General features: G+C 40.4%; 4 protein-coding genes and 1 long non-coding RNA gene across 28 annotated transcripts; 2 read left to right on the top strand and 3 right to left on the bottom strand.

The window, feature by feature from the left end:
* Window positions 1–69,267: 69,267 nt before the first annotated feature.
* Window positions 69,268–91,197, bottom strand: LOC116051621. Of its 2 annotated transcripts, none has more exons than XR_004105383.2 (5): window positions 91,085–91,197; window positions 89,347–89,507; window positions 72,272–72,388; window positions 70,614–70,770; window positions 69,268–69,716 (listed from the first exon to the last, which is right to left on the bottom strand). It is a non-coding gene; the product is annotated as an uncharacterized LOC116051621 (long non-coding RNA). The 2 variants fall into 2 exon arrangements; XR_004897707.1 differs by lacking the exon at window positions 91,085–91,197 and adding an exon at window positions 90,701–90,808.
* A 5,640-nt stretch (window positions 91,198–96,837) lies between these two features.
* LOC116051535 (SH3 and cysteine-rich domain-containing protein 3) lies at window positions 96,838–106,464 on the bottom strand. Its single transcript, XM_036002275.1, has 13 exons — window positions 106,260–106,464; window positions 105,754–105,835; window positions 105,398–105,476; window positions 102,296–102,452; window positions 102,107–102,204; window positions 101,879–101,960; window positions 101,235–101,332; window positions 100,821–100,890; window positions 100,546–100,595; window positions 100,321–100,424; window positions 100,113–100,164; window positions 99,322–99,459; window positions 96,838–97,430 (listed from the first exon to the last, which is right to left on the bottom strand). The coding sequence occupies exons 2-13, from the start codon at window positions 105,768–105,770 to the stop codon at window positions 97,332–97,334; spliced, it is 1,044 nt and encodes a 347-aa protein (XP_035858168.1). The 5' UTR covers window positions 105,771–105,835; window positions 106,260–106,464; the 3' UTR covers window positions 96,838–97,331.
* Window positions 106,465–107,424: 960 nt separating this feature from the next.
* LOC116051614 lies at window positions 107,425–113,063 on the top strand. Of its 4 annotated transcripts, none has more exons than XM_036002556.1 (5): window positions 107,425–107,548; window positions 108,239–109,314; window positions 109,657–110,913; window positions 111,031–112,492; window positions 112,846–113,063. In XM_036002556.1, exons 2-5 carry the CDS (start codon window positions 108,278–108,280, stop codon window positions 112,966–112,968), a joined length of 3,879 nt encoding a protein of 1,292 aa, XP_035858449.1. In that variant the 5' UTR covers window positions 107,425–107,548; window positions 108,239–108,277; the 3' UTR covers window positions 112,969–113,063. The 4 variants fall into 4 exon arrangements, with proteins under 4 accessions (XP_035858449.1, XP_035858451.1, XP_035858450.1 ...); XM_036002558.1 differs by having other exon boundaries at window positions 108,239–109,728; window positions 110,371–110,913; XM_036002557.1 differs by having other exon boundaries at window positions 108,239–109,750; window positions 110,258–110,913.
* A 901-nt stretch (window positions 113,064–113,964) lies between these two features.
* Window positions 113,965–193,914, bottom strand: LOC116051373 (R3H domain-containing protein 2). Of its 20 annotated transcripts, none has more exons than XM_031301732.2 (28): window positions 193,614–193,914; window positions 193,237–193,287; window positions 158,829–158,994; window positions 158,058–158,210; window positions 157,662–157,884; window positions 156,365–156,406; window positions 155,051–155,137; window positions 154,739–154,883; window positions 154,058–154,136; window positions 152,481–152,540; window positions 151,709–151,849; window positions 149,282–149,390; window positions 145,757–145,852; window positions 145,255–145,304; window positions 144,828–144,923; window positions 141,721–141,956; window positions 140,171–140,337; window positions 138,684–138,782; window positions 134,464–134,757; window positions 124,656–124,791; window positions 121,884–122,041; window positions 120,942–121,081; window positions 120,572–120,672; window positions 119,323–119,492; window positions 118,945–119,089; window positions 117,936–118,024; window positions 116,149–116,233; window positions 113,965–115,539 (listed from the first exon to the last, which is right to left on the bottom strand). In XM_031301732.2, the coding sequence occupies exons 5-28, from the start codon at window positions 157,818–157,820 to the stop codon at window positions 115,136–115,138; spliced, it is 3,288 nt and encodes a 1,095-aa protein (XP_031157592.1). In that variant the 5' UTR covers window positions 157,821–157,884; window positions 158,058–158,210; window positions 158,829–158,994; window positions 193,237–193,287; window positions 193,614–193,914; the 3' UTR covers window positions 113,965–115,135. The 20 variants fall into 20 exon arrangements, with proteins under 20 accessions (XP_031157592.1, XP_035857765.1, XP_031157598.1 ...); XM_036001872.1 differs by having other exon boundaries at window positions 158,829–158,987; XM_031301738.2 differs by having other exon boundaries at window positions 140,171–140,295; window positions 193,614–193,913.
* A 2,390-nt stretch (window positions 193,915–196,304) lies between these two features.
* LOC116051375 (inhibin beta B chain) lies at window positions 196,305–199,497 on the top strand. The gene is made up of 2 exons (XM_031301752.2): window positions 196,305–197,350; window positions 197,792–199,497. Exons 1-2 carry the CDS (start codon window positions 197,002–197,004, stop codon window positions 198,568–198,570), a joined length of 1,128 nt encoding a protein of 375 aa, XP_031157612.1. The 5' UTR covers window positions 196,305–197,001; the 3' UTR covers window positions 198,571–199,497.
* The last annotated feature ends 20,090 nt before the right edge of the window (window positions 199,498–219,587 follow it).

Raw genomic sequence — 219,587 nt, 5'->3', positions numbered from 1 at the left:
GAAACGAGCCATCAATTAAACTATTAATGGATCGACTATTAGTTTGATAATTGATAATTTCTAAGTCATTTTCATCATAGTAAATTGAATTGTTTGGGGTTTTTACTGATGGTTGGACAAACAAGCCCCATTGAGCTCTGTGGAATTGTCACTATTTTTTTTAAACCATTGTAATGTGTTAGGAAGCTAAACACATTGTTTGTGTTAGCTGGTCAAAATTGACCTATGATTTAACTCAGCCCAAAATACTTATAAAACAATGATTATCATTCAATAATTTTTTAGTACGTTTGTAACTTTTTGGTAGGGGTCTCTCAATCAAAACAATGGATGGTAAACACAGACTTTTGATGACATTGGGAAGTTGCATGGAACTATGGGAGTTGTAGTTTTTATTGTTAAACACATCGCAGATTATAATGCATCTATTCACGGAAGAGTTACCCATTCAAGTTTATTCACGTTACGTTTAGTAACGTTTATTCATGTCACTAATAAAATAGCTGCAGTTTCCCCAACATAATTAAGTTTTTCTTGATTAAATTTGTATTGGTAGCTGACCAGTTAGCTAGCTAGTGAGCAAGCTAACATTAGCCAGCAGCTAAAACTACACTATCACAATTTATTTCACATGTCAATGTCACCGGGGAGAACAGGGTTTGTTGTAACGTTACTCAACGACGCTGGGAGACGGGCGTGGGTGGGGATGGCTGGTGGAATCTCCGGGACTGTGAGGATGGCGAGGATGTCCGAACGGTCCGATGGCCGATGTTGTGCAGAAGCAGAAGAACTCCCAGCTGCCCGGGATCATCTCCCCTTCACTTTTTGTAATCTTAACTAGTCGTTATGGTGCCTAACCCCCCTTTTGTCGGGTTAATTTAGCTAACTGTAAAAACAGTTAAATGCGAAGAGGGGAGAAATTGGGCAGGGAGGAGATTTTCGGCATGGACACCGGTAACGCTAATGGAGACGTAACGTTACGGATGGCCGCTGTGCTGACTCAGGTGGCTGGGGTCTGATATGGTCTGTTTCCCGACGGTTCATTAAACTGCTGTTAGCGTCCTTAGTACCGGCAGTGGAGTTAAGTGCTGGCCAGGTTTGAATTGCTGTAATAATAGTGGCTGGCTGCTAGCTGGCTGTGTGCTGACTGTGGTTAGCTAACGTTATACACCAAGCATGAGGATTAGCTACTTGTCAACCAGCACATTGTAGAGCCTAAAGTTAAGCTGGATTGATCGATATTTGAAATCAATCAATATCAATAAATAAGGTCTCTGCTGTATTACTGTGTTGCAAAGTTTCATGTAATCAAATACAAAATGATGCCATGTGGCAGAAAAAAAGCAGTATTACGGTTACTGAGTATAACTTTCTGTGACATTGTATGATTTACAATTGCTCATCTTGGTGCCATTGTTGTGACGGAAGTTAGAGCACCAGAGGGGTCAAAGGTTATATGACGCCACTAAAGGAAACGTCCCGTGTCAGAAATATAATTAGAGATTTCTCTGGGTTTGACACTTGGAATAGTGTAAGTACACAACTCGACAAAATACATAACATAGGTTTAGTCATTTTTAGACATTTTAATGCAGAAATGTTACATATTGTACCTTTAACCAATGTTAGAATAGTTGTTTCTGAGGATATCATGAAGCCTTGTTCCAACATGTCTGAACTTGAACACCCTAACACCACCAACCTAACACCATATAAGAGTTTTAAACTTCATGTAGACTATTTATCGAGAAAATAATCAGCAGATTAAGGAAAATAGTGGTTGTTAGTTGCAGCCCTATTTTAAACCACCTCTCATAACATTTCATTTTAAAGTTTACATTTCAGTCTGTATATTTATATAAAGACACCCCAGATACAAGCTTTGGGATTCAAAGTAAACTCAAATTCAAAAGTAACTTGTGACTTTCTTTGTGGCAGTTTAAACTCTAAAATACACCAGCAAATGGAGAACAATCATTATCTTACACAAAGACATGAACCTTGACTGCTTCATTTACATGACTGTGTGCGATGGAGGCCAACAGCACAAGATAGCCAGACTATAAATTTCCAGAAAAACAGTTTTGAAATATTAATGTTGCATGGATATATTGGGGCAGTGTGGCCCGACATCTCTCCCTGATGGCCAGTCCCAGCTGCTGCCTGCCTGATTGTGGAGCTTTAAAATGAACTGATCTGGGATGCACAGTGTTTGCTCGCCTGTCTTGCGAGTTTATCTGTGTGGAGATCAGCATGTCTGTATGCTGGATTGTTAGTGTGTCTGCCCGTGTACCGTTATATAATGCTGTCAATCAGTCATACGTATCTGACTGAGTGACTGGCGGACGTCTCTTCAGTAGAAGCGGAATGTCTGTCTCGACTTTCTGTTTCTGTATGATGAAGTGTGTCCCTTCTGGATAACTGTCTGTCTAAATGACTTACTGACCAGCTAACTGTCTATTTGTTTTTTCCAATTGGCCTTTATCTACCTGTCTGACTTATGTTTTTTTCATCCATCTTTATGTCTGTGTCTATGTATGTATACAGTGCGCTTTTTTACGATTCTTAAGTAGTTTTTACTGTCTTACTTTCAAGAAGAATTTGGCCCTAAACCCAAAGATAAAAGTCTCCAGATCAAACATAAACATCGCAACGCTTCCTCTTCCAGACATCAGACATTTTAGCTCACCTGTGGCCTGTCCCCATGCTTCTAGTCTCACATTGACCAGGCCAGTTCTTTGAACTGCTGGCCAAAGAGCACATCATGTTGATGGGCCTGTTCTGTGATAACCTGTCACAGATGGAGAGGAGTGTCTGTGTAAAATGAGCTGCTTTGCTGTTATGTGAGACTTTATATATTGTATATTAGCAATCTGTTATCACTCTTTGAAATGCAGGCTTTTTGCAGACTGTATGCGGCTCTCATCAGTGTGAGAATGACACAGCACTGCCTCCCTGCGAGGGAAAGAGTCATTGCATGCAGAGGAAAACTTAAGTGCTACTGTAAAAATACTTGATCACTTGGAACTGTGTCTACACAAGGGAGGGAATGGAGCGGCAGCAAGATTAAAAATAGTTCAGGAATGGATTCTGATAATTACAGTATGACGTACAGTAAGTCTGCCATTGGCTGGATGATCAAAATGCTGAAGCAAGAAGAGCAGGTAATAACATAGCTGTCAAAGCAACATTTCAAGTATGCAACCATCTTGCTGAATGTATTGTTTGGCAAATGTAATCATTTACATAATCTGGCAAGAAACCAGGAAAGACGTTACTACCAGGGTCATCTAATTTCAGAAATCAACTCTACAGGAAGTGACACTTGTGTGCTACTGTGAAATATCGCATTCATATACTTGAAGTAGGAGAAGTAGTATTCAGGATAGTGTAAAAAAGAATAAACCAATCCTATCTCCTAGAAACAACATGTAAACTGTATTTACTACAAATTTTCAACAACATGTGTATGATAAACTTACTGCAATGTCACCCCTATTGTGTTTTCTAATTGACATAATGAGCAAACCAAGTTGTAAAACGAGCATACTGAACACATCTGCAAGCATTCACTGGCAACATATTTAATTTGTTTAACCTACAATATCCACTCATGCAATACAATATCCTCTTCCTTAAGATTAGGGAAAGATCATAGTCAAAAAGTGACTTATAGCATGGTGTGTTTACTGTATTAGTATCTAATCAAAACCACAAACTTTCCGTAACCTTAACTTAAGTGTTTTAAAACCTAATCACATGGGGCGACCTCTAGCTCACTTGGTACAGAGTCCTTGGCAGTGCTCAGATTCGAATCCAACCTTTTTGCTGTTTGTCATCCCTTCTCTCTCTCCCCCCTTTCCTGTCAATCTCAAGCTATTATAGGCAATAAAAGCCCTTAAAATTATATTTAAATCTTAAATCTTAAAAAAAGAAACCTAACCTCACACAGGATTCAGGATACAAACCCCCAAATCTGGTGTCAAAGGCCTACGATTTTATGCCTGTTATCTCCCTGACTACCTACATACAACTTGGGTGTGGTACAAAACCACAGCACTTTTCTTTATATAAGAAACATGTGCCTCTGAAATGTAATTCAGGTGGAAATGAAATTTCCCTCAAAACAAATTCTGGCTATTTTATTATACACACAAAATCTTTCTTCTGTATATATTCTGATGAAAAAAAACTAATACGACTTAATGTTTCCTTAATTATAAAGAATAAAATAGTTTACAGTGGCCATCAAAGACCATCAGAGTTACTCTTTTGGTTTCTGTCAGTCTTACAGCAGCTATAAATCAGTGTGTTACACCAATTGCTTCATCTTCAGTAGAGCATGAAACCTTGTCTATCAAACACAGCAGGTCTCAAAGAATGCGACAATTTCCCATTTCCATCACTGCCCTCCATTCAATTTACTGTCTGTGTTTTGTATGGCCACTGCACATTCTGTCCTCCTGTTTCCCCTAATTTTTTTCAACCACTGTCAGACAGGGGTTGCTGGTGTGAGTGCAATTTCTGATCCACATTGGAAGTGGCAGGTAAATTTCGCCCAGCTGCTCTACTTCTCTGTTCCACTTAGCAGCAACGCTCCTGTTCTGAGTCATTCGGTCGCCCCATGGTTATAGTAAATGAATGAACATGCTCTGAGCGAGAGCCGAATGCATCTTCTTTTACAAATATCATACTCAAATCATTATTCCTCTTTTTCCTCCCCATATGTCAGGAGAAAGTTTTTATCATTTCCAAAACTGCACACTTAAAGGCTGCCCGTGTTTATCATCTTCATGTTTGCAAATGAGAAGTAGTTTGTATCATTGAAGACAATCAATTACAGTCAAGACTAAGTGCATCTAGAAGTCTACACAGGTTTAATCATTAACCAGCCTTAAAGCACTTGATATATTAGGAAAAAAAGCAGATGTAGGTGTAGGTGGAGGTGGTAAAAAAAGATAAGTGAGGAGGACAACATTGTGAGTATGATGGAGGAGGATAAAGCAGCAAGTGGAAACAAGAGAATCAGCAAATAAGGAAAAGTAGGGATGGTTGGAGGGGGGACAAATGGGAGACAAGGTGGTACATTTGGAACAACAAGGAGGAGGAGCAGAAGGAGGGAGAAAGTAAAAAAGGAAGTGGTTCAGGGGATTCAAAGAAACACCAAGTTTATACTTGATGGCAGACCCACTGTAGATAATCTGCAGCATATAGGTTTTGATTTATATTCATTGTCATATTTTGCCTAGCATAGGCACAGCAACACTACACAGATGTACAGGAACAGTACATGATCAGGCCGTATCGTGCTTTAATGACATACTTTGGCCTTTTTTAGTCTTGCCATTTCAAGTGTCTTATATCTGGATAAAATCAAGATGCTTTTTTAAAAAATGAAAACACATGAGAAACCAGGGTCAGCCCAACTCCAGTCCAGAGAGTGGTGGTAGTGCATCTGTTTAGTGACCAAAAACGGCAGAAGAAAAATAACTTAAGCACTTCAGCAGTTTACATTGATGGTTACAACAATGACAGTGACGCTAGCTAGCTAATAATTATCTATAAACTGAGACACATGTATGGTTGGATCACATTTATGGACTGCAAGTAGGACAGAAGCTCTTGCTCCCACTGCTCCCTCACCTACACAAATCCATGCCCTGAGTGACTGAACTGATCAGGGATCAGACACACCTGCTTTTTTTTTTACTGTTGCTTTAATGAGACGGGAAGAACAACGGCTAATATAGGTGTAATTTTAGTGTCTTCTCAGGGACAGACCCAGTAGAGATTATTTTCACAGACTTACTAACGTAGATGTGTGTAACTGAAAAGGAGACAATCACTGAGTTTTTCTTAAACTTGCTTCATGGTGTCCGTCAGTCTATGGTTAAAACAGAAGCAGCCCTAGCAGACCATTCATAGTTGTTATGGTCTCCACGTGGTAACTCTGTAGCTGCTGTAGCCCTGATGTGTTAAATATTTTGGGGAAGGTACACATCAGCTACCCCTTAACGCACATTATAAATCCACTTAAACTAGTGGAACAGTAGGATGATGGAGGAAAAGCAGAGGAAGTGGAGGAGTAAAAAATGGAGGGACGAGGGAGAAGAGGTAGCAGACAGATGTGGGGAGAGGTGGAGATGAAGAAGGCAGAGAAGGATGATCTATGACACAAAATCAGCCTGACAAGGTCGACCTGAAACACTACTTACAGTACATCAACCCAATCTCAGTGCCCACTAAAACATACATGCCAAAAATTCATTCTGTCTGTAGAAGTGTACACTTGTGCACACATATGTTAACGCAAACACACTCAGGCAGTAGATAAACTCCAATGATTACGCAAAATGACATACAATTGCAGAGCTGGAAAACTCAAATTCTATTGTATAGAATAAAATCTCTTAACTTCCCAATAAGGTAAAACATGTATTAATAATAATTATAAGTACATGTAATTGCAAGCATGCCCAGATGGACAAAGAAAAAATATCATTAGCCATGCCATTTTTTTTTTTAAAAGCTGGAATGTTTAATGCTAAAAATAGAAGGCCGTGCAGTCGTTGCAAAAATGACAGCAAAAAGAGAGTGAGAAAAAGTCGGTATGAATGATTCCTTGGCATGGTGTTAGGAGCTCTGGTACATACACAATCATACTGCTCGGTCGCACACACACACACACACACACACACACACACACACACACACACACACACACACACACACACACACACACACACACACACTGCTAACGCGTACATTGAAGCGCCGATCCTGGGGTGTCTAACTCGGGGGTTAAGGAAGACAATGACAAGAGGTCACCTGGCAGTAATGGAGCCTTTTGTGTGTGGAAATAGTCATTTCCCTGTGTAGTCTCGGGGTATCACAGCAGCGATATGAAACCCTGTCATTTTGTTTTCCTTTCTATCAATTTCAGAAAGAAGAACGTGTGGAAAGGAGAGAGGGTGAGATAGGCACAGGAGAAGAGCATGAGCGGTGTGCCTGTTGCGGGTGTTAGGACAATGCCATTGTCATTCAAATGTTTTGTTGCAGGAAGGGAATTTGAGAGGAGAATGGAAGATGAGTACTAATGGGGAGCAAAGGGAGAAGTGGTATAATTGGATTTGATTACGTCTGTCTGTCAGAACAGGACAGGACATAATATGCGGCTGGAATTATTTTGACAATATCACAATGTAGAAGACTCTTTGTGAAGTTAGTCCGATGTGAAGAATGAAAATTGTCTCGAGTGAGATTTGTAGCCCTGCTTTCAGCATGACTAGGGGTAGCAATGTCAGGCAGTCAGTAAATCAGTCCACCACTTTGGTCCAGACAGAAATATATTAACAACTATTATATATATATATATATATATATATATATATATATATATATATATATTTAGATAACGCGTTATTTTGACAAAATAACGCGTTAATTTTAATTAATTAATCTGAGAAAAAAATAACGCGTTAAAAAAAATAACGCAGATTAATTCCAGCCGTTCTAGCCACCATTGGACTGTATAATGAAGGAGGAAGACGAGAATGTGCTGCCTGGATCATTAATTGGAATATTTACTTGGTACCACTGGTGCCACTGATATGTCTGCACTTCTCTCTGATGCTCTGAAACAGACTACAACACAAACACCGCTGCACGTGGCGCTAGTTAACACTATACAGCAGCTAACGTTAGCCTACCGCTAGCTAGTTAACACTACACTCGACAGCAGCTAACGTTAGCCTACCGCTAGCTAGTTAACACTAACTCAACAGCAGCTAACGTTAGCCTACCGCTAGCTAGTAGCTGGATTAAAAACGGTTAAAATGCTGACAGCCAACGCTAAACGGTGTAAAGTTTGACTGTGTTTTAGCCGTCGGAAAAACAACACAGACGGTGCGTTCAATGAAACTGGTAAACTACAGCCTCGTGGTGCATTTTAAGTTATTGTAAATGTCCTTTTCCCACCTGGTGGTTGTTTTTGTCGATCAACAGCAATTTACTAGTGAAATAAGTTATTGTTATACATTATTATTAAATCATTTAATTTTGACCATATAGCCTTAGCAATAAACAAGCCGTTCTTTAATGTCACCAACTGTTGTTTAGTACCCTTTTTTTTTCTTTTCTTTTTTTACTTTCTTAAAAAGTATCGGTTCAGGCACCGTTAATTATGTATGCGATTAATTTCGATTAATTAATTACAGAGTATGTAATTAATTAGATAATTTTTTTTAATCGATTGACAGCCCTAATATACATTGTACAGACATTCATGTGCTCAATTTGCGCTTTTGACTACCAACTATGACTAGGAAGATTGTCATGTATTTTGGTACAGACATTCATGTTTTCCATAGGAAGAATTTATACTGGTGACTTTTCTACAGAAAGTCGCCAGATTTGTCGCTAGTCGCTTTTTTTAAAAAAAAGTCGCTAAGGTGGTCTGAAAAGTCGCTAAATCTAGCGACAAAGTCACTAAGTTGGCAACACTACCTTGGTCACATACTGATGCAAAGTCTGGCACATAGGACTGCTGTGATTGGTTTATGTTGCGGGAAACTCCGGTTATTGGTCAAATTTGTGGCAAAGTTGCGGTGATTGGTCAAAATTGCGAGTCACACCGAATTCACAGTGATTGGTTGAATTTGCGTGAATTGTTGCGATCGCGACATCGCGAATTCCTGGAGGGACTGTCAGGATATTAGCATGTTAGCATTTTCTTTGATAGTATGTTATCATTTAGTTTAAAGCACCACTGGGCCTACATTCAGTATAGCCTTACCCTAACCCTAGTCTCGTATTTCCAGACCTACAGTATCTCCACATCGCTGTGGAGTAAAGTCTGGCTACCCCACAGATACATTCTGGGATAGGAGAAAAAAACGCCTATTGTTGTTTGCATTTCTTTAAATCAATTACAATCCTCTTGGGCTATGCTAAGTCCTGGACATAGCGACGGTGCCTCTACAATATAGTCTTGGAAAGGAATGTGTTTTGCTAGAATATTTGCACCCATCAAAAGAAAACGCCACATAAAATATCAATTAAGTTAACTGTTCACACAATACTAGTCTCACTTTGCCAGACCTTCCTCCACCGAGGCGCTGCGGAGGAAGGTCTTAGCTTTCCGGGATGGTAGAAAAACGTGCTCTGGTTTATTGGCGTGTCTTTAAACCAATCACAATTGTTTTGGGCGGTGCTAAGCACCATACGGAGCAAAGGTGCCTCTACAAAATAGCCTTGTGAAGGAACTTGTTTTGGTGGAACGTGTACGTTAGAAAGTTGTTTTAGTCGTGCAACAGAAAACTCTGATTCGACAGATAGCCTAGCTAGCTGTCTGGATTTACCCTGCAGAGATCTGAGAAAAGGTTAACCATAGTCCTCATAAATCGGCCGGAGTTTATGTCGAGGATATAGACTACACAATACAGTACTGTGAGCTATTTAAATTAGCTGGATACATTCGCTCTTATCAGTGTATCACCGTGTGTACTTTGTCCATAACAATCCCACCAATTGGTCCCAAAATGTCCCAGTTAGAGAGTCAATGTTGTAAAATATTCTTTGTAAATCTTTACAATCATTCACCCAAAGAACCAAGCAGGCCTGCCTATTTGCAGGATCCAAATTTTCTTCAAAACTTGCCATTTTGAGAACGGCAACACACAGAGAGCAGAAGCTGAGAGGCAAGGGGATGTCAGGCTTTATCCTGAAAATGTACTTTCGTTGATCCTGACTACCCTAACCCTATGACTGTAGAGTCTTTTTGAGGCATTCAGACTAAAACAGCACTGTGTTAAAAGAATTCAAAGGGCTGCGTTGGTAGGGGTGTGTTGTTACAATCACAGAAGTCCAGTTGGAGTAACAGATCCATGGGTTTGAAGGCTTATCAGACATCAAAACACTGCATTGTCATCTGTAAATGCTTTGAGACAGGATTTAACAATTCTGGAAAGTTATCACCACAGCAATAATATTATTATTTTTATATTATTATTATATCTTAAAGGTCCCATGGCATGAAAATTTCACTTTATGAGGTTTTTTTTAACATTAATATGAGTTCCCCCAGCCTGCCTATGGTCCCCCAGTGGCTAGAAATGGTGATAGGTGTAAACCGAGCCCTGGGTATCCTGCTCTGCCTTTGAGAAAATGAAAGCTCAGATGGGCCGATCTGGAATCTGCCCCTTAAGCGAGAATTATAATGGATGCATCCAAGGTGGCGCGCACCATCGTGATGTCAAAATGACCTAATATCCTGCCAGCGCGCCCGATATATGGCGCGCAAGCAGAGGTCGCGCACGGCTCTTTTTTTTTCAGCGGCGTGCGACAAAGCAGAAACGGGAAGCCGAACGGGTTCGCCAACAACCGGATGCCAGGACTCTCAGAGTGACTGCAAGTCTCTCTTGTAAACTTACTGGGTTAAGATGAGTTCTTTTATGGTGAATGAAAGGCATGATCCGACGAAGTAGGTCATCGAATAAAATCGAAGCATTGACGGCAATGCTGCTGCCAGTTCTGCCATTGTTTACTTTTTTCTTCTTCTTCTAGTCCGTAGAAAGAGCAACGTCGGTAGCCTTTGCTCATTAGCGCCACCGCTGTTCAGGAGAAGACTGCAACTAATGTCGCGAGCACCAGCGCGGGTATAAATAGTCACAGCGATCCCATGATGTCACATTTGTACGCGCCAGCTGGACTGCGTCTAGTCTATAAGAGCCTTTATGAGGTCATAAGGGGCAAGGTTACCTCCCCTTTCTCTGCTTTGCCCGCCCAGAGAATTTGCCCCACCCATGAGAAAGAAAGAGACATCATGGCTTGCAAAAAAGCAAAGTGGCAGTTGGTCAAGGCCACACCCCCACCCTCCACCTTGACCCCCCCTCTCCTCCTCAATAGCATTTAAACCTACAGACACAGAAATGGCACAGCCTAAGGAAAGCTCATTGTGGGACTGGCTCTAGTGGCTGTAATTCTGCACCAAGGCTGAATTTCGGGAAAGAGACTTCAGATACAGTATTAGGGGACCACTAACGCCTATATAAAAGCATCCAAAAAGCAGCATGTCATAGGACCTTTAAAGCAGCCGTATTATGCTCATTTTCAGGTTCATAATTGTATTTTAAGGTTGTTCCAGAATAGGTTTACATGGTTTAATTTTCAAAAAACACCATATTTTTGTTGTACTGCAGTGCTCTCTCTCACTGCTGCAGATCCTCTTTTCAGCTGGTCTCTGTTTTAGCTACAGAGTGAGACCTCTTTTCTTCTTCTTCTTCTGTACTATCTTTGATTGCACTGCACATGCCCAGTAGCTCAGATGTAGATCATGTCAGCTAGCTAGCTCCATAGACAGTAAAAGAAAGGCTGTTTCTACAACTTCGGTCAGTTACAAGGCAGGATTAGCTGGGAGACTTCTAAATGAGGGCGCACATGTAAGTAGTTCTTTTGTAGATTATGGTGAACTTGTGTGTGTTGTAGCAGTGCTTTGCTATTGAGAACGAGGTAGCATGCTAGCATTAGCATGCTAGCGTTAGCATGCTAACGCTAACGCTACGAGCTAATGGTTGCGGTTAGCCTGCTCGTTTTGGCTTGTGACGTCACAAGCCGTGCCGATTTTGAACAGCTCACCCAGAGACTGAAGGCAGGACACATTCAGAAACCGTATCTCACTCTAAACAGCATGGGTGGATTTTTTTCAAAGTTTGTATGTGTGTGGAAGCACCAGAGACACAACATAACACCCCAAATCCCAGAAAAAGTGATTTTTTCATAATATGGGCACTTTAAGGTGAACAGTAGGAATACACCCTTTTAGACAAAGTAATCTACCAGGAATGTGAGCTTGCACATGTTTAATTGGCCATCACAGCCTCTTGCTGGATGTTGTGTCCAACAAAAGTTGAGCATGGTTCAACCTTTTTTGCTGGAAAACCCTGTTTCTTTGCTGCAGCCCCCTGCACCGGCACACCTGCTGCATCACCGGGCTGGCCTCATTGAAATGAATGACAAGGCTGTGTTCTTTCACGCAGAGCTAAAGCTGATCTGAATGTGGCTTTTAGTCTTCTTGAATTTGAGTTAATGAGACACGTCTGTGCAGTACAGCTAGCTGTGATTACAACTTTTGAAAGTATTTTACATTTTATGTCAGTTTTTTTTAATGCTGCTGTGAAGAACTACCATTTTTTCTAACATAAAGACAGAAAGGTCGGTAACAGAACTTGTTTTTTGAATCTCTTGTACCTTATTTACCACTGATATAATCAGAGGTTATATAAAAGGCCTCAGGATGGCCATGAATAATGAAGACTGATGCGTTGACTACAGATAAGACTTGGATACAAGCTGGAATCTGATCGATTCTAGCCTGGAGACATGGCTGAGTGTGTCTAATGTTGAAAAAACCCTAAACACTCTGTGACCTAAGGTTACATCGCTGATGTGTCCAAATGCATCAGATGATGTACAACATCAAACTCACCTGACAACATGCACTTAATCCATCTAATCACACTTAGTCTGTAGACAAAACATCTTAAAAAGACACTTTGATCAAACAGAATCCGATTCCCTTGTCTGACTCTGACATACACTCCATTTTCTACACATCCTTGATTTGTATGGTTTGAGGTGGATGTTGTACTTTTGCCCAATATAAAACGTTGACTCTATGAGTGTCTGGTGCTACAGGATCTCTTTCTTTCCTACACACATAACACAAAATTACAAATAGACAAAGTATAATTAACACTCAGGCTCAATTCACCAAATGTTACAACTATTTAACAACAATTTTGCAAGCTGCAATTTGCAACATAAGATAATTTGTGTAGGACTCTTAGGTGTAGGATTTGCGATTTCCAAGCGACAATCATGTGCTAACCTGACGCTGCCATCATTTGCAATCTGCCTGCATACATGTCACATATAAGCTGTTCACTTGACTATCACAAGTCAAGAGAGCTAACATCCAACTATTACCTATGTTAACTTTTGACTGAAAAAATATTTGCACGTTATAATAAGTTAGCTATTGCAGATATCTGGCAAACTGCTCTCTGATGTATGAGTTTTCAAGCCAATATTAGGCAGAGCTCTGTGGCCAGATTACATGACAACATGTGCCAAACACAGACATAATTTAGTCTTCATTATTCATAGCAAATAATTAGGCTTGTCTCTCAATATGAATAGAGCTCAACAGTCCCGCCCACAGCCGGTTCCGGAAGTAAAAGTACAATGCAATTTCTCCATTGACAATTGGAGTATAAGCCATAAAATTGTAACCGTCGATGGTAGACTTAAAACCAGCTACGACATGACTCAGCGATTGTATATGCTCATATAGACGCCAAAAGTTCATGGGGCACCAACCTTGTTTTGAGATAAATGTCTTTTATTCGCAATGTCTTGGATAAGTACTTCATTACCCACAATCCTGAACAATCCCACAATCCCACAGTGATGCCTCTGATTGGTGGAACTCATGTCATGTGACTGTTTGGTTAAACCCTAAACCCCGCAAAAGTCCGTGAGTCTTTGCTGCTGTACTGTGTAGGCTACTGTAACGTTACTGTCTACTGTATGATCTTTAATAAAAAGAAGAAAAAAAACAACCTGTGTTGCGTTTCTGCACGGTAGACTTATCAGTCAATCATGATCTCCTTGGCTGCCATGATGGCTTTTTTAAAGGACGAGAACAAGTGTCCAAAGGGGTGAAATCGGGTCACGTTATTGAATGTAGTGTGTCTGAGGTTCATCTTGTGGGTTTTGTAAGGGCCAGCATGAGGGACAAGACCTACAAAGTTAATAATATGTTGTATGCTTATGAGTCACGTCGTAGCTGGTTAGCCTAAAGCATGGTCTAAAACTCTTTATATACGGATTTTTTCCAGACGTCAATAGGAGAAATGAATGGGAAATTTACTTCCGGAACCCAAGGTCTCTCGGAGGAGGGGCGGGACTATTGAGGTCTATAGATGTTACTAGTCAGCCGGCAGCAAAGCTAACGCTATGCTCCATACAATAAGCAACAGTCATCACAAACATTTTTCATTTGCCTCTACGTTCTATGTTGACATACAGAATAGAACATTTTCAGCTACTTTGTTTATTTGCGCACCTTCTCATTTCTAGTGAGAGTGAGAGTACCCCCTACCCTCAGTGTTTTACCAAAAGGCAAATACAAACACACCACCTCACAAATGCACAAAACAGAGAAAGCATAAATACACAAATAAGTTGAGACACTCTATACTGGAGTCAGTTGCATCACTGTTGTTGGAGTGGTGAAGATAAAACCCCCTTTAAGCAACAATGGTTATAAATTACCAAAATGGCACCCAGGAAGCATAGAGGGCCTGTCAGCTCCTTGCAACTCCCCATCTGTCACACATAAACACACACACATACAAACACACACACACACACACACACACACACACACACACACACACACACACACACGCACACACCCTGTAACAGCAGCAGCATGCATCTGCTCCCACCTCCACTAGCCCCCCACCCACCCTCATCCCCACCTTATTAAGATTCATATCCCCGAAAGGTGACTTCTTAGTCGGGCACAGTGACAACCCCCAACCCTCAGCACCCTGCCCCACAAGCTGCCTGGAGGTATAGGCGCAGTGACAGGTAGCTCTTCACTCCCCTGGGCCCTGGGCAGGGTTGCAGAGGTGGAGGCATGTGTGTGTGTGTGGGTGTGGGTGGGTGGGTGGGGGGGGGGGGCTGGGGGTCAGGGTGGTAAAAGTGACAAGAAGCAGGATTATCAAGTCAAAGATGCCCCCTGTAGATAAGCAGTCTCTGGGGAAGAGTGCCTGTCTGAGAGCGCTGAGAACTGAAGCCTCTTTCCCTCTCTCTTGTCCTCTCACTACCTGTGTTGCTCCTGCTCTCTTTCTGTCTGTCTATCTCTTTTCTCTCCAGGCTTATCTACCTCTCACCTCCTACGGCTTGCCATTCTCTTTATCCTTTAACACTCATTCCCCCTCCTCCTCTCTCTCTGGCACTCCCAACTCTGAGCACTCCCTCTGCACTCAAACAAATGAATCCAGCCACTTGACTCCTGATCCACTGTGCGGTTAAAGCAAATACTCAGCTCCCCAAAGCAGCCATATGGAGGGGGCAAGGGTTGCATTTATTCTTGTTCCCCTTAGGTTGTACCATTTTGTAAGAGGTTGAAAGTTCAGTCTTTGTTGGTCTTGCACAGAGTATGGCTGTCATTGTGTTTGCTCTATTCTATTCCACCATATTTACAGGAAAGCTTTTAATCATACAGATTTACGTACTTTTCAATGACCAGAAGATTTTGCCTTCCATGTAGCTTTCCATAACTACAACAGAAAAGGTAATGAAGGTATGAAGGTTATGATAACATTGTACTACTTCAGGGCAAGAAATGAACAGTAAACAATCAGACAGGTTGTAGACGAGCCAACAGTTATCAATACCACTTAATTTCTAGGTTAAATTGAAAGGGATCACACTCAAAATGTCTATCATAATCCCTTATTTCACCGGAAAACATTGTGCACTTGGTACAGTAGGTACAGGAAGTTGGTCTGTAAACTGTGGGGGATGTTCACGGACAGTTTGGATACACTAACAGTTCTTTAATTTTTTATTTCAACTAAGTTTGATTAATGTAGATTTCCTATTTTAAGTCTCATCTGTACGGTGGCCGACAGGGGCAAACGCCCTGCAACTTAAGAAAACACACGCAAATATGCACACGCGTTTATGTATTTGGTTGTGTTGTGATATTTGCAGCGCGTTTGCTGAATGCTGCGCATGTGTTGTCAAATTAATGAAGTTGTTTTTCTTTTTGCATCGCTTCTTTTTTCGGGGTTTGCGTGCTTTTCTTTTTGCATCGTTTCATATTTGCAGTGCGTTTATGTATTTGGTTGTGTTGTGGTATTTGCAGCGCGTTTGCTGAATGCTGCGTGTGTTGTCAAATTAATGAAGTTGTTTTCTTAATTTGCTTGTGTTTTGTCTATTTGCGTGTGTTTTCTTAAGTTGCAGGGCGTTTGCCCCTGTCGGCCACCGTACATCTGACTTCTTCACATCCTGTCTGCAATGTCACTGAGTTTCCAGATCTCTGCAATTATCTCGCTGAGTACAATGTTATTACTAATAGGAATGAAAGACAAAACTACAAAAATAAGAACCCAGATAGCAGACACATTTGGGCCAAATTTGTGCCACTTTTGGCACTTAAGGCTCAGTTACGGCAATGGCAAATGTTGAGTGGGCCAGATGTGGCCCACTTGTAATCAGCCGCGCCTGACTTGGGTTACGGCAACTGTCATGTGGGCCAGATGTGGCCCAAATGGAATGAGCCAGGCCCAACTTGAGTTACGGTGAGTGTCGTGTGGGCCAGACCTGGCCCAAATTAATGAGCCAAGCCCGACCTGGGTTAGGGCAACTGTCATGTGGGCCAGATGTGGCCCAAAAGTAAGGAGCCGGCCCCGACCTGGGTTACGGTGAGCGTCGTGTGGGCCAGACCTGGCCCAAATGTAAGGAGCCAGGCCCTACATGAGTTACGGTGAGTGTCGTGTGGGCCAGACCTGGTCCAAATTAATGAGCCAAGCCTGACCTGGGTTAGGGCAACTGTCATGTGGGCCAGATGTGGCCCAAATGTAAGGAGCCGGCCCCGACCTGGGTTACGGTGAGTGTCGTGTGGGCCAGACCTGGCCCAAATGTAATGAGCCAAGCCCGACCTGGGTTAGGGCAACTGTCATGTGGGCCAGATGTGGCCCAAATGTAAGGAGCCGGCCCCGACCTGGGTTACGGTGAGTGTCGTGTGGGCCAGACCTGGCCCAAATGTAATGAGCCAGGCCCTACATGAGTTACGGTGAGTGTCGTGTGGGCCAGACCTGGTCCAAATTAATGAGCCAAGCCTGAATTAGGTTATGGTGAGTGTCGTGTGGGCCAGACCTGGCCCAAATGTAAGGAGCCGGCCCCGACCTGGTTTACGGTGAGTGTTGTGTGGGCCAGACCTGGCCCAAATGTAATGAGCCAAGCCCGACCTGGGTTAGGGCAACTGTCATGTGGGCCAGATGTGGCCCAAATGTAAGGAGCCGGCCCCGACCTGGTTTACGGTGAGTGTCGTGTGGGCCAGATGTGCCCCAAATGAAATGAGCCAAGCCTGACTTGGGTTACAGTGAGTGTCGTGGGCCAGATGTGGCCCAAATTAAATGAGCCAAGCCTGACTTAGGTTATGGTGAGTGTCGTGTGGGCCAGACCTGGCCCAAATGTAATGAGCCAAGCCCGACCTGGGTTAGGGCAACTGTCATGTGGGCCAGATGTGGCCCAAATGTAAGGAGCCGGCCCCGACCTGGGTTACGGTGAGTGTCGTGTGGGCCAGACCTGGCCCAAATGTAAGGAGCCAGGCCCTACATGAGTTACGGTGAGTGTCGTGTGGGCCAGACCTGGTCCAAATTAATGAGCCAAGCCTGACTTAGGTTATGGTGAGTGTCGTGTGGGCCAGACCTGGCCCAAATGTAAGGAGCCGGCCCCGACCTGGGTTACGGTGAGTGTCGTGTGGGCCAGATGTGGCCCAAATTAAATGAGCCAAGCCTGACTTAGGTTATGGTGAGTGTCGTGTGGGCCAGACCTGGCCCAAATGTAATGAGCCAAGCCCGACCTGGGTTAGGGCAACTGTCATGTGGGCCAGATGTGGCCCAAATGTAAGGAGCCGGCCCCGACCTGGGTTACGGTGAGTGTCGTGTGGGCCAGACCTGGCCCAAATGTAAGGAGCCAGGCCCTACATGAGTTACGGTGAGTGTCGTGTGGGCCAGACCTGGTCCAAATTAATGAGCCAAGCCTGACTTAGGTTATTGTGAGTGTCGTGTGGGCCATTCCTGGCCCAAATGTAAGGAGCCGGCCCCGACCTGGGTTACGGTGAGTGTCGTGTGGGCCAGATGTGGCCCAAATTAAATGAGCCAAGCCTGACTTAGGTTATGGTGAGTGTCGTGTGGGCCAGACCTGGCCCAAATGTAAGAAGCCGGGCCCAACCTAGGTTGCGCCGACTGTCAGGTGGTGGTCCCAATGTAAAGAGCCAGGGTTACAACAAGGGCTGTGTGAGCCAGACCACATTTTATGGATGAAGTATGCTGGCCTGTCTTGTAGAGCAGATAGCCTTAATATGATACACTGGGCAAGAGTTATGTGGAAGTATATAGTGATGTTATGAGGCAAATAAATCTAGACTATTTATTTGATATTTGATTATTTTGAATGTCACTCCCCCATGACACCGCACTGCATTGCATTATGTTATCCCTGATAGGTCATGTCTCAGCAATATTTGGGGACAACTCAATTACAGTGGTGTGCGCAAAAGTATCTCAGACCACAAAATGCATAAAATGCTGAAGATTGACTACAACAGCAGAATATTCATATGCCACTGGATAGACACATTTTTAAATTATTGACTTTTACTGTAATACATTTTTTTTTCTTTCTCAGCATTTTGAGTTTAAAAAATATATTCCGCTCCCATTTTAAATGCAATGATGTTTACACCAATATCACATTTATGACGTGGATAACATAACAAAATAAAATACCAACTAAATATTATAAATAATATTATGAAAATGTCTCTCTCCCTGTAATGGCACTGTTGTGACTCAACAATAATCCTTATTCTGAATAAATCTGAGTTCTGACATCACTTCCTGTACTGTACATTTAACTGCACAACTGTACATACACATACACTTGGTAAATATGCTGTCCCTTTAAAATGTTGGAAAATGTCTCATTTATCTCATAATTTCATGCAAGGCTATTAGCTAGCATTTCTGAAGTGGATAAAACTGGTATGACTTTTTTATAAGAAGGGAAATGTAAAAAACAAAAACAAAATTGTGTAAACTGATTTCATTTATTATTATTCTAAAAGCTGCCCACCACAATCACACAGTCATATCTATTGGCTATTGAACATCTCCACTAAGGCATGTGTGGGCTAAGTGCCTTTCTCAAGGGCACTTCAGCAGTGGTAATGAAAAAGAAGGGCGTGCTGCTCTTTCACTTGACTGCCCACATTTATCCTGTCACTCCAGGGATCAAACCAGCAACCTGTTGGTCAAGCAAAATAAAAATGACAGTAATCAACCCACATTGTTCCTCAATACAAGAAGAAATGAAGCAGGAAGGCATATATAGGACATTGAGGGAAAACCCTACACACTTAAAAATGCTGGGTTAATTTGGTTACTCATATGCTGGGTTAAGCCTGAAATGTATAAATTTACCCATAATTGGGTTACAAAATGGTTAAACATATTATAACCCATTGCATTGGGTTGATGACGTTGAACGAAATCCAGGCTTCAGTTTTTCAACACTGCTGATCCGCCTTATTTTGGATGACATTGTTTTAACACGCACGCACGCACGCACGCACACACGCATATATATATATACACACACACACACACACACACACACACACACACACACACACACACGAGTCATGACATGGTATGGGAAGAATAAAAAACGTGACATAAAAGACGTATAAAAAACGTTTGTTTCGTAGATTAGATCAGATGGTTTAGCTTAGTTTAAAAACAGTCTAACGATATTACAATAATAACTTTATGTTTTAGCTTCGTTTTATTCAAGTAACGTTATTAAATATAAATCCTATCACGATTTGCGTTACAAATAAATACCAGCAAAGAACTACGGCGGGCGAAGACAGAAACACATTGAAGAGATCGCTCTATCTGGCACCCCGCCCGCTGGATCTTCACACAGGGAAAAACAAGCGCACCTCTTCAACTGACGTAACCCCCAGTCACCCCACATCGTCGTCTCTCGCTCTCGATGAGTCGGAACAGCAGCAACTAATTTTCTTAAAAAACACATCTGGTTCCTGGGGCAGGGAAGCGAGGTAAGCATTCTCATTTTACCGGTAGTTTGTTGCTGAAAATGTGTTTTGTTAAACAGTGCTTCTAGAATAAACTCTAATGTTACATTAGCTAACGTAACTTAGCTAGTTAGCTGCTAGCTGTAAAAAAAATTGCCACCCATTTTTAGACTTTAGACTAATTTACCATTGGCAATGTCCGAATGTTACCAACGGTCGGTGGATTACCTATCGTTAGTAACGTTTTATTCATAAACCGCTCCTTAAACCGAGCTAAATCAACGTTAGCTACGTTTAAGCGTGCTAACATTTGTCATGGCACTAACCTAGCTAGCTAGCTAGCAAGCCAATGTAGCATACAATGACTCACATAAGCTAGCCAGCTGCTAGCTAGCTAGCTTATGAAGTGTGACATTTAACTTAATTAACGTTATTTCAAAGGAGTCGTTAATGGAGACATTTCAAGGCTGTATCGTTGTTATCTTCTATGTCTGTTTGCACATTCAAAGTTACGTTGTCTATCGGTTTTCTTTTTTATTAAGATATATCTGAGTCATTGTATGCTACATTGGCTTGGTAGCTAGCTCGGTTTAAGGAGCGGTTTATGAATAAAACGTTACTAATGTTAGCTAATCCACCGACCGTTAGTAACGTACGGACATTGCCAACGGTAAATTAGTTTTGGATATTTTAATTTAGAAGTGTTAAAATGCGCGGCAAATTTTTTTTTACCGGTAACCGTCCTCAGCCTACGTTACGAATGACCGTGACTGTGTTAAAAGACGAACGCCGCCATCTTGCTTGCTGAATTGTGAACATGCAGAAAAAAGAGCGAAATTTGTATTCAGTGATTATGTAGCCTACTTTGAATGCTCAGGCTTGCATGTGTTTTAGCTGTTTGTGTAACGTTACTAAATGTTATGTATTAAGTACTTTTATGTAGTTCCTTTAAATACAAAATACAAATTGTAATGCTGACAAAGACAGGCGAACACATCGCCGGTTCCCGCCAATAGGTTCATTTTAGTTAGTGAACAACCTGGCAAAGAAGTCTTGCGTCAGTCTAATCAATTGGGACCAACGTGTTAAATTTGACCTGCATGAGCTATTGTCACGGAGTACTTTACCTCCATGCAGCTGAATTCCACTATGCAATATAGAAATTGGCTGATTCTAACCTGTGCTGGCAGTGAATTGTGTGTGTGTGTGTGTGTGTGTGTGTGTGTGTGTGTGTGTGTGTGTGTGTGTGTGTGTGCGCGCGCGCGTGTGTGTGCGCGCGCGTGTGTGTGTTGCCTGCCAAAATAACTATTCTTGATTATTCATTATGTTATTAGCTGTCAAATGTTGTTGGCGTAATGAGAATGACCGCTTGCTTGCTTGACATTTCTGAATGCTTATTGAAAGTGATATATGGCAGCTTTGTAATGTTTTTTATTATTATTGTTTTCCTGTAGATGGATGATCATGTTCAAAATAAACTTTTTACATTTGAAGGTAGGCACATTTTATAAAAGCTTATAAGTTTTTAGTAAAAGACCTATATGTACTATGAATAAGAATGGCAAAATACAACTTTTTCATGTCCAATACTGATATTGTAAATGTGGGTATCTGCCGGTAATATTTTCTGATACCACTGCCCCAAAATGCAACAATATATCCTGTAGGTTTGGTTTTGATGCAGCACTTAACAATCCTGCTGTAAATCAACAAATAGTCTGAAAATAGCCTAGGCCTGCTGTTACAAATAAATGTCTTTATGATCACTGATATTTTAGTATAATACTGGTCCGATCAACGAAACATGTCATCTATACGGCTTAGTATTTGACCAGTTTCCATGCAGAAAAAAAGAACCTGAGTTAAATTTTCTCTGGACTTCACACATTTTAATCAATGATCAGGTGCTGCAAATGTAATTAAGTTAGATTGAGTTCAATGAAGTTTCACTGATGTCACAAAGAGCTTATTAGTTCTTATTCAGTATCTCAAAGTATAAATCACATGAGAAGACATAGACCCAAAATTTGCACAAGGACCAACTCATCAATATTTTGAATGGAATTTCTACAGCAAGCGGTTCTAGTCAAATTAGGGCCTGGAAGAAGAATAATGATAAAAAGAAGAAACAAGAAAAGAACAATATAATGCATTGCTCTGCATGCACTATACTACATTTCTGGAATGCCGTGACATTTAAGAGGGTCTATACCAGGCACGGAAAATCAAGGAATTTGAGCATTTTGTAGTAAAGTCAGAGCAAGGTCAGGGAATCTTTTTTTGCATTTTGAAATGTAGTCGCCAGAATGTGATACAGAGTTGTAGAATTTTACATTTGACTTTTATGCTTGCAATATTGCAGACAGGCACATCGCTTTGCTTCTGCTACCTGTGGTGACGCTCCCCCCCCGGCACCTACAAAATCCGGAGAAAGACGGTCCGCCCCAGCTACGCCGAATCTACAAAAGCTTTCATAGGTGAGCAGCCTGTGAGTTAATACAAATGTAACAAATAAAACAAGCGTCAGCAAGTATTGTAACAGATTGTCTGAAGATTTGCAGACCTCAATACATTTTCCTTTTATTTCCCGCTTAAAATTGGTTGTGATGTGACTGAACCCGAACATCATTTCTAAATATCTGCCCGAACCCGGCCTGGCCCATTGGGTCCAGTCGGGCTCAGTTGGGGTATCCATCCTCTACTACCTACCTCTCTCAGACCTATCACACACGTGTCAGACCAAACCACTGCACAACAATGATCTGTTTCAGTTTATTGTTATCATTATTAAAACGAAATGTTGTTAGAGCAAACACAGAAAGACATAGTTTTCCAGTTGTTAACCCATTACTTAATACATAATTTAAATCCACATAGATTATATATAATTTTGGCCTTCATTTTATCACTCAAGCTTATGCCTGTCACGAGGGTTAATATCTGAAGTAAAGGTGTCTTTATAAAGTTTTTTTTCTCTCTACACGTTGGAACAAACATCGCTGAATACCTTACGAAAAGGACAAGCACAGAGGTCCCACATGTGCTTCTTCTTGGGGACAGGCATCTGTTATCGCAAGCCTTTGTTATAGTGCATGGACATGCCCTGGAGCACCCATCTCTTCTTGGGGCAGTAGATGCCTGCTTTAAGGCTTTTTATGTTTTTGATGTACAGTATCCTAGACCTTGTGCACAACTGTGGGAGTTTTTGCAGACGATATATGGTATCCCTGGACATGTTAGATCATCGGTACAGATGATGCGAGCAGTTAGCGGCACAGTGAACTGCAAACTGCTCATAACGTTATGCACACACACTAGAGTCTGGATCGGGCCGAATTTTTCTGTGCGAGCCCGGCCCGCGTCCGACAGGCATTAAGAAGTTTGTGTCTGAGCCCGACACAGTTAAAATCAATTTTTTTTTCTATACTAATGACACATGTACGTTAGTTTGTGTGGAAAGCTTTTATGAAGCAGCTGTAGGAAGGCATTCAGAAATGTCAACAGATGAGGTCATCAGCTCACACGGAGCAACAAGCTCACGTTAATCAGCTGTTTAATTTTAAATGTTCAATGTGTTAACTTTTCCTGATTGCTTAGTTTCCGACCGTGATCAGAAAGCTATATGCTGGCTGTAGCAATCTTTTCTCTTCTACTGTTTTAAGGCAAAGAACAACCTGTCTGCCGAGCAGCAGAAGATGGTGGCCACCTTTGTGCCACAACACGGCCACAGCTGACTGCTTCTACGCCCTCAGCCTGAACGTGGCCCAGTCAAAGAGGATGAGGGATTTCCGCCAGGCCCTCACCCCCACTGTACCATCACCAGAGTCACCAGAAGCCTCCACCACCAGGAAGAGGTCCCACAATCCTGATTCCTCCTCCAGTTCCGAGGACGAAACCCCTGTCCCCTACCAGGAGTCAGGGATCTCGGGACTGGAGGAGGAGAGGGAGTTTATAGCGAGGCTACAAAATGTAAGTAAAACTCCTAAGATATGTACTTTAAAGACTCAGTCCATTTTATGTCTGTAACATCAGACCTCACTCTGTGTCTTGTGTTTGTTTTCCTCAACAGACACCAGAGAAGGCCCTCAGGACGAGCCAGTACGGCAGGCTGGTGGCGCTGACTGCGCTCGAGGCTCAACTCAACCTGTCTAAAAAGATTTCGGAGAGGGCGAGAAGGGCAGCGTATCGAGCAGTCATCGGACTCTAACATCTCTTGATCTGTGCAGGACTTCAGTGTGAGCGGACTATTTAGAGACGATGTGACCGGCAGGTAATGTTAACGGCTATCTGCTACTGTAGCAGAGCTGCAAGTAAACGCTGAACTGAGCTGTGTGTTTTCAGTGTTAAACATTGCTGCAGGTTTTCATGCATGACTGTTATTGGTGATTTACAGAGGTGGAAGACTTACTCAGATCATGTATTGCAGTAAAAGTAGAAAAAAACTGTGTAGAGTTACAAGTTACTTGTCAGTTACAAGTCCTGCATTCAACATCTCCCTTAAGTTAAAGTACAAAAGTATTATCAAAATATACTTAAAGTACCAAAAGTAAAATTATGCAGTGTAATATATCTTATTTAATTCGATTATATTATTATTATTCAGTAAATTGTATTAAATGACTGATAATTTAAATAAAATGTTTTATTTAATTCAAGTAGCCTACTTGTACATCATTATTTTCTAGGGTTGAAAAATGTATACAGATTTTACATTTTCCCCTCATACTTCTGTCGGAATGGGTACGAAGTTGGCATTGAATTTAATTTGAAATGGTATTAAAAAGGTCTTAAAAAGCCTTGAATTTAAGTTGGAGGATCCTGGGGGTACACACACACACACACACACACACACACACACACACACACACACGTAAATAGTTGTTTTATTGTGTTTTATAGATTGGTTAAGATTCATTTTATACTATTAACATGTTCTATTTTAGTAAATGTTAAGATTAATTTTCTTTTAGTGTGTTTTCAAATGTTCAATATTGGTATGTGTTCCTTTTTTCTTAAAATGACAAAACTATAATACTGAACACACTTAACCTAAACATGAAGCTAGGAATACCAAATTGGTCAGGTATTGTCAACATAGGCCCACTTTTGAGTTTGAAAAGGTTCAAGGCAATTTGTAGCTTGAAACAATCTCCAAGTTCCAGAGTTAAAAAGACAGAAACAGCCAGAGAACTTGAGACAGAAACCAGCCAGGACCAGTCTTAACTGTTAAATGTGCAAATAAAAAGCATTACAAAATTCAGTCCAAGCTGCCTAAAAACTTTATTTTCAAGCTAACTTTTACCATACACCCGTCTGACTTTCCTTACTGCAGTAACTGAGTATGCACTAGAGGTTCTCTGGGTGCAGGGTTAGGGCTAGCAAGCATCTACCATGGCATTTCTGAGGCAATTGAGGTATTTAGGGAACATTTGTAAATTTGTAATTCTAAACTGTTTGAATCTGCGAATGCACATCAGTCAGCTGCCACACCCTGATAGCTGCTGGTTCACTGTGTTTCTATAGGTTTGGGAGCAAGAAACTGCATGTAACTAGTCACTGAGGAAAAATGTAATTAATTTAGTATTACAATGGGGTTACATCTGAAAAAATCTTTTCAATTAAAAAGCTTATATGTAGCTTTATGTAGATATTGCATTTTATAAGTCTGACTATGTTGGTACTACTGTGAGGTTTAAACTGCCTGGTTTAAATTCACTGTTATTCAGCTGTATAGCCCAGTTATAAACATGTTTAGAATACTAATCAAAAAGTAATCAGATGTAATAAATTTCACTACTTTGATAAAGTAATTAAAATGGTTACTTTTTAAACTGGGTAACTAGTTATCTGTAGTCTGTTTACATTTCAAACTAAACCAAACGTGGGCCATAAGAGAACTGCATATTTGGGCCACATTAGGGGGACCTGTGGCTGAGTTTCGGGAGCCACACTCACCTGAGGTCAGCGCCGTCATTCAAGCCAAATGTGGGCCATAAGAGAACTGCATATGTGGGCCACATTAGGGGGACCTGTGGCTGAGTTTCGGGAGCCACACTCACCTGAGGTCAGCGCCGTCATTCAAGGCCAAATGTGGGCCATAAGAGAACTGCATATGTGGGCCACATTAGGGGGACCTGTGGCTGAGTTTCGGGAGCCACACTCACCTGAGGTCAGCGCCGTCATTCAAGGCCAAATGTGGGCCATAAGAGAACTGCATATGTGGGCCACATTTGGGCCACATTAGGGGGACCTGTGGCTGAGTTTCGGGAGCCACACTCACCTGAGGTCAGCGCCGTCATTCAAGGCCAAATGTGGGCCATAAGAGAAATGCATATGTGGGCCACATTTGGGCCACATTAGGGGGACCTGTGGCTGAGTTTCGGGAGCCACACTCACCTGAGGTCAGCGCCGTCATTCAAGGCCAAATGTGGGCCATAAGAGAACTGCATATGTGGGCCACATTTGGGCCACATTAGGGGGACCTGTGGCTGAGTTTCGGGAGCCACACTCACCTGAGGTCAGCGCCGTCATTCAAGGCCAAATGTGGGCCATAAGAGAACTGCATATGTGGGCCACATTTGGGCCACATTAGGGGGACCTGTGGCTGAGTTTCGGGAGCCACACTCACCTGAGGTCAGCGCCGTCATTCAAGGCCAAATGTGGGCCATAAGAGAAATGCATATGTGGGCCACATTTGGGCCACATTAGGGGGACCTGTGGCTGAGTTTCGGGAGCCACACTCACCTGAGGTCAGCGCCGTCATTCAAGGCCAAATGTGGGCCATAAGAGAACTGCATATGTGGGCCACATTTGGGCCAAAGATAAATTGCTATCTGGGAAAGGTTGTATGAAACAACAATTCCCCTTGAACATGAACTCGGCAGACACTTGATTTATGATCTATAAATATCTCTTCAGAAACTCATAGTCATAGTCAAAGTCATTAATGCAAACTTCTGGAGAGAGTTCCAGTGGAAAACAATAAACAGATTATTTAGAACCCCTCACATCCTTTCCAAAATAGACCCCAGTCAAATGAGTGCATGTTGGAGGAGTGTAGGGATGAGTCTGCTAACCATGCACATATACCGTATGTTGGAAGTGCCCTTACTTGGATAATTTTTGGAGGGAGATATTTGTGGGGGGTGTTTGAAGGTAGAGATGAAGGTGGCATGCAAACGAGGAGGAGAGGGACAGGAACGTAAAGGAAATCTATACAGACTACAAGTTTTGGATGTCTTTATTTTAGGGCTGTCAGCATTAACGCGTTAATCACGATGCGATTAAGGGCCGAGCATAACGCGTTAAATTTTAATCGTATTAATCGCATGCTGCCATTTATTAATTTATTTTCACTTCACTCAGCTTTGCGTCGTGCCTAAAAGGCTACTATTTTGGCGTACTTCCTCATAACACATCCTGCTGCTGCAGGAATAGCAACGCGGATTTCAGTGCCTCATTCTGGTGCCACATGGCTGAGTGTGTCTAATGTTGAAAAAACCCTAAACACTCTGTGACCTAAGGTTACATCGCTGATGTGTCCAAATGTATCAGATGATATACAACATCAAACTCACCTGACAACATGCACTTAATCCATCTAATCACACTTAGTCTGTAGACAAAACATCTTGCATCAAAAAATGCACTTCTCTCTAATGCTCTGAAACAGACGTTACAGGCAACAGAAACATTGCTGCACGTGACGCTAGTTAACACTATACTCGACAGCAGCTAACGTTAGCCTACCGCTAGCTAATAGCTGGATTGAACACGGTTACAATGCTGACAGCTAACGCTCAACGGTGTAAAGTGTGTCTGTATTTCACTGTAGAGGATTCTGACACCGGGATGTAACAATCTGCAGCTGCTGTTGTTGGAAAAACACAGACACAGTTCACAGTTCAATAAAACTGGTAATTTACAGCCTTGTGGTGCATTCAAAGTTGTTGTTAAATGCCCTTTTCCCATCTGGTGGTTGTTTTTGTCATTCAACAGCTATTTACTAGTGAAATAAGTTATTGTTATAGTGATTACATTATTATTAAATCATTTAATTTTGACGATTTGGCCTTAGCAATAAACAAGCCATTCTTTAATGTCGCCAACTGTTTAGTACCCTTCTTTTTTTAAACTTTCTTAAAAAATATCGGTTCAGGCACCATTAAGTAGGGATGAGCGAGTACAGCATTATCTGTATCTGTATCTGTATCTGTTAACCATATGAATTATCTGTATCTGTACTCGGACTGGGCGGGGCCTAACCCGGAAGTGGGCGGGATTTAACACGGAAGTGGGTCGGTTTGTCCTGAAATGGGTGGGGCTTTAACCGGTATGTTATTTTAAGCATGCAATTGATATGCGTTGATCAGAAATTGTTATATTTATTGCTGATTAGAAAACTATTTACATGACAGCATCAGCATTGAGCTTCAGATCAATGGTTTTGATCACGATAACAAACAAACTATATACAGAACAAGAACAATGAATACAACACATGCGGTTGCAATTATGAAGTAAAATGTAATGAACAAGAGTTTTCATACTCAACATAACTTTCTTTTTTTAACTTTACATTTTTTTATGATCAGTGTGATTTTTTTTTTGGTTCTTTTTTTTTTTTTTATTTCCACACTGGGTATGTGTGTGTGTGTGTGTGTGAGTAACAGAGAGACAGAGAGAGAGAGAGAGAGAAAGAGAGAGAGGGGGGCGGGGGGGACTGTGTTCTACGGATCAAATAGTCCGACGCTGTTTTTCAGATCTGTTTAGAGCCAGCTGACGGTTTAAAAAAAGAAAAAAAATCTCCGACAGGCAGAGACGCAACGCGAGTCGCATTCTACCAAGCACCACGTCTGAACAAACCCCACGTTTACCAGAACTCTACTGGTTAATAAGGAAGTACTACAAACCGAAGTAAAAAACAAACCTGAAGCTGAAGAAACCCTCAACGTTAACGGAAAAGACAGAGCGGGACACACACTGCAACACAATAAATCTGTATGTGTGTAGTGGAGGCGCGCTGTGACGACTAGCCTATCACAGAACGCAGACACAGTCAACTACCCAATGAGGATTTTTATTCAATCCGAGCACAGATATTGACTCGTATTACTCGTATAATACTCGTACTCGGCAAAAGTGCTTTATCCGTACCGGATACTCGTTTCAGCCGAGTATCCGGCTCAACTCTACCGTTAAGGCACCGGTACCGTTTTAAAAGTACCGCTTTAGCACCAGTATCCAAACCAAACAATACCCAACCCTAATATTAACTCTAGATTCAAATGTGTGACTAGATTAAATATATAATAAACAAATACAAATCTTAAAATCAAGTTCATAAAGTCATTTTCTTTGCATTCATTTGATTCCCAATGAAGATACACTGGTAAGAATTGCTTTCCATTTTTAATATGTACTTAAAAACAGTTCTGAAATGCAAAATAATAGAATTTTAATGTTGTGATAAAATATGCGATTAAGTGCGATTAACTATAGAGATTCAACGATTAATCGCGATTAAGAAAATGTAATCGTTTGACAGCCCTACTTTATTTATAAAGAATTTATAAGAAAAAATGTTGTAATAACTCAATTGTGTTTCTATGCCCAATAAACATAAAGTTGGGGAAAAAAAGTTTAAAGTCTCCTTTCACGGTCTGCATGATGTCATTAGCAAGACAGTGCTAGGAACTGACTTCTGGAAACAAAAATGTAAACAAACAATGGCATCCAAAGTGGTTGTGTGATACTACTACTGGCTGTCTTGTGTTCAGAAAAAAATAAAAGAAAAAAACAACTGTGACCTTTCTTCTGTTTCACAGTTACACAAGCACCAACAACATCATTCCTTTTGCTTCGACATCTTTACAGTTATGAGTGGAAGAGTGCTCTGTGCTCCTATTGGTCAACGCCACGGAACACATTGTGGAATTTGTCATAATCGCAGAGAGGAAATGTCTGACATGCTACTCTTTTTGTTGGGACGTTGTGAGGCTCGTTTTGGTTCCTGATGCCTTACATCTTTCGGGTTTGGCCAATTATCGGGCTGATATTGTGCAGTCTGAACCCGGCATTAGACACTTGCAATAAAACCGATTTTAGAATAAAATCTAAAAACAGGCTTCTATAAATACAAGAGACAATTGTGCAAAAGTTGGCTATATAGCACTACACAAGAGCACTTTGGAAGAATGTATTCTTCCATTGTAGGCACCAATTCCTTGGGACTTGAAAGCGTGTGAATAATGCCCAGGAAGCCGATGTCGCCAGGGACAGTCAGAGAAGGAAAGGGCCAAGTTGAGGGACTTAAGGTAAGGTTCTGTCTGGTGGCACCCATCAGGTGAGGTGTTTAATGAGGCGGTCCAAGCAGACAGGCAGGGCTAATACCTTCACACCAGGCATATTAATGTGAACCTCCCCTAGGCTGCCTGCTAGAAGCAGGCCTAGGTGCCAACCTGGCCCTCATTATTACTCTTCAAGAAGGGAGGAAAGAGACTGTATTTTGTTTAGCCTTTTTTTCCACAATCTAAACGTACTACTTATACATTGCAGGTCTTAGGTCATTTCAGTTCACTTTGGTGGGTTCAAACTGATGACACATCTTTGCTGAGATATTAAAAATACATTGTGTAATTTATTACTTTAGAATATAGTGATGTCTTAACAGTACATTTACTTAATATCTGAGAGGCAACATATTGTTTTCTACCTCACCTGAAGTTCCCAGCATGTAAGCGATAAAAATGTAATCTTTTAAGTTTTGTTTTGCTTTGCTTTCAATTCACACAGCCAAAGGTAGACTTTTGCTGTTCCAATTCAAACTAGCCAACATGGTAACCATCTTTTATTTTACTTATTAACCACACCATCATCAATAATAATAAGACAAAAAAAGAAAAGTGAGTTCATGAAACAATAGTCCGTTACACTTCTTCTGGTAGAACTAATCAACAGCTTCAGAACAGCAGCTCTGACCTCTGTATGACAGCATACTGGCTAAAAGGTCCAAGTGATAATTTCTGTATGAAACGGCCTTGGCTGCCTGATTGTGTTGGAAAAATTCACTGACTGCACCTTTACGACAGAAAATGCAGCTAACGATGGTCCAGTGTTTTTCTCTTTGCCATTTACAACTAAGGCTTTGAACCCTTAACATCATATGGCACTAGCAATTAAATGTGTTTGCAAGCCACCAGTGGAAAGAAACCTTTGACTGGACATATTTCACACAATGAACTCTCCAGCGTACAGAAAGACCAAAGAAAGAAAAAGGAAAACAAAAGAGAAAGTAGAAAGATGATAAAAGGAAGAAAAATCTGATGTTTTTTTGTATTTATCTGCAGTTATGAATTAATTCTATTTGTGTTCCTATTTTAAAGCTGAAGGCTACAGTCCACCCGAAACAGTATAGTCAATGCAGTATCCATACAGTAACCATGTCACTGCAGAGCGTTACACTGCAAGGACCATGAATTTATCATGATGGACTTGAGATGGAAGCACACTCACAATGTCAAAGCGTGCTAACAACCAACAGTGCGGCCGTTCTACAGAGTGAGCAATTACAAACAAAGACACCACCTACCTACCAACAACCCGAACACTCCACTGCAGCATGCGCACAGTTCATTAGCATGCATTGTCCAAAGTGGGATGCAACGCTCAGGTCCTGTCCTTCATTTTGAGATGTGGATGGAGCAGGATAGAGGGCAGGAGATGGCAGGTTAGCAGGGATGGGTTGTGGCTCTTAATGAGCTCCTTGGTGCCTTCCCATCAGCACAGAGCTGGGTTCCACTTACAAGGCACCCTGGGAGCTTGTTAAGAAGCATTCTCTTTAAAACAATCATCTGCCAGCAATCATCGCCTCCCTGCTTTTTGTCTGTATTTCTCCCTGCTTTTTGTAAGTTATTTTATGTCATGCCTTCTGTTTCTCTCTGCTCAAGCCTGACTCTGGTTTCTCTCACCCCCCTCACATGAGCTTCTTTCCCACTTGTTTTACCATTTCCTCCCTACCTCCACATCACCTGTTATTATGGCATTTTGCTCAGTATTCAGATTGGTAGCGGTGGATTTCCCTGGGGAGCAGATCCAGAGTCTGACATGTTTAAGAGGGATCAGAATGACAGGAAGTTGAGAAGGGAAGAGAGCCGGCTGAAATGCAGCAGGAGGAATATTCAATATGCATCTCTACTGCTGAGAGGTGGTAAGATATGGAGATAATGTACTGTATTTGCAAATGAGAGTATAGCAGAGAATTGGGAGAGAGAATCTTTATCCAGCAACATTGTCTCTAACAAATGACATTCATATGCCACTCTTCTGCATTAGGGATTTATATTTAGGAGCAAACATCTGTTTAAATGTAAGAGGTATGTTGTATAAGAAGATCACGGTAACGTAAAAAAAAAAAAAAAAAAAAAAGGTTTCCGTACTGGCAATCTGGCTGTCACATCATGTCCAGTGTACAGAATCACATTACTGAGTAGCTGTGGAATATTATATCATTTAAAAAGATGTGCTTGAAAATGGAGTTCTGTACCTGTGATCTTTTTTTGTTTTTGTAAATTTGTACATAGCTGTAAACTCTGTGTTTAAGTTTGTATAGTACTGGTGCTCCTGCACGTCTGTGTGTGGGGGGAGCGCCGAGGGCAGGGGGAAGGGTTAGTCGGAGCCCAACGCTACTTTCAAATCTCGCTAGCTTCTCAACCTTACCAACCCTGCCTCTAAATACAGAAGACACAACGTTTTGGTGTGGTGGATTTTGAGTGCTTGAAAGACACCTTTGTCAGAGCTGTGCTGACAGAATAGTAATGTAACGAGCAAAGCAATTTGCTTGTGCTGTTTAGAAGTAAAGTAATGAAGGTATTTTTCACTAATGAGTAATTAATTACAATTTTCAAGTAACTTACCCAGCACTGGTTGTGTCTTAGGCCTAGTAGCTGTTTTCTAAAAAAAAGACACTGTGCTCTATTCCTAACATTTGCAGATATATTCAATATTGATATTATTTTAGAAAATCTTTTTTTGCAGAAATCTGAGAGAAATTAAATGTAAGAGAGAGAGGTAAAATAAGTGAGGAGAGGTTGAAGAGGATGTGAGATGAGAAATATGTTGTTAAATTAGTAAGTAAAAATCTGTGAGAATACAGAAGTGCAGGTGCCACATACTGTAAAGCACACCAATGCGTCTTGCGCGCTCATCACACCTTCTCAAACACACAATTAAAACCAGCACACTCACAAGAGAGGTACACTTTCAGAAAACAAGGTGCAGATGTTTGCAATTTGTCATTAAACTGTACCTAATCTAAGATTTGAAGCTAGGTCAAGGTTGATGCTGTGGAAAACAAAGTATGGTAGTTTGAATAGTGAGTACTTTGCTTCTTTGCCATAAAAGCATCCTTTTTTCAAGTTGTGTTTTTTTCACACAGAAGTATGCTGGCTATTAAAGCTTTGTGAGGATGTTTCATGGAGTGCCAAGGGCGTGACCATTAACACGTTTTGGGATGAAAAGTGTTAATGCAGCCTAGCTTTTCTGTTTGACATTAAAGAGCATCTCAACACCATTAATGCGAAACTGTCAGACCAAAACCAGATGATCATAAAAGTGCCTAACAGTATATAGATTTCCAAATAAAACTGTGTCTGTGAGAGAACTCTCCCCAGTCTGATTTGTGTTATTAAGTTGGTGGATTAGTTAAGATGACATTAGTCTATATCAACGACGTTTCATTTTCGGGATTGTTCAGGTGCCGGATGTCCGTTACCTTCCGCTTTCTTTGTGTTGGCATTTTAAACTCCGGTGGATTTATGAGGACTATGGTTAACTGCTCCTCAGATCTCTGCAGGGTAAATCCAGACAGCTAGTGCACTAAAACAACTTTTGAACGTACACATGTTCCACCAAAACAAGTTCTTTCCTGAGGTTATTTCGCAGAGACACCGTTGCTCCGTCTGGCACCTCCCAAGACGACTGTGATTGATTTAAAGAAATGCTAATAAACCAGAGCTTGTTTTTCTCCCATTGCAGAATGCTGTGTGGACTAGCCAGATGGAAAGTCTTGCAATGCGAGACTAGGGTGACATAGGTTCACTGCCTACACATGATCTGCGGTAAAATCGTTCTGCGCTGACTGTGTCATGGTTTTTCTTTAGGGAAAGCAGTGGAGACAACTTGGAGGAAGCACTTCCCTGGCGTGGCGCTTTTTCTTCGGCCGCTCCTTTGAGTGAAGTGGAGCGGACAGCTCCGCAGAGTCGTGTAATTGTGACTTCATAACATTGTATTTCACTGAAACACTGCAGGCCATATGAAAACTAAGGAAACATGGTTATCTGTAATATTGTCAAAACACATAGATTTTTTTTAAATGTCATGAAATCTGAATTTATCCATTAGACCTTTTCCATTGGGCCCATCAGACATCTTTTATTGGATGTACTTCATAATAAATTACTATTGGATTTACAATAACTCCATTGTTGAATCCCTTGTGTGTTGAATTGCTACTGTACTAACTGTTAAAAATAACAAGTGTCCCACCTACAGCTTCAACTGAGCACCCAGCCATCAGAGCAGGGGGGATTTTTCTTCACCTCTCCCACAATATTTTCTATTTTTACCTTGTGTGCTCCTGAGTGCTGTGCTATTTTTTGGGGCCTTTTTTCCTGTCTTCTCTCTAGCCAAAAGAGCTTGGACTGGTCTGGAGGCGGTTAATCCTGTTGGCCTGTGACTGAGTCATTGTGACTGTGTCATTGTATTGTGGCACAGTACAAGTGCCACACAGAAAATTGAGTACATAACAGTACTTAATTTAAATACAGTGCATTAGGTTCGGAACTATTACAGTTTTGTTTAGCCTCAACTTGTGGCAACAAATACAAAATTGGATTAAAAGGTTATTTTACAGTTCGTTTTTGCAGACATTTCTTTCATATTTCATTCCATCAAGCCAGTGCAAGGATGTTTACTGCACCGGTTTAATGTAGAATAAATGTCATCAAGCCAAATTCAGGCAAACCAATGAGGTAAGGTGGTCTGAAAAAGTCTGAGGGGATAATCTAAAGATCACACCTAATAACAAGTTGATCCCTTTTGTATTACTGTATATTTTAGAGAGACATTTTACTTGAACAACCATTATGTACTGTAGTATAACATGCATTAATTTGTTTATTGAACATTCTTGGCTTTAAAAAAAGTCTCTTGATTTGATTCAGAATTCCTAATGTGGCTGTATTCTTGTTATCTCTATTAGAGGAAGAGAGACAGAAAAAAGAGGGAGAATGAAGCAGAAAAACAGAGGGGACAGCAGGGTCTCCACCGTGCACAGAGCTAATGTGTCTGTATACATTGTGACATTTCCAAGTGGTCTCTGATGTAGGGATGGCACACCTGTTTAATGAGCCACTAATGGTGGCACTAATTGAGGTGGGCTAATTTCATGTCATATGGCACCAAAGGAATTTTCTGTGATAGCCGCCGGGTTAAAGCGAGGCTAGCCCGATCGCTAATAACCTCCCTGAATCAGACAAGTCTCTCTCAGCTCTCTGGATGTGAAATGCAGAATTATTTCGATTGCCATCAAAGAACTTGTCATTTTATTAAAATGTATATTCGGCATTAGAATAATTTGCGTAACGTGATCACAGCAATACTCGACTGAGCAGCCACTCCTTAGATACAAGACAGTTTTAAAAAATAGGTTTTTTATGATGTTTTTTTTTTTTTTTTTGCAGTAACACTGCTGTAATGAGCAGCGTTTTAAAGCTTGGCTGAAGGTTTCAGTGGAGTGGTCTGAAGGATTGTAAGGCAGCGGACAGTGGAGAGTTAGTAGTTAGGGAGAAGACACAATCCCCTCACACCCCCAGGGCTTTTCCATTATCCTGCTCTTTCTGGATCATATAACACAGGGCTGTGTGTGTGTGTGTGTGTGTGTGTGTGTGTGTGTGTGTGTGCGTGCGTGCGTGTGTGTCTGCGGCCAACTTGTGTTTGGCTGTGATTGTGTGCACGTGTGTACTCACATCCATCTCACCAAGTCCCTGTTCATTTCTTGCTCTTCCCTCCTCTTCTCTTCTGTCCCGTTCTTTCTTTTTATTACTGTTAATATCTGGTTTGTTCTACCAACTGGGGCCAATGACAGGCGCGTTTGATATTAATTTGCCGAGTGCCCCCCGGTCTTGAGAACTTTGTGGGAGGAGAGAAGAGGAGCAGGAGAGGAACAAAAGAAAAGGAGTAAAGTGAAAGAAGCAAGATAAAGAGAAGCTTTTCATTCATCGTCTGACACCACATTGTCACACCACAGTTGTTCCCCTCTTTACTCGCCACACAGACAGTCACACACTGTCAGGTAAGGAGGAAGACACAAACAGGTTCACTGACAAACGTGCATGCAAACACACTTAAAGCATAGGTTTACGATTATTCAAGTCTGTCTTAATACAATATTCACATGGACACATGTACATTTACAGTTGCAGGAGTTAATGGTGGCTGTAATCATTCCTTTTGTCCAAACTGTCTGTGCGTGACAGATTGAGATAAAGAGTAGTAGTAAGTAGTGTTACTTTATTATACAGCCATAAGTTTCACGGGGAAAAACGCCAGGCTTTAAAACGGGAGATCACTGTTAGTTTCCCATTTCCTATTGACAGTCAGCGCTGGTTTCTTTTAACCATGACCTCGGTCATTCCCCAACCTTAACCAAGTTGTTATTATTGTAATTATGACATTGAAGGTCCGCTAAACGTAATGAAGTTGTATTTTTAACCCAAACCATGATCTTTCCCCAAAACTTAACCGAGTTTTATCGGGCCTTAACCATTGTCAGATCAAAAAACAGTGATTTGTAACAATTGGAAGGCACAGACACACTATGTCGTTCTGATAGTGGCATCAGATCAGAAAATACCGTGTGTATGCGTTTCTAAATGTGTTGACTTGTTGGATGCACACTTAATTTGACTAACTCAAAATTGTGTTTTTAGTACGAAATTAGTATGAAGACAGTATTCCGTACTAAAATGACAAACTTTGGTTTGTAAAATGCTTACTTAAGTTCAGCTGAAGCTACTATGAGACTTCTGTCTGGATTTGTCAAATAAGTAGCTTCAGCTGAACTTAAGTAAGCATTTTACACAGAACATTAGCAAGGAATCTTTTAACAACTAGTATGGACAGAAGGAATGATTACAGTCACCATATGGCCATTTTGTACTAGGTAGACTTGAAAAAATGTGAATCTATATTTTCTCCCTCCCAGTACTCATTGGGAGAAGCATCTGCATTTGCTCTCATCAATGCTGCTCCCACACAATATTACATCAACTCCACTTCCATGAAGCTTGCATGGACTCCAGCAGGGCCCTAAGCAGTTGGTGGACTGTTGGTGGCACTATTCTACCTCTACAGTAAACCTCCCTCAGTGCGGTCAAATCCTGTGTACTCTCCGTGTGCGTTAGACACTCCATGTCAGAACGTGCCCTGGGTCAACGTATGCCTTCTCACTCTTACACACCGCACAGCCGCACTACTGTCTGCAGCCTTACAAAGCAATGGAGTAATGAGTCCCATGACAGTCCGGTGGAATAGGCTCTGAATAGGTAATGATGGAGTCTGAAGGTGCTGGAAACACTGGCTGTGTCTGATCGGGGGGTTAATGTAGTCTTGGAGCATTCTTTCCTCTGCTTGTCAGTGAGAGTTGTGCTGGCACAATACCTGATATTGTATAACGCTGCATGCCTGCGTTGGAGTCAAGTTTACCCACACTCTGCCCATTGAATCATATTCTGATCCCTGTCCCTGGTTAATGGTCTATACATATTGTACTTCCCCCATATGTATGCTATACATTCTGCTGGGCTCGTAATAGGGAGGTGTACGGCAAAGCCACTATGACGCTTTATATTCAGAGGTGGTGGAGCTCAGACAACGACTAACTGACTGACTGGACTGAGGAAGCTTGGGACCTCAGCTGACAGCTCCTGTGTTACATTCCAATGACTTGTGTTAATGTGCTATTCTTTGCAGCTCCAGTGATTGCATCTTATTGTGTTTATGTGTGTGTGTGTGTGTGTGTGTGTGTGTGTGTGTACGCCACATGTCTTTGTGTGCCTTGCTGTCCACCTGTCTGTATATTTTTCGATCTGTATTCATGTATTTATGTATTTATGCTCAGAGAGAGGCTGCCTTGTAGTGCCTAAGGCATAATTAAGGCCCAAGAGTCGAAGCAGAGGAAAAGTTCTGGGAGGTGAATCAGAAAGAGCAGCGCATGGCAGACACTGATAGACAGGAATGGACGGTCATCTCTGTACCGCCCAGCTTTGGGTGTGGGTGTGTGTGTGTGTGTGTGTGTGTGTGTGGGGTGGACACATAATGCTCTATTCCTCCATCTCATCTGCGGGCACTAGACAGAAAGAATTTATGGCTTATCTCATCATCATCGTTCTCCTGTTTCGTTTTACTGCCCTTGAGATTTCACTCTTGTCATCCAACTGGTAATCAGAGTTTGGAGAGTTACATTTATTACTGTACAATCATGTATCTGTGATTAGCTGCTCTGTGGCTTGCTCTTTCTTGCACTTCTACTCTGTTACCTTTGGATTACAATGCCTCCACATCTATAAGCAATTTCTGTACCTATCGACAAAGTGAAAGTAACATACTTCATTATTGCATGAAATCCTAGACAAAATGTCACCCTAGTGATACATTCAGAGAGCTGGAAAGAAAATATAATTATTGGATACGCAACTGTACATTCTTACTTAAGCCATGTAGCTGCACTCTTGAAGATACGTTTTTTAAGGAACATTTTGAACATTTTTGTCTTACCAAAAATAAAGCCTAGGTGAAGTGGCAAATGAACCCTTCATTGTTGGAGCACACTTGCACCAATGATTGTAAAGTTATGTATTATCTGACATTTATGTATTATGTATGTAATCATAGCTATAGGCTTTTTTATTGAATCACATTTCTTACATACAGTAGCATGCTGCTCTTTAATGCTCATCAAGCGCATGAACACCTGCTGTACTGTAGCAGCTGAGGTGCTGAGCAGATGAATAAAATGGTTGTTCATCATCAGGAAATATCTTCAACCACATGCCTCCTCCTTAAACCACCATGTCTCATTTTTATTTCCTCAAGTATTAAATACATTATTAAAACATTTCTTAGATGCGCCTAGCCTCTTTGTACATTAGTTCTGGAGGTCACAAGCTTCTCATGAGGGGAGTTTAATCAGGACACCAACATAGACCGGCGAAAAAACCTGAACACCACAATGAGGTTTTTCAGCTTATGCCAGCATTATCAACAAAAGGTATGGCGAGTGAGGGAAAGAAGAAGAGGAGATGGTGAAAGAATGCATAAAAAAACTACTAAGAGCCTGTCAGCCATAAATCTTACGACTCCTTACCAATCGAGTGGCTGCAGAATGCTTTACCCCTTCCTCCCCATCTGTTAAAAGCCTGTCTGGTATGGTGGGATAGGTTGGCAATGTGGTGTGTATGTGTGCGAGCAGGTCAGCACAAACATGCATGTGTAATGTTTCTATCTGTCTTAAGGGAAGGGCCAGCTGGTTATAGGGATGAAGATTGGCCACCCACTCTCTCTGTAATGTCACTCACTCACTCATCACTCACTCACTCACTCACACACACACACACACACACACACACACACACACACACACACACACACACACACACACAGTCTGAACCTGAGAATACGGACATTTTTCATTGTCAGGAACCTGCTTGAGGAAAAACACCAGTGGTAAGGTCTGCTGATTTCAGCAGGATAGGGATTTAAACATCATACCTGCAATGTGAGAGCCTCTTTACTCTGCTCGATAAAGCCATCCATAAAAATGTAATTATTCTTTTTTTGGGTTCTGGCAGCTGATGTTAGGCTCTAGTAGTGAAGACATCAAAAGGGCAGTAGAGCTCAAATCCCCACAGATAAGACTTGGGTCAAATACGAGCAGTAACCACTACAGCTAAGTGGATAAGTCAATGTGAACCTGTGTTAAGATACACCTCCTCTGTGGCCGCCTGATGCCAGCCACAAACAAAAGGGAGACGGTTCTTTTGTGGCCATATGAAAATTGTCTATTTGTCTGATGTAATGTTTAAAAGTAATAAACAAACTGCATTCAACACCAGTTTGTTTTATATTTAATTTTTGCATATATATTTGCCATATATTGATATATGAAACATATTCATATTAATAATAATATATCACAATAACTATATAATACATTAAAATAATATAATTCATATGAAATTACCTGATGATGATGTTGTGGTTGTGTATATTTTGTTGTGTATATTTCTGTTCTGTTGTGTATTCTGTGGATTGTGTATATTTCTGTTTCCTGTTTTATTTTGATAGTCTGGTTTTCTGTCTTGTCTTGTCTAGAATTACTTCCTGTGTTTTCCCACCTTTTTTGATTACTCTGCCTCTCCTAATGTGTTTCACCTGTTGTATCTCCTGTTCCTTGTTTGCTCATTACCTCTTGTATTTAGCCTCTGTGTTCCCTTCGTCTCTTGTCAGATCGTTTGTGTGTGTTTGTTGGTGCCTGTCGTGTCCTGTCGTGTCTCCCCGTGTCCGTTGGTGTCCGTTCGTGTTTGGTTCTTTGCTCCCTGGATTTTCCTTTGTTCTCAAGTTCCTGTTTTTTGCATTTCTCTTGTTTTTTTCTGGATTTCATGTTTTTGTTTTCTGTTCACTTTGAAGACGTTTTTGCATGCTACTCTCAGGACTCCTTCTGTTAATTTATACTTTGATTTTTGTGGAATAAACCCTCCTGCTCAACCCACTCGCGCCTGCTCTCTGCTTTTGGGTCCTCAAACTCCCTGAATCGTAACAGATGATATAATTTATTTCAAACATTGCCTCCTACTTGGCCTACTTAAAGTTGCACCGTGGATTGCATGTGCGTCCTTGTGCACAAGATAAACAAAACAGGGACCCACTGAAAGAAGAACAGCTCCAAAACGCTAGTAGAGGTCAAAAACTCCACAGGGGACCTTTAAAAGATCCCTTTAGACATCTATGGGCAGAAACTGCTCTATACAACTACGATCCATAATCAAAAATCTCATCGAAAACATTTAAGAAATATAAAAAATACTTTGCTTTGTATAATACTTTGTGTGTGATTACATTAAAAAAATACATCTCTTCCCTCACTAAGAAATCCAGATTATATCAATATTCAAATATTTTAATTTGAAATGCTTAACCACTGGACACATGGGGCCCTATTTTAATGATCTGAAACTCAAGTATCAAACGCCAAATGCAAGTAGCTTTGTGGGCGGATCTTGGGTGCTGTTGCTATTATACCGGCGGGATAAATGACTCTTGCTCCTGATGCAAATCTAAAATGGGTTGGTCTGAAGTAGCTACATTACTCATAGGTGTGGTTTGGGCGTAACGTGCAATAAACCAATCAGAGCATTATCTCACATTCCCTTTAAAAGCAGGCGCGCTTGTTCCATGGCGGATTGCTATTATAATGGCGGATTTGCTGGGCGCACACTCTTAATACATCCATGGGCACACGCCAGGAGCGGTTTACAGCTGAGGAGACCGACGTTTGCTATTGATTTTTCTTTTTGTCAAAATGTAAATAAAGAAATGTCACAAATTTCTTCTTCGGCCTCTCCTCTCCCGTGCTGCTGCTGGGGCATTTGGGTTAAGTGGCTTCGGCACATGCAGTTCAACATCACATCTCCTTAATATTAGTCCTCTAATATTTCCTCATTTATATCATCAACACATCCATGATTCATGGAAATGTGTAAAACAAGGTCATATTTTTCCTTGTATTTATGTATGGTTTGCAAAAATGGGAACTGCTGGGTCTGTGAGATGAGAGAAGCGGTGTGCACACTCTACATTACGGCCAAGCATGCGCCCTTAAAATAGCATCTGAATAACGTGCCACTGACTTTAGACTAGGTTTTTCCTGGTCTGTGGCGGAACTGTTTTCTGAAACTGCAAACTAGCACTAGGGAACGTTTGCGCCGGAACACGCCTCCTCTTTTTGCTGAACCGCCCCAGGGAGCGCAAGTTCATTCCCTAATTTACCGACGTGAGTCTGTGGAGGGAAAAGTCCGCTGTGCGCCGGGTGCAAAATAGGAATGATACATGCGTCGGTGTACAAAGTCAATTGCGCTGGGTGCAAGATAGGGCCCATGATGTCTCCTACTTCACTGAAAAGTCCATGAGGTTTCTAGTTTCCACATCACACTTAAGGAAGTTGCATATTGAACCTTGACTTCAAACAAGTTGTGATGTCACAGAAACATGCTTGCACGAACAGGTCTTAAAATTGTAGGTGAGTACAGATGCTTTTTCACCCTTTTGCAGAAGAATCTGAAAACTAGTCAAACTCTGCAGTGAAGGTCAAACATCCAATTGAACTAACAATAAGCGGGAAACATTTTTGAGTGGAGGGGGACTTGAAAAAAAAACAAAATGGCTAATGCTTATTTTACTGTGACCAGATGATGTAATGTTCTACATTATGTCAATTTGTTAGAGACAAATGTTAAACTGACCTTCAAATAATCTCTGCTCTCTGCTGGTATTGCATTTCTTTTTACAAGTTGTAAGCATCATCTACAGTATCTAGTAGCATTTTGAAAAGCAAACTCAATGACTTATTAGTTTGCCATTCTCTACCTCTCCTCCCTCAGCAGCGGTGCCTCAGTACAACTCTTGTTAGTTGAACCTTTATGCATGAGTGCTGACCTTCTTATGAGGATATGTGGGAAAGAGGGACCAGAGAAATGATCTTGGTGTCTCCTCTGGATTTTCAATCATAAAGTGTCTTAATCAACTCAAGGTAGAAGTACTTGCAAAGTTGTCATTCCTATGTGAGTTAATGCTCCACAGCAAAGTTTGAATACTTGATTTAAACCTCTTCATTGTGAGAAAGAAAAACCTGCACAATTACTTACATGTGCCCTTTCCTGGGCCCATTGTCTGAGGAGAATTTTGTTCCTTAACCTTTATCCAGTGATGTATGAGCTTAGAGAAGTGGCTGCAGGCCTGTGCATCCATAAAGTCAGAGTGGAGAGGAGCATGGCACAGGAGGAGTGAGAAAGCCATAAACAGGACTGTTATCTTTTTAATTGGCTTTAAATAATTAAAAACAATTTCTAAATGTGCAGTATTGGACACTTCTCTGTCTAACTCCTCTGATTAAAGCTTCTCTAATGTGAGACTTGGCTGCTTTTTTCTGTTTTATATCATTTTACATTAAATATCTTTGGATTTTAGACAGTTGGTCGGACAAAACAAGCAATTTGGAAATGTCACCTTGGGCTCTATAGTGTCTGCTTGATGGAAGCAGTGCGTATTTATTGAATATGTATATTTATTTATATGTGTGAAGGATCTTTCAGGATTCTGTGTGTCTGTCTGATTACGATTGACTCAAAGGTGATTTGAAGGGATGGGTATGATTTCTTCCATATTACTTTCATTGTTGTTTGATCATGTTTGCTATTTTTGCTGATATTAATCTGGATAAGATATATGACAAAAAACAGTTCTACAGCACCACAAAGTAAATCCACCAAAAAGACCATATAGTTGAATCAACACCTCTATAAAACAGTTTCAACGAAAACTGAACATGAAGCGAGTATTTATCACAGGACTGCATTAGTTTTAGCTAGCTGTACCTAATAAACTGGAAACTGGGTGTAGTTTTCATGATACGGAGGATGGCAAGTTTTGTACCCTCATACGTTACCAGTGCTTCTGCCATAAGCTCCTCTAACTTAATAATGTCTGTATTTGCCACATTCCATATCTATGTTTGTCATAATCATAAAGATGCATGAGCGGATACTGTCTCCAAAATTTGTGTTTTTTTCTTTCTAAGATACATAACCGCTCACCTACCAGGCAAGTATACAGCCACAGTTATAATAGAGGCTTATCATTTGGAGGCAATTTCACACCATTCCGCCCCTAATTGAACAGTCTGTTTGTTACACTTCCATTTTCCCCTCTCCACCCTCTCAGCGAGCATGTGGGACAGGCCTGAGAAATGACAATCTCTGCGTCTCATTGAGCATCCTCAAGCTCAAACAAAGCTCACAGAGCCGCACACAGGAGCCACGCATGGCTGCCTTGACTCATTGCTTCTACTTTGTCTGCTTGTGAAGGAACGAGGCAGACAAAAGGAGGGACAGAAAGAGGGAGCCTTCGGCTGGCATTGGCTTGGAAGAGAATCTTTTTACGTTGGTTGTCAAGGCCATTTTGCAACATGGTGACAAAAAAAACAGACCAAGTAATATAGTTGATAACATGTGTACATCCACCCACTCTCTGTCCTTCTTGCTAAATGTCAATACCTCTATTTCATAATAAAGACGCTCTCAAATGTTTCCATGCAGAGACTGAGTGAGATGATAAGCCTGCAGTCACTGACCTCTTATCTGTTAATCCTAATTAATATCCCTCTAATTGGGGGATGGCTGAATGTTCATCAGCTTGAGAGGAGAGAGGCAGAAAGTCACAAAAAATACTTAATAGGGCTACTGATTGGCTAGTGCTAATTGACAGAGAGCAGAGAAATGGGAAAAAGCAGAGCACAGGAAGTCACGAAGGGAAACAGTGGGCTGTTGATGGTGGGAACGGTACGACACTTCTGTATAGTGTGAGATGTTGTTCCAATTAAAGCCACAGAGGATCTGTCTTTCTGTTTGCCGCTCCCTCTCCCTGTGTGTCTCTGCTTGTTAATTACTGGTGGGAGTTTTGAACAATCTGCTTCTAAAAACAAAGTGTCTGCTATTTTCTTTAAAAAAAAAATTATTCAACAGATTACAGATATGCTTTCGGTGGCTGCAGAAAGAGGAGGGTGATTAAAACTTTCTCACACCCTGTAAAAGGGGGGCAGCAAGTGAAAGGTCATAATGCTGATTATGATGATGACAATGAGAGGGAGGAGGTTGCTGATGAGGAGAGGGATAATATTGTCAGATAACCGTGTGTCTTTGTTCACAACTGCAACAAGTTGTCCATCTACAGATTACTTTGATTCGCTACAGAAAGTCGTGTTCATTCCTGTCAAAGTTTCTCACAGGGCGTCCATCGTTTCTGAGAAAAAGACAGCCTAGCCTGTAATTATATTCTAAAACAATTGGACAGGAAACACTTCAAGTTTAAGTTTCATATTAGGAGCCAGAATCAAAGTTTTCAGTCACAGACAATGGATTACTTATAATAATGAACAAAGCTAAATCTCCATCCAAATGCTATCTTCAGATAGCTATTGTTGCTGTCCAGTTAAAACCCAGATTTTGTCAATGAACTGAAGCATTCAATGCGAAACTGATATTTTGGCCACCTGGCGGGCAGCGGAAACAAGCTGTAAACACAACAGTGACATAATATCAACAATAAAATTGTGTGCCAGAACAACAAAACAATGAGCTGAAAGTCGTTATAAAGCACCGTATTTCCTAGGGGAGCTGCAGAGTCAAATTCTCAGTAGGTTTGTCACTACAAGCGACCCTTTTAACATACAAGTAGTCAAATGATCCATTGTTAATATTAAAATATTGATTATACCTACTTTAAGGGATGAGACAATTCTCCTAGTTCCCTTAAAAAAAAATACCGGATCTCAAAACTTGATTGCCATGAGGCTTCAAACAACACTGCTCTTTTTAGCTTGTGAAAAGTTGACAGTGATGCTATGTGACAATACTAAAAATGTAAATTTTTAAATAAGAAACACAGAATCACACTGCTAACGTTATGCATTTATTATTATGTGTAAATGAGAAATACAGTTGGTATACATGACCACTCATGTCTCTAGAAGGAAAAAAGCCACCACTCTATTTTTATGCCTGCTCGCAGTACATCAACATTAATCTTTACCACCATGGTTTGACAGAATGAAGACAGTGCCAATTATACAGAAGTCACTATGGCTAATGTCACTATAAGATGATAAAGATTTGATGATTAAAAGAAAACACTGCTTGGATGAAAATGTACGAGCAGCAAGACGTGTGTGTGTGTGTGTGTGTACTGTATCCCTGCCACGTTTTCTAATTCTACTGCCTTTCCATTTGTATCTATGTTCAGTGCAAACCATAAGAAACTTTTACTAGCCCTTTTCCTGCTTCTCTGGATCACATGGCAGATCATCTTCAATCCCATGACACCGAAACAGGACGTTTCCAACAACCTACCATTCCTTATAATAGTCCTGTCGACCTCTTTACCCCAAGTTGTCCCATTCCTCCCTTCCAGCCAACCTCACCCCTTTCCCTTCATCTCATTGTCTTTCCATTTCCTTCAACACCCCCCTCTTCTTTCTTCCCTAATCCGTCGCATCCCCCTCCCCTTGTTTCAGAGGCTGTCTGGTATATGATGAAGTGCACATATTGAGAGACTCTGGTTCCCATCTTCATTTCCCTTTATCTCCCCCGTTTGGAGTGTCAGTGTTATTAATGCAGGCCCAGGGTCCGCAAAAGGGAGAGAGAGAGACACAGGCAGAGAATAAGAGAGAGAGAGAAAGAGAGAAGAAGGACTGGAGAGAGACAGAGAGGTGGCACTTGGACTTACAGCAGCATTAAATACACAAGTAGGAGTAGGAGAGAAGGAAGAGGTGTGTCACGGTGTGATTTATTACACAAATTTCCTTAGGCAGCAAACAAAAGGTCAGGGAACCTTAAGGTGGGCCTTGGCGACTGATGGAAAATGCAAACAGTCGTAAGTATTCTTAGATACAATTAACCTTTTCCTTCTCTCAGTGCTCCTCTCTCTTTTCCTTTCTCTCACTTTGCAGACTGGTGCAGCACGTTTCAGTGACTGGAGCTGTCAGCAGCTGCTGTTCCCCAACACTTATTAGGCTTTAATCCTACAGTTTTAGATTTCTCTCCTTTTCTTTCTTTTTATTCTTTCTCTGAACAACTTGGCTTGGAACTATAAAGTGACCTGTGCCTTGGTGTGAAACATTTTTCTCATGCTAATTTGCAGACAAATGTGAAGCTGCCTATTTTTCAACACAACAAGACCAATTTCAAAACTCCTACATTAGTCACATTCAGGTGCTATTATGGTGCATTCTCATGTGAATTTGTATTTCCATTAAAATGTCAAAGGCTCAATTAAATTCAGCCCATTGGCATTCTGCTGCAGTGAATATATCTTTTTTTTGGGAAACTCAACATGAAAGTGCTCTTTGGAAAACAATGCTATAAAATTGGAAGGTAATGTTCAACCCTCATTACTTTAAAATGAGTAGTGAGTAAAAATTATTTTAGTCAAAAGGAAGCAAAACCTTACCAACACTATAATTATTTTTAATTAAAAGGCAACTCATATCTTTGGTGAGTGGCTCTTCACCTTCAGTCCTTTTCAAGACAGGTGCATGTACTCTTTATCAGATCTTAACTGAAGCAATTTACCTGAAGGACTTCTGTTTAAACAAAATTCTGTTAAAACATTATTGTATAACATCGTTCCTCCTTTCCTTCCCTCCTTTCCTTACGCAAAAGTTTTGAAAATGTATTTTATTTGATGTTTAATTATATGAAAGTCTCCTTAATGAGTAAATAATGCCTTTGCTCTAACTTAGCTTTCAAACTATTCTACCAGAGTTCCCAGGCAATCTACCAAATCCTTAAAGTTTGGGATGCAAGATGGAGTCCTGCCTGCTATCTCATCCTCCCCGGAGGCAGAGTAACAAATTAAAGGCCTCATAATACACCAACTGGAGAAGTCACACGCCTGGACAAATGTTTACAGGATGAACCACAGTAAACAGACTGGAGGACATGTACTGGTGCCATTCAGAAGTAATAATTCTGCGAGTCTTGTGTTGAATACTTGGACACATTTTATTTATTTAGTAGAGGGGACCAGATTTTTATGATGAACACATAAGGCAAACAATCAAGTTTTCAAGGTTATCATAATTTCAGGGCCGTTTAGAGCACTTGGCATTTTATGTTGACAACACAGTTGATGAGGACAGGATGGTTTATGACGGTTATGATCGAGAGATACAGTTGAGTGGTTTTGGCAAAGCAGTGGGAATGGTGGTGATGGCAACAGACAATTTCTCCAAGAGGCAGCGGAAAGAATTTAAAGCTTTAGTGCGTAACTTTTTGATATTAATGAACGTCCGTTACATTCAAGCCATTGCCAAATGAGTTGCTACAAAGCTAATTAAGACTATCAGCTCCACACAACTCTCCAGGGCTCAATGCTAACTTTTTTAAGTAGTTGCCGGCTTGGCAACCAGACATCAGGTTTTGGTTGCCGAAATTGACAATACGGTTGCCATGTTTTAAACTGCCTATATTTGTAACAATTAATTTCTTATGCAATTATACCACACATTTTAATAATGAAACAATGAGATAATGACTTGCAATATAATTTCCCATCCTTCTCAAATAGGGGTGCAACGGATCACCAAACTCACGGATCGGATCACGGTTTTGCGTCACGGATCGGATACATTTTCAGATCAGCACAAAAAAGGGGGGAATTAAAATGATTATTCAAAATGTAATAACAATAACTATTAACAATAATTATTTCTTTTACCTGTACATTGCTGTTTAAAGACAAAAACAGATGAGAAAAGTGTATTTTACAATAACTTTGAATGCACCACGAGGTTTACCAGTTTACCACTAAACGCAACATTTAGTCCCGTCTGTTTTGCGGCAGACGGTCCCGGTGTTGGAATCCTCTACAGTGAAATACAATCACACTTTTACACCGTTTAGCTGTCAGCATTTTAACCATGTTTAATCCAGTTACTACTAACTGTAGGCTAACGTTACCTGATGTAACGTGTTATTACTTTTTAGTAGCATTGACATGCAGCGATGCTTGTGTTGCCTTTTACGTCTGTTTCGGAGCATCAGAAAGCAGCACAGACATTTAGGTGACACCGTAATGAGGCACCGAAATCCGCGTTGCTATTCCGTCCGGTGGATATATTAGCACCGGATTTTAACATGCGCTGTTAACATGAACAGAAAATTGCTTTGCCTGTATCTTTTCATGGCATGTGTCTAGCTAAACAGAAGATTACTGGGGTAAATTGTGGATTGTTTAAAAATGTAGTCAGCAAACATTATTCCTACTTCTATTACATACAATGTTATGAGGCATTACAGCAAAGGAGCAATAGCTACAAAAACTGCAAAACCTTGATAAAAAACATTAATTTGAACCTCAAATTAATGGTGACATGCTTAAAAACATCTGAAACTGTAAAAAAAAAAACAGATGGCCTTATACAATTAAAAAACAACAAATGCAAAATGTATAAGCAACCAAACTATTGAAATTTACCATTATTCATGAAAGGAGTACTGGTAGTGTACTGGTATTCCCACTGATCTAGGACCCACCAACACTGAAATGCAGTCTGTTGAACTCCACACTGCAGTGATCCTGAAGGTTTACTGGGTTATTAATGGGCTTAAATGTCCTGCTGTGAGGCTCTTCTCTGCAAGCAGATGCTGAGGTAACCACTAACTGGCCGCTTAGATGAACATTTGTGCTAGGCAGCCTCTAAAGCACCACCCTGATATCATAACACCACCTGTTCTCTCCAGATCCTAAAGAAGCAGAGTGAGTCTGACTGTCATAACCTCTTCCAACTCTCTGACTCTCTTTCTCCAACCTTTGCAACCCTCCACTTCCCTCTCTTAATTCATAATTTCTAAGTCTTATTTCATACACTTTCTTTTACAGTAAACTAAGCAAACATATACTTTAGATCATATATAAGAGCACAGGGAAATACATACTATGGTCTGTCCTCTGAAGGGGGCAAATGACAGTTTGTTGTCAGCATTGGTTCAATTAATTATCTATAATAAAAACACACATCACACTGCACAGAGTTACTGTAGCAGTGGTACTGACGTTAGAAGTTGTTTTGGCCATCCAGTCAGTTAGTAAGGAGCACCAAGATTGTTACCAGCAGCTATGTTTCAGAGGGGGGCACAAATAAATAGAGTTAAGTTATCACATTTATTAACACACTTTCTCATACAGTTTCATGTTACATTGGATGTATTTTCCGGACTTCTATATGTTGACTAAGATGGCCATCTTTGTGACTGTGCAAAATAAACAGGGACAGTTGTCAGGTCTTAGACAATCTAAATAGTTTGTTTAGATTAATTCAGTATTATTTTCATTCGGGACTGAGAAACAGATTTTCATCATTATTCAGCTATTAAGCATTACTTCTGACCTCCCCGGAATGTGTTTGGGATAACATATAGATAGATAGATACTTTATTGATCCCCAAGGGGAAATTCAAGGTCCCAGTAGCTTACAGACATCACACACAACATACACATACATCATAAACAGGATGATAAAATAACATAACAAAAAAGCAAACAAATCAACATGAAAAATATGAATAATAAAAGAAAAAATACTAAATAAAAAATCCACATGAATGTACTAAGGGATGTATAAGCATGAGACGCTTATAGTGACAGGGCAGGTAAGGTGCTCTATGGTAAGGTGCTCTATGAGAGTGTGTGTCATGGTGGTAGTGCAAATAAGTCCAATAGTGCAAGGAATATTGACATAGTAATACAAACACTATATAGCAGTGCAAGGATAAATAAAATAAAAAAGACAGCATTAAATATGGGCATTATATGGGAATAAAGTGGACAGTAGGATATACACAAATCAACAGTCAATATTAGAGGTTTGAATATCTGTTCATTTATTTTCAGAACAGATGACAGACGCTGATGTCAAACTTTGTGATCAGTTCAGTATTGACAGTCTAAACAATATTACACATTTTGCTGTGTGAAATAACATATTTATCTTCAACGTTACTGTACTCCAGCCTATTTTTTTCTTGGCTATTTTCACTTTGAAAACTAGTAATTGTCTTGTGATGGATTTCAGATGTACACTGCTCGCATCTAGTCATTATGCATAATGGAGAGTTACTTATGATAAAATCTCCACAGAACACAACATGTGCATTTTTAGTACATTAAGTCAAAATAGAAATCTAAAATTGAAGATTCTTTTAAGTGATAAAGATTCACTGAAGTACAGAATAACATTGTGGAGCTGCGCCATTGTTACTGTTATTCAATCCATAAGCCAAACATTATTTTTCTGTTTACTCCAGTGTGGAAGGAATATTGAAGGTCACTGTGTAAAATCTGCTACGATGTGAATTCACACAAAAACCCATCAATAGAATCTGTATCTTTTATATGGTGTTTCAAATGTAGAAGTATCATTATATGTGCTCATTGCAAACCAGACACACTTTACAAACAACAAACACGCTGAATGCAAAACAGCACGAAACCTTTCACAACTAGGTTTGATTATAGTAAATAAGGTAGCACTATAAAAAAAGTGGTAATACAGGGAGGTAGGTAAGGTTTTGTAGGTAAACTATGAATGCATTTTCACACTCTAGATCCACAGAAAGAGTAGTCCTATGCAAAATGGCATTATCAGTTTTTGTTTAAAAGTGACTGGTGATGCATTATCTTCCTTTCACACATACACTAGCTGTATGCATATGTGTGTTTATTTGTGTCTGTGTGGCAGCGGCCCTATCACTTGTCAGTGATAGGACGACAGATGGGAGTGTGTCCATCTGTGTTTTTGTAAATGCACAAATGGGGTGTGTGTGTGTATTTTGTGTTTGAAGCAGTGCAGTGAAGTGTGAGGTGACCTTTCGGGTGGTGTGGAGGTGGCATCACTGTGACAGTGTGACAGAGTGAGCCTCAGCCTTCCTGTAATGGATGAGCACTCTCAAGGTGAACACCTCTCCTTCCTCCCTTTTCTCTTCCCCTTTCATCCCACGTGTCCTCTTTTCCACTGAGACTTCCTGTGTCTTGGTTTTTGCTTTTATTTTTTATTTTTGTAGTGTTGCCGTGTAAGACGAGAGCCTGTCTTATCCCATAAATGTATCACAATAGTATCAGGTAACTTTTCAAATGAACAAATTAGTCTGTACTAAAAAAAAAAAGATTTTGAAAAAGAAAATTCACTCAGACGTATCATGTGATTGGTTCATTATCAGTTACACTAAACTACTATCTATCCTGTTGTATCTCATATAGCTTATCCTGTCAATTGAATTTCTGTAGTGTTGCAACAGTCTAGCTGACACTGCCCTTTCAAAGAGGGGATATATGATAATGATGTTGAAAAGGCACATACGAATCCCTCAGAGAGTGGAGGTGTGGATGGGGGTTTAGAGGGGGGGTGTGCAATCTGTTCATGTTATTGATCTAAGCTGAGGGGACACGCATGGCAGGTCACAGCAACATACTTGCATGATATTGATGAGTGAGCAAGCAGCCGGCCACCCACATCTCTGAGAAATGGAACCTGCTGTTCGTCCTTTAGACCGAGCAGACTGTGGAAGACTGTATTCCTCTAGCCTGGACACACGGGCAGCGGCAGTGGGCAGTTCCAATAAATTTATGACGACCAACAGCATTCCTTAACATCAGCTCGCATATGCAAAGAAACCTTTTTTTATTATTCAAGTGTACAATAACGTTCACACTTGTTTACGAGTCAAGACCTCAGTCAAGTCCAAGTCAATTGCAAAAATGTGTATTCAAATTTCAAGACCAGGTCAAAAGTATCGTAGGTTGAATTGTAGTCGAGAGTAAATCAAGTCCATCTCAAGGCCAAAACCAAATTTGCATACTGTATGTATTTTGACTCATCAGCGCATAAACGTTTGTCAGCTATTACGGATGTCTTTATAGGTTTAAACTAGGAATGCAGCATCTCTTGACACTGATTCCGATACCTCAATTCCTTTTCCCAAATTTCAAAATCTTTATACCTATAGATGGATCGTTGTTAATAATAATTTGAAGATGCAATTATTTGGTATTGAAGCTGTACGTATGCTCCAAGATTTGCCTTAAAACTTGAAAAATACCATCCATCACACTTTTAAACTAATTTCATCTTTGTGTGCTGGAAATGTAAGCACACACAAACACACACACACACACACACACAAAGGAAGAAGCGGGGCATGACCTTTGTGTCCTCAATAGTAGGTGAAGTCCAAGGTGTAAACAGAAAAGGCTACATAAAAAGAGGTGGATGAGATTGAGACAAAACAAGTTTGACAACTTTTATTTAGAGAAAAATAATAATAGTAGCTGAGATCAAGACAACAAAATGTCTGAGCCCACCTTGTCAGTAAATAGACTCACAAATCAAACTGAACAACTAAAAAGTCTTCAAGTATTATTAGCTACACTTAACAAATATTTAATCTCTTTCACTGCAAAGTAACATGAGAAATACTATCAATTGTGTTGCTGAGGTGTTTTTTTTGTTCAGTTCAACCATCAAGAGATTTTTGACTGAACCGACCTGGTTACTGACAAAACACAGTGAGCTCACTCAGCCCAGCTGTGTGGTTCAGCACTAAATGACCATCATGCTGTATACGCTTTATGTCACATTAGCTCCACAGCTACAACACATCACTCAAAGCTAATTGAATATACTGTGGCTTTGCCTTAATTGTGCAATATGCTACTGTAAACAAGTCTAACGAGATTAACATTTACACACACTGATATGAGATATTTGTCATACGTATGTGCTCTGTAGTCGTTGATTTAATTGTCAGATCATTAAACGTTAATGACATGATTAGGGCAACACTCTAGCTGGTTTAGCACAGCACACAAGGCCTTGCCCTGAGCTGGGAAACAGTAGAGCGATTCAAAGAAGATTGCATTTGTGACAAACACCATTCCCGACTCATCCATCATGCTTGCCAAACTTAGACATTCATTATAAAGTTTGCCGATGGATGCAGCCCGTTCTGCTCGGCCATTCATTTTTTAGACCCTCTCTCTCTTTCTCTCTTTTCATCTCCATCTTTTTACCTCTCACTCTCTCTTTTGCTTTTGTGTACAGTGCGGTGTGAATGAGTTTCTCTGGTTCCTTCTCTCCTAGTGTGGACTGAAAGATGCTGAGCAGCAGTGTAACAAAGGAGGCAGTGCATTAATTAAATACAGCAATTTGCTTTCCTCTCCTTTTTGTTGTGGGGACAGCACCACTAAGATTGATGAGGCACTGTCTGATACACAAGAAGCCCACTACATATATATCTGATGCTGATTGTGATGGAACACCCATTGAATGGCCAGTATGTATTAAGATGTCAACTTTTATATTATAAACTGTGTCGGTCTGTTTATTCACATTTTATTTCATTTATTAATTTTTTCCCCCTCTCTTTTGCATGCAAGCATATTTGTTTGCCAAGCAGCAGTCGCGCTAATAGCAGCTTTGCAAGCAGTGCTGTAGTGCATGTGTTTCTGAAGCCAAATCAAAAGGGAGGTTAAGGAAGAACTGGAGAAAAAAGAAATCAGTTAAAAATGTTTCGGTAAAAACACAGACAATGTCCATTTCTACAAAATCTGAACTTTCTATTCTGTCTTCTTTGAATACGGCTAATGTGATTCTGCTGCCTTGTGCAAACGTTCACATTATGTACAAGTGTGTTAGCAAACATTAACGTAAATGTCTCTGCATGATGTCCATGCATGTTTGCAGAGATGACCTGTAGTTTGTTTTAACTTTATGCATGGAGGAAAAAGAGTGTGTCATTAGAAGAGCTGAAGGAGAATAAGGAGAGGAGAAAATAGGACCAAAAACTGCCATGGAAGAGCAAAAAGAGCCCTTGAGGGTCGTCTCATTATCACACAGGTCGGTATGGATTTCACATTGCGGGGCTGTAATGACCATTTAATGAAGGTTTTCATCAGCCAAATTCACATCAATTACAGCATATTATTAAATGTTTCTGTGTTGATATATGAATCCTACTGGGATTTGCCTGAAGGCACAGAAACAATGTCCTACTGTAAGTGAAAAAGGTCCACTTGGTGTGCAGCATAGCCCAACCAACGCTGGATTTTCAAGGCCAACAATACTGCTACGATATTTGAGAATTTTAAATTAACACCAGGCTGAAAAGCTGTGTTTCACTGCCTTTTGTGATTGAGTTTCTCACCCAACATTGAGTGTGGTCAGAAGTAGGCCTGTAACAATTATTATATAATTGTCTAATTGCAATTTTACATAATTGCGGTTTATTTGTTTAACCGCAATTCATTGCTAACATAAGCTAAGGTCCGGAAAACTATATAATACTGTACTTTTGTCAGTTTTATGTTAATTTAAGAAATAATTACAATGTTTTTATGATAATAAAATGGGGTGGTTTATTTCAGAGACTGTGTACTTGTGTTATTAGATTATCTGGGTCACATGACAGTGATATGACCAAATGACGTATCCTGGAATTCCTTCAAAACTTTAATTTGTTTGGGAAAGTAAAACAAAAATAAAAACATTTTTTTTTTTTTTATTTGACTGAAAGAGACAATTAAAATTGTTAATCGCAATTATTTCTGAGACAATTAATTACATACAGCAATTAATACAGCAAAATTTGGAATTGTTACAGGCCTAGTCAGAAGTGCACTCTTTTACACCAAACAGTGACGTCACAGTGTACCGACAACAGCTGGAGTACACTTTTACCACACCGCACAGGAAAAATGTGACTTGTGACACTTGTAGATGGCTGCAGTGATGTGAGAGATGTGTTGATTGGTATGCGAATGTGGTAAAATTTTCATTGGGCTGACACTGTTACTGGGCCAAACAAAGCTAAAGTTATATATCACTATAGCTAAGTAAAACAGAAATATTTCATATTTTTATTTGATCTACAATTTGAATAACTTTGAGAAGTGAATGTAGACGCACAGTTTAATGATTATTTGTGCAGCCACATGCCATTTTCTATCACCCTCCAACTCACCGAAGTAACACTTTAATTCCAATGTAGTCTCAGAGCTTCACTGAACACCCACCTCTGTCTCAGCAGCGCTGTGCCTTGCCGTTTTGTGTCTTCCTTGTATTTCTCTTCCGGCCTCTCTCACCTCTGGCCTCCCCTTGGTGCTGCAGCCTCTCGCCTCTTCACTCTAATTGATAGGAACAGACTTAGTTAAGATGTCACCCGAACACATCCACCAGCCCTCAGACATGGCGACAGCCAACCACTGACAGCCCACTCCATGCCACACATGGACTAACCGATTAAATTGGTGTTGTAGGAGGGTCAGGAGCGCCTGTAGCCCTCAGGGAACATTTGACCCTTCCTGTCACACACTTGCAAACCCATACATACTTTTTACATTTCAGCTGGCAAAGCCGAAGCCCCACAATCCATTTACTCCAACAACAGCTTAGTTAGAAAATACAGCAAGTTGTGCACTACAGGCTTTTAAGTATGCACATAATAACACACATATGCACACGCCGCTCACAAGCAGCATATTGTGATTGGTAATTGCTTCCCTAGTTCTGACCCAGCTGTCATGATCAATAGGTGTGACCAGGTGATTAGACAAGAGAAGCACCCAAAGCCATTGATTAGAGACATCCATTCCATAGAATATAGATTTATGAGCCCATCCACTGCACAATGAGTCAACCCAATGGGATTTCTTGTGTAAAGGTTACAAAAGGGTAGAGAATTTTCATTTCTAACAGGATAGAAGTGACCTTTTCAAGAAACTTTGTCAGAATAGTGAGGGATGCAGTAATTGCAGAGCATGCATCTTTAAAATTCAGAGTATGGACTCCGTTGTTAGGCAGAAGGGTTAGGGTTAGGGGTCTTGATTGAAAATCAACTAATTATTTCTACTTCTATAATGAAAAATTGTCTTAAAGTTAGCATTGGGTCCTCTGGTGTTTACCAAATGATTCAGGGAAACTAACCGTTACCATCACTGTTTTCACTGTACTTAACACTGGAATAAAAAGACAACAAAAGTCCAACTACATTGTTGATTACTATTTTTTAAACATGTTACAAATGAATTGAAAGTCATTGTAGAATAAAAAAAAATGAATTACTGTAAATGTTTCTCTTATGCATACATATAACTAACCATTAGGTGGGATCAATACTCTACAGTTGTTATTGTTGCATTGAGCAAATCAATAGACTGTAATGGAATTGTTTTTGGTGTGTGGTTAGATGGTACTGCAGCTGGAGGTTCATTAAAATCGGTGTGTGTGTGTGTGTGTGTGTGTGTGTGTGTGTGTGAATACAGTATGTACAGTAGATGGGACAGACTCAATAGGACCAAATGGATGCAATTTTATTAGTGTTTGCAGTAGCCAGAGGACAAATTCATAAAAATTGCAAGGTTGTGTTTTTAAAGTAAGCATAGTCTTCCAATTGCATGATATCCAGAACCTATTTAAAAAAAGAAATGTACCGTATATGAAACTTCCAAAGTATATTCTTTTTTCAGTATCTAACTTTGTCCTGTGCTGTATATAACTGCATAAATTAGGAAGGAAATCCAAAAACCTCATACAATAAGCATCACATGTCATATTCATCATAGTTTGATTACAATATAAAAATGAAATGTTCTGTTCTTAACAATACCTCAGCTGTTTTGTTCACTGCTCTGATTGGACTTGATGTACCAGATTGGGATAAATGATCTTTAAGAGTTAAAGAAGACGCTAAGCTGAACACCTTCAACTTGCACCTTGAAAATAAAGGACTGCTCCCACTGCGCCTTGTGCACTCTGGAGGATCTCACTTGTGAAATAACTTAGATGGGAGATGTAGTGGAAATTCCATCTTAAGAATTCATGCTATGTGATAGTGGTACCCCAGATCCCAATCAGGTCAGTGTACAATGTGACAGCAGTAGGTCATACCCTGGTAGAGGAGTAGTTCAACTCTATGTCTCCATAGAAGACGGGAGACGTAACAGCTGTATGATAAGACAGTGCTGCCTCAAGCGCTCCCATCCCACCAACGTCAGGGGAGGAGGTTAACACATAACACATACTCACATTCATACGCGCAAACCTAAGGATAGCATCTACTGCAGTATGGTCTAGCCAACATTGTTTTAACTCTGTGGTGAGGTGTTTGGGTCCCTGATTTAGGTAAGCATATGTGTTTACGGCGCCTGCAATATCTTTGTTTACATTGAAGGTTCAGCTAAACTTAACACCTCCAGCATGAGTTTAAATACACCTTCAGGAAGACAGGAACGCCAAGGTTGGGACAGCACTACACAATAACACTTTGTGGTTAAACTGTACTGTTTTCCTAAATTCTCCTCCATCAAGTTCAATATTTCTGTGTAAGTCATCAAAGTCTCCTGAACCTTCTTCACATATGTGAATATGAGTTGTGCTGCGCCTGAGTTTTTCAATAACTGGAGACATGAAGCATGAACCTTATTCATTGGGGATAGGGACAATTAAAGTGCCCATATTATGAAAAAAAATCACTTTTTCTGGGATTTGGGGTGTTGAATCATGTTGAGTGAGATTGTGAGATCGGGTTTCTGAATGTGTCCTGCCTTCAGTCTCTGGGTGAGCTGGTCAAAATCTGCAGGGCTTTCTACGTCACTAGCCGAGGGGGCTAGCATGCTAAAACACAGGGTTAAAAGAGGGAGGAGCTGCAGCAATGTGCAGTACAACAAAAATATGGTGTTTTTTGAAAATTAAACCATGTAAACCTATTCTGGTACAACCTCAAAATATAATTATGAACCTGAAAATGAGCATAATATGGGCACTTTAAGAAAACTAAGAGTGAACAAGGCATTATAATCCATTCAATAGTTCTGGTGGAAGGGGAGGAGGGGGTTTAATTTATCTGAAGATACACAACCAACAATATTTCTGTGGATAAAAACTGGCCACATGCCTGGTCTGTTTTTCCTGTGTAAACAAAAAAGCAAGACTTAGCATCTTCCCCCCTGCTGTTCACGTGGTGATCAGCAAAAGTGTATCTCAAGAAACTCGCTGTCAGGCAGAATGGATTGTACTTAATTTCCAATAAGGTGCTTAAGAACGATCCCTAATCACGCCTTTAATTAGAATGCCTTGGTCATTAAGGGGAGATAATTCAGTGAAAAATAACTCTGCTCTCTGTGGGAGCAGCAAAGCGGCAGACGGACCAACAGTCTGCTCTGTACATAGGTCAATTCCTCTCCTTGGTGCAGAATATGTCACAGAAGGCCTAACTACGCAGGTAAAAATTAGGCTCCATGCATCTGACCATCCTCCTATTAAATTAACGGCAAAGACTGTAAACCTTTGACCCAACAAAAATGACAATACACCATATAAACATATCTCATGACCTTGTGTAGACTTAAGGGCCATGAAAAACATTTTTTTCAAGTTGGAAGAGTTGTATTTATTTTAAGACAGATTTCTGTATTGTATTGTTTTGTTATATCTGTGTTATCTGTGTGTGTGTGTGTGTGTGTGTGTGTGTGTGGGGGGGTAGAATGCTAGAATGAATAGCTGTAGATCTGGGGAGGGGCCCATAGAGAATGCCTTCTACGGTGCCCAGAATTTTGTGCTACGCCCCTGTCAATTAATAAGACAAATAAAGGGAAATTTGTCTGTAAATTTTTCATTGAACTGCCTGTTTTTAACCTTTCAATGTTAGCTGTCCTCACTTCTCTTTGCAAAGAGGAAAATGCAGTCGCAGCAGCCCCTCGCAGGTCAGTACAAAGTACAAAGGGATTCAAGGACATTCGGGGCTTAGCCCGGACCTCTGTCGGGGGGGGTCAGGGGGATCCTCCCCTGGCACTTTTTTCTTTCTTTTCACTTTCTTTTTTTAATTTCACTGTGGCACCTTATTTACACAATAAAATTATTTACAAAAAAAAATGTTCCAGTGTGAATCAATTTAAATTAGTGTAAATTAGCAAAGGGTCGGAAGAACACCCAGCATTTGGTCTGAAGGCCGTAAGTTGAGTGTCACTACTAAGTCACATGAACACAGAAATACTTTTTTTTAGTGCATTACGTTTTAGTAACCTGTTGAACCACCAGCTCAGGGACTTTGGCAGCATGGGAATCCCGACTGCAGTGGGAGGTTGTGTAGTATTCCAACAATTTTCTGCACGCCATAAAAATAAATGTCATAGCCTAGTGGATTTACTAGTGGTATTCGGCCTAGAAGAATGTGTGGAACAATCCATTGATGTATGGGTGTGTGTGTGTGTGTGTGTGTGTGTGTGTGTGTGTGTGTGTGTGTGTGTGTGTGTGTGTGTGTGTGTGTGTCTCCTTAGTGTTATTTTTTTGTTACTTATGATCTCTATCACTCGTGTGCCACTTGTTTCTTTTATTCAATTGTACGTGTTTGTCTTATTTGTGTGTGCCAGAGATTCAACCTGTGCATGTGTGTGTGTGTGTGTGTGTGTGTGTGTGTGTACAGTATGTGGCTATATAGTGGCGTTTGATTAATAATCTCTTGACCATTTCATTACAGTAATCAGGTCTGGGATCGGCAGTGGTGGCAGGATGACTGAGAACTCAGGGCCTCGCCTCATTAACTCCCTGTGACCAACGAACGACACCCTCGCGACAAATTGGAATTGCCTCAGCACCCTGACTCAGACTCTTCTGCAGTGAGTCCAGTAAAAGGAAAGATAATATCCCTTTCCCTCTAATCTTCTGTCTCACGTTCATACCTGAGTTCATGTCCCAAGTAACCTGTCTCCTTTTCCCTAGAAAGCTTTATGTTCTTTTTTAACACTGACGACACTGATGTACGTAGTGTCGTCACGTAGTTTCTGTCTCCCCCATGAGGACTTCTAAGTAATGACAACAAAACTGTCACCGCATGCACATGATACACCCCTTCCGTGATCGTATACCACCCTCACCCCTCCTCCACGCAGTTGCTTGTAACCAAGGAGGACACAAAGGATTAAAAAAACATGGACTCTTCAGAAGAGGTAATTATCTTTCTAAACATAGCCAATACAGAGAGAGTTGAGTGGAGCTGATAGTCTTAATTAGCTTTGTATTAGCTCGTTTGGCAATGGCTTGAATGTAACAGACGTTCAACAATATAAAAAAGTTACGACCTAAAGCTTTAACCCAAATTTCACTTTTACTTTGTCTCTGCTCCTTTGATTATTGTTTTTTATTCATCTTCTCATATGTCAGGTACTACAGACTGATCTCATGAAGTGGCATATGTATGACACGCCAATTCATATGCCATGATTTGCTTGTTATAAAGATGCATACTCGCTATTTTGCGTGTTTATCAACGGCGTTTGGCCTCCATTGTTTTACATTACCTTGCGATTGCGTGTGAATTGACACCGTATGAAAGGCCAAAAATCTGCATGAGGAGGTTGACTAACATTCACCCAGGAGAGCGGGGATAGCATCCCGCATGTGGCGTTTCCTTTGTGTCCCTCGTGTGATGTTTCCTGTCCACGTTTGTTCTTTTCCTAAACCCAACCCGTTCTTCTTTTCCTAATCCCAACCATTTTTTTCTTTTCAACCTAAACCCAACTCGGTTCTTCTTTTCCTGATCCCAACCGTTTATTCTTTTCAACCTAAACTCAACCCCGTTCTTCTTTTCCTAATCCAAACCGTTTTTTCTTTTCAACCCAACCCCCACACGCCACGTGGCTTTAGAAAGACGTTGCAGACTGCAGTCAGCTGTATACAATGTAAACATACACGCGGACAGCTGAAAATGCGTACAGATAACACGCCTCTTGGCTTTAGGAAAGTGGCGTGTATGTTTACGCAAAGTCATGATGTCATGTTACATTACATTACATGTCATTTAGCTGACGCTTTTATCCAAAGCGACTTACAATTACTATATATGTCAGAGCTCACACGTCTCTGGAGCAACTAGGGGTTAAGTGTCTTGCTCAGGGACACATTGGTTGATGTATCGAACCCAGATCTCCCACACCAAAGGCATGTGTCATATCCACTGCGCCATCACCACCCAACATTTATTTTGTTGGGTACTAAATGAATTCTCTTCTTTACTTCTTTGTTTAATATATTATTTTCTTTAGCGTGAATGGTCTCCTGCCTCAAGTACTAGAAAGTATGAAAATACTCTGTTAAATACACTGCATATTGTAGCTGCTATTGGTTAACAACTGCCTGGACATGTGGTTTTAAACTCTTTAGGCATCACTAACTCCCACTTGTACATTTGAAGTCAGATACTTTCCTAAAGCTTGTACCCGTTTACTGCAATTTGCATTTTAAGACATCTAGCTAGTGCCCACGCTTAAATAATGACCTGCTGTCATCTCCATGCCCTCTGTATCCCCCTCTTAATCAGCCCCCTCCCTGTGCAGTCATACAATTTAATTAGCCGCCCACCAATGTTATTATTAAAACTAATCACAAACATCCCAACCAGACTGATCACATCCTGATGCTCAATTTATTTTGCTTTGGTGAAACCGGTAGCTTTACAGTCAATAGATTTTCAAAATAAATATTTTGCTGTAATGTATTGTAAAGATTGAGATATTGATGAGATCTGGGGGATTTTTTTTAACGTTATGTAAACTGGCCCCTTTGGAATTTTTAATTCAACAATAATTAAATAAAAAATAAAAAAAACATTTTATGTAATTTCAGAGTCAACTCATCATCACAACTACATACATGGAAGCATCCAGAGTTGGCAGAGCAGGGGGCCTCTTAACCACGACAGTTCAATGTTAAGATCCTGACTCTCCGTTCCTCTGTTGGAGCTAAATGACCTCCATATTTCCCTGTGTAGCTGACACTAATGGAAAACGCGCTGTGTCACACAACTCACCGCCCTGCCTGCCTGAGTTCACTGATGCTCAACCTACTGCATTTGTGAGTGAGGTCGTCTTTTTCTGCGCTGACCACAAGTTGTGGAGCAAAACTTCAATAACCCGCTGGGCTAATGCAATTAGTAGTCAACAACCATATCACTTACACAAGCAATGAGTGCTGCCCAGAGGGAGAGAACGCTGTTTGGGTCTGTGCGTGATAAACAATGAGGTCTTCACAAAAGGGGCATAGGAAAGGAGGGGTGGAAGGAGTAATGCTCCTGTATGATACAGTCTTGGTGTTATCAAGTCATCAGTGTGAGGTTGAGGGTGAGAAGGAGAGAGAAAGAAAGGTGAACAGTGTGCTATCATGGGATAGGATGTTATCTCAGAGGAATTTTGTCAGTTTTGCCCCCCCTGTATCACCGCTCTATATCTGATGAACACTTCATAGTTGCAGTGTTCACACTGCAAGAGATATGGCACCTGTAAAAGTGTTTTTTCCTGCACATAAAACATAACAGGTAGATAAAGAGCTCAGAAATCTAATGGTTTTCCTAACGTTTCAGAAAGAATTATGGCCATTTTTGTTTTGCATATTTAATTGGTATGGAGCTGTGAAAATAAGTAAACATTTGTTTGTTTTTAAGTCAGACACCATAAAACATAAAGGTTTCTACATTTTACATTTGCAAGGATTTCAAAGCAATTTGTGTTGCTTAGACCAGTAAATATTATACAATCATTATACTATACATATAGGACAGGTATACGTTTATGCAATACTTGATATGATGTTTTTCAATAGTTCAGTGCATCTTGAAATGTTATATAGGTAAAGTATTTATCAGCACCCAAAATGAACATTTTGGAATATGTTGGTAAAGGTTATGTCTAATTAAACTATTACATGAAAATAATAGGTTGCTTATTTTTGGTGAGTGACACAGGCTGAGTATCCAGGGGCCCGTTTCAGGACGGAGGTTTAACAAACTCTGAGTCTAACCCTGATCTCTGAGTTGATTACCCTGAGATGGGAAACTCTGAGTTTTCGGTTCCAGAACAGCTGATTTGAGTTAGTTCAATCAACTCAGTTTAGGTTCACTCAGAGTTAAGCACATGCACCACCACTATAAAAAGGCAGCATGAATGGAGCCATGATACTACAATTCACCATGGCAACAACCACAAACAAAGTGGTTGGCAGAAATACTCATGCGCACATACAGCGAGTTTGAACATGTATTTCGTTAAAAAAGCAACACAGCGGCTGCTGCAAAAGAGCGAGAATTTGCATGGGAGAAAAATGCTGCTAGAGTATATGCGTAAGTTCCAATATAGTGTATTAATTTCATATTTAATCACCTAATATTACTGGTGAAATGGTAATGAACCTATAATCTATTTAATTTAGGTGCAATCCTGCAGGCGAAAAAGTCCTAGGCCTACTAATCCCATTCTGAGGTTGCAGCACCATCATTAACAGAATTATAATTCATACTTTTATTTCAAAGGGTTTACCTCATTCACCTGTAATCCTGTGGAACTCCTTTTTAATGTCTCTCACTAGTTTGTGTCCAGGGAACACTACAAAAATGTTTAAAACACGTTTCAGAGCGAGTCACACTCTTCTGATGGCCCTGCATACAGTGGCTTTACTAATATACTCTGCATCACCAATGTTATGAAGAAAACTGCCGTTTGCAAAAAAACGTAATGCAACGCAAAGAATATGCTGGGATGTAAGAGCATGTCCACAATGGGTGACGTTAGTAATATGAAGACGGATAAGGTTATATAAACCTACATATCTGATGGACTGTGAAGAAAAACGATACCGCTCAAATAGGTAGCTATCTAGAAATGAAAATGCATCTAGTCTGGGCCTCAATATCATCTACCGACGTATGTTTAAACGTACAATATGTAACTTTCTGCCGCTAGGGGTCTCTCAACCAAAACAATGGATTGTAAACACAGACGTTTGATGACGTTGGGAAGTTGCATGGAATTATGGGAGTTTTTATTGCTAAACACTATCGTCGATTAGAATGCATCTGTTCACGGACGAGTTTACCCATTCAAGTTTATTCACATTACGTTTAGTAACGCTTATTCATGTCATGCTAATAAAATAGCTGCAGTTTCCCCAACATCATTACGTTTTTCTTGATTCAATCTGTATTGGTAGCTAGCTGACCAGTTAGCTAGTGAGCCAGGGCTAACGTTAGCAGGTGCCCGATCTCCCCCTTCACTTTTCTGTAATCTTAACTATTCGTTTTGGTGCTTAACCCACCTTTTGTCTGGTTAATTTAGCTAGCTAACTGTAAAGACAGCTAAATGCAAAGGGGGGAGAAATTCGGCAGGGAGGAGATTTTCAGTACAAACACCGGTAGCTAACATTATGGATGGCCGATATTGTGACTAGGATGCCTGGGTCTGCTATTCTCTGTTTCCCGACGCTTCATTAAACTGTCGTTAGCGTCGTTAGCACCCAGCACCGGCTGGGGATAACGGTAACTAGCTATTGCTACATGTCCCGGCTGTAATGTCAGGTATCATCCCGAATGAAGTCTCTTTGTGCCGGGGGAGTGAGGCAGGCAGAGCGGGGTGTGCTAGCTGGCTAAATTAGCATTAGATTAATCGTCTATCTAGCTATACAGCTAACGTTAACATTACTAGTGAACTTATTCGTGGGTTAGCACAGTGCTGCTTTTATCCATAGTCAATACAATCATACTACTAATAACTTTATGAGCGTATTGAACGATGTTGTAACCCTATAATGTTATCCACCAAGCATTAGCTAGCATTAATGTTAGCTACTTGTCAACCAGCACATACATTGTAGTAACATTAAGCTGGATTAATATTGATATGTATCAATAAATAAGGTTTCTGCTGTATTACTATGTTGCAAAGTGGCATGTAATTAATCACAAAATTATGCCTTTTGGCAGAAAAAGCAGTGTTACCTGTATTTTTTTCTGTAACGATGTATGATTTACAATTACTCTCGAACGTAGCATCTGGGTGCCCATGTTTTGAAGGAAGTTACGAGTAACTAGATGGTGAAAGGTTATATGATGCCACTGACGGGCGACTAAATGAAACGTGACGTGTCTGAAAATAAAATAACAGATTTCTCTGGGTTTGCCATTTGGTGGAAACATTTGGGATAGTGTAACTGCACAACTCAAAAAAAAATATAACATAGGTATGGTCGTTTTTAGACATTTTATAGCAGAAAAGTTACATATTGTACCTTTAACTCCCTGCGAAGTAATACAGCTTCTTCATCGACGGGATTGTTGACAAAAGGAAATGCCATGTTTTGAGGAAAAAAAACGTTTTATAGTCTGCCTAACAATAAACCAACCCTGTTTTTTTATTCATGCAGATAACAAACTGCGCTAAAATGCGGCTGATACAGACTGAATGAAAGAGCGCTGTGTCAGAGGGAGGAGACTGAGAGAAACTCAAGGTTTATTGAAGAAAACCTGCTCTGACCAGGTAAGGTTTACAGGCTCAGTTACCATAGTAACTGACTCTGAGGTTAAGTTACCTATCTTTCTGAAAGGGGCTGGAGTTACCCCTCTCTCTCTCAGGTTTGATTAGACTCCCTTTCTGAAACAAAAAACCCAGAGTTTCCCTCATCTCAGGGTTAACAAACTACTAAACCTGCTTTCTGAAACGGACCTCACTGAAGCACTTAACAGTTGTGGTTGTGGTTAGTGCATTACACTCTCTTCACCTATAATATCGGAAAACACACACCAATAAGGCTGGGACGGTATGGATTTTTTCTTACCGTGGTTGAAAAGCAAGAAAATCCCGCGGTATACCGCAACCCCCTTACAAGAGTAGCGTAAATTAGAGCGAGAATGGCAGGGTGCCTTAAGTGAGTGACGTCAATGCCCGTGTGGTCGCGCAAGGAGAACGAGCGGTAGCGGAGAGTAGTGTATGAGTGCCGCTGTGAGGAAAAGAGAGAGGAAAAAGAGATAGCAAAGTTGATGTAAAGTGAGTTAAAAGTGAACAATAAAACAACAAGCTAGAGCTTCTCAAGACACGGTGGCTTTATTTATTGTCAATACTGCCGGTAAAGCGAATGGCATTACCCCCGAAAAAACATTGGCTTAAACCTTACAACATACGTTGCAGCCATAGAATGTAAAAGATTGCAGCACTTTGTTTCTATTTCAGCTCAAGGTGAGAGTCTTTACTGAGTTTTGCTGTCATTTAGGGTCACACTGGTTTCTCTCATCTCCGTTGATCCATTCCACAGACTTTTCACAGGTCTTTTGTCAATAAAGTAAAATATAAATAAAATAGTTTGCCGACAATGCCGAGTGCAGCCCGTCTAGCAGCTGAGCAGACAGAGAGCAGAGAGGGCGACTCGTCAGTCCGCTAACTTGTTGCTCTTTCTACCAATATAAGCCGCTCTGTTTTAGGCAGGCAGGCTGAAATTCAACCGTGCTGTTTTATCGGGATAAAGCTAAATAAAAGGCTAATGTGCAATGGTAAACACTGCAGCTTATTAAGCTAATTAATGTGTCTACCTCAGCTGAGAACGGAGAAATGTCTTTGCCTTTCCTACCAAAGGCAAAGACATTTCTCCGATACAAGACATTACACAGGTACTCTCGCATAGGCCTAACAGTCAACATGAATGGAATGTTATGTTCATGTGTCATGGAACATTGCGCTCCCGAACTCGCGAAAGGTCGGATTGCTCCATCTTTTGATGATAAATTTTGTTTAGAAAACCTTGAATCCATGTAAGACACAATGTCATCAGACACAATCCTTGTTATTAGAATCAATGAATCCATGTCATTAGACACAACGTGCACACATTTGCAGGCCAATGTTTTTTGCGATGATGACGGTGACGAGCTCAGACCTGCGGTAGGCGTCACGTGTCCGCGGTATTACGGTAATGCGGTAACCGTCCCAGCCCTACACACCAATATGTATGATAATTTAAGGAAACCTTGACCAAAAAGATGTTGGCTACAGCTGCTTTAACAGCAACATCCAGAGTGTACATTGTCTTGCCTCTTATTGTGGTTTGCCCTTTAACCTGATGACAATCAGCACCTGATTGTAATTAATGAGGTGATTAATTGCTGGATTGATCCATTGATCAATCAAAAGGCTCTCAGGTAGGAATTAAAATCCTAAACCCAGTGTAATTACTGGGAATATTAGGAGTTTAATTGGATCTTACGGTCAATTTTGGTGAAAATCTGTTGTGTGAACTTCTTTAGTACTAGTTATTGAAATGAAAGTAATAGCACCAATAATTGAAAAACTGCAGTGTGAATGAAGTCTTACAAACTTTCATTACATTTTGAATAAAACAATGTAATTCTAATTATTATAAAAAAGTGAGGATACAATCACATTAGATGATTTTTAAGTCCAAGCTAGGAACGTTTACTTTGTTGCCTTTTCATTTATAGTACAACATAACTCCACTGCATAATTGGCTAGGGAACTAAAGTCAATCATAAGAACCCACAAGTAGCTCAAGTATTGTATTGAGCTTTATCAAAGCTGTCGCACAACCAGGTGAGAGATTTTGGCAGCACAGGAATCAAAACATCCGACTGCAGTCTTTTAGCTTAGCATTATGAACTAGTCTGCACTCGTTGCCATAACCTGCTTTTCGTTGTGTTCACAGCTACAAAAGCTTCGTCAAGTGACTCTCTGAGACCTTTGAAATTCCTAATATCTCTGGATTCTTGCTTGATTCATGCACTGTGATAGTGCTGTAATGTTGCAAAATATGATTTTACTGTTTATACCATGAAACAACAAAACAAGAGGCTACCATAGCCTGGGTTCATTTTGCTTTGCTAGGCTAAAGATGGGTAATGCTGGCTATGTAGTCAAACAGTGCTTTGGAATATCAGTGCTTTGGTTGTCTGATAACAAAGCCAGTGAAAGTAATGCTGTTTCCTGCAGCCGACTTTCACGTCTTAAATGCTTACATGGACCCCTGTCAGAGAGGAAGAGTATGAGGGATAAAGTGTGTGACAGTGAAGACATGATGAAAAACACAGGTAGTAAAAACACAAAGGACAGCACAGGCAGTGCTAGAGAAGGAGAGAGAGCTGAAATAAGGTAGTGGTAGTAGAGGCTTGTAGCTTGGGAAGGTGACCCTGAGACACAGGCAGTGCTGTTCATTTAGGCAGGCAGGGAGCAGAGCAGTGACAGCCAGCACCAGAGTAGTGGTGGACCCCTGGAGAGAGGCACTGTAGCAGATGGAATAAGAGAATTTAGATTCAACAATCCCACACCGCACAATGTCACCATGTTGATGCTGTTCTCTTTTTAGAGGTTATGTTGGACTCTAGTACCTGAAGGACTTGGGCCAAAATAATTGAATTGCTCTGATACAGCCTTTTTAAGAGAATACATACAAAAACCAAAAAGGTTTTTTATGGTAACAGATGGCTGAGAACTGTGTTAAACAAATGATAAGGATACAACTAAAGTATTTCAATTATTGGTTAACCTCTAAATTATTTTATTGATTAATCAATTAATGTTTAGTCTGAACATTTTTGGAAAATAGTAAAAGTCACTCACACAAATTTCCCATAGCCCGAGGTGTAGTCTTCAATTTGCTTTTTATTTGCAAACAGCAAGATATTCAATTTTACAACGACACACAAAACTCTAAGCATGAAAAAGAGGTAGGGTAAGAAAAAAGAATGAGATCAGATTGAGTGTGTTCAGGGTTGCATCATTATTGGGTGCTGGACTTCTAATTTGTTCACCTCAGTCTCATTCCCCATTTCAAGGACACACTGGCTGCTGAGTGTTGCTGTAGCAGCGATGCTCCATTGTGGTTAAACAGCCAGCTGCCTGATGTATTATATCTTCTGATTACCACCCACCACACACACTGATAAGATCCCAGCTGGAACAGGACAGAGGCCAGAGTGCCAGCACTCGGTCTGTATGTCTTTTGTAAGCCAGTATCGGCATGCCTGTGCATATGAGCATGTTTGTCTGGCTACTCAAACAACAGCACGCCTGAATGTATTAGCGAAGACCACCTGACGTCAGCACTTGACATCTGGGTGGTGTTGGGGGAAAAAAAGGGAAATACAAAGACACCATTACTCACACACATGCAAACATACAATTATAAATTTAGATGTATATTTGGTATAGCTTCTTCTGGACACTGTCCATGCATCCGGGGCTTAGCACCACCCAGGGCGGTTGTGATTGGTTTAAAGAAATACAAACAAGCCAGAGCGATGCCAGATAAGCGATGTAGCCAGACCATACTCCAGCACTGTGTCAGCGCTGGCAATGCGAGACTAATAATCTAATAATACAGGATGAAATAAGAATCAAAAAGTTATCTCAACCTTTCATCACTAGGGTTGCCAAAGTTTAGCTCAATACTTGTTGTCTCAACTGTCAATACACAGTGAAATTGTAATAATTATTAACTTAAAAATAGATACAAAGGGAAGACTGGTAGCTTCATTATCAAGTTACTGGAATTAACCAGAAGGTCTCATTGTATCCATTCTGTTTGCTGTTGTGTTTGTTGCAACTATCCAGGCTGTTGAGATTATTTTTGCTTTATTATCGCTATTGTTGTGCCTTCTCTTTCTGACAGAGCCATTTCTCAACAAGACACTCTCTTCTAATTCATTTTCCTGAAACAGAATTTATCTCCCATTTCTCCGCACATACAGGAACACAATCATATTTTCTCTTCAATAAAAAAGGGGGGGAAAGGGACTTTGTTGCCGGAGAATGTCTCCCATCTATTTTTTTTCTGATGTTCCTGATGATCACCTCTGTATGTAAACTGTCTGAATTTATAATGTGGCACTGACAGATGCAATCATTTTATTGGCCATTTGTCTGATTCAATATTATGCATGTATCTGAGAGTGCTGCCTCTTCTTCTCACTAGCTGTTACAAAACAAAAAATGACTGTGCAAAACTCACCTCAAAAAATGCCTGAAAATAGATGTATAGATGTTTATCTCTCCCTTCAGTCTGATGTTGATATGACACTTGTCTGTCACTTAAAGGTGCCTTTCTTCCCCAAGGGACCATGTGTATATGATAGCTGCTCTGCCACTGGTGATGTACACAAAGCTCACTTGAAGAGTAGCAACACACACACACACACACACACACACACACACACACACACACACACACACACATGAATACATATATTTTCATGCAAATTAAGGAAGAAAAAAAACATTAACACGCAACACAAATGTCAGATGGATTTTTTTTACATTAACAGCCCTAAACCGTTTTTTCCTCATCTCTCCCCTCCACTCACCTCTTCTTTTCCCTCATCTCACTCCATCTTTCCCTCATCATTCTTTCTGTCTTTCCCCTCATCTCCTGAACCTCCAGAGGGTTCTTCCTGATTCATTATTTCCTGTCAACCTGTGTCTCCTGAGGCACCCATGCACTGGAGCCCCTTCTCTAACTTCACTTGAGCTGTTAAATGGGTACACATCCCCTCTTCTGCAACGGCTGAACCTGTGTGTCAATGCTTTAACTTTTAAACAAGTAACAGGTGCCTTTTATTGAATAATGTTGAAAAGGTTTGTGCTCTTGTATCCAGGCTTATCATAAAGTGGTGCCAGGCGCATATAGCCTTAACCCCCAAGATGTACTGAGTAACGAGCTTCCTATGATTTCAGTGGGAATTAATCTAGACTGTAACAACGGATGAGTTTTGAAAGGATAATAAATAATTAATTGAAAGTACCAGGTCTTTTCCCGTAGCTGTTAAATAGTTATACATCAATGTGCCTGTCTAAAGGCCCTCGTAACAACAACTCCTTGGAAGTACATACTGTAACCAAGTTGTGACATAAATGGTGGCTTGTGGAATTTGAGCGAAAAGGTTTTGTTGGAGTAAATAAGGAATATTACAAGCATAGTGTTGATGCCAGAGTTATGTAAATTATGGTAAGCCAAGAATAGAGCTGGCAGTGCTTGCTAGGCCTATAGGGGATAGAGCGTGTCATATGCTGTACAGATTGTAAAGCCCCTTGGGGAAAATGTGTACTGCTGCCTTGACTTGAGTCATGTCAGTGGTGGTGAAAGACCAGATACATTTGAAAGTAGGTGTTAAAAATATATCATTTTTTAAATAAGGACCTGGAGTACTAAATGTAAAATAGAACACAGCATTAAAATGTTGTTGATGTAAAGTTGTTACAATATTCGCAAAACAAGGGTTTGATTGAAAAACACTGATTCCTGAATAACCTGAATAAATGCTTAGAGAAACATAAAGAGGTGCTTCCATACAGGGCATGAGGGGTCACTGAATGGTTTGATGAGTATAAAAAGAATGTGAATCATAAGCTGTGGTTGTTGCAGTCACCAGATCTCCTATGGGAGATTTTGGACCAGCATGTTGGACAGCACTCTCCACCACCATCATCTAAACACCAAATGAGAGAATACCTTTTCGGAAGGTGTTCATCCCTCCACTCTTGTATGCTAAGGAGCATTGACTGTAGTGGCCCAACACTTCACTAATGTTTTTAACCCTGCTGTACTTTTATATGCATGCAGTACAGTATGTGTATGCACAGAAAAACACAAACAAAAACAAATCCCCTTACTCTGCATCTTGTTTTTTTGCCCCTGCTGCTCGCAGCATCCTTTGGTTCTGTCAGGGCAGCATCAGTCCATCGTGTCTCTGCCTTTAGCTGGTATTCACATGTCCTCTCTGGAAATCACTTTTTGGGGACATGAGGGAAAGAGAGAGAGAGAACAGATCAAATGTAATTTATCCGGTGTTGGATAGCCAGCCAGTATACATGCTGAAGAGGATCAGGAGGTCACAGAGTGGAAGGTCACAACCGCAATATTGACACAGCAGTCCTAGACATGATTGGTGTGTGAAGAATGGAAGATGTGAGTGTAGTACGTATCTTTTAAAGACTGTGTTACAAGCTGACCCATACTCACCTCCTTTAACAGCTTCTTCTGTATACATCATAGTCCGTTACCTCGCCATTCTTATAACTGAAGAATATGATGTTAACGTTTCTGCTAATCTGAGTAAACATTATCATATCATAACTGGAGAGGATTTCTATATGGACTGTCACTTTGCTCTAAGGTGTTGTTAACATGGTTTCTGTGAGTTATGGGCAGTTGCAAAGCAATCTGGCACCAGGCTGTTGGGGTCAGACACCTTAATGATCTGACCTGAAACCTTGGACTGTCATGTTGGCAATTGAGGCAAAAAAACACATGCCAGTTTGACGGTGCCAGTTTAAAGTAGGTCAGTGCAGTTTGACAGGTCATCATCACAGTATATAGAAGAGAGATATGTACTGTATTGTATGCTTATCTTGGGAGTGATACGGTACTATGACTGCATATAAGGGATTAAAGCAATTACTCTGAATGTGACATTTCTGTCAATCAATTATATAATTATACCATCAGATTTAATCTGAGTGTAATTCATTTATTCATTACATTAGTGTTCAGTATATTGTAATTTTCCTCAGGGTTGACTGAAATGTAGAAGATCTGGACAGAGGGCATGGCAATAATATATTGGGGCTCTGATTGGGGTTTTGGTCAGACATTTTTATTGAAAAAAAAAAGTACTACTAAAAATGATTGTCACAAAGGTAACAGTGTTGCATATTTGGGCAGGAAATATACCAAATTTAGCAGCGGATAAGCAGGCAGCCAGCCAGCCAGCCAGGCAGCCATTTTTTCTCAAAGAGCTGACAGCATTTCTTTGCTCACTGCAAACTGGAAACCCCTGTCAATATAACTTGTCCTGTTGCTCATTTTATGGAAAATCAAAAGTTTATTCATTTGTTTCTGGTGTGGATGATTGCTATGGTTCCAACTTGCCCTCACAAGTACTGTTCAACATTTAACATCTTTATAACCTATGATACCCAAACTCTTTTTATCCCTCCCTGCATCCCACTGTGTCCTAGCAGTCCATTGGCTCCGAAGGTCAGCCTGTCTCTCCTAACTTAGACTTAGACTTAGACTTCTCTTTATTGATCCTTTTGGGATGACTCCCGCAAGGAAATTAAATATCCAGCAGCAGATTTTAGCAGCATACAAACAAAACAAAACACTCTTTAAATAAAGAGGTATAGAAAAAAAAATACAGTATAAGAATAACAATATACATAGACTTTTAGCTAATATTTTTTTTTTTTCTTTTTTTTTTTACAAAAAAGTAAACAAAACAGTAAAACAACAATAAACTACAGATAAATATATAGATATATAGGACTGTGTATGGTAACATTTTTACATACATAACATATGACCCTGGCCCTGGCAAAACCCTGTGGGTTCTGATGCATGTGTGTAAGTTATGTTTTAAAGGACTGTAGAAAGTCCGTTTTTATTTCTGGCCCGATTCCCACTCTAGGACGCAGAGCTTTTTACTTTAGCAGTATCCTCAGCCTCCATACCTGGCTCCAGTCCGCATGCAGGTATCACAATAGGGCTGGGCAATATATCGATATTATATTGATGTCGTGATATGAGACTAGATATCGTCTTAGATTGTGGATCATATCATCGTAATATCGTGATATGACAGAAGTGTTGTCTTTTACTGGTTTTAAAGGTTGCATTACAGTAAAGTGATGTACTTGTACTTTTTTGAACTTACCAGAGTGTTCTAGCTGTTCTATTATTTACCTTTTCCCCACTTAGACATTATGTCCACATTACTGATGATTATTTATGTAAAATCTAAGTGTGAAGATATTTTGTTAAAGCACCAATTGTCAACCCTAGAATATCGCCGCAATATCGATATCGAGGTATTTGGTCAAGAATATCGTGATATCTGATTTTCTCCCTATCGCCCAGCCCTATATCACAACATGGATTTTATCGACAAATTTAACTTTTGTTCTGGAATTGTGCATCTCTTTTCAAAAGAGATGGGATCCATCCCAACAAGCGGGGTAGCCAAATGCAGTCTGCAATTATTCAGTATGAGGACCAGTCTTCTCCACATGCATCAATGTTTACACAGCACACACCCACCACAACGAAACCCCCCTTCTACTCTCCTGTCTCATCTCAGGTTCCTCTCCTGTCTCATCTCAGGATGTTGTCTCCAGCGGTAGCACCCCTCCCCTACTGTCCTCCCCTGGCATTACCGGCGGTATCAGAATTTTGTGATGGTTAACCATCGAAACCTTAAATATACAATATTAAACACCAAAAACGCTTGTTCCACAGAGAGCCTGGTGTTAAATAAATTCATACACCTTGTTAGCAGCTTTAAGGGTGATGAATGTATTTTGACTGAAAGATTAATTCCATACAGAAAAAAAACATCACACCACAACACCCACCTTTGGTTTATCACTACTGTAGCAAACACTTTATGTACGCTGTCATAAAATGATGTTAATGATAGAAAAGCTGAAGAGTAGACGTGAAGGTACTATGGGTAGGGAAACCCATGTCGTCAGTATCTCTCTGTCAGAGAGACACCTTGTCTTTTTCAATAGTCAGACATGAATGATTACGCAGAGGTGATTACACTTTTCTTAATCTTCCACAATGTTGTGACCAATCATGTTTCTATACACAATCTGCATTATGCTTTCATATATTTCTTTTCTGGTATTGGACAACGTAGGTTCTGTCATTTCCTACGTTATAGAGATCTCCCAGTACTGATTATCACTTATTTTCCACGAGTGTGTACATTGAAAGTCATGTAGTGTTTAAGGGTGATGCCAGGCCATGTTGTAACCTAGATAAAAAGGGTTTATCCTCTGTACATTTTTGGACATCTCAGGCTGAAACTTATGTAACATGCTGACATTTAGTATATTATTGCTGTGTACCATGTTAACATTAGTGTTGGGAGTAACGTGTTACAAAAGTAATGCAATTACAGTAATGTATTGCTTTTTTGCAGTACCGCAGTAATATAATGCATTAATAATAAAATGTCGATAATATTATACCCGTTACAATCTCAATAACGCGAGTTACAACGCATTTCAACCTGAAATTAAGTTGAAATTAATAAAGAATTCACCAACACCGCGAAACATTTTGGCACCAGAGAAAAACAATCTGAGTAAAAGAGTGACGTTATTTCCTGTTGCTGGAATTTGATGGTTGAGATGACTGCAGAGACTGATTCTATATGTGCAAGATGGACATACTCCCATTATTTTCAGGAGTTATTAAACTGCGTTGAAGTGAGGCGCTGTCCCAGTACTGTTCCTGTGGTCAGAGGCAGAACCAGAGATGGTACGCACAACACCTGTATCCCAACAGGTAACGGTACGTCGGTGTGTCCGAGCAACTGACAGATAGAAACATGTCGGGAATTAACGTTTAGGCTTACTACACGTAAATTTTAGCATTACATTTATCAGCGGTGGAAAGTAACTATACCATACTTTAATACAATTGTAAGGTAGCCTACTTGTATTAAGTATTTCCATTTTCTCCTACTTTATATTTCTACTCCACTACAATTCAGTGTCAAGTATTGTACAAGTATTTACTTTACTATTTATTTTATAACTTTAGTTACTTTGCAGATTCAGATTAATAATACAAAATATTATGAATAAATAAATTATGATGTATTCAATTACATAAAGACTTTATTGATCACGTGGTGAAATTCACAAGCTACCAGCCAAGTCATACTTCTGCGGTTATTTTGGTGAAAGTAACTCAAAAGTAACACAAAAGCATTATAATTCAGAGACAGTAATGTTGAAATATATTTAATTACTCTCAAATGACAGTAATTAGTAATCTATAATGTATAAGACTTTGGAAGTAACTTGGCCAACACTGGTTAACATTAATCATGGAAGTCTTTGGTTCTTAGTTTTTAGAGGTATCCTGTCTTAGAGAAGTTGAAGTTGCAAATCATGGATCACCAAAGTCACTAGGAGTTATCCTCTGAGGACCATCAATGTCTAGACCAAATTTGATTGGATGACAACCCATCTAACCATTGTCAAGATAATTTACCCATCATCTGTTTGGTCTGTTTGAGTGTGAGACGAACAGACCAAAAGGCTAACTGGGATTATAATAATAATAATAATAATAATAATAAAAATCTATCTATAAATTGCAGGAACGGCTGTCTGTCAGTGTGTGTGTGTTATGCGCATATCTCTCGAACCGTTAGTCCGATGGATTTCAAACTTGACAGGTGTCTTGCTACGGGCACGAGTAAGTGCGGTGCCAAGTTTGACGTTGTTTGGATTAGAAATGCAAAAAATATTGTTAAATATATAGGTAAAAGAAGCACACATTGGCTTTTACCGCTCTAGCCACTGGCCACTCCCCCTCTCACCCTGACCAGAGACAGAGAGTAGCGGAGCTTTGGCAGCTAAAATGTGACATACACCTCAGACCCACAAAAATGTGCAAAGTAGCACTACTTTGAAATGTGTCCGTGTTTGGGGGGAAGGTAACCTGCACATCAGCAGACGCCACATGCAGAACGCTTTAGAACAGCGGGGGTACTCTTTTCCTGCTATAAACTGCTGTGAGCTGGCAGAACATAATGTGCCTAATCTCGGAGATTATTCCTTCAGAGCGCTGTGCAATACGAGAAAATCTCAGAGTTGAACCGGGCAGATACATCAGTTTTCATCAGACACACCCTGGGTCGGGTTAATTAAGTCGCCAAAATACCCCCGCGAATCAAATCCCCTACTTCACCGTTAACCGTCAAGCCACTAAACCTGTATGGAAATTAACACCTCTGCTGAAACGTGAAATTTGTTAACGATCCGACACGAAACAACACCGTCTCTCTCTCTCTCTCTCTCTCTCTCTCTCTCTCTCTCTCTCTCTCTCTCTCTCTCTCTCTCTTTCTCTTTCTCTCTGTCTCTCTCTCTCGCTCTCTCTCTCTCTCTCTCTCTCTCTCTCTCTCTCTCTCTCTCTCTCTCGTGGTTGATGAATGCAGATATGTGTTGATTAGCTCTCATAACGGGCCGGATGGGTAGCGTACTGCCATGAGTCCATGACGCTAATGTCTGATTACTCCACATTGTCATTGTGATATTTTGGGATTACATTCTGAATCTGCAACGTTCTCTGTCAGGTAAATACAGTAGTACAATGTCTTCTTCTGATGTAGAAGTAGCCTACACTGTAAGTCAGTAGTAGGCTATACAGCGGAGTTGCATTTTAAGTGGTTTGGGGTCCTTCTGTAAGTCATTTTGGGATACAATTTGGTTTTGATGAATTCTACAAGCAGCAATACCACAGGCCAAGTAATCGCCCATTCCAAACAGGCACATTTTCAACGGGCACTGCACTAGTGATAATAATAATGAAAATACTTTTTATTTGTAAAGCACTTTTCATTGCAAAGTGCTACAGAGTAAAACAAGATTGAAAACAGGTTTACGAGAATGCTTTCTTTAAAAGAAAGGTTTTTAGCCCCTTCTTGGTTGTCTGGGAGGGGATTGCCGTCCCTAAAGCCCAACGACTTGTGCGGCTAAATAAATCTAATTAAATATACAGCTATTGCGGCCACATATATTTAACCAGAGGAAACACCCTAAACGTTGATAATATGTGCTCCCAGAGTCCTAATATTCATTTGTAGAATCTGAACTACAAGTAACCACAAATCTGTTTCCCTCAGGCTTGATTTGATAGTGGATCTCTCAGAATCTATCTGTAGAGGCCCGGTATATTCTCTAAAGGCTATTTGTTGATCAATGGCAACATTCTATCATTGAACAATACAAGAGATTTACCTGAAGACAAAGACTTGAAAGAATATAGTCAATCTTTATCAATCAATCGTTTCCTGTCACTCTTCTTTTTCTTAAAGAGTTGTATCTACTGCCACCACTTAAAATATTACAAACATATTCAAATTTTTAAAATAAAAACCAATAAGGTTCATGAATGCAACTATTTAAATAGAATAGAGGCTTCATAAAAAAAAAAAAAAAGTAAGAAAGTGTTTTAAGTCTAGAAACACCTGCAGAAAGGGAAACTGAATAAATCTTCTCACAGCACAAAACCACTTAAAAACTAAAAACTGGACTAATGGTCAGTGTCTCACCAATACCACTGCTAATTAAAAAAAAAAAACAGTAATGTTTACTGATTTTCTGCTCTCCCAACTTTTCACTGGTTTGAATGACTCTGTTTTGCAAGAAGGTATCATGGTAGTTTTCCAGAACTTTTCTCAAGAGGGCGAAAACTGCTTACGCTCTATTGATTTCTCTTTTTTTTATTCCCCTCTCCCATTCTGCAGACTCTTCACTTTTTTCTGCCCATCTGTAAGTCCTGCATTTCCTGCCAATAGATAACAGTTATCTGCACAGTTATTTGTAGCGACTTAGTGATCAATAGAGGTAATATAAAATGGTAAAAGAACAAGCAGCCTGATACCACAAAAAACATTAGCATAAGTGGGTTTGAACGCAGAAGCCACCAGGATGACTATTAAATGAGATGGTAGGTGGGAGACATGTAAATGTATTCTGAGTGTGGTGTAGCTGGTGGCATTACCACCTCCACTGCCACCTGTCAACACATACTGTATACGCACACGCACTAACATGTACACAATCACATGACACAGAAAGAGAGAGAAATCGAGAGGAAAACACTTGCCAACACACACATACATATACACACCAGTCAAACCACACTGCCTCACTACCAGTTACTTTACACACAGAGCCACTAGTGTGTGTCTGGCCCATCTGCTGAGAGAGGACAGCAAAATGAGACCCTGCAAAAGAGAGGTGAGGAGGATGAGATGAAAGAATATACTGTAAGTAATGTGTTACGCTGGTAACTGTCACTGTTGAAAAAGCATAACACATTCTAACTGAACAGAAAACTGATAAACATGCACATAAACAGCCTTTTGTGTTTATATGTCACGGGTACGCATTTATGCTCGCAGAACATTATGGTAGTGCAGAAGCATATGGAATATATAAGCACATTCTACATGGATACAGTTCACCATTTGGATAGAGACATCTGCAGCAACAAACACATCCACACAAACAGAAAAACTGATGTGTGACTGAAAACAACAAGTAGCACCAGGCAACCAGAGGCATCAGTTTTCCATGAAACTTATATTTACGACTGAGAAGAATATCAAAACATCATACAACAACTAAAAGATGGAGGAATTGATTACAAGTAGAAAAAACAAGCTGAAATGATGCCAACTATTTTGATAATCGAATAATACTTGGATTTTTATCTGGAGGACGCAAGACATTTTAGGATTTCACCTTGGACTCATGGAAACAGAAGGACATTTTTTCACTGTTTTGAATAATACATAAAATACTGTAAAAAGTGCTATAATATTTCACCAGCGATAAGTCATGCTACCTAGAAAACTAAATAATGAGAGTATGATGAATTGGAAAGGAATGGGCATATTGCTTTATGGGCCGTTATTTTTTGCAGAGCATGCTCTATTTCCTTTATTTCTTCCCAGTGTTTGAACTTGTTTAAACTTTGGAGCATATGTGCAACCTCTCAAAACAAAAAATGGAGTGCCGGGTACATGGGAAATGTTTGTACTGAGAGTGTGAGAGGGTAAAGGGGGATACAGAAATAGAGTTGTTTGTGAGTTTATTTTGAGCTCCATTACCCCTATTACAGATGAGTATCTACTCTCCACCCTCTTCTAAACACTGAGGATGCAGGTGGCTCACTGAGGAATGAACCTATAAATCTCTCCCTGGCAATCTACCTATCTGTCTGCCCATTTATTCATCAGCTCATCTGATGACAATCTACCCTGTCCATTGCACTATTCTTCTGCCTCTCCTCCATCTTTCAGATAATCGGTCCATCAACACATCCATTTGTGCACCCATCCAGCAATTCATCTACCCATCCATTTATTTCCCCATCATTCATCCATTTGTCTATCATCTATCCATCCATCCATCTATCCATCCATCCTAACACACGCTTGCTTCTATCAGTTTCCAGCGGCTCCATCAAGACTCCAGCATCTCAGTTGTTTAAAGTGCCTCAAATGAATACAACCAGCTGTATGTTAGACTTCAGAACAGACAAACAGAGGAGCTTTTCGATCAATAGACAGCTGTAACTACTCTAGTGACTCGATAGTTCTGGGAAAATGCAAAATACAGCGGCAGGGGAAAACAATTAAAAACACTGATAGAAAACAATGTACAGACACTGCTCGAAGGCGTTGATTACCAAGAGAGTCTTTGAAATCAATTACCAGTTCACAGATATATCCTGTAATTGAAATGGATTAGTGTTCAAGGGTTATTCTCCTGTGCTATGTACAGTAAGGCAGTTGTGTAACACTCTAGTAGGCACAGATTAAATGAATAGTGCTTAATTTGACACCATATTGGTTGAATGCCAATTATCAGTATTAACATTTGTCAGCTAAAAAAGAGATCTGGCAATCTGGCAGTAATGAAAATTGATAGTGAAAATACTTTAACTTGTTCGGTAAACCAACGAGGTAAGCAGTGGCTCTGTATTGACATTACCTCAGGGGAATAAGAACTGAATATCTGTTATTCGCAAGGTTTGCTATTTTAGACAATCAACGAATTATTGAGTACTTCCTCTGTTCTGTCTATGGTGGAACATCTGCAATTGCCTGCAAAGGTGAACCTTGATATTAGAAAGAGGAGAAACAAATGCAGAGGGAAGAGCTTAGCTGAACATGTCATTCTCTGACACGCCTGCAGGCCAACAATTAGCAAGCAAGCGGCAATCACCATTTCATCAATGTTCACTGCACGGCCTCTCCCCCTCTCTCTTTTATTCATGTGTGCTTCCTTTTTAGTTTTGTTTTCCCTCCTCAATTTCTCATTTTAATTTCATCACGCTTGTCCCTCTCTGAGCTCTTCTCTCCTTCCCTTGGTTGACTGTGGTGGTGGATTCATCTGTTTATCTGCCTCTGTATGCGCTGAAGAATGTTGATTTGAGTGAAGAATACAACCCCATTGTGTAAGATTGTGTACGTCTGTGAGTGTGTGTTGGTGTTTGTTTACATGTATGTGCAGCCACCTCAGGGCGACCTGATGCACTCTGGTGACAGAGGAGGAGAGGTTGGCGTCCGGCGGCACCGCTGTTATGGGATAATGGAGGATGTATCACTTGTTTCTCTCATTTCAGGTCTCTATCTTTCTCTCTCACACACCTCTTAATGGTCTATTTTCACACACACACACACACACACACACACACACACACACATACACATATTCCCCTTCCCTCCCTCTCTGAGAGGCTTCACTCACAACCTTATCGACTTAAACCAGCTCTGACAGTGCTGGCCCCGCTCTCACACACCTTGTCTCGGGGGCACACCACATTATGAAACAATTACTCCCTTAATTGACAGTTAATTAATCTAAAGTCAATTTGACCTTGCCAGCCTAACCTTGACAGATTGAGAGCAGTGGTAGTCATGACACTGAGGCAAATAACTGGGTAGATGGAGGGATAGAGGAGAGCGGAAGAAGAAGCGGAGAGAGATGGAGGGAAATGATAGACTAAGTCGACTTATCTCCACACCAGCGGAGAAATCACTTGCAGTATCTTGCTGTCTGAGTGAAGATAGCGTGTGATATGTTTCTGTGTGTTGTGGCTTGTGTGTGTGTGTGTGTATGTATCATTACACCTTATCTTACAATTGCCAGCTTATTCTGCTGAGTTGATCATTTAGGTTTTAATTATGCCTCTCATTTGAAAACTCTGCAACGCATAGGTGTTCATTCTCTCAGGCAACCACCTTTAAGTCGAGTTGAAATAAAGTTATGTCAGCAATAATCATCCGATCGTCTGTGTGTGTGTGTGTGTGTGTGTGTGTGTTTAAACTTTGGTTTGATGGCCAATCAATAGAGGAAGTGATCAATCAGGCAACAATATTGATCATATTTGAAAGCATATTTATTCACAACGCATCAGACAGACATAAGATGGGAAAAAGTCTGTCCAGAGAAAACACAGATCTATTTAGGCAGCAAACAAAGCCATACAGGTCTAGTATGTCACTCATCACTCGACCGCAGGAACTTTCCCCTGGAACTAGCTTTTCAACCGCAGGGACCAGGATCTAAATTTAGCTCTAGGGACATTTTACAGGGCCTTTTTATCCCCTAAAAAGTCCCTGACTGCAGAGACGTTGGCTGTGAACTTGTGCAAGTGAAGAGAGAAAAAGAGAGAGAGAGAGCAGAGGAACGGAGCTGTGAATGAGAGAAATAAAAATATTCTCTGATTGTTTCACAGCGGCGTTCTAAAGTACAAATAAATAACCATCAAACACTCAACAGATGACTACTCTAGTATCGATTTATGACCATTTTAGGACAATGGGGAAGATTTCTTATTGATTAATAACATTAAAGTAAAGTTATTCTTTGCTGTCGGCTTCACAACTCATTTTAAAAAAGAGAGAGCTTCACACAAGCCAGCGGCCACAGTGAACTGCCTGCTGCAGATGCGTGTCTCGGGCGAGAGAGAGAGAGAGAGAGAGAGAGAGAGCAGTAGTGCTGTCAATGAGAGAAATAAAACCTTATTTTCAGAGGGTTTGTTTTTTTCAAGTGTTTTTAGATGAAACGGGCGGGCACACTAAATTGAAAGGTTGCAGAGTGTGTTTACCCTTGTGACCACAAGCAGCCTGTCATGTTGCTTTGTCAGCGGTCTAAACGTGCCTAATCTTCACGGGTCTTAGAACACGGTGGAAACGCTGACAACAATGGGTTGAAGGAACCTTCTAGGTCCTTTAAAACAGTTCTGGGGACTCAATCGACCACAGAACCTTGGGTCGAAACGCGGCTATAGTTTCAAGTCATGGTTCCTAGTTAGCAGGGTTCAAAATGAACTTTATGTCCACCAGCCAATTGGCTAGTGAATGTTCAAATTTTACCAGCCATTCAATAGATTACCATTGTTTTTTGGCTGGTGATTGAAACATATCTACCAGCCACTTGCATATTTTACCAGCTTTTGGCTGGTAAATGGTGCTAATTTTGAACCTGGTTTACCTAGACATACATTTTAAGTAAGACTTATTACCTAATAAGTCTTACTTAAAATGTATGTCTCAGTTCTTCATATATGGACATGTTAACATCTTGACATCTGGCCTCGCTCCAGCTAGACTGAGAGAACCTTCTAGTCCCTTCATACATTCTCAATAGAGAAGAAATGCAGGCATAGTGTCCTAAAGTTATTCAAGCTTATAAAACATGCATAACAGATTCAAAAGTGAGAATGGAGTTATTATGAAAAAAACATATTAGATAGGATTATTTAATAACATGGTACAAAAAGCATCCTATCAGAAGGTCTCTTCTACACTAAATCCAACCTACAATCAAACACCGAGGCAGGTGACATTCAGCGATGAATATACTCAATGGATTAAGAAGATGGTGGGAGATACAGTACATAAGACAATATCTGCATTGTTACATAGATTGTAAACTGACTAATGTGTTTATCAGGTACACCAGTAATGCAATCCTATCAAGTAGCCATGTTTATGAAGCTTATAATATATATATATATATAACTTTTTTTGTTCCCGCTGTGTCAGAGAGGTGTTGTTTAACTGTTATTTTTAAAGCTGTAATTGGTGGTGGTATTATATTGGACTGCATAATATTAAAAGATGTTTCTAAAGTTCTCTCTGCTCCTATTTACAGCGGGGAAAATAAGTATTGAATGTGTCAACATTTTTCTCAGTAAAGATATTTCTGATGGGGCTATCGGCATGACATTTTCACCAGATGTCAGTAACAACCCAAGTAATCCACACATACAAATATATCAAAACAAATATGTCCATAAATATATATATTTAATTTATTATTATTATTATTTATTTTATATTTAAATATATGAAGAAACTAGTCGCACACATTGCTCAGCTGTGATTTTTGCCCATTCTTCCACACAAACTGTCTTCAAATCTTGAAGTTTCCGGGGTCATCTTCTATGAACTCTGATCTTCAGTTCTTTCCAGAGGTTTTCAATTGGATTCAAGTCAGGTGATTAACTGGGCCATTCTAACAGCTTGATTTTCTTTGTCTGAAACCAATTGAGAGTTTCCTTGGCTGTGTGTTTGGGATCATTGTCTTGCTGAAATGTCCAGCCTCGTTTCATCTTCAGCATCCTGGTGGATGGCAGCAGATTCTTACCAATAATGTCACGGTACATTTCTCCATTCAGCCTTCCTTGAATTATATGAAGTCTGCCAGTGCCAGATGCTGAAAAACAGCCCCACACCATGATGCTCCCACCTCCAAACTTCACTGTTGGTATGGTGTTTTAGGGTGATGTGCAGTGCCATTTCTCCTCCAAACATGGTGTATGCTATGACAGCCAAAGAGTTCAATTTTAGTCTCATCTGTCCAGATTATATTCTCCCAGTATGTCATTGGCTTGTCCAGATGTTGTGCAGCAAACTTTAAGCGAGCTTCCACACGCCTTTTCTTGAGCAGCGGTGTCTTCCGTGGTGTGCGTGCATAGAGGCCATGGCGGTTGAGTGCATTACTAATTGTTTTCTTTGAAAAAACTGTACCTGCTTCTTCCAGGTCTTTCTAAAGATCAAGTGGTCCTTGGCTCTTTGACAACTCTTCTAAGTATTCCATGGACTCCTCTGTCAGAAATCTTGCGAGGTGCACCTGGTCGTGGCAGGTTAATGGTGAAATTATGTTCTTTCCACTTCTGGATAATGGCCCCAACAGTACTCACTGGAACTTTCAGTTTAAGTTTAGATATTCGTCTGTAACCAGTGCCATCTGTATGTTTTTCTACAATAAGCTTGCGAAGGTCTTGGGACAGCTCTTTGCTCTTACCCATCATGAAATGCTTCTTGAGTGACACCTTGGTAATGAGAAACCTTTTTATAGGCCATCAATTAGGACTAATCCAGCTGATATACTGCTTCCTAAATCCTGACAGATTTCAGCTGGTTTATTGGCTTCCCATGCCTTTTTACACCCCTTTTTCTTCATGTGTTCAATATTTATTCCCATTATCATTCCACTTTATTACACATAACTTTTGTCATGGACATACATGTTTTGATTTCTTTGTATGTGTGTATCAAAACTTATTTTGCCCGCTGTACATACAGTACATGAGAGGGATGAATCAGTACCAGTAGTGTTAGTGAACATTATAAGCTTCACAACGCTTTTTTTTTTGCAGAACTACTAGACTCCATTTTATAAGTGCACAAAATAAACTGGTAACTCAGTGGATATCACTTACATTTACCCTATGCATTTACATTGTGTTAAATGCAAATGGAAGTTTTGTTAAGTAGCATGTCCACATTCCTGATAAAAAAAAGAAAAAAGTATAATTTTGGTTCAGTATTGAAGCTCAGGTATTGTATTTGCAACAGTGTTGACCATTTATAAAAAGGTTACCAATCTTTTAATATCTTTTCATATTATTTTACACCGTTGCGGGCAATGTTGCAAACTAATAAACTAGATTGCTTTATGGCAAGACTGGTTTTACAGAATTTTGTAGTGTCAAAAAGGACCTTGATTTGTCAGATATTTAAATGCACTGGATTGATGAGAAAAATAAATAATTCTCATCTTCTTATTATATTTTACAGAAAGTTTCTGGGTTGAATTTCCAGAAAACTACATCACAATATGTATTTTCTTGCCATCATGACGTAAAATTACGTGACTTTACCCATATTACCAGACCCTGTCCTTACGAGTGGGAATGAGGGAGTGTAATGGAAAATCTAATATCTGATTTAACATATCTGATTATTGATTTGTTTTTTAGTTTTTAAGTTTTTCCAAGTGTTTCACATGTCATGATGTGTGGGCCCTGACAGTCCAAGTTTTATGTTCTTCTGATAAGCCAGGTGCAGAAACTGATTTAAACTGGCATTCTCTACCTCCCATGCATTCTCAGACTTGGACGGGCCGATCAGGGCTGTTAATTTTACCACCTCCCCATTGCTGTCAGCTTGGGAGAGGGTTAATAAGCAAGTGATTCTCCAAGACTCTTTGTTGATTATCTCAGACTCTCATGATGAACTGAACCTTCTTTGGGCAAAGAATAAACACTTAAAAGACTTTGTTGAACCTTTATCTCAGACTCACCCTATGTAGTAGAATTTCCACCACAGGAGCAAATGTAACCACATGTGTTGTTGCACCAGCTTGTGTGTGTCCTACCAAACAAATTAGCATAAGACTGCATTTGTATTAAAAATGCACTCAGCAATAATGTCAAGCAATTCCAGAATCACAATGACAAAAGCAATTTTTTATCCAGCTTCAACTTTACATCATCATAGCTGTCAAGTTAAAAGTTCAACCAAACAGCAGTCGACACTCTTCAAAACAATATCAGGGCCGACCTCAACACGAAGACCCATATTTACGTTTAGACCCTTCTCTTCCCAAACGCCTACACATGTTCTGTATCAAAATCTATGGCTTGCTGGATAAATTTGTCTCCACTTTGTGTTTCTTTGACAAGACAGAGCTCTGGCTTCATGGCCGACTGAATTTGTGTGATTAAAGACGACAAGCAAAACCATCTGCTTGTCACATCCATCTGTCATCACCCAGCATTCGCCATCAGCCGCACATCACTCAAAACAACAGCAAGTTGTGGAAAGAGAGAGAAAAAAAAAGAGGGGGCATACGCCACAATGCCTCAGAAAGAGAGAGAAGAGATGAGGGAGGAGAAGAAACAGGAGGGAGGGCTAAAGAGACCAGAAGGGTCAAGAATGAGAGTCAAGAGGGTGTGAGTGAAAGTAAATGAGCAACAGTGAAGAGACAGAGCGCAGGGGTGATGGAGAGAGAGATGAACACAGCAAGAAAAAGAAAAAGACAGATGGGAGATTTTCTGCTGTTTTCTGCTGCCCCTCTTCACGCCAACCTGTGGCTGTGCCCTGTTGTGCTCAAAGACTTTCTTATAGTTACAGTGTCCTAGCTCCCACCAGCCAATGATCCAATCTCACCAGAGTTGTATCCCCTCTGCTTCCCCTACTTGCCATCCTCTCTTCTTCACTAGTGTGTTTTTAAACAAAATACTAAAAGCAAGTAGACTGCTATCCCTCATTTTACAACAATACCAAAAAAGACTGACCTGACCACACAGTCCTGAGTGTGAGTGTACCATAGGGCAGTAGGGTATTTAAAGGACAGGATGGCTGGTGGTAATCTATAGATTTTTATTGTCAAAAAAATGAAAAAGTGTGAAAAAGTCTAAAACCAATAATTTATTCTGGCACTGTAACAAATGCATTATTTGCTCCTGTTTGAGTAACATCAGCAAAACCTAAAGCCATAGAACCAGCTCTACCATGACTCTGTATTTCTTAGCAAGCCGAGTCAAAAGTGTATAAAATAAGGTTGTTTAATGGCGTTTTTCCATTACATGGTACCTGCTCGACTCGCCTCGACTCTACTCGCCTCGCCTCGACACACTGTGCGTCCGTTTTCCATTGCAGATTTTAGTACCGCCTCAGTGTGGCTGGTCGTTAAGCTGTATCGATGCACACACCAGCGCACAAGTATAAACATCAGGCCACTTGAGTTTGTTTTACAGTTCTGTGGAGGCTCCACGCAGAGCTTTTGCCGTAGCCTGTGTAGCCTATGTAAAAGTGGCCTGATGTTTATACTTGTGCGCTGGTGTGTGCGTGGAGCCGGCCATGTGTGTGTGTACGTAGGCTACGGCGAAAGCTCTGCCGGAGCCTCCGCAGAACTGTAAACAAGCGGCGCCGCAGTAAACTACTGTGACCTAACGCGACACACACACAGAACGTCGAAGGTGTGTGTTGCCAGAAGACACATTTTGTTTCAAATTAAGCTGGAGGCAGCAAAAAAAACAGCTGGCTAAATTGTTTGTTCAGGACACCCCCGTCTGTCGCTTTCACGTCACCTTTTCGGCTCGCTTCAGCTCGCTTGGAACCTCGACTGAGGAGATACTAAAAAAAGTACCTGTTAGCAGGTACCAGGTACTTTTTTTTGTAATGGAAAACCAAAAAAGGCGAGTAGAGTCGAGGCGAGTCAAGCTGGTACCATGTAATGGAAAAGCGCCATTAGTGTATCTCTGCTTGCTCTCCAGGATTTCTTAGTTTCATTCATTCTCCTCTTCCTCTATCTTCTTTGTCTTTTTCTCTCCTCTCACCTTAACTATGTACTCTTATCCTCAGATAAAAACACAGTCAGCGAAGGGGCCATGGGGAGTTTGTGGGAAAACCAGCCCTCATCTTTCATCTTCCCATCCTGGCCTCTCTCCCTCTCCTCTTCCTCCTCTTCTCTCTCTCCCCAAGCCACTTTCTCTCCATCTTTCTCTCTCTTCCTCCCACCAACTATCTCCAGGATTATCGATTTAGCGTAGGCTGTGATTGAGTCTCACTGGGAGTAATGCAGGCCCTAAGGCGTCTTCTGAATGGAGAGCATCATGAGTTATGGACTAACTATAGTCACTCTTCCACAACACCTGAATCACAGGCGGACACGACACACACACACAGACACACACACACACACACACACACACACACACACACACACACAAATGATCTGATGATTATTGCTGACATAACTTTATGTCAACTGACTTAAATGTGTCATTTTATAACCTCTTGTGCTTTGGCTTTTGTTTATCTGCAATTTGAAAAAAATAAAGCTTTACTCACCATCAAAATAGGAGAAGAAGGAGGGTCGGTGCGGAACCATCTTAGGATAATATTCTTTCAGTCATTAGTGCCCTTTGTTACAATTAAGGTTCCTCTTAAAGCTCAGCAGCAGTAACCATCTTGTGTGAGGCATTGGCTTGTCCATGTTCAGTGAAAATAATCTACAAGGAAAAACACAGTGGTTCTAAGTAACTTACAGTACTGCAAGTACATTTACTCAAGAACTGTACTGATGTACAACTTTAAGGTACTTTACTTTCCATTTAACACTAATTTATACTGTACTTCTACTCAACTGCATTTTCAGAGGAAATATTGTACTTTTTACTCCAGTATATGTATAGTGCAAGTGTAACATAGTTGCTATATTATACTACCTACATCAGATTAAAATATTTATCCAAAGCATACAATAAGCTTTTAAAATAACATGTAGCCTACTGTTCCAGCTTAAACTGCCCAACAATATATAAAGTAGGTAATAGTACAGTACTGTAATTCCATTTAAACCAATAACATTAAAATTCTCTTCACAATAACATTTCAATCATAATAATAATAATCCACTACAAATATAACATAATAATATGACACTGAGGGTGTGCAAAATAAGTACTTTTGATACTTTTATATTTTGTATAGGCCTAGCTGAAACAATTAACCAATTAGTCGACTAACTAATTGGAAAACTATTTTGACAATCAATTAATTGTTTAAGCTATTTGTTAATCAAAGATGCCACAACTTCACTGGTTACATCTTCTCAAATGTGATTATTTGCGTTTATTCTTTATTTTTATTTCTTAGTGTTCTATAATACTAAACTGAATATGTTTGGATGTTAAACTGTTGGTTGAAACAAAAGCAGTTCCCTTTGTTTCTGCTTGATGTTAGCTCTTGATGTCTGACTGTACATTGTAAAAAATGTAGGCATAACAAACTCTAGCTTCAGCCAACACCTGTTTCAGAATGCAGAATTTTTTTTATCTTTAAATAAATGTCAATTTCAATGTGGGTGCCTCAACTTGGACTTCGAGACACTGTAATGTAATGTATAATGCTAATAATATTGTTTTCTTTTTTTATTTACTGTTGTCTGATGTTCACTGGACCAAACAATTAATCAATAATCAAGAAACAAATCGACAGAATCAATAATGAAAATATTTTAGTTGCAGCTCTAGCTAACTAGCTAGCTAATATTTTGCTGATAATACTACTGTAGCTAGCTAGCTAGCTACTTTTTGAATTCAGAACTTTAACTAACAAAAAGATGTATCATCATGACGTTTTACAACTAAACTAAACTAAACAAACTAAACTAAGTAACGTTAAAGGATCTAAATACTTCTACCTTCACTCTGAAAACAGAGGCGTTTCTCAATACCAAGAAACGTTACGAAAAGTAGGATGCACTGAAATCGAGAATGCGGTTAGCTAGCTAGCTAACGTTTGGTACGAGGCAGACAGTGGCAGGAAAAACTATTATCAGCATCTCCCTTTATACCAGGCTAACCTTATACATATATATATATATATATATATATATAAGGTTACCAGCATGTCAGTCCCCAACATCACCCGGGCAACAACAGAGGCAGTCTGTAGGAATTCATTAGCCGTTGACTAAGTCAAGCTTAGCAGTTAGCTTAGCAGTGACAGGTCTGTTGATTTTCCTCAGTTGGTAAAGGAAAAAACTGATATTATTTTCCTATTTTCCTTGACCTATTGCACTCACCTCGACCCAAACCGCATCCTCAGGTAATGTTACTGCATTATCTGGCTGAGTCTATCTAGTTAAATCCATTTAAGCAGACACTTCCTGTTTGTTTGTTTGTGTGTGTGTGTGTGTGTGTGTGTGTGTGTTCTCTGCAAATTGGTGGACACATGTTCTTTCTTTCTATAAATGCTTCATCACATATTGCATTATAACTTAAGTGTTCAAGGAAAAAACTCAAGTAGTCGGTTCAGGGACACCACATATATTATTGATGATAGTTTGGGAGCCTATAATAGGTGTGTATAATTGATTAAAAGGCATTTATTTTAGCATATCGTATTTGCTGCTGATGTCTCCAAATGCTAGCTTTTATCCATACATTAACCTCCTCCTCAAGCATCCTCCGTGCACCAAAAACAACACTCATTGTAATTCGCAAATCTTATTAGGATTGGCCCTAGAGTCGGCCTCTGCTTAGCAAATAAATAATGGTAATGATGATGATCCCTCATCTTGTCACTGGGGCTCTCCCCCGGGGGCCTGGCAGTGCAGGTGGAGGGATCCTCTCCTGGCCTAATTGGTTCCAACCCTGCAGTCTTCTCTCCAGCCTTTTCTCCATCCTTCTCTCACTGTCTCTCCCTCTCTCTCTCTCTGGGCCTCGGGACTCACTCGGTAAACTTGTCTTTCTCTTTATGTGTGTGTCATCACCATCTTTAATTTATTCTTGCACAAGCATGAAATCACACACATATACACCAGTGCTTTCTGTCTCTCTGTCCTGGTCTCCCTCTGCAAACACAGATGGATGAACAGACTGAAAACACACGCATGCATGCACGCACGCACGCACGCACACACACATATGCACTGTACTGTGGTAACAGGCTGCCAAAATCTTGCCATTGTCTTCCCCTACGGTGTCATTTTGGCAGCAATGCACATAAACACCTTAAATTGTTTAATGGTGCCAGACAGGAAACTGTTTCCATTTCTTTACCTGTCTGTCTAGTCCATAACTGTGACCTCTGCCCTGCACTGAGCATCTCCAACCATCACCATACCTCATTACAATTCCACTTTAAAAAAAAAAAAAAGAAGACAGTTTTGTAACACACAAAATTGCAGTCAGTTTGAATGTATAAGTAATGGAGATTAATAATCATAGAAATCAGATTAGATATTCGAATTTTGGCACCTCTATGAAAAATGGATGGAAATAAGTGTTATTCTGCAACAGTTATTTAAAAGAATCATGTCAAGGATTTAATCTAACGCTTCAGAGGTTCTGTCAGGAAATATGGGATTTGATACACATTCACGCTATTCCACGCACACTTACACACATCTGTGTGCCACAAAAACAGAGACAGACAAGAGTAAGAGAGTAAAAAAGAAATTTCTAAAAATAAAACCGGTCCGTAAGCTTTGTGAAAGGCATAAAACGTGTTTTGTTGCTTTGAGGACTGTGAGAAGAAGCAGTTTTAGCAGTGGCCTGTGGAAGAGACTTTCTGGAACATTTCTCTAAAAATCAATACCTTCTCTGCTAGGCAAAAAAGGATCTCTAATATAGTTTTATGTTATTATTTTTCCTCACACATGATACATTTCTTAGCGGCTGGCAGAGGGGAAGATGGATTTTCTCAACGACTGGATGCTAAATGTGATTCTGAATGTGGTGGGTCAATGAGATGATGCAGAGCCTGCACTCTTAAAAAGGGATGCGTCACTTTCTGCACATCCATAAGTGCAGTTTGACACCTTACAAAGTTGTATTGCTTTTCAACGCTGTATAATGCTGTTCGAATATGTGCTGCAAATTACATACATACATTCAGAAAGATCTTCGATATGCATGGAAAGTAACAAGCTGTGTGCCTCAAACTGCACCCATGGGTGTGATACCTAACAACTCAGTATCACAGATTGAGGAGAGGGGGATTTTAACTGTGATTTGATCACTGTATTTAATACAAACCATGTGATACTGATGACAATCTATTACATGTCTGCATTTGATTATATGGACAGATAATCCCTTAAACACTATGGAAATATGGGTTCAAATATGATTGCTAGAGACCAAATGAATTTATTTAAAACCAAGAGTTATTTAAAACCACATGATCATTAATATTAAAATTATGTGTTCCCTCGTGCAAGCCTGTGATCCTTTGGCCTGTGCAGAATGCACATCAACTGTTATTCACAATAAACACACACTGGGTCCCTGTGGTGTGTGAAGTTGGTTCAAGAAGAATGTAAGCTCTATATCCGGGGCAACAGGGACCTCTGTTGGGTGAAATAATCAAGACATGTCTCAGTACAACTCATTGTAATTCAGTGTGTAATATATTTGTTGCATTATGTGTTGGTTTCACATATGGAAATTCTGCTTTTTTTATCTTTAATTTAAATTTAGAAAAAAACATTTGACTATTTTACTACTTTTTATAGCACCTTGATGATTTTAAAAGTACCAGAAATACACAATGTACACCTGTTGCATTTGGGGATGTATTCAATTTCCATTGTTGACAATATGAATGCATTTTCTGATATCCTACATGGCCTGAAATATTACTGATTCGAAAATTGGTCGCTGAAAGTCTTTTCCAAGCAGTTATTCAAAGCCAAAATGTTAAATCTTTATCTGCCTAAACATCTTTCTACATACCGTAGTGATCCTAACTTAAAGAGCTTATGGACATCTTCCTTGTTTTTCTTCAATGACATACATCTTTCGCATTGTGAAAACTGAGGTCATTTGTTACCTTGGAAACAGCAGTAGATAAAGAAATCTCAACTTCAAGCTCTAGTTGTGGCCATTGCCATGGGAATGTGCATGTATAAACTTTCAAACTGGCCCAAGGTTGATAGTGAAGCTGACAAGCTCAACTTTCAAGTCAACATGGATGAGAAGATGAAGTGGTGCTCAGAATCATGTAAGGTTTTCAAAGCATCTGCAGTGTGTTTGCATGGCAATGGAACAAACTTAATTTGCTCTTGAGGACCATGAGATTTAACCATAAACATGGTTATATATTATTTAGAGGTTATAAATGAGCCCTTTTTACTTCCCAATGTTATGTTTGTGTCCTTTGTTTGATTTTGACTATATCAAATAGACTCTAAGTTTGGCTCTTGATGTGTTCTCAATAAAATGATCTTGAATTGAACAGATTCATTGCCACAGCATCATGCATCGACCCCCTCCATGCCCTCGCACACACACTCGCGCACACACACACACACACACACACACACACACACACATATATATATATATATATATATATATATATATATAGGTTATCATCCAGCATCATCATCCAGCATCATCCAGCATCTCAAATCTACAAACATTTTGGCACCCCTCTTCCATCCTGCCTGTCTGGAGTGGCAGGGTCAGGGGGTTGGGGATGACAACATGGCAGCTGTGATATCTTCCAACGAGGTCCCTCGGTCCAGAGCGGCATGAAGCAGAGGCTGTTTCCTAGAAGGTAGTGACCCGTGTCTGAAGGGGTGCTCTGTTGTCCAATCAGAGGACTGCTGAAGCCTGGCAGCACTACCTGCTCGGCCACGCTGCTCCCTTTTTTTCTCTGACAGACAACAGAGGAGGAAGGAGGCATGACCAGGCAACTCATCATCTGCATCCAAACGTGGTCGTTGAGAGTGTGAGGGAGAGGGAAAGGAAACCAGGGAGACACAAACAGAACAGAAAAAAAACGGGAAATCTAACCTAGAATAGTGAAAGAGCAAAAGTATAACAATTAAAGGATTTATTGTAATAACAACAATCAGAAGGCAAGATGTAACCAGTAGCCTAGCACCGAGATCAAACAGTGCCTGATATGCCACAACAGCGGCATAAGCAGATCCCCTGGCGGATTATGTCGCTCACTACAGCAGCATGTGCCGGTCATCGGAGTAGTATGCCGCTTGTGTTCTTATGGCTTATGTCCACAGACTGTGCTTATGCCACGAACTGTTTAAAGTTACTCATTTAAAGTAACTATAGCCTATTTATGGTGAATAATGAATACTGTTATGCCATACGTATGCCTGTTTAATGTTCCACAACATGGAGTTTTATATGATGGAATGTTTTCTGCTATTAAACATGCCAAAAGTAATATGTTTTATTATAGTTTTAGTTTGCTTTAAAGTTGCTCTAAATCTCTGTTATGGCTTGGTCAGACTGTTAGCATAGGCAAGCTGTACTAAGAATTTAGGGTACATCGGGGATTATATATGAAATTACTTTAGCATAATTTCAAAAGCATCGCTTGTATCCGAGCAACCTAACAGATAAGAGAAAGGTATACATTCCTTTTATTTGGTTAACTTTAGTTGGCTCTATATTTCAGTTATTGATTAGTCAGACTGGCTACAGTGGCAAGGCAAGCAATAGCCATGTTACTTCAGGCTAGCTCTAATATTAACTTTGAGTACATCGGCAAGGTTTGTCACTGACAGTGGCCTACCAATTCATCCTGTCGCTAGGAAACAGTTTGTGCCGGTGGAACACAAGCGGCATACCACACGACCATCACACGCCGCTGTAGTGAGCAACATATGCCGCCAGGGGATTGGCTTATGCCGCTGTATTGAGCGGCATACCTCTCAGGGATCATCTTATGCCGCTGTAACATAGTGGCATACCATCAGCCACTTTTCGATCTCGACATCACTCGATGTAAAGGTAAAAAAGAGATGTATGGAAAAAGAAACAAACGCGAACCTCGTCTGTCTGTCTGTCTGTCGGATTGTCTGTCTGTCTATGTGTCGTGTTATTCAGGCCTGTAGTGGCCTGTACTATTTGAATGTCTCTTCGGACCTACAGATGCCATTTCCTGCATACCTGATCTCTGAGCTGTCCCTTTACATAGCAAACCATCCCCACAGTGTTTCCTATGGATAATTACACTGCACTCAGGATAGCTACAGAAATAGTTCTGCATCCTTTTAAGGTTCTGGAAATGCCTCTGTCTCATTTGAATCTATCATTTTGTTCTTTGACGTGAGGAAATGAAAGTATTCTTCCTTTCACTATGAATGACTCCAATAACTAATTGCTAACAAATGCAGCACAGATTCACCTCTTTTCTTCAGTTTCTTTGACACTTATTTTACACACACACCGACACATCGAGACACACACACACACACACACACACACACACACACACACACATTCAAATAATGTTCATCTGAGAAAGTTTTGTTTCCAACAAGTTTGATCATATCTGACCTGAGTGTGTATGAGTGTATGAGAGCTACAGTGTATGTACAAGTATGATTTGTGACTTAATCCCATGTGTATAGAAAGACAATGGGGAAACACAGGCTGTCTAGTCTATACTTACATGTCAAATGTGCTAACCAAAGCATTGTCCCTCCTAAAACAACTCTGTCTCCAGTTTGCAGAATAAATCAGGGAATAAGAGAATAGTAATCAAGTTGAAGAGAGTAACAGAAATGTGTCTCTATATAACAAAGTAAATAACATACCGCTGTGCAATGAATTCAAAGTTTCAGAGTAATAAATTGTCATTTTACATTTACAGTGGTATGCCAAATGTTGTTGGTTGAAATAACAGCAGCTCATAAATGTTATTAAATTTACCAAAAAACATTATTGAACACTAAAAGATTACTTTTTTTCTGGAAAGTGCTCAATGACTTAATGTAAAATAGCAAAATACACAAACACATTTTTACAGCACATCAAGGCAAGTTTATAGAAAGAGTTGACAACCCCCCGACCCCAAACCCTCCTTACAGTAATACACAGTGTATTCTGTAGTTTAACACAGAGACAATGTCATTAAAAATATGTGAGCTAAAAACAAGAGCTTCTAAAACTAAAGCAAGTCCTGCGATATTAAAAATAACTTTCAGTGATAGTCAAAATACATCACAGATACAAAATATGCCTACAAATAAAATCATTCTTGTTGACAATGGCTGAACAGTTGCATGACTTGTTTGTAGACCAAACCTTTATTTTTTTATTCTGTTATTTATCTGCCTATTTAACACATGCCTCTGCACACTGAGTAAATGCATCCCAATATATTCTGCACACAGGCTTTGTGAGGTTGTAAGTTTACAGACGAACAAAGGAAAATACCAATGTGTTTTTGATTCAAGTGAAAAAGTGTTTTTGTTGCTTTGGACCATAAACAAGCATGTCTGCCACAGCAGGTGATGAAGCTGAGATGGAAGCTGGCCGAGGGTTTAAAGCGACGTCTGCCAGTCCTCCTCAGATCTCCTGCAGGAGGTTGGTGGGGAAGAAGCCGAGCTTCCGTCCTGTACTGACCTTTAGGTAGCCGTTTACCTCCTCACCCTTTTTCACTACAATCTGAGGACACACACAACAAACACACTTAGACTGGGGAATTTCTTAACTGTCTTTCACAAGTGAAGGCTTGTTGTTTGCCTTGATGCTTACATGTATGTGTGTTTGTGTCTATTCATGTCTTTTATAGCTGTCATGTCAACACACGATGCCTGCTTTTACATGAATAACTACACCATGTTTAAAGGCAGGCTTGGTAACTATTTCCAATATACACTTTTTAATACATTGTTTGAAATGGTCTTTACACCTAGACTGGGTAAACCCAAGCTTAAAAGATTGAGCTTGGTCTGGTGATAGCCAGACTACTTTACACCCCGACAGCAACAAATAACTTACTGTAATCCTGTAAAAACGCCCACCAATCACTGCCTCGCGGTCCGCTTGAAAAGAACCAAGGAAATGCCTCCTTGACTCGCTGCGTGTACTTTACCCCTCCTGTGTACGAGCCTGAGCTCAATGTGGTCGTCACATTCGGAGTTACTGCAAGTCTACTGGAGAATAGAGTAGTCATGTTTGTTTTGAACATTCGGGATGATAATATTAGGTGTTTGCTTACCGGTTAATTAGACATGAAGTAGTTTTGATGAGTGAAATTGCGTCCCTTTCTCTGCTCTGAAGCAGCGACGCAGCAGTGTTAGTGCAAGTCTGTGTGTGGGGCAGAGCCTGGAGGGTAGGGGGAGGGGTTAGACAGAACCCAGAAGAGATGCTACTTTTAAATCTTGCTAGCCTTTCAACATTACCAACCCTGCCTTCAATTCATTGAACTGGAAAGCACCATGTGTTTTCTTTTAATTCCCCTTATGTAAAGAATTGCATAATTACTGTGATTGTTATTTTTGCCTTCCTCCTCTGGATCAGTGTTTAATAATTATTAAAGACATATGTAAGAGTGAATTAAGTTTTGCTTTAATTAAGCAATCTATAGATAATTGATTTGAGAACTGGCCATACAGTGCTTTACGCAGCATGTTGGTGTTGACGTTACATCTTTATATTTGTGTGTAAAGTATATGTGTATTTCTGTACCTATAAGGATGGACTGTCCTAACAGCCACAGAAAGATACACAAAGACATATTTCAAGTTCTCAATTCTTTATTTTAGTATGTTCACTTTAGAGATAAGACTAGGATTTTTTTTTTATAGTAGAGGCATTTATGGTTTGGTTATATTATCATGCAAGAGAGAGTGAGTATGTGTGTGTGTGTGTGTGTGTGTGTGTGTGTGTGTGTGTGTGTGTGTGTGTGTGTGTGTGTGTGTGTGTGTGTGTGTGTGTGTGTGTGTGTGTTTGGTGTGTGTGTGTGTGTGTGTGTGTGTGTGTGTGTGTGTGTGTGTGTGTGTGTGTGTGTGTGTGTGTGTGTGTGTGTGTGTGTGTGTGTGTGTGTGTTTGGTGTGTGTGTGTGTGTGTGTGTGTGTGTATTATCATGCATCTGCAAGAGAGAGTGAGTATGTGTGTGTGTGTGTGTGTGTGTGTGTGTGTGTGTGTGTGTGTGTGTGTGTTTGGTGTGTGTGTGTGTGTGTGTGTGTGTGTGTGTATTATCATGCATCTGCAAGAGAGAGTGAGTATGTGTGTGTGTGTGTGTGTGTGTGTGTGTGTGTGTGTGTGTGGTGTGTGTGTGTGTGTGTGTGTGTGTGTGTGTGTGTGTGTGTGTGTGTTTGGTGTGTGTGTGTGTGTGTGTGTGTGTGTGTGTTTGGTGTGTGTGTGTGTGTGTGTGTGTGTGTGTATTATCATGCATCTGCAAGAGAGAGTGAGTATGTGTGTGTGTGTGTGTGTGTGTGTGTGTGTGGGTGTGTGTGTGTGTGTGTGTGTGTGTGTGTGTGTGTGTGTGTGTGTGTGTGTGTGTGTGTGTGTGTGTGTGTGTGTGTGTGTGTGTGTGTGTGTGTGTGTTAACCTGGTCTTTCTTCAGAGTGATTTGGCCCATCTCTCTGTTGCCAACGAAGGAGCGTGTCACCTTGTAGACCCCCTCTCCTGCTCGCACTCGGATGATGTAGTTGGCAGGTATGAAGCCCGTTCTCTCTCCGATCTTCCCCTGGTGGAGAGAAAGCTCTGAAAGTGATGTGTTGCAGCCCCAGTGTCTAATTCAGATATCGTTGATGGCTCAATTTAAACATGAACATATTGCCCAGTGTGGTTTTGAAACCTGAGTGACTTGAAAGCACAGACCAAAGTTAAAACTGCCAATCATCTACTGTTTTGTAAAGCCTATTTATTACCCTTACGGACCACAGTGAGAGAAATAAAAGTGTGGGCTGGTGTTTAGAGGCTGCAAATGGTTAATTTATATGTTTTATTAACCTGGAATTCAGATCGTCAAAAAAGTTATCACTGTGAAGTAGAAGCTCAACACTCAAGGACAGCTCTGCAAAGCTGCAGCTCTCATGGTTTTCACTTTCTGTCCTTTGATTGTCGATTGACTTTACACCATATTACATATTACATAAATATTAAACACAATGCTCTAAAGTAGCCAACTTGGAAGTTGATGAACACACAATGAATGCACCAGAATTCGTTTGGCTCCAAAAACAAAATCCTAGATGATGACCAAAATCGACTTAATTGATCCCTAAGACATCCGGATGTATGTGCGCAAAACAAAAAAATCATAATTTTGGAGAGCAGACAGGATTAAAATCATCATATTGACATTGAGTAATGTGAGAAAATTAATCGGGGACTCACCCTCCACCATTCCTCATTGGAGTCATCTATCACTGTGATGCGGTCACCAGCACTTGGGAAAATATTAAATATTTTAATATTAAATATTGACACAAAGAAGTATGTTTGGTGGAGTGAGACAGTCAGGAAGAAAGAGTAAGCACAAAGAAGTCAAAGAGAGATTCAGAGACACACAGAGAGATTAGGCGAGGTGCAGCGAGGGGCTTACTGAACATCCAGATCATCTTTCTCGATGGCTTTGAAGCGGTACAGAGCCAGATAGTAGTGAGACTGACTGAACACGCCGATCTTTCCTGACTGAAGCTTTTTACTCTGATGAGCACAAACATTTAAAGCACAGTGCTGACTCAACATCACCAGGAAAAAAGTATTGTATCATTCATCATAGTTCATTTTCATTGATGTCATCACTATCATCATCACATTTTCTGACCTTGTCATCAGCAGGAGCCTTGTCTCCTCTTTTGTCTCCTTCTATGTTTGCTGGTACACAACAACAATATAAATGAGACAAAGTATTCAACTTCACATATTGTCACCAGTATTGTAAAGAATATTTGACGTTATTTCTGCTAGGGAGCACAAGTCGGACAAAAGATCTGCATATTGTGTGGCACAGAGGAAATTTATTTTAAGACAGCAACATTTTCAATCAGTCAAACGGTCTGACCCCTTCCCAATGCTGACAGCTGTTCAGCACACACTTACCTCCTTCACCTCCTTCATCCTCCTGTTTGGGCTGGGACTCATCATCCTCTGTCATCATCATCATCATTATCTGAACAATTTAGGATAAACAATACATAATGCATTTATATAGTACATACTGTAACACTTTTAATAACTAAATTGTGCTTTAAGAATCAGATTAAACAAATATTAAAAGTAAATGTGAAGAATAAAAATGGAAAAAGGTTGGTAAAAACAATTGACTGTAACAGTAAAAAAAAGTGAAACTATTTAAAGAAGATTCTACTAACCAACCTGGTGACTTAAAGTTAGAGCTAGGGTTACCAGTTATTAAAGTCTAGTGAAATAGATCTACATATTTACAACGGGCCATTGCAGAAACACAATGTTTACAGATGGTGTATGAAGTGGTATAAGTGCATTCGCACTCACATTCTTCTTGTCCTCTGACCCTTTTTTACGCTCCTTGTTGGCCATGATCACACCAACACGCAGCGTCTCAAACACAGGGTCGGTGCGGTTTGACTGTGCTGCCAATCAGATGTCATCAATCAATCAATAAACAGAGAAAAAAAGGGTGCAGGTGAGTGTGACATTCTAACAAGAGGTATTTAAGTTTAATCAACTTCAGGCCTTATCAATGTTGTTTCTATAATCTTTTTGATTTTATGAACCACAGCACAATCTTTTCATCTGTGATGTTGTATGGTGACAATTCAAATTATCTGATCTGTGACTAATGAAAAGGACCTATATATAACTTCTGTGAGCACATTTCTGGCTTACTTTGGCTCACTGCATCTGGACCATAACATCTCTTTCACTTTAGAGCTTGTGCACACACTGCATTTAAACGAGGAAACAGTTTGTTCAGACCAACATTTACACAAATACAACTAAATTAAGCTAATAAGATGGAAATTCCCGTCATGTGCACTGTTGATCAAAGTACAGTATATGTAACAAACTTAACATCTGGCTGGGAAAGAATTTCACATTTTGAAGCACATTAAAAATAAAAGAATGGTTAATGTGAAATTTCTCTTTATGAAGAAATGTACATGAGCTGAACTCACAAAAGGGCAGCAGTTGTGAGACTGTGGAATTTGGCTGACTGCTGTAGAGGGGTGAACTGTAGGCTCTTCTGAATCCTGGAGGCTAAACGAGGAGAGGAGAGGAGAGGAGAGGAGAGGAGAGGAGAGGAGAGGAGAGGAGAGGAGAGGAAACACTAAATACCTAAAAGAAAATTTTCTGCAGTGCATTTTTGAATTAAAGCCAGCAGTACTCTGTAATACAAAGCTCACAATTTTGCCAAAACACCTCTGGAACTCCACGTAGGACTGACACTGGTGGTGGATGCTGGTTTTGCAGTTCTTACATCGCAATGCAAACTTATTGTTTACTGAAGAGAAAACCAAAATAAAGCAAAATTACAACATCGTTTTTTAAAATCACAATGTCATGCAGGAAACAAAAAGACGAGATGGACGTACAAACTATCATGCGTGCGCAGACGTCACAAAACTTTGGTTTCTTGCAGTAGTGGTCCTTGAACTTGTGAGGTCTGTCGTTGACTGGTTTGATGGGTTCTGCAGGAGGAGGTTCCTCTTTGTCTTCGTCCACTACCTCCTCGTCATAGATGAAATATACCTGGATATAGGTGAGGAAGGAGGTTCAAAATCACAGCAGAGCAAAATAAAAATGGGTCATACAGTATTGAACTGCTAGAAGACAAAACATGAAACATAATGGATAGATAATGGCCAACAATGGTGTATATTAGTGTTTCTCAAATGGGGGTACATGTACCCCTAGGGGTACTTTGGAGTACTTCAGGGGGTACGTGAGTTTTTTTGTTAATTAAAAAAATATCAGTCCTGAATAATTCCTAAAATAAGTATACACTATAATAATTAATGCATTTAGTGATTCTAAACATTTGAAATGTAGCATTTAAGTGTTTTTCAGGTACAATATTGTTGTTTACTAAATTATACACTGATGGTGCAGCGTTGTATTGTGCCTCTTTACATACTGTAGCTAGGCATTTTTTAAATTATTGAAAAAAGTTTGAGAACCATATATATATATACAATATATCATGAAGTCATTTGAAAATTTTATCTGCCAGTGTCATGATCCTGGGTTTTGTTTTATGTCCTGTTTTATTTTGTAGGTTCTCCTTGTTTTACTTCCTGCCTTGTGTGTTTTCCCGCCTTTGTGATTGTCTGTCCCACCCAGATGTGTTTCATCAGTTCCTTGTCAGTCCTCATGTCACCTGTCCCTCGTTACCACTCTCCTATTTTTGAGTAAATTGGTATTGGTATTGTTCTCTTGTTTTGGTGTCGGATTGTCTGTGTTTGTTCCTGGCTCTCTGTGTATCTTTCTAGTGTGTAGTTCCCCCCCTGACTGGTCTCCTGCTTTGGTCCTCCTTTTGATATCTCAAACCGTGGCAGTCAGTTTGCTTTTAATCAAGCAAAGTCGAAACCCCCCTATGGTCTGCTGCATATGTAGCCTGTCTGATGTGTCTGTTCACACAAACTGTATCATCTCAACCGAATAATGACTTCAAACACACACACACACATACGTCAAAACTACTGTCTTTTCTTCATTTTTAGTGTGCTAACATTCCTAAATTGAGTTTAGAAAGTAATTCTGCATGATACTGGGAGTTTGTTGCACTTATTTGTATGTGTGCGCGCACAAACACACACACACACACACACACACACACACACACACACACACACACACACACAATCCATAGGTGGTATAGAGTGGAAGGGCTTAGATCTCAAAATAGCCTTCAACAAAGACCGACAGAATTCCAACTGAATGTAACAACCGACAGCTACTCCTAAATATAGTACAGTCTAGTCAAACTGAGTCATGTGGATGTCACACACACATTCAAAGATTTGCACACACACGCGCACGCGCACACACACACACACACACACACACACACACACACACACACACACACACACAGCCAAGCCAAGGGACGCCTGACAGGCTGGACTGGCTCCGACTCTCCATCAATGGCAGGACTGTGGCCGTCAGGCTGTGAATTTACACTACAATAACTGATAATACCAGGAACAGTTCACACATTACAGCACCATCACTCTGCAACTCGATTTAGCTATCAGGATTCCTAAACAAACCTCCCACAATGTGTCATTCAGCAGCTTAATCAACTTATTCAAACTCACTTTGGCAATCTTTTTGTCAAATCAAGAGAGCAGAAAAACAGGGGATATGATATATGTACAAACATACTGTTAGGTTGTATGCTTATGAATTTTTAATGCAAATAAATGAAAGGGTCAGTTCAGCCATATTACAAAAATACATATATTCCTCCAGCAGGATTCCTCCAGTGGTATCTGGCTGTCCAGATAGTTTTGGTTTTGTTGTCCAGGGCTAACATTCATCAAACAGCTAAAAAGTGTGAAAAGTGAAAGTTACAATTCTTAACTTTTGTACTTACAAACTGGAGAATAAAAGGTATTTATTAAATTGATTTGACATAAAAATCCTTAACTAATATTAAATTTAAGAGAGCTGTCTTAAGTGTTATGATTGATGATACGTTAGCTGAAGCAATGTAGAATTCAGAAGAGGATAGTTTTAGCCTGCTACCTGAATTTGATTTAAACACTTGTTAGAATGTTACACCCCTTTTTCTTACTGTAATCAGGTGTGCAAACAACAAGAATAAAGCTGGCGTTGATTATCTCTTCTATAAATCTTCAATAACTGCTCTTGTAAATGTCTTACTAAATTCTCTTTTATGATATTACAATGTATTAAGTCTACTAGCAACAAAATTTCTTTCCTACACCAGTAAAGTTTTCTTTTTATTCCCTACTTTGAATACATAAGATTGTTATTCTTTTCACATTTTTGCTAAGGATTTCACACAAATGAAATCAATTTAAAAAAGAATGAATTACATGTTTTTGCAGAATAACATCATTGAATAAAATGAAGGATTTAAAAAAAAAAGAATAAACAATGGAGCAAGCTCCAACAGGTGGGAAATTGGGATGAGTAATGCCAGCAGGCCAACCCAGCCCAGCCCTGAGTCAGTATGTGTGTGTGTGTGTGTGTGTGTGTGTGTGTGTGTGTGTGTGTGTGTGTGTGTGTGTGTGTGTGTGTGTGTGTGTGTGTGTGTGTGTGTGTGTGTGTGTGTGTGTGTGTGTGTGTGTGTGTGTGTGTGTGTGTGTGTGTATGTGTGTGTGACATAAGTTAAACACTCTGATTGGCTATTGGTAGCATACATTTCAGAGACAGATACAGTACCAGTCTTTTGACTAGTACTGTATCTCAAATCCTGAGCAAATAATCCAAAATGATCTGCATGACTAGATACCACTAGAGATATGGGGTGTGTTTTTGTCATTTTTAATTGTATTTAACCAGTGATTCCTATGAAAACATAAGCTCCGATGATCTCAATCAGACATGAATAATTCCTAATGCCATGTAACATTTTGTTCAGAGTTTCTTGGCATTGATAAATAGTACACCGCCCCATGATGTGGTGTGTATGCCACGTGGTATGTTGTGGATATTGGCTGTCTCACCGTGTTGTCCTCCTCTTTCATCACATTATCAGGGAGAGGGGGGTTGTCATGAATATCCACAGAGCCCTTGTCATCCATCCTGTCATCATTGGGTAGCAAATGTCACACGGAGAAGCAAATGTTGGAAGGCAAAAGACAAATATGTGGCTAAGATTTCTCATGGTAGTCTCACTCTATCAGTGCCTGCCTTAAGATGTGCACATTCTAGGTTTTTAAGTATTATTTATGTAATTCTCTGGTATGACAATACATGATGACAGTAGAAATTTAATTATCAGTGATCTACATAACACCTAGACTAAACTTGTTCAAGTATCTTTATTCCTTTCCTGTTCCCGTCTACAGACTGAACTTACATGTCATAATAAGCCATGGTGTGGCTCAGTCAGTCAAGGTGTAGTTCCTCCAGATATTCAGAGTCTGGACCAGCAGATGGCACTGTAGACAGAAAGCACATCAGCATCACTTCTGTTGCTGTGAAGGCACTCCCAAAGTGTCCTCTGAAATTCCTGTAGGTCACTAACAATAAAGGAACTTATTTCTGGTTTAAATAATATTAATTCACAGCTCTTCTTACCATGTTATGCATTACTTTCAGTGAACAATGTGCAGCTATTAACAAGATGGAGGGAACGCTGATGACTGTTCTTGAGAGGCAATTTGATCTTAGCAAAGTTAAAACAAGGACTCACTCGTAACCTGGTACAAGATATATGGCAAACACATCTACACAGGGTTTAGAGGGTTTCCCCCTTCTTAGGCTGCTCTACATGTTAGAATCCATGAACAAGAAAACATTAACACTAAAGTATAGAAAGGGTAAAAAATGACTAAGGGAGGGTAGATCATTCATGCAACTGACCGTGAAACTTGAATTCCACTTCTTCTCATAGTGTGGTGGTTCTCAGACAGTCTCGGCCCCTGCAGCTTGAAACTTCTTTCTAGCTTTATCTACCAGGCCTGTTGTTAAGTCCTTTACATGCTCAACTTTCCAAATGAGGCTCCAACAGGTGGGAGATTGGGATGAGTAATGCCAGCAGGCCAACCCAGCCCAGCCCAGCCCTGAGTGTGTATGTGTATGTGTATGTGTATGTGTGTGTGTGTGTGTGTGTGTGTGTGTGTGTGTGTGTGTGTGTGTGTGTGTGTGTGTGTTTGCCCATGTGACTTTTTGGGACAGCTGAGCACTTTAAAAGCTGAGAAGCTCTCCCAGCAGAGTGGTACAAACAAAAAAACAAAGTGGTCTACTTTTGGTTTCTCACTCAGCAAAGTAAAGCGTCATGTTCAATATTTGTGGCCTGTGGCCAGGTTGGTTCAGTGGGTAGAGCAGGCGCACATATACTGAGAGGTTTATGCCTCGACACAGAGGTCCAGGGTTTGAATCTGACCTGTGACGATTTCCTGCATGTCTCCCCCCTCTCTCTCCCCTTTCTCACCTAGCTGTCCTGTCATCATTAAAGGCGGAAAAGCCCAAAAAAGAATCTTTAAAAAAATATATTTGTGGACTTTGTCAGTTGTCAGTTGTTTAGTATGACAGTAATGACAGTATGATTGAGATTGTGATTATGGACTCCCTCTGCCCCTTGGCTGTGTGTGTGTGTGTGTGTGTGTGTGTGTGTGTGTGTGTGTGTGTGTGCAAATAAATGAATGGATGCTGGTATATAAACAGGCAATACAATGTAACACAGTTGTTCATGTAAAATATGTCTTCATGCCATCAGTAACTGTAATTCTTGGAAATACTGTGCATTAATTACACTGTACTGTACATTATAATGTGTTATAAACTATGTATTATGTGTTTATTTATTGGTTATAGATGTACTGTACATGGAGGTGGGGGTGGGGTGGGGGGTAAAGAGTGTGTGTATGAGCATGGAATGTGTGTGTGTGTGTGTGTGTGTGTGTGTGCGTGCGTGCGTGTGTGTGGAACATGTGTGTTGAATGTGTGGAATTATGAAGTAGAACACAACAGAATAGAACTTCTTTGTGACATAATTCCATCCCTCACAGATAACCTCATATCACTTCAATCCTGGACTTTGAACTGTGAACATTTCAACCACAAAAAGAAAAACTTTTCACTTCAAACTCATCATTTGCAAGGGCAACAAGCAGAAGAAAGAAAAACTGAAGATGTCTCACTAGAAAGAGGTATAAATCATTCTTCAGTATTTAGGCTGCTTTTGACTTCTAACCCACTTCAACTAAATTTAAGAAATAAACATTTGAATTTTGCTGCACAATGTTCATTTTACAGCTACAAGTACTGGTTATTTTTTCAGATTAAGAGTTTATATACAAAACATATGACCAGTTTATAAAATATGATGCACTGCATTAGATTTAAGCACCCAACGGTTTATGAGGCAGTTAAAATTAGCTACACCTCAACATTTGAATGCAGCTTACATGTTAGTCAATAATAATAATGATCCAATAATATAATAACATAACACTGACAGGGGCCATTCTGCATTAATAGTACTTTAACTCTGAATGCTTTCAGTCAGTTTTGTTGCAAAGACTTCTGTACTTTTTTTTTTTTTAATTTTGAATAGGATTTTTTCTAAAATAGATAATCTAAATACTCTAAGAACCCAAAAGACAATGTTCATGAGATTATATCAATTGTGAAAAGTATTAGAAGATAGAAATTAAGCCATAAAAACAATGTATTATTTTTAAACACCTTGAGTAAAATTAAAAATTGTGAAGTTGTCCATTCATTTATAGTCATCACTATATTATACATGTACATTGCTCCACAGGTGCTTTGTGGCAACACTAGTACTAATAGTACCTGTATATTACACGTTGCCACTGCATGTCTTTTTCCAACAGAATATAAATGCCAAACAAAGCCCTCTGGATCCAGATAAAATGGAGAATGAGGCAGAACATGTAAAAAACAGAGAGACAGATTCTACCTCCAGACCCTCCAGCAGGGAAAGCGAGAAGACGGTCTCCTCAGTAATCGATGAAATAGCCAGCATAATTGTCTCAGATAAACTGGATCGGACTTCTTGCAATATTAACGAGTTGATGCAGTCTATCTCCTGGTGGGAGGCTGAAGAACGCTCTAAGTCAGAGACGAATGATAATGAGGATAAATCCTCAGCGGATTGTCGCATCAACCAAAAGGTGAAGCGTCATCTAAAAAGATTTTTTGGCCTCCGCCAAATATTTGCAGAGCACAAAGGAGAGCCACTGAAAGACACAAAGGAAGACCTGGTCATTGAGATGGATTCAACACAGGCACCATCAGGACAAGATGGACATCATGTACCCACAAATGTCAGCACACAAAAGTTTTGTAATTCTGACTGGACAGTTGAGAAATCTGCAGGCACACATGGCAGAAATGTCATTAAGAGGATGAAGTCTACATTGAAGCGCCACTTCAAATTGAAAAAAAAGGCAGCAGAACAGAATTTGGATGGCTCTCCATGTCCTGAAGACCTACGCTCTAACCATCTGGAGGGGGAGCATGAGGATGTCACAGTAGAGGAGACCATAAATATTTCCTCAACTTTGTCACTCACCGGCTCATCCCAGCCAGAGGAGCATTATGAAGTGACATCTGAAGTTATGGAAGAAAATCTTGTCACAGACATAGTTTTAACACCAGGACGCTCAGAAGCAGAACAAAAAGATGAGATCGCCGGGTCAGCCAGCAGTAACTTGACATCTAAAAACACTAATCTGAGAGAGGCGCCTATCTATATGGAGATGGATGCACCCTCATGTCCTGAAGAGGCGTATCCCACTGCCTCAATATGCTCCAATGAGGACATCAAGGCTGCTGAAGAAGCAGACCTGAACTCTGACCCTGTGGAACTGGTGGATGTTAAGCATGAGGACATCACACCAGAGGCCAAAAAAGTTCCCTTAACTTTGTCCCCCACTGGCTCATCTCGACCAGTGGAGCATCATGAAGTGAGGTCTGCAGTCATAGAGGACGACCTTGTCACAAACTTAGATTCACTACCAGGACCCTCAGGGCAGGATGGACATCTCGAACCTTCACAGGTCAACCTGGCAGCTGAGCACAATGTGGATGAAATTATCATGACAGCCAGCAGTCACCTGATGTCCAGTTGTGCGTCTCCTAAAGAGATGTCTCCCACTGCCTCAAAACGCTCCAGTGAGGACAACAAGGCTGCAGAGGAATCAGGCCTGACCTCTGTCCCTCTGAAACTGGTGGATGTGGCAGATAAGGATGCCACACCAGGACCTTTCCTGGTCCTACCAGGAGCAGAACATGCAGATGAAGAAGTCAGGTCGGCCAGCAGTGAGTCGAGATCTAAAGACACTAATCTGACAAAACCAGGATCTCCGTTTTCTGACAAAAAAGTCTGTGAGACTGTGACACAGAAGTCTTGTAATTCCGTCAGGATAGATAAGAAATCTGGAGGTGGACATGAAAGCAAGATCTTTAATGAATGGAATACCTTCTTCAGATCGAAACCAAGTGAAAAGGTCCAGCTGACAACAGGACAGGATTTGGATGATGCTGTCGAGTTAGAAAGCAGTGACTCAAAATCTGGCTCTCCTTGTCCTGAAGAGGCATCTACCACTGCCTCAATACGCTCCAGTGAGGACAACAAGGCTGCTGAGGAATCAGGCCTGACCTCTGTCCCTCTGGAACTGGTGAATGTGGCAGATAAGGATGTCACACCAGAGAGTGTCATGGATGAATTGATGAAGGACAACTTGGTCACAGACATGGATGTCACACCAGGACTTTTCCTGGTCCTACCAGGAGCAGAACATGCAGATGAGGTCGTCGGGTCAGCCAGCAGCAACTCGAGATCTATAGACACTAATCTGACAAAACCAAGATCTCCATTTCCTGGAGAGGGGCCCTTCATGGAGATGGATGCACCCTCCCAGGAAAACAACAAAGATGTCCGTGTGACCAGTTTGACGGTCAGTACACAGACGTCTTGTGATACTGTCAGGACAGATGAGAAATCTGCAGGTGGACGTGAAAGCAAGATCTTTAAGAAGATAAAGTCTGCATGGAATACCTTCTTCAGATTGAAACCAAGTGAAAAGGTCCAGCTGACAACAGGACAGGATTTGGATGATGCTGTTGAGTTACAAAGCTGTGACTCAAAATCTGGCTCTCCAAGTCCAGAAGAGATGTCTCCCACTGCCTCAATACATTCATGTGAGGACAATAAGGCTGCTGAGGAATCAGACCTGACCTCTGTCCCTCTGGAACTGGTGGATGTGGCAGATAAGAATGTCACACCACAAGAGAAAGAAGATGTTGCCTCAAAACCATCCACCCTCAGCTCATTACCACCAGTAGAGCATCGCAGAGAGAGTTTTTCAGTCACAGAGAAAGAACTGGTCAAGTACAGGGACTCAACCCCAGGACCTTCAGAACAGGACAGACATCCTGAGGGTTTCCAAGAGGACAATGGAGCAGCAGCATTACCCCAGCTCATTGGCCTGAAAAATGTCTTCTACACCATAATCAAGGGATTCTTTGACAGCCTTACTGACGAGTAGGTTATTTAATTTTCTCACAGAAACTCCTGCCAACACTTGAATATATTTGACATTTGTTGTGTATATTTTTGTTTTGTGATTTACCATTGTTACACTGTTTTTGTCTTTTTAAGGGAGCGGAGAGAAATAAGCAGAGGTGTTTATAACACTGATGTGAAGGACAAGCTGGCTCACAACTGTGCGGAGGTGCTGAGGCTCGTCATAGAGACCATCACTGATATTCTATCACAAGCCATGAATCAATTCGCTCACCCACACGCTACCTTGACCAGGGGGAGTCCCACCTCTTTCCAGGCATGTGGGGCAGTTGGCCAGAACTTTGTTTTGACCGAGGACAACCTCCAGCAGAGTTTGAAAAACACTTTCGGCGAGGCTTACTGTGAAGTGATTGGTACAGACACATCTGTTAGCATCACACCCAAATTCACGGAGGCCATTATGAGAGCGATCACTGATGAGGTCAACTCGATTCTGTCAGAAACCATACAAGCCTCACTGAGTGGAGGATCCTCTCATGTCCGTTCTGATACCTGCTGCAAGTTCTCAAGTTGCAGAGCATGCAAAAAGATGTTGGTAATCCGGGCAATAAAATCCCTCCTTACACAATTTGAGACACAGAAACAATCAGATTGTGAGAGTAAAGATGACAGATTGACTGATGAACATACCGCTAAAGTCCACGAGAAGAAGTCGCCGTGGTGGAGCTGTTTTCGTAAACTACTTAAGAAGAAGGTCCACCCGGTTTCAGATGAACAAATGGACGAGGCTGTCAGGTTGTCACCAAATAAACTGTCATCTGGACATAGACTCTCCTCATCTCCTCAAGCCACATCCAGCACCTGCTCGAAGTGTTCCAGTAAACTGAACTCCACCCCTCTGGAGGTAGTTGATTATGTAACAGAGGATGAGGATTTCACAGCAGAAGATACTGGAAACACCCCACCTTCAGACTTAATCGGCTGGTTTCCAACAGCTTGCCTGGAGGAGACGGTTATGACACCGAAACATTCAGATTGTGAGAGTAAAGACGACAAATTGACGGATGAACATACCATCAAAGTCCATGAGAATAAGTCGCCGTGGTGGAGCTGTTTTCGTAAACTACTGAAGAAGAAGGTCCACACGGTTTCAGATGAACAAATGGACGAGGCTGTCAGGTTGTCACCAAATAAACTGTCATCTGGACATAGACTCTCTTCATCTCCTCAAGCCACATCCAGCATCTGCTCAAAGCACTCCAGTGAGCAGAACTCCACCCCTCTGGAGGTAGTTGATTATGTAACAGAGGATGAGGATTTCACAGAAGAAGATACTGGAAACACCCCACCTTCACACTCCATCGGCTGGTTTCCAACAGCTTGCCTGGAGGATGAGGTCATTGTTTCAGAAAACCAAGAAAGCCCACCCCTATCCACAACTCAGACCGAGGTGAGAAGTTCTTCTTGTCATCAGTTTAGTGACTCTGGCGATGTGAAAAGTGATGTTGGGACAGAGCAGGGTGTCACGGCTGCTTCTGACACTGAAGCCAATGAGACCCAGGCTGAGAAGAGCAACAGAATCTGCCCATATTGCAAGGTATGGATGCATTTACCTAGGAAAGGAAATTGATTTGACTAGAAGTTGACACGAGTTCACAGTTCAGTTACATAAAACAGCCTAACTGAAGGACCTCTACTGCTCACTTTTCATACACAAATACAATTGGTTACTCTTACAAAGTTGTGTATGCAACACTTCTGCTTGCAATAAAGCTTTCCCACGTATTCCTAACTTTACTCAAGTATTTAGTAAAGGATCTGAGGTTGTAAAGTGAAATGTGTTCAACTAATTCAGTCAACTTCAACTGTCATCTTTATGTTGAACTATACAGGTTTATTTTATTTTATTATATTTCTGTACTTACCGTTTTATTTCAAATATCCTAAAAGCGCAAGATGGACAATGATGAGAGGGCTTCAGCTCAGGATCAGGCTGTCCACACCAAAAGGTCATCTCTGCTGAAGAGAATCTGGCTGTTCTGCTGCCGTCAGAACTGTGATTCCTATGAGTGACCTCCCCACTTAACTGACGACAAATTCTACTCAATTCCCTTTCCCTACTCCCCATCCCTCTTTTTTCTTAAGTAAATAAACTGAAAGTACAGTAAGCATAGTGTTGACGTGTGGTCTATGGTAAATTATGTTCTGGTTCTGGTGGTATATTGTGTATGTGATGTACTGACGTTGAGAATATATGTAGTAGGTGTTCTGCCGCTCTCGATCATATCACATGATCATCAGCAGATGATGCTTATCTTATTTTCAAGGTTAAAGGTATAATTGTAGGACTTAACGAATACATTTTCATGACAAATGGGAAAACTACATCTGCTGATGAAAACCATGTTACGATTGAAAGCTACATAGCAGCTATTTAATGGACCTGAGACTGTTTTCTCAACTGCAGTTTCTATGAACTAAAGCTGGCACTAGAGAAAAGGAATGTCATCGTATAAAGAGTACACTGTTTTAGCATTGCACGCCTATAACATTGTCGGACATTTAAAGAAAAAAAAACACAATGCAACTCGACTCGATTCACTCGGCTGTGCAGATTCAGGTGTTTTATGCTATTTGCAGCTAATGTAGTGTGGAGCAGAGATACGGAGTGGGCTACAGAGGTCTGGTAAATTCACTTCTTTTTAACTCCACAGCAAGAGATTTTTTCATTTTCAAATGTCTAGTCTTCAGACCCAACTGACACTGTCAGCAGATTTTGTGCAGCTCCCTTGGGGCGCCAAAAGGGAGAAAACCAAAACAAATTGTATGCAGTAGTACTCCCCAAAACCTGTATACAGACTTTGATGTGTAAAATCTTTGGAGTTCCCCTGTCAAATCAAAAGGATTCTTTCTCTGGGGAGCATGAAGATGCTCAGTATGTACGGACAAGAATTAAATTAAAAGGAAAAACCTGCCTAAATGAGCAGAGAAGCAAATAACTGCAGATGACAGAGACTTCAGAGTCAGCTTCAATAAAGTCAAACAATGAACCACATGACACAGAAGATGTTTTGAAAGATTTTTTCTCGACTTTTATATTTTTAAAAACAAACAAAAAAATAACAGATTAAATAAAATTTACAGTAGACATATGCAATCATTGTGCACTTTAACTACTTCTTCTGATACGTTCTGCACAGCTGTCAACGAAAACCGCAAACACAACGGGGCGTCGGGGTGGATATGGGACAGTTGTGGGAAAGAGGAGAGGACCAAAGAAGTGAGGTAGAGGGCAGTAAGGAGGAAACAAATGTAGGAAAGAGGAGAGGGGATGAAGAGGGAAGGAGTAACGGATAAAGGAAGACCTAAACGTTTTCACTCAGGGAAAAGAAAGAAAAATCACTGAATATATAGATTTCTTTTATTCCTTACATCACTTATATAAATATATTGAATCCCAAAAAAGAAAAAAAACTTCTGAGAAGAAAAAAAACAGCGCAATACAGAAACCCACAACAGCAGTAAGGCAAACAGAAAGCAAGAGAGGAGAGAGCAGTGAGAGAGTACATGAGAAGAACAGAGGAGCAGAGAGATAGGAGGCAGTATGAGACATGGCAAGAAAAAAGAGCTGGGAGCGGTGCGTAAAGCAAAGAGAGTGCGCAACTGTGCGTATGAAAATTTATAAATATGTGAGATTAAGAGACGACTGGGTGACGGAGAGTTGAGGAAGGAGAGAAAGTGTTGGCAGAAAAAGGAGTAAAGGAGAAAGGGTTAGAGAGCGGAGGGATGGGGGGGGGGAGAGGAGGAAAAGGTTTGACTGAGGTCGACTGTCCAGTGTGTTTTTGTTATGTGCTACGTGACCCTGTTGCCTGCGTTTGTGTGTCTCTTGGTATGTGTGTGTGTGTGTGTTTGTGTGGCATTGCATGTGTTTTTGTATAATGGCAGCACACATTCCACGGCAACAGTGAAACACATGCTTCGCGTGTCTTGTGTGCTTGTCTGCTATATAAATACAAAAAAAACAATTAATAAAAACAAACAAAATCATATTTGCAACCAAATGCCTGTCACCTCATGATTTACACCTTCTTCCCTTTTATACATTTGACACATCATTTAACTCAAGTATTTTTTTTTGTTTTTAAATTGTACACTAAGAGCAGTCCCCCTCAGTCCTCCTTCCTTTTCCACCACTCCACCATGAGTCTCTCTCTTTCTTTCCTCCCCCTCTCTTTTCCTTTCACTGAGAACTGGCTCTCTCCAGCACACGCAGGTCATAGTTTTTTTTGGCGGCCCTCAGTTTGAAGAGGCTGGCCCCGCTGTTGTTAAGTTTGAAGGAAGCACTCTGGGCAGCCATGGTGCTGGGGAACACTGCCACTACTGTGTAGAGGTGAGCCGGGTCGTTGCCGTCCCCCTTCACTCCTCCAGCTCCCACGCTGGCCCCGAGCCCAGCGGTGGCTCCCAGCCCAGCAGGCCCTGCACCAGGACAGGGGCCACAGCCTCCTGCTCCTCCTCTGCCACCCTGGGGCTCCTTCAGCCACTGGATCTTGGCACCGCACATCGACAGCTGGTTGAAGAGCTTTTCAGCCTCTGGACGTGAAATCCCCTCTGGCAGGTCCGTAACCTCGAGTACTCGACTCACCACTGGACAAAGAAGAGACGAGGATAGTCAGAGTGAGACAGAAGATGTTAGCAGACTTGATTGCTCAATCTGTATCTTAACAGACTTGAAGCACCTCTTCCAGGGACCTGCCATGTGTGTTTGCTTGCCTGTTTCAGCTAAAAACTTTTTTGCAACATGCAGTGCTTGGGGGAATTATGGTGTGCACGGCCCTGAGGGCAGCAGGATACTCCAAAGGAAATCCAATTTGGCGTATTTTCAACAGCTGTAGAACTGCACTTGAATGCAGTGCTGCAAGCACATGGCAGTATACACTCAGCAACTCAAGGTTTATTTAATGGCGTCCACACCAGATGGAGTTTGAGGGAAACAATACAAGAAAATCAGATAAAAAACTGATACATCCTGTGCTGCCCTCTAGTATCTACTCACATTCACAGCTCACACACTTGAACAAAACTCAGCCAAGGTGCTCAGATGAGAACAGAGAGTACCTCTAAATCATCAAATTCTCAGGTGGCGCTCTTTGAAAATTAAAAAGCACATGGGACTGAGTATAACAATACCTGCAGAAAAATGTAATGATAACAATGGTAGATATTCTGATCTGTGATGATGCATCTCTAACTTACCAACATCAGTGGTGCCGAGATCTGTTGATGCCGATTTGAGTGTTTGTTTTTTCCCTCGTGTCCCGTGTTTCATTACTCCTTGGTTCTGAACGCATAACACAGATATTATGAGGTTCATTATTACAATGCAGTTCCACAATAAGACACTAGATGGGGTAGAAGCAATCAGTGGGAGCCTTAACAGTTGCAACATACACTAGTGGGCACAAACAATGATGGCCAGGTCACAGTGTGTTATGGCTTCCATTTAAAATGGATGGAACTTCAGTACTTCTTGGTTACACAACATTCTTCAAAGAAAGATTTTAAACAATTTCCAAACAGCCAACATTATACGACTGTGACTTAAGAAAGTTGTGACTGTTCCCTAACTTTGATATACATCTTCATTCACAGAACAAAGATACTCTGTGTTGACTATTTGGTCAGTAATACATTTTAAGGCCGTTACACACCGGGGGCGTGACGAATAAGCGGTGCGAAGATATTTTGCATCAAAACTAGTCACACTGGCAGCGATGCCAATTTGCGACAGTTTTGAATAAAAGTTTCGGATATTCACGTCAGCTCAGTGTCGGAGGGACAGTTGGAGTTCTGAAGAGAGAGAGAAAGTGAAGGAAGATGCAGTGAGCGGACGAGAGACCGCGGTCGGAGCAGAGGAGAGTTAACGTTAAGCGGTGAAGATATCAAGTTAATGTTCAGCAGCTGGAGTCTGCAGTTTGATCACAAATAAGCACGGAGGTATCATGTCTTGTTTCTCCGGCTGCTGAGTGGAATGACCTGGGGTTAGCTCCAGGGACTCCAGCCCTGTCTCCCCCCAAAGCAGTAAAAGCTATCACTAAGCTACTGTACGCTATTTATTAAGTTTCCTTTTAGCGAAATACTCAGTGAATTTAATTTCCTGTGGAAAACAGTGTAGCGTATGTCTAGGGCTTTTATTGTGAAAGGTAAGAACGAAGAGAAAGTCTCTGGTAAACGCTGCGTTTGTGATGGTTGAAAGGAGTAATAAAGCTTGCCGTCTGTACAGTCTGTGGTTCGGACAGCAGCCTCCATGTTGTTTTATGATGATCCTCAGAAGTAAACAACAACGTGATTGGTTGATGTCTATATTCGTGAAAGCTCAGAAAAATCTACCTTGTTTCGGGGGAAAAATACGTTGCTTTATTGCAGCATAATATTCACATTCTGTGTGAAAGTAAAAACAACAGTTTGAAAAAGAATATATTGACGTGCGAATTAATTGCACAAAAAAATGTCCGTGGTGTGTAATGGCCTTATACTGACATTTTCACCTATTTTAACACCTTTTATCACCCTTTAACAACAAATAAAAACAATAAATGGAACAATATATTTCCTTGTGTTCTTACATTAAAATATATCCTCTTCAAAAACGAACACCTCATGACCAACCAGCAGGGGTAGAATTTGAACCAATAATCTAAAAGTGGTGGAGCAGCATTGAATTGCAGAATATTTGGAATTTTCATTTCTTCTCTGTGCCTGGTGGTGTATTTCATTATACTTAATTACATTTTGAGTGTGGAATTCATGAATGCTATTTAAGCCGGAAAGAAATAAATTACAGAAGCAATTCATGCTGAAATGAGATAACAGCATGATCAATAAGAGCATGATCAATTATCAAGGCCAATTTCTTAATGTTATATTACCATATTGGGTAACTGGAAGGCTTTCTTAAAAGAATATCAAGACCAGTCAATATCACAGCCTTAACATGTAAAAAGGGTTGAGTTGTGTTGGAACAAAGGCCTGCCAGTACTGACCTGATGGGAGCTGTAGGACTGGCCATGCATGAGGGGAGGACACAGGCTGTACTGGAGAGGTTGTCCCAACAGAGAGTAGCGCCCATCACCTTAACAACATATAAATTACAAATTATAATCAAAATGATCCATCCTGAAAAAAACTTCAATTTAGAGTTGTATTGCCCCAGTAGAGGTCAGGTAAACCTTATCACCACAGTTTCTCTTTTTGAAGAGAGACCAGGCCAAGAGGGCAGCATGAGAACAGCGTTATGACAATGATTACACTTACGTAGAGCAGTCAAAAAGGAGATGGATGATGGATGTAATGAGGGTTTATGATATTGGCAAAGATTTCGCATTCAAGATATTTATACATTTTTTAACACAAATTGTAGAGTAAAAAACAACATCCTAAAAAGCATCCAAGTGATTAGAAATGGGTCAAAGCTAATGTAGCTCACTACAACAGTATTCTTTCATTTTGGTGTTTTATAGACAATCCAATAAGACCCGTGTCATGGTGATATTTCATGGATCCTAGACTGATGCAAGACCGTTTTAGTACGTGTAATTATGCATTCCAAACAGTGGGACTCAGTAAAGTCTTATCAGTAAAGGTATTATGGCTCTGTGTATAAATATTGGTCAGAGGACAGGGTCGAAGTAACGCCATGTGTGGGTACAGAAGGTTTGACCCGGTGGCACAGTGCCAGTTGTGTGAACCGGCTCAGGCTATTGGCTTAGGGCCAAAAGCCACCTCATGAAGTTTAGAAAGTCACTGTGGCAAAAGTCTAAGCAGGGGTTCAAGCACACAGCTGTTAACAGCTGTAAAAGTACTTTATGTTTATTTTCCTGTGAACTTAATAAGAAATCATTACAAAAATCACAACAACCTGGTACAAATTTTTGTAGTTTGGGTCATGATAACTATGCGTAAACATGTTTATTGCAGGTATTTGGTACTGCTGTATCTGTGCACAAGATATCTGTGTATGCATTTGAACCTTCACTCTTCTTGTTAATTTACCTTGAGCTGGTCCTCCTGGCCGGGGAAACTGGGAAATGAGTGGTAATGGTCCCAGGCCTGGACAGACGCTGCTGACGCTGCCAGAGGGAGACGGGGTGGGAGACTGAGTAGGGGAGGCCAGGGGACTCGTCAGCTGGTTACTGGCCTGAACAAAAAGAGAAATAAAAAGGAAAAAAAGGAAAAAGATGAAATACTGTGACATGAGGTCTGTCATTCCTATTCTACCTGTTGACCACTAGGGGGCTGCTAACGAATGAATACATGTTGATGAACGACTGAATTTCTGAGTTACAGTCTGGATTCATTAGATCCTTCACATTTATTTACAAATAATGTCAGCCACTGGTCAAGAAGACCTTCATGTGTATTTGTGTGTACCTGTGGAGTGTTGTCTGGTTTGTAGAGCTCTCCTGGCTTGCTGGGCCTCTGCTCTATGCTGTAGTACTTGCATGGGTTCCACTGGACCAGAGGAGGGTTCTGGGAAGGCTGTGGTCCATTGGGGACGCTGAGCTGCATGACCATCACCCCAGGCCCAGGAGGCGGTACTCCTGAGAGAGCATACAGAAAGACAGGCCCACATGTAGATAAACAGCTGAAATATGGCATTTATTAGTGACTAAGGACCTAAAACAACACTGACAGGTCTCTACAGCTGGGTGAAAGTATCTGGTTGACTAAGTTAAGTCCTGGGGAGTTTGAAAATATAACGTTTAGAGTAAATTACTAATATAAATGGGTCTGAGAAACTGACCAATCAAATAGTAGTAAATGGCACAAACAAGAGCAGAGGTTGAAAGGATAAAGTGACCATCATTACGATCAACATTTACCTAAGGCCAAATGGGAGCTGACATGCAGGTTTTCCGTGATTTCTTCAAACATTTTCTATTTAAGGACATTGATTTACAAGTTCAACGTGTGAATCGTGTGTACCTCTTTCTAAACTTTACCCTGAATACCTTTCACCTGATTTTTTTTTTTTTAAAGCAGTCTTTCCCAAAGTTAGGGTCGGGACCCAAAATGGGAACCTGTTTTTATTGGGTCCCTAATCGCCAGAGTAAAATGCATAACAATGCTATGATATGTGAATAAATTTTCCTAAATAAAATAGAAGAGGAGCAATATTTTTTTTGCTACGCTGATTTGTGTTTGGGGGCTGTTTACCCCCCGTGCCCCTTTCTCTCTCTCCTTGCGAACCTTGACCTGAAAACAAGTTCATGTAATGTTGAGTGTGACTTCTGCAACTCCCTCACCTCCTCGCGTGCATGTTGAAACGAAAATACAAGTACAAGTTTTTTTTAAACTTGTACTGTGTTTTATGTGGAGAAGTGCAATGCAATACATTTCATATGCATTTTAAATTATGGTTTGTTGTGTTCTTTATCAGTAGTTCATATGGAATTCATGATGTATTTTTGTAAATTTAGGGTGACAGAATTTTTTTTTTGTGTGTGTGTTTTGAAGAACAGTTGAAAGTTTGATATCACTGAATTTATAATGCTCACAAATTAGATCAAATGAATTAAAACAAAATTAAATCTTAAAAAAGCTAAAATCATGTTCATTTAGTGGTCACAAAACGTTTAACTAATGGGCACTTTAAAAACCTGTTGACACTAAGTCTCACCTGAATATTGCTGCTGCAACTGTTGAGGGTTGCAAGGAGACGGCGACTGTGTGATTTGATACTGCTCAGAGGTGGGGGGCTGCAGGTAACCTACTGATGGGCTGCAGGATTAGACACGCACAAAGAGGGAGAAAATAAATCCATTGGGAAAGGTAATTCACACACACATATATACATACAGGAAAATAGATAGCCACACAACTTGTCCAGAAGATTAAGAAAATTATTACAACTTTCTCATGTCAATGACAATTACAACAACTTCACTGACTTTGCTATGCCTAAACTTGATGTTTAACGCATAACACATTTGACATTTTTTAATACTATTGCCCACTCATTTGTATGAATATGATGTATTCAAACATACCTTGTGCTATTCTGCTGTGTGGGAGTGATAACACTGTAGTAGACAGGCATGGGTCCTTGAACAGACTGGCTGACTGGCACCATCACCTGCTGCTGGTACTGCTGCTGCACCACCTGCTGATTTTCATTTCCCACTGGTACCTGGAGAAGTATAAAGGGTCAAGAGAAAAGATACCATTTAGGAAAAAATGACTTTGTGGTTCTTCTGACTGCTGTCAAAGCTAAAAACATTTGGAGAAACGAAGACAAGACTTACAGAGAGGGATTAACTCAAGTCCTGTTACGACGTAATTTGTACATTTAATTTGGTCAAACACTGTTGCCGTTTAAATAAAGACTGTATCCGTCTGTCCATTTTTATCTTGTTCTGTTCACGAGCATTTGGAAAAGTATACGGCAAATTTACTAAGGTTAATTTTATACGACTACTGTTTAAATACTATAGACCAATATTAGTAGTCAGAGATTTTTTTAAAATTTCTTTTTAAACCAAGGCACAGGCAGAAGTGAATGTTGGCCCTTGTATATCTGCTCTCTGGAACGGACCTGCGTCAAGAGTTTAAATATAGTCAACTCAAGCTGATTTAAAACTCTGCTGCTCAAACCTACTGTGTTTATTTTGAGCTTGCTGCAATTCTATGACTCTGGTGTAAGGATGTACATGATTATTGATATTGTATTCATCTTTCACATCAATTTTAATCAAGATTAATGGAAATACATTTCTTGGGGTCATTTAACTTGGCCTCTTTAACATAAAACTGTTGTTTGAAGTGTGCAGCAGATGGAGCTGTTCAACCGGTTAAGATGAGCCACATGTATATTGATACTGGTGGGGCTAAAGTTTTCAGCTCACCAGGCTCATTTTCTTGCCAATAACAGTAAAAACGGTTCTATTTGTGTCCTTCATTTTGTCCTACAGCTGACTTAAAACTGTCCATACCTGATATGATGGCATCTGTGGGTACTGAACCATTATGCTCTGCATTTGTCCTCCCATGCCAGTCCTCTGGGAATTGAGCAGACCAGGGTTTTGGGGCTGCTGCACACCCATCATGCCCTGATAGCTTGGTGGCTGGCTGGGCATCATGGTCTGGATACCTGATGACAGACAACAATTGAAGGAGAGAAATTAGAGTACTGTGATAAAGGAACAGTACAGTAAAAGAGAGGAAAAAAAGAGAAGAAAGGTAGTTGGGCCTTTGCCTTTGAGGTAAAAATCACAACAGCACAGAAGTAGAGTTGACTTTAACAAAACAGTTGATGATGTTTATGCCAGATTATGGTGCTTATGAGTTATCTTTGCTCCAAGGCCAAAATTGAGGCAACCTGGGTGATGGCACAATAAACCAATACATTTGTATTTTTTTAGGTTAATATATTGTATACCTTGTTTTCATAAAAAAAGAGGATGTCAGTAAACTTTATTTACACAAAATCAATGGTTTTACAACCTAGAAGTATTTGTGGATGTAATCAGAAGCCAAACAGGCTTCATTCCAATTACGTTCCCAACAATCATAAAGTAAATTCAGAAGGGTCTCAGTTCACACTTTTGAGGTTTATTTTTAGTATAAATCTTGGCCATCAGAATTCCTTTATGGTCATTGCACAACAATATATACTGAACAAAATTATAAACGCAACACTTTTGTTTTTGCCCCCATTTTTCCGGGAGGGGTCCGAAAACCAGTCAATATCTGGTGCTAAGCTGTCGCTGACGTGACCTCGATGCTCATGATCCATCTGGCAGACCACTATGAGCCAGAGTCCATCCAGATTGTCGACAATGTTTATCCGTCACTTACTGTATAAACACACAGCCAACCTCAGCAATTCCCAAATAAAAAATATTGAGGGATAAAGCTTTCAAGGTTTTCCAGAAAAGAGTTCTATTTTGGTCCAAGCATATATGACTTGGCAGAACAACGCAGGGACTAGGTTGTTTAAAATCAACCTTTTACCTGGTAGACTTAAAACCAAGTATGATTCAGCAGTTTTCTGCTGAGGGAAGACCATTATACAGTAATTAAGAGGTGTAAAGACTCACCGATATGAAACGGTATCTGTATCCGACTACACTGACTACTGCTAACGGTAGGTTTCATTTTTGGAGGGAGTGGTGAAAGTGGCTGAGAGGAATACATCGTGGATATTGTGAATTGTACTAGCTATGGTGAGTCATCTATTCACGTGTGTGTTCATAAACATGTGAGTAGACTGGCATAAATATCTATAGATATGTATTTCGTTGTGTTAAGTTTATATTGACGTTTATATGTTCTAAGATGTTCATTTAGAATATACTACATTAGCATAAAAGTCCGCTAACCACATGCTAATTCTCGCAATAGTATTATTGGGCTCATATGTGTACTCATGTAATACTGTATATGATTATTATTGGAGTGCTCACAATGGCTGTGTAATGTGGACCTATGTTTGAGTTACTAAGATTACAGCAGCAAGGAGGCTGTTTAATTTAGTATGGAGCTGATGTAGATGTTATTTGGTTATGAGTGGCAAGCTAATTAAGTTAAAGGTAGGGCTGGGCAATATAGCGATATTATATCGATATCGTGATATGAGACTAGATATCGTCTTAGATTTTGGATATCGTAATATCATGATATGACGTAAGTGTTGTCTTTTACTGGTTTTCAAGGCGGCATTACAGTAAAGTGATGTACTTTTCTGAACTTACCAGACTGTTCTAGCTGTTCTATTATTTGCCTTTACCCACTTAGTCATTATATCCACATTACTGATGATTATTTATCAAAACTCTCATTGTGTGAATATTTTGTGAAAGCAATAGTCAACACTACGATATCGTTGCAGTATCGATATCGAGGTATTTGGTCAAAAATATTGTGATATTTGATTTTCTCCATATCGCCCAGCCCTAGTTAAAGGTATACTATTAGCATGTCCTAGCTTTGCTATTTCTTTGTCCCTTTGACGAAATATATAGTTATTTGAAGGTAGGCAATGCTTCTTTTATAGAATTGGCTTATTTTAATTTATAAAGGAAAATGAATGAGTTTACATTAAACGAATATTAACTGTATCTGAATGGTGTCTCATCAAATCGCACCGATCCAACATCAAATCGCACTGAATCGGTCCATATTAAAATGTATTGTCCCTGAACCGTATCATAGCCCATGTATCTAGATACGTATCGGCAGTGGTTAAATTGGGCTGGGGCTCTCCGGGGCTCAGCCCCGGCACATAAGCCTGCTCGTTTGTGTCCGGATGTGCCTGTTTGCAGTCAGTTGCCTTCTGGAAATATGTCACATAAAATTTGATGAAAGTGATGCTTTTGAAAACATGATACTTCTGACAATAAATTCATTTTTTTTTTTTAAACGGCATGTCTATTTTGTCTCGGCGGAGCTGAGATGAGAACAATTGAAACACAGCAACAACCCGCGCAGCACTGCAGACAATTCACCACTGTGACACAAGTGTCTACGTCGGTAGGATTAACAGATAAAATGCCTTCTTCTAAGCTAAAAACCCCATTCACAGCGGTGTGTGTGTGTGTGTGTGTGTGTGTGTGGTAATACATGATTTTAGACAAATAATGTACAGGAAACACTGATATTATAAGTCTTTATGAAGTTATCTATATCCATCCATTCCATATCCATATAATTTAGGGAGAGTTTATGACAGTACAGCACAGTACAGCATACAAAAATGTACTGACCTGACTGCTGTGTGGGCTGAGGCATGGGTTGTGTGCGCTGAGCAGGATAAGACACCTGGTGGGACATGGGCTGGGTCACACGGTACTGCTGGCCTGAGTTGGGATACTGACCAGGAGGGTAGTATGACACCTGTATCTGAAAAGAAACAACAACAATATTTAGAGATTAATAAATACTCAAAGATGAGAGACTGAATGAATGATGGTGATGGGTGATGAATATACCCTCCTTTATTTTCATGTCATTGAGAACACATCATTACTTTTTTATGTATTATATACGAAATACGATCATAGCTCTTTTAAGCACAATAAACTTGCAATAACTCACTTTTTGGCCACTTGGGGTCAGCGTAAACATGCTCTGACAACATTACAAACTTGTTAGCAAACCGTTTCCTTATTACATAACCAATAGATACGAAGCAACATTAGCATTATTTGGAATCATGTGTTGGTCCACTTGATGATTTTAAGTCCAATATTCACTCTTCTTTTAGCTCTGTTTTTGGTGTCCATTACTAACTTCTCAGGAAAATAGCTGCTTTAGCTGCTAAAAACTCCACTATGTTCACCAGCGCGCCACTAACTTTCTGCCGGCGGTTTGGTGCAGGACAGGTAGTACGCAGTCAGAGCAAAGAAAACAGCTGCCTGCTGTGGCACACTCGACATTGACATTCGAGACAGTTGGCAGTGATTGAAACAAAAAAGTAACAAGTATTGGATCGGAAAACCAAAACAATGACTTGAAAGTTGCTATACAGCTTTGTGGCGCCACAACTATATGTGGCTTCAGAACTACGAGCAACCGTTTGCACAAAGGTAGTCATGTGATCTGTTTTTAATAAAATATTTTTAGATTAGACGGTTTGATTATTGCAGATTTAAGACAATGCCTATGTAACTCATATTCCTTGTCAGTGTTGTCAGCATCTAACAATGTTGGACAGCAGTTACAGAGGTCCAGTCAAGTGCCGAACGTTGAAGCTTGAACAACGTGCTGCTTATTCAACTTGGCTAAATGTAGCATACAGAATTTCTAAACGAGACATCAAATCGACAAATAGAGAGGAAGTTGAATATTAGGAGGATCGATAGTTCCAGCCTCCATCTTGATCTGCATACATGACAACATTCAGCCCATATAGAGGCTGCAGTGGTGTCAATATTTGCACTCCTGTTATCGACCACCCACACATTGAACAACACAGAACATCTTACTTTCCCAGCAAATGCTGTTTATGCAAGTATTGAAATCCAAGAGTTAGGATAATACAGGAAGGTGTGTAGGGTGATAAAAGGCATGAAAAGACGCTGTCTATATAGGCCAGAGCTTAGATCTACAAAATAAAAGCGCAGAATATGAAAGCTATTAAAAAAACAGAAAATGGGAGAGGTGTATTAATAAAAAGAAAAAGGTTGTACAGTGCAGTAACATGCCATTTGTAAGATTGCAAAGAGTTGGTATGAAAATCCCATATAAGCAAACACGTGGACAAAAAAAACAAAACACATAAAAGCATAGCAACTACTGGTTTGCACTGCTTTTTGAGTACTGTAAAATGTGCACCTGATTCCAGTAAACCATCATCTCTCCATCACATCTAATGTAAAAAAGTTAGTCTGGCACTGTGAGTGTACTTCATTAGTGTTTGTATGCTCTAATTGACAAGGCATAAAAAAAAATTGTTTGGTTCTGGTTGGTTGTCAGTTGAGGTCATGGGTCGGTAGGGAATTTTTTATTTTAATTTTTTTCCCCAGTGGCAGCAAGGGATAGGTAGGATTTTTTTTTTTCCTTTACAGTAGTGATGGATACTCTATTTTTTCATAGCATAGCCTACCTGTTACTGCATGTACAGTTGTCACTTAGTAAATTGAAAACATGGTGAGGCATCATTCACGTGCATATTAAGTAGCCACATGTATCCGTTTTGGTCTTATACATCCACAGGTTTACCGCTCCAGCAGAGAGGATGGTTCGTTTAGATAGCAGCTAAGTTTACAAGAGTTTGTCCAAAATTCAAGATCTGTTGCAAACTAAGATAAACAGTTAGACTACAAACTGACATCTTTCATTTTAGCTTGTTTGTAAAAAGTCGCTATTTGCAGAGTAGAGCTGTGTTCGCATAGTGCGGTGGACAGCGCAGACAGAGCAGACTGAAATATTGGTTTCTACATGTTTATGCTTGTAGAACAGGTAGGTGGTTATTGATGAGTATTGACTTTTTAATCATGGGTTTATTGTAGGCTACTTACAGTAACGAGTGTAGCGTTAGTTCATCTGCGCCAGCGGCAGTAAATAATGTATAATCTGTATCGTTTCCAATCAGTTACATGTGCTGCGTGAAGTAACGCACACACATCGGCTCTGCTGTGTGTGTGTGTGTGTGTGTGTGTGTGTAGTGCGGGCAGTGCGGGCGTCTATCTTCCATAATGCAATGCTTGTATCCAAATGAATTGTGTTGTGAAGTTGTCATTAGCTTCACTGCTGTTAGCTACCTCCATTGAGCCACAGGGACTTGCTGTAAGTTTAGAGCACTCTAAAAGGTGTTTACCTTTCATTTGATTGTGTTTGCTTGCTACGTTGCCATCCTCTTGAACGACATTAAACACAACATATAGTTCATGAGTGGTTTCATCTGCCCTGTTTAACGTGTTGAAGCTCCCCGGCGGCGCAGTAGCGCTGTCGCTGGCCGGTGAGTGCTGCTTGAAGGCGCCGTCCTCACACTGCTGCCGCAAAACTGGACACAGCAACGTTAAGTGCCGCTGTGGCGACATCTGGTCCTCTTCCAGCATTGCTGGAGGACAACAGGCATCTTGCATCGCAAGAGTGCTGTACAAAAATGTAATTATAGTTCGCCTCAAACTTTTTATTTGGGTATTTATTTAATTCGTATCATTTCTTCCACAAGCTCATAAAATAAATTTGGGTCGCGCATAAATTTACAGGGTCGGTCAGAAACCGGAACCAAACAAATATTTTTGTTAGGCCCAAGCTGCTTTAGGGAGACACGACTGACCCCAGATTCCCTTCATACAAACACAACTCTATTGCAAATTAAAAAAGTTATTTAGTCACTTCAGCTATTAAAAACTCTACTAAACAGACCATCTTCCTTTACAACGTAGCCCCAGAGCAACATTGCAGGGTCTAATGTGTCCCACAGGGTGTTTAATGGCCAGGTCAATTTAGTTCTCTCTACTCAAATGAATTATAATAACTACTTTATGGATTCAAGCAGAAGCCTGAGGGAGGGAAGGAAGAGTGTGAGCGACAGAGAGTGAGAGAACTCATTATTGTCACCGCCTCTGCAATCGGAAGAATGTGACAGGCGAGTTGTCTGACTGAGACTGAGCTTGTTAAGGTGACACGCGGTACTATGGGTGCAAACTCCCCCACTGGGTGAATCCTGCTACTTCACAGGAATCACATTCCTGATATGTCACCCCTAACACTTTGAGTTTATAAAAGAAAACCTTTTAAATTTATTTATAGCATTTGCATTACTAGTTATTTTTTACCGTAACGTGTTATTTTACGGGTTCGTAATTTCCTAGGAAGTTTAGAGACTATTGTCTCTACTATTGTCTTGCACCCGGCGCAGCGCAAAGCCCGACGCAGTTGTCAATTTCCCGTCCAGCGCCCGCGTCGTTTAAATAGCAAATGCACGTGCGCTCATCTGTGCGCCCATGGGCGTGCTGGTCTTACAGGGAGGTGTGTTCAGGTGCATTCTTGGCGTATTGCTAGCTTGAGGCAGTGGAAAGTGATCACGCCATTGACCAACAAAAACCTGGTCTAAAGTCAATAACACAGCATTTCATTGTTATTTTAACAGCGCATTAGTAAAAGGCACCTAGGCTCGTACACAGCGCGCGCACACTATGCTTGTTACGCACACAGGGACTCGCAGCAGCACACAAACGTGCAAAAGATTAAAAATAAATATATTACAATGTAAAAAAGTATTATAATATGATCTGCTCGCACGCTTTCACTTCACGCACGAGCAGATCAGTTTCTTCTCCTGAAAATCTCTCCTTCCTGCTTAGCAAATCCACCATCATAATAGGAATGCGCCAAGGTACAAACGCGCCTGACTTTGGAAGGGAATGGGAGATGACACTCTGATTGGTTTATTGCATGTTACAACCAAAACACACCTATGATTAATTAAGACACTAAGTACAACCCTTTTGAACCATGTGCCTGGTGCACAGACCGCTTCACGCCGTGAGCTTAGATCGTTAAAAAAGGGCCCAAGGTCATTTTAAAAGAGTTATAAGTAAAGTAGCGACAATGTTACATTGGTACAATCCAATTAATGGCTCCGCTAGTGCAGGGCTCGACAGTGCGAGCGTTTCATTCACATTTATTTAATTCAGAGATGCGGCAGCCAGTAGCTCTCATAAACTTTTTGTTTTAATTTGTTGTCTTTTGTGTTGTTGTTACTGGAGCACAGACGTGTGTGTCTCAGATGAAATGTAACCACACCGCGGCCACTTTTAGGCTTGTCTTTATACAACCCCATTGCATTATGTTGCAGTGAGCATTGTCTGGCATTCATTCAGGCAGTGCACAGCAGAGAGCCGAACATGCAAAAGCGTAAAAAGTTACTTCTCTGTACAGCTTTACTGTTAAGGGAGATGACTGAATATGCTCCTATAAATATGCTGTGTAACCCTCGTTTAACAACTTTAGAGTCCCCAGGTTATGCATTGCTAAGAGATGAATCATGAATGACTCTTGTTCTTGCTGTTTAGTTTCTGTAATGAAAAACCACCATAAGACTGTCATATCACCCATACTACATAAAAGAAAGCAAACAAGTTTATCTCTCTGTATCTGTATTATATATATCGACTCAATATCGTTATTGCGATATCACGTTGCGCGATATCGTACCGAAAGTCTCGCGATAATTAAGCGATATTTTGTTTGCGTTGCATCCCGCCCGACATGTACCCAAAGAGTATAGAAGCAACAAGAGGCGAAACTCAATGGAACGTTGTGTTGCATTCAGTCAAAGATGGCGGAGCTGCAACGTTCCATTGCAAGCTGCAGCATAACATTCTATTGAGTTTCGCCTCTTGTTACGTCTATACTCTTTGATGCACCTCTCAAAAAATACACATCACTTGGTAGCGTTGCATTTCCCCTGACTCATTTCCAGGTTCTCCTTCTCCATAAACAACATGAAATCAAGGAGAGGGTTAACTTTTCTTGCTCCAGATTTCCCACCGTGGTCAGAAAGAACAGGGGAGACACTTTGTTTCTCTCACTATAACTCTAGAGTCGCTACTACCGCCGAAGAAAATCGGCGTCACTCTCTCACTTCTTCCTTGCTCTACCACACACACACACACACACACACACACACACACACACACACACACACACCCACCGGCTTGACGCACACACCAGCGCACAAGTATAAACATCAGCTGCGTGGAGCCTCCGCAGAACCATAAATCAGTGAAGAAATAGACAGAGACAACAAAACGAAGCAAAAGAAAAGAAAGGACCTAAAGAGAGAGCGAAGGGAGCCAGTGGAGCAAAAAGAACAGAAAAGTAAGAAAATGAGCGTTGCTCTGGGAGACGACGAAATAACAGAGATTGAAGAGGAAACTTTAGTGGCCAAAAGTAATGCCTCCTCTGTAGCTTGGAAATACTTTGGCTTTAAGCAAGCAGATGTTGCATTGCATTGTTTTTTATACTGTAGTGTATATACAACCAGTACAACATGTCCTCTTCTATAGACATGCTCTTTATTTATTTTATACTGTCCAACCAGTAAAACACGTCCTGTTCTGTAGACACATGTTGTACCAGTCCAATATGACCGTCAGTTGAAATAAACTTTGTGTCGTAAGAAAACTTGTTTTATTTGTTATAAATCTATTTTGATGCATTTTCCCATAACTTTAGTAATTTTACGTTTAATATTATATCATAATATTGAAATTAATATTGATATCGCAATGTTCCATCCATCCATCTTCGTCCGCTTATCCGGTATCGGGTCGCGGGGGTAGCAGCTCCAGCAGGGGACCCCAAACTTCCCTTTCCCGAGCCACATTAACCAGCTCCGACTGGGGGATCCCGAGGCGTTCCCAGGCCAGGTTGAAGATATAATCCCTCCACCTAGTCCTGGGTCTTCCCCGAAGCCTCCTCCCAGCTGGACGCGCCTGGAACACCTCCCTAGGGAGGCGCCCAGGGGGCATCCTTACCAGATGCCCGAACCACCTCAACTGGCTCCTTTCGACGCGAAGGAGCAGCGGCTCTACTCCGAGCTCCTCACGGATGACTGAGCTTCTCACCCTATCTCTAAGGGAGACGGCAGCCACCCTCCTGAGGAAACCCATTTCGGCCGCTTGTACCCTGGATCTTGTTCTTTCGGTCATGACCCAGCCTTCATGACCATAGGTGAGGGTAGGAACGAAAACTGAAATGTAGATGAACCTGAAACGAGTCCGACTTACTGCCGAGAACACGGACACAGCTCTCGCTTTGGTCGTACAGAGATTGGATGGCCCTGAGAAGGGACCCCCTCACCCCATACTCCCGCAGCACCTCCCACAGTATCTCCCGGGGGACCCGGTCATACGCCTTCTCCAGATCCACAAAGCACATGTAGACCGGTTGGGCATACTCCCAGGCTCCCTCCAGGATCCTTGCAAGAGTAAAGATCTGGTCCGTTGTTCCACGACCAGGACGGAATCCGCATTGTTCCTCTTCAACTTGAGGTTCGACTATTGACCGAACCCTCCTTTCCAGCACCTTGGAGTAGACTTTACCGGGGAGGCTGAGAAGTGTGATACCCCTGTAATTGGCACACACCCTCTGGTCCCCCTTTTTGAAAAGGGGAACCACCACCCCGGTCTGCCACTCCTTAGGCACCGTCCCCGACTTTCACGCAGTGTTGAAGAGGGGTGTCAACCAAGTCAACCCCTCCACACCCAGAGCTTTAAGCATTTCTGGACGGATCTCATCAATCCCTGGGGCTTTGCCACTGTGGAGTTGTTTAACTACCTCAGCAACTTCCACCAGGGAAATTGACGACAATCCCCCATCATCCTCCAGCTCTGCCTCTACCATAGAGGGCGTATTAGTCGGATTTAGGAGTTCCTCAAAGTGCTCCTTCCACCGCCCTATTACCTCCTCAGTTGAGGTCAACAGCGTCCCATCCGTCCCACTGTACACAGCTTGGATGGTTCCCCGCTTCCCCCTCCTGAGGTGGCGAACGGTTTTCCAGAAGCACCTTGGTGCCGACCGAAAGTCCTTCTCCATGTCTTCTCTGAACTTCTCCCACACCCGCTGCTTTGCCTCTTTCACGGCAGAGGCTGCAGCCCTTCGGGCCCTTCGGTACCTTGCAACTGCCTCCAGAGTCCTCTGGGATAACATATCCCGGAAAGACTCCTTCTTCAGTCGGACGGCTTCCCTGACCACCGGTGTCCACCACGGTGTTCGTGGGTTACCGTCCCTTGAGGCACCTAAGACCCTAAGACCACAGCTCCCCGCCGCAGCTTCAGCAATGGAAACTTTGAACATTGTCCACTCGGGTTCAATGCCCCCAGCCTCCACAGGGATGCACGAAAAGCTCCGCCGGAGGTGTGAGTTGAAAGTCTGTCGGACAGGGGCCTCCTCCAGACGTTCCCAATTCACCCGCACTACCCGTTTGGGTTTACCAGGTCTGTCCAGAGTCTTCCCCCACCCTCTGACCCAACTCACCACCAGATAGTTGACAGCTCTGCCCCTCTCTTCACCCAAGTGTCCAAAACATACGGCCTCAGATCAGATGAAACGATTATAAAATCAATCATTGACCTTTGGCCTAGGGTGCTCTGGTACCAAGTACACTTATGAGCATCCCTATGTTCGAACATGGTGTTCGTTATAGACAATCCATGACTAGCACAGAAGTCCAACAACAAACAACCACTCTGGTTTAGATCAGGGAGGCCGTTCCTCCCAATCACGCCTCTCCATGTGTCTCCATCATTGCCCACGTGCGCGTTGAAGTCCCCCAGCAGAACTATGGAGTCCCCCACTGGAGCCCCATACAGGACTCCATTCAAGGTCTCCGAGCTCTTGTTTGGTGCATACGCACAAACAACAGTCAGAGTTTCCCCCCCCACAACCCGCAGGCGTAGGGAGGCGACCCTCTCGTCCACCGGGGTAAACTCCAACGTAGCGGCGCTCAGCCGGGGACTTGTGAGTATCCCCACACCCGCCTGGCGCCTCACACCCTGGGCAACTTCGGAGAAGAAAAGAGTCCAACCCCTATCCAGGAGTATGGTTCCAGAACCGAGACTGTGCGTAGAGGTAAGCCCCACCAGATCCAACTGGTAGCGCTCCACCTCCCGCACAAGTTCCGGCTCCTTCCCCCACAGAGAGGTGACGTTCCATGTCCCCAGAGCCAGCGTCTGCTGCCCGGGTCTGGTCCGTCGAGGCCCCTGACCTTCACTGCCACCCATGTGGCAGCGCACCCGACCCCAGCGGTTCCTCCCACAGGTGGTGGGTCCATGGGTTGGAGAGAGAGGTGCCACGTAGCTTTTTTCGGGCTGTGCCCGGCCGGACTCCGTGGCAAACCCGGCCATCAGGCGCTCGCTGACGGGCCCTCCATCTGGGCCTGGCTCCAGACGGGGGCCCTGGGCTTCCTCCGGGCAGGGTCACATCATCTCTACCTCGTTTTTTCATAGGCTTTTTGAACCATTCTTTGTCTGGCCCCTCACCTGAGACCACTTTGCCTTGGGAGACCCTACCAGGAGCACAAAGCTCCAGACATCACAGCCCTCAGGTTCATAGGGACACACAAACCTCTCCACCACGATAAGGTGATGGTTCCCGCAATATTCATTATCGATATCGCAATATTACATTTTTTCAATATTGTGCACCCCTAATCTGTATGTTAATAAGGTGCAGCGATGATCACACTGTGTACCCTTCTCTTTCATCAACGTGTCTTTACATTAACACTCATTAATATGCAAGGAATATGATCCTCCACAGTGGCAAAAATCTGAAGGAAGCAGGAACAGTCTGATATGAATGGAAATAGTGTCAGCGTGTTTGAAATGAATTCAAATCTAAAAGGAGAAATTTACTCTTTCACACATACATAATATTAACGGAATAAAATACTTGAATTCTGCCAGTCCACATCAAATCCACCACAATCAAGTTCTCTGTTACCAGAAATGTCATCAGCTCTTTCTGGAATAGTGTTTGTCCAAAGCAGTAATGCAACTCTTCTATTCACAAAATGTAGTGACATGAATGCTCTCAAGTGGTTCTTAGGCTACATTTACACTGAGTTTTGAGCCAAAAGCGATCTCCTTTTTAAAGGTTTAAGGTTTTTAAGTTCAGTAGAACTAATCTCCGTTTAAACTAACACGCCCAAACCGCATATCTCATCAACATTCTCGTATACTCGTATACGTTCTTTTGTTTAGTGTTGCCTCTCATGTATCCATTTACCCTACATATGAATGCCTGTGAATTATGCAAGCCTGACTTGCAATACAAAAGAAGGGTACAGTATTATAGCATTTTGTATTGACCCGGGGCCAATTTCTATTATAATGATAATACAAAAATACATTTATCATGTTTGCCATACAAGTAAATACCTGGCCAGTCAAAGTGCCAAGCAGGTGAGGTCCCAAAATCAAAATCAAAATATTCATTGCTACAACACTATCACTTTTTCAGAAATAATTCTATCTGGTACTCTAAAGTAATTCAAACAAAACCTTAAACCTATGTCTGATGCCTTTTTATCACAACCTGTGAGGAGTGGCGTACCTGTTGAGGTGGAGGGGGCTGCATGTAGCCTTGTGGGGGTGGTGGGGCCTGCATGACGGGCTGGGATGGAGGAGGTGGTGGAGGTGGAGGATGGGGGTGTCCAGCGGCAGGCTGGTAGCCAGACGGAGGAGGCATGGGCTGACCCGTGGTAGCCATGATGTAGCCGGTCTGAGGAGGGGGGTGCTGGGACAGCACCGTGGGAGGAGCCTGATACATAGGTGGAGGCTCAGGGTTCTCACTGGAGCCCTGCCGACTCAGCGTCATCTGGCTGAATTGGGGCGCCAGCTCTTCTCCCTGGGAGGAATGGGAATGATGTCACTGGTGGGTTTTGATTGCCACTACACTAAATACATGTACACAATTATTTGTATCTAGATTACACAGTATTTAATACATGTATAATACAATTAACAACTGCAAATTACACTCACAGTACTCTGATACAGAGACACAACAGAACAGTAGCAGGCATTAGTGGCCATAAAGTGCATTATACCAAGTCACTGTATGCACCATCTACATATAGATTAGATAGAATACCACTTTTTTTTTTTTACATTTGGGTACTTGCCGAAACTGAGCATCGACACGAGTACTCAATATTCCCTCACAGGTCCGAGAGTGTTTTCAGACACACAGATAATTTTGGCCAGCTCTGATATTGTTAATTAGAACAAAGCAGTTTTTTCAAAGTACCATGCATTTTTTCTATACAAAGATCAGTGCCCATGGGCTGATATCAATAAAATAAATCATATAATTCCTGATCAAAATACTGAGTGAAGTTTAGAAAGAAAGAAGAAAGCAAAGTACGATGACATCATTCACGTGCATATTAAGTAGCCATGTGGATTTACCGCTCCAGTGAGAGAGGATGGTTTGTTTACCCAGCAGCTAAGTTCACAACATTATGTCCAAATTTAAAGACTCTTGGCAAACTATATAAACAGACTACAAACCGACAGCTTTCGTTTTAGCTTGTATGTAAAAATATTTGCTAGTGGCAGAGTAGCACTGTGGTTGTTAAAACAGCTTCTTCATGTTTATGCCTGTTAAGCTGATGAGAGACATTGGGCTAACACTGCTACTCCAAATATCAGTGGTGAAGCTTACAGTCAACAGGTTGCTGATGTGCTTTCTCAAAAATCCATGCAGCTTTGGAAACATGGTTTCTGTGATGTGGTTACGGCTGGAAATCTCATACCTCGGCTCAAGTACACTGAGACGACGTCGAAACCCAGTATTATTAACGACTGACAATGGCTGGTCGTCAAATGCAATCATGTATTGGGTAACAGCCTCTGTTATTTTTACAGCCAAAAATCTCTAAATGGCTAGCACTGCTTCTCTTCCGCCGCCTTTACCTGCTCGACGGAGATGTTAATGTCCCGTTGCTATGGAGGTGGTATCAGGTGTGGTATTATCGGAATAATATTATGATTACAAGTACGAGTACATGTGCACGGCATCGGACCGATACCAGATACTGGCATCGGTGCATATATATATATATATACACACAGTGAGGAAAATAAGTATTTGAACACCCTGCTATTTTGCAAGTTCTCCCACTTAGAAATCATGGAGGGGTCTGAAATTGTCATCGTAGGTGCATGTCCACTGTGAGAGACATAATCTAAAAAAAAAAATCCAGAAATCACAATGTATGATTTTTTAACTATTTATTTGTATGATACAGCTGCAAATAAGTATTTGAACACCTGTCTATCAGCTAGAATTCTGACCCTCAAAGACCTGTTAGTCTGCCTTTAAAATGTCCACCTCCACTCCATTTATTATCCTAAATTAGATGTACCTGTTTGAGGTCGTTAGCTGCATAAAGACACCTGTCCACCCCATACAATCAGTAAGAATCCAACTACTAACATGGCCAAGACCAAAGAGCTGTCCAAAGACACTAGAGACAAAATTGAACCTCCACAAGGCTGGAAAGGGCTACGGGGAAATTGCCAAGCAGCTTGGTGAAAAAAGGTCCACTGTTGGAGCAATCATTAGAAAATAGAAGAAGCTAAACCTGACTGTCAATCTCCCTCGGACTGGGGCTCCATGCAAGATCTCACCTCGTGGGGTCTCAATGATCCTAAGAAAGGTGAGAAATCAGCCCAGAACTACACGGGAGGAGCTGGTCAATGACCTGAAAAGAGCTGGGACCACCGTTTCCAAGGTTACTGTTGGTAATACACTAAGACGTCATGGTTTGAAATCATGCATGGCACGGAAGGTTCCCCTGCTTAAACCAGCACATGTCAAGGCCCGTCTTAAGTTTGCCAATGACCATTTGGATGATCCAGAGGAGTCATGGGAGAAAGTCATGTGGTCAGATGAGACCAAAATAGAACTTTTTGGTCATAATTCCACTAACCGTGTTTGGAGGAGGAAGAATGATGAGTACCATCCCAAGAACACCATCCCTACTGTGAAGCATGGGGGTGGTAGCATCATGTTTTGGGGGTGTTTTTCTGCACATGGGACAGGGCGACTGCACTGTATTAAGGAGAGGATGACCGGGGCCATGTATTGCGAGATTTTGGGGAACAACCTCCTTCCCTCAGTTAGAGCATTGAAGATGGGTCGAGGCTGGGTCTTCCAACATGACAATGACCCGAAGCACACAGCCAGGATAACCAAGGAGTGGCTCTGTAAGAAGCATATCAAGGTTCTGGCGTGGCCTAGCCAGTCTCCAGACCTAAACCCAATAGAGAATCTTTGGAGGGAGCTCAAACTCCGTGTTTCTCAGCGACAGCCCAAAAACCTGACTGATCTAGAGAAGATCTGTGTGGAGGAGTGGGCCAAAATCCCTCCTGCAGTGTGTGCAAACCTGGTGAAAAACTACAGGAAATGTTTGACCTCTGTAATTGCAAACAAAGGCTACTGTACCAAATATTAACATTGATTTTCTCAGGTGTTCAAATACTTATTTGCAGCTGTATCATACAAATAAATAGTTAAAAAATCATACATTGTGATTTCTGGATTGTTTTTTTTTTAGATTATGTCTCTCACAGTGGACATGCACCTACGATGACAATTTCAGACCCCTCCATGATTTCTAAGTGGGAGAACTTGCAAAATAGCAGGGTGTTCAAATACTTATTTTCCTCACTATATATATATATATATATATATATATATATATATATATATACACACATATATATATACATATATATATATATACATATATATATATATACATATATATATATATATATATATATATATATATATATATATATTTCTAATCTTACAAAACCAATTTCATCACTTTGCATGTAGTACAATAAGAATGTGTTTGGCAGTTCTGTACAAAGTCAAGGCGATTCCCGAATGTAATGGTGGCTAGATTGCGAGCTAAAGCTAAAACACACAGTACTGCAGTTGGTCGATCTTCACAACTGATTGTGGGTTTGACAAAAAACAAGAGCATTTCCCAAAATATTCGAGGAAAGCTCCTTTAAGGTTTGGGTCTATACGAACTCTCATCTGGTCACAGCTCATGTGTCAAAACATGTTCACTTTGCTGATTAGGATGAGAGCACTGCAATTTCAATATTTGCATTGATTTATTTACTACAAAATGTACATTACACATTAGTTACATTCGGTCACCTAGGATTACATTAAAATTTTCTCCAAAATGTTATTAAAATCTGTTAACCCAGTTAAATTTTTTTCTGGATTCAGTTGTTTTAAAAAAAATATATATAAATCAGTGTATATTCAAAGAATGTAAATAAAGCCATGGTAATAACCATGAATTTGCTTCCAAAAAAGTACTACAGTGTATACTAATATAAAGTGCTTGGCAGACCAAAAATTAAAATTCCACAAAGCACAACTGTCACTTTTTTCACGTGTGTGTCTGTGTGTGTGTGTGTGTGTGTGTGTGTGTGTGTGTGTGTGTGTGTGTGTAAATGCAGACATGCACTTGGAATAGCAAAGAAATGATCTTGCTCCGAGTTAAATTTCAGGCAGGGAAAGATTTTAAACAGCCTGAGACAAAGTACTACCTGAATGGTCCAGAGAAATACATAATTCTTCCATGATTGTGGTTAAACACCTAACTAATGTGAATGAGAACAGGGTATGAGGGTGCAAGAGTTTCTAGCAGAATACAGCAATAGCTAAATGCGAAATAAAGGGTGTCAGTTAATAACTAAATTAATATATACAGATGAAGCTACAAGAGGTGACAGTACCATTGTGTACTGCTGGGGAGGAGAAACTGGCAGGAGAACCTGTGGGCAGGAAGGGCTGGAGTAGGAGACAGGCTGAGAGGGCTGCAGAGATGCCACTGGCTATACACACGACCAGAAAGAGGGAGGAAATAAAGAGGCGCGAGAGAGAGAGAGAGAGAGAGAGAGAGAAAGAAAGAAAGAGAGAGAGAAAGAGAAAGAGAAAGAGAGAGAGAGAGCAAGCCAGTGAGAGGGAGGGTGTTAGAAGCAGGCAGATAGAAAGGAATATAGAGAAATGAAGACACAGATAAGATGTGGGTTAGAACACAGAGGAAAAGTTGTTAATGAACAGATGGATTAAAAAAATGGAAATCACATTAGTTTCTTTTTCTACACTATAAAAAAGAAAAAAAAACAGGGTTTACAAAATGAAATGTAATCACTACTATGCAAAGAGAAACTGACTGTCAATAACTTTTATAATGTTGCTCAAAGACCAGTATGACCAGAATAACCAATCCTTTTATATTAGGAAGATGGACATTTGATCATTAAAGATGTTCAATTGACCACCATATCAAATAGGGCTGAACGATTAATTGCATTTGCGATAATATCGCGATATGTTAAAACGCGATTTCCTAATCGCAAAGGCTGCGATTTGGTCACATGACTCGCGGAGCAAATCAGTCTGCACTCCGCAGAAAAAGCATCAACTAGCACGCTAACGCTACGCCGTACCTTGAGCTGATTTCTGCCATTCAAACAACTCTGAGTTGTAGTTTAAAACTTACAGCCATTTTAATAAAATGAAGGGTTTTATTCGGGTTTGAGTCTATACATGCAGTTAATGGATACAGGCACACAGAACTCAAGGCTCGGTTGGCAACGATTAGCTCTGATTAGCGGTTAGCTCCGGTTAGCGGTTAGCTCCGTTATAAAGATATGGAGTGGAGGAGCTGCCACTGAGAGGGGTAACAATCAGACTGATAAATGACGTTCGGGGAGCTTTCACAGCAGCGTGGCCGCGGTGTTTCAACAGTTTTATTAGTACAGTTAATCCCATGGCAAGAACACCAGCAACTAGCTAACGCAACGATAGCCTCTCTGAACAAGTGCACACGGCAGCACGCAACTTCACGAGGGGGAGGGGCTGGAGGCAGCTCCTCTCTGTGCACTGTAAAAAAAATACACTTGTGTGTGTGTGTGTGTGTGTGTGTGTGTGTGTGTGTGTGTGTGTATGTGTATATATATATATATATATATATATATATATATATATATATATATATATATATATATATATATATATATATATATATTTACTTATTTAACTAATACAGAAGACAAAGAGCTTAAAAAAATAATCGAATATCGAATCGCAATCGCAATATTTGGGAAAAAAAAATCGCAATTATTTTCAAAAATCGTTCAGCCCTAATATCAAATTAGATCATTTGTAACTTTTTACTGATATGGTTGACATAAATGCAGGCAGTGGAGGTACATACCTGAGCAATCATGTGGTTTCCCATGGGGTGTTGCTGTGGGGTGGGCAGCAGGGCAGTCTGAGGCGGAACCTGGGGCTGTGGCTGTTGTGACGGGCAGGGGAGTAGACTACGGCTAGACTGGGAGGCTGCAGGTGGGGGACACACATCAGGACTGACTAGGGGCAGGCCTAGTGTTGCAGAAAAGACATGAAACCCTCAAACTTCCTTATCAAAATACTTCCTTAAGAAAATACTGTAGGGTTTTATCCATGCGCCTGTATTTTTTCTTGTATTATCCTCTTCTTTACAACATAATGACAGTTTCCTGGACCAGAGGGCAAACTCAAGTTAACATTCCAGCAAGAGGTGAAACCTCTCTCTCAAGTTTAAATGTTTTGGGCCTGGGGTTTATTATAATAACAAATGATTCTTGTTTGTTTTAACAGGGCAACGTGACATCATGACTTTGCGTAAACATACACGCAACTTTCTAAAGCCAAGTGGCGTGTTACTAGTACGCATTATGTATGTCTACGCCGTATACAGCAGACTGATCTCAATAAGTGGCGTATGTATGACACGCCAATTTGTATGCCATTTTGGCGTGTTATCAAGACGCAGACAATCACTTTTCGGACGGTTGGGTTTAGGAAAACAATAACAGGGTTGGGTTTAGGAAAAGAACAACGGGACGGTTGGACACGATCCACGGTCTCCTGGGTGAAAGTCCTGTGTTGTTTGACCCATCCACCAGCCCAACCAACCTCCCTATGCAGATTTTCGTGCTTTCATACTACTCTCTACGGCGTAAATTGACATGCAATCGCAAGGTAATGTAAGTCAATGGAGGTAAAAAAGCGATTATGCGTCTTGATAACACACCAAAATGGCATACGAATTGCCGTGTCATACATACGCCACTTCTTGAGATCAGTCTGAACAGGGAATGTTAAATAATTAGTTCAAACAAATTACCATATTAGTGCAAAAAAAAATCTCTAAAAAAAGGTGGGGGTTGCATTATATTCAAAGACTAGACAATTGCATATTAAAAACATCAGACTGCAGAATGCAGAAAGTACTGGTTTACCACCAGCTCCTACAGAGTGTTGCATTGTGGGTTGTTTGTAGCTTTAATGTTTCTAGGCTGTCAAGTTTCTGTAAGTATATAGTTAGTCCAGTTTAACCTACAGGAGCTTCCGACATCTTGTGTAACTATGGAAATAAATTCAGGAGCCAATGAGTCAAAAGCATCTCCTGACGTCTTTACTGGTGAAACAGCAAGGACTGAATCATCCGTCAAGCAGCCAAGAGTAACAGTGTCAAGGAATTTCTTAAGAAAGCAAAAAAAATTTTTAAAAATGCTTCTTGCAATGCAATTTTTGAATGCCTCCAAGTGCCCCCACAGGAGTGAGTTTATTTTGTGCTTGCTTCATTTAAGTAGCTAAAATTGTAATGCGTAAGTAAAGCTAGTGTTTCAGTAACAAGTTTGCTAATGCTAGCATTATGACATAGACAACAAAAAAAGCTAAGTCTCTCCTTTTGCCTCAACTTTTCTCCACAGTCCTTACCAGAGCGAGAGCCTTTGCAACTTCCCTGTGAGCCTTTGTTGCTGCCAAGGCTATCCCCCCTGGTAAGAATGGAGATGCCAGAGAAGCTGCTAGCCTTTGTGACGGGCGGCCGGAGGGTGCGGTTGGAGCTGTCTGAGTCGGTGCTGCTCCAGGGCCGTGGCTCCAGGCACTTCATGTCACTGTCTGTGCTGCTTTGACGACTACTAGACGCCCGGCTGGAGCTCTCACGGTTTCCTCTGAGAGAAGAAAGTACAGAGAGGAAGAGGAGAGAGACAAAGCGATGGAATGAAGGGGATACAATGGGGACGGGCGCAGGAAAAGTAGAGGTGTAGAGTAGAGTAACAGGAGAGTTAAAGCGAGGAGATTTAAGAGGCAGCAAGTGAGAGATATGTAGAGAGAGCAGAGTTAAAGAATAAGAAGTCAGAGGAGGAGAGAGACAATAATGTACATGGGTAGGATGAAGAATATATAGAAAAGGGAAGGTGTGCACACAGGAGAATTTGAGTAGAGAAAAACATAGGTGGACAGTCAAAGACAAAATAGGATAGAGGGGAGAGCAGAAGCAGAAGAGCACAGTAAGGTCATCAACAGTGGAGAGGACACAGTGTGACAGGCTTTATTTAGGATGGGGCATTCAACACAGATGCATATTGGCTGGTTTAGTGAAACCACAACACAAAAATCAGGCAACAAACCACCCAAAAATATTATTTCCAATTTTTAACATCTGACCACACACACACACACACACACAGATTCACACGCACAAAACACACATACAAACCCATCCACATAGGAAAACATACATGCAGGGAGAAAAGATGCTCCAGACAATCAACACTGGGGCGTAACAGGATATTACAGTGGCACTAGATGAGAAACTTCCATGAATTCAACACACAAACCATCAAAGACTGGAGACAACAGAATGAGCCCTTGCATAGATATGTGTTATACATCTGAATACAGATAAACAGTAACACATGCACTTAAAATGTGTTGTATTGAAGATAAAACACACACACACACACACACACACACACACACACACACGATGTACCTCAACAACAATATCTACAAAATAACCACGTGCAACCACTGGTTCACCACTGTGGTTCTTTAAACTATATTGCTGTATTCACACTCAATGTGTTGTTGTCATGCGGTCACCCTGGATAAGGGTAGCTGCCAAGAAAACCAATGATCACACTAAGCGTAGCCACCACTCTCGGGAAACCCTTCCATCATCAAGTGAATGGTCAATTGGTCATTGACGTGTCAGCGTTAAGAATAATATTGTTCAGTTTGAACATGTCCTACTGTCCTTGTGCCTGAAAATAACTTAAATAAAAAAGAAATTAAAAAAGAAAAATGTGCTATACATACTGGTGATGCAGTATTAAGTTGAATGTTGATAGAAAGCCCTGTGGGTAAACAGTGACATACAACTCTGCATTGAGGACAGCAGAGTAAAATAATAGCAATGCTAGCTGCTGTAAACACTTGTTTTTTTTCATCCTCTAAAAACTGGAAGAGGAATATGAACAGTTTGTCTTTGTGGAGAGAACAAGAGTAAAATTAATTCAAAACATGCAAGGCTGTTTGTGGGAATCTCCATGACGAGAACAGGGATGCGGTATGGGTTGTAAAACCGTAGCGATAGTGAGTGGTGTTTGAAGGTGGCTGTGGCTGATAAATATTTCAGAGACTGTAATTAATGGAGGATCTATTTTGAGACCTCTCTCTGCACAGCCTATTTTAAGGAAGGGTGGTTGCTCTGCCGTTCCCTGTAAAGGGAGGCGCACACTTGTTCGCTTCGCTCTGCAGACAAAGATGACAGCAGGATGAGCGGGAGGAGGAAGAAGAGGGAATCTGCTGTTTATCACAATATTTCATCTAAGCTCCGTCCTCACGACAGCATTCCCCATCACACACACAAACAGAGGAAGCTAGGATGTTGTTGTTATGTGCTGCAATCACTCATTATTAGATGGCTTAATGCCCCACAAAAGAGCTTTTTGTGTTTGTTCATTTAAGAGAAGTCTGCGGTTTTATGGCTTTTTTAGTTTAACAGCATGCCTTCTGTAAAGGTAACACCTAATATACCTTATGTGAATGCTGGGTTTGAGATATGAATCTCATTTTTAGGGGATATGTAAAAAGGCCATAAGATTAAAAACTTCGAACATACATCCTTAATACCACATTACTGTATTACAGGAAGGAAAAAAGGAGTGCTGAATCTAAAAGCTCTAAATAACATGGGGCACACAAGACACAATGTTTACAAACAGCACAATGTATATTACAGTACATACTTGTCTTTTACATAATAAAAAGGAAAAAACTGCATATACTGTTGCACTCTTGGGCTGAAACGATTAAGCCATTGATACAATTGGCAACAATTTTGTATTATTAAAATATTTTTGTAAATTTATGTTCCTTTTTTGTTAATCCTCCACTACCGTAAAATGAATATCTTTGGGATTTAATGGTCGGACCAAAAAAAGCCACATAAATATGTCAACTTGGGCTCTGGGAAATTGTGATGAACATGTTTCACTATTGTCTGATATTTTATCGACCAAAAGATGAATGGGTTAATAAAGAAAACAATCAGAGGATTAAGCAACAATGAAAATAACTGTTGGTTGCAGCCAGTTTACACTCTAAAGAAAAGACAGTGTTATCATGCTTTGCTCACAGGTTCATGTTTCTTATTTTCTATTTGTCAGTTCAACAGCACTATTGCATGTACATACTGCTTACATATGTTTATGTGCAACTATGCAACAGGTGACATGTTAAAAAAACTACAAGACTAAGTCAACCACAAAACAAACAGGTTACTGTCGAAGTGATGCAGTTACTTCATATAAAAAATGTAGTTGACGGTGGACGGGTAAGTAGGTCATCAGTCCCCAGTGAAACCACAAAGCAGCCATGCATGGGCCATTGGAAGCCCCACGGTGCAGTGTTGGAATAGCCATCAATCAGCCGACTACGGCAAGCAAAGAGATAAAAACCACCACAATTCACCACCAAACCACTTTCAAAGAATGGGCATGGCAACACACAAGCCAAAGTCAGCAGCACCCCAATACCTAAAGATCTGCCTCCTCTTTTGAGAGCTAGAGCAGTAGCCCTCAGTGGAAAGTCTGTTGGGGTTAACATTAGGAGAAAATGCTGGGGTTACAGGACTGGATTGGAGAACAGGAGAGGGTTTAGGGGAGGGTGAGATAAGGAGGTAGAGTGCAGAACTTTTACCGCTGCTGGACAAAATCTCTCTCTCTCTCTCTCTCTCTCTCTCTCTCTCATTTCTAGAAAACATTTGTTCCACTGCCTAAAAATCTTTCTCAAAGACAGTGTGTCCCTCACAGTATAGCATAGAACATACTTCTGTAAAATGTGTTCTACAGCCCTCTACCTTTTCTAACAGAAACATAACAAGCAAAATGTAGCTTTAAGAGGAAAGGTGGCAGAGTATTATACATTGCACACATTAGAGCCTCCAGTTGGATTAATCCTTACCTGTTGTCATTGATGTATCCATTTTGAGAGGACTGTAAAAAAAAGGACACCTGCACATTATGAAATGCTTTATTCATCCAGGAGTACTTAAGGCCAACACTTTTTGCATAGCAACCTTTTAGAAGTTTTCATGTTCGACATCATCTGTATTTAGGATGTGATAAGTCGCGGCAGTGGTTCCCACAAGATTATTACCATCATGAAATAAGAATACTGTATAGTTTTACCTCTTCAGGCACCCTGAGATGAAGTACAGTTCGCTTCGTATTAACGGGTTACAAGCAAAACACGTTGGGAACCACTGACTTCAAATATACATAACGCCATGTTTCACTATGCAAGTTATTAAACCAACAGTTCTTATTCTTGTCTAATTAAGAAATACCAACTTCTCACTAGTCTAAAGAAGCTGGAGGTAACATAGTGATTGAGAAATGGATTGTGATTTAAAGTTAATCTCGCCTACGCAGAGTTTGTTACCCTGTCCAGGTCCAATACTTACTTCTCGGGCAAAGATCCGGTCTCGTACCCGCTGATACTCTTCCTCTCGCTCTTCAATGGACTTGCTACGTCGCCCGTCCTGCAGCGGCACACGGATCTAACATTTGGGTAAACAATTGAATTGGAAATATGACAGTTACAATCTAATATGCAATATTTACAAATATATGCTAAACTTTTTATCAAATATATGTTTAGCCGCACTTAGTGTGTGTGACCTGCTGTAAAGATAAGTAGCAACAAGTCACATTATAACAGTAGCATCGGCGGGGTTCCGTCAAAACAAACAGAATGGAAACTGTGCAAAATGAGTGTTTGATGGGTGGAATCAGCGTTGGAAGGTTTAACAGCACAATTGTTTGGAAGGAATAAAGAAGAGTGGGAAACTGGGTTCAGACAGCAACAAAGCAAGTATATTATTATTTTGTATAAGTTTCTGTGGTTGAAAACCTGGGTTCTGATGCTTAACTGAAAACCTGTAAAAGTAAGCAATTAACTTACTTTTGAAACGAATAAAAATGTTTTCAGAGTTTTATAGCTGACATGCAAAGTTTAAATGTGTATCTTGTGTCATAAGTCCGACTACACAGTGTCAAGTTGTTTTGCATTGCAAAAAGCACAGCTGCGGGATAGGGGATTTGTGTGGCTCACACTTAGAATAGAATAAATACTTGCTAATTGAAAATTGTGATTTTGAGAGACAGAACCAAGAACATGCGAGTTCCTGCATAAGAATGGCCTATTAATAGTTACAGGGTTCGTACACCTTTTCCAAGGTCAAATTCAAGCACTTTCAAGGTCCATTTAAAGCTTTTTCCAGCACCTTACACCACCGTAAATTACATACCAATACATAGTCAAAATTATTTAGTATTTTTATCACATTAATAGAGATAATGCTATAAACAGCCAAAATTGTGTTTTTGTATTAATTATGTTTATTCTCAATACAATACAATCAGTAAGATGCTGAAAATGATAGTTGTCAGTTAACTATGTTGCTGTATAAATCCTGAATTATCACCTTTAAAATGTTTAATCTCTTCATGGTTCATAACATACAGTAAGACAGCTATGCTGGCGCACTAAGGCAAAAGGTCATAACGTCGATTTCTGGTGAAAATTTGTTATTGTAATTTTTAGGACAATAAACATAAGTTTTATCATGTAGACAAACACCAAGTTTCAATTTGGTTGTTTTTTGGGGGAAATAAGATGATGTTTTTGCCGTAACTTCAAAAAGCCAAGGGGAAACTGTGGTAGAAGCCCGTAACGTCAGATACTGCTTTATGCCCTCGTTTCACGCTGCTCCTGAACACTCAAATTAAGCGTGAATTATACTGGCCGCAGCCCAGCTAGCGCGTGCAAATGTGACGTCATGGAATATATCGTAACTATTTATACCCGCACTGGTGGTCGCGACACTAGCTGCAGTCTTCTCCTGAACAGAGGTGGCGCTAATGAGGAAAGGCTACCGACGTTGCTCTTTCTACGGACTAGAAGAAGAAGAAAAAGATAAACAACGGCAGAACTGGCAGCAGCATTGACGTCAATGCTTTGATTTGATTCAATGACCTACTTGGTTGGATCAAGCCTTTCAGTCACCATAAAAGAACTCATCTTAACCCAGTAAGTTTACAAAAGAGACTTGCAGTCACTCTGAGAGTCCTGGCATGCAGTTGCCCAGGAGCTTGTTCATGCTTCCTGTTTCCGCTCTGTCACGCGCCACTGAAAAAAAAAAGAAGAGTGGTGCCCTGATGGCACGCTGCCTTGTTCTGACCGACCATCAAAGTGAACTGTACTGCCGCGCTGGAGTTACGGTGTTATGATGTATTATGCAATTAAATCACCTCAGACACACACTAACTTCAATAAAGTGTATGCAGTACATGTTTTGCAGTGCTTGCTTTTGAAAGATTATTGACATCTAGGTTTGAAAAATGACATACTCTCGAGGGAAAATGATGCAGCAGATGGCTTTGACACGTAAATGCCAAGATCAAGGTAATCAGAATGACACACGGGTGCATAAAAAAAAAGACAATCTTGGTAGCCTAATTTAAAATTCCAGTAATAGCTAGCGGTAGCCTTTAACTAGCGATGCAAACTAGTAGCCTAGGCTAACCTACTTGACAAACTACACACAAACACTTTGCAAGCCATAATCAACAACTTATCCAGTAACAAGCGGTGCATTAGAACACGGCTTGTAGGATATCTTAATTCACAGCCCGTAATACAAGGCTACATGTACTGAAATAAAATTTGCTTCTCATGGCTAGCTCTCGCCTGCCAATGACAGTCCACTGACTAAAAACTACGCGAGTTGGTTGGAGCTGCAACGACACACCTTTCACACACACCCATACACCAGCAGCAGGAATGTAGTAATTTAGAGCCTACCTTTTGTTGAACCCTGGTTAAAATCCATGCCAAACCACCGACGAGAAAGCAAATCCATTAAATCCACCACAAGTTTTGAAAACTTGCTGCCGACTAGTCAAAAATCCCAGGTTGTTACAGGCTGTCAATTATATCTATGCAATCCTAGAGTATGTCGGTTAGTGGGGAAATTAAAGACACACACACCCCATTTCCATTCACCTCTAACCATGCTCAGTATTTTCTGTGGGAGCACCCACGGTATCGGCGCCTATGAAATAAATACAGTAACAATTTCAAGCATTTTCAAGCATTTTATCCAAAATGTAAGCACTTTTCAAACCTTGAAAACACAACATCAAAATTCAAGCATTTTCAAGGATTTCAAACACCCGTACGAACCCTGTAGTTAAGTACACTCTCAGTGTTGGTAGGATTGGTGTTGGAAATGGAAAATTGGTATTACACCATCTCCAAGCTAACTTTAAGTTTTTAACAATTTCACAAAAGAAAAATGATGCTGATGTTTGCATACAAGAAGCCTGAGATGTTCAATCAGCATAATATCTATATATAAAAAAAAAACTGGTGTGGACAGAGAGTTTATTTGGTTTGGACTTAAACACAGCTTAAATGTGGGGACTGAGTTTCCTCCATTATTAGTTATTATTTTCAACCCAAGTCAAACAGATTGCCAATTTTCATCTTTGTTGGAACGGATGCCGTTTCCCACCCACCTGCCAACTGTGCAACTACAATAATGTACAGTAATCACTGTTGAAGCTCTGCATGCTCTTACAAATAGCTACCATTGATAATGTAAGGCACCTCTGTTAAGTTCTGTGTCTTTATTTAAAATAATTAAAGAGTTCTTTTAAATGATTAACACAAGGCTGGGTCAACATGATGCTGCAGCACTACTACTCCTACTTCCAGATGCCCAGATAGTCTAGGGGGTCACCACCGGAAATCTGTGATTGTTTGATTCACAGCTTAGTTGGCATCAAACATAGACATTGCCTTCTTTCATATGATCTGGAAAATGTAATTAACAGTCCTATGTCATCACATCCTAAAAACTGTGTCTCTATCCTTTTTTAGTTAGATAGAGTTAACAAATGACACAGTATACAATGCAGCTTACCTGATTATCATCCTTGTCCATACTGGCATCATCTCTCTTAAGAATGAATTTCTTCTGGAAGTCCATGTTACGTTCATCCTTGATGTGTTCAGAGAACCTTTGTTCTGGGCTGTAGAGAAAGTACAAGGGGAAGACAAAAAGCTACTTTTAGGGATACTAATTTTGATTTTTTTTCTGACCGATAGCCGACCCTTGTTAACCGATTATTACCCGTTAACCGACAAGCAGGCAACTGAATCCTAGTTCACCCATCCGGGAGAGTTAGGGCTCTGACTTTCCACGTTCAGCGTCAGTGGGCAAATTTGGTACCGGTTGTGCAACCACAATTTTGCATGCACTGTCGTAGACATATGCAGTCACTTTTCCCAAAATAGAATTGTTTGCTTGTCGGCGTTACCAGTGATGCGGACCGCGGAGAGGCTGTCGGGGACTGTCTCCATCGCATCAAATAGTTAAGCTGCGAGGTAGTTAGCTGTATGTCTGCTGGGCATGGACGATTTAACCCATCAGTCCTCATTGATATAGTAACATGTGTCACGTAGCTCTCCGTTATGAGCCCATCCAGCAGTCAGCCGTGACAGCCAAGAACTTAGCAGAAAAAAGAGCTTAAAAAGCAACTCCAATAAGTTACTCCAATAAAAGGCATGTGACCACCATTAATTGTATTTAAGAAATAGATTGTATAGCCTATTTTTCTTTTATCATGCAACTACTTGTTTTTTAACTGTTAACTGATACTATATTAAACGGTTTAAAATTATTATTGTCAGTTAAACTATTAATTATTAACATGCTTAATTCTTTTTAACATACTAAAACAAAACTAGACAAAACATTACATATGACTGCATTAGAGAAAAATATAAGCAAGGTAACAGAAAAAACAAAGTGGCATGTTTAAAGTTCCAAAGTGAATGTGGCAATGTTAGTACTTCTGAATATCAGATCTGACCAGATTTTGTTTGTCCACTTCTGAGTTTCATGATTTGCCGCTGTATGGATAAACAAATACAATCCTTGCATATTCATTTGGAAAACTATAACTGTTAAGGTGCATCTGGCTGCTGTTAACACTATCAACACAAGTACACTCTATTGTCTTATGACAAACTCATTAACATTTCAACTTGCTTGCCAGCTGTCAAAAAAAGTTGTTCTGCCTTAACAAATTGACAATAAAGAGTTGATTACAATTAGTGAGGGTTTCCCCAGGTACTGTGAATGATTTTATATTTTACCCAGAATATGTATAAAAAGTAGGGGTGTCAAAATTAACACGTTAATAGAGAAGGAACGCATCATGTCATACTCTGAAAGCCACGCCCACCGTGGGGGAAAACAATTCTCCGCTCTCCATTGACTTGTATTGCGCGAGGGTGTGACTCCTCGTCAATTCTGTCTGCTAGCAAACAACCGAAAAATGCCAAAAATCTGCTTTGTGGTGATATGAACTACCAACAATGTAAAGAACCCAGAAGTTTTTATAAGCTGTCGAACCTAAAAAACTGGGCTTTTATTAAGACAAATCGCATCGCGTCATCCTTTAAAAGCCACGCCCACCGGAGGGTAAAACATGCGGCGCCCAACACCAACAGAATCCTTTTAGCTAGCTAAAAACATCAGATTTAGCATGTTGAACAATTATTTTACCTTTTTATGTCTACTAGAGAGGACAAGGTATATTGACAGTCTTAATATTGTCAGTCTCTCAGTCTCTCTTCTCCTTACCTTGCTCAACTTGGAAAAATGATCCAACTGAGGCTGAAATGTGCTCTGTAAGGAGTTAACGCAAATTTCTTTTAACGCATGCAGCGGAGAGGAGACAAGACGTGAAACGGAAGCCGGTCTTAATACATCCGTGAACGGGAGTGGATGGCTAGCAGAAACAAAGCTTCTTGAGCAGAAATGGATAAATAAAAGGGTCTTTTGATTGGCAAGTTGAGTTTCAAAGCCTTTCCAGATGGTTCTCTCCACAAGACTAAAGTTATTTGCATGTACTGGCGATGTGAACTGAGTTACCAATGGAGTAGTCGAGTCTCAAACACCACTTGAGCATTAAAAACGTGTACATTCAGAACAGATAAAAAATGTGCAATTAACTTGCGATTAATCGCGAGTTAACTAGGACAGTCATGCAATTAATCGTAATTAAACATTTTAATCGATTGACAGCACAAATAAGATGTTCCCTTGAGGCTGTTAACATTACTTCTGGATTTTATTTGCTTATAATAACCCCTACCTAAACCCATATTGTCACCACTGCAATCCTGGCATCTGGAAAAGTCTGAATAAAGTATGTTTATTTAACTGTTTTTAATGGTCGACTTATTTAAGTACATTGTATGCATACCAATCTAATAGAAAAAAACACATAATTAAGACTGAGCTGCTTAAGTCTGGACCAAAGTTAGAAACCACACTCACATGCGTGTGTTGCCTGTCTTGTTGATGATGACAGCCTTGCCTGTCTGATCCACATTATGGTCCATGCCAAAGTAGGCAGCCACACGGTGCAGCAGCATACGGTGATAAGACGTCATCTGAGGAAACTTCTTGTACTGGTTACTGCAGGGGACACAAAAGACAAAGTAACATCACTACATTTTTCTTTTTGTTGAATGCTGTAATGTCTATTCTTACAATGTGTATATTTATTTTCAGCATTTAAACTATTTTGAGAACATAACCCTCTTATTTTTGTTCTATAAAAAAAAATGAAAAATTAATTTGCGCTCTAAAGGTTTGTGCAAAACACCAGGCTTTCTGAAACAACATCCATTTCCATACAAAATTGTATTCTAAATATTTTCTATGGTTACTATGGTGGTTCATACTCCAATTATGTAATTTTTGTAACTCCTGTACTGTCCTTCTGTTGTCTTGTTTCCCACAAGAATGATCCTGTCTACAAAAAGTTTTTAGTTGATTTTTGACAAGCACATTGTCACACTTTGGGGACAATTCATTTGGCTCCATTCAGCACAAGATGGTTTACTGCTTTCAGACAGATTTGAAATACTAATTCTTATTAACATAACACTATTGTGGTTACAGGGGAACACAGACTTGCCCCATATAAATTAACTACAACTTGCCAAAATTATCTCATTACCTCAGCAATCTATAAATAAAAAGGAATAGACGTAAAAGGGCTAAATTTAAATACAAGAGACCGTTTATGAAGAACGTGGCTTACTTGTCGTCATTAATGAACTCCAGGATATCTTGTTCCAGTTTGAGCAGCATCATTCGATCCCTGTTGGGCCAAAGGGGGAGAGAGCGGGGGAGGGAGAGAGATCAGAGGGAGGGAGCGGGTCAGTGACTAGAGTGTGGCGAGGATACCAACCAAAGATCAAAAAGTATGAAGTATGGCAATCAATACTTCCAATAATGGTTGTATTACTTTGTAGTAGTATTATTACTACTGCATTTTTAAATCTGACCTTCTTTAAACAACTAAATGCGATCATCTTGCCATTTTGGGGGGATATACTGTAATGGCCCGGACACACAGAGCCGATAATCGGCCGTTGGACAGTCTGGCGAGGTCAGTGACTCGAGTCTGTTCGGTGTGTTCCGTGCCGTCGTCAGTCTGAGGGGCCGTCGTCCTTCATTTTTGCCGATTTGACATGTATAATCGGCGGGGTGGGCACTGCCGGCAGTCGGACTCAAATGACCCATCTGATTGGTAGAGCACTAATCCGGAAACGGGGAGCGGAATAAGTGTGACTAGAGTCTCTTAAAATCTGACGAAAATCTTTTAAACTGACCTTTGTTGATCTGAAATGAAGACAGATTCAGCAACTGCATGGCCTATTTCTCGCTTAAAATGTTTTCAGAAACACGTTTCGGGGAACTATTTTAGTACAATATGAGATCGTATTCTGAACAAGCCGCCATGACAGTCTGTCTGTGAATTTCTGGAGAAACAAGACCCACGTTTGGCCGTCGGCTCTGTGTGTCTGGGCCTTAAGACATTCATCTACAGACTCCTGCAGAGGATGGAGGACTTTCACTTTTTAGGCAATATAACTCAGCAGCAAATGCAGGGATCCTCCTGGTAATGTAATATTAGCCCTACGACAGTTAGACAAACATAATGTTACAATTTTATTTGTTTCTTTTAACATTGTATTACATGGTGCTTCAAGAATTGGCAGGTATTTTTCGAGTCAGTGCATGAGTTGCAACTCATATCGCACATTACCATCATTATGAAAACTGAGAGATGAAGGAACAAGTGCTTTTTGTGCATGCTCATCTTTATCTGTTTTAAGTATTTACCTAATGGGATTCGTAATTAAAGAACAGATTTAAGACGCTGGATAAAAGATTATCAGGAATCTACCAAATAGCTAAATGTTTAATTTATCTCATAGGCCTGCTCCCTCTTAGTCGATTAGTCGACTAATCGGTCGTTTTGGTCTTAGTCAACTAAGATTTCTTTAGTCGATTAGTCATGTTTTATGCTTTTTTCATGCTGAATGACTTATTTCCAAGAAACGAGCACATCTCTGGCAAACACAAGAATTAAAGTGGTGCTTTTGCATGACTCAGATTTACAGATCTGTCGATTATATCAACTAATCGATTAGTCGATACAATTGAATGAGTGTTAGTCGACTACGAATTCCTTCAATCGAGCACAGCCCTAATATCTCAGTAGTCTGTTGGATCAAAACATTCATCCCATCTAGTACTTTTTCATGTTTTTGTTCATTTTCTGTTGTTACAGCTGTGGATATCAGTCAACCTTTGGTGGCAATCTCATACCTGGGATTGTTTTTCAGTGTGTTGACCAAAAACTCATGAACATCAATGCCCGTGGAGTCAGTGTATTCCTGACTGGAGTCTAACAGAAAAAAAAAAGAAAAAATAAATAGGTAGGCAAAAGGTAAAAAAAGTCGAGACTGGTTTGGCTAAGCATAGCTTCTAAAATGGCAACCCAACACACTAGCAATGACATTCGAGGTTGTTCAAGGAGGATAAACATAAGAAGAAGATAGCATGACACTAGCTCGCTGTTCTTGCTTATACACACACACACACACACACACACACACACACACACACACACAGATCATTTTCCACTACACTAGACAGTTGGCATCTCTGCTGCTCTTGGAGTCTAATGACGTGATAGGGCCTTTGCAGAGAGAGGGAGTGAGGTAGGTCATTAGAAAAAGAAGAGAGAGGGATCCCATTATCTACCCAGAGAAATTAGCTCAACATCATATTAGTAAGGGGGTTAATAATACAGTGGGCATCACATTTACATGTAACAGACGTAACACTACAAAACATTTCAAAAATGACATTTATTTAGCATTTATGATACTTGAGTAGGAAGAATGAAAAAAAAATCTATCTTTCTACACATCTTTCTGTGTAGAAATCAAAGCACAGTACCAAAACAGGCACCAAATTACATTTAACCTCCAAGTTACATCTTACCACGTGACAACATCTTCCGCGGAGTCTTGTCCTTCTTCTCCTTCTCTTCATTTTCATACTCGTCCTTTGAGGACTTCTCCTCTTCCTTGTCTGATGGACAGCTGATGTGAAGCTGGATGATATCCTGGAAAACCACATTCCATTGCTATGAGAAAAGATGGTAAAATTTTGAATTCTAATTTTGTTTAGTAAATTAAGCATCGTTAATCCTACACAAACTGTAGTTGCATACAATAAATTGCAGGCTAGGCTGAGTGCAGGGTATGGACAAAGGTTAGGGTGAGGGGTTAGCGGTTAGAGACAGAACAGTACCGATTCTGGAAGTCCATCATTAGAGAACGGACCAGAGGACTCTTCACACACTGCCAGACTCCGTACAAGCTTCAGTTTGGCATTAGACTGAAACAGAATCACACATACAGTATATTACCTGTGAGGCTAATTCACTTTAAAAGTTCCCTGCTATAAGATTACATTAATAATTCTCAGTAAATAAGGTCCTCTTACAACAAGCGCAACTTAAAACCAACTGCTAGTAATATGTAATATGTAAATAAACAAATGCAAATGAGGTGCTGATTAAGTATCTTGAAGTAAAAACAATGTTAATGTGTGAACTTAAAGGACAATTCCGGAGCAAAACGAACCTAGGGGTTAATAACAGATGTTCACAGACTCGATCGCTCTCTAGGACATGTTTTCATGCTAATCAAATGTGTTTGTAGCTTGAAACAAGCTAGAGCGGACCGCTGATTAGCTTACAACGCTAGTATTTGGGGCACAGGGAAAGTAAAGGGTACAAGCGACCAAAATGGGTTTCCTCAGGAGGGTGGCTGGCGTCTCCCTTAGAGATAGGGTGAGAAGCTCAGTCATCCGTGAGGAACTCGGAATAGAGCCGCTGCTCCTTTGCGTCGAAAGGAGCCAGTTGAGTTGATTCGGGCATCTGATGAAGATGCCCCCTGGGCGCCTCCCTAGGGAGGTGTTCCAGGCATGTCCAGCTGGGAGGAGGCCTTGGGGAAGACCCAGGACTAGGTGGAGGGATTATATCTCCAACCTGGCCTGGGAACGCCTCGGGATCCCCCAGACGGAGCTGGTTAATGTGGCTCGGGAAAGGGAAGTTTGGGGTCCTCTGCTGGAGCTGCTACCCCCCGCGACCCAACCCCGGATAAGCGGACGAAGATGGATGGATGGATGGTTTAGGAATTGGAATCGTTTTAAAAGTACCGGTTCGGCATCGGAATCGTAAAAATCCAAACGATACCCAACCCTAATGAATGCATACATGTCAAAGGCAAGACCTGCTCAGAGCTAGAGAGATCAGAACAACAGTGTGTCTTTAAAAAAAGACAAGAAAGCAACTCCACTGTACTCCACACAAATCTATCACCCCGTTTGGGAGTCAATTGACAAGATTTATTCATTTATTTAGCGAACCAACATCTAGTTATCATATTATAGTCTTCATCAACTGTCAGAAGTAGGTGGGTGAGGTCACTCTAACAGACCCATTGAATGTAACGTTAATAATGGAAGGGAGCAGGATTACAAAGTTTTTTGGGTGACCTTTTAGAAAGTATCTAGTTTTGTAGTTAAAGAAAAACAGGGGGGAGACCATGAATTACTTACCTTGGCCCTTTTTCTGCCATGGCTGTGATTAGGAGTCCGTTTCTGCAAGATAAATGTGTTAGTTTACTAATCTTAATATTAAAACTTCAATGTCAATTGATTGACTGAACAATTTGTTAATATCAAAAATCAGCCCTTTTAGAGATTTGCACAAACCTATTCTGCTCAGATCTGTGACTGTAAGTGTATATAATAGGGGTGAAAATGTGTACATTTTTAAATGCCATGTCTTTGTATTGCACTTACAGAACATGTGACATACTGTAAATAGGTTTCTGCTGGAAAAACCTGATTTCTTGACCATGTATAATGGCTAAATGGGTTTGTAACCGGGCTTTTAAAGACGCATGTGCAGACTTCGGACAGCCAAAGTATCACTGTGACAGCTGTGTGGTGGGCTGAAAGAGATTGATCTAGAAGTGTGTCCTAACCAAAATAATCAAATCCAAACTCTGGATAGAACTGAAACATCCAATACATCTAAACAAATCAGTTTCTACCTAAAAAACGGGTCAGCAACCTGCAGCTCTTTAACTCCTCTTTTGTGGCTCCCTTGCTTTGACAAAAACAATTTATATGGAAATGAATAACCTTTTTTAACATTTTTATTTATCAGTTTAGGTTTGATGGTTGATTGGTTGTGCTTTAATATGTAACTGCCGTGAGACAATCAGAAAATAACGTTTTATTTCTCTCATTCACTGGCTTTCTCACAGCACCGCTGCACTGTCTCAGCTCGTTCACTCACCCGTGCCATGCTCTCAGCTCGATCTTGCTCTCTTTTTCTTTCGGTCTTTTTTAAAATGAGTCTGGAAGCCGACAGTAAAACCTAACTTTACTTTTAATGTTTTCAAACAAAGACAAATGTTCTCCCCACGTCCTAAATCGATACTAGAGTACTTCCTTGTTTTATGAATGAAGCGGTACACAAGTTGAAGCAGCCGTGCTGTGTGTGCTTGACCAATCAGCGACGGTCATCCCTGCAAACCCACCCTGAAGGTATAGGAATAGTGGGAAGGCAAAAAATTGCATATAGTAGTATAGAGCCTGTCCTCTCTAAAACACTTCAAATCTGGCTTAAAACTATGGTAGATAGGAGAGGCACATTGTTACAAACCTGCAGAATACAAATGCTGGATGTGCTGTAGCCAGGTTATTGCAGAGCATGTAAACACACTCTAATGTCCTACCTTGAATTGGTTTTATTCAATTATTAAACAAATCAATCGTTGTAATACACAATGTAATGGTAAAAAAAATGTCCCACTAGCACTTTTATATTGTCTCTTTCTCTCACCTGTGCATCCTGTGGGGAGCTATCCTCAGGCTCCAGGCCCTCTCCTGTCCCTTCCTTTGTGCCCTGTGGTTGAGGGGAGGTTTTGCCTCTACTGCAGGGCTCGATGACTGGCCTACTCTCTCCCTCCTGCTGGATGTCTGTTACCAGGCTCACTGACATCTTTGTAGGGGAGGGGGAGAGGGTGGGAGTTGGGGAGGGGGTTGGGTGGAGAACCCAGGAGGGGCTGACAGAAAAGAGGCAAAAGAAAAGAGAGGGGAATTCAAGGCTCTGTCAGTTTTTAACACCAAAGGGCTGTAACAATTCTGACAATTAATAACCAAAGAGAAAGCATAGAAAACAAGAAAATTGACAGATGCATTCAGTATTTGTGTGAGAGTGTACTACTATACTATCTACCTGTAGGTGGTACCAGATCTGTGCTCGACTCTGTACAGTGAGTCTGGATGGGAACCACACACAGGAAGAGGAGGGGAACCCACTAAGGTAGTGTACTGGGCTGGACTGGGGGCGAAGCACAGTCCATAGCAAGCCTTAGCCTTCAGGGTGGGGCTGAGGGGAAACAACACAGATGAAAAAAGAAAAAAAAAAATGCTAAAACTGTATGAAAAATGACAAATTTATTAAGTTAAATGACTGGTCTTTGCAGCATAATTATCTTTTCAAATGGTTTGTTTTATTACATGTTCAAAAAAAAACTCCCCAGGTTAATCTGAATAGATACAAAAACTATATTGTTGGTTACAAATTAAGATTATTAACATCTTAATTTGTAACAGTAAAAAACGTCTTTTTATTTATATTGTAAGAACAAACGGTAAAGCCAAATCCCCCAAGTAATAACTCAATTTTGATGGATGAAACATTTCAGTTTGAAACATTAACAGCAGGTTGGTGCCAGTAAGGAAATGTGAACCGAATAAGGTCCTGACGGGAAAAAAGTGAACCCAACAATGTTGTTTTATCACTTTTACTTTCTTCTTTTAGGTGCCAAGGCGTTTTTGCGTAGAACCATTCCATTTATGAGAATCATTTACAAAATAAGATCATGTTTGTACTTTCATACTAAAACGGATTTAGAGGTTTAATTTTCTCGGTTTAATTACAAACTCACTCCAAAGTCTACCAACATATCAACATGCACAACAAAAAAAAGGCAGCAATATTTACAGCGATCAGGTGAACTGAAGAGGCAGCAGCTCGCCAGCCAGATAAGGGGGAGGAGCACACCAACAGGCCAGCCACCACCTCAGCGGTCCTCTGGGGCCTCTCTCTTTTCTCTCCCTCTGGCTCAGTGCAGCAGCATGGTCTGTCCTCCAGTCAGGAGCCCTGGACACTAAGAACAGAAGAGGAAGACACGAATGACGTCATGTTTCACACACTGAGTGACTCATCGCTGCTGCTGCTGATTCTGGCAGGGAGGGGGACAAAGCAGCTGAAAGCTCAGAGCCTACTGGCAGACAGGGCTGCAGATTTCTAGTGTGGGCAACACTCTTTATGAATGGGAAATGTGTGTTTTTTCGAGAAAGAACAAGTTGAAAATAGTTATTTCCCCCAAAATTCAAACTAGCAGCAAAACGTCCGAAAAAGAAGGTTCATTAGGCAAAGCTGTCGACCAAGTGCAGTGAAAATGATTGTTTTTTTTAACTGGAGACAGGGTATTTGCCAGCTTCATCAGCTTACACAAACAAAATAGGCTAATATTGGCAGTTTAACATACAATCAAGAATGCAATGCAGGAATAGAACAGGATGGAAGTCTTCTGAGCTCTTATATCTTCATGCACAAAAATTTTGTTATTACAACAATATTTTCATAAATCTTATTATATCATCATGGTGCGATTTGTGAAGAAAGCAGGGGTGTGGGGGGGTGTGGGGGGGGTGGTTTGATCATGCACAACAAAAGAAAACGTGCAAGAATTAAATCTCCTTTCAATTCCCCTGATATAGTGCCACTTGACCAGGCATGCCGAAACACTTGCACTTCAATATCCAATGGAAAATTATCTCAAAATGAAATAGCACAACATGGTATCAACATAAAACACAGCACTTTCGGGCGCCTGGGTAGCTCACCTGGTAGAGCCCCCATATCCCCCATATACATGTATAGAGGTTTACTCCTTGACGCAGCGGCCGCAGGTTTGACTCCGACCTGTGGCTCTTTGCTGCATGTCATTCCCCATCTATCTCCCCTTTCATGACTTCAGCTGTCCTAAAAGTCCCCAAAACAGCTCTATCAAGCCAGAGAGCAGAGTTCATTTTGTGGCGAAAACAAAATACTTTCACCCAGGAAACGCTCTTTCGTGTTCAACTACCATGGCCCCTGAAAGGGCCGTCATCTGCCGGTGCCTATAGCCGGCTTGCAGTCAACTATTGGCAGCTAAACAACTGCCGCTGGTAGCCGGCATCCCGGAGCTCTGTAGCGGCTAAATACAAGCAGCAACTGCCGCTCGGATTTTATCTTTCTATGGCACTATAGACTGTTCACGTAACACGTTACAGCGCTTTACTTAGTTTAAAATAGTTCTATTTTAGGTACAGTATATAGTTATATGGTCTAGGCTATTGGTGAAGTAGATGATCACTTTGAGGGGAGATACATTTTGTCCCCACAGGGGATAAAAATAATTCAGCAGAGGCAGTGATATATAGACCAGAAAGGGGGAACTCCCACACATCCCCCCCAGCAAATCGCACCCTGCTTATCATGACTGACATTCTCTCTTGCCCTCACTTCCTTTAATTTAGATCATTAAACCCATTTTCCCAGCATGGAAAAAACATGACACGGAACAGTTCGGTGTCTTGTTTTCCCATGAAAATGCAAACAGTTTTAGGGTGAATCCTGGCTCTAAAGCAGTAACTCTGATGTCTACGGCATTACACCCATTCATGCATGCCCCTGTCTGTACTGTTGTGCCGTGCTGCAGGATAGATGAGATGAGAGAACAAACTAGGCAGGGATTTCCAGTGTGGGGAGACCCAGGCAATGCAACAGCAAAGACGTCATCAGCAGAAGCAGCATCAGCATCAGCATTACACTCCATCACTGACCAGGACACCCACAAGCCGCAACCCCACTCTGGTTATACAAGCCTGCCATATAGCAGCATAGACCATACAGTCACACTATCTACTGTAGGCAGATACAAATGGCTGAAAGAGTGTCTTCGAAATAATCTCCTTTTGCTCGCTCACACATAGTGTATTGCTGCACCAAAAAGAATGAATGGTTTTGGATTAGAAAGCAAAGAAAATCATTCATCTCAAGTGTCAATCTCATGGCTGAGTGGACCAATAGCACAGCAATAGCTGGGAGCGGTTACAGGACAAATTGTGAATCAGAGCAAGAAATGTGCTTATAATAAACCAGCTTTACCTATTCTCTCCTACACACACACACACAGTTGCCAAGGAGATGGTAACGTCATTCTCAACTGCTGCCATTCGTGTTGAGCGAGTACCAGCGAGAAGAATGATTAAAAATAAATATGTGGATTGCAGTGTGCACTGACAGAGAGAGAGAACAGGGGAGGATGGAAAGAAAAAGTGAGAGACCAGGATATGGTATTGCCGCTCTGCCAATTTATTCTAATTTCAGGAAATCTTAGACTGTGATACAACAATGTGGTCTCTGTCGTCCAGGTCGTGGGATATCAAGTAGTAGAAAGTCAGATTAGTGCTGCTGAACTGATAAAGCCTCTGAGATGAGCAGTGAAACCTCTTTAAAAACTAAGCAATAAGCTACCATTATTAGACAAACAGCAATGGCACTTTAATACAAAAATAAATAAATATACATGCATCCTTGGCTTTGACACATTACATTAAAATAACAGATTATCTTAACACACTGGATGATACTCTGACTTGAACCAAAAACAGTTCATTTTACGTTTTAAAATTTAGCAATTCTAATCAGTTACTGGATTCCTAGTCTATATCGACGATGTTTCAGTGCCGGGATTGTTCAGGTGCTGCCGGAAATTCCGTCGGATGTCCCTCATTTCGGCCAGATGTCCCTCACTTTCCAATTGATGTCCTGCACCTTCTTTGTGTTGGACTCCGGTCGATTTATTAGGACTATGGTTAACTGCTCCTCAGATCTCTGCAGGGTAAATTGTTAGTTACTCTGTCGGGTGCTTAGCGCCTCCCAAAATTGTGATTGGTTAAAAGAAATGCCAATAAACCAGAGTATGTTTTTCGCCCATCCCACGATGCTGTGTGGACCAGCCAGACACTCCTCCACAGCGCTGTGGAGGTAAAAGTAACAACTCAGTATCTGGTGTGGCCACCAGCTGCATTAAGTACTGCAGTGCATCTCCTCCTCATGGACTGCACCAGATTTGCCAGTTCTTGCAGTTGCTGTTGCCATCATGTGTGATGTTCGGATGTACCATTCCTGTGCAGGTGTTATAACACGTGGTCTGTCACTGCAAGGACGATCAGCTGTCTTTCCTGTCTCCCTGTAGCGCTGTCTTAGGCGTCTCACAGTACAGAAATTGCAATTTATTGCACTGGCCACATCTACAGTCCTCATGCCTCCTTGTAGCATGCCTGAGGCACATTCATGCAGATTAGCAGGGACCCTGGCATCTTTCTTTTAGTGTTTTTCAGAGTCAGTAGAAAGGTCTCTTTCCTTTCTAATTTTTTATAACTGTGACCTTAATTGCCTACCGCCTGTAAGCTGTTATTGTCTTATTGACCGTTCAACAGGTTCATGTTCATTAATTGTTTATGGTTCATTGAACAAGCATGGAAAACAAAAAAATACAAAAAAATAAATGTTTTTTGCTGAGTGCAGTACTAATAAAGAACATCCTTATTATTATGTGCTGGTAACACAAAGTGTTGTCCAGGCATAAAACTTAACTATAATGTGTCATAATACACGCAGCACACTGCAGACTGAACGTCTACAATACAGCAGCACTGCCTGTTGTGCTCCAGTTCAGGCCTGATGTTGGCATCTCTCTGCCAACTGTCAGCATCATTACATGAGGCTGTAGACATGCAGCAGGGCAGCTCGTTCACACATGACAGAGCAAAAGAGAGTTATCCACACTAGTTGCTCATTTCAGAAGTTATCCTTGTTTTGTGGTAGCAACAATTCATTGAATCATTCTGCTCCTCTGTCCAACAACCAGCACCCTTCTTAACACTCAAGAGTGTTCAGCCAGCTCAAACCCCAGCGCCTGGAGGCCAGATCCAAAGACTGTCTGATGCAGCCTTTCCAGAGGTTAGACCCAGTGCCGAATTTGAGTCCGTCTACAGAGCTGCATCACAGTTGCAGGTGTTAAAGGTCCAGTGTGTAACGTGTTTAGTTGTTCATTATCAAAATCTGTGTTGCCCGTTCACATACTTGTCCTTTTTCTAGGGCTGCCACCTCTTAGTCGATTAGTCGACTAATCGGTCGTTTTGGTCTTAGTCGACTAAGATTTCTTTAGTTGATGAGTCATTTTTTATGCTTATTCATGCTTAATTACTCATTTCCAAGAAACTTATGAGCACATTTCTGGTAAGCACAAGATTTAAAGTGGTGCTTTTGCAGGATTAATTGTGGAGAAACTCAGTTTTACAGATGGTTCATTAACTACATTTATATTGTGCTTTTCTAGTCTTAATCACCTCTCAAAGAGCACAGCTCTGTCGATTACATCAACTAATCGATTAATCGACAAAATCATATAAGTGTTAGTCGACTAAGAATTTCTTTAGTCGAGGACAGCCCTACCTTTTTCATGAATATTTACCACCACCATCAATTCCAAGTATTCCTGTAGCTTGTAATTTTACATTTGCATTCGCATGAACTTTGGTAGACGCTCCATATTCATGCGCCATCTTGAAATACATTAGCCGGTAAGGGACATACAGGACATATGCTCCGCCTTTCGCATTTTCGCTGTCACATGATAAACTCACAGGTGCTGCTAATGCTGCTAATGGGTATCATAGCTTCCCAGCCCCGGCAAGTTTGAAGAAGGAAACATGGAGGACCACAGGTATTCAAAATCAAAATTTCAGGAACAGGAGTCTTCTTCTTAGCCCAGAAAAAGAAAAAGGATATTGAATAGAGCAAGAGACTTGGAGGCTTTTTGAAGCGTGAAGGCTACCATAGCTGTAATACATACTTTGAACTGCATGGTGCGATAGAGTTGATTGCGATATATGATCTCAACGCTAGATGGGACAAATTCCTACACATTGGACCTTTAAGCTTCAGTTATAGTTGCGAGGGCCTTCGTGGCGCAAGCCTCTACAGATGGCCAGCGCGCTACAAGCACACGTGCAGACATTTATGCTTAACGCATTGTTCATTGCAGTATTCCCTGAAACACCAGGGGGTGTTCAAACAAAATAATCTGTGGATAAGCAAGAAGTAGAGAAGAAGTAGAGAGCAGAAGTATAGAAAAGCAGGCTGCCTGGCAACAGTAGTAAACACATCCATGATAAACATCATCCTCATCAGCAGTCATAATGCAGTCCTAGGCACTTTGACCCACTTCACACACATTACCGGCCTTGTAGACTCTTACATGGGCCCTCCTGGCGACAGGCAACAAGCTGAGACACACCATTCACAGCCCTGCCCACTGTGTCAGGTTACCACACGAAAGACTGCCAATGGAGTGAGACAGTGCAAGGCACTGAGTGAAAGAGACAGATTCCTCTTTCACACCAATAACCAGAGTCGGACCAGGGTTATCTGACCTGTGTTCAGCCCTTCTTTAGTCAATTCAAACCAAGCCAGTCAACACAGGTTGATCACTGATCATGACAATTTAGATATGACGTGGGTCACATCCCAGGAGCGATGCAGACCAATTACCTCACGTGCTAGAAATGAGCATGGGCTTTACACTTCATATTCAGTGAACAGCTAACGTCACATACTCCAATCCAGCTGTACACTACCAGAACTAATGTTTTGTCCTTGAATTCTTTCTTGTACAGTACGCTCTCGATTACGTTCTAAAGCAAAAATAACCATTAAACACTCAACGCATCATTTTCTGGAGACAAATGATCCTATGGTTTCATTCTTCTCTTCATTTCATTTATTCATTGCAGAGAGAGAGAGAGAGAGAGAGAGAGAGAGAGAGAGAGAGAGAGAGAGAGAGAGAGAGAGAGAGAGAGAGAGAGAGAGAGAGAGAGAAGCCACACTGAACTGCTGCCGGCTGCAGAGGTATGTCGGGCAGGTTGATTGGCCAGTGACATTGTTTGTGCCAATCACAGGTCACTGGACAACAAACGACCGCCGGCAACCACCACATAGAGCACCTTCAGTAGCGGCTGCAGTAACTCGAACCCAGCAAGCGCAAGACCGGAGCTGCTGTCCGCTCTCCTCCTGGCAAAGTAGTCTCCTACTGGCGGGGAGTGAGGTGGCGGGACCGCGGGGGGTGTGCTAATATTAAAAGCTAGCTAGTTGCAAAGTCAGCTTCTCCAGTGCTGCGTTCAAATAATGTTGGAAATTATACAAAGAGTTTCAAATGAATGCTTGAAATAGCCCAGTAAACATGGCTGGGAAATGTTCAGGTTACTACAATATGAACAAGAGGAGGAAACACACTGACATCGTGGCAAATTAGGTATGTTGCATGATTTGAGCACCCAAAACATATATACCAAAACTACATTACAAAAGTTACCATTGCTCTTTTTTAATGCACAATATCGATTCATGACAATCATTGACATTGGGAATTTACAAAGAGTGAAGGTAGCAGTGTCGTGGCCTTGACACAGTGTAAATATAGCCTCATTCTAGCCTTTCACCTAAATTAAAACAAGCATTACTGTATAATACCTAGGAATTATTAGAGTGCAAATCCAACTAAACTGACTGAATTCATATTTGTAGATGCAATGTATATACGATTAATAAATTAACAATTTGGAAGTGTGTTATTAACCCTCTTTCTTTCTGGGCCAGTAAAAATATACAAGGGGCCAGTAGAACTCTGATCTATTGTCCCAGGGGCCAGTGAGGGAAAAATGTTATGTTGGACACTGGAATGTATATCACCACTTCAGACAGAAGGCTAACCAAACTAAATATTTTGTGAAAATATGAGCTCACCTTCAAATTTAGCTGCTCCAGGTCAAGCTGGGTCAGGGTCTCAGCAATAGTTAGCAGCAGGGCACGCTAGAGAAATGGCAGGAATTCTACTGCATTGAAACTGGTAAGAGTGGAGACTTGTATATCAAGTCTTTAAACTGGTTAACTTATCAGGTAACTCCTGTCTGGTTCACTTAGACATGCACATGGAGCCAAAAGCCACGGTTTGACACTGTTGCCATAGAAGCATCAATATATGAATTACAAAGGTTGTGCTTTAAAAAGCGGGGTAGGTTTGGTTTAAAGTAAACCTACACTGTTGTGCTGAAATTAAATTAATCAGTTAGTGGATTCAAAGAAAAAGTAAATGACATCAATCTTAATGACAATTAATAGTTTTGTTTTTTTTATTTAATAAAATTGACAAACCGATGTAGGTTCCATATTCAGTGTTAGCATTCACAGCTTTTATCTTACTCTGAATGTAACATGAGGCATGAGGTTTTTATTGAGGCATCAGTAATTAATAGACTAGACTCAGGGAACTTATAATGGGCTTCTGTTCTTATTTTCTAGATTAATCAATTCATTGATTAATTATCATCCATTTTTAACTGGCACAATGTAAGGTAAAACAATCTGGAGGGAAAATCCCCCTACAAAATAACTAAACAGGGTTGGATTATTTTGCCAGTAGCACAATAATACAAAATCGATACAGTTACAGTACAGAGACAGCAAAGATGGATGAATGAATCTACGGTTATTTTGCATTATTGACAGCCAGAGTGCAAATGAACAAAACACGAGCTCTGTGTATTACAGTTTTGTGTTCATAATGACTGCAAGCTGCTGCTATTATCAGTTATTTCTTTTATTCATTGCTGTATTTCAAATTTCATAATGGAGAAGCATGCGTAGCAGACACGCCTCTCCATTTTCGCTGCAGAGACTGAATGAAAGATGAAGGTGAATTGAAGCTCAGAGCGCTGCAAACAGGAGTGAGCACGCACATACAAACCCACAGACAGCAGCGGGAAAGACATACAGAGGCAGTTCAAACCAATTCATCTCCTTTGTATTCAGGCGCACACCTCGCCCGTTTGACGTCGGAGAGAACCCATTTCGCAAAAGGCAACAAGGTTATGTCTTCACAGAGTAGATGCTGATGTGTGTGTAGTAATGGCAGAGCTTGTGCAAGCACAGTGCCTGCACATATATCAGCAGTGCTCGAAGTGTGCGTGTAACAGTGTTTGTCTGTGTCAGAGAGGATTCCCCTTTGCGTCTGTTGCACAGTAACACAGGGAGGGGACGAGGGGGCTGGCAGAGCACTAGGGACTATAGAGAAATGGTCCAGGGTAAAAATACAGATACATGCATCACTGGCCACCACACAGACACTCCAGAATACTGTACATATTTTCTGCAGTGAGCTATATAAAAGTGATTGAGGTGATGGTGTGACTCAGAAAAACAGAGCCCAGAAACTTAGCTGACAATAGCAGCAAAGGAGAAAAAACATCCTGAAGGCAGACTAACAAGACACAAAACGCAGATGAGGGGGACATAAATGGTCAAATGCAGCAGAAGACAGGATTTCTCCTTTTCCATCTACGTATCTCTCTGTCCTTCTCCCTGCCACCCCCTCTCGTTTCTCTCTCAATGCTGAGGATACCCGTTCCTGCCTTCCGTCTCCTCCATATCGAACCCTCCCATCAATATCTCTCACTCCATCCACCCACTTCTAAGAGTTTGCTCTCTGTCTCTCTCCTTTTTCTTCCTCTTTTAATGTGTCTTCTTAAATTGTCAGGCCTAGTGCTGACGCCATCCTCCTCCACTCAGCCAACCCACTCAGCCCTGTGGGACGAGCTATGACTCATTCTCTCCCTCCTTCCCTCCCTAGTTACCTACATACCTTTCTGTAGCTCTATCCATGTCTCCCTCTCTGTTGCTCTCACTAGTTATGACCTATGTATAGTTCTCTGCTGCGCGTGGGGAAACATGCAGAAGGTGTATGAAGAGAAAAAAATTGAGACTGTAGGATAAAACCACAAAGAGAAAGTGGGTGATGGAGAGAAAGAGGTGATGGCCAAGTGAACGACTGAATAATGAACGAAAGCCAGTGGAGAGAGAGAGAGGGGATCCTATCTTGCATGCATTAATAATGAAGGAAAAAGTGTTGGAATGTGGGTGAAGAAGAGAAACACGGAATTCCACATGGGCCAAAATTGAAGATGTAGATCAGAATTATGAAATAACATTAATGCAGAAAATGATATACCAATGTGAAGTAAGAAAAAAATACTACTAAAAATAAAGAAAATATGATATGCACAACATCAGTTTATTATACTAGGAAACACTGAAAGAGATTTTAAGGTGTCTAGGAGATCGATGTTCTCATATCAGATCATGCCAACTATGTGAATGAAGAAATTAATATTCGGAAAAACACTTCAGCATGTAAGCTAATAGGAATTAAACGAGAGTTAAAAGAGAGGTTACATTCTGTTGTGGGAATCTTTTCTACGGACTTAACACTAGAAGTGCCAGAATTCCATAACTACTAGAACTGCCGTGAGCGGTCATTTTGACCGCCAGGTTCCAAACTCTATAATCTCTCATGATAAATACCTAATTGCGATATTGTATTATGTATTGTGTTAGGATATCTTTAGAAAAACGTAATAACACCAAAATGTACATTTTAACGAGTTTAATTATACATTTGAGTAGTAATACATGTTTCAATAATTCATATCATGGCATAGTAAACCGTAATTATTTCATACATTAATATTCAACAATTAAAAGTATCTTATTTGAACATTTAGCTATAACCTAACCTGGCACTGCCTCCGTTTTGGCCTCTGCTGCGGTACACAGCGCTGCTCGGATTGGCGCCGCTGCCCTTTTTTCCTCCATAAACTCCGCTCTCAGCTCCTCTGCCAGTTGCTGCATAAACTTCCTCTGGACAATTTTACTGCTGGTGCAGTCCTTAGAGAGGATGTGTGCAATGATTCCAGCCAGTTCGAGGATGTATAAAGTTATATGAACACGTAGACAGCTACCGGCCATCTACGTGTACCGCGCCTTCCGCAGAGCGAGCGCCCGGTGTTTGCCTTCTGATTCAGAACTGAGTCCATCCACGCCGTAGTAGCCTACGTTACCGACTCTGGCTTTGCCTTCGGCCCATCGGTGATGTCCACACTTGTTACTCGAGACCGCTAGTTACGTTTCTCTGACAGAGACTATGGTAGTTACTAAGCAACCGAGATGCATCTTCAACCGCGCGAAAAATTTAAAACAATACCGCGAAAATCCGAGCGGTCAATATGACCGTATATGGCCGAAATAGGTAAAAGTGATTGTATTTTCTTTGCCTTTTGTGTAATGTATATAAAAACAATTTTAAATTAAAATGCAGACTCTTTTAGGAAAAGTCAGGCAGCAGCAGGATTGTATTTTTTTATTTAGCAAAGTTATTACACATATAAATTTCAAAACGGTCAAAATGACCGTCATGGCCGTTCTAGTGTTAAAGAACATTATGATAATCAAGAAATATTTAGCTGTGGCTGCAGCACTGCACTAAACAGTGGAATTCATGCAAAGTCTCACCACAAAATACATAGCATGACGTTATCAAGGCCAACACCTTTGGCAACTTTTAATCTAAGCATATAATTAACCAGGAAATCCCTGTTTGTTAATGCAGTTCTAATTTGGTCCCATTAATGGCCAATGTAATGTCAGATACTAAGAGCATGCTGGGCCTAAACGCATCTTTTCATCAGTGTGTCTATCAAGAGGGAGCCCTTACGGTGCATGTTAACAGGGCACATTTAACAGTTTCACCTTGCAAAATGGATACTGCTTTAATAGTTTTGATAGCACATGAACCTTAACATACACATTTTCTATTGAATTTAAATAAAGGTTCATAATAATACACCTTTTTACAATCAAAGAAAAGTGATCCAAGATTTCAGGGAAAGTATGCAGCCTATATATGGATTTGTTATTTGTGCATAAGAAAAAAACAAATAAGCTACTGATTCATATTAATAATGCTCAACGTTCACACATTTCTTGGGTTTTAAAGTAATTAAAGATTACTACATTCATGTAAACGTGGAAGACTTAACTTGAACTGCTGAGATGGGAAAATTTTTAAATAAAAATAGTGCTCTGTAACAAGTACATTTCATGTTTCTTGAGTAGCCTACAACAAAATGTTAGCTTCAGAGCTGAGACAGTTCAAAAGCCTTGTGCTTAATGATCTAACTGACAATTAATCAAGAGAGCATCAATTAAGTTTCGAGAGCATCAATTAAGTTTCAACTACTAAAGACAAGACAGCAGCATTCTAACTTAAAACATAAAACACTGATACTGGACCATCAGCTACTAATGAAAAAGTCTGCCTCTCCAAAAGATGGCTGTATTTTAGTCATTAAACCTTCTGGCCAGTGAGACACATGATTTAATAATAGTTTCTTAGCTGTTCAATAAATACATAAATAATTAAATGTGGGATTGTGAGGTTATCGTGTCTTCTCAAGTACAGTGAGGACAGATTCTGCCTGCTCAACTTGAAACTGTCAAAATGAAATTGGGTGGCAGCGCCTGTGCTCATTATAATCCTTATGTAATTTATCAGCTTCTTTTACTGTGAGAAGTAGGGGGAGCAGTGGAAGAGGAGAGAAAAAAGAGGAGAGAAAGATGGAGAAGCAAGGGGTGGCTAGTGAGACAGGAAGAGATGAAAAACTTCTCAATGATGAAACAATCTGTGCTGTTAAGCGATTGGACCAGACTTCCACCAATGGGAGGACCAGCTCCATGGCAACAGGCTCTGTCACCAAGAGAAAAGCAGCCATATCCCTCAACACCCCCATATTTTTCTCTCCCTTTCTCTCTCACGACCCCCCTCCTTTCCCCAATTACAAGGCCTGTGTATTTATCACTGGGTAAACAAAAATAAAACACGCGCACACACACACACACACACACACACACACATACAGAGAATGTGAATCACACACAGTTATTTAAAATGTGCAGATTGGTGATGACTCCCCTCACACACTGACTGTAGATAGTTCAGTTCCACTCCGTCCTGTTGAGAGGTGACTATCAGGTCTGGTGGAGCTGAACCTTGAACTAAATGGATTGAGCTCACAGACACAAGAACAGACCTCTAGAATAAGAAAGTAGGTCTAAGCAGATACACTACCCTTACCTCAAATGAAGTCTGCATGCATCAGAGAGTATCATTCCCAAGTATCGACCCAGCTTTACTCGATTCAGCTAGCTTTACAGGACGCCAGTCTTAACATTTGAGGTTAACCCTACAACTTTATTGGAAGCTAGGGGTGGTACGGTTCATGAAAAAACATCCGAACCGTTCGGTTCGCTTGTCTCGGTTCGAAGCGTGTGTGCCTCGCAGAGTTCGTCAGTACACTGTTAATGTGCACTAACCACTTACTGCCGTAGTGCCCACTTTCGACACCTATGTTAAAACACTTACCGGAAATGACGAGCGGGATGAGCGTGACAAACGCAACACATGGCAGCTGATTGGACGAACACGTCATGTGGGTCTTGCTGCTCCCAAATTTCAAAACAAACTCTAATGGCATCTCGTTCTGAATACGATCTGGTATTTTACGAAAATAGTTCACTGAAACATGTTTCTGAAAACATTTTAAGCGAGAAATAGGCCTTACAGTTGCTGAATCTGTCTGTTTTTTTGATCGTCAAAGGTCAGTTTAAAAGATTTTCGTCCGATTTTGAGAGGCGGCGAGCCGAGCCAACCGCTCCTCAGGTGGAGTGTGGAGTGCTGCAGGTCACGTGTAGAAATGGCAAGTGGGAGAGATGAGGAAGGCTGCCCGGAGTTGGAGGATGCGCCAGCATCGTATTTAGTCTGGTGTGTGGGAACATTTTGGATTTCATGTTACCTATGATGACAGCGTAAATAAAACAATAGATAGAACTGCCACTGTGTGCATGTATTGTGCAACATGCATTCAATATGCTAATTTTAGCTATATATCATATGCTGAAGTATATTTCTGGAGTGTTAAAGATTAAAAGAAAAAATAACAAGAACCGCACAGAACCGAAAACCGTGACAATAAAACTGTGATAGGAACCGAACCGTGGGTTTTGTGAACCGTGCCACCCCTATTGGAAGCTTAATAATAACGGACTGCTTCTTAACCACTGAAAATGCTACGCCAGTAGTTCATGCTCAGAGGTTAAGTCTCCCAGAAACAGGGATACCAGGGATAGACGCTGATATATTTAAGCACTAACCCCATGGGCCACCAATCCCCTTACTTTGGTGGCCAAAGTACATTTTTGGTGGCCTAAATGTAAACTTATAAAAACAAAACAGAAAATATAATTTAATGCAACCTAACACATACATGAAGACATGAAAAGAATGAAAATATATACTTATATATTCAAATTGAAAACTTTTCTCTAAGTTCTTTGTAAACATATATATTCTCTCACAGTCTCTTACTTCAATCTGTCTTTGTCCCTACAACCTTTCAAATAAAATAATTATTCATTTCTCACACTGCACAGAGGAAGTGTTGACCAAACCGCAACCAATTCCGGCTCACCATTAAGATTATATTGCAGCGAACACTGTCTGCGTGAAGTTCTGAAAAGTGTAACGACATGTGCAACTGCTTAACCGGCATTGCTGTGACTCACTGTGACTTTAACAAACTGCCGAGCTGACGTAGTTTCGCAACGCAGCTCTGCATGTTGACAGAGAGCGGGGCTCCGACACACACACGTGCAGAGATGCGGTGCAGAGGATGGAGAAGCTTGCGTTACGCGCTCTCAGGTACCGAAATTTGGCACTGTTTGATTTAGCATGAATCGCTGCCGGGTAGTACCGATTTCGGTACCCAACCCTAGCGACGGCTCTGTCCAGCAACTAAAATAGCATGTGTAGGAGCAGCATCATAATCAAGACAGGCACGTATTTCAATGATTCCAAACAAAACAGGTTCTGTACTGTTTCCCTCGCTGCTTCAAGGCTGTAGAAAGATTAAAATAAAGTTTACCACAGCATCACACTACCTGCTGTAGAACCTAACATACTTTACCATATGTCATATCATACCTCAAGCTGCCTTTTTCTCTCTCTCAGTTTAGCTGGTGGTCTTTAGCTGACTGGTGTCGCCTTTAGCTTATGATGCATATTTTAACACCCCGTTAGGCAGCTTCCTCCAGGTCACACATTTATAAGTCCAATGACTTGGCCCCAGGTATGGTACAGCCAATACATCTCACTGTACAACTTCCTCAGACCTCTTGGTCTAGTCTTTCAATCAAGTCCATTTCTATCTCTTACTGTTTGCCACAACTGCTACTGTCTCTTTTTGGCTGTGTCTCTCTAACCAAATATATATATTTTCTATTCTTATATGTTTCTATTCTTTATGTTTGAGAGTGGAGCAGGAGCAGTTTCTGCTCCCCCTCAGAGCATTTTGTAATCACTCCACTCCCTGTTTGCTCTCCGATCACACCCAGAAAAATCCCAGTCCTTTACGCTCCAATGCAAATATGGTGAGTATTGTCTTTCTGTTGCACAATACAACACAAAGCTAAATGTAAAGGCATCACAAATTACATAAAAGTCATAAATAAAATAAAGTCAGCAAAAACAGTTTTAACCTGAACAGAAAATGTGCCATTATCCTAAGTTGTATGACTCCATGAATAACTGAAGAATTGCTGGTGTTCTTGCCGTGGGATTAACTGTACTAATAAAACTGTTGAAACACCGCGGCCACGCTGCTGTGAAAGCTCCCCGAACGTCATTTATCAGAGTCTGGTTGTTACCCCTCTCCTCCACTCCATAGATTTATAACGGAGCTAGCTAACTGGAGCTAACCGCTAATCAGAGCTAATCGTTCAGTTCTGCGTGCCTGTATCCATTAACTGCATGTATGGACTCAAGCCCGAATAAAACCCTTCATTTTATTAAAATGGCTGTAAAAGTTTTAAACTACAACTCAGAGTTGTTTTAATGACCGAAATCTGCTCAAGGTACGGCGTAGCGTTAGCGTGCTAGTTGATGCTTTCTCTGCGGAGTGCAGACTGATTTGCTCTCGCAAGTCACGTGACCAAAATCGCAGCCTTTGCGATTAGGAAATCGCGTTTCAACATATCGCGATATAATTGCAAATGCAATTAATCGTTCAGCTCTAGAAAGAATAAACACTAGAAGGCTGAAAGGGTATTTTACAACACTGAACATGACACAAGCTTACGGAGCCGGATCCAAATGCAACACTAATGTCCCGTCAGTGTTGTTTTTCCGACAGCGGCAGTGTCCGTGCTGTCTGAAAGTGCAGCGAGTCCCCTCTGTTTCTTTAGCTGCAGACTGTTGAACGTCTTGCTGTCTGAATCCTTTCCAGTGAAATACAGTCACACTACACCGTTTAACTGTCAGCATTTTAACCGTGTTCAAGCCAGCTAACGTAACTAGCTAATAGGACTGTTGGAACGAATTCCGAAAGTCGAATATAATTTGAATAGTAAAAATAAATCAATACTATTTGAATGCTGAAATTACTATTCAAATGTGATTTTTTTTTTATAAATATGTTGGCAAACGTTAGTTAATCTACCTCTTCTTGCCTTGGCCTACCCACATGTGAAAATGAAATGCTTTTGTCATGTCTGATGAACATTAAGTTAGCAAGAGTGAGAAACACAAGGCATTATGAGGTCTTTAGATCACGGAGCTAACGTTACGTACCAAGTAACATTAGTACATTTAAAATCGACATCCAATTAATGTTGCCCCTGTCCCAGCTTTTTTTGGAACGTGTTGCAGGCATCAAATTCAAAATGAGTGAATATTTGGAAAAAACAATAGTTTATCAGTTTAAACATCAAAAATCTTGTTTTTGTAGCATTCAATTGAACATAGGTTGAAAAGGATTTGCAAATCATTGTATACTGTTTTTATTTACGTTTTACACAACGTCCCAACTTCATTGGAATTGGGGTTTGTAATAGCTGTCTTCTCAGTAACGTGACAGGTTGCTTAGAAATCACTAAAATTGTAGTGACTGCACTGTTTGGCTTAGTTATCAATGTCGTTAGCATCGTGGCTAACACCATTGTTACTTGGTTTATGACAAATTGTTTCAAATATTTGAATATTAAAATATGGTACTATAGAGGAAGATTGCCAGCTCTACTAGCTAATGGTAGGCTAACATTACCTGCTGTATGTTAACTATTGTCACGCCCTAGGCTGTTTAAAAATTGCATCGCGATTCTTTTTTTTTTTTTTTTTATCTTAACCGGTTGTAATCTTTGAACATATAAATTGATTTTTAACCGATTCACGATGCATCGTTACATCCCTTGTGAAAGGAGCAAAAATGAAGATTCAGATCAACTTTTTTATCCCACACAATGAAATTTGTTCGGTCCAGTGCTCCAGACACTATAAAGTCCACAGTATAAACAAACACAACTTAAACTGAATTTGGAGTGAAGGGAAACATTTCTAAAAGTTTTCCAATTGTTGGAGAAAGAGTTTGGTGTACAGGCCAAGGGGGTAAGCCAGCCTCTACAAAGCGTAGCTCCTATGGCGCCATTTTGATGCTACCTAGCACTCACCCGCCGTTAGCATCCCATTGACTGCCATTCATTTTGACGTCACTTTGACAGCGAATGACTTTACATCTGAAGCATTTAAAGACTATTTGTCCATTGTTTATTTCTAAAGAAACACGACAATGTATAAAAGGCTCCATTACCTTGTATCTCACGTTATGGCTCCATAGTAGATGTTTTTGTAAAAATAGGCTAACGATTGTGTCATAACCACACGACTTTCTGTCGCATAGTAGACAAATGACCGTACAGTACAGGAGAAGCTCGCAGACAGTTTCGACTTACATTAGCTATTTAAGTTTAACTACTAATGTTAACTAGCATTTTAGTTAGCAATAATTAGCCTGTGCCTATGTTATCTTCTTACATATACCTACGCTCTCCGTCTCTGCAAGATTGGGAATGATTGAGATTTCTCTTGGCACAGCTACCAGAAGACTTACAACTTCCAGAAGGGTTGCTCACGTCACATCTACATTGGCAAGCTCAGTTTGCAGCTACGCAGTAATGCTCAGCCCTCACCGGAAAAGTGCTTCTAATATCCTAAACTGGTCTCCGTCCAGAGCAACGGGATCTGTTGGTCCATTTCTTTAACTGTTTCTTGGTCAATGCCTATGCTTTTTCCCGCTGTCCTGATTTGTCATTACAGCCTGTCTTGTGCATGTTACCAAGCACACAGATAAGACCAAAAGACAGAACACAACACTCTGAAGTACCAATGTAAACAATCTGAAAGAGGCTGGAGGAAGATAAGAGAAGCAACTGAAGTTCCTGGCAAGTTTAAAATCAGTATGTCTGATCCGTTAAACACTGCCCACAAGTTGTTACAGCAAATTTCAATGCCCACAGTGATTCAACACATCACGCTGACCACCAAACAGTGATCATTTCCCCACATATAAAGCTTAACAAAATTTCACTTTGCGGTCTGTCTGAATGCAGATGCTCGTGGGATGGATCATTATCTTGCAGTGAGAAAGAAATGCAATGCTCCAAGCTGCTTTGCGTTCCAGGCAAAATCATGTCACTTGGCTCCCACACCCTATTCCTATCTACAGTTGCTTGTGTCTACATGCCTCTTCCACAGTAGCCCTCAATTCAGTGGTCAAAATGCTCCTTGATCCAAGAAAGGAACTAAGAAATGTTTCCTCAAATAGTTTTTTAAGCATTCAACTAATTAGTCTTGTTTAGTTTTGGGTTTTGTATTATTAAGTTAAATTGAGTTGCTTCTTTATTTAAAACTGTGATTACATTCATACGATGCAGCACAAGCTTTAATAAAATGATTAGCCACACTAGGACACTGTTGTGAATTGCCCATTCTTTAATACTGTAGATCGATACTTGCTCAATCAAGTCCCATGATTAATGCACATGCCGTGCCATAGTCAACTGTGATGGATGACCTACTGGAGGCAAAAGAAAAAAGGAAACAGCACTCGTAGGAACAGACAGCTGCAGCATCTACATCTTTAGAGGGCCCGATCAGTGGACTCAGATGCTATCACGCAAAACCAAGGGTTTCCCTGCATACACTATTAAACTTTTCACTACTTAAATATCAACCATCAAACTCTTAAAATGTATGGAGAGCAACAACTCATGATAATCTCCTCTGATATGATCCAATTTTGTTAAGTACAGTTTCTCTGTTGATGTTGAAAAGTGCCATCAACTAGCAATCGCTCACTTACACACCATCTGATCTGATTAAAAATGTAATTACTCCCCCCCCCCCCCAATGGTATTGCCAAGCTATTACACATTTTAAATATGTCATATCAACTGTTGGAACCCCAATGTTTTCATGTGTACAATATTTGGACTAAAAAGTGGCTCCATTAACTGGTAAAGATTAGTAGGATGTTATGTACCCAGCCTACCTCCTAATCTAGCTCAATGCACCTGCTTTGGCAGTGTGTTACAAGACCTCTTGCTAAAAATGCAAGGTTGTTTGGCAAAAAGTTGAATCTGGCTCAACTTTTGCCAAAAAGCAATGCACTGTCATCCATCCATGGTGTTGGACAATTAAATATATTCCAGATAGATTATAGTTTTATAAATCACGGTGCAGTGTCTTGGCATCCAATAAGTCTTCAAACTGATCAAAGTTTTACTTGTATTTTTCACTTTTTCACTGTTGCATGGAGCAACACACCCACAGCAACTCAGCTCCTCGGCTAACACTGTGCTACTTTCGGTCTCAACACTAACCTCAGTAGATGTTAAATGATGCACTGACCAACAGCTGGATGTGTCCAGATGGTGACCAATGTCATCTATGATCTGCACAAACACCTCCATTTGCCACAGTCACACTTAATGACAGCTGGCTGGCTGGGCTGCAATGCCAAAACAGTGATTAAGAATCGAGAGCTGCCAGCCAGCCAGCCAGCCTAACCTGGAAGTCAGGCATCTAGCCAGTCAAAGAGCCAGGCTGTGGTCCAGTTTCGTCTCTTACAATGTGGCTTGTGCACTCCAGAATGGCCAGCAGGAAGGCAACATGCCAGCCATTTAGACCTCCATTCAGCCAACCAACACTCAGCTCAGTCTACCACCTAGCATCCCCCTTCAACTGCTCTTCAGTGTTTCTCCTCCCCCCTTCTCTCCCCAGGCACCTAGCCAGCTAAATATAGTCCCCTCAAATCCCATAGGCTAAAGACCTGCAGGTCAGGGTCTGCAAACCAAAACACACCCCAAACAAGATATATCACAGGCATCATAGGAGGACATTAAAAGCAGAAACAGCAACCATAACAGTCAGGAAAAACATGGCCTCTGTCCTTTTTGCATTACCATTACACCAGGCATCAGGCAACTGCAATGTTTCAACCATTACGACATTGTGCTAAAATAGAAAAATAGGATGATGACAGGCCTGCTGTTGGCCGTAAGAGCTGTGGACACAAAATGACATGCATACTGTACAGACCGGTTCATCGACGTGAGCTCAACCAAGTAGGGCTGTGACTACATTTCAATACAGCTGTGCAAATCCTCATCTAGTCACCAACCTCCTACTTTTTTGGAACAAACACTAATGCGTCAGGTTAGACTGAGTCCATCAATCCTCAAATAATAAAGGACTCTGTCCTTTACTATGATTAATCAGCTTCAGCAAATGAAAATGCTACACTATGCATGTTAAATTAAGAAAGTCTTGACTCTTTGCATTTAAAAATGAATTGCCATTGTTAAATTCATTAGACGCTTTACTCTCTACTCACTCATTTCATGTGTGAGAGAGTGGTTGTATGGCACTGGCAACTCAGCACAGATTAGGAGGTAGTGTTAATTAGAGAACTGCACACGGCAGTGAGTCGCTAGATCATGTAACTGACCTGACAGCGGTGGCAGGTCAGCGCCTTGCTGCGCTATGCCATCTGTTTACCTGTAAAAGCCAACCACTCCCAATACCTCCACCTGCCGAAGGATAGCAATTTATTGGTCCCCACATTCTTCCCGTTTTTCTTGCTCTCTCTCTGTACGGCAACCTCTCCATCTATTGTCACAACCGTATAATTATGTCAGAAACATCCACTCCTAAACTTGTTCTGGTTAAACAGCATGTTCTCCATCCTCCTTTCCACTCTTCTAGCATTTACTCATTGCTTTTTGTTTGAAAAGGCAATCTATAGGCTTAAGAGGCCTTTTACTGAGAACTTTTATTTTCTCTCAGTTGATCTCTAAGTCCGTCTCCCTTGAAATTCAACAAGTGGGTATGTCTCTTTGACAGTCTCATCTGAGCGTGACTGGAGCTGGTCCATAGACAATGAAAGGGATCAATGAAATGCCCATTTTCTTTACCCAAATGAGCTTTATTCTATTGTAGTGTTCTTAGTTCAGAAACAGAAAATGCACCCAAATACTCAGTGTCATCTCTAACATCTTTCCCAATTCATTGTCTTTGAAGCAGTTCCACATTTTATACTTCATGACATAAACATTTATTTTTAGCACTTAAGGTTTTGGATTTGGGGAGGGTTGCTCATGTTTACTAATATTATGGACTGTCTTAGACCATAGGAATAACTTTGAGTTAGTATGAATTTTGAAAATGGGCGTAGTTTCCCACAGATCTCTCACATCCCTGCTAGATACTAACATGTAACATCTGCTTTGTGTCCACTACATCCATTTGCATTGCTGTAGTCTTTCAATTCAGTAAACTGATACATTTACATCAACAAAATAAAGGCACTGGGATATACAGAAACTTTCAGCACACACAAACATGCATTTGAAACACTGTAAAAAGTGTATAGTGGAAGTTGAGGAAGCAAAACGTTTTATAATATGGAGGTTATGAGAAGGGACAGGTGGATGGGCACTCTCTGAAAGGGGAGAGTATTGAGGTTTTCAAGCATTCTGTCAATATTTTCTTCCTCTGCGTTTGTTAATCTAAAAAAAAAATGTGGGGATTTTTTTTAATTGCTTTGGATAAGAAAGTGTGAACCTTGTGACTTAAAGGCAATTGCAGCAGCAGTTACTCCAGGGGTTGCTATTGATTTTTTCCTCCCTTCCTCTCCCTCTCATGCTTCCTCTCTTTCATACTCAAGTCTTTTTCCCACGCATTGGCAATTAGTATGCAGGAGTGAAGCTGCAGGAGCACCAGCTACCTGGGGAGCAGAACTCCTAAGTCACAAAGACACAAACAACACAGGTAATGGTCACACCTACAGACAAGGTTGCACACATACAATTTCTTAATGCAAGTTAAAAATGGACTGCATTATGTCGGTCAGGGCTAAGCAGCTAGCTTTAGCCACTTCCGTTATCCATATATTTCCGTGCCCAAGAAGGCTAACATGTAGACTAGCAGACATCAGGAAGAAAACAGCATTAGCTCCGGCAACCTGACACCAAATGGGTAGCTTCTATCTAATTTGGGGGTTGCTGTGGTTGTTGTCTGTCTTTTGCATTTCTAATTGACATGACAGTAGAATCATGCGATCATTGTCATTTTATGAGCAACATCAAGGTAGTTGGATTAGGGTGCATCACTTAGGACTGATGCATCTTAATTTATTATAATGCTGAAAGATGTGCACACACGTACACAAATAGGCAGGCAGTCATTATATAAACAGCCCATATCCAGCACAAGACGGATCTGGGCCGGGCCGAGTGAACAAAAAAAGAATAAAAAGGAACAAGCAATGAGGAGTATTGTGAGTATGATTTTGCTTGGCTATAACAATCAGAACAGATAAAGAGAGGGAAAAGCCAGGTCTTCTAACCCTGAAACAGTGCTGAGGCCATTATGACAGATTGCTATTAATAGCAGCAGATTTTTCATTCAAGGAGGGCTCTGCTGTTGTGCCTTCTCTCACGCTTGTGCTGCCTCTCTCTCACCTCCTCTCTATTCTTACTCTATTCCTGCACATTGTGTTACACAAATAAATGGTGAAAGCACTGACAGTGTAAATATACAGTATATTGTCTTTAGAGATCAAAAGGAGATTTCTTATTTCTGATGCATTCATAAACGGCTGTCATTACCCATGACTGCACCTTCAAGCCAAGAGGATCACTGAGGATAAACTTCAGGGTCTCATAACACAGGACTTCCCACATACAGCCTTATGTAAGCCCATAGGTTGTCCTTTTTAACTGTACCCCTCCCTGCCTCCTCAGTATGACAGTGTTGCAGAGCGACGCCTACTTCTCAGTGACTCTCCACCCCCACCAGGCGACCTCCACCCTCCTCCCTCCCTCCTCCCACACAGGGACACAGTGGAAGGGAATTCCTCATTACTTCAGCATTTACCTCACGTTTTGTGTGTGTCTATACAAACAAACAAACTGACCACTGGCATATATCAGCCTTTAATGTGTAAAATCCATCTACATAAAACCAATCAGGGTTCTCCTTCCATATTAAAACACAGTGATATGAATGAGTATGCAAAGTATATGAAACTATCTTCCAGCAAGCCCTATTATATGATTTTTGCACTCTTACTAAGGCATAATTACATAAAATTGCTGCAGGAACTTAAAGAGCAACCATGAAAAGTGCCAAGATAAGAGGCAATTATAACAGTGGCAATAGCTGCATGTTGAACTAGATCTCAGAGTTGTGAAAGGCACATGAACAAGCTACATCTCACCTAAAAATTGTTAACACCCACTGACAAAGGCACACACACAGCACATGCTTACTGTATTTAGAGTTCAGCTCTGTGGATCTCCAGCCAAGTCGGATCAGGCGTCTCACAGATAAAAGCACATTATCGCAGCAGCAGAACCAGCTCTGGACCAAGACAACGCTGACAATAAGTCTATCTTGCTAAGTAGTACAGATGAATGAATTCCATGTCCCGCAGCATGTAAATAGCAGAGTTTCAGGTGTGATTACCTCTATCACTCTCTTTAGCTCATTCTACTTTGTCTTCATGCTTGAAGACAAAGTCTCTCTTCCTCCCTGCCTGCCTGTAGGTACCAACAGCTCCGTTTTGTTAATGGGTTTTATGAAAATGGATAGACAGCTCTGTTTTGACTGCCCCCTCTCTTTTTCTGAATGAAGCACACCCACTACAGGGAGACAGAAAGCCTTGCTTCCTGGTTGGCTCTCTCTGTCTCTACTGCTCTTATGCTATCATGCACACAGTTTGCACCGCTCCCTTCTCCTCTAACCCTCCCTTTCCTGTGAATTCTCTCTCTCTCTCTCTCTTACATATCTTGTTTGCTCTCTGCCTCTGTGTAACAATATAATTGCAATGACAGCCAAACCAGGGCTCACAAGAAGCCCAGCTGTTTAAAGGACTGCTTGGATCAGCCAGTATGTCACTTGATACAATGGCAGGACCCTTATACAAGGTTGCAGTAAATACATTTATTCTTTCACAACTACAATTTAAGATTTGATAGTTTTCTTTCGCAAAAAAGGACATAAGCCTACATCCGCAGGTAGAAGATACAGTCCAGGCACACCATTCATCAATATCCATTTCATGGGAATATATGAAGTCTTTATCTATAGTCTGTGTCTGGACAAACTGAATGAGCTCAAAGTACTGACAACTGCTGGTGAAACAGAGCACTGCTGCAATGTTAAAAACAAATAAAAATGGGGTTTTGAAGGAACGATAGTGGGGAAAATAATGAAACCACCTCATTAGCTCGGAAAAACCCTAATCCCACAAGACCACATATTTGCATCTTCCCCTGCAGCCCCCTCACTGCTAAAAGCAGCTGAAAGAAGCAGTCAAAAGTTCAGCATCAAAGGAAACGTCAACAGGCAAATAGGTGAGGTAGCATAAGTCCAGGGATGTCCGTCTACTTGATGGTTGAGTTTGTGAGTAGAGGTGTGACGAGATCACTGAGTCCCAGAAAAACGTGACGATATGTCTCGTCGAGGTGAAAAGTTGTCTTGCGATATCAGTACACAAGTGCAGTATTACGTCGTACTACCGAGGACCGATTCACTTGATGTCAAATTTCGGTACCATAGTGTGAATAAGCATGAGCTTCTCTGTCCTCTGCATGTTTCACATAGAGCGGAGCTCAGCTCCGACACATGATGCAGACGGAGCAAGACTACGTCGCCTCTGCAGCTTGTTCAAGTCACAGTGAATCGCGGCAATGTCGGTAAAGCAGTCGCAAGTGTGGTTAGTTTTCAAAACTTCACGCAGACAGTGTTTGCTGAAATATAACATAATGGTTGAGATCGCAGTCCAGTTAACTTTACACTTCTGAGACAGACAGGAACAACAGCGATCTCTATGCCCTTGTGACTGACTGACAGGCACAAAAGCGTTCTCTATGCCCTGGGGACAGACTGATAGGCTGGAGGTTGTGGGGCAAGGCAAGGGAACTTTATTTCTGTAGTACATTTCAGCAACAAGGCAATTCAAAATGCGCGTTATATTTTGTGTGGTGTAAAATGTTAAAATGTGAACGTACCCATCCCGACCCGCCACTTTTAAATTGTTTGTGTTGCAGCATTTTGGATCCCCGGTGTAAACCCTGCAGTTATTAGATCTGAAGTAGGACTGTGCAATTAATACAATTTTAATCGTGATTACGATTTTGGCTCCTAACGATAAAAAAAACAATAATTTTGCAAATTACGTTTTGCAAGTAAACTGTTTGAGCACACGTTAACGTTACATCAAGAAAGCAAACAGCACGAAAACGCAGAGCAAAGCCAAACCTTGAACCGCCAGCCTCTGACTTCACGAAAGCTGCGAGGTATTAAACTCAAGTTGGTAACATTAAGCTTGCTAGCAACTTTGTTTGTTAACGTTGTTGTTAATTGTTTGTTAGCTTGTTCACGTTACTGGTAACATAACCAGCTGGGCTGCTAACGGTAGCCTGTTTAATGGTAACCGTAACGTTATAGTTAACAGCTAAGGAGTCAGCAGCCGCCATTTGCATTTACAGTGAGTGAGCTGACGATAATGCTTGAATGTTACATTGAGAGTCAAAACTCTGCAACAGCTCAAATCATGTCACTGACGTTAACGCTTACTCTTCGTTATGCCCTATGGGACATAAGGCTGCAAAGAGATCTCAGCATTGCATTTCGTCCTCGGCATCATGCTGCGCATCTCACTTTGACGGGTGCATCTTATCGGATATTATCCAGCAGCTCCTCCAACGTTTAGACACACCAGCTAGCAGGGCAAAAAACTACTTCTTATTAAGGACAGCACTACTGTTGTCAAATTGGCCTTTGTTTGTGGTGTGACTAATTCACCTCTCTCTATTTTTTTCAGAGTAATTTGAATAAAAAGTTTGATGATTGATCATATAATATCATATGAGATTTTAAATTTAGGACGGTCCACATTCATTTCGGTTAAGGAAGAGCCCTGTCTTATTTTGTCTTGTGTTCTGAATGAAAAAAAAAAAAAAAAAACAGGTAAAGTATAAATGGAAAGTTCACAGTTCAAGTGTTTTCACTGTTATTTGTTTAACTGTTTTTTTAAATTCAATAATTGCAACATCTTTCCAAAAGTCAATAAGTAATCGTGTTAAATAATCGTGATTTCAATTTTGACCAAAATAATCGTTTTTCTTCTTAAGAATGTTAATTAATGTACAGTGTCCCTTTTTAAAAAATAAATAATTAAGAATTAGATCTGAGAAAAGTAATTTAGTTAGTTTTGTTTCTTACATTGATTTTACATTATTTCAGCTTAAGTGGTGCCAAAAACAGCTTGGGTGCTGCGCCGAAGCCTTATAATGGTAGGGAAAACCCTGCATGCTAACAGCACTGATAACTTTGCCAAGCGGTGCTGTCACCACGTCTTTCGAGCTTTATTAGCAAACTGTTTCTTGCAGAGTATCATCTTAATGAGAATACAGCTATTAGAATGAGGTGGAAGCTGACTGACAGCTGAAGGGTAACAGACATTAACATTAGCTGTCTCTGTGAAGCTCCTATAACTCGCGACGCAGTTAGGAAACAAGTTAATTAATGATAACATAAGCAATTTTTATTTCATGTTAAAACAGTATTTCCCATCGTTCTTTTGATTACCTGCCACAGCATGTCACTATGTCTATACCACTCATTTCCTACCATAGCTCTGTGCCCTACAGAGCCGACAGTGAGTGTCCGTCACTCTAGTTTTTGTGTGTCACGCACCATCGCTACTCATTGACCCTGGTCGGCTTTTTTCTGGCCTCAGAGACGTCAGTGAAAGGAATCCATCTGATTGGCTATTCAGCTTAAGCAAATTAGTGCACGAGAGTAGGGCTGGACCCGAATATTCGTTCAGTGGGTTGGTATTCAATTTGAAAATTTGACATTTGAATATTCGTTTTTTTGTTTTTGCACAACCTGGCATCCCCCTCCAAACGGTTCTCATTCGCGCTTGAATATGTTCGAAATATAATACTCTCTTTTACATTTTTAAAAATGTAATCACAAAATATCAGACAGTAATCAGACGTTAGCATCATGGACTCATGGCAGTGCGCTACCCCCCTGGCCCGTTATGAACGCTATTCAGCACATCTGCGTTCATCAACCACCAGAACCGGACCGTGTGTGTGCGCGCCAAGGTAAATTATAGTTTTGCATTTTTCATTAGTTTTTATTTTTATTTCATTTTGACTTTTTGTTTTCAAATTCAGTTTAGTTTTAATTAGTTTTTATAGGGGGTTTGCTAGTTTAGTTTTTATTTTTTGAAAATGCTTAGTTTTAGTTTAGTTTTTATTAGTTTTAGTCTTTTTTTGTAATATGGGTTATTTGTCGGGGGATTCAAAAAGGTCAGAAAAAGTATTGTGTAATAATATCTCAACAAAAACATCATACAATTTTAGAACTATGTATTCACAATGTATTCAACAATAACACCAGTAAATAAAATGTAGCCTACATATGGTCATAAATATGTAAACAGTCTACACAAGACGCTGCAGTATAAGTGCAAAATGTACAAGTGACGTGTTCCAGGAAAAAAACCTAAATAGCCAACAGACTAAAGAAACAGGTGTTTTGAACTTTGGTTCGAGTAAAGTGGCGAACTTTTTGAAGTCAATCGAGTCACACAGTTGTGTAGACATATCAATCCACATATTAACCCACGCTTCCTCCCGCTTTTGGTGTTCCTGCGTATTTACTAACCAGCAGCTGTCAGGTCGCCGATGAAAGCCTTCCTGTAGTCTTGTCTGTCATGCTGCAGCTGGCCCTGTACCCATACATCCATGCCTGTAACGTTACCGGGGTTAGCTTCTGTTTCGGGGAAAGGGGGCTTTGCTTTCTCCTTTACCTTGTTAAGGTAAGCTAGGTTAGCCTCCTAGCTTGTGTGCGCTTCTCAAATGTACTTTCCAATTCGTGGGATTTTTCCCTGTAATAAATTGCCCACATATTTTACCACCTTCCACTGCAAGGCGCTTTTATCTGACACAGTCATAATCAAATAGGACTGCCGCTTTCTTCCGACTTTCGGTACCGCTATGATGGCACGGAGCCACGGACATGTGTTCAATTTGACGTTGAATGTCGGAATTTCTGGGTTCCCAGTCGGAAACTGTACATGTCTACGGGAAATGTCATGGTCGGAGAGATATAACGTTATTTGCTCTATGAAAGATCAACAAAGACGAAAACTAAGGACATTTACTTGATAATTTTATTTTATTTTAGTTAGTTTTGCAAACAGACATTACAGTTTTAGTTTAGTTATTGTTTTTTTGTAATGCCTCATTTTTATTTTTATTTCAGTTAACGACAATGTTTTTTCCCACCTAGTTTTCGTTATTTCGTTCGTTTTCGTTAACGATAACCTTGGTGCGCACGCGTGTGTGCACAGAGAGAGAGAGAGAGAGAGAGAGAGAGAGAGAGAGAGAGAGAGACGGTGTTGTCTTGTGCGTTCTGCATGTGGTGTCTGCTGATGTGCAGGTTACCTTCCCCCCAAACACGGACACACATATATACAGATACGTCTCGCTTTATAAGATAAATAGCCTGCCTTTAAGTGGCATCACGCTCTGTCTGCACTTGTTGTGTGGGTGTGCTTTGCATGTGTGGGATTCTGATACGTCCTTAAATTCGGGAATTGTCGTTTGTTTATTCAAAGTCAAAGACAGTCCAAAGTAGTGCAACTTTGCCCATTTTTGTGGGTCTGAGGTGTATGCCACATTGTAGCTGCCAAATCTCCGCTGCTCTCTGTCTCTGGTCCTCGGGTGAGAGGGGGAGTGGCCAGTGGCTAGAGCGGCAAAAGCCAATGTGTGCTTCTTTTACCTATATATTTAACGATATCTTTTGCATTTATTATCCAAACAACGTCGAACTTGGCACTGCACTTACTCGTGCCCGTAGCAAGACACCTGTCAAGTTTGAAATCCATCGGACTAACGGTTTGAGAGATATTCACATAAAACCCAGACAGACAGACGTTCCTGCAATTTATAGAGAGATAATAATATGTCCTCTCTCCGAAGCTTCGAATATTCGATGCTCATTACTACCGAAGCTTCAAAGCTCAAAAAATGGTATTCGGACCAGCCCTACACGAGAGTATGGAAGATGTATTTATTCATAATTCAAATTGAAAGTCCAAAAGAGAAAACAAAGCGAGATCAAATTAAAAATATTATTTTACTACGCTACTTCGAAAAATCATGCCATAATTGAATTTAAAAAAGAAAAAGCAAACTGAAAAAGCAAAGATGAAATGTAAAATGATTTCTCTTTTGAATTTTACATTTGGCTTTTCCATTTTGATTTAACATTTGGCTTTTCCACTGACAGATGTCAAAAGCAGAGGCGTGGCCCAAAGGCTGGTGGGAGGGTCTGAAACAAAAGGGGTGCAGAGGCACCTTATGGACAGCAGGGGGAGCTGACTGCTGGGAAACACAGTTGAGGAGCATCTGGCTGCAGCTTCGCTACCAGGCTGGCTTGGCCTCTTGTTTCACATTAGATGATAGAAACTGATGATGTAGGCGAAACACACAACATTTCATGCAACAACAGTGAAGTTTTCATGTAGTTACTGTAATTGGGCCCGTGTACTTTTTCGTTCATTTGATTTCCGATTTTGAAACGATATCCAAATTTGAAAATTAGGTCATTTTAAACCTTGTTAATATTGATTGATTCCTAGTAGCGTAGTAAAATAATAATATTTTTAATTTGATCTCGCTTTGTTTTCTCTTTGGACTTTCAATTTGAATTATGAATAAATATATCCTCCATACGACAGGAGAAAATCGGCAGTGAGGAAAACAAGCAAACAACTGTAGAGAAGGCACCCACAGAAGGGTCTCATTTTTCATCTTGATCTCATCTGATCAATCCAATACACATAGGGCTGTGAGTACTAGTCAAAAATGACGTTCAGATGTTCTTTCTAAAAAAAAACATAATATTTATATATACAATATATTTATAAAATAAACAGAGGTTCATACTACTGGAATATCTATTTTTGCACTTTGTCCATAATAGGGCAACCATAAACACCCCTTTATGGTTGCCGGGAACACCAGGACGACCAAACTTCTCTGTCCATTGATTTAGCCTATATTTAAAATATAGAAGACATTTTTGACACTTTTTTGTTAGTGGATCCGTTTTAAATACAATAGGAAGGAGCAGAAAAAGAATAAAGAGCAACCATGAGCTAATTTGATGGTGAGGTACCATCAATAGGTGCTTGCTGCAGTTTAGGCGGACATCAAAACTCACAAGGCAAGTGACACCTTTTACTTTTTTTGCTGTATGGAAAACCACTTTAGTCTGCCATAGATGCGTTGATATGTGCGTAACGAGTCAGGCAGAAGGTACCACTGTAGGTCTAAATTTATAACAATTCACTTTCAGGGATTACTATGGTGGTCTGTAAGTTGGTGGTTTGTAAATATTGCCCCTGTTCTTACAATATTGCAACTAGTTCTTGACATTCAACCCTGGTTGTGGGATATACTGGTTGCCCAATCAGCACCTAGGGCTGTCACTGCTGGATTTCCCTCTCTGCACCACATCTCATTCATTCCTCACTTTTACTAATTGTTTTAAATCCATTATATGGAGCACTCTGGTAGATGCATAAGCTTGTTGAAAAAAGTAACGACGTGCACACATCATGAAAATAATTCCAGCTCTTGCATTAACGTTTCATAGTTGAGCATGTCAATCGTCTCTATACTGTAACAGTATACTTCACTTTAAATTGTATACATGGGTGTAGTGTTGTGGCTCAGTGGTTAACATGGTCACCTCACAGCAAGAAGGTCTTTTCTTCAAAATCCACTGTCAGGATTTGTGGAACCTGCACGACATAGCCTAAGAACTTTACAGAAAATGGATGGATGGACATTTAGCACACAACTGAGCTTCTATCAAGTTAAGAAGAGAATCCAACCAGTGACTCCATCCTACATTGGCCCTGAAAAAAGGTTTGTCTCAGGTTGACCACATGACTGGGATAAAGGGGATGGCCTGCACTAATGCCACCTAATGCCTCAAACCAAGCAGCTTCTTCTGCATTTGATTTGGGCAGCCAGGTAGCCTCTTACAGGACAGTAAAGAAGACAGTGAAGGGCTTAGAAGGCAGGAAGGAGAAAGGGGAGGAGTAAAGCTAGGATCAGTTGCCAAAGATACCACAGATAAACCGTTCATGAGTACAATCACAAGATGTGGCAGTCTCTACACACAGCATACGTATAACTTAAGTAAAGGTATAAAGAAACACTATGAAATTGGTTATCATTAGCACAGCAAAAGTACAAACAGGCCAAAACAGGGCTTCACCAAATACAATTGTGTTTGGACATAACCAGTTTCTTATTGACTTATTACGGCTTATTTTCACCCAAATCTTTTAACAAATAAAGCTACTCTTGCATTAAGCCAATAGGTACTCATTCTAAAAGCGATTAGTTTTTGCAGTGTGTCACACACCACTGCTACTCGTTGGCCCTCGTCTGCTTTTTTTCGTTGTTTAAAAGATCTGCATACCTACACATTACACAATAAAAAAATAGAATAATGTCCTATATTGTAAGACTTAATTTAAAGAAGTCTCTCCCTCTGCACCCTGGTTGGTGATAGACTGAGCCGGCCACTAAATATTAGGGGTGGAACGGTACATGTATTCGTAGTGAACCGAAACGGTACGGGCATCTCGGTTCGGTACATGAATTTACACGGAGAATACACGGTATAAAAATAAATAAAACTTGCGTGCAAATGAATTAATGTAATGTGGAACTACTGTTACATACGCGTTTCTTAGGGACACCTAATCTGTAGCCCCGCCTTAGCTCTAAAGTTCCCAAGCTCCGCCTACATCATGTAGCCTACTGTCTATGGTCGGTCCAGTGAGTCCACCGAAGCAAACTAGTCCCTTCCATATACAACCAAACACGGATGTACTGTAGCTGTAGCCCTTATTGCCTCGACCACAAATGGCTTCCAGGCCCATTTGCTTCGCCGTTTGCTCCGCTGTTAGCTCCGCCGTTAGCTGTTAGCTCCGCCGTTAGCTTCGCTGTTGGCTGCTAGCTCCGCTGTTAGCGTGTGAAGCTAACACCACAATTCGCCAACTGCTCTGTGTAACCAAAGCTGCTCTTTTAACACCCCTGCTCTGTGCATTCACATTAGAGAGCAGCGCTTGTCTACCATATCACACTACTAGCCGATTGTCTTATTTTGTTACAAGTTCCAGATGGAGTCTGGAGATGATGTGGGGTAGCCTACTTATTGTTTACATCTTACTTTATACACTTCAGGCTGTTGCAGCTAGCTCAGGGGAGAGACTGGATGACACTAGGTGGTACAGCCTGAGACATGCACAATAAAAAAAATTGCCTTCTGCATTTTTGTTATGCTTTTCCCTCCATTGTACCGAACCGAACTGTGATGTCTGAACCGAGGTATGAACCGAACCGTGACTTCAGTGTACCGTTCCACCCCTACTAAATATATAACAATTTAATAACTTAATGTTTAATTCACACCGTTGTCACGGCATAGGGAAGCACATTGTTATTGTTAGATGAGCAACAACTGTGTTTGGCTTATTTTCTGTAACCATTGTAGTGTGAAAGCACGGTGGGTGGAATTAGCAAGCTAGCTAACTAGCTAGAGCTGCTCGGTCCCTCCGCTTCCCCACAGCTAGCCATCTCCCAGACTCGTGCTAGTTGGCAGTCGACTGTAGTCTTTGCGGTGTTCAAGACACAGGCCTTTATCGCCACTAGCTCTTTGCCGTCTGCCTGGTGTGTCAGCACCTTAAGGCCATGCAACCAGTCGCCTCCCTCCTACTCTGATCAATAATTTATATCAAAGCAAGCAATGAGGATTGAGAAAAACAAGAGGATTGAGAAACAGTGACAGAGGAAGACATCAAGAGAAAGGGAGCTCAGAAAACAAAGAAAACTGGAAAAGAAGAGGGAACAAATAAAAGATGGAGAGAGACCGAGAAACAGAAGCAGGATTGGTTAAGAGAAGAGAGAAATAGGAGCAGCAGCAACAGCACCACGCTTGGTGCTCTGGCAGAGATCTATAAATAGCTCTTCAAATCTCTCTAGAAAAAGCCACTCTTCTGCTCATGCTGCTGCAAACAGAGATTCAGAGACAGAAGAAGACATAGATACCTTGCTGACAAATAACATAGATCATGTCTTATCAGATAATAGCTGCCTATTTCAATTACATCACCATGTAAAATACAGTATTAAAATCGCTTTTACATCAACCATCTTGCCTTGTATAAATATTTGATTGTAGGAAGTGAATACTGTAAAAGCAAGTAGGTTACATCCAACACAAACTCACATGTTCTACAGGCGTATGAATAAACAATTGTTTATAGTCATGTATCCTGCAAACCAAAAAAAGAATGAAATCATGAAATCTCTTCATCACTTCTTTCACTTGTCCACCAAAAATGTCAGTTTCTACAATTTATAAAGGGGGGAAACATGTTAACAGCAAAGCAGGATATGCTATCTTTCTCACTGCTGGCCTTAGCAACAGCAGACTGTTGATTCAATGACTCACCTCCATCAGATCTCACTATGGATAATCTTTTTCTCAATGATACTACCCATACACCAGCAATTTGACTCAGTAATATTTAGGAAAGATAGGTGCCTAATGTACAGATGCAGAAAAAGAGTTGCAATTGGGTCACATCTGGTACAAAACAAATCGGTGTGTATACCAATGATTTAGACAAGAAATACAGAAACTGCTTCCTTAGCATCCTTAACCTTAGTCAGTCTACTCAGGAACAGACAAATTGTGATATATTCAAGTCTCAATATCAAATGTAACCATATTGGCAGTCCTTGCCTGCCACTTGCTGATTCTCTGCATCACATGACTGGCCAACGCCAATTGTAATGAATATTTATGTTTTCAGACACGCATGCTGTTTTCCCAGAGCAGATGTTTGAATCACAGCTCCGACAGTCTGTGCTGTGATCCCACCTAGTTTGACACAACAGGCTTGCCATCTATTTTCAGATTGAGTATCAAAATGTTGAGCTAAAGCCAAGACACAAAGACCATGTGTCATGTTTTTCTCGACAAACCCTATTTCTTATTTGAATCCTCCTCAAAACAAAAATAAATGACAGACTTGTTTGTTTTTTTCAATAGGTCAAAGAAGAATTATGCCTCACTGAGCAAAGGCCTTGGATGATAGATATTACCTTAGTTTAGAAGATGGCAAAGAAAATTTAGGAACACATTACACACAATGTACACTTCAACACAATAGTGCAATAAACACAGCCCAGTAATGCAGTCCTAATTGTTTTTTTTTTTTTAACGATTTCTAAATAAGCTCATGTCAATTCAGCCTCATAACCCACTAACATTCAATCATTATTATAAACTATGGGTTTGTAATTTCCGGTAAATTTATTATGTCATTAAAAAAATCTTTTTGAGGTGGTTTCTGACTATCAGTGGACACAACCATATACACGCCATAGCATAACACCTTGTTGTCACCAGCTAAGGTGGGCTTTAATCGTGATTGCAATGAACAGCTACAAACAATTTCCAATCACTTCATTCTAATTCAACCACATAATTAGCGTATCACTTCATTCGCGGTTACTCCAGTCAATCATTCATTCATCGAGTTTCAGAAACGTTGACTGTACTGTATTTATGTTTTTGACTGTAGCAGTACTCTGCTTTGTCTATTCCCTTTTTAATATGTTTATTGTTTACTGTATGCACCTAACATTACTACACCAAGTCAAAATCCTTGTCGATGTAAACTTCAATTGATAATAAATCGGTTTTCTGATTCTGATTCTCGTGCCAGGCATGGAGAACGCGGACTTTAAATATGGTGCTTAACGTAACGTTATAAAAATCATGGATCATCGATTAACATAAGTTATCTCAAGGCATCTCAAAGGTTCAGCTCACCGTTTTGCTGGCCGTATGTCACGAGTCCGTGTGAAGAATCCTTCAAGCTATCTGTAGAAAGCAGATGGCAGATTGGTCAGAGCAGTGGCTGTGCAGTTGACTGAAAATATTAGCTTGCCCACACGCTAACAAAAGCTAGCTCACCAGGCTTCCTCTGGCGAGTATAATTAGCCATCTACAGCACCTAGCCATCTAGCTAATGTTAGCCAGCTAGCTAGCCTTTTCCTTTCAATGTATGCTAGCAACCCTACGTTAACAAAACTTAGCCAACCAAGTAGCATATGTTTACAGTAAGGTGAACCTTGTTATAAATCTTTACTAGCACTGTCAGGTCTCAAAAAAGGAGGTAAGGTTAGCTAGCTTTCCGAATGACTTACCAACGCTAATAATGGAGCTGCTAGCTCGAGTTGGTTAACTGCGACCCCGACTGTCAAAGTAGCGCCGCGTGAGGTGAGAGCGGCATGAACGTTAACGATAGATGGCAAGCGCTGAGGAGCAAGGCAGTCAAATCCGTAACAGGAATACAGCGAAATAACAACAAAAAGCTAAAGAATAAAAGGACACAAATTAAAGAAAAAAGAAACAAAACGCTATTCCCTCTTCTCGGCTCCGGCTTGTATGTGTGTCAGCGTCACTTTTTTTCCCCTCGCCGACAGTTTACGTCAGCGGCGTACTACACATTCAAAGGGAGACGTTCAGGATACAGTAGAGCTGTGTAGGTATTACGTTAGATAATACCTAACATATATATATATATATATATATATATATATATATATATATATATATATATGTATGTATATATATGTATATATATATATATATATATATATATATATATATATATATATATATATATATATATATATATATGTGTGTGTATTAAGGCACCTTAATACATACATATATATGTATGTGTGTATTAAGGTGCTGTTTTATCTCCGGTCTTGACAATAGGCATACTCCTCTTTATTTGGAAAGCAATGCAGTTTTATTGGCATTATTAATTAAATCGTTCGAGGTACAATTCCAGTGAAATATAATCCCATTAGCCTTAGAATGTGTGGGGAGTGAGGGGCAGTCTAGTGTCCTCGTCTAGGATCCTAGTGTCCTGAGGGTAGATTCCTGTGCCTCTAATATAATAGTGCTGGCCTGCATGGTGTGTCCTGTATGGCAAGCCATTTTAACATTTAATAGCTAGACTGGATATTTATTGCAGATATCCATAATTCAACTCTTCCTAGTCAAAAAGAACATTTCAGATATCCACAACTTCATTCTTACTAGTACAAATGACGTCACGTTTCCCACTCATGTGTATGGGGCTTTCAATTTCAGATATCCACAACGTCATTCTTACTATCCAGAATGAACATTCCAGATATCTGCAATAGAATTATTAATAGAAAGAACTCCCATTTCAGATATCTACAATACAATTGTTACTAGTCAAAACTCTAATTTCAGATATCCAAAATGAAACAAACATTCCATATCTATATTTCATTTTGACTATTCAAAATACATCCTGACTAGTAAAAATGACATTACGGATATCAACAATTCGTATAATGGCTAGTAAAAATGCAATTTCAGATATTTATAATTAGAATTATGACTAGAAAAAATACAATTGCAAATATCCACAAATGTATTGTGGATATCAGTTAACAGGTAGATAGGATGCCATTTAACATAAAAACAGGTTCATTGACTATCCACAATTATATTTTAGATATCCATAATAGCATTTCTTCTCGTTAAAATTGTATTCTCAATAGTTAGAATGCCAATAGCGATATCCAAAATAAGAATTTTACTGGTAAAAATTGTATTTCAAGATATCTACAACTTTGATTTTACTGGTCAAAATTAAATTTAAGATATCTAAAAGTCATTAAAAATTGTATGTGGCCGTTTTAACATTTAATAGCTAGACTGGATATGTATTGCAGATATCCGTAATTCAACTCTTCCTAGTTAGAAAGAACAATTCAGATATCCACAATGACATTTAGATATCTACAATACAATTGTTACTTGACTTAAAAATACATAGTTTATATTAACATTATCATTCTAACACTAAATGATTGAGTTTTAACCTCATTTCTAACCTTCCTTATGTTTGATTATGTGGCTGTTGAGTGAAATACAACTTTGTCTTTACCTTAAATGTAAACACTTACAGTCTATGTATTCTACACATTATTCAAAGGCACCAATAGGTAGGTAAAGTTTGTTGTAGTTCCAAAAGTTCCCACATGTAGGCAGGCAAGTACCGCTCAACCTCACATTTAACCCTTAGGCAAAATATACGCTATAGCCTATGGCTTGTTTATTTTAATGATACACTTATAAAGTTTAGGACAAGTTCTAAGAAAACTTGATTGTCGATACAGCTTGTCTTATATGTGTCCATGTGGAAGGCTACACTTTCAAAAGGTGTCCTACTTTAGGACAACACATGTTGTGAAGGCACTTTTCAACCCAACACATTAGCCTACGTCTATATAGCTTGAAGGTCTCCTTACCCAAGTTTGTGAAATGGTAGTCTATAACTTATTAACAACATGTTACTACATTCACCAAGTTTCACTAGAAATAATTCATTACAGTAGCTTTCTTGACACTCTAACTTCTTACAAACCAACTATACAACATTATTACAGGTATAAATTGGGACATTGAATGTCAACATGTGTGCTGTAGACCTGTGTCTTATATCAAGGGCAATCATGCCATTTCAGCAGATTCACAGTGCAAACAGGCTACATTAAAGTCCATCAAAAGAATGTGCAACTTTGGTGAACTGGTCTTTTTTTGGATTTTATATGGAGAACCCAACCAGACAACACTTGTACGGGCAACTAGAGTCATTAGCCTTCTTCTTCTTCTTCTTCTTTTCTCTCTCTCTCTGACACACACACACACACACACACACACGCATCATTTTACAGTAGGCTATAATTGGCTAATATTAAGCCACATGAAGGCAACATGACGGAACGTGTTTCAAATACCGCGCTGCACCTCTCGTAGCCTCGAGGACTTTTGCACGTTCTGAACTACAATTGTTTGGTGCCTATGTGGCTCGCTCAATCTGTAACTGGGTTAAAGGGCACTGGATTTAAACTTTGTTCACTAAGAGTGTTGGCAGGTTGCGTATTCTGCTCAGGAGAGGGCAACGAGGCAGAAAAACTACCTGTTGTGATTAACGTAGATGTCGACATTATTGTATCCAGTTTATGAGTTTATATGCAGGCTATCTCAACCAATCACTCTTAAACTGATGTCTTTGTTAATGCAATGCAGCGAGTGAGGTAATGTACCAGGTGTGTCATTGGCATTTGTTTTAATTGATTCCGTGTGCCGTCATTCCTTCTCTGTGTATGTGGTCAGTAGTCTACGTGTGGGCGAGTGTTTTGCGTGTGTTGAGTGAGTGATGTGTTGTGTGTGAAAGCAGGACATACTGATGCTTTGCCAGTAATTTCCTCGATGCCTCGATGCGCTCATTGGTGCGTCCCTCCAACGTGTCACCAGTTTTGGTGGATTACCCCAGATATCTTCACCATCGGGAGGGTGAAACACCATTCCCTTTTCTCAACTCTTGTCTTCACTGTGCTGTCAACAAGGACCTCTGACAACAATTTTTCAAACTTATTACTTCCAAAGAACAACTAAGGAAAAAGGATTTGAAGATTTGTATTTGTTCTTTTACGCACGCCTAGCACAGAAATACATTTATTTACTTCAGAGTCGAGGATGACGCAGTCTTTTGTACTTCCAGCGTTTCTGTTTTTTGCACACTTGCTGATGCAGGGTCTCTGGGTCAGTGGCTCCCTTGGCTGCGCGTCCTGTGGTTTGCCTGCGATGGAGAAAGACGCAGAGGAAAGGCTGATGATAGAATTCGCCAAGCAGCAACTTTTGGACAAGCTGCACCTGAAAGAGAGACCAAACATCACTCAGACGGTGTCCCGGGCAGCGCTCCTCATTGCACTGCGCAAACTGCATTCGGGGCGCGTCAGACAGGATGGTACTCTTGAACTAGAAAACAGTAGGCCTATACCTACCAACGACCAAGGCTATGAAATAGTGAGCTTTGCAGATCTAAGTAAGTTTGGTATTCACATTTTACACTGTAAAGCTGTTTTCCCCTGTATGGGAAAACACCACGTGAGCGCATGTTGTGGCACAAATTAGGTCAGGGATTCCGTGTGCCTTGTTAGTTAATTTAGGTTGTTGTACTATTCCATACAATGTAAAAATGTATGTTAGAGTACCTGTCAACACCTTTTAGATATAACCATAATAGCCTATAATATGTCTGTAGGGCTTGATGTGAGCTTATATTAGGGGTCAACCATAACATTTTACATTATAAGGTAAAATGTTTGACATGAGTAAAAGTAGATTGACCTGTCCTTTATTTTTACATTAATCTGCAGTTTTACTTTAAAATACCACTCCCTCCCCATGTTTGTGTGAGACAGCCAGGTGACTCAAAAATTTCCAAATATTAACAGTCTGTGTTGTTCTTGTCATTGATCCATAGATGAGACAGAGATTGGTGATGCGGCCAGCCTTAGTCTTACCTTCCAGTTTCTGCAGGAACGTGGCCAAAGTATCCAGGTGCTCCAGTCTTCTCTGTGGATCTACGCCCGCTCCTCTGAGGACCCTCATCGAGACTCCCGCCTCTCTGCCCGGGTCTTCCTCTCTGCAGAAGGTGGGTTGTCAGGCTCTAACCGCACCCTGGTGATGGAAAAGATGCTGGAAGTCCAGGAAAGTAGCTGGCACACCTTCCCCATCACCCGCACCCTGCAGGCCTTCCTGGATGGCGGCCAGCGCCAGCTGCAGCTGGAGGTCAGCTGTGATGAGGATGGGAAGAACCTTTGCTCCCTGGATGGTTCTGACACCCCCAACCAGCCCTTCCTGGTGGCCCAGGTGCGTCTCCGTGACGACCACTCCAAACACACACTTAGGAAGCGCTCGTTGCGTTGTGGTGACGATGTAAGCGTGTGCTGCAAGAGAGACTTCTACATCAAGTTCAAGGATATCCAGTGGCATGACTGGATCATTGCTCCTGAAGGCTACCATATGAACTATTGCATGGGTCAGTGCCCCCAACATCTGGCTGGCTCTCCAGGTATAGCGTCCTCATTCCATGCCACTGTCTTCAGCCAGCTGAAAGTCAACGGCATAAACACAGCTGCATCTTCATGTTGTGTTCCCACTGAGCGCCGGCCACTCTCCATGGTGTACTTCAACTCCCAGCACAGCATTGTCAAAACGGACGTCCCTGATATGATAGTGGAGTCCTGTGGATGTACATAAATGACAGAGTATGAAAGACATGGCATAGTTAACATAGATTTGTTTCAACACAGGATAATGATGTGTGTAGACAGACAGAAAGATAACACACAAGAACAGAGCAGGTTAAGTATTTTTCTATATATAGTTTGGGACAACCAACTCTAATTATGTTGTTACTTGTACTTTAAAAAAGAAAATAGAAGTAACAACTTTGCTTTGTTTCAAATTAGATAAGTGTGTTGAAATGGACACATCATTTAGCAGCGTAGACATAAACAACTGTAATGTCACAAACATTGTTTCAAAATGACTACATTAGGGAAATATAGGCACAAAGACAAATATGTTTTTATTTATTTATATTTTAAAAAATTGTCACATATTTTTTTTTTATTTCATTTTAGAGTAATGCACAGTATGTAAACAGCTAGTTAGAGAGAAACTGTTGAGTGCTTAGAACCGATTGAATGAATCCAAATAAGAATATACAGTGAGTCTGAATGGACAGACACATTTTTTATTCATATGTCAGAGGCTTTAACTAAAGAGAGAATATAAACAAAGCCACCTTAACATATGGCAGACTGAACACAGACAAGAAAGTGTGATATTAATGTAAAACATTTATAGTGGTGACAAGAAGATCAGGCCAGGGCTGATTGAAGTCCTGCTTATATTAAAGGTCACACAAAGCCCATAGAGATAAATATGAAGCCTTCACTGTAGTGTACATTTTAGAAATGCAATCTTTTTTTCCTTTTCGTCATATATAGATTATTTATTTTGTATTTCACAATTGCTGCTGGGATTTTGTCCAAAGTCAAATGTTTTAATGGATCTCAGGAAATTGGGATCAGAGCTGACTGCACGTCTAATTCTTTCAAAACATTAGCTGCAGTATGTTTTCATGTAATAGTCCCTATGTCCACATTAAATATCTAATCACACATGTGCTCTAATTACACATGTGCTCCTCCTGCCATGATATATCAAAATGTCTGCCATGGAAACCATTTATACCCATATACTCTAAATACTTTAAAACAATGAGAGAGATCCTTAATTAAAAGTGTGCCTTTTTTATTAACTCGTGAATACACAACTTGGAGTATTAAGTCATATTGGTCTAAATACCAAAGAGAATCCGCTGAGTACTGCCTAATGCAGTCTTTATATGTGGACTTGAGACACAATGTTCATACAGATTTTTTTGTATTGTTTACATGACTTTTTCTTAAATTACACCCCACAAACATTTTAATGTTATTGTGAAGATGTGGTATGATTGAACTGAAATGGTTTTAACAGGTGAAATCTGCAAATCTGAGTTTTGTCTGAGCACACCCAATACTGCATACAGGTTGAAATATGTTTGATCAGCATCTCCACTGTATTATTTACACAAGTCGTCTAATCAGTTGTGTAACTATGTCTGACAGCATATGAACCCAAGGTTATTCTCAGCAGCGTGAGCAAACATTTAGCTATTGCTACAGTGTCAGCTTATGTGAAGGTCTGTGAGGCAGGTGGGTCAGTGAGCATGTGGTGTTGCACGTTGCCATTTATACCTCTCAAAGTCTAAAGTTTTGTATGTAAAATGTCCAGCTAAAGGCAATCTGGTAATTTTTGGGGATTTGAAAAAACATCTTCCTCGTATCCCAAAAGCACAATTTATAGTCCTATGATTTAGAAGTGACTACAGTATGGCCATACCTAGAAAATGATCAAGTAAGGCATATTTAAAAATTCCTGCATTAATACTAAAACAACTAAAGTGTGATGGGCACTATTGCCCCACAATGCAACACATTACTGAAAACAACCCTTTAAACCACTTTTTATGAGATTTTAAAATTTGAAAGACTCAAAGATTTAAACATCTGTCAGCACATGCCTTGTGTCATTTCATGCTAGGAAGAACTATATAGTGCAATCATTTATTGTATACCAACGACATAAGTATTACACTGCTAGTACCAAGACCCAGGCCTTGTCTACTTCTCGCCTATGTTTGAACCAAAAGCCAAAGATACTTTCTGCTGTCTGGATGTTTCATGGGTTTGTCCTTACTGTCTTGTACTGCTATGATACACAGGAAAGATTTTCAGGCAATAAGTTGGGGCATTTTACCCAAACATTATAACAAGTTTTTGCATTACATTTCTGTCCAAATAGCCCACAAACTTGTTTCACCTTCTCTCTGTTGCTTCTAAAAGCTACTCTTGTATCATTTCTTTCAACCTGTGTAAAACTATTTTAATGCTAGAGATTATTGTGTATTATTTTATCTTGCAAGCACCCCCTGTCCCAGGACTCAATGTGACACTGAGGTGCCATCATAACATAACTTATTAAGCACTTTATCACCCAACTGTATTTTTATAGCAAATTTTGCTTTAAGGGTCTACTACTTATAACTCAGGGTGGCACTAGAACAAAAAGTCAGTCATCTTATTTTCTTAAGCTCTAGTTTTTTCTAGTGTTTAAATGCATTGTATTGCATGTGTTTGCAGAGCACACAGATTTCTGTATACTGTAACTGGTGGAGAAATAGAGCCAGGATTTGAATTTTGTGTTGATTGAAAGTTGTAATTATTGTCTTTATTTTTATATCATGTATTTTGTGCATAATGAAGTATTTGTAATTGCAATTAAATGCAAAATGTTTGCCACAATGTGCTGAAATATGATTACAGTTAAATTATATTTTCGAATAAATAAATAAATATTTTGAAATCAACCTGGTTATTTCCATTATATTATATTATATTATATTATATTATATTTTTGATCATTGTATCGTTCCTTTTTTGCCACAACGACAACACACTGCACCTCAGAACAGAAAGAATAATAGTCATTATAAAAATATATACAAACTAAACTGACCACAGCAGAGAAAATAACATATAAACAAAGTTTACAAATAGTTCTTAGTCTCTTAAGTCTCTTAGCAGTTGTGGCTAAAAGATGTATTGGCTGGCGCTACCTTTCGGTTTAACAGTGAGGATATGTTTTGATTTAGTAAATATTATATATTCCCCCTCAATGCTTTTTTTACAATGCATTGTTTTTTCACAAGCTGCATGAATATACATTTTACTACCAAGTGCATAAAGGATAACACATTAGTAAAAGTCACTGGTATTTATCTTAAAGCAGATTTCCAATTTTAGCCAACATGAGAAACACGTTACCTGCCTTGTAATCACATTGGCACTTTCTGGAAGGCAAAGGGCATGTTTGCTCATACAAATAGTGGAAGTGGCTTTATGGACTGTCTGTGTTTGGTGTGTAAACATTCCCTTGGCATGTTGTCATTTTCACATCATGCACCTGCATCGATCACAATCTAAAGCTGAGACAATAGTATAGAAGTAAATAATCCATTTTACAAAAAAAAACAATAAAGAAACAATAAAGAAACAATAAAGTCTGTTTGATTTTGGCAAACTTATGAACTGTAAAGAATGTGTCCTGCTATTTTTCTGTAATATCAGTACAGTAGCACACAACCACACATCATTATATGGTAAACCATGATTGCACACTGACCTATAAAGATTTCCATATGCTAAAGAGAATGCAGAAGAAACAAACACGAAATTGTCATATACATAGACCACTGTTCCATGTTTTAAAAAACATTTTACAGTGAATGTCCGAAAGATCAAATACTAAAATCCCTGACTTGAACTTTCAAAAAAGTCAAAACATAAAGTCCTTTCCTTCCAAAATTTGCCAACGCCCCTTCTACAGCCAACAGCGGTGCTGATGTTACACCATCCAAAATGGACTATAATCAGATCAATTAAATTGTACAAGTTGTTTATACATATTCCTTTCCAAGTTTGGGCAGGGGGTACAGGTTATCACACTGTACATGTGAGTGTGTGTGTGTGTGTGTGTGTGTGTGTGTGTGTGTGTGTGTGTGTGTGTGTGTGTGTGTGTGTGTGTGTGTAGCATCATGCAATATTCTTGCTAGGTATGTTCTGGTGTATACTGTATGTATCTGTGTGTGTTACTGAATATTAACTGTAGGTTGATGTATACTGATGTGTGTATATGGAGAGGCTGTGTGCTGCTACATTGCCTGTGTTCTCTTGAATGCCCAAGACAACTTTATCCTAAGGGAGACCATAAAGGCTAATCTTATCTTATCTTAAGTCACTCATGGTCAAATTTGTCAGTGATAATAACTCAGCAGTGACATGTTAAAATATGTTTGGTCCAATGTGGTTATTTCTCTTAGTGGATGCTGTCATATATAACTTATAACGAAAAGAAAACCACATAGACTCTGGGTTAGTTCTGTTTTTGTGAATCACTGGCATGCGGACTCAGTCTTGACATACCAATCAACTGTTTTCCTGTGCTTTAAGTATACCTACATACAGTAACTATCCTTACCCACTCTTATAACCTGTTTTTTGAAGAGATCACTCCAGAGCATCTCTGCCACAAAGACTGAAAAAGGCTGATGCAGGTGTTTTATCACCAAGCAACACATAAAATCAGCAGATTCAAGTGAAGCAATACCTATACAAATTACATCTCAACGTGAAATGATTGTGTGTTGTGATAAATTGTGAAAGGTTGCAGCTGGACAGAGAAGTAAGTAAGACACATCAGAATATATAGTGTGGGGTCGTTATCTTCTATTCAGCAATGTTAGCTATACTTGGAAGTTATAGTCATTAATCCAAGTAAGTGTATCTGCAGTGACAGGGGCGGATCTACAGGGGGGCAGCTGACCCCCCACTGTAGAGCCTTGCCCCCCCAGCTGCCTCCCTAACTTTGGTGTTCAAAAAACTGTGCTTGTAAAAACAAACTGCCTCTATGTCCACAAGCTTCTTAAAACATTGAAAAAAAACAATTAAGTTAAATTAACTAATAATAAATAATAATTGTAGATGTAATCTTAGCCCCCTCAAATACTTAGCTACGTCCCTGCATCAAACGTGCAGAGCGGCGTTCGCATTGTCTGGCTCTCACACAGCGAGTCTGCTGCGGTGTGGTGGCCCTGCATCCCGGCAAAGACTGGAGTAACTAAGCTGCCACCGAGACTCTGAAGGTGAAGTCAGTTTCCCAAGGTGAAGTTTAAACACGTTTAATTTAAAATTAAATTTGTAATAAATGTAATGTATGCTAAAGGCGAGTCAGCATCAACAACAGCGTGTCTATTAGGTTAGCCAAAAGTCAAATTGCCCCCTCGTGACCAGTGGCGGATCTAGAAAATTTTACATGGGGTGGCAAAGGGGTAGCGAGAGATCTTGGTAGGATGGCAGGGGAAGACGGTAAATGGGAACCCACTGCTATGCCCTACTATGCCCCGCAACACCCTGCTATGCCCTGAACTGCTACAACTATTATTTCTAGTCATAGTTCCATTATCTTTATTGTTACTATAATTGCCATTGTTCATCATACCAACTGCTATAATTATTATAAATCATAATTCTCTATATCTGTATATCTGTATCCGTCTCTGTGTCCCAACTGGCAGCGGCAGATGGGTGCCCACCAAGAGCCTGAGTCTGTCTGAGGTTTCTGTCCAAAAGGAAATTTTTCCTCGCCACTGTTGCACCAAATGCTTGCTCTTGGGGGAATTGTTGGGTCTTTGTAAATTATAGTGTGGTCTAGACCTACTCTATCTGTAAAGTGTCTTGAGAAGAGTGAACTCTTGTTACGATTTGATACGATTGTGTCTATTTTTTCCGCTAAGAGGAAACTCAACAAAAAGCTATTTGCCAACGCTAAATATGAAACAAAAGCCAGACGCTATATAGTATTAAGTTGCTGTGAGCTGGAGCCTACATTCACCACTTCTAACCAGAGGCAGAATATAAAGTAATCTCGGAGATTATTCCTTCACCGCGCTGTGTAATGCGAGAAAATCTCAGAGCTGAAAGAGGGCAGACACAGCAGTTATCATCAGACTCACCCCGGGTTAATTAAGTATACTGCTAACTAAATACCCACACGAATCAAATCCCCTACTTCACAGTTAACTGTCAAGCCACTAAACCTGTATGGAAATGAACACCTCTGCTGAAATGTTAAATTCGTTAATGATCCAACACGAGACAACACCGTCTCTCTTGCTCTCGCTCTCTCTCTCTCTCTCTCTCTCTGCGCACACACACACACACACACACACACACACACACACACACACACACACACACACAGTCCGGTTCTGGTGGTTGATTAACGCAGATATGTGTTGATTAGCTCTCATAACGGGCCGGATGGGTAGCGCACTGCCATGAGTCCATGAGGCTAATGTCTGATTACGCCACATTTTGTGATATTTTGTGATTACATTCTGAATCTGCAACGTTCTCTGTCAAGTAAGAGTTAGTAGTAGGGTATACAGGGGAGTTGCATATGAAGTGGTTTGGGGTCCTTCTGTAATTAATTTTGGGGTAGCCTACAATTGGTTTTGATGAATTCTACAAGCAGCAATACCACAGGCCAAGCAATCGGCCCGTTCCAAACAGGCACATTTTCAATGGGCACTGCACTAGTATTTACTAATACAGACAAATATAACAGAAAATAGAACAGAATGTGTCTTATTTTATCAGTAATTATGATCAAAGAAAAGGTCAAACAAATGCTATGATAGAGAAACTGCAAAACATCATTAGATAATCTATGTAAATATGTAAATCTTTACATATCTAATAACCCTATAACATATACAACCGAATGGAAATAGCCAAAAACTGAAAACATGTCATGTCACTGAGTGACATGACATGTTATGCTACTGTACTGCAATTTATATGGAAGGAGAATACAAACAAACCATATGGTCCAGGGGTAACTGCAGGCCTCTTCCTCCCTGTCATCTTCATCTGCCTCCTCCTGATCACTGTCTGCCTCTGTCCCTCTCTCTGAATCTGCAGCCTCCTCTTCATCTCTCACAGTCAATTCTTCCTTTCCCTTTTCTCTTTCTCTTATTTCTGCCTTTCCTTCTGTGGTCTTCTCCTGCTCTGACCCGCCTGGTCTTTCCAGTTTACTACCTTCTCCTTCTTTATTTCCCTCCTTCTCTTCCTCCTGTGCACTACTCAGAATTTTCTTGGCTGGCAATATCCCCACTTTTAGGCTTCAGCTAATATCTCAAGCTACTCTGGCCTGCAAAAGTCAAGATATGAAAAGCTCTGGTTATCCTTGTATTACATTACATTGTAGGGCCCTGTAGCTAATAAGTAGCCTAACAAACATAAAATCTGAAGAGATTAATTACATACACACAACAGTTATGTTTAGACTAGCCTTCTTAATCCCATTGTATTTGTTGTTTTCCCAGTTTGACAGTAAAGGATGTCACCTGGTTTAATTTGTGCAGCCTTATTGTAGTGATATGTGAGAGGAAGTGGATTTTATAGTACTCCTTAACTAATCACATACAAATGATCGGTCTCAGCAAGCACTGTGTAGTGTGTTGTAACATAACGCCACCGAAATGGCGACCCTATGTAAATGTTATGAATTCAAACATGCCAGTTTGTAATATTTTGTATTATGCTGTTCTTGTCAAAACTAATCAAAGAGCACTAATAACATGGTCAACAGGAAATCAGTTCACAAAAATGTTAGTCTATATACACAACGTTCTACTTCCGGGATTGCTCCGGTGCCACCGGAAATTCCGCCAGATGTCCCTCATTTAGGCTGGATATCCGTTACCTTGGGTCTCTGTGTTGGCATTTTAAACTTCGGTCGATTTATGAGGACTATGGTTAACCTTTTCTCAGATCTCTACAAGGTAAGGTTATTATAGCTTTCTTGTTTGTAGAATTGAGATTGATTTAATGTAAAGTTACATTTTGAGTATTTATATGTCTGTCTGCAGACAGATTTTGTCACCACGATAGCACCAAAACTGTGCAAAATACAGACACAAAACTTTACATGTGTGTAGTTGAAATCGAAATGAAGGCCAAGTTTGAAAATGGGTGTGGTCCGAGCATTTTTTTAGTAGTAGCATTGTGGTAGCATTGTAACAATGACAACTAGCTAGTTGCTAGCAATACATATTTGAACTAAACTAAACACAATTCAAGTGGCAAAGTGTGTGATTGGAATAGAAAACTCACTAAATAGTTTGTAATAGGTCAGATAGAAACTGATAGAAGCATATCAACACCAACAAAAGCCACGACAAATTGTTAGCACCATGCTGTGGTGACACAATTCCGCTTGGAATCTGTTGCAAGTAAAAAATATAGCGGATTTGCAGTTGAAAAAGCTGCCTGTGAAAACTCAGTGTAAGACTGAATGATGACATGATGTCGAACTGAAGGCAAGTCACAGGATCTGGTTGATTTTAGGATAAGAACATGGGTAAGGCTGCTGCATGTGGGATCATTTTAAAATATTATCATGAGGACAATTCAGTGTTAACATGTGAGCAGGGGGTTAAAGGTTAAAGGTTCCTTTATTGTCATTTTTTTTTAGCATTCTCAGCACTTGGTAGGCAGCGCCCGGGGACCAACTAGTTCTGGTTTAACTGCTTTGGCCCTGCTAATGGAAAGTAGCTGACCTACTCTGGGAAAATAAAAGCCTGCTGACTCACTGATATACTGACACACTGACCCACAGACCCACTGATTGCTGTGTGCTGCTAAAAACCTAATCCTTCACTCCACTCACAATCCCATAAATCCTCTGGGGAGGGGTTAAGGTGTCTGTCAGACTCATCCCTCGCAATGGCATGAAAGGACAGCCTGCTAAGAAACTGCTCTCACACTCTCTCCTTTCCCCCACCTGTTCTCAGGTAAACACTAAACAACAATAATGTTGGGTGGTGTTTATATTAGTGCACAAACATGCAGTAATGATTACAGTATTTGCCATATAGTAATCACGACATATGTTCAGGGATTTTTGCTATTAACATTTACAGCAAATAGGAAAAAAGTGTGCTTGGTTTTGATTCCAAAGTACCATTGGACTCGCTGTTGACTCAGTCAAATTAAATCCCTAAGCAGAGGACAGATTATTCAATTTAGTGATCTAAGATGTTGGTTATCCAACTGAGTGAACTGGTGCAATGCACTGTACACAATTACACATGACGCATAGCTGAGATATATCTATGGCAGTCTCACATTTGAGACATTTAATGCTGCTATTTAGTTCAAATGTATGTGCTTTATGTTCATTCACCAATATTTATCTACAGGACAATGTTAAAGTTATATTTCCTATAGTTACATGTCCTATACTGTATGTATCCAACCTATAAAATGGTTTATAGAAAACAATATGCCAAACACCTACATTTTACAATGTATTCAGGTAGCCACACTTATCAAGTAGGTGTCACTATTTGTTTTAAATTTGAGTGAATATTCCCCTTTCATATCTTAAGAACCATTCAACGGTCCTTGATCTGTAATGCTGTCTGTATTCTTGCTCCAAATAACTTTTAATTCCACAGGATGATCCCATTACGACAGACCTACTTACCTGTTATATCAGAGGGGACTTATTACAGAAAAATATGTGAACTCAGATAAATTAAGTTGTAAAAAAGAAGAAAATTCTAAATGGTGTAAATATTATGATAATAACAATATACTCTACATACTGGTAAATGTCACATATATGCATCACATTGTCAAATAAGGATAGTAGCAGCTACTAGAAAACCTCTCAAATCAAATCTTTGAGCATAGTTTACACTTGACATGTCAAAAAGAGAATATTTTAACATAACTCTTTACATAACTTACATATACTTGAATAAATTAATATAAAAAATATGCATTGTAGAAATGACACTTTCATGATTTTACCTGTTGTCATACATTAGTCAAAATTTCAGGTAGATGATGTTCACTGTCTTTGTCAGGGGCAGAGCCAGACGTAAACATTAGCGGCTCTGTGCAAACATAGAGGGGTCTGGGGGCATGCTCCCCTGGGGAGATTCTTTTTCCATTCACAGCAGCTTTTATGCACTATTTTTCAAGCTAATTGATAATAGATGTGGGACTTATTATACACTTATACATTAATTGTACCATTGACTTTAACACTTTTGACTAGATAAGGAGACACAAGATGATAAAAGAAGAACAAAATGGTAATATATACAAAGGTGGGAAAATGTAGACTACAATGTGCTTCTTCCAATACAGATGGTGAGGCAAGGAGCTACACAACTGACATCTACAGAAATTAATTATTTCTGCCCAGATCACTTAACCACTTCTGTTATGGTTTTGTACATTTTCTGTTTTTTTTGCATTATTCTGTATATTTCTCCCCGAGTTTCCTAGAGTCCCCGAGTTTCCTAGAGTCCCCCGAGTTTCCTAGAGTCCCCGAGTTTTTTTGCATTATTCTGTATATTTCTGTTCCCTGTTGTGTCTATCTTGTTGTGTCAAGTCTCTGTGTTTAGTTTATTTCATGTTTCCTGTCTGTTGTTCTGGTTTCCTGTTTTATTTTGATAGTCTGTTTTCTGTCTTGTCTTGTCTAGCTTTACTTTGTGTTTTCCCGCCTGTGTGATTGTCTGATGTGCTCCACCTGTTCCCCAGCCCTGGTGTCACCTGTCTTGCGTCTTCTCGTTACCTAGTTTATTTAGCCCCTGTGTTTCCTTTGTCTGGTGTCAGATCGTTTTGTGTCTTTTTGTATTCCGTTGTGTCCTGTCCCTGTAAGTTTGCTCCTTTTGTTTCCTGCCCAAGTTGCCGTCAGCCTGTGTTTTTCCTGTTGCTTTTGTATTTTTCTCTGAGTTCCTTTGTGTGGTTTTTCCAGCCTCTGAGCTGCCGTTTTTTGTTAACCAATAAATCCCTGAACTCAAGCCATCTCCTTCCTGCCTGCCTCTCCCTGTATTTGGGTCCACTATTCCTCACTCTTCACTACAACTTCCAATTATACAGACACCCTTACCAAAAAGATGGAGTCAGTGACGGACATGATCCCTTGCTAGCTTCCCACCCTTTTGTGTTTATTGGAGCACCTGGACAAGCTAGAGGCACTGCTATCTAGTGGAAAGGAAAAGGAAGGAATAAAAATAGATGATGGTATGAGTGTCTGAATGAAGATGTCATATAGTGTCATAAATGATGATCCATACGGACCACACGGTCATAAAAGATGGATGATGCGACTCCACTTTCTCCCTGTGCAGTGTTGCCAACTCTTTTCCAATGAAAGTAGCTTGCACTGGCTCCTAAAATCGCTAGATGACATCATACGCTCATTTGCTTATTGGTGACTTCATCACATATCATTTGCATTAAATTTAGTGGCTGTGTCGGCAACTGCCTGCTGCTCATGGCCGAAGGGGTGAGGGAGAAAGAGAACCCGAGTCGTGGACTGTGACTACTCTGAGCAGCATGCATGGTTGCTTTTTAGAAATAAATTTGCTAAGAGGGTCTTAAAGTGCCCATATTATGAAAAAAAATCACTTTCTGGGATTTGGGGTGTTATTTTATGTCTCTGGTGCTTCCACACGCATACAAACTTGTTTAAAAAAACATCCATGCTGTTTTGAGTGAGATGCAGGTTTCTGAATGTATCCTGCCTTCAGGTTTCGGGTGAGCTGGTCAAAATCGGCAGGGCTGTCTACGTCATTGGCCGAAACATTTGGTGTGTGCTAACCACTTTAGCTAATACCACATCAGCTAGCTGTTTCTCCAACTTCAGTCAGTACAAGGCAGGATTAGCCGGGAGACTTCTTCTAAATGAGGGCGCACTTCCAACTTTGCGTGGAATACCTGCAGACGAGAGACGTGTAAGTAGTTCTATAGTGTTGTAGCAGTGTTTTGCCATTGAGAACAAGGTGGCTAAACGCTAGCAGCGCTAGCTTCTAGCTAGTAGTCCTTACCTAGCTACTGCGCATGTGCGACTCCCAACAAAGATGGGATAGAAGTGTGATGCCTCACTCTGTAGCTAAAACAGAGAGCTCAACACACAGGGTCAAAAGAGGAGCTGCAGCAATGTGCAGTACAACAAATTATGGTGTTTTTTGAAATTTAAACCATGTAAACCTATTCTGATACAACCTCAAAATACAATTATGAACCTGAAAATGAGCATAATATGGACGCTTTAAAAGTCGCTAAATCTAGCGTGCAAGTTGGCAACACTGTCCCACTGTACAAAAGTGAAGCCAAAATATTTTGGATACGGGTGGCATCATCTTGTAATTTTGGAGACAGAGTCTGCGCAGTAGCGACCAATTGTGAGTCAATCACAGTTGCAATCATGACATTTCACCTCCTTTTCATAGCATTACAGCTATAGTGCGCAACTATTTTATATTAACGAACGTCCGTTACATTGAAGCCATTGTCAAATGAGTTGATACAAAGCTAATTAAGACTATCAGCTCCACAAAACCCTCTCTGTATTTTTCAGTATGGCTATGCTTACAAAATGGTGTAGTCCGGCGACTTTCGCGCACAGAAGCTCGAGTGAAGATAATTACCTCTTCTGAAGAGTCCATCGTGTTTTTGTTAACCTCTGTGTCCCCCTTTTCTACTAGCAACTGCATGGAGGAGGGGTGGAGGTGGTGCACAATAACCTGAACGCCCTGATACACCATTCTTGTCACATTGTAGGAAAGCACATTTCTTTCCAACCCGGTCTCACGCCAGTTCGTAAATAGTCACGTTATTTTTATTTATTGATTCGTGTACAGGTCACGATTTTCGAACGTTACCATTTCACGAACTGCCACGACACTGGGCTGCTCTGGGGGACGCAACAACGGGGAAATTAAACGCCACACGCCGGTGACAACAACAGGATGGACCGCCACACACGGCCACAAAGGGGAAATTAAATGCCACACGCCGGTGACTACAACGGGACGGACCACCACACGGGGACGCGATCCCGGCGTAGAGCCCATGGTGATACTTTGAGCAAAGTTTCATGTTGTGTCAAGCCTTCTTAGTGTTTTCAAAATAGCTATTTTGAGGCACTCCCATTCAAAAGGCCATTTGACCGAAAAACGAAAATACGGTAAATCTTAAAAGTGGCGATTCCGTCCTAAATATGCTTTTAAAGTTTGACTCGGGTACATTCACAAAAAGACCCTAGGTTGCATTTTGGCGAGAGTTACGCTTTAAGGCTTGCATTATGTGGATGCAACCATAGACAGTATATAAGAATGGACCAACAGATCCCGTTGCTCTGGACGGAGACCAGTGAAGGCCATTAGAAGCACTTTTCCAGCAATGGCTGAGCGTTACTGCGCAGCCTCCAACTGAGAGAGACGACGTAAATGTGACATGAGCAACCTGTCTGAAAGTTGTAAGTCTTCTGGTAGCTGTGCTAAGAGAAATCTCAATCATTCCCAATCTTGCAGAGACAGAGAGCGTAGGTATATGTAAGGAGATAACATGCACAGGCTAATTATTGATCACTAAAATGCTAGTTAACATTAGTAATTACACTTAAACAGCTAATGTGAGACGAAACTGCCTGCGCGCTTCTCCTGTACTATACGGTAATTCCTCTACTATGCGACAGTAAGTCGCGTGGTTATAACACAATCATTAGCATATTTTTATAAAAACGTCTGCTATGGAGCCATAACGTGAGGTACAAGGTAATGGAGCCTTTTATACATTGTCGTGTTTCTTTAGAAATAAACAATGGACAAATAGAGTCTTTAAACGCTTCAGATGTAAAGTTATTTGCTGTCAAAGTGCGCCAAAATGAATGGCAGTCAGTGGCCGGGTTAGCTCAGTTGGTGGAGCAGGCACACACGTGTAGGGGTTTGCTCCTCGACGCAGCGGCCGCGGGTTCAGCTGTGACCTGCGGCCCTTTGCTGGATGTCATTCCCCCTCTCTCTCCCCTTTCGTGTCTTCATCTGTCCTGTGGAAATAAAGGCCTAAAATGCCCCAAAAAAATAATCTTTAAAAAAAAAAAAAAAAAAAAAATGAATGGCAGTCAATGGAATGCTAACGGGAGGTGATGGCTTTGTAGCATCAAAATGGCGCCATAGGAGGTTCGCGGTCCGAGGAGAAGCTTACCCCCTTGGATGCAACAACAGTGTTGTTGTCATTACTTAGAATTCTTCATGGGGGCAACAGAAACTGCGCACTATAGCTTTAAAAATCCGAAAAGTTAACACTTACACAATACCTCACAGTACATTTGCTACTGACGCTCTAACTTCTGTTTCACTGTGACAACAGCATATTTCAGATTATTCTGATAACATTTTTTGAAAAAAATGGACAGTCCAGTCCTAGCAACACTGGTGCAAACGTTGTGTTGCTTTCAGCCCATTTATCTCACTGACCGGTTGGTGGGAGGGTGATGTGGGAGGTCTGCCACAATGTATTTTTTGGTACTGCCATAAGAGGGAGCCAAAGTCAGATGTTTCTTTTAAAATTCTGTACGTGGCTTTAAGTAAGTCAGTGAAACTCTGATCTGAAAAAAAACTCTTCAAAATGTCCCTGACCTAGAGAGCTTTAGTTAGAACTAAGAATCCTTCCATTCGACTCTTTAGTCTTTGAAGCCCAGTGCCTTTTTTTAAAACAGGTGGGTTCATAGGAAGTGCTTCAATGAAGACAGGGGGTGCTGGATTTAAATAGTTCATAATACTATAGGAGCTTGCATCAGCACAGTTCAGGGAATTACTGTCACAGTCCTTGCTGTTCTACCTCAACCCTCAATCAAGTCTTACCACATAATGTCCTGTGGGGAGCTAATTATTATATATATATATATATATATATATATATATATATATATATATATATATATATATATATATATATATACATATATATATATATATATATAATTACTATACAGAAATCATCGAAATAGGTTATTGTATACCAGCTTCTAATACTACATCTTACAGATGTAACAGCCAAGACTGGCAGAGTTTTCAGTGCATGCTGGAAGAGACTAAATGAGTAAATGACTGAGTTTAATTTATTTTAATACAGTGAGGGATGTTGCTTTAGCCTGCATCACCTAATTATCAATATCAAATATAATAATCAATAACTACAGTCATTTTTAAGATTCTGATTTAAAAACCAAAACTATTACTAGGTGTGTAAGCATTAGTTATCTTGTCATAGTTAAATTAGGATACATTTTGTAATATTCTGCATTACAATACTGTATATAAAGCATCATGTACTTATATAAAGTACATGATACAGCCATTTATATCCTGGTTTCTGATCATAGCTAGATGGCGCACATGTGAACATAAAAGTACTTTATTTATCCATATATGCATTGCACACATTATATATTTTACAGCTATTTGTATATATTGTTTTCTGTTTTTATTGTTCATTTCATATTAATGTTTAATTATGTTTGTTTATTTATGTACACACCAATCACCAATGCAAATTCCTCGTAAGTGCAACTTAATGTGGCAATAAACCTTTTTCTGATTCTGATTTAGTTCAACATTTTGACCAATTTGGAACACTCTAGAATAATATAGTATAGTATATTAACATTTTATTGCATAAATACCTAACCTAGGACATAAAGAGTTATTAAATATGCCTGTCCTGTCACATAAAATAGTATTTGCTGGGATGATGTGGATTCTCTCCATTTGATGGAAGTGGCAGGCCTCCATGGGACAAATAATGATGCAGGCCAGGTCTGTAAACAGAGGTAAATAATGTAAATACAAATGAACAAACAAAGCATCCAGGCTATACGAATGCAGTAAAGGTTTTAAATACATTCACAATTCCTACCACTTTATTTAAAAATAGTGGTTTCATCACTTACATTTGTGGCACCAAACTTCATCAAGCTGTCGGGAGGAAGAAAAAACAACAGACAAAACCCTGAGTTGAATGATTCAGTGTGCCACATAAGATAAGCATATATCTACAAAAGCGTACAGTATGTTTCTATGCACATTTTAATATATGAATAGTGATAATATAATATCATCCTCTGTGTGAACAGAGCTCTCTAATGGTGAATTATGTATATAGGACTGCTTTGTTTTCATGGTGTTTTGGTTTGCCATGTTCTCAGGCTTGTATTATGCTGCCCTCTGGTGGCCTTGACTCTAATAAAAACAAAATAAATTCCTCCTTTTTAATTTTACGTATAAAGAAGCAAAAATAAACATAAATTTACATGATCATTTGCACTGGCAATCAGAACATAGTGTTATTAAATGTATCCATTGCATATTAAATGCCATTTAAATTTACTTGATATGTCTGTAACTGTTTTGAGCCTCAATCACATCATTTTTTCCCCACAGAATATGCTGGAGTATTTAGGCACTTAGGCATTTAGTCTAGTAATACTGACAAATGCATTTTGAGTAAACAAATTGTTGACAGACTTTTACACAGACAAATATGGCACACATGTAACCTGAACGAAATAGCTGTCCATTATTATATATACAAATCATATTATGACCATATGTGTGATATTTTTCTTTTTTTGCAAAATTGTTAATAATTGCATGCATAATTAACACACCATAGCAATTTTTCTGTTAAACTGAATTTGGTCCTTAAGTCATCATTAAAACATTAAAAAGAAAATTATACAAAAGGTAAAGTGCTCCAGCCTATGTCTTCTCCGATATTTTTCTTTTTTTGCAAAATTGTTAATAATTGCATGCATAATTAACACACCATAGCTATTTTTCTGTTAAACTGAATTTGGTCCTTAAGTCATCATTAAAACATTAAAAAGAAAATTATACAAAAGGTAAAGTGCTCCAGCCTATGTCTTCTTTAAATTGTCTCAACTTTGGGAACCAATGTTGTAGGATATGCATCACAAATGCTGAACATGCTGCAACTACATGTAAGCGACCATATTTAAATGCGTGCATGCATTACAAAAACAGTTGAACTAAATGCATAGAGCATTGGATTCCTTGATAAACTACACTAAGGTTTCTGTGCAACGCTTACCTGTCCTGCAGTGACTGAAGATGTACAGCATTCATTCAAAATTGCCCCATCTCTTGTATTTTTTTATCTTCTGCCAGGTCAAACCTGGTGCGAGCAGACAACACCCTTATACTGTATGTTGTACCTGCAGGGCTGCAGCATTGTGAGCCTGGGACCCTGGACCAATTGGAAGAAAGCAAGTGCAAAGGACCATCTGCAATGGAAAAACAAATCCTGTAAAAGATTTTGTGGAGTTTGCTGCATGGGGGAATGGTGTCCTGCTGTCCTGAGTCTTAGTGACACATGCTTTCTCTCCATCTCACTTGGCTAACGTGCATGTTTCTGTGTATCCTCTAGTGGCTTTAAATACTCCTTTAAATAAACCTGGATGCTCCTTCTCCCTCAACCCAAACACCCTTTCTTTAAGTTACAGTAGAGAGTTAATTATACTTTCGCTTTGGTTAAATACAACTGTGTTTAAATTACGCATCATGTTACATGTATATTCTGGCAAGACAATTGTGGGACTGTCACAGTTTTTCACATCAATGTATATAACTCACAGCAGATTAAGTAAAAGTATATTTCAGAAGTGCAAGCAATCACCAATACCACCTAATAGCTTTGATTGAAAAAGATTTTGTGTTAACATGCTTAGGCCAGGTTTCAAGAAATAAAGTGATGAGCAGTGACGCATCATCTCATTTACAGCTCTCTAGTGGACAGCATGGCCAAAAGCTTTAGTTTTCTCTAATCCCTCTGTAAGCCCTCTATGAGCTTTGGAGAAAGATATTAGGGTAACACTTTACTTGAAGGGTTCTACATAAAAGTGACACACAGTCATGACACATGAACCCTTACCCTAACTCTAACCCTAACCATAACCATAACTCGTCATGACAAAAACCGAATGACACTTACTAAAAGAAGCGTTATCTCATGAACGTTTATGACTTGTTGTAACGTAACGTTTGTAACTTTAGGTTTTGTCCTATTCACCTTTCCTCTCTCTCTAGGCTTCATTGAGACATGCATCTTTGCATTCAGTTTTTTTTTTTTTTACTATAGAAAACATAGCTATATTTCTTTTGGATAATAAATGCAAGAAGTATGGCTAAAATTGCTCTTTTATTTATGTTTCTGTGTTAGATTGAATTTGGCAACATCCTTGTTCAGTACTACTAAGCTGCAACTATCAATATTTATTAACAAAAGATTGACTTATTAAGTGTAATATAAAAGGAGTGGCTTGGTTGACCAGAAGTTTATAGGTGTGGGGTGAATGCTCTCCACAGCAGGCAGCTGTTTTCAGCAAAGATACTCTAATAATGTGACAATACATCACCTGCCCAGCACCAAACAACAGACAGATCAAGTTTGCAAATAGCTGGTGAACATAATGAAGCACTTAGCAGCTAAAGAGCAAGACATTTCCCCCAAGAGTTGGTGGAGACCAAAAAAGAGCTAAAATCAGAGTGAATATTGGACTTACATTTGTCCATTACATTACATTGTCCAGTTCATTCGAACTACAGATCCGCTACCCGATCTGGCAAACTTGCATAATGTAATGTAATGAACAATTCTGCTTCCAACCTGTAGGGGGACCGAAGCGGGAAAAGTTCACAAGTGTTGCTTTAATATATGTAAAATTTGTGTTGCTGCCCCCAAGTGGACAAAATTGTCAATTAATGCAGCTATAATACAGGCTATCTTTCAGAGAACACCTTTAACATGTACATCCTCGGGTCAAAATAACTCTCTGTGCATTACTGTTTAAGACATTTTCAGTGTAAACCGATTTTTCTCTCATACTAAGGTACTTTATATACTCATATATAGTATTAGGCTATACTTGAAAATACTATTTAGAAGTGTAAATTGCATGTTATTTCAAAAAGGATAATTCAAATAAATGTATGTCAAAAATACACAACTTACACGATCTAAAAAAAAAACATTGATACTTTTCCAAGATTTCCCTGCTTGGCTGCTACAGCAGCAGCTATATAAGGACTAAAGCCCACAGCTCTCATTGACAAACCCTGATTTAACCACTGGCTGTATGTTCAATGGACTCCTGCCTTGGTTCAGGTCACCAACTGTTCATACTTTGAATCAGCTTTTATTGTTGCTTTAAAGTTAAAGTGCCTATAGATGTGTTATTTACAATTTGACTGAAACTCACTTCTCATCATGATTACTCATCTTGTGGTACTGAACCCATTTTATCACTACTGTTAAACAAATATATCAGGCCTTAAAAGTAATACAAGAAATAAAGTAATTTTAAATTGCATTTTTATTATAATTAGTAGCCTAGTTTTTTCTTAGATCCATTTACATTTATTTCAAGAATTATGTGTTTTACAATATGTGTCTAACAATAACAGCTGTTGCAAAATTTATTTTGCCTTAATTTTGTGGTCCACCTCGTGGTTCACGTGCATATTAAAGATACTCCTTTAGCAGGTCCCCTACGAAGATATATATTTTTCTACTTTCTATCTGTGGTATGCCATGCAGATACGTTTTTAGTAAATGTGCACTTTATACCAAAAAAAAAATTTCCCTAAGAAAACTGTTTACAAGTGTATGGAGTATTATTAAAGACATGCATGTAAAATGTTTGTGCTATGATGTACTGGGATGATGGCAGACATTTCAGGGGTGGATATCTCAAAATCTCAACACATAAAAACAAAAGTGGAACATTTCAAACTGTATGTTAACCTCATGACGCCTTCACATTTTATCTCAACTAATTCTTGCCTGATTAAATCCATATTCTGCCACAGTATTTCAAAACAACAGCATGATCCCTAGTTGAAGTGCCAACACCACAAATAAAGACAATTAATGATGAACTGTAGTAACAGGAAATTCTATAACACCTATGCAAGAAGACATGACAGACTACAAGCATGATTGGATGAGGCAGACTTTATGCTCAGCCCATACTGACCCTCCAATCTCTGTACATTGTGTGTGTACACTGTTCCCATTAAGTACAGTGCACACAGCAGACTACATATGGCTACGTTATTATACAGTATGTAAACAGAGACTGGGAAACCAATTAATACTCCAGTGCTGGAACAATGCTAACTGGCCCCAGGTTCTCTATGTCAAATATGATTGTATGTTATCATTTAATTAAGCACACATATACGTATGCACCATAAGAACACTTTTGACTGAAATAGTGCAGGTGTTAGAACTATATTTTGACACAAGGCCACGCTATTGCAAATGCAAGACCTGTTTTAGAGGTGCAAATTCTCTGTAATAATCTGTTTTGTGTATTGCATATGTTTTCTATGTAAAACAGAAATAAGTAACTAAGTACATTTTCCAGTACTCTAGTACCATAGCCTACTTAAGTACAATTTTGAGTTGCTTGTACTATTTCCATTTTCTGCTGCTTTATCCCTCTACTTCACTACATTTCAGAGAGAAATATTGGACTTTTTACTCCACTACATTTAACTGACAACTTTAGTTACGTTGCAAATTTAAATTAACAATTCAAAATGTAATCACCAAATAAATTATGATGTATCGAGATAATACCATATCGATCCTCTGGGGCAAATTCACAGCAGTAGGCCAGAAAGCTATTCAAATTAGCCCCACCTTTACCAGCTGCAACATTAGAGTAATGTAGCCTACACAGTAATGCCTCAATAATTATAATACAACATTATAATGTAATATATATTATATATGTGTATAATTATATAATATTAATTATATATATATAAAGCATTATTCAGAAATGCGGGACATTTTGCTGAATGAGTACTTTTCCTTTTGGTCTGATACCTTTGTACCTTTACAATTTGGAAATGCATGCCTTTTATTTGTACCAGAGTATTTCTACACTGTGGTATTTCTACTTGATCTGAGTATTTCTCCCATCTCTGCCTGTGTCACAGGTCATGAGCTGCAGACTGAACTCCAGTCCAGGTTTTGTGGTGGATTTAACTGGCAAGGCGCAGCAATCTGTAGCATCCCCACACGTAGCCAGCCACACACGCTGCTCGAGGATACTGCTATGAAGTTACACCATTAAAGTAAACAAAAACGTTTATAGATAGATTATCCCAATTACTAGATAGGAACGCACTTTATATAGACACAGCCATG

Source organism: Sander lucioperca, chromosome 6 (genome assembly GCF_008315115.2).
Source record: "Sander lucioperca isolate FBNREF2018 chromosome 6, SLUC_FBN_1.2, whole genome shotgun sequence".
Classification (NCBI taxonomy): domain Eukaryota; kingdom Metazoa; phylum Chordata; class Actinopteri; order Perciformes; family Percidae; genus Sander; species Sander lucioperca.
Note: the sequence above shows the minus strand (reverse complement) of the source record. Positions and strands in the feature narration are given on the sequence as shown.

Bases quoted from the DNA above. Each gene is read 5' to 3' on its own strand.
- LOC116051535 (XM_036002275.1), bottom strand. The intron at 100,425-100,545 runs GTCAGAAAATGT...TGTGCTCATCAG, and splicing joins AGGCTCCTGCTGATGACAAG to AGTAAAAAGCTTCAGTCAGG. The intron at 99,460-100,112 runs GTGAGTCCCCGA...TCTCTCCACCAG, and splicing joins CCAATGAGGAATGGTGGAGG to GGGAAGATCGGAGAGAGAAC.
- LOC116051614 (XM_036002554.1), top strand. From the start codon at position 108,278: ATGGAGAATGAGGCAGAACATGTAAAAAACAGAGAGACAGATTCTACC. The intron at 110,914-111,030 runs GTAGGTTATTTA...TGTCTTTTTAAG, and splicing joins TTTGACAGCCTTACTGACGA to GGAGCGGAGAGAAATAAGCA. The intron at 112,493-112,845 runs GTATGGATGCAT...ATATCCTAAAAG, and splicing joins GAATCTGCCCATATTGCAAG to CGCAAGATGGACAATGATGA.
- LOC116051373 (XM_031301732.2), bottom strand. From the start codon at position 157,820: ATGTCAGTGAGCCTGGTAACAGACATCCAGCAGGAGGGAGAGAGTAGG. The intron at 156,407-157,661 runs GTGAGAGAAAGA...TTTATCTTGCAG, and splicing joins GCTCCCCACAGGATGCACAG to AAACGGACTCCTAATCACAG. The intron at 119,090-119,322 runs GTACACACAAAT...CTTTTTGTTCAG, and splicing joins AACCAGACAACACTCCACAG to GCCAGTAACCAGCTGACGAG.
- LOC116051375 (XM_031301752.2), top strand. From the start codon at position 197,002: ATGACGCAGTCTTTTGTACTTCCAGCGTTTCTGTTTTTTGCACACTTG. The intron at 197,351-197,791 runs GTAAGTTTGGTA...ATTGATCCATAG, and splicing joins AGTGAGCTTTGCAGATCTAA to ATGAGACAGAGATTGGTGAT.